The 288,358-nt window shown below is 39.2% G+C and overlaps 1 protein-coding gene across 1 annotated transcript; it reads left to right on the top strand.

Annotated features, from left to right (window-relative positions):
- Positions 1–5,911: 5,911 nt before the first annotated feature.
- LOC136862799 (zinc finger protein 892) lies at positions 5,912–237,114 on the top strand. Its single transcript, XM_067139056.2, has 10 exons — positions 5,912–5,933; positions 16,441–16,543; positions 57,745–57,873; positions 87,549–87,854; positions 98,003–98,185; positions 193,434–193,657; positions 193,741–193,904; positions 207,937–208,197; positions 229,052–231,233; positions 231,353–237,114. Exons 4-9 carry the CDS (start codon positions 87,734–87,736, stop codon positions 229,833–229,835), a joined length of 1,737 nt encoding a protein of 578 aa, XP_066995157.2. The 5' UTR covers positions 5,912–5,933; positions 16,441–16,543; positions 57,745–57,873; positions 87,549–87,733; the 3' UTR covers positions 229,836–231,233; positions 231,353–237,114.
- Positions 237,115–288,358: the final 51,244 nt, after the last annotated feature.

Here is a 288,358-nt window from a genome sequence, read left to right on the forward strand (position 1 = left end):
AAATTTACCTTGGTTACTGATGCACCGAGAGTTCGTATTTTCTCGCCTTGAAGAGCATTTTCCCATGCTCTCTTTAGAGGTGCAAATACCCCCACATCTGCTGGTTGCAGAAGATGGGTGGCGTTAGGGATAAGGCAGTACAATATTATTCCATTGTCATGGCAATATTCACTGATTTGAAGGGATAAGTGACTCCTGTGTCCATCAAGAAATAAAATAACAGGAAGTGTAATTTTCTCTACTTCTAGCCATGACCTAAAGTGTTGAAGGTAGTTCAGAAACGTTGGGGCCTTCATCCAGCCACTTTCAGTTTTATCGTAGATCCAAGTTTCTGTTACACTATCTTTGTTAAGTTGCTGAAGTCGTATGTTGCTGTAGACGATCATTGTTGGGGCACAACGCCCGTCGGAACAGAAATTTCCGAGCACTGTTATGCCTTCTTTCTCTTTAGAGGTTGCCGTAATTTGAAGCTGTTCCCCTCTGACTCCAAGGTACTTTCCTGAAACCTTATGGAACAGAAGATTTGTCTCGTCTGCATTGAAGATCCTGCTTGGGTCTTCCATAATTGAACTTACATCCTCAGATTCCAGGTAGCAAGACAGTTCAGCAAACCAACCACGTATTCTCTCTTTAGAGACAGCAGCCCTGCCCTTGCTAATGGTTTCAGCCTTCTTCTGAGACAGGGAAGGATGCCGTCCCATAAAACATTTGAACTATGTTTCACCAGGTCTTCCATACTTAAGCGGTGTGCTCCTTCCTTATGACTGCACAATTTGCTGAACAGTGTCAAGTAAATTCTTTTTCTTCAACGGAAATCCTCTCTTAGCCATGTTGATTGCCCATTCACTAATGCCCTCTTCTTCTCGTGGACTCAAGAACGGCTTCCGCCCAAGGGCAGTCTGAATCTTCTGACGTCCAGAAAGTTTGTCGTTTAACGTTGTTAAAGGGACCTGGTATGTTTTAGATGCCTGCCTTTGCGACATCATACCGGACTTAACCTGTTGAACAGCTTCAGTCAAGGCAGATAATGAATACTGACACCTTTTCATTTTTTCAACAGATTTAACTTTGGCTTTTGGGATAGTTCCCCCATTGGGCGTCTTAATTTTGACCATAGTCAAGCTCTGAGCACTAGTTAAGGAAATAAATAATTATTTTCTGCTTTCTAGTTTTAAATAGCCAAAATGTAATTTTTTTTCCAAGAGTGCGGGGTAACTTCCCCCACACACACCCTCTTGTCGACGCCACTTTATTTGCCGACGACGAGAAACCTTGGATAGTGACAGGATTGTTAAATAAAATGATTAGAACAACGTACAGCATCAGACAGACACAAGACATCGTAAAGGAAATCTAACATTACCCGATGAGGTTCAAATTCAGGCCCTCTCAAGTTACTGATACAGACGCCTCAGCAGTCACGACCACAGAAATCCGGACTTCGGCGCCAAATAAAACAGTACTACAAATTAAAATCATAAACAGCCCATTCATTTTCAGTGGTGTTCGATATTAAGGGTTGTTTTTGTATTAAATGAACCTCATTTATCGAACGTCCTTTCGATATTTGAAAATGGGAGTCAAATATCGAACAGTATTTTATTTTAGAAATAAATATGAAGCAGTGGCGGTTCGTGACATTTTACTCTGGCAGGGCTGTGCCGTCATCTCCCCCCCCCCCCTTCCAACGACCCAGTTTTCACTGTCCAGCACCACGATAATTGTAGATGAAATATAATAATAATAATAATAATAATAATAATAATAATAATAATAATAATAATAATAATAATAATAATAATAATAATAATAATAATAATAATAATAATAATAATCCGATGACACTGGCTAAATACTGTATGTATCTTCTTCCGAGGCAGAACGATCACGTAGCGAAAATCAGATAATATCGCGAAGCGGAAAAAAGTAGAAACTTAAAGCATCGCAAATCCGGAAGCATTACAATCTACATATCCTTAAAACATCGACAATAAACATATACTTATGTTCACAAAACCACTAAATTCATGACTCGGTATACTTTTCAGGTTGAGGTTAAAAAAAAAACATAGGCTAATATATTACAACACATGTAGGGAAGTGAAGTGAAGTGTGAAGACATCTAAGCGAACACCACTAACAAGAAAACTCAACAACTGTATCCGAAAAACAATTCTAGTAGATTACGAAATGTCAGTCAATTGTTATTATAAGTATACAGTTCGTACTTTGATGATGATAATGACGGGATGAAGATACACATGAAAATAACACAAGAAAGTAAGTAACGATACCTTAGCTGACTTGCTTGTATACAAAATCCATTCTCCTCTCCTTCTGCTCTGCGAAGTGGTTGATGACACGTTCGTTGAAGTTAGGAACTGCCAACAGCTGTTTCTCGATGGAGCACATAGCAAGCGCGTTAAGTCGGTCTTCCTCCATGGTATTCCTAGTGAACGACTTAATCCTTTTCAGCGTAGAGAAGCACCTTTCATATTCTGACGTCATCGGAATTGTACAAATAATTCGTAATAACTTAATTGACTCGGGAAGAAGTACTTCCAGGTTGTTATCACAAATGCATGTCAGAAGAGTTAGGGCACCTGAAGCGTTAGCAAAATCACTTCTGCCGTATAAAACTGAGAGTTCATGCCTTAGTTCAATTTGGTTAATAGGAAATAATCTAGCAGCAATTTCAAATTCAGGAAATAAACTAGGCTGGAAAAGTTTGGCAACAGACAGATGGTCACTGAACAAAAAACGGTCCTCTATCCCGGATAAAATAACATCGCACACCTCTCTCGCTGCAATCTTTCTATTATCTTCAAACCGTGCGCGTTTCTGACTTGAGCCTGCTGGATTTCTATCGGTGGTGTCTGTGCCATTAAGCCAGTGATGGTCGTAATCGAGAGAGTTTCTGACTCGTTGCACCGATAACTTGAAATCAGATATACTTTTTTGAGCTTTTATACTATCAATTTCGCGGTGCTGAAGCTCGTTGAATAGAAAGTCACAGTGAGGCATAACTTTAGAGAATAGCTCTAGCGAGAATAGAAAATCGGGATCCTTCAGTAGATTCCTTAGGCCTACAGCTTTTCTCACTGTCGAATAGTCATTATTGTCATCGGCGATCTTCTCGAGACACTCCGATATTTCATTTCTGTACATAAAAACCGTACTTACACATCGTGCCTTGAAGTTCCACCTTGTGGCGGCATTTTTTGGGATGCGCCTTTTAACACTTCGTCCAAAACAGCAGTTCGTTTCGCAGATTTTGAAAAAAATGATGAAAACCCTTCTAAATTACTAAAAAAGATCCTGACCTGCTTATTCTGAGTAGCACATCGCTCAACAATTAAATTTAATTGATGCGCGTAGCAGTGCACAAAGTGAGCGTTTTTGTAAACGACCTTGACCCTTGCTTGAACGCCAGTCTGCCTTCCATTCATTACTGAATGGCCGTCGTACGTCTGCGCAATAACTTTGTCCGGAGTTTGGTCCAGCTTAAATTTTTCCAACTCCTGGAATACTGCAGAGGTAATGCCTTCTGCTGAGTGATTATCAGGCGACACAAAACTTATGAATCTATCATTTATTTTGCTACCCAGCTCGTACCGTACAACAAAAACGAGTTGAGATAAGGTGGAACAATCGGTGGTTTCATCAACTTGAATTGCCACAAAATTTGTTTGAGAGATTTCTTCCGAAATCATTTGATGGCACACGGCATAGATTGAATTCAGAAGCTCGTTCTGTATGGTATTAGATAACCCAACAAATACTCTGTTATTTGCTCTTTCGATATGTTCTTTCAGTGTGCTGTCGAGCTCTGACATTAAATTGACTAAACCTCGAAAAATGCCTGGGTTATCAGACGTGTATGTCTCATCGTGGCCCCTGAGCGCTAGTTCAAACTTCCCACAGAACTTAATAGCATCAATTAATTTACTAAGAATGTATCGATTCTTCGAAACCTGTTCATTTGATTGTTTAATTTTAAATCTGTATGCACTGTCTAATTGGCATCGAATATCTACTCTACCAAGCATAGCAAATTCAATACCAGCGTTTATATGTTTCTCGCTCATTTTATGCTTTTTCACTTTTTCACCTAGGTGTTTTATGTCTGATACCCCGACTGATGTCCATGGAGCATCAACGACATTCATTGCTAAACAAGAGTAACAGAAGAACGCATTCCTTATCTCACATCCGCACAGCCAATCAGCCTGCTTATAAAGTGACGGACTGAATTTCCTAGTATATTCATTTTTGTTCTTGTAACCCTTCTGTTCTTGTGCAATATTTAAATTCGGTCGAGGAGGCCCTAATTTCTTTAATTCTATCCTATGTGCAAAACTTAAATTTCCGTCACTACTTAAAATACTATTTACAGAATTCATCTTCATTGTCTTCCTAAATTAAGACTGTAACATTTAGTTTTCAAATGGGCAGGTAAGTACTAAACACACGAATGAAGATATTAAAACGATACTTAAAACTGAAGGTAGAATTTACAATATTTTTAAAACTATTATGGTACCGTAGTTTTATCTACTGAACACTTGCACAGCAACACTACACTACAATGGCATTTAAACACACACACATTAGCCAGCTAACAGCTACTGCAATCACGGCTACTCCTGTTTCACTGATCACAGACGACAATGACATTCACGAGAACAAATAAACAATGCACGCCAGAATTCCTTTCGGCTTCCTCAAATCTCAAAGCAATGTGACCAACGTACAAATAGTGCCGTCACCTTATGATTAGATTTTAAATCTTTATTTTAGCTTATTTTTTTAGAACTTAATTGTTTAAATAGCCAGTCTAATGGAATCCATTGTTTTGTAAACAGTTTTAGAATTAACCTCTAACAACAGTTAACGTAAGACGTGTGAGAAAAGGCCTAGGTACATCGTAAAGTGGTTGGTGACGTTGCTACGGGCTCTGCCGAACAGACCAAGTATTAAATGCTCTAAGCATACACCCCGCCTGCACTCTTCCTTCCCCTGACAAGCCCAAATCGTCTTCCAAGGCTCCTCCCGCACTCCTCATCCTTGTTAAACTCTAGGAGCTTACTGAGGGCTCTCCTGCCAGCACCCGACCGCCTAATGTCTAAAGAGAAAACATTGTGCTGGACTAAAGAGAAAACATCGTGCTTGCTGAACGGATGCCATGTCTTTGAAAATAAAAAAGCGAAACGTTTACAGCCAAAACAATAAAGATAACATTGTATAACTGAATAACACACTACCATAAGTTAGACTTTGCTACATTGTCCATCTCTTTATATAATCAGCTACGGAGTGAAATTATGTTACGTGTTTTAGTAAAGGCGGCGGGGCGGCGCCCAAAAGCCCTTCATGCACGAATCGCCACTGATATGAAGATAGGTGAAAACTGACAATACAAGAAAATAATAAACATGTATGTATGTTAACACAACCTATTATTTAAAGGATACCTTCTGAAGACACTATTTTACCGACAAAAACAGATAATCACAGGGACACTGTACCTTAGTAACAATACAACCATCTCATCAAAATCCCGCCAAGTCCAAAGTTCTAAGACTTTCCCGCGCTCGCCAACACGGTAATGACTTCGACCTATCGATTGATATAAAGCTAAGTCAAATACAGTCTCTACTGTATTTGGTTAAGTTTGGAAGGGTGAATTTAGAAATCTCACATGTTATGTAAACTTTTCTATATCCTTATTTTGAAACGGGATGTGCGAACTGTTCGATATTTAAAGGATGTTCGATATATATAGCCATTGCCCTACTCATGTTTATTCATAAATGTCAATTTTCGACAAAACGTTGTACACTCCATGACTTGTGTAGAGGTAGTATTCTGCGAGTCGGTGTATTTATTATTCAGTGATGGAAGGTGGCGGTAAAGAGCACGTACTTGAAGAAGTAAGGAACTATTTCAATATATTTTAACATTTTGGATGTGTGTAGAATTATTGAACTTCGTGATAAGAGGTACTATCATTCATGATTTCAAGTTGGGCTGTTTGAGAGTCTTACTGTGCATGCTTCTGCGTTGTCATAAGGAGTGAAATGCAAGGTTTGACGTTACTTGGGGAGAAGAAAGACGAACCTGCAAGTTTTGTACTAATGTACTAACTGGGCATAACTATATTAAACCGTCAACAACTGACAATACTCTGCGTAGTTACTGGAAATATGGTGTAGGCAATGCCAAAGTATTACTTTCAGCCCAGTAACTGTTAACTGTAATAAAATACCCATTATTAAATTTGAAAACATGAACGAACCATAGCACTTTTAAAGCACAGAAAATATTAATTTTTAGTGTTGCAGTTTATATGGTATAAAACAAGAAAATTTGATGTCATAGTTTTACTGTATGTACTACACACTTACATAACTGCATCATAAATGTATTGTTCCCATAATGGATCACATTAAAAGGTACCAGTACTTTGAATATTAATCTGATCCATTAGAAAATATATTGCACTCTTTCTTTCCCTCTTTATTCTTTGGTGCAAGTGGCATACTTTTCTGGTGCATTCTGAACAGGGCACATTTTTTTAAACGCACAACACAGGTAACTTCTTTTTCTTTTATTCTTGGGTGACAGGAAGCATGTCTTCTTAAATTTACTTGGTAACTTTTCTTCAGGAGAAACTACATGTTGTGGATCACATTCAGTTTCAGCAACATAGGTGAAGGCAAGATGCAATTCTCATGGCTGTCTAGTGTTCATCACCTTCAGAAGAGGTTCTAACTGATGCCTAGTTAGTACTTTCCTAAAACCAATTCTTGATCATTTCTTTTTTCTCTTTACTCGACTGGTGTTCAATTTAGGCTGTTCATTTACACAATATATGTCAGCAATGTTGTACTGTATGTATGTTGTATGTTGAGTATTCATCCCCAAGTCTGGTTTGATCCTGAACAGCTCCACCATCAGCTGTCATAGGTGGACTAAGTGTCACTGAAGAGCTATACTAGGAAATTTGAGTGAGGTAGTTTCCTCTTTCTTTCCTTACTGAGCCAGAAGTTGCTGTTACATATTAGTCTACCAAGCCCACTGAAATACATGCACTAATTGACCCTATGAGTGAGATTTTCACACCATTTATAACAGGGACTGGGTGCATAAGGAATTTCATTACTAGCATTGCTTATATCTGTGTCACTTTCATATTGCCAAAGCTAAGGGTGAGACTGAGAGGCATGTCCTTGAAAGTAAAATATTTGTTTATAGGTTTTCACAACGAATTCTGTTTGCAAGACTTGAATCTATCATAAAGCTGGCCGTATAACACTAAGCAATTTCCAGTAGGCAGTAAATCTGAAATGTACTTGTGAATTGTCCCATGGATCTTAGAATAGTAAGGACTTAATCCTGGAATATGGCCAAGCTATATTGAAAGTCCATTTAGAATTTCCAGTTCCTTTATAGATTGTAATTTTGACTGTCGAAAGACAGGCTTATGTACTAGTAATGTATATAGTCTTAATATTATAGATTGTCATAGGTACTGGCACTAAGACAGAAATGACTCTGATCAAAGAACACAAGAGATCTCCACTCCGCCCTTCAGTGAACTCTAGCTTGACACTGCTGAAGATGCAGATGTCAGTGATTTGGAGTTAGTGCCATGAACACTACAAGACACCTGGCTCGGAGCTGCCCCTCATGTAATAGGTTTATTACAGTTCTCTGCACTGTCGGCAGCCCTGAAGATGGTTTTCCGTGGTTTCCCATTTGCGCACCAGGCAGGTGCTGGGGCTGTACCTTAAGGCCACGGCCCCTTCCTTCCCACACCTAAGCCTTTCCTATCTCATCGTCGCCATAAAACCTACCTGTGTTGGTGCGACGTGAAACAAATTATAGAGAAAATGCAGTTTTCTTTGTCACGCTGTACCTATGCTCTAATGGCTGCTGTAGATATAGTACAATCCACCGCGGCCATGCAGCAAGTACATCGGCCTTCCCTCCGTAATGGTCTGTGTACAGCCGGACCCCGGTTTTCATGAGACAGTGCCTTCCCATGACTGTTGTTGCCAACATCAGTATCAGAGGGATCTGATTATACGCCTGATTGAGGTCCAAGATTGTGAAGAACTTCGCTTTACGAAACCATGAAAAACAAGAATGAAGGTCTGGAAGGGGCACGGATTGTAACACCACCTTCCGATTGAGAGCCCTATAATCAATCAGGGCCTGAAGCCACCTTGCAGTTTCGGAACAAGGAAAATAGGCGATGAATACGCCGACTTAGAGGGCCGAATAATGCCATCCTTCAACATCTGATCAATGATCTCCTTCAGAGCCTTCATTTTAGGCGGAGATAGTCTATAAGGTGGAAATCTGACGGGGATGGAATCCGTAACCTCAATCTTGTATTCAATCAGGTCAGTAACACCAAGAGTATCCGAGAAAACCTCTGGAAACGACTGACACAGCTTACGAATACTATCAGCCTGCTCCTCAGGTAGATGTCTAAGATCTAACAACATCTCATCCTGGGTAGGCGAAATAGAGGAACATGACACAGAACTACATTTTAGCAAAGGGATTTTGGAATTACTGTCAAATTTGAAAGTGCACGACTTGCTCTGAAGATCGAGCACTAGACCAGTATAGGACATGAAGTCTGCTCCCAATATAATGGGGCAAGACAAGTGCTTTGCCACCAATAGTTTAACCTTCCAAGTAAATTTAGAAATACGAATTTTGGCCTTTAAAGAACCTAAAATTTCTAATGGAGAAGAATTAGCCGAAACATATTGAACCGAAGTCGAACAAAAATCATGAAGTTTATAAACAGATTTTAATTTGGAATACCATTCAGCTGAAATAATGGAACAAACACTGCCAGAATCTAATAGAGCTGTTACAGGTTCATTATTTAATTCAATTTTGAGAAAAGGAACAGGTGCGGGGGTATCCGCCGCAATCCTAAGACATTCTTTGGGACCTTTAAAAGGTAAATTTGAAGACTGAGTTTTCCCTGAAATTTCGACATGTTTACTTGGGGCTGAGTCTCGGGAAGATGGGTTAGCCGACTCAGCCGAAGCCACTAGTCACTTATTATTATTGGCCTTGGTGGAAGTTGCACCAGAAGTTGAGCAGGAGGGGGTGCTGCTAGCATTAGGGCAGTTCTTGGCAATATGTGAAAACGCGCCGCATTTAAAGCAGCCTTGGGATGAACCTGCTCCATTATTTGTCCTACTAGATTTGATCAATGGGCATTTATTGCGAAGATGGTCTGGCGACCCGCAAGCGTAACATTTACGGGGTGTGACGGGTCGGCGAGGTGGAGGCCGAAAACTACTAGAGGATGGAGGGGGTTCTTTCGCGACACGCAAGGTATCGGCGTATCTAACTCCTTCGGCTGAGACAGCCATAGCCTCTAACTCGGCAAAAGTTTGTGGACGCGACGCAAAACACAAGTATGATCTGTAAGGGGGTGAAATTCCTTCCACAATGGCGTGAACAATTTGATCTTCGGGAAAATGAAGGGCAAATACCCTAGTATAGAATTTGATGTCTTGTATGAAGTCTGCCAGGTTTTCATCAAGTCGCTGCACTCTATAATAGTACTTTTGAATTAGAGATGACCTAGCTCGAGCTGGAATAAAATTTGCCAACAGATGGGCGTGGAAGTCTTCTATGGATTACTGTTCAGCAATTGCCCTAACTATCTTGTCTGGGAGAACACCAATTGCATAGGGATAAATGATTTGCAAAATTTGACACGGAGAAAGAGAAAAAACCAGGGCATGATCCTGAAACTCAACTCAAAACCTTAAGAATGAAATTACGTCACTGGTAGAGTTAACAGAAAACTTAGAAATACCTCTGAGCAACATTGCTAAAGGATGGGGCAAACTGCTGAAACCCGGGGACGTAGTAGGAAGGCGCCTAAGTGGCGGAGAAGCAGATTCAGAAGGAGCATTATTTAACACGAAGGGTGGAATGGACGTGCGACGATCGGACACAGTTTCTAATGGGGCAGATGTTCGTTGGGTAGCCTCCGCAGTACTACCTCTTCCTCTTTAGAGGAATCTTCCCCACTTACGATATTTATTACCATAGGCTGGTCGGTTTTTGGAATAGCAGATCCAGTGAACAAATGGCTAACTTTATTAGACAGGTTTTCAGCAACAGCACTAGCTTCCTTCCCCTGAAGGTCATTTAACTTCAGGGACAATAGATCACATACCCTATTATAAAAGTGGTACAATCTGGCCTGTACTCTTTTGAGTTGATTAGGAGATGGATCACTTACTTCAAAAAAACTAACTACAGATGCTAGCTCAGTAGCATTATCAGTGATCGTGGAGAGAGCGTCATCGATCTCTTTTTCTCCCAAAGTCGGGATGGTAACAGGCAAATGAAGGGAATCTTTTAACTTATTGGTGTCTACCGCAACCATGCCTCCAGATTGAACATTTCTAATGGTTAATTCATAAATTAATTCCTCCTTGCGCAAATAGCCGGGATGGAGGACGTCGCGAGAGCCGGACATGATGACAGAAAACTTTTAGAAAAATAAAAAAAATTCCAGCAACTGAGAAAATTGTTAGAGTTCGGAACGAAAACAATGTTTAGCCGTCAAAAGGGGCTAAATTGAGACCCGTTCAACCACACTCTGCTACCACTTGTTACGGAGTTATCCGTGGTAGTTAGAGGTGAAAGAAGGTGCGGGCGGGAATAGGTCTCAACTTACAAAATTAAAGTTAATTTAAAACTTTAACAAAGGTTATATTTTCTTTTCAAAATCAACAGATAACAACAACAGAGTAACAGGTACCAAGTAGCAGGAAAACAAGTTAAGAAATTACAATTGTTACAAGATTTGGGCTTCGAGCCCCAAGATTAATTTCTGAGCTCTCAGCTCACCACCAAAATAGCTGAAGGCCAGAAAACCCCTAAGTACGAGGAGCACTTGCTCCTAATTACAATTTTAAGAGGAAAAGAGCAGACCCGCTCTCAATTTTACAAGCCTATCAAAGGCTACAACAAACTACATTCCTAACTGCCCTTAAGGCACACATACAGTGAAACAGGGGTATCTTGTACCCAACCTACAGGGCCTTCACATGAAGAAAACAAACACAGGGTTAATTAAATGGCCCAAAAAACAAATTGTCTGGAGGCGTAGCTTGCACTCCTACATGAAACTTCTTAAAACCTACCAGGCACTCGGCCAGTTATACAGGGGCTAATCCCATACTAGGGAGGTGACTAGTTGGCAAATAAGTTTAAGACTTTAAGAAGGAAGAGAAAAACGGTTACGAAAACATAGTCTCCTCAAATTCAAAATGAAGGTTAGTTCGAGAGGGTGAAGCACTCTCTATCCCCGCTTTACAGATTTGTAATTTATAGATAGACAGAAAAGAATTTACATTTTAAAAGGGTAGTTTACATACAAAAGGTTTCGAACCTTCCCCGAGAGTTAAACTGCTGAGCTGGCAAGAAATGAAGATGTTAACAGGCCATTACCTTGTAGATGAACTGCTGCTTGGAGAAAGAGGCGCTTCCCGTCCCCTGCTATATATGTTCACACACTGCGAAAGATGTTACTGAAGTGGCCCGGAGAGAAGAAAATCAGCAGTTTTTATACCCTCGTGGAAAATTCGAGACCTTTCAAGAATGAAAAAGACACACCCCTTCAACTTTATTGGTAGACTAGGAATTACACATGGAAACCTGAGGAAGAAAGCAATGATTGGAGGAAAATAATTTACAGAAATTACTGATTGGTTAAATTCAAAACTGGCGGAAAGAGAAGGGTTATACAGCCAACCCAAAAAATGACTGAAAGAAATTTATCAAAGAACAAACTTATGAATACCAAATTTCTTCAAAAAAAAAAAAAAAAAAACAGTTCCTTCACTTCGCACTAGGGTGCACAATTATAGTTAAGTAGTGCCATCTACAAGAGAATGTCCACACTTCTTGCCACAGAGCAAACAAATACAAATCGAAATACCCATAGTTCAGAACACTTCAAAATTCACAGTAGAGACATCTTCCGAGAAACCTTTGATTTGATACAGATTTTAAAGTTCAGAGTTTCTCCTGTAGAGAGGTTTCAACTGGCGCAATATTTGAATTCGCGGCATGGAGGTGTACCGCCCGGTACATTTATTATTATTCTGCTTTCTTTTCACGTGAGCTACAGTTTTAAAGGGTTTCTCTCTCAGTTCTACTGCTAAGTCCACCTTACTACTCAATAACACTACCTCTATTCCACTCTTAATTATCTGGAATTCTTCTCCCTTTAAATATGACTCTAATCTTTTTGGGGTATTCTCGCACCACTTATATTTATTAATTATCCTATTATTATCTTTTTCTTTTACAGTGTTACATTCCTCCTGTTCTTTCTCATACACTTCTAGGGTAACAGATACCGGGGAATGATGTGTTTCGGCCCATTCTAAGATCTCTATTTCCTTTACCATCTCTAAAATATCTCCCGTACACACAACCAAATCAATTACACTACCTCCCTGCACTGTGATATATGTTAGCTTTCCCGTTTCATCTCCCCGCCACCATCCATTTAGAATATATAAATTCTCTGCGGCACATAGTTCAAGTAGTTTATCCCCATATACATTACCTTCTTTATCCCGACTGTTTCTGCTACCTATCATTGGCTCTATTCTTTTACTATATGCTGGAATTGACTCTCCAATTCGTGCGTTCCAATCTCCCAGCATAATGATTCCTGCTTTATCATAGTTACCTCTCATTAAGTTAATCTCCTCTATTAAATCCTCAGAAAAGTTCACATTGGTATATGGTGACCCCATCGGATGGTTGTATATAAAGGCTAAGCATATATCTCTCTGTTTACTCCCTTCCAGTTTAGGTTTGATCCTAATTACATCTTGCATATCGTTAGGCAATTCTTCTATGTGACTACTAAACTCTTCCTTTATCAGAAGTGATATTCCTCCCGGAATTCTCCCTCGAGTCCCTCGTTTTCTTTTTATTACAATTCTCGTAACATACCCCTTCCATTTAAAAATATTTCCTTCGAGCATCCATGTTTCTAAAAAAGCAAATATCTCAACATTTTCCACAAGCTCAGACACTCCATCATTCCCCAGTTTACTTAAGCCTTCTATATTAACAAAACCAATTCTCAATGCTAGTTGTTTCACTTTCCTGTTATCAGAGACACTACCTGTTTTGCAACGTGTGTTTATTGTTTTATCAATTTGTACTATACTTCCATGAGGAGAACTGTAAATTTCCCGTAGCTTCTTTCCTTCCCGTTTATTACCTTTTCCATCTGAGAGCACTCCCTTCTTAGCCCATAAGTCTTTCAAGCTCTGTTCTTATCATCCTCTATCTTGCAGCTGCTTTTTTCAACTACTGGAGTAGTACACGAGCTATTTCCCGATTCCTCATCAGGTGTTCAACATTTACTTACAGGTCGTCTCTCCGTACTAGTGGCAACGCCCTCACTCTCAGTAGGTGTCAGCAACCTTGATGACACCAGCTCTGCTCCTGTTTCCTGCACGTCATCATTCCTTCTTCCGTGTTGTGCCGGTACCGCACTTCCTCCTCGTGTCAAGGCTTCCAGCTGGGATGGCGTGTAGTTCTTTCTCCAACCATAGCCTGTGATGAATAGTCTCTTGCCTCTAATAAACGCTGTAAGGCCCTCTCTTCTTGCTCTCCCCATGTGAAATCGTAGGATTCTCATCTCCTTCCTTTCTTCAATTCCCAGGTCTCTCTGGATCCAGACTTCCGTCCCTTTCAAATATCTGGCATTCCGAAGAATTTGGTAGCTTTTCATTCCAGATACCAATTGTACTTTAATCGGCCTGTTCCCTTGGGTCCTTCCTATTCTTTGCACGTCGTCCACATCGGATTCCGTGCAATTTACTTTCACTCCTAGCGTGAACACTTCCAACACAGCATCTAGTAATGCCAGTTTGTCCTCGCTTCTATTCTCCTTGATCCCATGTATGACCAGACATCTGCTACGTTGGGCAAACACTGATCTCCGGACCTGCATCTCCAGCTTTCGTGTGCGCCGCTCCAACACCAATCGGTGTTCCTTAGCAATTTCCGTTTCTTCTTGGTATTTATCCAGAGATTCTTTTATACCTGCCATATCACCCTGAAGGCTATCTTTCATATCCTGAATATCTTTATTCTAGACAGCACTTATACATAAGTGCCCCTTATAAGCCAGGTTTCATTTCACATTACGTACTTAAGTGTCCCACTTATTGCTATAAGTGGACCTCCCACACACACTTAAGTGACTCACTTATGTTGCAGCAAGATGGAGGATGATTTTGCTGAATACGTTGCATTTCATTCACAGAATACTTTCTGTGCATCGTCGAACGCAGTCCAACCTATAAGGCGTACTGCGCCTTGTGGTCGTGTCTCATGGTTAGTGACGGGGTACTTAACCATGCGTGGGAATAGACCGGAAAGAAGCACATTGCACAGCTGATAATTTCCAGGAGCATAAGAAAAGAGGTGCTGAGTTGCATGCGGGCACTACTGCCGGCCACTTGGGTGTGAATAAGACCCTATATCGTGCCTTACAGCGTTACTACTGGGTGCACCGGAGGAACGATGTTGAGAGGATGTGCCAGCTGGATGACACCTGCATGGCGAGCCAAGCCCACGTACCAGGAGTAGGGGCCAAATGATGGAGTACAACGTTGGAGCACCTTTCGAAAGGATCGCCATTGATGCCGCTGGCCCGTTTCCCGTATCCGACGCCGGGAACTGTTACCTGCTTCTGCCCATGGACTACTTCACCAAGTGGCCGGAGTTCTACGCCATCCCGAACCAAGGGGTATCGATAGTGGCCGACGGCTTGTTCAAGAACTTCTGCTGATTCGGTGTCCCGAGGAAACTTCATAGTGACCAGGGCAGAAACTTTCAGTCAAGGTTGATGCAAGAGGTCCTTGAGCGCTTACGAGTGCGGAGGACTTGTACAACACCTTTCCATCCACAGTCAGGAGCGTTTTGTGAAAACTGTCGAGGAGCAACTCAAGAAGGTGGTTTCGGCACAATAGAAGGACTGGGACGAGAGGGTCCCATTCTTTTTGATGGCCTATCGAGCGTCCACCCATGAGACGACGGTCATGACACCTGCCAACATGGTCTTCGGAACGGAGCTCCACCTGCCATGCGAGCTAATCTTCGGGTAGACATCAGACCAGCAGCAGCCAGAGACGGACTATGTATGGGAGTTGGTAGATCAGCTGAATGACATACGATTATGCCTGACAACATCTAAGGGTAGCCAGCGACCGGATGAAAGCCCACTACGACATGCTGGCAAACTCTGCAGGTTTCCAGGAAGGTGACAGTGTGGCTGTACCGTCCGGTGCGGACAAAAGGGAAGTCACCGAAACTGCAGCCATAATGGGAAGGCCCATATACAGTCATCACCAGGATCAACAACGTCGTCTACTGGATCCGGTGGCCTCCCTGAGGGAAGATAATGGTTGTTCACCTGGATCGCTTGGCACCGTATGGTGGAGCAGGTCAGGACGAGAAGCCTAAGGAGGGGCAGTGTAATGGTTATAGCGCCCAGCATGCTAACTTGCTACGGGCTGGGCACGTCACTGTATCGGCTCACCTGCTTACGCTTCCACTCCGTCAATCACGAACAAGACTCAAGCGTTAGACTGGCCCTCTCTCGCTTACGTCCAGGGTAGCACAGCAGAGGACTATGGAAATTACTCTATTAATCTGGAGTCTTCCATCTCGCGAGGTTCCTGGATACATCTAGCATCGGGACTGTTCTGGAAGGACCGGCGCAGATACATAACTCCCTGGGAGTTGGTGTAGTTCAGTCGTGAGCTCAGTCAGTGAGTGACTGCCAGTGCTGTGAAGTACGTGACTGTCAGACTAGCGTGCTACAGTGCTGATTGACGGCGAAAGAGAGAATGTGTAGCCATGTGACCTGTAATTTTGTGACATAACTTTTTAGCTTGTGAGAACAGTCTGTAGAGTTAGAACAAGTGAGAAACTAAGAGAGAGAGCGGCCCGAACTGTCTGTCTGTGTGTGTGTGTGTGTGTGTTTTTTTTTTTTTTTACGAGCGAAAGTTATGTAGTTAAGTGTAGTTTAGTGCTTATTTAATAAATCATAGTATAGAAGCTACTGGTCTAGTGTTGATTTATCGTACTACCTCGCCAACTCTTCACAATATTTTTTATAAAAATTCAAATTAAGCCTGATAACCTATTAAATGGGAATAATAGAAAATACTATGTGCTTATTCATCTTTCTAGTGCCTATACCTTTGCTCCCCATGCAGTTCAGCCAAAATAACACTCTTTGCTTTAATAATAATTTGCCAGTTCCTGGCATTTACCATCGTTGTTCTCTCTTCATCTCTCAGAATGGGAATAATTAATACCCATACAACTCTTCCTTTTTAGGTGGAAAGCTTATTTAAAAAACTGGAATCACTTACCCATGAAGTTAGACAGGCAGCTTTTCGTAGAATTCATGAAAAATTACCCTGTCAGACCTTGAAAATTGGTAAGTACAATGATTTAATAGTTATAAAATAGTGCATGGTGGTAGTAAAATTGTCTTCAGATGGAGAGCAACCATATCAATTTGCACAAAAACTTGGAAGCCACTGCTGAATGACCTGGCTTTTGGCTATGAAAACTTTTGACAACTATTATAAATTTGTATTTTCCACACTCAAACCAGGCTTGTTATAATGGAGCATCTAACAAACAGACCTGGACAGATTACATTCTATCGTGCTGCTCAAAGAGGGTGGGGCTATGACATCAGGAAGTAGATGGGGATAATAGTGTAGTTAGCAAGCTTACTTGTGTTGATCATAGCCGGAGAGGAGGCGTAAGGATTAATGGGCTTAAGTCAAGGATGGTAGTTTTAATCGTCCCATAATATGGTATAGTAGTCCGACTCCATGGCTAAATGGTAAGCTTGCTGGTCTTTGGTCACAGGGGTCCCGGGTTTGATTCCTGGCAGGGTCGGGAATTTTAACCGTAATTGGTTCATTTCTCTGGCACAGGAGCTGGGTGTATGTCTCGTCTTCATCATTTCATCCTCATCACGACGCGCAGGTCACCTACGGGTGTCGAATCAAAAGACCTGCATCTGGCGAGCCAAATTTGTCTTTGGACATTCCCAGCACTAAAAGCCATACACCATTTAATTTCATGGTATAGTATCTCTAGAAACTGTAACAAAAGTTAGTGGGATGTAAAATGAATGATAATACTTGTTATGATCTCTTATATCCAGTCCCAGTGTACCTATCCCAGTCCTTCCTCTGGTTAATTATTTAATTAATTCACTGATTTAGATAGCACATCAATGCAGGATTTTATACATAATTACAATGATACATGTTTCCCAGTGGGAAAGGAGCAACTCAGAGGAAGTTAATTAGAGAGGCCTTAATGATAATACAGTAGAACCTTTGTTAACCAAAACGGGGAGGGGGGGGGGGTTGGATAATAATTGAATGTCATTTTTAGAGGTTAAGAATAGTTTTTTCTGGGTTTAGATGAATGTAAATGAAGGCAATAGGCTGCATATGTAGTACATTGCTAACAAAGTATTTTAATACTGGAAATCCAAATTACTCAACTGTATCTACAAAACAAAACAATGTTCGATAGTGCATGTACTGTAAATATGCAGTAGTCCCTACTATTGTTTTCTTGAAAGGTCTTCTATTTTTTTTTTTCTTTATTTTCCTATTTTCTAGCCGCTATGTCCATGCCATTGTTTCATTAGTAGAAATATGGTTCTTTAATTTGTTTTTGTAATTTAACCAATTTTATTTCCAATCATTTTGGTTAAACTGTATTTCGGTTAAAAGTTTTTTGAATAACGGACGTTCTACTGTAATAATAATAATAATAATAATAATAATTGTATGGCTTTGGTTACCTTGTGCAAGCATTTTAATTTAGTGCCATCTGGCTGCTTACTCATCAATTTCAACGTTCTGTTTTATTCTCGGCCTACTAGATGTCAAAGTAAACCGAATCTCTCTTGGGCGTCGTTAAGGCTGGGTTCTAATGAATTTTGCCAGGTAAACACCAAATGTGTTGCTAGAAATCATTTACATGCCGACATCATACAACATTAAGTGTTAAATGGACTTTTTTCTGCCCTTCAAAAATCAGATTACCTCTGCCATGTTTGAATCTGCTATCTTGGGATGTGGAGGCAGACACTCTACCACTGATCCATGTATGCCTTCATTATACACGTGCAGAAGAAGAGACCTGTAGTTTCCTGTGCTGTACTGTGTTTGAGCGTTGTTGGTGAGCCAGGATAGCATAGATGTATATTGTTCTTGCAATTAAGAGTTCGAAGAAGGCCTTGTTAGGGGTCTCTGCCGCCCTACAGGGTCATGGTGGAGAATGGTTCAGCTCATAGGAAGAGAAATGCCCGTAGTGCATTAGTGTTGGTGGTTATTGGAGAGTGTATGTGCCTAGGTGCCTGGATGTCGAGACCAGGAGCTTAGAGATGCATGCCAAGACTAGATGTTATGTTACAGCAGTACAGCAGTGATGTCGGCTTGAAGCTGTGCTGTGTTCATGGGTGCCACCAGACGGCAGTCCATGCAGCCTGCCTTCAGTTGATGTCAAGAAATTATGTCAGCTGTTTGGGGCCCGCAGATGTCAGCTTGCATCCAGGAGATAGTGGGTTCGAACCCCATTATCGGCAGCCCTGAAGATGGTTTTCCGTGGTTTCCCATTTTAAAACCAGGCAAATGCTGGGGCTGTACCTTAATTAAGACCATGGCCGCTTCCTTCCCTCAAAAAAAAAAGAGAGAGAGAGAGATGCCAGAGGGGAAAAATAGCGTACACATTGTTGTATTCAATGTTAAGTGCAGATTCTGCTTCTGTACCAAGTACGTGCAGTGTTGGCTGGATGAGTGAGTAATACCTTCCACAATGTATATGGCAGAAGCACATGGGCACACTCGAAGTCATAGTGCTGGGGCTGGGGGGAGCTATAGTCCACACCAGGATTGTCAGAGAAAAGTTATTTTGCCCAGCCTTGGAGCACTGCTAGTATCAGGCAGTGTCTGGAGATCAGAAATGGAGCAAGTACAAGTGTGGTGCTTCAGGTTGTCTACATGTGAAACCATGGCTTTCTTGTTAGTGCAGGAGCAAACCTAGATACCTCTTGTAAGCCTAACGGGGTGTTGAGGCAGTGAGTTCACGCTCTAGTTCCTTGAGTATGGCAAGTCTCACTCAGATGGCGCTGGTATTCCTTGCTCCTTCTGTACTCCGTAGACATGTGCAGCATGTGGCCGTGCTTTCAGTTGTGACCTAGTATATTCCTAATGAATGGAATACTAGTGATATCACTCACAGAGTTTGTGTGCGTGTGGCAGTTTTAGTGTGCCAATGCTACACACAATGGCTACGTGGTCAGCTGTTTTATTGGAGGTTACACTGATATGCAAATACCAAAATACAACACCCAGTTGTTTAGAATTGTGAATAATACTGTTTCATTTTCAAATTCACCATCATTGAATCAGTAGTGCGTTGCATTCAGAAGGGCGTGGGTTCGAATGCCAAATCGGCCGTCCTGAGAATGGTTTTCCATGGTTCACATATTCAATTCCAGGCGAACGGGACGGTACCGTGGCCGAATTGCTTCCAATTCCTATCCCTAACTATCCTCAGTGGAAAAGAAATACTGTACAGGTAAAAATTAAATAACTGTTTATTATTTTTGATCCGGATAAACCGGAGATCAGGATTAATGAGGGCCAGATAAACGAGGTTCTTGTGTACTGGATTGCAAATAACACTTAACACATTTCTCGGATGAAGAAAATTGCTCACCAAAACTAGTTTGAGAACATTTTAGATAAAGTACAAATAAATGTAGTGGATTTATGATCTTGAAGATCTCTGCAGATTTCTCTTGCTGTGAAGAAAAATTGGCACTTTAAATAGTGGTAAACCAGTTTAGGGATAATGTCATAAGTGTGTTCATTACAACAGGTGGTTCCCAATGGCATCACTGAAATAGTCTGTCGAGTTAAGACACTAATAAAAAAATATCACCCTACAAAAATTCTACCTTTACAATACCAGTAGTTGTTCATTTTTCAAGACAATATAAATATGTTAATTCAGGACATGTTTCTTCCACATTATGGACATCATCAACTGATAGGCAAGAGACAAATTAATAAACAAGGATATTATTAACACATTTAAAAGGATAAAAGTATGATTTGGTTGGCCAATGCGTCAAGTAAAATGCAACTTTTTTTTAAAAGAAAGTGTCAGGCGAGAACGTTTAAAACTCTAAAACAGTGCTGATGTGCTCCGCGTTTTGAGCTAGAGGTGTTGGCTTTAGGTTTGTTAGCACACACAAAAAGTTTTGTTGAACATGTGGTTGTTGGATGGACTCTTGATATGTTTAACTCAATGATCAGGACAATTCTTTGTAATTATTTTTGTTAGGAGGAACTTTTGGTAGTGCCGGGCTAAGTGGCTCAGACGGTTGAGGCGCTGGCTTTCTGACTCCAACTTGGCAGGTTCGATCCTGGCTCAGCCCGGTGGTATTTGAAGGTGCTCAGATACATCAGCCTCATGTCTGTAGGTTTTACTGGCACGTAAAAGAACTCCAGCTCGACTAAATTCCGGCACCTCGGCGTCTCCGAAAATCGTAAAAAGTCGTTAACGTGACGTAAAACAAATAACATCATTATTACTTTTGAAAGTCATGTGCCAACTCCACCTGTGTGCTAAGGCCAACTACATCGACTTACATGCAAAATAACTTCATGGTCTGATCCGTATTGACTTACAGTATAATTAGGCAAAATTTCTTATAAAGCACAAAAAAATCATCCACTTATTCAGTACAATATATACAACATTCACAATCAGTACTTAATACTCATGAGGTCTTGTTAAATATATTCTACAGAACTATTAAACTTCTATTCTGCCTAATCCCTCACCCCTCCATTTACCACCACTTACGGTTTCCGCCAGTAGCAATATGCCTCATCATTCAAACAGGAGTAACGTCAGCTTAGCGTCAACCTCGCACTGTGTACATGTTAAGCCTCCACAAATTGTAAGTACATTTATCATATGTAAATCAGATGACAATCTAATGACATTAGGTCTTCAATTATATTATTGTGGACTACAATTTTTATTACATTCAGTTTTTGTGGTGTGTCCAATATATATTTTAATAAGGTTGATGCATTTTGAAAATTCATAATTGATGTTTTATACTGGATATAAAAATGTTGTCCCATTTTACAAAATGTAGTTAAATTATGTCATTTTTGGATCCTAATGTATTCAGACTTGTTGACCAGAGAGAGAGAGAGAGAGAGAGATATCTATTAAAGAAATAAATCATCTATCCTCCAATGAGGGTGACCATTTGGATCCGGAATACAGTTTCAATTCAATGGAGTTTAAAAATATCAAGAAATGAAAATTTAATCGTTGAAGCTGTTATCTTCTATTTTCCCAGGGTTGGTGGGGGAGAAATGTCAATCACGTTCTCAGGTACAGATGGATTGTTGATAAATTATCAGTTCTTTTTGTTTTTAACATGTTTGTATTAGTTAGCATGTTTAAGTTATTCAGCTGAAGAACGCCCAATTATGGTTGAACATGTACTGATAGTGAATGCCACATGCAGGGTGTACACAAACTCCACCAACAAACTTTTGGAGTTTGTTCAGGCATACTTTCTGAGTATATTGGTATAAGGAATTCATGGTCTCCGGTGGCTTGTTACAGATTTATAATGTAATTATGATTTATTTGGTTTATTACCCCCAATCATCCTTGTTTCAGTGAAACTACATTCACAACAGTAAAAAAGCCTGTAATATGACTTTAAAGGGTGTTTTAAAAGTAGAAACTCAGTGTCATTGGCTTCCAGCATGTTAAAAAATTCCTGCCGGGAAAAATTCCAACACTCGGCACTTGTCAATAACTAGCATTTAGGATGGATGTAATACAAATAGCATTATTATTTTCAGTACAGTACAGATACAATATAATAGGGGCAATACAAAATGCAGTTACGCTGCAATGAGCCACCGGAGACCATGGGTCTCAAAATGTATCCCTGAACAACGTCCAAAAGTTTGTCAGTGGAGTTAGGATTTACCCTGTATATTGTAGTGAATAGTCTGATTTTTTTTGTGATTTCTTTATAAGAAATTTTGACTAACTATACATCAACTTAGACGAGCTCAGTTTTTCATTAATTTTCCTTCCAGTCTGGAAAAGGATGTCACATACACTCTTGGAGGGACATGTTAGAAACCTTGTGGCACTGTCGGATTGGTAATCTTTCCATAAGAACTGAAAAACAACTTTCACTGTCATGACTGAGAGAAGGTGATAATCAATTTTGAGGATTGCCTAACAACATACCCGGTCACATGGTTAACTGAGTATTTTTCAACTTCTTACTAAGAAACTTAAGGCTTTAACTTGAAATACCATGTTCTTAATCTATGTAAGAAATTAATCCTAGTTTTGGCTGAGGACAGACTACATTTAGTTCTCATTAAGTTTCTAGTTGTGTTCCTTAGTCACCTTTTGAGAGACAATGTTGTCTTTCTGGTACCAGTAAGAGAACTAGAATGACCCTGAAATTTACTACGACTAGAAAGACCTTGAACTTCACTGTTTCACTCGCATCGTGATTCTTGTTTGTTGTCCTTCAGATGGTGTCTTCATTCCTTTTCCTGCTGGGTGTCTATCACGATTTTACCTCGGATAAGTATTATGGTAAATTTGGAAATATATGAGGTACTGTTCCTGCTTTTACTTTTTACTTCACATTAGGAAGTTCCAAGTTTTCACCATTCCTTACGAAGCAGTCCACCTATATAAATAATTCCAAAAATTGTTTGGCACAAATTCTGCTTTTGGCTGACAATTGTTTATCTTTCTTTACATTAATTCTCACCCACTTCGCGAACATATTTTCTTTTGGTAGTGTAAAAAATAGTCTACCGTCACGCTTTCCTCTTTAACTCAATTTACAACCAGTAACAAAACAGTATGGCATTTTCTCGAAACAATAGAAAACTAGTTGATTGTGGACACACAGCACTGCACAGATACTAACACAGGCCTATGGAAAATAATAAATTCTATCACATATGCACTAAAATTATGACCGTGACTTCATGGACGCTATCTTATCCTTGTTGAATACTTTGCGTCCGTGCTATTGCTGGCTTGAAGCAACTGCAGCACCTGACAGGGTCACCAGTGACAATGCTGGGAGTGCATTATGGTATAAGGTTACCAGATTTTTTCCACAGTTTCCAGGATCAGATATAACACAAGTAAAATCTACCTTTGAATTGTGCTGTACGATGGTTTGTCACTTCGTTAAATCGTTTCATATACATTTTAAAGGATGAAGATACTAAATATATTTACGTAAAAAATTCATTCTACTAAAATATGAATGATTGATTGTTGTCCCTTTCACGACTTAAAGTACTTTAATTTTTCTGTTCTATCGGCAGCCCTGAAAATGGTTTTCCGTGATTTCCCATTTTCACACCTGGCAAATGCTGGGGCTGTACCTTAAGGCCACGGCCGCTTCCTTCCAACTCCTAAGCCTTCCCTATCCCATCGTCGCCATAAGACCTATCTGTGTCGGTGCGACGTAAAGCCCCTAGCAAAAAAAAATAATTGCTGTTCCCATGTGTTCTACGACAGAGGTTTTCCCGCTGTTCCTGACACAAAATATTTGGCGTAAAAATCAAATGACAGTAGATTCATTTACACCTCGACAAAGGAAAGGAAACGCTTTCAGCATCAAAATCCTTTATGAACACTTTCATTTATTAGACATTTCAAATTGCATAAACTATTCTAGTAACATTAATCACCTTGCACGTGTACTCAAAGTCAAATCAGAATCTCTTTATTTGCAAATGAGGTGTCTACCTCGGTGGCAAATGGTACACTAAAATACATTATTGTCAAGCACTAAATTTTAAATTAACAAGAGAAGAAGAAAATTTTCCTAGAATACAATATTATACAATTTACGCTAACAGTTTTTTCTATTAAATACACAGCTCATCCTTAATAAATTTATATTGTTTACAAAATTCTACTTATAATATCTCCTGTACTTACAAACATAATCAACTCATATACAGTATGTGGAATTACTTCAAATAATACTATACAACTGGTATAAGATAAAAATTTACATTGCATTTATTTATTTATTTATTTATTTTTTACCCATTTTGGAATCTAAGTAGCATAACGACCTGCTGCGTCTTAACCAGAGCCACTTTTGCCACCACTTTTCAGAGTTCCTGAAGGGCCTTCACAGCTATCGTAGCAGTCCCAGGGCCCTCGAAATCCCCACTGTACTTCACCGCTACAGACAATCCCCTACTTTGGCTGTCCAAACTCCACAAACCAGGGGATGGAATTAATGTATTCACACACATTTTTAAATTTACAATAACCTGCACTGGTCGAATGTCCTCTTAACATTTATTTTCTCTGTTGCTGTTTATTCTCTTCTTGAATATCTGTACAGATTTTGGAAAGGATCAAACACTACCCCTGGTAAACTGTTCCACTCCTTCACGCCCTTCCCAATGAATTAAAATTAACCCCAGTCGCTTCTGCTAAAATTTCTTCTAATTTTATACTTGTGGTCAGTTCTGCCAATATAATTATTTTTCAACTGAAGCCTCTCACGGATTTCTCCCCATGCTGCTTCTCCTGTATAGGCTCTATGAAAACCCTTCTTCTCCTGTATAGGCTCTATATAATCCTATAAGTCTAGTTTTCTCCCTTCTCTTACTTAAAGCTTCCCATCCAAGTTCCTCCAACATTTCTGATACACTATTTTTTCTCCTGAAATCCCCTGTTACAAATCTTCCTGCTTTCCTCTGCACACTATCTATTTCTTATTATTAGGTATTCTTGGTGAGGATCCCAAACACTGTTTGTATATTCCAATAATGAACGAACCATACTTAAGTAACTTTTAATTCTTTGTTGCATCTTTTAAGTAGCCTCATTATGACATGTAATGATCTGTATGCTTTCCCAACAATGTCATCAACATGACCCTTCCAGTGCATATTACTTTCAAATCTCACACCTAAGTATTTGCACTTGCCATCTTTTGGGATAACTACCTCATTCAAAGTATATTGAAATTTAGTTTTAAAGCTCCTGTTTGTAAATGTTGTAACAGTTGATTTGCCTCCATTAACCTTCATATTATTTTCTTCAACCCATTGTTGGATACCCTCAAGGTCCCTTTGTAATTCTGAACAATCCTCAATGTTATTTATTTCCCTATAAACAATTATGTCATCTGCATACAATCTTATTTTTGATGTTATATTGTTACCTGAATCATTTGCGTATATTAAGAAAAGTAACGGACCGATTATACTACCCTGTGCAATTCCCTTCCAAACTTTCTCTGCCTGTGATATATTATTTCCTACTTAAACTTTCTGAACCCTTGAATTTAGAAATCTTCTTATCCAACGTATAACCCTTACGTCCAATCCTATTCCCTCCAATTTCTTTAATAATATTCTATGCTCCGCTCTATCAAAGGCTTTGGAAAGATCTATGGCTATGCAATCTAACTGGCCTCCTGAATCCAACTGATCTGATATGTCCTGCTGAAATCCCACCATTTGTGTCTCACAAGAAAATTTCTTTCTATATCCATGCTGGTTCCTCATGAACCAATTTTTATGATTACATATCACTCTGATGTACTTTGCTATTAAACTCTCCAGTATTTTACAAACTATACTGGTCAGGCTGATTGGTCTGTAGTTCTCTGGTTTCCTTGTATTGTCCTTTCCTTTATAAATTGGTATTATTATAGATTCCTTCCATTCCTTTGGTATTACACTATTATTTATGACATAGTCAAAAAGACATTTTAAATAAGGCACGATGTACCACCCCATTGTCTTTAATACCTCCCCAGTAATTTTATCACTTCCTGCTGCTTTTCCTTGCTGAAGCAGTTGGATTTCTCTGAAAATATCCTCATTTGTGAATGAGAAGCTTCTTGTTTCCCTGTGTGTCTCTACCTCTCTATCTTCTGTTACGGTTTCCATTTCCTGACAATCTTCTACTAAATATCTGAATTCCCTACTAAATAGATTTGCTTTCTCAGTATCTGTTAAATAGTGTTCACCCCCTTCTCCCACCATTGTAGGAATTTGGATTCCTTTTCCTTTTTGTTTCCTAATATATGAATACAGCTTTTTCCATTTCCCTTTGTGGTCATTACCCTCTTGAAGTATGCCTTTCATATAATTCTCTTTTGCTTCCCTTTTTACTCTATTCAGTTCCCTCATTAGCTGTTTTCTAGTTTCTCTATTCTCCTTACCGTCTTTGATTTCCCTGTTTACTATTCTACATTTTCTTTTTAATTTTATTATTTCCCTTGTATAATAAACAGGGTCTGAGGTCATTTTACCCTTCTTAACAGGAACAAATCTCTTCTCTCCTTCCCAAACGATTCCTTTAAATTTAGCCCAAATTGTATCCACATTACTCCCTTCACTTATCCAACAACTGAATTGTGATTTAAGGTAAGTTCCAAATTCATCAACTTTAGTTTTTCTGTATAATTTCTTGTCTTGTGTGACCCTCTTATTAAGCATTTTTGATAAGAGTCCTACATCCATTAGTACAGCCGTATGGTCACCTATTCCTTCAATTACCTCAGTTTTATCAACAATTTCCCATGGTTTAACCAAGAATACATCTAGCAAGTTATTGAGACAAGTCAGTTCTTGTACTACTTGTGTAAATCCTCCCTCCCAAATTCACCAGTATTTGCCAGTTTCTGTTCATGGGCTTCACTTGCAGCTCCATTCCATTCAACTTCTGGCAAGTTTAGATCTCCCCCAATTATTACCATATCATTATTATGACTATAATCTATTATTTTCTCAAATATTTCCATGTCTCTTTCCTCTCTTCCAGGCCTATATGTTCCTATAATTCCCACCTCCTTCATATTCTTAGAAATTAATTTTATCCCTAATATTTCATCCCTTTCATTGGTAAACCATTCATGTGAATAAGTTTCCTTCACCAGTATAAACACCTCCCCTCCCATTTTATCTCCTCGGTCTCTACGATAGGCTGTATACCCTTCTGGAAATACTTCTCTATTGTGTGCTTGGACACCGCAAACTGCTGCAAACTAAAGTTTTGGAATCGACATACACTTTTATTTGAAAAGGAAATAGCAAATGAGTACCAGGAGTATACAAACAGAGAGCAGACAGAAGGGAAACCATATGTGCTACTTGTGTATTTTCATTAAAATTGAAAGTTATAGGATGTAATTTTTCATGTAAAACCATTCTAATAATGAACACTGAAAATCTGGGGATTTCTAGGACAACTGATTAAATCTGGGGGCATTCCAGGTAGAAATTTCATCCAGGGGAAATAAATAAATATATATATTCGGACAGTCGCTGCAAAACTGGAATGTCTAGTAACCTTAACTTGTGGAAGATAAGTGCATATTAGGTTCTTGTGTCTTTTAATATATAGATAGATATATATAAAATAACATGCCCTGACTGACTGACTCATCATCGCCAAGCCAAACCTACTGGGCGTAAAGAAATTAAATTTTGGTGATACATTTATATTAGAGTGTGGATGCTCACTAAGGGAGGATCTTTGGATATTACATCGCTAAGTGAATGAAAAGAGGGGTAAATTGTTTAAATGAGTATATCTGTATCTCAAAAACTTGAAAGTTTACAGATGTAAGAATTGATACTTGGAATTTCCTTTAAAAATAAAGAAAAACAAATTTTTTATTGTTCGAGAATCTCATTAAGGGGGTTGAAAAAAGGGTTGAACACCTATCTCAAAAACTGAAGATGTTACAGACATGAAAATTGGTATTTGGAATCTCCTTTAAAAATAAACACGCATTTTTGGATGAAAATCAACTTGGTGGGTGGGGGGGAGGGGAAGGGTGTTGTAAAATGAGTTGAGTTATTTTATGAGGATACATATATCTCAAAAGCTGAAGATGTTACAGTTGTGGTAATTGAGATTTGGAAGCTCCATTTTTATTTTTGGTTCTCTTTTGCCTACTAGGGAACATGGTGCTCGTCTTTAACTCTTAGCTAAGGTCTTCTGCTTTTTCTTGGCCCAGTATTCTTTCATTTTCAGGATGTGCACCTGCTTTCTTCCATCCGTCGACTTAGGTCTGGTTGTCCTTGTACTCTTTTTGCTTATGAGGGACAGTGGGAAGACTCCCTATAGGATGGCCTGTCGGTACTGAGATTGGTTCTCTATGGTCTCTAATGGGATCTGTAATTGCTCTAGGTCTGATTTTACTGAGGTGATCCACTTGGTCTTGGAAGCCTTTCCCCTACTTGTCACTGTGAGGATTCTGTTGGTGATCCTGCAGGGATTCAGGCAGCTCTGTGCCCGTGGAAAGTCAGTCACCTTTTCCTCATACATGTGACTGTCTTCCTGATGTTTGAAGAGCTCGTTGTTGTGCCTGATTCTGTAGGTGCCATCCTCCTGTGTTATGGGTCATAGTATCCTCCTCAAGATCTTCCTCTCTTTAAGTTCTGGCTTCCTGAGTGGACCCTTTTGATTCATCAACAGGCACTCAGAGGCATAGAGTACAGAGGTTCTATTGTTACTGGCCCAAGCCAAGGCTTGGAATTGGAAACCTCACCCACAGATGCTGGAGAGGCATCAGTGTTACCTCCGCATGTGTGATACGGTGGTTCAGGTGAAGTGGGTGCTGGTGATTGAGGTGAAAGCTCACTGCGGTGTACTGGAACCAACACATCACTTTGCCCTACGTAGCCTAAACGATTATTAAAATTATAAAATCCTTTTATTAACAACCACCTACTCAATACAATACATTACTCATTGAATTATAAAATAATCATGAGATGTCTTAAATAATGGAACATGTTTCGTTCGACATAGCGAACATCATCAGCCGTTAATTTACAAAGATTAGGTCAGGGCCCTGAGCTGAAATGATAAAAAATGTTAAAAGAGTTGACAATGCCGTAAGAAAAAGTAAAATGATAACATTAGACTTGAAATTATAGCAATATGTACAGATTAACAGCAAGTATTTGTAGTGGAATACATTGAACGATGGTAGTCTGTAAAGTTAAAACAATCATGAGGTTGTTAAAGTAAAAAAATAGATATAGTGGACCTTAAAATATATGTCAATGCGTGAAGCGTGGATTAATTATTGACGATGGAGTTCTTTAAATTGAGCAAAAACAAAAGTTGAAATAGAGTTTATTGAATAGTACAAGTCAAACTGAACCAGTTAAAAGGCGCATGGCGACGAAACTAAGGTTGATATGACGTGAACTCCAGTAGTTAGGAATTCTGTAGGAGAGCCAAACACAATGCCAGAAGGAAATACAAGTTGAACTAGTCCGTATTTACACGCTAGCAGTAAAATTAATCGTATACAACGCAGGACACCAATGGTGGACTCGTTAAAGAGTAACTATAATCTTCGAAAGTAGGGAGAGTTCCAGCAAACCAGAGATGGATGGAGCAGATTATGGCACAATTGGAGTTAGAAATCCTTGGGATTAGTGTGAGGTGTTCGCTAGCGTTGGCTGCATGAAGCAAACTGGCGAGTAACCTTATTGCTGCTTCTAGTGTTGTACGATTGTATTGAGTAATGTATTGTATTGAGTAGGTGGTTGTTAATAAAAGGATTTTATAATTTTAATATATTGTCCTCAATACGGTTCTATTATGAGATTTATTACATGTAACTTAGCCTAAATGAGCCGTGGGTTGGGAACGGGGCAAACCCAACCAAGGGGGAACCCATGGCTGTGAACTCAGTCATGGGAATGCCAAGTGGGAATCACATGAGTAGATCTACTGAAGGTGAAACTAACCTGGTCGGGTTTGGGCCAGGGGCGGACTGCTGGATGGACGGCTGAGGGGCGTGGCGCCTGCTGCAGCAAGCTTGAGTTGCGGGAGGACAATGTGTGGCAGAATGCCTCATCACGGATGGTGAGAACACCGCTCAGACCGTAGAAGGGGCAAAAACCGTACGTCATATGGAACTATGGATATTCCAAATGAACCACATAAACAAATACCAAGGGAAGATATGGAAGCTCCAGAAGACCAGGTTCAGCGGCAGGCCCAAGAGGAAAATGTGGAGACAGAAGTCCCAGTAGGGCAGGCTGAATCCAAATCTGAAGAAGAAACAGAAGCAGCAACAGGAAAGCAGACTTCTGGACAAAAGGAAACAAGAGATTTCACTGAGAAAGATGTGAAGATATCGGCATTAAAACTAAATAGGATGCATATAGATAGACCACCTCACACAAGTGTCTACTACAAGAAGAAGGCGAGGAAAGAAGCCAAGATAGCGGCTGGGACTTGGGTGGAGAAGAAGCCAAGGAACAGGGATCGATGAGGCGCTAAGCCAATGACTATGCCCAAAAGGCCAAGGTCGGAGAAAAGCACGCCATCAAGTTTGGCTACAAAACCACCCTCCAAGAAGCAGAAGGAAGAAAAGGTTTTGTCCTTTCCGGAAAGACTATCCTCAGTTAAGGTCGCAATAATACTTAGGACCTTTCCAGATGGAAAACGAAACTGAATTGTCATATGCTCTGATAGCACAAATAAAGCCGCTGTCAGACGGTTATCTCCCAGGCTTCCTTGAGTCACCAAGACTGGAAAGTGTAGCTATGGTACTGATCTGTACAAATCCAGAAACGAAAGTTGGCTGGAATAGACAGTATCAAATTGTAACCCATGGAAGGGGGAGACCCTAGAGGTGGCGAAGGCACAAATGGTGCTGAACATGACCAAGGTCATCACCAAGTTCCCACCTCCTTTTGACAAGATGAAAGTGGAGGATGTTCTTGTCAGAATCAATCAGCACGATACCAAACATCTAACACAAGAGTGGAGAGTGCTGAATGCCACTTCAGTCGACAAGACAGGAAGGACAGTCGTTTTAGCCCTTGGTGAAAGAGACTTTAAAGAGCTCAAAGAGAGAAGCCATAAGGCTAAGCTCGGACTTGGGCAGATCAAGTTTCAGGTCATCAGGGGAAAAACAAAACCCAATGTTGATAAAGATGGAGCTGAAGTTCCTTCAGGTCAGTCTTCAGCATAAAAAAGCAGCTGAGGCCAATTTCGCCAGGAAGTTCAAGTCCGAGGCTAATGACGTGGCCCTTATTCAATAGCCATGGGTAGTCAAGGGCAGAGTACAGGACTGGTGGAATCTGGAGGTAAGCTGATGTACGATACAACATCGGAAATGCCCAGAACATATCTTCTTCTTGTAAACAGGAAATTAAAATGTCTCATGTTGCAGGAACTCTGTTCACGGTACTTAACAGTGGCCAAGATTAAACTTGGAAATTGGAAGGGACCCAGAGAAATAACCATAGGCTCTGCATACCTCCCATATGACTCAACTAATCTGCCACCATCAGAAGAAGTTGAAAACCTAATTTGCAATGCAAAGAGGAAAGGCGAACACCTAGTCCTTGGAGCAGAACACAGCAAACGGAAAACTCTCACTGATCGCCATTTGTCATCTGGGTATTTAAAATTTCTATTTCTTTTTCTGCAGAGCAAAATCCTTAATTTTCTGGACTTCAATATCCATCAATACCATTGCCATTACATCAAATGTAACCTACGGGTTTTAAGACTTATTAGTCTTTATTTTTAGAAGAATGTACACATATTTAAAATCTAAGATCAATCTTTATGTCAAAGAAAATAAGAAAAACCAAAATTCAAAGTGACATGCATGTAATCAGTGAGCTTATTAATTTTTAAAATTCTCAAACTACAGATCCAAAATGGTTTAATTAACAAATTTTCTACTTATTCTGGTTCAACATCTCATATCAAACCATACATAATCCAGAAGAAAGAGAATGAAGATATGGAACAATTACATTAAGGGATCAGTCATAAATGAATTGACAAAGTTAAGTTCGAATAATCGTCATTATTCGAAGCAAGGGTAATTTTAGTAAAAACAGTTGGAAACCTCTTGATACATTTGAAGATAGTGGGAGCATGATTAGTCTGTCATCAACAACATAAACACCAAACAACGTCTAACAGGAAATAGAACAAAGATGGAATAGGAATTATTTTATCACAACACCCCCATAAACACCATGGCAAGGACAGGACAGGAATGGTTACAGAGGAAAGCTCTGAAGGGGAACAAAACCTAAAGTCATATAACGAACCAATTTCACAAAAATAAGTAAAATATTAATCCAACCATGAGACACCCAATTAAAATTAAAAGGTTATAAAATACACCTCAAATCAGATGGCCAAGAGGAAAACAAGAGAACAATGACACTACATCATACCCTACTGGTTGTCCTTGAAGGACCTCAGGGAAACCTGGGCTAAAAATATGACATCAATAGTTTCACCCTGTAGCAAACAAGCAAATATAGGTACCTCTCCTATTACAGAAGAAAACTAGGTACAGTGAAACCTCATTAGTGCATTCCTCATTATCACATTTTCTCGCTTAGCATGTCGTAAATCAAACTCCCAATACTCATCGTATTAAATCTATATAAAAATACCTCGCTTATCGCGTCACAAATTTTCGCTGTTACCGCTTAGTACGATCACATTTTTCCTAGACCTGAAAATGTTACTGTATTTGACATCCCTTGTGAGAGAAACATGATTCAGTTGTGTTGCTTATTTAAATGGGCCTAACATCTAGGTTATCTGCCCAACGTGATTTCCAAATCGGGTTGGTTCGATCCTGGCTCAGTCCGGTGGCATTTGAAGGGCCTCAAATACAACAGCCTCGTGTCGGTAGATTTATTGGCACATAAAAGAACTCCTCCGGGACAAAATTCCAGCACCTCAGCATCTCTGAAAACCGAAATAGAAGTTAGTGGGACATAAAGCCAATAACATTATTATTGTTTCCAACTCGGGTAAGAGCCGTCGCCACAGCTGCGTGATTACGGGAGAGGCCTTCCCGAACTTGAAAGGATAAGTTGCACTTTCAGGGAGCAAGTTGTTAACCTTAGGAATGTTCACTTTTGCTTGCTGGCTAACAGCGAGATCGCTGAATAGCAGAGAGCCTGTTCATGCTTTTATTTCGAATTCCATTCAGAAGGTTGTATTTTGTGTTGAGTGGTACACTGAAGTGTGGTTAATATTTGTTGCATGATACGGTAGCCTGTATCATAATCGTGTGAAATTGACTAGCATGGTGCATGTTTGTCTTGTGATAGCCCGGTTATGGATACGGAAAATATTGTGAAATTCCTTAATAATCAAGTCAAAATTAAAATCTGCAGAAAGTGGACTGACATAAGCATGCAGAGGTCGTGAATGTTGAAACTTGCACCTTCGATTTTCGACTCAATCACTCAAGTTGAAGTTTTGTTCGATTCAAAATGGCGGTCAAAATTTCTTCGCAGATCGCAGTTGCAAATGGTCAAATGTAACCTCCAATAAATTCATTGTCCATGAGTGTGACCAGAAAATATTGTTAAATAACCCACTGCTCCGAAATAAAATGATTCTACTAACATTTGTTTTTGAAAGAGTGTGATCTGCAATAATACCAATAATACTTTGTCGTCGCCATAAGACCTATCTGTGTCGGTGCGACGTAAAGCCCCTAGCAAAAAAAAAAAAAAAAAATAATAATAATACTTTGATATTTTTGTTGGCCCCTGTGCACATGTTTTCATATTTGTTCTCTTGTGTTTTTCATACCTATCAGTGTACTTGTTATTTTATAATTCCCACCGGAAAAGGTTTTCATATTTGTTCTCTCGTGTTTTTCACACCTTTTGATACTTTCCTCTCATCTTTAGAAATGGTAGATAGGACTATATTTTTCACTGTAGCCACGGATACACAACGTAAAATGCCCTCATCTAGTGTTTCCATATACCTGATGGATAGTTCTTGTTCTTATATTCATTAATATGTGTTCTCGCTTAACACGTTCTTTTTCCTTGTCCCCTGCAGAAACATCTTAACGAGGTTTCACTGTAAATAAAACATAAATGGCAGAGAATGAGGTAGTTCGATCGCAAAATGCTCAACCATACTATGAAGGAGGAGGAAACACCACTAAAAGACCCCATAATCAAACAGCAGGTTGATGACTTCAGTACAGACTGGGAATTGCCAAATGATCCCATCCTTATCTAGCAGGAATCGCCAGACCGGTAAGGTGTTAAATTAACAATATCAACAGCTATTAAAATTCCCACTGTGTAAATCACCACAGAGAGGTATGTCTATTTAAAGGTGAAATTTACAGTTACAGAAATTAAATTAATGATGACATCAGAACAACAGGTTATGTAGGTAAACAAGAACTTTCAAAAAACCAGTAAATTACATTTAGCAAGATAATATAATTTGCAGACATACCAAAACAAGTAATACTCTAAACCACTACGACAGCGAGGTGGGGAAAAAAAATTGATGCACAACCTCACCAAAGTGCTTTAACAACCATTAACACAAGCAAATTAAACAACCACCATATAACACCACAATAATGACCACGAGAGTACATATGCCAGCCCACAAACATTAAAAGGACCATTGCCATCCTCGACAACATGTCTCAAATCATATTTAACACTAATCAACCCAAACCCACAGTATCACAATACACATTCACCAAACAGAGGAACAGTAACCATACCATTAAGGTCAAAAGGAGATAAACTCCTCAGGTCATTAATCCTTTCTGCACGATACCCAAAAGAACACAAACAAGTAGATACAGCAATACTTCCTATACATCTCATGCAAATCTACAACCCATATGGAACAATACAATCATCAAATAATTTACTAATTTTAGAACAAATTATTCAGCAAAACAATGATTACAACAGTGCAGCAGAACAAAATAGCCAGGGAATTGTTTAATACTACCAAGAATAACACATTCAACACCCAATACATAAAATAAACAACAGAATTAGAATTTTAAGGATAAGAGGTTTGGTCAATTTAATTTGACTCCAGGAAAAATTATGAACAAGGTGAAACTTGTGCCTGGTTCTCTTTAAGGGCATATAATCAACACCAAGGTAACAAATATAATTAACTGGAAGGTATGAAGACATAATCTCGATTCAATACAGAACCAATAATGAAGTTTTTGACTTTAAATAATTCTATAAGTACCACACACATAAAGCATTTTCCTAGTAGACATAATATTGTGATTAAACATTTCAGTGAAATATATTGTTAACAAAAGAATGTATGAAAAGAGGCATACAGATGAATACAACACTAATAATGAAAATTTTAAAAAATATTTGGCATAATGAAGACTCGAACCTGCATACCTCACATTAAAAAGTGAGTGTGTTAGCCAATACGCTATGAGAACTCTTGGGGCAATTGAGATATGTATACTAACTTATACCTAGTGTGTGAAAACTGAAAAATTAAAATGAAAAACATTACAGCCCATTTGAGATGATTTCCAAATAGGTTTTGATTTTATGTCCTTGTAGAATTTACACTCTATAACAAACAAAAAAATAACGCACCACGAAGGCGTCTGATTGTAAGGAAATTACGTATGCAAAGACATTTGGGCCGAACATGCAAATGTTTAAAGTTTCGTGTCCAGTGAACGAATAGCGGAAGCTCCCGCGCTTCCAAACTGCGCATGCATCAGGTATATATAAGGCGCGATTCTAAAGTGTATGCTCAAAGTAGCTGTTGCATTCGACTGTGCTATCTTAACGTCGGCTGTAAGAATGCCACGCCAAAGGATTCGTGCTCATTACGAGCAGATGTCAGAGTTTGAAAGAGGTTGTGCAATCGGATCGAAAGAAGCTGGTTGGTCGAATCGAGCTGTCGCTGAACAACAGACGCCTGAGCGAGAGTAATTTGCGCTTGCGCCGCCTGTTACGCTGCTTACCACTCACACCTGTTCACTGTCAAGCCAGATTACAGTGGTGCCGCGCTCGAGTAACGTGGAACTGCGCTGACTGGGGACGTTTAGTCTTTAGTGACGAGTCCCATTTCCAACTGTGCCCTGACGACAACCGCAGACGTGTTTGGAGACATCCAGGCCAGCGTGGGGATCCTGCCTTGACTATTGCAATAGCCCCACGACAGGGGGTGATGGTCTGGGGTGCCATCTCCTTTGATAGCCGGACCCCTCTGGTAGTCATTCCTGGCAAACCAACAAAACATGGTATGTTGATGACATTCTACGGCCGGTTGTGTTACCATTCCTTCAGCCACATCTAGGCCTTACTTTCCAACAGGATAATGCTCGGCCGCACACACCACGTGTTGCTATGAACTCCCTTCATGGTTGCCCTATCCTTCCTTGGCCAGCTCGGTCACCGGAGCTCTCTCCCATAGAGCACATTTGGGACGTCATGGGAAGGCGATTGCGAACATCCCGGAATGTCGCCGATTTGGCCCAACAGTTGGAGACCATTTGGCACGAAATTCCGCAGGATACCATCCGGGAACTTTATCAGTCTATGCCACGTCGAGTGACAGCTTGCATCCAGGCCAGGGGTGGACCAACACCTTATTGACGTCCTCAATTTTAACGCTCTAACTCTGCAATAAATCATTCGATTGTTCTGCACTTTTGATCGTTTGTTTTTCTATGTCTGTTCCTCACATATGCCGATTTTTATTGCCATCGGACAATTCCTTCCTGGTGCGTCGGTTTTTTGTTCTTGTATTTGTGTATGCTTGACGTATAACATGTGTCCCCAACGCTGTCGATGCGAGAGGCTGGTGTGACCGTTGCAACTCAAGGGAAGTATTAATGTTCAAAATCCTGCAATACAATATTGATCACTGTTATGGTATCATACTTTTATCAATATACTAAGCTAATTTAAGCTGTATGTCACCAGAAATACAGCTATTAATGTTCAGCTCTCAAATTTTGCCCGGCAGGTAAAGTCTTATCGGGCCCTTGAAGTGGCCGATAAATTTCCCGCCAGGTAACTACGATTTATGCTGCCGATAGCGCTACCTGGGAGTAGTTGAACGGAAATATCCTTTTAGGCGGAGGGCAAGTTTTGCGCTACTTTACCCATAGGTTGTAGAACCGGCCCTGAATCGGTTAATTTGCCAGAAGGTAAAATGATAAGTCTGAGGGCAATATATTTATGCTAGGACAGATAATTATGAGATGTTCTCAGATCTTAGACCATAATTCATAATGAAGTTTACTAAATCAAGTTCAAACATGTTAGTGAGGTTTAAATTAAACAAATTAAGGAGAACAGAATTAATTCACTCATCAAATTACTTGATATTTTGAAGACACGACACAGAAATTTAAGTAAAATTCTTTCAAGAATAAAATTAGTGTGTCCACCTATTCAATACAGTTATATTTTGTAGTGAATCCTACATGAATTATAAACACCAGTTAGGAACATGTTTCGCCCTAATTTTGGGCATCGTCAGCCTAATACCAATCAATCAATACTGATCTGCATTTAGGGCAGTCGCCCAGGTGGCAGATTCCCTATCTGTTGTTTCCTAGCCTTTTCCTAAGTGATTTCAAAGAAATTGGAAATTTATTGAACATCTCCCTCGGTAAGTTTTTCCAATCCCTAACTCCCCTTCCTATAAATGAATATTTGCCCCAGTTTGTCCTCTTGAATTCCAACTTTATCTTCATATTGTGATCTTTCCTACTTTTATAAACGCCATTCAAACTTATTCGTCTACTAATGTCATTCCACGCCATCTCTCCGCTGACAGCTCGGAATCTTAAGGTCAAGGTCAAGTCTTAAATCTATTAAACATTGGAACTTAATACTAAATACAATGGTCTTATGCTAAATATATTTTCACAAAAGTTGATATTTACGTAGTTTACAATATGTACATTTATTAAAAGCCAGAATTTATGAACAAGGAAGCAACTAAATTATTTTATTTTACAATTACTAGATAACGTCCAAAATGTAATATGGATTTCTCCTACTGTATGGATGAAAGTTGATGCAAATGTGTTCATATTGACTAGATCACAGCGTGAATTGGGGTTTCACCAACTGTATGAATGAACATTAGGTTGAAGGTTTTACAGTTGGTTCGTTCAAAGGAAGCTATAGTCACCTATGTCGTAAGTATATTCTTACAGAACCGGAACCGTGGTATTAAGCCGATCATGTTGGGTTTAAATATTCCTTTAGAAAGAAGCATGGTAAGATTTTATAGGTTAAATCATGTATGCTGGAAACATATTTTTTATATCATTCATTAGTGCTCATCTGATAAAAATTTGTGGAATATAGTGCCATTCTTGTCGATTAACGTTCCCGTTGGTGCATTGTTTTACCTTGGGAGGAATTATGAGTTGTTTGTCCTGTCAGATGTTAGCTGGAACCACTTGTTACGGTTGTATCTGAACGACTAAGTCGTGGTTCAAGTCGTGGAACCATTACCATACTTCTTTCTAAAGGAATATTTAAACCCAACATGATCGGCTTTATACCTCGGTTCCGGTTTTGTAACAATATACTTACGACATAGGTGACCATAGCCTCCTTTGAATGAACCAACTGTAAAACCTTCAACCTAATGTTCATCCATACAGTTGGTAAAACCCCAATTCCCGCTGTGATCCAGTCAATATGAACACATTTGCATAAACTTTCATCCATACAGTAGGAGAAATCCATATTACATTTTGGACATTATCTAGTAATTGTAAAATAAAATAATTTAGTTGCTTCCTTGTTCACAAATTCTGGCTTTTAATTAATGTACATATTGTAAACTATGTAAATATCAACTTTCGTAAAAATATTTTTAGCATAAGACCATTGTATTTAGTATTAAGTTCCAATGTTTAATAGATTTAAGACTTGACCTTGAGATTAGTATTAGGCTGAAGATGCCCAAAATTAGGGCGAAACATGTTCCTAACTAGTGTTTATAATTCATTTAGGATTTAATCATTACAAAATATAATTGTATTGAATAGGTGGACACAGTAATTTTATTCTTGAAAGAAGTTTACTTATTGTGTCTTCAATACGGAACAAAATGAGATTAGTTACTTGTAACATAAAGTTAAGGTAACAGAACATCATCACAGTTTACACAGGGATCAGGCAATGAACAGCTGATGAGATAATTGGCTTGCCAGTGCAGCCGGTACAGCACAGTGTATTATATGGAACATTAAGACATGGAGTTAAAATATGCAGTACATTCTCCTTCAGTCAGTCATTAAATTTAGATCACTCATTTTAGTGAATTAGGCAGTATCTCATTTAATAGCGAAATATTACACCGGGTGGAAATAAAACACTAAAACAGCAAACACAAGTAGGTCATCTGTGAGCAAGGAAAGACAAAAAAACCACAGCTCTGCTAAAACACATTGTAATACAATAAACCAAACGACAAAGTAGTCACTGCGCTAGCTCGCAAGTAACCCTAATTGCATTACAATTTCAACCCAACCGGATACATACAGAAATCAAACACCACACAAGTAAATACATATCAAGAACAGATAAATAAATCAACTTACCTGTAATGTATCTCGTCCGGAGTTATTAATAAAAAACAAATGCGGAAGACGCTGGGTTCCAGAGAGCAGATTAAAATTACTACCGAAATGCAAAAGTTAAATTAATGAGATCATTTACTAAATGATAAGTACTCAAACCTCATAAAATATATTGACATAATTTGGATACAAAATAGAGTGAAAACAAAGGGGGCATTTACACCAATTTAAGATACATGAGCAAAGAGCATGAAAGTTTTAGGGGTCAAAAAGGAATTGGTATTTTACATGTTTTACAATTTATTAAAATCAAAATTTTATGTAGTAATAACACCAGCCTGCGGAAAAAAAAGTTTATCTCCGGCTAAAGGTTAAAGAGGTGATTTAACCTAATTTAGGTGTGCTGATTTCAAATATGCAAACCGTTTATGCCTATCACATACAGTTCTTTTTGCTATTTGAAATCCAAATTTGACATATTGTAATTTGGATAGAAAACACCTTAATAGAGAATATATACAATTTTTATAGGACATGATCGAATTGCAATGGATATACAAAAAAGTAACATGTTTATTGCTAGAATGTATGAGTTTCACTATAAGAACACTATTGTTTGCTGCACTTCGATGTGAATGAACGCTGTGTTGATTTGTGTTTGTGTTCCTCAGAAGTGTTATCTCGCACTGGACACCAAGATTAATCTGACATCACGGAGACGTCCCATCGCCCCAGATGCCTTCGTTTCATTTCTTTTAGATCCTGATGGAACCTCTCGCCATGTTCCTTGCTGAATGCTCCTAAATTTGCAGGAAAATAATCCAGATGACTGTGAAGGAAATGATAGATGTTAATTCCCAGAGGGAACCTGAAATATTTGTTCCGAATGAGTAAATTTATAATACCAACATAGTTGGTCCATTATTGGACATGCCCTATAATATTGACCAACTGTATTGGTATTATAAATTTTCTCATTTGGAACAAATATTTCAGGTTCCCTATGGGAATCAACATCTTTATCATCTGATGGCCAGGCAGGCATCAAGTTTTGGTAATGAGACTAAGTCTGTCATAGTGCATTGGCACTGCCGGTGGCTCCAAGTAGCCTACGCAGTGGCCTCCACGGTATGCACTGGCCGTGCGTCTTGGTGGGTGTGCTATTTACCAACTGATGAGCCCAACTTAGCACACTGGTTTGAAACGCTGGCAATCAGGAATGAGTTAGCTGGAAAATTTATAATGTCCAATAATGGACCAGTTGGTATTATTTGTGAAGGAAATGACATTTTAAGCCCGTGCGGCAGCCCAGTTTCTGGAAGTTGTACAGTATCGTTTCCACAATCTGCTGGTAGTTGACATCTTTAACATTACCCAGGAATTTGCTACAAACATCCTTTCATGATTCCCGTGCCTGAAGCTGTGCTTCGTTCATCGTCGTACTGAATGTTGGATCCTTCATAAGCTTCCAAATTTGGGGGCCATCAAAAACACCTTCCTTAAATTTTGGCATCCGACAGTCTTGGAAATTTCTAACAGAGGTTCCGAAAGCAGGGACTACCTCTATCCAAACTCTTCACGTCCTGCTTCATAATTCCCAGTTTAATATATAAAGGGGGCAATAACTCACTTTGAGGATCAATTAATGGACAGTTTATAATGTTTTTTCCCCAGACACGAACTGTTTCCTCTTGGGCCACTCAGACTAACCAGTGACGATCCTGGACCCGAGATTCCCACTCTCACAGAAAACGTGCAAACTTTGTATATCCTCTTTGCTGTCCTAATATGATACTGCTCACTTTTAAATCACAGTACAGTACCCATCTGTATTCATTGTAGTTCAGTTTCTGCAACACCATAGATAAATTGTGATAGTTTTCATGAAGAGATGTTGAATGGGCGACTGGCACTGAAGCAAGTTTATTTCCATTGTGCAGAAGAACACCTTTGAGACTTCTTTTACTGAATAAATATACGCCAGTCCTTTGCTTGGTAAATAGTTCCAAGATTACGAATCAAGCCAGGAATATCACAGCAAATCACAAGTTTGTCTTCGTGAACAAAAAACTGCCAGAATTTTTCCTCCTGATTTCTGTAACAATATCAATTTGTCCCAGGAATTAAAAAAATTCTCTTTTAATGTTGATCCTAAAAGTTCACTCTTTTCTTTAGTGAGGCCTAGGGCACGCACCAGATCATTTAAGTCACACTGTTTTTAAAGACGTGGAGTTTTTTTATCTTCAACATCCGGTACAAAGGTATCTTCATCACAATCTTCCGCACTTGAAGATGACGAAGACACACTCTCTGGTAACTGTATTGGTGTTTTGGGATAGGAATATCGGGTCCATGTGGTACGGGGGTTATAGCAGGTGGAATGCAGGAATATAAATTGTGCTTTTTGTTTTTCATATTGATCCCGGACACTTTACGTACACAAAAATAACATACGTCAAAATGATTTCTTTGTTCCTGCCAAGCCATTGGGATTCTGAATGACATTGACAGCAACAACCCATTGTACCATTGCCGTGAGTTTTCTACACATTATACACACAATATGGAGTGCGAAATTGTCAATAAAAATAAAATAAAAAGAGTAAACAAAACACAAATAATAAATTTACATTATATCACAGATGTTCATGAGTCCAACACACTTAATCCAGCGCAGAAATGCTTATCAGTTCAAAATAACTTAACTCGAGTATAACAAAAAAAAACTACACCTGCGATTTAAACATGGGTGACTAATATTTCATTCTTGGGAAATGAGTATCTTAAAATTTTAAGTCCGCAGACACGGCGATGATGTCCTAACGGTCTTTACGTAATTATTTAGGGGATATTATCACTTAGCCTACACTTATCTTGATAATCATTCGTGAATTGCAATAACTAATTGCACAGACAATAAAATGACATATAATCACATAAAACCCTCACGTGGATTTCAACTCACCACGGTAAAACACATATGTACAACAAATCAATAAATCGGCCTGTAGCACATGCACCTGTAACATCATGTCATTCTCACAAGCATACACAAAAGAAAACACATACTGACAAAGAGAGATCTCTGCCATTCCACATTCATCGCTTCTTAAGCATACTGACGCGGATTAACTGTCTGTGAATCTCATTACTCTACTGATTTACTAATTGTGCATCGTTGTTTTTAATCTGGTGCAAAGGATTGGAATGGCTATGATTACTCACTCAATGTATATAACTTCTGTGGATATTACCTGCATATAGGCTACTGTGTAAACAATCCTTGGGGCTATATTTCTCTCGTTAGACAATCCCTACGTCCAATACATGTGGAGATCACAGGCTCCAATGATACCAGTCTCTCGGTTATCCCAGAATTTGTAGAAGCAATGAGAGATAATATGTTCAGGTTCCACTGATATGTGGCCTGACAGTATTATAAATGGTGTCACAGGTGAACAATATTGTGGAAGTGGAAAGTGTTTTTGATGACTTTATTTGTAAAGGATAATATAACACTTTATTTGTAATGACCTAACCTGTACTGTGTAATATTTGTAACATATGTAATTGTAAATCGTAGATTTCTGTTCTGTACTTACTGGAATTATCTAGAAAATTGTTGAACAGGGTGTGTGCCTTTTGTGGGTTATGTTTTCTAGAAGGAATTTTCTTACTATTCTGGAATTTCTTACTATTCTGGAAATGGAAAATTCGCGAACTTGTGTCTTCGAGAATGTTAGTTGAAGTTCGCGACGGGAGTAGGAATTGTGATTGGTGAACCTAGGAGGGGATGGGCAGACACATACATTCTGATTGGCTACTCCAAGCCAGAGTTTTCCTATATACAGTAAGCAAGGCAGCGATCGTGATCATTCGGTCTTGTCTTGGCCTGATCTGCCTTTAGTCTGTGTTGGTCTGCGTCATGTGCAACGCCTCGCTTCAGAAATGGCGCATCCTCGGGTAAGCACTCTTGAATTCCGTTTCTGCTAAAATTTCCGTAATGTTCCGATTTGCTTTTCATATAGGAGTCTGCCCTAGCCTAACCTAGATTCGCCAAATTAATTATTTAGGACGCCCTAGCTTTTCAGCTAGGCTTGCCTGTTTGTTTTCGAGGCTTCCCCTTTTCTTATGTCACAAAATATGTAGATTGTAAGTTAATAGATTTACCTTGGGCTTTGCCTCTGGTAGTTCTGTATCACTTCAGGTACGCTAGATTTTGGAGAACCTGTTCGCTTCACTGTAAATTGCATTGTACGACTGCATTGGTAACTAGATGTATAGTTGATTTGAAATTTGAATTTATACTGTTGTGAAGGTATTACCAAAGAACCTCTAAGTTATGTATATCACAGAACTTATAGTTCGTAAGTCGGGATTGTATTTCGAATGTATTTGTAATATTCTTTTGTAAATAATATTTTTCAAATCTAAGGATCATGGCGATTTATTTCGGAATCCGCAATCTAAGCCATGTCCATGCCTTTGGGAGGTTCCCAGCCTTTTCCACCTTCCCGGTTTGTTGTCCAGTAGTTGGCCGTAGTGATATTTACGTACATGTTGTTGGAGATCCATGTAATACCAGCTAATGTTTTTCTGAGTGTGTAGTGTACTCTGATATTGTGTAGTTGCTCTTACCTTCCCCCTTTACTGTGTTTGTGCCTTGTTTTGTGTAACCACTGTAGATAAGGTAACATTTGGTAGCAGAGGCAAGCGCTAGATTGTGGAGGAAGAAAAGTGAACCGTGATCACACCTAACCTAAAACCTCGTAAGAGTTATGGTTCGTATACCGTTTGAAATCTCGTTTCTACCTGTCAGGATGGCTCGTGCTGTTCCTAATCCTTTCCATTTGAGAAAGGAAGAACTGATTTAAGAGTTAAAAATTCGCAAAATTAGTTCAACAGGCAATGTCAGAGATGATACTAACCTGTTGAAAAAGTCGCTTTACCTACCTATAACCATACCTGACTTAACTACAGACGAGTTGCGCGAGTCTTTGACCGTGATTAAAGAAGTTACCTGAATTTAACGCCATTCTTGTGTCATTTGGTGCTTCTAAGCCCTCGCATGGCCAATTAGCCCGGGTTAAGGGGCAGTTATTACATTATTTAGACAGAATTAAGGATTTGTTGTCTCTCGAATTGCCGGAAGTTGAGCGGCAGAAATGTCAAGCCTTACTAGAACAGTTTTCCACAGTTTTCAACAGAATCAGTGGTTTGCTTGAAGGCAATAAGTTAAATAACGCCGTTTCTCAAATTCAAGTGTCGATCCCATCTGGAATGAGTGACAGGGTTAATTGTGGTGAGGCATCTGTTGCTGCTCAAGTGTGCGATCTGACACCTAGTGCTGGTGTTAGGCCTACAGGAGTCTGAGGTGACTAAGGCTGCCCTGGGATCTTTTGCTTCATTGTCTGGAACTAGGACACCTGTAAGTCATTCTAATGATACATCTCTTTTGCATGTTGCTACCCTTACAAGTTTTCCTGTGGTTCCTGCTAATTCTGCTGTAGCTCAGGGTTTGCCCTCTGATCCTAATCAACCCGGTTCTGATTCAATGGTGCAAAACCACCCCCCTGTCTTAGCGCCACCGGTATCAAGTTCCATAACCTCTACACAACCGGTTAATGCCCAAATGGTCTCTCAGCTTAGTGAGAATCTTTCTCAAATGAGGTTGTCTGAGCCCGTAATGTTGCAGGCTAACGTTAGTCCTAACCTATCCTGTACTCCGTCCTTTTCACAAGGGCACCCGAATCAAAGGCACGAGGCCTCACTAAACCCTCTGGACTATTCTAAGCCTTCCCAAGCACCCCCTACACCTGTCTTTCCCCAGATTTTCTCCAATCTGCCTCACCCGTTGACCACTGTGTTTAAGGGAGTCTCGACATTTTCAGCTAACTCCGTTGATGAAATTATTTTCTTCCTTCGGTTCCTAACTGAATTCAAGGATCAGGCAATAGTGTATGATCTCAGTAATGACAACGTATTTCAAATTCTATACCCACATGTCTCTGGAGCTCTTTCTGAGCACATTGTCAGGGCCATTGTGAAAGATGGTCAGTAGATCAATTTCATGCCCATGTACTTGAATATTTCATTCCTGCTCGTGCCTTGTCGGCATTAGTGCAGAAGCACTATTTCAGAGTACAACATCTTAACGAGTCACTATCTGAATATGTTCAAGACATTAAGCTCCAAGCTAAGATTTTCCGGCTCCACTATTCAGAGGCCCAGATGGTTGCCAACATATTTGAAGGTCTCGTCCCGAACTATAGATCATATCTGGCCCTTTCACCCCGACCAGCAACGTTCACCCAGTTGGAAGCCGTTACATTGTCTGCTGAAGGCATTCGATATGCTGACCAGTTATGCCTTGCATTAGCCCCACCTCCTATAACCATACCTCCTACTCAGGATTCTAAAACCACCCCGTCACCTGCTTCCAACTCGCGTAATCCCCGTTCATGTTTCAATTGTGGCTCCACGGCTCATCTCAAGCGGGATTGTCCCAAGGCCGGGACATTAGGCAATAGGAAACCTGCGATGGGTGGAGGCTCTTCCACCAATACTTCTTGCCGTAACTGTGGATCAACTACGCATTTCTCTAGACAGTGCCCACGTAACACTTCTAGCTCTGGACCCCCAGGCCATAGTAGTGCTAGATGACTAACCGCCGGTTCTGATGACAAATCCCAAAGCATGGCTTCTTGTTTTGTCGATCATGACTGTACGTTGGTTAATTTACTTAATTCTGAGGCTAATGATTGCTCCCAGTCTGACTCTGGTCTTCATTTCTTACAAATTTGTAGGATTTCTGCCATACCTTCTTGTAAACTACCATATTTATGCATAGAGGTAAATAATGAACCTGTCTGTGCGTTGCTAGACTCTGGGAGTAGTGTCACCTTGATGAGTGAGACCTGGTATGATTCTATGAAAACTGTTTGCAAGCTACCTACATTACAACCCGTGTCCTTAACCTGCCGTACGGCTAATTCCAATTCATTGAATATTGTAGGATCACTAGAGGTCAAGATTAGAGTCTATGATTTCACCTGGAAAATGCCAGTACTAGTGGCAAAAGATTTATCCTGCCAATTCATATTGGGTGCAAATTTTATTGCTAAAACAGGCATGATTTTGGATCTCCAGTTCAACAGATTCCATTTTAAATTTTGTGCAAGAACCTTTGAGCTGTGTGATCGCTCCCCTATTCTGCCTTGCCACGTTAACGCTGTTTCTGAAGATTCTGATGAACCCAAGGCTTTTGATATTAATCACTTACCCGAAGAGCAGGCCAATCAACTTAGGAAACTCTGCAATAAGTTCGCTGATATCTTCACCGACAGGTTAGGCGTCACCAATGTATTAGAATACAAAATTGAGGTTACAGATAACGTACCTGTTCGCTCTCCTCCATACCGGTTGTCACCTCCCAAAATGAAAGCACTGAAGGCTATCATTGATCAAATGCTTGCTGACGGAGTGATACGGCCTTCCAAGTCAGCCTATTCTTCTCCAATGTTTCTGGTCCCCAAACCACAAGGTGGTTATCGGCCTGTAGTCGACTATCGGATGTTGAACCGTAAGGTAGTCCTCCAATCTGTCCCACTTCCTGATTTGCACTCTTGTTTTTCTTGGTTCGCTAATGCAAAAATTTTCACCACCTTCGATTTAAATCAGGCTTATTACCAGATACCCCTTGCCGAAGAATCCAAGCATCTCGCTGCATTTGCAACTGATTGGAACCTATATGAATTCGAACGGGTCCCTTTTGGGCTGGCGACTGGAGCGGCCGTCCTTACACGGTTACTAGATTACGTCTTATCGGACATTAAATTCAAGTTTGTTTATAATTACCTCGATGATATGGTAATTTTTAGCGAAACCTTCGAGGAACACCTACTCCATCTCAACGAAGTGCTTGAAAGACTGAGTAAAGCAGGTCTAACCCTCAAGGCATCCAAGGTTTCCTTCGCACAACCCCAGATGTCGGGGAGGGGTGTCTCAATCGATCAGTCTCGTACTGCCGCCATCCAGAATTTTCCCCCTCCAAAGGACGTCAAGGCTGTAGCCAGATTCATTGGCATGATGAATTTCTTTCGCAAATTCATTCGTAATTTTGCTGAACGTGCAGCTCCATTAAATGATTTGAGAAGAAAGCCAAATTTGTGTGGGGTGATGCCCAACGTGAAGCCTTCATGGACTTGAAATCTGCCTTATGTAACGCCCCTGTACTGGCTATGCCAGACTTTTCTAAACGTTTCATCCTTCAGACTGACGCCTCTTCCTCAGGCATATCCGGAGTCCTTCTACAGGAATTTCAAGAAGGGCGTCGTCCTATTTCTTATGCTTCCCGTGCCCTGAATCCTGCTGAGCGCAATTATTCCATTTATGAGTTGGAAGCCCTGGCTGTTGTCTTCTCCTTAGAAAGCTTCAGAATGTACCTGGAACATCTTCCTTTCGACCTGGAAACTGAAAATCAGGCGTTGAGTTGGGTACTGGCCAAGCCGCGAAAGACCGGTCGTCTAGCACGATGGGCAGTACGCATCTCAGCCTTCCAATTTGAAGCCCGCCACATTCGTGGCACGGAAAACGTTGTGGCTGATGGCCTCAGTAGGATGTTCCATCCAGACAGCTCTGACCCTCAATCCGAGCCAGTAGACTCGTCTCCCGAACAAGTATCAGCTTTTGTCAATGTAGTTCTCACTGACTCTCCCTTCCTTTTCAAGGATATTTCCAAACATCAAGAGGACAATCCTGAGTTAAAGGCCATTGTCGACAGGATTAAATCCGGTGAGCATGTTAAGTCCTATATTCTGAAGAATGGTGTCTTGCGTTGTCCTGCTCGTGGTCGTAGAGACCCCAAAATTGTAGTCCCAACTAACCTGGTCCCGGCTCTCTTCAAATACTTTCATGAATCCCCAGTGGGCGGTCATCTGGGCGTTTTCGAAACAAGAGAAAAAATCCGTAACCACTTCATTTGGAAATCCATGGATAGTGAGATCCATACCCTTGTCAAGTCCTGTAAGATTTGCAACATCAGTAAACTTGCCCCGAATACCCGTCTAGGTCTCTTGTCTTCTGAGCAAGCTTCTCACCCCATGGAAAGACTGTTCATAGACTATATTGGGCCTTTCCCGAGATGTCGGAATGGTCATCGTTTCATACTCGTGTGTGTTGACGCATTTCCGCGTTTTACGTGGCTGTTCCCCACTCGGATGGCTAACGCCAACACCACCATCTCGTGTTTGAAACAGATATTTGTCTCGTTTGGACCCTGTCAATTCTTGGTAAGTGATAACGCAAGAGCCTTTACTTCTGCCCAGTTCCGAAATTTCTGTTTTGATCTATCCTTTGCTCATGTAACCACTACCCCATATTACCCGAAGCCCAACTATGCTGAGAGAGTGAATCGTAACCTGCGATCTGCCCTAATCGCTTATCACTCCTCAGACCACTCCAAGTGGGATTCCTCACTGAATTGGATGTCATTTGCATTTAACACTGCTGTCCATGAAAGCCACAAACAAACCCCTGCTTCTTTAATGTTGGCTTTTACCTCAAATTCTCCTCTATCTAACCTATGGTCTATTAATGATCTTCTGCCCGACGATGCCAGCCCAGAAAAGATCCGAGCTAATTGGCACCGTGCACGAAAGAACTTGAAGGTTTATTACGCTAAGGTCCAGCGTAATTACAACCACGGGCGAAGGCCGCACGAGCTCTCTGTGGGTGACCAGGTGTTTATTAAAACACATCCCGTCAGTAGTGCTGCGGACCATGTTATCAGTAAGTTGGCCCCCGGATTTCAAGGTCCCTGCACCATCTTAAAGTTCCTTACCCCGGTGACATTATTGGTGAGCGATCCCGAAAGGAAAAGGATCAGCAGAGTCCATCTATCCCAGGTCAAGGTACCTTAAGTCTGGTAGGGAAAGGTAAGTACCATTGTTGGTGACCATGTAGATTTAGTTGTAAGTTATTTGTAAGAATTTAGGTATAAAATAATTTTATTGTAAGGTTAAATATAAGGTTTTAGTTATAAGATAATAATAAGTTTGGTTGTAAGTTACTTGTAAGTAATTGTGAGGGTGAATACTTTAGGTATCCTCTAGTGTAAAGGATTTAGTATTTGTAGTTTAGGGTCACGCCTTGGAATTGTTCCCCTCACTTTCAGGTTTAGGGTAAACTCCTATAGTTTCTTTTCACCCCCACCATAATCTGGTCAGATATATTATAGATAACAGTGCTTACCCTGAGGCTAGTGCCCTAATATCCCTGGTGTGCGAGGGAGAGTCCCTCGTGCATACTTATTAAGCCACCCTTTGGGTGACTGCGCAAGAGCTATGAGCCCAGCAGCATACTTTCCTTAAGTATTCCGCTGTCTGTTGCGGTTTGTTTGTGTTACAGTGGCTGCAGTGACCAGCTTCTTCGGACAGCAACCTGAAGTGCCAAGTTGGGAGGCACACGCTGTGTCTTGGGCGCTACCATGCCGCACCACGATCCTGTGACGTACGTCCTATGGTGGCAGTCTGCCTGGACGGTGTCTCACCCTGCTGCTTATCTGGTGCAAGATACCACTGGACTGCAATTACATAGCTACATGGATCGGACTGAGGTTGAATGGAGGCTGGCGGCAAACGGCCGTGTCGGCAGCCGCATCATCAGCGAGAACCTGTGGCCTGGCTGTGCTATGACTGGTGTGGAAAAGTAGTGCAAAATACCGAGTCCATGACTCACCTAATAGGAGGTTTTGAACGCTGTTTAGCAACAAGTGAGAAGTTTCTGTATTTCTAACATTTGGCAGAAAGAATGGTGTACATGATTTGGTGGACAGAGTACAAATTGTCTAATCATATGTGAAAGAAGGCATTTTGAAGTGTAATGTGACTATCCATGTAGATTTTGTGATATTTATTGAATAGGTGGATATATGAATACCTTTATTATTTTTGAAAATTATTAGTTAATCATAAAATGTTGGCTACTAAAAGGACCTGTGGTGTGCTGACAGTTTGTTTTGTTTGTTATCAGAAGGTCTACTTCAAGAAATCGTGTGTGTTTAGAATAAAGTATCTTTACCATCTGTACTGTGTGGGAACATTTTATCGCTTTCTCCCCATGGAAACTATGTTAATGGTCGAGCATAGCTCGACTTTTGGGGGGAGGAAGATGTCACAGGTGAACAATATTGTGGAAGTGGAAAGTGTTTTTGAAGACTTTATTTGTAAAGTATAATATAACGCTTTATTTGTAATGACCTAACCTGTGCTGTGTAATATTTGTAACATATGTAATTGTAAATGGTAGATTTCTATTCTGTACTTACTGGAAGTATCTAGAAAATTGTTGAACAGGGTGTGTGCCTTTTGTAGGTTATGTTTTCTAGAAGGAATTTTCTTACTATTCTGGAAATGGAAGATTAGCGAACGTGTGTCTTCGAGAATGTTAGTTAAAGTTCGCGACGGGAGTAGGAATTGTGATTGGTGAACCTAGGAGGGGATGGGCGGACTCATACATTCTGATTGGCTACTCCAAGCCAGAGTTTTCCTATATATAGTAAGCGAGGCAGCGATCATGATCATTCGGTCTTGTCTTGGCCTGATCTGCCTTTAGTCTGTGTTGGTCTGCGTCATGTGCAACGCCTCGCTTCAGAAATGGCGCATCCTCGGGTAAGCACTCTTGAATTCCGTTCCTGCTAAAATTTCCGTAATGTTCCGATTTGCTTTTCATATAGGAGTCTGCCCTAGCCTAACCTAGATTCGCCAAATTAATTATTTAGGACGCCCTAGCTTTTCAGCTGGGCTTGCCTGTTTGTTTTCGAGGCTTCCCCTTTTCTTATGTCACAAAATATGTAGATTGTAAGTTAATAGATTTACCTTGGGCTTTGCCTCTGGTAGTTCTGTATCACTTAAGGTACGCTAGATTTTGGAGAACCTGTTCACTTCACTGTAAATTGCATTGTACGACTGCATTAGTAACTAGATGTATAGTTGAGTTGAAATTTGAATTTATACTGCTGCGAAGGTATTACCAAAGAACCTCTAAGTTATGTATATCACAGAACTTATAATTCGTAAGTCGGGATTGTATTTGGAGAATATTTGTAATATTCTTTTGTAAATAATATTTTCAAATCTAAGGATCACGGCGATTTATTTCGGAATCCGCAATCTAAGCCATGTCCATGCCTTTGGGAGGTTCCCAGCCTTTTCCACCTTCCCGGTTTGTTGTCCAGTAGTTGGCCGTAGTGATATTTACATACATGTTGTTGTTGGAGATCCGCGTAATACCAGCTAATGTTTTTCTGAGTGTGTAGTGTACTCTGATATTGTGTAGTTGCTCTTGCCTTCCCCCTTTACTGTGTTTGCGCCTTGTTTTGTGTAAACACTGTAGTTAAGGTGACAAATGGAATCTCTTCCTGTTGCTCACTGTCTTACCTTCTTCATTGGGTCCTCAAAAGTAGAATAATATTCGCATGCCTCTTCCCTGAAGAAACAAAGCCTGAAAACATTATTATTCAGGAAATTAACCAATCAAGTGGCTTGTGGAATACTTTAAAAGGACTTGTATGGTGATATAACTTAAGAAACGTGGAAACTTGATGGAATTCAAAGTTACAAATTGTCAAATCAGTTTTCTGTCAGTCTGACAAACTTTGAGAGATCTTGTCTGGAGCTAACACTGATGATAACCGAGCGAGTTGGTCATGTGGTTAGGGGCACACAGCTGTGAGCTTGCATTTGGGAGATAATGTTGGCAGCCCGTAAGATGGTTTTCAATGGTTTCTCACTTTCACACCAGGCAAATGCTGGGGCCGCACATTAATTAACGTCACAGCCACTTCCTTCCCATTCCTAGCCCTATCCTGTTCCATCGTCGCCACAAGACCTATCTGTGTCGGTGTGACATAAAGTCAATTATAAAATAAGAAGGGAAAACACCGATGATAAATGAAAGCAAATTAAATTGAAATGTAAAATGGAGACAGTGGACGAAGGTATTATGAAGGATTTACTTCACTTCTTCCAACTTTTCAAAGATGCCAAGAATGGCTTGGAATGTGCAAGAACAGTGACCATCCAGAATCCACTGCTTTGGTTTCACAACCTCAAAACTCGCTGAGCAGAGACCTGGTGAAAAAGAAAGTCATGGTGATTATAAAAGGTAGATGATGTACATTTATATGAAAAAAATTGCAGTTGGGTATGTACAACAAGATTACAACATTTCTCTTGCCTTGTTTCCATGGACTGACGATGCTTTCCTACATTGAAAAGAATTAAATATATTGTGAGGTGTGATGCTTGTGCGTACAGGTTGCTGTAGGTAGGTGTAGTTTTATAGATACATGCGTGAAGTTAAACTTATTTATTAGAGATTTCAAAGTTAGCTTGTAACATGGTTTTATATTTTACGAACAGTTGAAGCTGTAGAAGACTTAGCTGATCCCACTGAGGAACCACTAAAGAAACTTAGCAGATTTTAACTGTAGAAATCTTCAGGGCATGCGCATGTAGACACAGTGATGCTGTACATTACTACAGCGCAGAGAGATCCCGGCGATGAAAATGACGTTTTAGATGAACATGACTACCCTAAGTTGTCCAAATTGGTGTTTAGGGCTCTTATATGTACCAGCTACAAGTGCTTTGACTGAGTGAACATTCAGCAGTGCTGGATTTGTTTTAAACAAGAAGATCAGTTGCCTAGATCCCAAACATTTGAATGATCTGCACTTTCTTCATGATAACATAAACTGTAGGTAATAAATGCTCTTAAAAACACACAGTAGTGTACAGTTAATGAGCTTTATTCACCCAAGTGTTACAGTTTTAACTATTTTCCTTCATAGTGAATAACCGTCAGTGTGTAGGGCAGATCCAGATATTCGCAAGGACTTTCATGTATGTACCTCTTTGTTCGACCATTGTAAGTTACTGTGTGTTTCTCAAGAATTACAGATCCCATAGTTTCAGTAGAAAATTTTATTTGTTTGCATTTTTTAAATACTTTTTGTGACATTTGTATTTATCACATCAATTCAAATGTTTGTATTTCATTTTCAGACTGTTATTATATGTGCAGTTGCACTACAAAAACTACACAGATATACTTTGTGGCACTTAGTGGTACTTTTTATCCATACATGGTACAAACATTTGTACATATATATATATATATATATATATATATATATATATAAAATAAGAGTTTTGTCTGTACATTGCTCAGAATTTGAAAAAAATGTTATTTCTGTATCGTTCATGTCCACAGTAACAAGGAGATGCACTTTTTTCTTTTCCGTAATTTCTGTCTGTCTGTCTGTATGTATGTATGTACACGCATCACTTGAAAACTGCTGAAGAGAATTTAATGAAAATCGGTATGTAAAGTCGGGGGATGAGCCACTACAATCTAGGCTATAAATCATTTTATTCACGCCGAGTGAAATGGTAGTTTAGGGGAAGGCCTAAAATTCAATTCTCAAATATTTATATTTTAAGTGTTCCTGTCGATAAATACTACATAACTAAAGTTACATAGAATTAAATTTCCGATCATTTATGTCTTATACAATTTTACCGTACTGGCTATGATAACACTGATATTCATGAATTTTGATTTTTGTTGCTACGTCCACATCAACGCCGAGCCACGAGAAAATGGGTGAACAGAATTTAATGAAAATTGGTATATACTGTAGAGTCGGGGAGGAAAAAAACTGTAGTCTAAGCTATAAACAATTTTACTGAACCTGAGTGGAATGGTAGTTTAGGTGTAGGCGCCTAAAATTTAATTTTTAAATTTCGTTATTGCTCCTATAGAAAAGTACTACATAACAAAAGTTATAGAGAATACAATTTCCGATCATTTATTTTTTATTCAATTTTACCGTACCGACTGTGATAAGAGTAGTATTTCAGAGTCGGAAGAAAACTAAATGCGAAGGCCTACAATATCGAAAGCGCATAACATTGATCAACAATAACATTACATTGACCATTGTTTGTTGTGATGTTCTTTGTCTCTTATCGTGCCCTCAACTCCGGTAGATGGGATTACTGTTGCGTACCGAATATAAACAACCTGACTCAATATTGGCGGGAAAGAGCTGGGGAGTTAGAAAACTTTTTTTCTTTTGCATGCCATTCCTCTGGTTCATACATTGTCTGATACTGCTGGTTCGTAACACACCGGTTCATCAGTATTCCAGCTATTCGCTCCCTACTCTGACTCGCTGTTTTGAATGAGCAGTGTGCAGATTTGGCCGAGGCTCACTTAGTAGTATGACCTGGTCAAGAATTACAATTTAGGCCTATTCCAAATTATAGCACTACAATTCACTAAATAATTCAAAATTTTACCCTGATAAGAGACGTTACTTAAGGAAAGCGTCTTCCTCTTCACTTTTATTAAATTCTACATTCATTTTGTTCCAAATTAGCAGTGAAGAGTGGTTTTCTCCCTCTGGTTTGGAGGGAAAATTTGCCTCCAAGTCACTTAGATTTTTCCGCCACCAGTGTAAGTGAAATGAGATTTCCTGACTCATCGGGTACTCCTAGGAAAGAGATTAGTGAAATGGCATAGATATGTCCTCCTGGGACTGCCCGCTATTCGACACACACACACACACACACACACACACACCCCACGACGAAAAAAGACGAAGAGTGTTCACAGATCAAGGCTGTGCAGCTTGGCCATTCCAGCTCTGGAACCTTGGAATGTTAGATCGGCAGCGTAGTACTGTTCGTTAAAAGTGAGAAAATGTGTGGTTTTTCATTTGATCGAGTATTTCATATTGCATTTAATCGCGCCATTCCTACTGACGTCAATGTAATGACCTATGTTCATTTCACTTGGGGAAACCACTAAGGCAGTCTTTCTGAGAATGTAAAAAAGCAGGTGGAGAGTAAGTGTCTGCCATTATAATGAAAACTCCCCATCCTGATTGTGACTGATAGTAGGCAAGCAACCGAGCTCGATAGCTGCAGTCGCTTAAGTGCGGCCAGTATCCAGTAATCGGGAGATAGTGGGTTCGAGCCCCACTGTCGGCAACCCTGAAGACGGTTTTCTGTGGTTTCCAATTTTCACACCAGGTAAACGCCGGGGCTGTACCTTAATTAAGGCCACGGCCGCTTCCTTCCACTTCCTGGGCCTTTCCTATCCCATCGTCGCCATGAGACCTATCTGTGTCGGTGCGACGTAAAACAAATAGCAAATAAAGTAGGCAAGCAGACCTGCCATCATAATAAAAATTCCCTAACCCAGTTTTTATATGAGAAAGACGTTTGGTGACTTCCCCGTCGCGTTTCTAGAGTAACGTTGCTATGCAATATAATACAATCTTGCTCACAAGGTGTACACTACTTAACATGTTGACGACGGCGTATTGTTTTCCGAGTTTATTCATTAGGAACGAAGTGAAAAATCAGAGATACTTGAACTCTAATGGATATATTACATACTATTACACGTCTTAAATAGAGCCTATAGGTGTTAGGGTGCACTATGTGCACTGTGTGCTGAGACCGCCCGGCAGGTCTCATCGTCCACAAGTAACGCACAAGGTTCGCGCGCACTCTGTGACCCGCCGGCAACCTCACTGAAAGTGGCGGTCTTTACTTGAACTCTAATGGATATATTACATACTATTACACATCTTAAGTACAGCCTACAGGCGTTAGGGTGCACTGTGTGCACTGTGTGCTTAGTCCGCCCGGCGGGTCTCATCGTCCACAAGTAACGCACGGGGTTCGCGCGCACTCTGTGACCCACCGGGGACCTCATTGAAATTGGCGGTCTTTATGCAGCATTGTTTGTTTTGATCGAACGTAGTGTTGTGAAGCAACATGTTAAGTGTGTGTCTATTCTTATATTTGTACATATTTTCTTCATATAAAATGATTTGAATAATGGAACAAGCATACTGAATAATATCTTAATTATCCTAGCTCCTATGTACGCCCTGCATGTCCCACTGTATACAAAGTTAGTTTGCCTTATGTAGAGACGAAACAGAAAGGACGAAAGCATAATCTGTGAACGGCGCGCGATACAGCTCCAGTATATGTAATGTGTTATGAGACCGCCGGCGAGTCTCACCGTCCAGAAGTAAAGAGTTGGCTTGACCCGCCGGTGGGCCTCATAGTCGCCAAAGTGTTAACATAGAGTTTTGTATATAATGTAGAATTCCGTAGCGAAGCACGGGTACATCAGCTAGTCTATTTATATATGTAAGTTCTTAATTGTCTTTGGTTGGGTCAAAGCCGGGCACTGGCATTTAATATGCCAGTTTATGAGCTGTGAGGCTCAGACCATAGTTTCTGCCACAGTGAGCTGGGTGAGAAAAGCTCATGCAGTCAGGAAGCGGCCTGGTCCAAATTCAAGGCTGCACATGCAATTCTCTAGATGTAAGGTAGAAAAGCTTCTAGTATTTATATACAGACTTCCAAATTGCTTTAGTGGTTCTGTTGAAGAATCAGTGTACCCTATGTGTGAGATCTTCCCTTTATAGTATTACTTCCCGACATCCTACTTTAGTTCAGAATGTATGTGGAGATCGTGTAACACTTAATTACTAAAAGTATCTTCCTCAAAGTGCTGTTCGTTAAAGTTGTCTCTCTATGGAACAATGCAATAGGAACCATCTTAGTAAGATGGCTATCAGTAACCAATGTTATAGGAAGGTTTTTTCAATTAATAGGACTTTTTCAGTTTCTTCAGAAGATAGGGAAAACCTTTCTTTCAACTTTATGACATGCAGTGGTTGTTAGATATGTTATATTTTGCTGACTTTTATCTAGAGATAACAGTTGCAAAGTATATGATGACAAGCATGATTGAAAATTGTTTCTGGTCTAGGACATACTTTAACTTCCACTACAAAGTAGGACTTTCCTGAAAATGATTTTGAGACCATAACATAAGGTAACGGGTATTTTTTGACGAAACACTTTTCTTGGTAACATGCATTTGAGTGTTGCATAGAGTTCTATCAATAAGTATGTTATTCCTTGTTGTAAATCATGTCTTTTAAGGTACATGGAGTTTCTTGTTATTTTAAAAACTTTTCTGAATATTGAGCAGTGACTTAAAATATTCTTTCAATTTTGATATTTTTACAGGTAGTGAATATAGAGGTACAATACAAGAATCTTCTAGCAGAAAAATCAAACAGGGAAGAAAGCAGAAGACAGCTGTTGAAAAGAGTCATGATGTCTTCCACTTCTATGGTTCAGGTGATAATGAATCAGGTATTTATCATATGCCTTAATATTTATTTTAAAAAATACTGCTTTCCTATTGCTGTGAAAAAGAATATACCTGGCTTAGAGTATTTACTGACTTGATGTGTACATGCTGAGTTGGACTGTATAGCCAGTAAATCAGTTGTTGAGCAGTGATAAATAACTTTCCTGTAATTACAGCCTATATCCTAGAAACACACTAAAAGGGATAATGGTGTCCAAGTGGTGTTAATGTTGCTGAATACCATTATGCAGCATGTTCTTCAGCTTATGGCACTTGTCTCAATATTAGGAAATGCCTGACGAAAACCTCATAGTGCGTATGAAGAGAAAGGACACTGAAGTACAGATGTAGGTTGTTATATAGCAGAGGACTGGAAAGCAGAACCTGAACTAGAGCTGTTGTGTTACCTTGAAATGGGATATACAGGTATGAATGTAGGAGTTGTAGTGTATAAATGACAATTATTTTTCTGGTAGCTGAGATGGTAGAGAGCTGGCCTTCTGAGCCCACCTTGGCAGGTTTGACCATTGCTCATTCCGACATTCAGTCAGTCAACATTGATGTTCATTTAGGGCAGTCGCCCAGGTGGCAGATTCCCCATCTGTTTTTTTTTTTATTTTTTTTTTTTTTTAGCCTTTTCGTAAATGATTGCAAAGAATTAGGAAATTTTTTGAACATCTCCCTTGGTAAATTATTCCAAACCTTAACTCTCCTTCCTATAAACAAATATTTGCACCAATTTGTTCTCTTGAATTCCAACTTTATCTTCATATCTTTATCTTCTTCTCAAACTTATTCGTCTACTAATGTCATTCCACGCCATCTCTCCACTGACAGCTTAGAACATACCACTTAGTTGAGCAGCTCGTCTCCTTTCTCCCAAGTCTTCCCAGCCCAAACTTTGAAACAATTTTGTAACGCTACCCTTCATTGGAAATTACCCAGAATAAATCAAGCTGCTTTTCTTTGGATTCTTTTCCAGTTCTCCAAACTAGTAATCCTGGTGAGAGGCCCATACACTGGAACCATACTCTAGTTGGGGTCTTACCAGAGACTTGTATGCCCTCTCCTTTACATCCTTACTACAAAGCCTAAGTACCCTCCTAATCATGTTCAGAGATCTGTACCCTTTATTTACAATCCCATTTATGTGATTATTGCAATGAATATCTTTCCTTATATTAACACCTAGGTACTTACAGTGATCCCCAAAAGGAACTTTCACCCCATCAACTCAGTAATTAAAACTGAGAGGACTTTTCCTATCAGTGAAACCCGATTAACCCCGTTTATCATCTTATCATTGCCTGCTGTCCACCTCACAACATTTCGAGGTATTTTTGCAGCTGCTCACAATCTTTTAACTGAGTTATTACTCCATACAGAATAAGGTGCTCAAATAAGTCAGCCTTCTGTCAGTAAATTTACTGGCACGTAAACGAACTCCTGTGAGACATAATTCCAGTTTTATAAGCATGCGCCTGAATAAGTGCCTTAGATTTTTACCCATGTTGAGTATTTCGAGTAACCTAACCCAACCCTAACCCCATGGCACTACAACCCTGAAGGGCCTTGGCCTACCAAGCAACCACTGCTCAGCCCGAAGGTGTGCAGATTACGAGGTGTGTTGTCAGCACGACGAATCCTCTCGGCCGTTATTCTTGGCTTTCTACAGGTGTCCGAGAAGTCCCCGTACCTCTAGTTTCATATTATTATTTTGTTATATTATGGCATGGACAATTGTGTTTCTATAATTGGGGAATTCAATAGTTGTTTTATTGGTATTGTATCCCTGCTGCTAGCATTGTTGTCAGTCTCATTTCAGTTGTTAAGTCATGGCGGACGTGAGCGGACACAGCTACATTGCTGAGGAGCGATTAGTGGCGTGTGTGTGGGTGCACGAACGAGCACATACGGGGCAAACAATGACAGTGATAATGAGTGCATTTAGAGATCGCTTTGGCAAACCCCCACCTCGTAAAGCTACTCTGCTTGATTGGGAGAAACGTGCATTTGCTTCAGGCAGTGTCAAAGACAGGCCGCATAGTAGACGTAAGAGGGTTGGGAAAAATTGAGAGAAAGAAGAGCTGCTCGACTAAGTGGTATGTTCCGAGCTGTCAGCGGAGAGATGGCGTGGAATGACATTAGTAGACGAATAGGTTTGAATGGCGTTTATAAAAGTAGGAAAGATCACGATATGAAGATAAAGTTGGAATTCAAGAGGACAAACTGGGGCAAATATTCATTTATAGGAAGGGGAGTTAGGGATTGGAATAACTTACCAAGGGAGATGTTCAATAAATTTCCAATTTCTTTGAAATCATTTCGGAAAAGGCTAGGAAAGCAACAGATAGGGAATCTGCCACCTGGGCGACTGCCCTAAGTGCAGATCAGTATTGATTGATTGATTGATTGATTGATTGATTGAAACGTGTGCTGCCGTCGCTCAATCAATTGAGCAGTCTCCATTGAAATCCATTCGCAAAAGAGCAGCTGAACTTCAAGTACCGCGGTCAACAGTGCATGACCACATTAAAAGAGATTTGAAAATGAAAGGATTTAGGCCGATGCATGTGAATGAATTATCTGACAATGACATGGAGCAACGAGTTGCAGCCTGCCGTGTCTCACTCGAGTGTTATTTTCTGATGAATGTGCGATATATCGCGGTTCACATAGGAGGAATGTGGTTTTCTGGTCTAAGGAAAATCCTCATTATGTGCAAGAGTTTTAAAGGAACCCCTCTCATGTTATGGTATGGGCTGGGTTATGATCACGTCACTTGTGCGGACCGTATTTTTTGGATGGGTATGTGAATGGAAAATCTTATTTGCATATGTTACAATCTTGGTTAATACCTCAGCTTCAAGACAAGGGAATCATGGGTTATGTGTGGTTACAGCAGGATGGGGCTCCAGCACATTTTGCTATTCAGGTGCGCGAGTTCCTTGATGAACAATTTCAAGGCCGCTGGATTAGCCGTGGCTCACCAACATCTCCAGCCCCATTGAAATGGCCACCTTAGCACGCCAGACAACTCATTATGGGGAATAATCAAGTCCCATGTGGCTCAACGTCGGTTCACGACTAATGAAGAATTGCGCCAAAGTGTGGAGGAAGCCTTTCGTTCCATAACTCCTGAGATGTTCCGCAAGATGTCAGTGAGGACTTGGAGATGGATATAACTCTTTGTAAGGCATGATGGTGCACATACAGATTCCCAGGATTCATACTTTTTATATGTAAGTACTCCACTATAATATGAAACTTATGAAACTAGGGGTACAGGGACTTCTCGGACATCCTGTATACCAGGGCCGCTAACTCACCGTCAGATAACACCTCAATTCTAATCACATAGGCTGAGTGGACCTCGAACCAGCCCTCAGATCCAGGTAAAAAAAAAAAAAAACTGGCCGGGAATCGAACCCCGGACATCCGGGTAAGAAACAGGCACGCTACCCCTACACCACGGGGCCGGCAGTCAGAGGAGTAAAGATCTGTGGAATCTCTCCTTTTCCATCCTTGCATCACCAATAACCTTCATTGTATTAGTGAGGCATTAAAACCACTATTTAAAAAAAAAAAAAAATCAACACTTCTGTTGGAGAAAGGAACATGCAATTTGTTTCAAGAATCTTCTCTTGCATATTTGAATACCTGCTTGGAAGAACATTGTAAGAAATTATGGGAAAGTGAGGTTTTAGTGGAATATTGTTGTTTGAGGGTTCCCTTGCATTATCTTGTAAGACTTGAAAGAAGTTAATTTTCACAGGCAGTAAATTTTACCTTTGAGAGTTTGTCTTAGTGGAAGATTGTTGAATGTATTATATGTTAAATGTAAACTGAAGTAATGTGCAAGAGTCTTTTTTTTTTTTTTTTTTTCATCGAAGGAAGTACAATGTGAAGTAAAACACCATTCACAATAGGTTAGTTGAAAAATGTTGTTAAAGTATGTTCCATATTGTGTTGTGAATGAAATCCCTCAAATTTCGAAGGCAGAAAATATTCCTTTCTGCTAGTGTGATTATCAGTGTTGCTCGCAAGGCTGAATAATTGTTAGGTTACAGATTCGGCCCACTTTTCCTATACGGAAATGTATACTGCTAAATATGTAATGCTTAATATTTCAGGAATGAGTTTGTTGCTGCAGACACTTAGGCCGCGTGCACACCGAGCGCGCTTCGCATAGTGTATCGCGTGTAGCGTGAAATGCTATGCATAGCGCAAGGCGTGCTTGCTGTTCACACCGAAAACTCTACGCCGTGCTCTCAGCTTAGTTTGGTGCGAGGCATTTTAGCGTGGTCACAAACTAATGCCGTTATCCAAGTACACTAGAAACAGTTTACTGATGGATAACAGTTACCTACAATTGAAAATTAGGAAAAAGAATCGAAAGTGGGTTCATTAATTTAATGAAGAACGAATTACTTTCAGAGAATTCCATCGTTTGCACAGAGATGAAAGACTTTATCGTGATAAATTTTATGATTACTTAAGAATGACAAAAAATGCCTTTGACCTTCCAAACCCTGCAACTGAAATGTGGTGTCAAGTAGCAGAGAAGTTTTGGGAGAAATTCAATTTTCCGAATTATCTAGGAGCACCGTGCAGCAAACACGTGGAAAGTAAATTTCCGGCTAAATCACCCTTCTTTATATAATAATTATAAATAGTATTTTGCAATATTGTTACAATTAGCATACGCAATTAATCCTCGTAACAAAAGTGGGGTAAATGTGTGACAAATATAATTAATAAACAGAAATATTTACTTCCAAGCCCACTACTAGCCTGCAGATTGATATTCTTCATGTTACCACTCTCCATTGGCAAAATTATAAACCGATATGACAGAGTCTGGGAGATTCTATGCACTTTTTCACAAAGTGTCCGGCTACAAGGCTAAAATGGTTACCATACTGGCCTTTGGTCACAGAGTCCCGGGTTCGATTCCCGGCAGAGTAGGCAATTGTAATCATAATTAGTAAATTGCATTGGCACGGAGGCTGGGTGTATATGTGTATTTATAATCATTTCATCCTCATCATGATGCAGGTCATCTACGGACATCAATTCAAAAGACCTGCACCTGGCAAGCCGAACTTAAGTCCACTTATTTTGCAAAACAGTTACATTTTTATAGTTTTCGTGTCTTGGGTTCCATATTTCTTCTCTTTGAAACACTGCATGAATAATTTCTTCTTCCATAGATTCAGAACCAGCTAGGTAACGCTAAGCAATTAACCAACACTGCGCGTTGTCTGGCGCTTCGCTTAGCTGTAAGATAGGCGTTCAGCGCAGCAGAGCGCGGACGGTGTGAACACCTGGATTACGAACAAAGCACTGGTTTTGCTTAGCATGACGCTTAGCGTTAAGCAACACGCGACACACTATGTGAAGCGCGCTCGGTGTGCACGCGGCCTTAAAGTAGGTAGGCTGTGTAGCATTAGATATTGACATGAAAGTTGATGATACAATTCACCAAAGAGACTGCAATGAGCAGTCTGTTTTTCTTTTCTTTCAAGTAATTGCATTGAATTCAGCAAAGCTGAAACATGATGCGATGGCCATGTGAAAGAAAGAGATGAACAAAATAATTTTGATGGTGAAAGCCATTACTGAAGAGTTTTTACCTTTTGTTAAAATACCGTATAATCCCGAATACCACCCGCCACCGAATAAGACCCACGCCCTAAATTTGAGACGGCAAAATACGGAAAAAGATTTTTTAAAATGAAATAACTTGCATACCTATTTAATTTTCTTCAAATGTACCACAAATATTAATTCAAACAGCTTACAATTAATAAAATCATCACAAAAATCATAAATAAAATTGGTCCAATAATCAGATCATTCACAATTCAGTCGTCATCTGAAGTTTCACCATAGGAAATTTCGTCGCTGGCATCTTTCCACAAATAGTCGTCCTCACTACTGTCCACGGAATTTAAAATTCCACATTTCTTAAAACTTTTGGACACTAGATCGTTGGGAATGCATGCCCATGCAGTCTTGATCCAGCTGCATATTAGTCCCACTTAAGGCCTCTTCACTCGTCCGGTTGGTGTAAAACGTGTGATGACCATCAGGCATCCATTCGTCGTACAACTGTTTCATTGCAGTTTTGAAAGGCTGTTTCATGCACACTTCCAACAGCTGTAGAATAGAAGCGAGTCCTCCGGGAATTATCACAAGATCGGTTTTTCCTTTCCTCATCCTATCTTTTACGTCATCAGTTGTATGTCCTAGGTAACTGGCCAACACAAGCATGTTTCGTTTTTGTAACAAAGCTCCCAGACGACGTTGCCAAACGCACTTCACTCAGTCCTCAACTAACTCACTGTCCATCCAGCCAGACTCGTGTTCCAACAATAACACCAGACGGCAAGTTCCCTTTCGGAAATGTTTTCCTTTTCAGAACCACATATGGAGGGAATTTGGTTCCATCCATTAATACGCACAACATTATCGTGCATCGTTGCTTTTTGTTACCACCTGTTCTGACGGTTACACATTTAGAACCCTTCGTATCCAATGTACTTTCCAACGGCATTTCAAAATAGATAGGTGTCTGGTCAGCATACGCAATTTGCGACAGCAAGTAAGAATTTTGCTTCCTCAGATTAATAATGTGACACTGAAGGTCCGTTAATATTTCTTCATATGCCCCAGGGAGACTTTGTGAAATAGATGCACGTCTTATTACATGTTATAAATCTCATTTTTGGTCCGTATTGAAAATTTACAGTTCAATAAATAATAAGGTGTTCTTTAATCTACCTATTCAATACGTACGTCTCCGAATGCACAATTCCTTCCTCTGTGACGTATTGTGCAACATACTTAAACCACCAAAACGAGGTCTGTGCATAGGCAACACTGCAACGAGGAGTTGATCACATAAAACAAGAAAACAGCAGAGTGAGCGGAAGCAGTACTGGGGGAGGGATAGTAGGAGAGGTTTACCGTGGATGGTACCAAAAAAGAAAAATCAAAAAAGAACACCACGTTGCTAAAATTTTTTAGATGACCAAGTGTATTGGAAACAGCAGGCTTAACGAGAATACAGTACACATTAACAAAACAGATCCTCAAATATACTCTGGATATTGTAGGAAATTATCAAAGGGATAATTAAGCTAAAACCTACAGAATAAAATTGACCAATATATATATATATAATATGCACCTTGTTAAACAAGAAAATATAGTCCGAGAAAAATATCCCAGGCATTGGTTACAAAGACAAAACAGCTCGGGTCCCCGTTTTAGAAAGGGGACTAACCCTCAGATAAGTTAGGACAAAAAATTTTAAAAAAAAATCGTTACAATAGAATCACTGTGTCAGCGTGAATCTCGACCAAAACCAGTTTTCACAAATATTACTATTTATATTTTGATTAGAGAGGTGTCACACACACAATCACCTCAGAAGATATTTCTAAATATTATTATCTGACCAAAATTCGAGGCAACAAGTACAGTTTTTACCATGAAGATCAAGAAAATATTTGGCCACAAAAAAAAAACAACCCAAATACGCCTCCAGGGCGCCCTAATATAAAAAGCATACACACCTAATAAAAGAAAAAAGGGTAGGGTAAAAAGGAGGATCAGTACAATAAGGACAAGTGAGGATGAGAAGAAAGGAAACTCCGACTGCGTAATGCTGGAGAATGTCTGATCTGCCAATAGATTTTTTTAGAATCGTCTAAAGTTGTGAAAATTTTCTGTTTGACGATGTTTAGGCTCAGTCCACATCACCAAGTATTCAGCACTAAGAATCATTTGAACTTAATCAGTTTTGAAGGTGGCAATAAATTAAATTCAAAACCAAGGCCTTGAAAGTTTTCATAGCATGCCATCACTCAACATGCCGAAACAGGCCGAGTATTAAAGTTTCCAAAAACAAGTTTAGCAAATGATATATTTAGCTCACCAAAGTCCTTTCAGAATAATTCCATCAGCTCGTAGGGAAGAAAATGGCGCAGCACACGGCAAGCCGTGCGAGGTCCGTAGTCCCTCCACACACACACACTATTTACAAAGGATGATGCCAGTCTGCCGAAGACGGGCCAAGCAGTCCAATATATACACGCCCGGAAGCGAAGACTAGTTCATTAGAGAAAGATCAAGTGACGTAGCAGATGACGTAGTAGGTGCGAGGCAGACAGAAAGACAGCGGTCAGTGTGTCGAGAAAAGTCGGAGGGTAACGACAGGTGAGCAAAGTAAGGTAATTCTGATGATAGGAAGAAGTATTGATAAGCAGAGCAGACAATAATAAAAGCATTATAGTCTTGTAGAAACATAAACTTGTAGAGTATGTGGAGATGTACATGCGACGAAGTTTGCAGAAACTCGTAGAACGTCGATGGAGAGGTTATGGCAGTAGCACGTTACATATTCCTGCCACCGGGCGGAATCCGAAGGATGGGCGAAAGCAAGTAGGCGTAGCAGCAGCAGCAGCAGCAGCAGCAGCAGGGAAGTCCAAGAGCAGCTTCTCCACCGGAATCGATGATCGGCGACCAGAAGAAACGCAGTATCGGAAAAAAAGAAAAAGGAACAACAGAAGTATGGAAAACAAGAAGCAAGCAAAACAAGGAAAACAGAGAAAAAGAAGGGAAAGGGAAAAAGGAAAGAAGAAGGAAGTAGGAACAATGAAAAACGGTCCGGACCAATACATAGTAGACTAAGTGGCCAAATATAAAAATGACAGGAAGTTTCCCATGAAAATAAAAAGCAAGAACAATACAAGAAAGGGGCATGGGAGAGTCTGACATCAAAAGTGTGTGTGGGTGGAGGGAAAAGAAAAAAAAAAAAAGGGACTGGGTGAGCCAATAAATTTCCAAAGATGTGGACCAGAACAAACAAAGCAAACAGAAAATAAATCCAAATACCAAATAATAAACAAAAAGGGACTCTCCCTCAGTACGCAAGAAGGTTCAGGAAGAAAACTTCTTAAGTTCGAAAAAATGGGCCTGCCGAATATCCTGAGGGTTGGAGAGAGACTGCAATTGAGCAGTAACCAAAGAAGGGAAAGAAAGAATTCGGTATGGGCCAATCCATAAAGGGGAAAGCTTAGCCGAAATATGATGTTGGGTAGAACTAATAGGATGGTTTTTTAACAAAACCTGATCAAAAAGCTTGAACTTAGGCGGACGAAGACGGGAATTACATGTTTTACGGTAAAGGTCCCTGGCATGATTTAAATTACCAAGAGCTTCCCGAAGTTGAGAGTCAGTGAGTAAATGAGGAGGGGTAAGCAATAAAGAGGGTAGGTTCCAGTTTAAAGATAGGGGAGTATGAAGATCTCTTCCCAAGAAGAGTTTAGCGGGAGAAAAGGAGGTAGAATCATTAACAGTAGCATTTAAAGCTAGACAAAAGTGAGGGAGTTCAGTATCCCATGACTTTTGATCTTGGGAATGAAAAATGGAAAGAAAAGATTTAAGATTCCGGTGGTAACGTTCAACAAGATTTGCCTGAGGGTGATAGGGTGAGGTACAGACCTTTTTGATACCATAAGAAAAACAGAAATTATAAAAAACTTTTGAAGTAAAAATTGACGCGTTATCAGAGACCAGAATTTTAGGAATACCTATAAGAGGAAAAACGTGATTAGTTAGTAAATTAATGATAATCTGGGAAGAAATGTTACGTAATGGGCGTACAACAAGAAATTTGGAAAAACCATCCAATAAAGTAAAGATGTAGGAGTTTGATTTGGAAGATTTGACCAAAGGACCGACAATGTCGATATAGAATTTCTCGGCCGGGTAAGTAGAGGGAGAGGCTGCATATGTCCCAAAAGGTTGATGATTTTGGGGCTTATGCTTTTGGCACAAGTCGCAAGATCGGACCCAAGAGAAAACATCCTTTCGCATTTGGGGCCAATAAAACTGAGAGGCAATGCGAGAATAAGATTTCGCCATTCCAAAATGTCCACCAGTAGGGGATCCATGAAAATATTGAAATATCATGGGGCGTAATGCGGAGGGGAGAACCAGACGAGGAGTAGCCCGAGGAGTAGGTTTAAAGACAAGAAGTTGATTTACAATGCGAAAAGGCCCAGAATAATCATTAGAAGAAATATCGGTTTTCAATTGTTGGCAGTATGGATCGAGATTTTGATGGTCTTGGCAGGACTGAAAGGACAAAGGAAAATCAGTAAGAGAAGAAATAGAATTTACCATAGCAACCGGAAGGTGGTGTATTTCGGAATCAGCAAGATGATGATCGTCAAATAGGCGAGACAACGCATCAGCGACCGAATTTTGAAAATCAGAAATAAATTTCAAAGAAAATTTGAAACGTGACAAACGAAGCAACCAGCGACCAGTACGTCCGATTTTCGGAGCATTATTAAGTAACCAAGAAAGTGCTTGGTTGTCAGTGCTGACGATAAACTCGCGATGATCGAGATAGTCGGAAAAATGTTCAATTGAAAGAATTAAAGCAAGTGCTTCCCGTTCATAAACGGAATATTTACGTTCCACAGGTGATAGTAAATGACTATAATAGGCAATAGGCGGGTTTCGCCCTGTATAGTTTGTTGCAAGACAGCGCCAATGGCGACATCGGAAGCATCAGTAGAAAGCTCAAATGTAATGTTAAAATCAGGAATTTGTAAGAGAGGAGCTTGAGATAGTTTGGTTTTTAAACAGGAAAAGGCATTTTGCTGTAAGTCACCCCAGTGAAACTTTACGCCTTTGCGTTTCAATAAGTTAAGAGGTTCGGAAATATGGGAAAAATTAGGTATATATTTTCCATAAAATCCAACCATACCAAGAAAGGAACGTAACTGCTTTAAGTTCTGTGGGGGTGGGACTTTATGGATGGCAGAAACCCTATCCGGATCGACAGCAACACCGTTAGAACTGAGAATATGACCTAAAAACTTAATCGAAGTTTGAGCAATTAAGACTTTAGAAGGATTAACCGTTAAACCCACGGAACGAAGACGCGTTAATACTTCACGAACATGCTGTAGGTGAGTGGAAAGATCAGGGGAATAGATCAAAATATCATCAATAAATGGGAACAAATATTGATATTTTATGTCAGAGAAAAGTGAATCAACAAAGCGTTGCATAATTTGAGAGCCTAAATTAAGTCCGAAAGGAACTTTCTTAAACTGAAAAAGACCATTAGGAGTAATAAAGGCAGTGTAACGGGAGCTAATGTCATCTAGGGGAATTTGATTGTATGCAGAATTAAGATCGAAAATGGAGTAATATTTGGCGTTAGAAAAATGTTGAAAAGCGGACTGCAATTTGGGCATAGGATAGGAATCGTAGAGTATACGCCCATTTAATTTACGATAATCCACGATAAATCTCGAAGATCCATCGGGTTTATCGACAATAAAGGCAGGGGAAGCATAATTAGAAGAAGAAGGAATTATGGTTTTGTCCTGAAGCATTTTATCAATTAATTGATTTAAAATTTTCATGCGAGGAGGGCTGAGAAAATAGGGGGATGAACGAACAGGAGTAGAATCAATTAAGTCAATATGAGCCTTGAAATTTTTGACCGTACCAAGAACAGGAGTAATGACATCAGAAAATTCAGTTAACAAGGAATCAATTTGATCAGAATGAATAGAATTGATACTGTGAGACATGGATGAAGTTGAAGAAGGATAATCAGCAATATTAATTAATGGAATAACCGTTGAAGAAAAATGAAAGGAAATCGTAGAGTTCATAGAATCAAAAATAAGACCAGTGTGGGAAAAAAAATCATAGCCTAAAATAAGAGGACAAGATAATTCCGAAACAACAAGAAAGGTAAACGGCCAAGAAAAATTTTGAATTTTAACAGTGAGAGAAATATGACCAAGAACATCAATAGGATAATTAGAAGCCGAAACACAACGGACAGTGGAAGGAAGAAAATGAAGGTGAGAAAATACCTTTTTCAGAGATTCAAAGAAAGATAAACTGATTAAAGAAACAGCAGCCCCTGAATCAAGAAGAGCGACGGAAGGGACATTATTAATAGTCAAGACAATATGAGAAGTAGGAGGTAAAAATGACGAACTTTCCGTCAAAATAAGTTGAGAAGAAAATTCAGACGGCAAAGATCGAACATTTGAAACAAGAGTAGAGGGGGACTGAAGAACAGAAGACAGATTTTGCCCATTGTTACGCCTACTGTCTAATGACGCGGGTAAGCTACGTTTCCCGAATAGGGAGTAGCACAATTCCGAGATATATGACCCTTTCCTTTACAACGGAAGCAAATAATGGGAGAAGGAGTATTAGCAGAAGAAACGGATGTAGAAGGTAAAGGACGAGAATGGAGAGGAGGGGGGATAGATGAGTAATAAGAAAGATCTCCAAGAGAATGAATGGCGTGAGATTGAGCTAAATTAAAAAGCTGAAACATGGACGTAGGAGGATTTAAGGCATCGAAAAGCTGCCGAAAGGAAGGAGTAGCGTAGAATTGAACGATAGAAATTAAATCATTGACCGAGTGAGCAATGTTTAAAATATCACTATAGGTCGTAATCGAATCAAGATAGTCATGAGCAGGTTCAGTGGGAAGTTGATGACGACGAATAAATTCAAGGCTCAGCTTGCAACGTATTTCGTAAGGTAAGAAATAGTTGTGTATGGCATTCCGAAGTTGATACCAATTGGAAAAACTTGACATATTATCAACCCAAAATTTAGTAAAAAAAACCGGTTGTTTTAGGGGACAGTAATCCCATTAACTGAGGAAAAGAAGCTAAACCAATATTTAGAAATTTTCGTGCAGAAAGGAGCCACAAGGTCAAACTCCGAGGATCAGTAGATTGTAATTTAGGGACTTGATCAAGAGATTGTTTTATGATCTGTACATTGAGAGAGGCATCAACAGGCGTGTATTGAGGTAGTGAAGGGGGAGGGGGGTAGAAATGTGGATCGGGAGGCATAGAATGAAGTTGAGGTAATGAGGAGGGCTTGCCCTCTGGATCACTGAGCAAAGCGGAAGAATTAACACGGGAAGATAATGTTGGGGTATCAGAGAAGGAGATTAAGTTACTAGTCGAAACCTCAGGTAAAGACCGAGTATGATATAGTGGGGGTGGAGATGAAACGCTATCGGCGCCCAATCGAAAATTATCCGAAAAGCAAGCCATAGTGTTACTAGAGCAACCAATACAAAATGCGAAAAGATCTAAGGAGAAACCAAAAAAGTGTATCAATTTAAACAAGAGAATATGATGAAAATGGGGAAGAAAAAAATGTCTGCTACCATATGTGACGTATTGTGCAACATACTTAAACCACCAAAACGAGGTCTGTGCATAGGCAACACTGCAACGAGGAGTTGATCACATAAAACAAGAAAACAGCAGAGTGAGCGGAAGCAGTACTGGGGGAGGGATAGTAGGAGAGGTTTACCGTGGATGGTACCAAAAAAGAAAAATCAAAAAAGAACACCACGTTGCTAAAATTTTTTAGATGACCAAGTGTATTGGAAACAGCAGGCTTAACGAGAATACAGTACACATTAACAAAACAGATCCTCAAATATACTCTGGATATTGTAGGAAATTATCAAAGGGATAATTAAGCTAAAACCTACAGAATAAAATTGACCAATATATATATATATAATATGCACCTTGTTAAACAAGAAAATATAGTCCGAGAAAAATATCCCAGGCATTGGTTACAAAGACAAAACAGCTCGGGTCCCCGTTTTAGAAAGGGGACTAACCCTCAGATAAGTTAGGACAAAAAATTTTAAAAAAAAATCGTTACAATAGAATCACTGTGTCAGCGTGAATCTCGACCAAAACCAGTTTTCACAAATATTACTATTTATATTTTGATTAGAGAGGTGTCACACACACAATCACCTCAGAAGATATTTCTAAATATTATTATCTGACCAAAATTCGAGGCAACAAGTACAGTTTTTACCATGAAGATCAAGAAAATATTTGGCCACAAAAAAAAAACCCCAAATACGCCTCCAGGGCGCCCTAATATAAAAAGCATACACACCTAATAAAAGAAAAAAGGGTAGGGTAAAAAGGAGGATCAGTACAATAAGGACAAGTGAGGATGAGAAGAAAGGAAACTCCGACTGCGTAATGCTGGAGAATGTCTGATCTGCCAATAGATTTTTTTAGAATCGTCTAAAGTTGTGAAAATTTTCTGTTTGACGATGTTTAGGCTCAGTCCACATCACCAAGTATTCAGCACTAAGAATCATTTGAACTTAATCAGTTTTGAAGGTGGCAATAAATTAAATTCAAAACCAAGGCCTTGAAAGTTTTCATAGCATGCCATCACTCAACATGCCGAAACAGGCCGAGTATTAAAGTTTCCAAAAACAAGTTTAGCAAATGATATATTTAGCTCACCAAAGTCCTTTCAGAATAATTCCATCAGCTCGTAGGGAAGAAAATGGCGCAGCACACGGCAAGCCGTGCGAGGTCCGTAGTCCCTCCACACACACACACACTATTTACAAAGGATGATGCCAGTCTGCCGAAGACGGGCCAAGCAGTCCAATATATACACGCCCGGAAGCGAAGACTAGTTCATTCGAGAAAGATCAAGTGACGTAGCAGATGACGTAGTAGGTGCGAGGCAGACAGAAAGACAGCGGTCAGTGTGTCGAGAAAAGTCGGAGGGTAACGACAGGTGAGCAAAGTAAGGTAATTCTGATGATAGGAAGAAGTATTGATAAGCAGAGCAGACAATAATAAAAGCATTATAGTCTTGTAGAAACATAAACTTGTAGAGTATGTGGAGATGTACATGCGACGAAGTTTGCAGAAACTCGTAGAACGTCGATGGAGAGGTTATGGCAGTAGCACGTTACACCTCCGATAAAAGTTTGGGATTCATTCGCGGGTTGCTGTAAAACCCTGTGTTTTGAAATCGTTCGAGATCTCTAGTGCTTTCAGTTGACAGATTTCACTAGAAACACCATATCCTAACTCACGTTTTTCTATCGCAGATTTGTGGAGTCGTTCTTCAATTTCCGGAAACATTGCACTCTGCCCGCGGAATGCTCTGCGATCGCCGTTACTTTTTAGAAGTTTCTCCTTCTTCTTCCGCCAATCAAGAATACATGTTTCATCAATGTCATACTTTCTGCCAACAGCACAGTTTCAGTATATTTCGGCTTCGCTTACAACTTTTTAAGTTTCTCACGCACAGTAAATGACCGCAGACCCCATCGCTTACTATCGAGACAACACTTTCACGGGACAGATACGGAACTCGAATGTGAGCGAGGTAGACTTCCGTAACCAACAGTCTCAACTCTCGCAAAGTACGATATCCCGCGAGATCAGCTATTCGCGTACCCAGCATGCAAGCAACACTTGTGAAACAAATGATGATCGAGCATCCGCAGCAGCAGCTTTCATATTTACTGCATATTTACCCATATTCTTTGATTTACCGTATTTCATTAACTTACATTTTGCATTTACAAGCCACTGTAATCATAGTGAGAAAAAATCGATCTTGTTTTCTAGAACGCAACTAAAACACAATAAGACCTGAATGCCCGTTGACATGTGGTATATTGAGTACGGTAACTGTATTCAAATCTATTTCAGTACTCCATGTAAACGTAGTAAATATTTACAAGAATGAACAGCTTGAATAAGACCTGCACCCAAGATTTAGAACCAATATTTTGGGGAAAAAATTGCGAGTGGTATTCACGGTACCTATGTGGAAAAGTTGAAATGTTGAAATCCATCAGATTGGTAACAAAATTTTTGTTTTGACACATTCAGCTTTATCCAGTGAGCAATTTTATATTAGTTTAATTGTGAGAATTAATACAATGTTGTTCCAGTAATTCAACAGCCTTTGTCATGTTTTTGTATGAAAATTCATCTGTATTTTTAAATAATGGCATGTGGTCAGTTTTAGGCTTCCATTCACTAAAAAATGACTGTGTTTATAAATAGAAAACATATTTCTCAGGTGTAAAACTTCCTGAAAAGTTGCTGATGTGCTACATGTTGTTTTCTCCTAGGCAGGTATTCGATTGAAATAATGACAATCTAGAGCAGTGTCTGTAAGTGGAGAAATGTGTATGAGGTATTCAAGTAACAGAAGAAAGAAAAATGGTTTTGCATCTCAATAGATATGTCAATGAGAATAGAGGGATGTGGTAATTCATTTGTGCTCAAGAAACTGTTAGATCAAAGCGAATATTTTGCTTGGGAAGATGAATAGGTTACCAAGTATAAATGGGGAGATGTTCCTAGATCTCCAGATTGGAAATTCCACGTTCGCTCATCCATTTGTGGTCATGTCCAAGATGCGCTACAGTGTGATTTTAGGAGCCGATTTCATTCAAGAAACTAATGCTGTGATTGACTTCAGTAGAAATTGGATTAAATTCAGGAAAGATGAGGGACCAGGTCTGATCCCTGACTTCACTTATGCTCTAGCTGTTATGGATTGGACGCCTTTCAAAAGGAAACCGTATCCTATACCAGATAAATACTACACCCAAGCTGGCAAAATCATAAAGGAAATGGAGTAGAATGGGTTAATTTCTAAGCACCCCACACCATATTTAAATCCGTTAGTGGGAGTTCAAAAACCAGATGGATCACTGCGAGTGTGTCTGTTTCGCTCGTGCCCTCAATGAAAGGTTGATCTCTGAGCTCGATCAAGCTCCGCCCATTAAAGATGTTATCACGTTTCATCAGCATAGACCTAACATCCTCATACCACCACACCACCACACGTCAAAACTGTTCACTGGTTTTATTTTTGATCAGCAAACGTACATTTTCAATCGCTTGCCCTTAGGATTTAAAAATGCCAGTGCGGCTCTCATTCGCGCCCTAGATCGATGTCTCACCAAAGAAGTTAACCCTTTATAGGGCATGAAGTAAAGAGTTCAGAAAAATACTATCTTTTAACATTTTTCTACTCCATATGCTATCGGTTATCATTGAAAAATATTACAAAGAATACAACTTTACTTCCTAGCTTTCAAAAGTGGTGGTACATATGTGTACCAATATCCTATAACCAATGCTGTACTTGATGGGTGGGCAGTGGTACACACATGTACCACTGATGAATATAAGTACAATGAGGGACAACTGGTTAGGTTACGGATATGAACATTTTATGTATAATGAAAAAATGATAAAATGAAATTGCTAATTTACTACTAAATCTGCAGGGAGAGTACAATATGTTATAGGCAAATAGGTAGGGCACAATCAGACAAAATGTAAGTTCTTATCTGGCATTTTCCCCTGGCTATTCCAAGTAAACTTTGGTTCAGAAACTTGCTTTGGTGTTTCAGTCAGTATATGAAACAGCAAAACAGTGAGTGAAAAAATGATTTGCTGGAATGGTTTCTTCTTCATTAGCGAGCAGTTCATGGTCACTACTATCAGATGTGTCAGAATCTTCTGAATTATTATTTACTTTCCTGGGGGAGAAATTTGGATCTGCTACTGAATCTTCACTTGATAGGTCTGAGGAAGTCTCTTCATTCTCAGAAAGCAATGTCTGTTAAAAGCTTATCTGTATTGGTGTTCTTTTACTTTTACTTGTTGATGGTGTTATAGTGGTGGTATAATCAAAACTCACAGATCGGTCCAGTGTAGTTCTACTTGGTAAACCTGCAATGCAACACCTTTTACATGGTGATCCTGTGGGTTTTACTGGCAGGAAGTCTTCTGCTTTGTCTCCTCCTTCCTATGAATCATATGCTTGAATCTCAGTGACAGCTTCCAACGATTCTGGTATTTCTTTGGAATCAAGTCGCTTTATGGCCTAAAAGTAATACGTGTTTTACTACCATGGCACTGTTTACTTGTAACATTATCTTAGTGGAATGTTCACCTGTCTATTGCTGTCACCCTATGTACAGCCTATAACACATATTTTGACATGAAAGTAGTAATAACACTAAATTTGTAGTAAAATATATAAATTTTTAAATAGCAAAGTGTAGGGGCACTTTTAGGTTAAGCCTACATGTCCAGGATATTCTACAGAAAAATGTGCAATATTGCCTGAAAGAACATAAATATATATTTTATTTGACTTCTATATAGTTGATGAATAGATACTTACTTATACCAGAATGAAGACTTACTGCATTATCAGTTTATTACTTGCAATATGATGAAAACGGCTCAACTTCACAAAGATGCAGTTTAGTAGATGGGCAGTGGTACCAATGTGTACCAGTAAAAAATGAAAGTAGTGATAAAGCTCCTAAGTAGTTCTCCAGATCACCAACAGATGGCAGCAACATTCAGCTGGGCTTTATGAAGCCAGCACCCGAGTGGTACAGTAGTTGTACCAAGATCTCTTACGCCATTACATGTTTTTAAAAAGTGGTACATATATGTACCAGGAACCTATAAAGAGTTAAGGCTGTGACTATGCGTTATGTGAATGATATCTTGTTAGCTTCAGGAAATATCGATGAGAACATCCAAGATTTGAGGAAACTATTGGAACATTAAAGGGCATCAGGCTTCAAAGTAAATTTAAAGAAGTCAAAATTTTTTCAAAGGGAAGTTTTGTTTCTTGGTCATGTTATTGATGGCGAGGGAGTTTGCCCGAATCCAGTGAAACTCCAGGCCATAGACAAGTTCCTGAGTCCACTCAAAATTTAAAATGTCAGCCAATTCCTTGGAATGTGCCAATTTTTTTTCAGACCACTGCTCAAATTATACAGAAGTTGTGGCCTCACTTCAGAGCTTGCTGCATAAAAACAATAAGTGGAGGTGGAGTCCAGAATGAGAGGAAGCATTCAGGAAGACCAAAGAGCTACTGCTAAACAGTGTCAAGCTAGGTTATCCCAATTTTGAGAAATCTTTCATCTTACAAACGAATGCGTCCACCGTGGGAATCGGGGCACTTTCATATCAGGAGAGTTCAGATCAGCCCACAGATAGGAATTGTCATTCTATAGTCGGAAACTAGGATCGCAGAAGATCAGGTACAATGTGATGGAACTGGAAATGTTGGCTATTGTTCAGGCATTGCAGCACTGGAGAACGATGATTTATGGCTTTCATATCATCATTAAGACAGACCACAAGACACTCACCTTTATAAAGAAGACCGCTGTTGCGAGTGAAAGAGTGGCCAGGTGGGCTCTGTTTGTCCAACAGTTACACTTAAGATTGAGCATTGTTTAGGGAAGTCAAATGTGTTGGCAGACTTACTGAGCAGGAACCCCAACGAGGAGGAGAATGTTCTAAACCATCTAGATGTAGTCCAGAAAGATCGAGATTTTCTGATAGAGTTGGGACAACTAGGAGACCTACAATTAAGTGACCATTTTTGCAGGAAAATGATCTCATACCTTCGAGGGCCCACAAACCTACTACGCTGGAGTAGCAGGGGGGAGAGGTGATACTCCCACGTGGCGCATCCTAGGTGGTGGATAGAGGGGTCCTAACCTGCTTGCTGGCGGACTTGAGGGAAATAAAATGCCTCTCGCTTACGAAACGCACAACCCCCTGTGGGTAGGGGACGCAGACGAAAAATTCACCCACGGTATCCCCTGCCTGTCGTAAGAGGTGACTAAAAGAGGTGACCAATGGATGATTTTATTACAACCATGAGATTACTTGTGATTAAGTACCATCACACAGGGAACACCATGGGTCGCATTAACTTGCGCATAGTACCACTATGTTAGGTACGCAATAGGTTTGTGATTAGTAGCGACAGTGTGTGAATCAGGATGAGGGTCTTACAGTACCTGTGTTTCGTACCCCTATATGAGCAACACCATGGGATGAGTGATACCATGGTTCTGCCTTGCCTATGCTTAGTTCCCACTATATGAGGAATACCACGGGATAGTTCGGGTCCCTGTGGTTAGTCCACTTATGTGAGGAGCGCCATAGGTTTGCGTTGCCTGTAAATAGTGCCACGATGTGCGGAACACCACTACAAGCATAATCGATTCAGCATCATGCTATAGAAGCAGTCCCTTGGTCAGTAATACTGTTGTTTTGTGCTAGCTTCTGTGCATGCGAGTCACTGTGGGTCGGTTCCACTGGTCGTTTTAAATTCATATCCATCCATTCATTCTTGTCCGCACGCTTTGAATTCTGGTCAGTGGAGGATTTTGGACTTTTAATTTGTCATAACATTTCATCTCATTTCGTACCATTAGAGGCCGAAGACCTTGATGTTAGGCTCCTTTAAACAACAAGCATCATCATCACCTTCGAGGAACAATTCCAGCCGACGATCCACGATACCTGGCCATCCCAAAACTCGCTGATGATTACTTGTTTGTGGATAATATACACTTGTGAAATTTGTAGATGGTGATCATGTAAAATCCCGGATTTTGGTACCACTGCAGCTACGAAAGGGATTAATCTGGCAACATGCACAGAGTTATCAGTCATGGAGGGATCGATGTTGTTCCAACCATTCAAGCGACCTTTACCTGGGCGAATTTACGGGAGAATGTAAGAGATATCATCATTACATGCGACATACGCTAGCGGGTAAAGGCAAACCCTTACATAATTCGACAGGCACTTATCCCTCTTTTGCATTCACAACCAAAGGAGCTATTCGCTATGGACATTTATGGGCCCCTCGTGAAAGGAAAGTGTGGCAGCAATTTTATCTTAGTAACCATCGACGCCTTCTCCAAACTTACGACCCTGTTTCCTATGCAGAAAGCGAACTCCAAGCTTGTTTTGAGATGTATTTCCCGTAACATTATTCCAGATATGGGCACGCTGAAATTCCTTCTTACAGATCATGGTCCCCAGTTTACTTCAGCACAGTTTAAGACAGCCATTCAGAACTTGGAAATTCATCACATTCTTAGTAGTGTTAGACATCTTGAGGGAAATCCTAGCAAGAGGGTAATGCAGGTAATTGCAAAATTCTGCAGGACTTACTGCGCCCAAGTGGGTTGAGGTGTTACCACTGATAGTCAATTGTGTCAATAACCCGTACACGAATCTATAGTAAGGATTCCATCTGTCGTTCATTTTAACCAATAACATGCGAGACCCTGGCATTATGTGGTTCAGTGTGCCAGTGGTCCTCGACCATCACAGGAATTGTGCATACAAAATACGGCTGAACACCTACGTCGGCAGGCAGATCGCTGGTTGCGTAGAGTAAGAAACCGAAGATTCCATCATCCATTAGGGGAAAATGAAGTAGTGCTCGTAAGGAGACCCACGATGTCTAAACCACAGGAAAATACATTATCATTATACACTATTATGCCTTTCAGCGTTCAGTCTGCAAGCCTCTGTGATTATACTAAACGTCGCCACAATCCTCGATTTGCAACTAGTGTTGTGGCCTCATTTAGTTTTATACCACTTATCTTTAAATCGTTAGAAACAGAGTCTAACCATCGTCGTCTTGGTCTCCCTCTACTTCTCTTACCCTCCATAGCAGAGTCCATTATTCTCCTAGGTAACCTATCCTCCTCCATTCGCCTCACATGACCCCACCACCGAAGCCGGTTTATGCGTACAGCTTCATCCATCGAGTTCATTCCTGAATTAGCCTTTATCTCCTCATTCCGAGTACCCTCGTGCCATTGTTCTCACCTGTTTGTACCAGCAATCATTCTTGCTACTTTCATGCCTGGCACTTCTAACTTATGAATAAGATATCCTGAGTCCACCCAGCTTTCGCTCCCGTAAAGCAAAGTTGATCTGAAAACAGACCGATGTAAAGATAGTTTCGTCTGAGAGCTGACTTCTTTCTTACAGAATACCGCTGATCGCAACTGCAAGCTCACTGCATTAGCTTTTCTACACCTTGATTCAATCCCACTATATTACCATCCTGGGAGAACACACAACCTAAATACTTGAAATTATCGACCTGTTCTAGCTTTGTATCACCAATCTGACATTCAATTCTGTTGAATTTCTTACCTACTGACATCAATTTAGTCTTCGAGAGGCTAATTTTCATACCATACTCATTGCACCTCTTTTCAAGTTCCAAGATATTAGACTGCAGACTTTCGGCACAGTCTGCCATTAAGACCAAGTCGTCAGCATAGGCCAAACTGCTTACTACATTTCTACCTAACTGAATCCCTCCCTGAATACCTTTCAGCAGATGATCCATGTAAACTACGAACAGCAAAAGTGAAAGATTACAGCCTTGTCTAACCCCTGTATGTACCCTGAACCAAGAACTCATTCTACCATCAAATCTCTTTGAAGCCCAATTGTCAACATAAATGCCTTTGATTTGAATAATCTATCTTTAATTCCATAGTTCCCCAGTATAGTGAACATCTTTCCCCTCGGTACCCTGTCATATGCTTTCTCTAGATCTACGAAACATAAACACAACTGCCTATTCCTCTCATAGCATTTTTCAGTTACCTGGCGCATACTGAAAATCTGATCCTGACAGCCTCCGTGTGGTCTGAAACCACACTGGTTTTCATCCAACTTCCTCTCAACCACTGATAGCACCCTCCTTTCCAAGATGCCAATGAATACTTTGCCTGGTATACTAATCAATGAGATACCTCGATAGTTGTTGCAATCCTTCGTGTTCCCTTGCTTATAGATAGGTGCAATTACTGCTTTTGTCCAATCTGAAGGTACCTTACCAACACTCCAAGCTAATTTTACTACTCTATGAAGCCATTTCATCCCTGCCTTCCCACTATACTTCACCTTTTCAGGTATAATTTCATCTATTCCTGCTGCCTTATAACAATGGCTTTTATTTACCATCCTTTCCACTTCCTCAAGCGTAATTTCACCAACATCATTTTCTTCCTCCCCTTGAGCCTGGCTGTTTGCAACACCACCAGGATGATTTCCTCTTACATTGAGAAGATGTTCAAAATATTCCCTCCACCTCTCCAGTGATTCCCTGGGATCTATTATGAGTTCACCTGAATTACTCAAAACACTGTTCATTTCCTTTTTTACCTCCCTTCCTAAGATTCTTCATTACTGTCCAGAAAGGTTTCCCTGCTGCTTGACCTAGCCTTTCCAGGTTATTACCAAAATCTTCCCTTGACTTCTTTTTGGATTCAACAACTACTTGTTTCGCTCTGTTTCTTCTGATTAGCCTTCTTTTTACGTTTACAGGCTGCTCTCACTTCATCATTCCACCAAGATGTTCGCCTTTTCCCATCTTTACACACAGTTGTTCCTAGGCATTCCCTTGCTGTTTCTACTACAGCATCCCTGTATGCCACCCATTCACTTCGTATATCCTGAACCTGTTTACTGTCTACTGTTCGAAACTTGTCACTAATCATATCCATGTACTTCTGTCTAATGTCCTAGTCCTGGAGATTTTCTACCCTTATTCATTTGCAGACAGATTTCACTTTCTCTACCCTAGGCCTAGAGATACTTAGTTCACTATAGATCAGATAGTGGTCTGTATAATCAAAAAATATGCAAAAAACTCATACATTCCTAACAGATTTACTAAATTCAAAGTCTGTTCAGATATAGTCTACTAGCAAGATACCCGTGCTTCGCTACGGTATTATACTGAAATTTATAATTGAATGCTTATTGTTTTAGATATATAATCTGTCGAAATTCGCGATCTGACTCGTTTTCTGCGAGAATCCTCCAAAATTCCCGATCTGACTCATATTCTATTATTTTACAGCACGTTTCCTCCCATTTTTCAATATTCCTTTCCCGCAATCGATTTCGTACTTCCCGGGCTAGGCTCAGGTATTCCTCTTGGTCAGTTGGGTCCGTAAATCTTTGCCATCTTTTCCTTTAATCATTTTTAATATGGATAAAATCCTTCAGGAGATCCGGCGTGGTGTCATATTGGGTGATTTGGCAGCACTGAACCCGCGGCCGGACTGCATTCATTAACCATCCAGGAGCCGTTGCCAGCGCGGTCCGCACATTTGACGACGGTCCGGAACATTATTATTATTATTGTTATTATTATTATTATTATTATTATTATTATTATTATTATTATTATTATGTGTTGCTGGAATGGCTGATGACAGGGAATACCAGAGTATCCGGAGAAAAACCTGTCCCGCCTCCGTTTTGTCCAGCACGAATGTCACATGGAGTGACCGGGATTTGAACCACGGAACCCAGCTTTGAGAGGCCGGCGCGGTGCCGCCTGAGCAACGGAGGATCCTTATAAGTACATTAATAACAGTAAAATCAATTGGTCTCACCTCCTTCTACACCCCACCGCTGTTAAGTTTATTTACCGCCCCCCCCCCCCAAAAAAAAATTAAAAGAAGGCTTGTTTCTTTATGTTTAAGGGAGATTCCAAACACCAATGTTCACGTCTATTACCTTCAGTTTTGAGATATAAGTATCCCCATTAAAGTAATTTACTTTTTTCACTTCATTTCACACTACTCCCCCCTCCCCCCCCAAGTGAACTTTCCCGAAAAAAATACTTGTTTCTTTAATAGTAAAGGATCTTCTAAATACCAATTATCACGACTCTAACTTCTTCAGTTTTTGATTTATGTGTCCTCATGAAAGGAATTCAACTCCTTTACACTCCCGCGCTCCAAGATGGTTTCCCGCCCAAAACGCGTTTTTCTTTGTTTTTAAAGGAGATCCAGATACGAATTTTCACATCTGTAATAACTTTAGTTTTTATTAGATGTATGTATTCTCATACAATTAAGCCAATTAATTTTTCAATTCTTCCCCCCCCCCCCCCCCGCTTCATTGGATTTTAAGAGAATACGTGTATTTTTACTTTTAAAGCAGATTGAAAATTTCAAATTTCACATCTGTAAAATCTTCATTTTTGATATATCAGTAGCCTAATTAAAAGAATTCAACACCATTTTCAGTCACTTTTACCCCCCCCCCCCCGCCTCCACCCAGGTGATATTTCCGAAAACTAAAAATACACGTTTCTTTATGTTTAATAGAGATAAAAAATACCATTTTTCACTTCTGTAACATGTTAAGTTTTTTAGATATACTGTAAAAATTCGCATTTCAAAATTTCACCCCTTTTGAGTTCCCCTTAAGTGGAGTTTCCAAAAACAAATCACCTATGTTTCTTTACATTTACAGGAGATTCCAAACACCCACTTTTTACGTCTGTAACATTTTACGTTTCCAAGATATTCTGTAGATATAGTCTTTCAAAAATTCACCCCAATTTGTCACTCCTGTTTAACCGCCATTAATTGGATTTTCCGAAAACAAAATATACGTGTTTCTTTATTTTTAAAGGAGATTCTAAATACCAATTGTCACATCTATAACCTTTAAAAGTTTTGAGATATAGATACACTCATTTTAAAATATTACTCCCTTTTCACCCCCTCCGTAATTGGATTTTCCAGAAACAAAAAAAATACATGTTTCTAAAGGAGATCCCAAACACCGATTTTCAGGTCTGTAATATCTTCAGTTTCTGATATATAAGTAGCTTCATTAAAGGCATTCAACCCTTTTTCCACCCCTTTTCACTCCTATTGCGATTTTCCGAAAACAAAAAAATACGTGTTTCTTTATTTTTAATGAAGATTCTAAATACCAGTTTTTACATCTGCAAACTTTAAAAGTTTGGAGATAGAGATTCACTCATTTTAAAAATTCACCCCCTTTTCACCCTCCCATTAATTGGATTTTCCAAAAACAAAAAAATACGTTTTTCTTTATTTTTAAAAGAGATCAAAAGTACCAATTTTCAGGTCTGTAATATCTTGTTTCTGAGATATAAGTACCGGTATCCTGATTGAAGGCATTCAACCCATTTTTCCCCATTTTCACCCCTCCTATTGGGGTTTTCAGAAAACAAAAAAATACGTGTATCCTTATTTTAAAAGAAGATTCTAAATACCAATTTTTACATCTGTAAACTTTTAAAGTTTTGAGATATAGATACTCTTTTTTTAAATTTCACCCCCCTTTTCACCCCCTTAGCGACGGAATATCAAAAAATCCTTTCTTAGCGAGCACCTACATCTTAATATGAATATGTCCGCAAAATTTCATTTCTCTATGTCCAGGAGTTTTGGCTCGGCGATGATGAATCAGTCAGTCAGTCAGTCAGGAAAAGTTATTTTATATATATAGATTATGTATCTGGTACCCCTAGCCTCCCATGTATAGCGGTGAATAGCCTTATGCTTGAAGAATGTATTCGTAACCGCTAAACCCATACTAGCACAGAAGTCCAGCAAACTCTTCCCATTCCCATTAGCTTCCATATCTTCCCCACATTTACCAATCACCCTTCCGTATCCTTCAGTTCTATTCCCAACTCTCGCATTGAAATTACCCATTAGCACTATTCTATCCTTGCTGTTGACCCTGACCACGATGTCACTCAATGCTTCATAAAACTTGTCAACTTCATCCTCATCTGCACCCTCACATGATGAATACACGGGCACAATTCTTGTCCTAATTCCTTCAACTGACAAATCTACCCACATCATTCGCTCATTTACGTGCCTAACAGAAACTATGTTGCGTGCAATGGTATTCCTGATAAACAGCCCTACCCCAGACTCTGCCCTTCCCTTTCTAACACCCGACAAGTACACTTCGTAATCTCCTATCTCTTCCTCGTTATCCCCCCTTACCCGAATATCACTTACTTCTAGCACATCCAGATATATCCTCTTTGCTGACTCAGCCAGTTCTACTTTCTTTCTTCCATAAGCCCCATTAATATTGATAGCTCCCCATCGAATTCCATTTCGTTCGCCAAGTTGTTTCCAAGGAGTCCCTCGCCTGTCAAATGGGAGTGGGACTCCATTACTCCCATAGGTCCGAGGCTTGCTTAAAATGTTCTGAGCTCTGTAAATCCATGAAGCAGGATGCTACCCTACTTGCACATAGTCCAAGTGAGGATCTCTCCTCTAACGGGTTATGGACCACCGGTGAATTGTGTTGTTCTAGCCGCCTGAGCACAAAGAGGGCCATGACTCAGAATATGTCCGAGATGCCCACTTCCATTCCATAGCAACTGGTATCCCGACTCTCAGGACCACTTACTAGGCCACTCAGCCATTGCCCATGGTTCACGAACTAGGACGTGACTACAGTAACCCACAAACATGAACCATTATCACAAATTATCACCCTTATATTTGGACCGTTGAAAATTGTTAAGTTTCAGGAACAACTCCTATAAAATTCAAATAATGGATGGCAGCGGGGAGGCCATATTTAATGCAGAAAACCTGAAGGTATACCATGCTCCAGAAGGAAGAATTCCACAACCCGATGACGTCGCCATACCAGCAGGGAAGATGACTGCCGGAGAAGAAGAGGTCCGACAGCCCGTCAACATTGCTACTTTAACGGGGGGAAAACCTGTTGAAGAGCCAATCCAAGGAACTGTGAATATCAACAGTAGTTCAGAGAAAGACCAGGAATGTCCAGAATGCATGTCCTTAATTCGAGATTCTGTCTATGACATGTGCAACGAAATCTTGTTGGTGGCAGAGGAAAACCGGAAGATGCATGAGAGAATTGAAGTCGTACGTCAAGAACGAGATCGATCAGAGAATCCGGTGTAGAATTATGGTTCATTTTAGATGTCAAAATTCTTCCGTACGTTTCAAATTTTGAAGAAATATTTGAATGTTTCCACTTTATATGTAAACATTTCATTGTCGTAGGTGGATTATGAGCCCATAATACTACATTGCTGAAATGCCAACTACAAGGTGGAGAAAAAAATATGCATCCCTATTTTTATTGCAAGCTCACCTCATATTCCATGGCATGCCAAGTTATAGCAGGAGACAACCCCGAAAAACATCAAACAAGGTTGGAACATTTCGGAAGACCTCGGGTAATTAACAATGAAATTCTGGCTAATAACCCTCACTGTGAGAGATCTCGGCACTGTCATTAACAAAGAAATAAGTAATTACGAATTGTGGGAAATGTTTGAGGAAGCTAAATTTTACAGGGCGGAAATGTATTTAATTAGGCTCGGAGAGAAATTGGCATCTATCCTGGCCGGGTGGAGACGTGTCAAGGACATTCGGTCAAAATAAGCAGGAACCATCGTACACAAATTTAATTAATTATTTCCGTTAACGAAACAGGAAAAATCGGCGAACAACACCTTCATGACTGGAAAAATAGATGGAATCTCTGGAGTTAGTCTCAAGGAAATCGGTCCAGCGGTCATCTAATAGAATGATTGCACAACAGTAGATAACGCCATGCAGCGCGTCTCTTGAGAATGCATAAATACCCCCTCCTCAAGCAAGAGAGTCAGTCATCATTCAGTTGTCTGAGAGGGTGAACCTGCGTCGAGTGATGTTAAAAAGAGGACTTTTAAAATTAAAGTGTGTGAAGAAGACTTGGGAAATCTCGAAACCCAGTTGGCTTGAGGGATGAATATTTTACTAAGTGGTAATGGTGAGCGAAGACAACTTAGATATTGAAACATTGTATTTACGACATCCATCCTGGTCGGGAAAAATTCCATAAGTTAATAATTGTAGGATTCCTGAACTTCTGCATACGGAGACAGAAGATTCATAACTTGCCCTTTGAATTATTGCAGACAAGGTTATTTTGATAATCGGTAAGGGTGGATGTGGTGGTCTGTGTTGTACTATGAATAAAACTAATGTGAAGGAAAGAATTTTCCAGTAAACAACAAAAACTCAATTTTACAAGGAAGAAGGTTTAAAATATTTAGCTCAGTAGCTACAGTTGCTTAAGTGCGGTCAGTATCCAGTATTTGAGGGAAAGTGGGTTCAAACCCCACTGATGGCAGTCCAGAAGATGGTTTTCCATGGTTTCCCATTTTCCCACCATTCAAATGCTAGGGCTGTACCTTCCTTCTGACTCCTAGCCCTTTCTTGTCCCATCATCACCATAAGACCAGAAGGCGTTTGTTAATTTTTTTACGAAATTTATTCCGTTCACCCTTGTAGACTGCATGTGTAATAAAACAGTTATCTATGCATTAAATAACTATATTTTTGAAACACGCCAGCTAAACGGCATACTTTTATTGTCCTTGTTGTAGGGCCTCTGTGTATTGAAGTCATGACGGAATTGAGCATAACATAAAAGCGATTCTTTCATTATTGGTTTTCGGATGACATCGTGAACAGAAACTATAGAGAAAGTGGTCAATATATCGAATAAGTAGTGGTCGACGTGGTCACTCGTACCAAGATCATCTGCAATATTGGAGATTGTCTTGCTCGTTTACTACAGTAGTAAACGTACGTGTAGCCCAAGTTGCCACTGTAAGTTGCATCATTTACTGGAAGATTAAGGATAGCAATCTGCTCATTTGCAATGTGACTTTGAGGATGGCTTTGTACTTCAATATTGCAGGGAAATTCCATGGCGTCTAGCCACATCATATTATGCACCACTATGTGCGTATTTCTTTCATAATTCAACAGAAGAATGTTATGTTCAAAAACGCCCGTCTAGTCGAAGCCTTAATGTTGTCGTGACTGCTTATTTCATACAAACAAAATAAATAGAAAACACATTGATGATGGTAAACCTGTATATAATCATGGCAGGAAATTTATGCAATCTTTTATTTCCCCCCAAATCTCCATTTCAAAATGAAGGGTGGGAAAATTACTGGGTAAATACGGTATATTGAAAGTTTTTTTTAACTTGGTATATGTGTGATAGTGATCTGGCTTTTCTCCTTTTTGTAAATTTTATAAAGTAGAGTATATCATATTTGTTTAATCTTCCATGCGCAGATTATGCTGTTGAAAATATCTTGACCAGCAGAGGAAGAAAAACTAAACGCTTATCCTATGGTGAAGTTAATCGTCCCCACACAAGTAATAAATTGGATATACCTACATCATCAATATGTGGAAGTAATATTAACAAATATATTACAAAAGATGCAGTGTGTACTTCAACAACTGATTCGGATGACATGAGATGTGATGGTAGTGCTTCTGATGGTGGCTTTAATGTTGAAGCTGCAGATAATGAAGCGATACCTGGCTCCGTTATTCCTTCAGTGTTTGGTGAATCAGACTTAATTATTGACACAGGTACGTATACATGTGATTGGAACCTTTAGTTCACAAATTCTCCTGTAGTATAGAGCAGAAATGTAGCCTTTTGTGTTTGATCGATAGTAATGAAGTGTAGTAATTCTTGATTTTTATATCTGATTTTCAGTGTTACTACTTTATCATTCATTTCTTTTTTGTGTGTATGTAGTCTCATTATTTTTTTCTGTTGGTGTATAGCTAGACTTCCTTTTTAGTTAATTGGTTACTATGGTCATCTATTAATTCTGTAACAATAGGTTATTGCACCTTCAATTTCATTTTTTAAATTTTTCTTTGAAGAAAGACTGGTTCATATTTCACCAGGCATATGCAATAGTGTAACTGTCATCAAATAAAGCCTTGTTATTTTCAATATTTAATGCATTATATAGTATTTATTGTTCAGTTTTCCTAATGAAAATGTTTCGAATCAACTGATTAACATTGTTAATAGTGTGTCTGAAAAGGAGAGGGGTACATGTGCACTTTCAAAACTTTTGAGAAAATAGACTTCGAAGTTTGTTCATGATTCTAAATTCAGGGTATATGTTGGATTCAATTTAATTACATAGGTACCAGTGTTTTATTCTTTTGATAATTATGTTTGAAAAGTTTTCCAATGCTTATTTAGTATTGTAAATAAATACACTCAAACTTAAACTCAAATTTTTGTTATCTCAAAGGAATTTTCATTTTGCAGTGGAATATTATATGCATTATTTTATGTGTTATATACACTCATGTTCATAAAAACCAGAACACATTGAAAGACTAGATATAGAAAGTTCATATTCACAGGACATGTGCATTAGTATGTTCTGAAGAAATGATTAGCGAACCATATCGGCCCACAGGTTCAGGGTCCACATCGGTATCTCGGCGCACCACCACCGACTGGTAAAATGTGCTTGCAGCTCTAGTCGCTATAAACCGATGGTAATGGATCTTGTGACTTGAACAGATGTGCAGGATGCCTCGCAGATGTATGTGAGAACCGTACCCTCAAATGAGTGAGTTTGAAAGAGGACACATTGTTGGCATGAGAGAACGTGATGCATCCATTCGGGAAATTGCTACTCGTGTAGGACGAAATGTGTTGGCAGTGCAGCGGGTGTGTACAGAATGGTTCACAGAAGGCCATAGAACACGGCGTTATGGGTCTCGTCGCACCACCCAGACCCCCCCCCCGAGAAGATCGACACCTCATCCGAATGGTATTGCAGGATAGATCTGCGTCCTCCTTGGCTCTGGCGCAACAGTGGAACAGTGTAGCACATCGTACACCATGAGGAGTGACAGTCCGTCGCTGTTTATTACGGTCTAGGTTACCGGTGCGTCGTCCACTTCTCCTCCTACCTTTGACTAATGTGCATAAACATGATAGACTGCAGTGGTGTATGGAACGTCGTCACGGGGGATGGGAATGGCAGCAGGTAGTGTTTTCAGACGAATCCAGGTTCTGTTTGTTTGAAAATGATGGCCGCATTTTGGTTTGCCGCAGACGGGGGGGCGGGGGGGTGTAGGCATCACATTCACTGTATTCGTACAAGACATACAGCGCCAACTCAAGGCCTTATGGTGTGGGGTGCTATTGGGTACAACTACAAATCACAGTTGGTGCATGTCCAGGGCACTGTGACAAGTTCAACCTACGTGAATGACATCCTGCAACCAGTATCCATACCCTTTCTGCAAGAACACCCCAGAAGCCATATTTCAGCAGGACAATGCATGACCACATGTTGCTGTACGAACACTTGCCTTCTTGTTGTCCCTGGATGTCAGACTGTTGCCTTGGACCGCCCGATCACCGGACTTGTCGCCAATCAAAAATGTGTGGGATATGGTGAAATGACTGGTGCGGCGCTTTGACCCAATGCCAACCACCAAAGATGAACTGTGAAACCGGGTGAATGCAACATGGGTGGCTATACCCCAGGACGCCATTGGCGCCTTATACGCGTCAATGCTATCACGCATGAAACAAGTTATCAGTGCCCGTCAAGGTCTCAGTTCCTACTAGGCAACAGGACACATGCTGAACCTAGGTGACTGAAATGCTAATCGTTTCTTCAGAACATACTAATGAACCTGTGCTGTGAATATGAACTTCTTATCTGCAGTCTTTCAAGGTGTTCTGTTTTTTATGAACATGAGTATATTTTCTATAACTTGAAGTTCTGTTACTTGAATTTTTCAATATCTCAAAGGATATTTGAAACCTAGATATAAACAATTTTTCTATAACTCTATGTTATATGGAACATTACATTTCTGCATACTCGATTGTGCCCACATAAAACTAGTTCCTGTAGTAGGAACCTGACCCTAAGTACTCTCCTTATACAAGAATAAGGATTCTCTAAATTTTAGTCAGAGTTTAGTATTTGAATAGCCGCATGCTATAGCGTCTTAACGGTTCTGCAACCTTTTATAGCCATGTGCCATAGCAGCTTAAAAACCATAGGCAACTTCACAACCTCAACAAACTGTAAGTTGTGAGTTCCTGTTCTGCTTGGTTACCCAAGCCATGGCTTTACTTTTTGTATCTTTAAGGATAGTCATCAATTGGTGAGGACGTGTTTTATGCCCTTATCCTACATGAGAAATTCGTAGAGAGCACAGTGTTACAGAGAAAACGACAAAGGAAATTTATGGACTTCTTTTCAAAGATATGAATTTTTGCATAGCTAAAATTCTCCTCATTAACCTGTTGACAAGTGCACCAAAGGACAGTCAATAGAGTGAGCACGGCATTTGCTGTTTGGTCCTACATGAGGGAGCACGGCTTTTGTCGTTTTAGACTAGTACTGAGAACTTAAGTGCTTACTGATGTGTTTTTTGGAACATAGTGTTGCTGTACAAATCCAAGTTCTGAATGGTAGTAGCCTCTGACGGGAATGCGTATACTCACTATAATGTAAAAGTTTGGCGCGCCATTAGCCTATAGGTTACAGCCTAGTGTTACGATTCCCACCGATGTGGATAGTTGTTTGTGCTCTTCGTAGCTGTAAATATTTTTTGTTTTTGTGAGTATAACTGTGAATATTTTTTCTTTTGTAAATTACAAGTGATGCTATGGAGTTTCTGGACACAAATGATATTATAAACTAAACAGAGATTCTAGGTTCCAATGAAGAATCTATGAATAGCGACGATGAAAATTATCTGATGTAAGTACACCTTCTGATGTAAGTACACTAACGAGGGGACATCGGCAATGGTTAAGTCTCCAATCGCAATGAAACTCGGAGAACACATTGAGGTACACATAAAAAGATGTCAGCATTAATTTTGAATGCAGACATTCATTAGGGCGTTAGATAAGGGGCCTAAAATTTGAGACATTTCAAGTTCTGCGTGAACAGAGATGAATATCTGCTGGCCAATGCTCTAATTGGGGTCTTACCAGAGACTTATATGCCCTCTGCTTTACATCCTTACTACAATCCTTAAACACCCTCATAACCATGTGCCTCGTGCCACACCTCTACACCTCCTCCTCTGCCCCCTCTACTGGTTCTACTGGTTCGCCGCCGCACGTTTCCCTTCTTCCCGCGGCCGCCCGTCTGCTTAGCTGTCGAATGGGACCGGTGCTACACTTTGCATACTCTATCAGTCTTTCTCATAGCTCTCCTTTTTAATTCCCACATTGTATTTGTTAGTTAACTTTTTCTGAAATGTTTATGAAAATGTTTACGATGATTCCTTAAGCGTTATGTCGTTGAGCGTGTCAAAAATTATTTTTAATCTTCAAGCAGATCACAGAAGTCACGGTGAAGAAAGTCCGCTGCACTTTCAGTAGCTGCATCTTTATGACGCGATTGAGGGTGAGTGTTAAGCAGTCAGCTGTTTTCAAATAGGTTTTGGCGCTCACGGGCTGATGTCACGCTGCGTGACATAGGCCGTAATAACGTAGATTGAAGCGTGATCTTTTGCGATGCATGTGAAATTTTAAGTTTCAGTTTTCAGCACTGGACCGTCTGATATGTTGATACCGATAACTCTCTTGTTTTTTTTTAAACAAACATTTGTGTTTTTTGTTGTTTCTGTCAGTGAATATACATATAACAACATGTAGTTTAATTATTTTTATTTTATTTTTCAGAGCTTATACGTTGCTGTTATGAAGGTGAATGTCTCTATATGAAGGATGTTATAAGTTTTATGTACAGGTTTGATCATTTGGAGGGAAACAAACTACAGCGTGCCAGAACCGGGACAAAGCCAAGACAGTGCCAACTCGACGGACAAGGGCAATGAACTACTGGAAAATGGAAAAATCTAAAATTTGCAACTGTGCAAAAGAAATTCAGTCGTTTGCATAGTGAATCACAGCTGTCCACCTGGAAAAAAGTAGTGGATAAACGAGGCTCTTTCAGAGATAAATTTGGTCTTATTATGATGGTTTGCAAGGAAAAATTTGATGCGGAGTACAGTACGCCCACCTTTCATGACATCACAATCAAACAGTGGGCAATGCAAAGTGCCCACTCTCGAGGGATCCATGACCTTCAAGGGTCCTGAGGCTAGTTGTATGACTTCAAAAAAAAATTTGGAAACACACCCCAAAAAATTACTATCGTGACAAAAATGAAAAAACATGATAGATAAACTGGCGTTATGGCGGAAGCCGAAATGTTTCTGAAAAACGTATGAGAAAATACACAGACAGCCCATCACACGTTTTTAACAGCGACCAAAGCGGCTTTAATTTGGGAATGTACATCGCCAGAACGTTGGCACGCCAAGGAGAAAAGTTGATTAGCATGGTAGTCCAATCAATTCCCTCTACTATGCACAGCTACAGTATTAAGCCTACCGTGTCAGCAAAAGGTGAGCCACTCTCCACGTTTCTAATAGTTTAAGGTAAGAAAAGGTGTTTTTGGTTCCCTTGTAAAGAAAATATTTTTACACGAAACTATTAATGCCGTGTGCACCACATCTGGAGAGATGGGCAATACAGAAGTTCAGAGCTGGTATAATGACATCTTGAAACCAAGTTTACCCGATGAACGAAACATTTTATTGTTGGATTCTTTCTCTGGCCACAACGCGCTTGTTCATGGCATGGAAGTAGAAGATATGACGATTCCAGCTGGTGCTACAGCAGTTTGTCAGCCATTTGACGTGTATGGATTTTGGATTTGGATAATGTATACAAGACAAATTTATTCCGGGTTGCGACTTATGAATACCGGCATCGTGCTGTACCACCGCAACACCATCTTAATGTTGCAATCACTGTTATGTTTCCAGCTGACATCTCTTCAATTCAAAAACGTGTGAAAGTACTCGTGGTACCACAGTGGGTAACTTGATGATCATCCTGGACAATTTGAACACCCGGTAATGTATTCCTTTGACAGTGTTGGCTTGGTATGTTCTTTGTGCCTGAATACAGGTTTCGTCAAATGTGCTTGATGTACAAGGGACTTGTGCATCAAACACTTCTTCGAGGAACACCACTATTGTATAGCATACGTCCCGTGATGAAAGTATGAAGCCTGTTGTTAATTGTGTTTTGTTTCAGTTTCCTTTTCATTATTTTCTAATTATTCGAATAGACCAAAGTTTTTGTTTACTATCAGTTATTGATGGGTAATTTGCCCACTGTTATGTATACGGAGTCATTTATTGTGTTGTCTTGTAATTTTTTGTTGTACCAGTTCGTACAATAGCCATTTTAATTTTTACAGATATAGCTGCCATTGTACCCAGAATATTGTAGTGTGACAGTTAATATTGGTACTTGTTGAATACATAGATCTTCGTCAGCAGTAATGCAAAAGTACTGGTAAAGTAAGACTGATTACTATATCTACTGCATATATAAATGCACATCATTTTTATTGAAATATGTTGTGTCTGTCACTGCAATACGTAAATAAATCGTTCAGTACTAGGAAAAATAAAAACATTCTAGGTATATTCCTTATTACAAGAAATTAGAATCTGTCCGTATTGACGGTTTTCACTTTACAAACGTAAAAAATTAAATGTATCCTAATTCAATACATCATATAATTCCATCTTTAAATGGAGTAATCAAATTCAAACATGTTTTGGCTCATTTGAGCAATCTTCAGTGAAAAAAGGGAGGGGTTGAAATAATTTACATAATACAAGCTAAAAAAATTGCCAAAAACATAATGGAGGAACAAATGAAAAAACAAAAAAGAGACATGACGGACACATAAGTTATATCATCATGTTTGTTTTTTGTGGCGAAATGCTGGCAACCAGGAATGAGTTAGCTGGAAAATTTATAATGTCCAATATCGGACCATTTATATTGGTATTATAAATTTACTCAGTCAGGACAAATATTTCAGGTGCCCTATGGGAATCAACATCTATATCATCTGATGACCAGGCAGGCATCAAGTTTTGGAAATGAGACTAAGTCTCTCATAGTGCATTGGCACTGCCGGTGGCTCCAAGTAGCCTACGCAGTGGCCTCCACGGTATGCACTAGCCATGCGTCTTGGTGGGTGTGCTATATACCAACTGATGAGCCCAACTTAGCACACTGGTGTGAAACGCTGGCAACCAGGAATGAGTTAGCTGGAAAATTTATAATGTCCAATAACGGACCATGTATATTGGTATAGCATACTGCTTAGTCGAGCAACTAGTGTCCTTTCTCCCAAGTCTTCCCAGCCCAAACTTTACAGCATTTTCATAACACTTCTCTTTTGTCGGAAATCACCCAGAAAGAAAACGAGCTGCTTTTCTTTGGATTTTTTCTAGTTCTTTAATCAAGTAATACTGGTGAAGGTCCTGAACACTGGAACCATACTGTAGTTGGCGTCTTACGAGAGACTTACATGCCCTCTCCTTTACATCCGTACTATAACCCCTAAATACCCTCATAACCATGTGCAGAGATCTGTACACATTATTTACAATCATATTTATGTGATTACCCCAATGAAGCTCTTTTCCTCATAATAATATCTAGGTACTTACAATGATCTCCAGAAGGAACTTTCACCCTCTCAACGCAGTAATTAAAACTGAGAGGACTTTTCCTATTTGGGAAACTCTCAACCTGACTTTTAACCCCGTTTATCATCATACCATTGCCTACTGTCCATCTCACAACATTGTCGAGGTCATTTTGCAATTGCTCACAATCTTGTAACTTAATTATTACTCTGTACAGAATAACATCATCTACAAAAAGCCTTATCTCTGATTCCTCTTCTTTACACATATCATACATATCAGAAAACATAAAGGTCCAATAATACTGCCTTGAGGAATTCCTCTCTTAATTATTACAGAGACAGATAAAGCTTTGCCTACTCTAATTCTCAGAGTTTTGTTTTCTAGAAATATAGCCTCCCATTCAGTTGCTCTTTTTTCTAGTCCAGTTGCACTAATTTTTACCAGTAGTCTCCCATGATCTACCCTATCAAAAGCCTTAGATAGTTCAATCGCGATGCAGTCCATTTGATCTCCTGAATCCAAGATATCTGCTATATATTGCTGGAATCCTACAAGTTGAGCTTCAGTGGAATACCCGTTCCTAAACCCGAACTGCCTTCTATCGAACCATTTATTAATTTTGCGAACATGTCTAATATAGTCAGAAAGAATGCTTTCCGAAAGCTTATGTACAATGCATGTCAAACTGACTGGCCTAATTTTCAGCTTCATGTCTGTCACCCTTTCCTTTATACACAGGGGCTACTATAGCAACTCTCCATTCATTTGGTATAGCTCCTTCATGCAAGCAATAATCAAATGATGTATACTTCTTCAGAGTATATTTATCATAGACCATTAATGATGACTTATGCCTTATCATGACTGCTACTGATTGCTGTTTATAATAGTTCAGAAATAATTTATTACACGTTCCTCAAAAACGTTTTGTGTATCCAAGTAGGCTAATTACTTTTTCAATTATGGTTTTAAAATATCTTTATATTTAATTGCAATTGTTTTTCATTCATCAACCACTTCTAATCCAAGAAAGTTTTCAGATTGTCTTTCATATAGCTTGAAACGGTACTTAATAATAGAACCAAAAGAACTTTGGCTTTCAGAAGAATTCATTATAACTTCATCCTGGTTCTTTTATATGCACTGCCAGTACTATCTCCACATCATGTATGGCCATGATCCATTGTTTCTTTGCTGTGATGCAGTCATGCTGTCAGCCATGTTTGGTCCAAACGTTGAAGGTCTCAACATATAAAATACTTTATTTTTCGTATTCCTACGCAACCTTCTAAATTATTAAATTGAAATGGTAAAGGTAATAGAAATTTTATTAGTTTCTCTGCTTGTTGACTTGTACTTTATAATTGTTTTCTATTAGGTGTTCAGTTTTTATGGTAATTGCTTATTTTATTACAAATATATAAAGTTTTGGTATTTCCACCTATTCAATTCATAATTTAATGCTGTTATTCAACTACAACATTTATAGAATTATAAAGAACTAGTTTCGACACATAATAGTGTCATCCTCAGCTGTTAATGAAAAATAGGCATACATACAATTCATAATATGACTTAAAGTAATGGGCGTGGAAAAACTGTTTAAAACTGTTTTGAAAATATTAACACATTAAAAACATTTATAACAAGTAAAAAACTTGCAAGTCAGTTAAATGTTAAAAGAGTTCATTAACGTCTCCTTATAAACAGCCGGTTGCGATATTCTTGAATTTATGCACTTGATAAAATGCTGTGTTTCATTCATGTGTATAATGCAGCAGTATCATAAAAGTTGTGAAGGCTTGCAATTTTTAGTTTATGTCCTAGGCTTATGAGGTGGAAAACATTCAGATGGCTTCTTAAGATCTTACTAGAGCGTATGTTTCTTAGTTCAATATGGAACCTGTAATGAAATGAAACGCCATTAAAAAACCTATGTTGGAATTGTCTCAGTCTGTACAACGTGATGATTTCATCAATATTTCATCAATATCATCAGGTTGTACAGACTCAGACAATTCCAACATAGGTTTTTTAACGGCGTTTCATTACAGGTTCCATATTGAACTAAGAAACATACGCTCTAGTAAGGTCTTAAGAAGCCATCTGAATGTTTTCCACCTCATAAGCCTAGGACATAAACTAAAAATTGCAAGCCTTCACAACTTTTATGATACTACTGCATTATACACATGAATGAAACACAGCATTTTATCAAGTGCTCAAATTCAAGAACATCGCAACCGGCTGTTTATACGGAGACGTTAATGAACTCTTTTAACATATATCTGACTTGCAAGTTTTTTACTTGTTATAAATGTTTTTAATGTGTTAATATTTTCAAAACAGTTTTAAATAGTTTTTCCACACCCATTACTTCAAGTCATATTATGAATTGTATGTATGCCTATTTTTCATTAACAGCTGAGGATGACACTATTATGATTCAAAACTAGTTCTGTATAATTCTATAAATGTTGTAGTTGAATAGCAGCATTAAATTATGTATTGAACAGGTGGAAATACCAAAACTTTATATATTTGTAATTCTTAGTTCAATACGGAATAATGTAATTTCTCACGTTAAATGCTTATTTTATTACATAGTATCGTAGGAGAAATAACTCCAGGATATTACAATCTGTCTAGATAACAGGCATGCCATATATTGTGGTGATGTGTGGAAGAAATTCTCTTTACTTTAGCACTGTAATTTATTAGCTTTACAGGTCTACTTCACTCTTAAATTTTAAGTGCAATCATTGAGTTGGTTCATGTTGAATCATGTTAAGTACCCTGGAAACCTTCATATTAAAATATTTATTATAATACTTTGGACTCCCTTTGAATGTTGGTTCTTGAATGTCTACCTTATTGTTTTTATTTACTAATAGTCCTGTCACGCAAGTGGCTGTGCGGTTTGGGTCACGTAGCTATCAGCTTGCCTTTGGGAGATAGTGGGTTCAAACCCCACTGTCAGCAGCTCTGAAAATGGTTTTCCATGGTTTCCTATTTTCACACAAGGCAGATGCTGGGACTGTACCTTAATTAAGGCCACAACTGCTTTCTTCCCACTCCTAGCCCTTTTCTACCCCATTTTAGCAATAAGACCAATCTCTGTTGGTGTGATGTAAGAGCAAATTGTAATGTACTAATAGTCCTTTCTGAGTGAGCACAATTTCTGTTTCTAGATATTACCTCAACTAAAAATGAAGCCGAGAAGATGCCTGTCCGGGATTTTGTGTCGTGTGACCAGTGTAATTTTCATACAACTAGTAAATCTTTGCTGAAAAGTCACCTCCGCAAACACTCAGGTACTAAGCCTTATGGATGTAAAGATTGTGGCAAGACCTTCCCTCAGTCATCAAGTCTGAGTGAGTATCTACTTCGTTGTTTCTTGTCCTGTGTATAAAACAAAACCATAGGTCACCTGGACGTCGCTTAAAATTGTTATAATTTTTCTTATCCACCTGCTGTTAGGTTAGATTGAATATGGTTCCTCTCCAGTTTTCTTCATCACCCATCACCCTACTGCATGTTTTGGTTAAAATCCCTTTGTTTTATGCTGTTCGCAAGAAAGTCCATCCATCATAATCTTTCTTTCTTTGCTTCTTTCCTTTCATTTATGATTCAGTGTGCTTTTTTTTTTGTAATTCTTCCTATTCATCCATTTTTCATATTTGTAGATGTATGAGACATAGCCCCTTTTTTTAGAACACATTTTTAAGGAGAAAAACTTCATTACTGAATATTATAATGAATTAACAGTGCTTCAGGTGTGAAGTAATACAGTAAACTCCAATTTTGCATGAACTTGATTTAGCAGAATACCAAATTTAATGCGATAATTTCCAAGTCTCAAAAATTATTCTTTAAAAGCAGTGTAATTTTATATTAGTTTTAGCATAATTTGCGTTAGGGTAGAACCCACATTTAGCGCAAGGAAATGTAGAAATTGTGAAGGAATTTGTCAAGCATGAGTACTTAGTGCTAAAGTGAGATGTCAAGCTGATATACAAACTTAGCTGAGCGTGGTATTCTCAAGTAGTGACTGTCATGGACTGAGCAAAGCTGGAGACTGGCGATGTAACCCAAATAGTGACCATTCAAACAAATTTTCTGCTTCTTTTGCATGTATGCATGGGAACGTTGCTGTACCAAATTGGATATGGATATGATATTTTAGTATCAATATTCAAGTCACAAAAATGTCAATACTCTAATCTCAGAAATGAATATCGGTACTAATAATTTAATTCAATATCGGCAGTACTGTGATCATTGAAGAATATTTTCATGCCATCGGTGCTCATGAATATCTTTGTTATTATAATGTACTCTTTAATGAACCATCATTGGGCGCTGCAGATGCAGGAGTAAATACGTAGCAACTCTTGTATATCTCATTGGTGACTTCTGTTCTTGGAAGTCATCTCGTAAAGGTGTTGGTGGGGTAAGAAGGAGAATTTCAACTTGGCGTCTTGAGGACTTCATCTCGCATGCTCCCTGAAGTGATGCGTCCCTTGGAACAGGTGGTAAACACCTGGTAGGTGTGCATGAATCCTCACATGTTTCTCTAATCCATGTTTTTTAATTTATATTTTGCAGTGACAGTAGTATCCTATATAATTTCAACAGGTTGATTTTCCAATGGCATCTCTGAATATGCAGATATAACATTAATTTCTTCAGGAAAAAGTTGCCAGCACAAGACAGCTGAACCACGACAGGTTTTATTGGTTGTTATTCGTGTAATGAGAATGACATTCCATACAGTAAGGAATAGGGATTTCTCTCTCATACAAAACAGGAGATAACTGAATAACAAAAAAGTATTGAGTGGTGCATGTTCAGGTAAGGAGAATGGCATCTTGGAGTAACTGTGATACCCCATAGAAATTGAAATACAGTAGAACCTCGATTATACGTTCCCGGAAACTACATATTCCTGTATTATTTATTCAAATTATGTGGTCCGACAAGCATCCTAATTAAATCACGTTGTAAAAATCCCGCATTATCCGTTCCTCGAAGAAACGAATTCCCGGATCAACCGTCCAGAAATTTCAGTCCCATCAATGCTAAATCCTCGATCACGCGGTTTTCAAGAAACTGTATCTCATGAAAGGACGGCTATGCCATACTTACGGATGTTGGTATTAACGTCCCGTCAATGCGGTAATTTGAGGAAGTACTGTACCGTACTGGAAAAGCAATCGGCGGTGAACTTACATAAGGGACCATCTTAGCATCGCATTCAGGTGGTATTGTTTAGAGAATCCTCAGAAATCGTAAAGCACAGTGTGTCCACAACAATTGGAAGGAGACAGAGTGGATTTCGACAGCTCTACTTGAAGACAGAACGAGTTTCGTTAGGTGTTCGTACTTACAAAACGTCTACATTATGTACAGGGTTACTTTTTTTAGTGTATCGCCAAACAGGTTTTCGGCACACTCACTGGGCTTTCAGGCAGGAATCGAAACTGCTCCTTAAGTAACACACATTTAGTATTTTAATATTATCGTATACGATTATGTTATTGAGACCAGAACAGATGTTGTACCTTACATACATAAAGCCATGGGAGATTTTGGGATTGCCTATTACTGTTTTCGTCCTAATATAAGACTGGGAATTTCACGTTTTTGTGTAAAAATGTTATAAAAACTGCAGTCGTTTTATTTGCCCACGTTACATTTAGAAACTGTCTCATTTCACATTCATACCAACTTGAACAGCGAGCGTGCTTTCCAGTTGAGCTCAAGGTCGCGAATAACCATAATTTCAGAAGTGTTAATGCTATTTTTTCTCTTTCCAATTTGATTGTGATTAGTGACAGGCAGAATTGAATATAATGCATTCTACAACTTGAGGATCGATACATACATTTGAAACAATATTCTCGAGTTCAACATAACCTTTAAAAGTCGATGTAGGCCTGATTTATGCGGTACAAGATTTCCATAAACTGACTGCAAACAGTATACTGGTGACCAAATTATAATGGAAGATTTTTAAAAAAGGGGTTTGGCCATCATGTTGGGGGCTTTGGTATCTAATGTGCTTTATTTTATTAGATTAGGGAAATAAAAACTACTTGTGGTCAATTGTTGTTTGGCTTGGCGTTACGATTATTAGATTTTTCGAAGAATTTGACAGATCCAAGTTGCAGAACTGAAGTTTTTAGAGGAAACTGACGAAGTTTTCCCGTTAAAACTGAATGTAAAGTTTTGCGATTTTTAAGTCGCATACCGGTAATTAATGTTTGAAGCTGGCCCCGCGGTCTAACTTGCCTGCCTCTCGCCCGGAGGGCCCGGGTTCAATTCTCTGCCTGGTCAGGCATTTTTACCTGGATATGAGGGCTAGTTCCAGGTTCACTCATTCTACAATTACTGGTACCTTTAATTGAGGAGCTATTTAATGGTGAGATGTCGACCCCAGTCTAGAGAGCCAGGAATAACGGCCGAGAGGGTTCGTCACACTGACCATGCGTCACCTCGTAATCTTCAGGTCTTCAGACAGAGCAGTGGTCGCTTGGTAGGCGGAAGGCCCATTGGGGCTGTACTTTGGTTTGGTTTAGGGGTGTTTGTAAGAATATAAGTACATACATACATACATACATTATCATTATAGACTGTTATGCCCTCAGCGTTCAGTCTGCAAGCCTCTGTGAATTTACTAAATGGCGCCACAATCCTCGATTTGCAACTAGTGTTGTGGCCTCATTTAGTTCTATACCTCTTATCTTTAAATCATTAGAAACCGAGTCTAATCATCGTCGCTTGGTCTACCTCTACTTCTCTTGCCCTCCATAACAGAGTCCATTATTCTCCTAGGTAACCTATCCTCCTCCATTCGCCTCACATGACCCCACCACCGAAGCCAGTTTATGCGTACAGCTTCATCCATAGAGTTGACTCCTAAATTAGCATTTATCTCCTCATTCCGAGTACACTCCTGCCATTGTTCCCACCTGTTTGTATCAGCAATCATTCTTGATTCTTTCATGTCTGTTACTTCTAACTTATGAATAAGATATCCTGAGTCCACCCAGCTTTCGCTTCCGTAAAGCTAAGTTGGTCTGAAAACAGACCAATGTAAAGATAGTTTCGTCTGGGAGCTGACTTCCCTCTTACAGAATACTGTTGATCGTAACTGCGAGCTCAGTGCATTAGCTTTACTACAACTTGATTCAATCTCACTATATTACCATCCTGGGAGAACACACAACCTAAATACTTGAAATTATCGACCTGTTCTAGCTTTGTATCACCAATCTGACATTCAATTCTGTTGAATTTCTTACCTACTGACATCAATTTAGTCTCTGAGAAGCTGATTTTCATACCATACTCATTGCACCTCTTTTCAAGTTCCAAGATATTAGACTGCAGGCTTTCGGCATAATCTCCCATTAAGAGCAAGTCGTCAGCATAGGCCAGACTGCTTACTACATTTCCACCTAACTGAATCCCTCCCTGCCATTTTATATCTTTCAGCAGATGATCCATGTAAACTACGAACAGCAAAGGTGAAAGATTGCAGCCTTGTCTAACCCCTGTAAGTACCTTGAACCAAGAACTCATTCTACCATCAATTCTCACTGAAGCCCAATTGTCAACATAAATGCCTTTGATTGATTTTAATAATCTACCTTTAATTCCATAGTCCCCCAGTATAGCGAACATCTTCTCCCTCGGTATCCTGTCATATGCTTTCTCTAGCTCTACGAAACATAAACACAACTGCCTATTTCTCTTGTAGCAATTTTCAATTACCTGGCGCATACTGAAAATCTGATCCTGACAGCCCCTCTGTGGTCTGAAACCACACTGGTTTTCATCCAACTTCCTCTCAACGACTGATTGCACCCTCCCTTCCAAGATGCCAGTGAATACTTTGCTTGGTATACTAATCAATGAGATACCTCGATAGTTGTTGCAATACTTCGTGTTCCCTTGTTTATAGATAGGTGCAATTACTGCTTTTGTCCAATCTGAAGGTACCTTACCAACACTCCATGCTAATTTTACTACTCTATGAAGCCATTTCGTCCCTGCCTTCCCACTATACCTCATCATTTCAGGTCTAATTTCATCTATTCCTGCTGCTTTATGACAATGGAGTTTATTTACCATCCTTTCCACTTCCTCAAGCATAATTTCACCATCATTATTTTCCTCCTCCCCATGAGCTTGGCTATTCGCAACACCACCAGGATGATTTCCTTTTACATTGAGAAGATGTTCAAAATATTCCCTCCACCTCTCCAGTGATTCCCTGGGATCTATTATGAGTTCACCTGAATTACTCAAAACACTGTTCATTTCCTTTTTTCCCTCCCTTCCTAAGATTCTTCATTACTGTCCAGAAAGGTTTCCCTGCTGCTTGATCTAGCCTTGCCAGGTTATTACCAAAATCTTCCCACAACTTCTTTTTGGATTCAACAACTATTTGTTTCGCTCTGTTTCTTTCATCTACTTACAAATCCCTGTCTGCCTCGGCCCTTGTTTGGAGCCATTTCCGCTAAGCTTTCTTTTTACGTTTACAAGCTGCTCTCACTTCATCATTCCACCAAGATGTTTGCCTTTTCCCATCTTTACACACAGTTGTTCCTAGGCATTCCCTTGCTGTTTCTACTACAGCATCCCTGTATGCCACCAATTCACTTTCTATATCCTGAACCTGCTTACCGTCCACTGTTCGAATTTTCTCACTAATCATATCCATGTACTTCTGTCTAATTTCCTAGTCCTGGAGATTTTCTACCCTTATTCGTTTGCAGACAGATTTCACTTTCTCTACCCTAGGGCTAGAGATACTTAGTTCACTACAGATGAGATAGTGGTCTGTATCATCGATAAATATCCGGAAAACCCGTACATTCCCAACAGATTTCCTGAATTCGAAGTCAGTTAGGATATAGTCTATTATGGATCTGGTACCTCTAGCCTCCCATGCGTAGCGGTGAATAGCCTTATGCTGAAGAATGTATTCGTAACTGGTAAACCCATACTAGCACAGAAGTCCAGCAAACGCTTCCCATTCCCATTAGCTTCCATATCTTCCCCACATTTACCAATCACCCTTTCGTATCCTTCAGTTCTGTTCCCATCTCTCGCATTGAAATTGCCCATTAGCACTATTCCATCCTTGCTGTTGACCCTGACAATGATGTCACTCAATGCTTCATAAAACTTGTCAACTTCATCCTCATCTGCACCCTCACATGGTAAATACACGGAGACAATTCTAGTCCTAATTCCTCCATCTGACAAATCTACCCACATCATTCGCTCATTTATGTGCCTAACAGAAACTATGTTGCATGCAATGGTATTCCTGATAGACAGCCCTATTCCAGACTGCCCTTCCCTTTTTTAACACCCTTCAAGTACACTTTATAATTGTTGTATACAAGGAACTTGGTATACAGTAACACAACATAAAGTTTATTGCTTCAATAGTTTTATACAGTATTTACAAGAAATATAATTAAACTTGTCTTGAAGCTTGATTGATTGCACACAGTTAATGCTGTTATTAAATGATAGACTGAAAGTCTGTGGCACAAATATATATTTACAAAGAGAGAGTCCTATATACACATTCACACCTATCTTGAGGAGATAGTCTATTCCACTGGGAAATGTCCTTGGATAGTCGAAAACTATCTGCTGTGGGATAACAAGTGTAACTCGTAGAGAGAGTCGCGTTAGTATAATGCTAGTATTGGACTTACTTGCAAGGAACTTGCATCAATATCTTAATTCGCAGAATGCTAAGATAGTCGTCGGAGCACTGGTGAGGACTTGAGAGTGTAGCAGAATGCTTGACTCGGGGCTCGACGTGGCCACGTGAATCGGGGTAGATGAGGCAATGTCCAGAAGTGAGACCTCACAACCAGCAATCTGTCCACCTGTTCAAGACACATTTTTAAGAGGAATGCCTCCGTGTTTGACTTGCGGTGTGGGCTGGTCGTTGGACACTGGGGTAGTCCTCGGTAAGGCGAGAAACGTTACTCCTTATATTGCGCTGGCTGACGTCACAGACGAGCATGCCAGGTGCAGTGCAGTCATCTTGTAGGCTCTGGAAACATCGGTGATGCGGCGGGTTGCGGAGCTTGAGTGTGGAGGACACATACAACAATAATCTCCTATCTCTTCCTCGTTATCTCCCCTTACCCGAATATCACTTACTCCTAGCACATCTAGATGCATCCTCTTTGCTGACTCAGCCAGTTCTACTTTCTTTCTTTCTTTCTTTCTTCCATAAGCCCCATTAATATTGATAGCTCCCCACCGAATTCCATTTCGTTCGCCAAGTTGTTTCCAAGGAGTTCCTCGCCTGTCAAATGGGAGTGGGACTCCGTTACTCCCATAGGTCCGAGGCTTACTTAAAATGTTCTGAGCTCAGTAAATTCATGAAGCGGGATGCTACCCTACTTGCACATAGTCCAAGTGAGGATCTCTCCTCTAACAGGTTATGGACCACCGGTGAATTGTGTAGTCCTAGCCGCCTGAGCACAAGGAGGGCCATGAGTCAGAATATGTCCGAGATGCCCACTCCCATTCCGTAGCAACTGGTATTCCGACTCTCAGGATCACTTACTCGGCCACTCAGCCGATGCCCATGGTTCACGAACTAGGACGACTACAGTAACCCACACCATGAACCATAGATTATAAGTATACATAATTTTATTCTTGTGATGTTTAGCCAAATTGTGATGGTTCATTCGTTTCTGGATTTCCCATTTTCCTGTGTTGCACTTTTTTTTTTTTTGTGGTCCCTCCAAAATCGAATTATGGAGGTTCTGCTGTATAGTTCTCTCTCTCTCTCTCTCTCTCTCTCTCTCTCTCTCTCTCAGATCATGGGTTCAGTATCTCTATGGGTAAAAATGCATCAGATATGATAACAATTAATACATCTGTACATGCCTTTTAGCATTCAGTCTGCAAGCGCGTCAGTTTACTAAACTCCTCCACAATGCTCTAATTGTAACAAGCACTGTGGCATCATTTAGTTCCATACCTCTTCTCTTTAAATCATTAGAAACTGGGTTTAACCATCATCATCTTGGACTCCCTCAACTTCTCTTACTGCCCATGATGAATGATATTGTTCTCCCTAGGTAGCCTATCCTCCTCCATTCACCTGACATGATCCCACCACCCAAACCAATTTATGAGTACAGCTTCATCCAGTGAGTTCATTCCTAACACACACTTTATCTCTTCAAGTACCCTCACTTCTTCTTACCTGCTTGTTCCAGCAATCATTGTCGCTAATTTCATATCTATTACTGAGTCTACCCAGATTCCACTCACGTACATAAAGTTGGTCTGAAAACAGGCTGGTGTAAAGATAGTTTCATCCGGGATCTTCCCTCTTCTTTATGTAATACTGTTGATCGCAGCTGTGAACTGTATTAGCTTCACTACACTTTGATACAATCTCGCTTACTATACTTTCATCCTGGGAAACTCCACATCCTAACTACTTTCAGTGATCTGGGGGGGGTACTTGTTCCAGTTCTGTATTCCCAACCTGTCATTCAATTCAATTCTTTTAGGTTTCTTCCCTACTGACATACTAGTTTTGGAAATGTTAATTTTTGTGTTATACTCACTGCGCCTATCTTCAGGTTCCATGATATTCGATTGCAGTTTTCCAGCACAATCTGCCATTAAGACCAAGTTGTCAGCATAGACCTAACTGCTTACATTTCTACCTAACTGAATCCCTCCCTGCCACTTTATACCTTTCCATCCCTGCCAACCTTTCCGATTTACCCGGAAACTTTCAGTTTTTTTACTCGTCTTCCGATTTTCAGATTTATTTTTAATTCTTCTATTTTTGACCAATATAACCTCCAGTACAGTCAATACACTTCCCCTAGGATAAAGGATAAATTCGCCGGGCTGAGTGGCTCAGACGGTTAAGGCGCTGGCCTTCTAACCCCAACTTGGCAGGTTCGATCCTGGCTCAGTCCGGTGGTATTTGAAGGTGCTCAAATACGACAGCCTCGTGTCGGTAGATTTACTGGCACGTAAAAGAACTCCTGCGGGACTAAATTCCGGCACCTCGGCGTCTCCGAAGACCGTAAAAGTAGTTAGTGGGACGTAAAACAAATAACATTATTATTATTAAAGGATAAATTCTTATGTGCTTGTGTAATTTACCCAACTTCATTTTCAAGCATATTTATTTGATACTTTATTTCATGACTGTTTCGTTCGTCGCCTTCGTGTATCTTGTTTCCTGCTCGCTACAGCATTGTTTGTGCTTTACTGCTAGGGATTCGGGACAGCAATCGTCATACAAGCAAGAGAGGCTAGCGCGCACTAGCGACTCAGTTAATCAGGGCGAAAGAATTAGTTTCTTATTGTGTGGTTCGCGCACTGTTAATATAATTTCTGTGTGTAATTTCGTTGGAGTTGTAGGCCACGTGTTTTATTCTAGTGGTTCTGTGCTTTTCCCCGTGTCAAAGTTGTATGTTAATAATGTATGAGACATACCAATCTGTTTTGTATGCGGTAGTTTTGGGTATTTCAGTGCATTCTTGTTCATTCTTACTTCATAATTTTAAGGAGTTGAATGTATTTCAGGGAGTTGGGTCGGTGACATTTTCTGTATTTTCTCTTCACGTTATGGCTAAAAAACATAACAAACGTTAACTCCAAGTGTTCAGAGATACCTATTAAATTAAATTTCCGTTTAGAAGACAGGATACAGTACATACAGTAGTGAAACAAGAAATATAGCTCCGTAAACACCTTTGGGAAAAAATCAGTTAGTCTCTTCTGTTCGTTGCGGTTAACCTTTCCTCCCTACACGTTGAAACTTCTTGTCAATACCACGCAGCCGAGTTTCGTAAATGAAGCTTGTCATCTGCGACTTCAGGGGTTGCTTTCGTACGTGACCGGTGATTTGACACCCGAGAAACAGCGAGGCTTTGCCGATTTTCCAATCACTTGAAGTTGGAGTTTTTCGCTTCCCACCATATTAGTTCCCAGCTTCACTGTAACCCTTTCTTTACTTGTTAACTGTTCCTCACAAACCACAAATGCCGTATTGCACAGTTACTGTTACACAAAATTCAAGTTGCAGAGCATTTTTTGCTTCAAGACAGGAAATGCTTGCCTCGAGAAATCGAGAAATTCATGTAACCGAATTTCGAGTAATAGATAAATAAATAAATACACGTGAAGAATAGGACAAACGGCCAGAAAATTGAAGTTTCTTCTCGATACTGAAAATTCAAGTAATGGAGGTTCGAGATATCGAGGTTTGACTGTAGTATTATTCGTATGTATGTGTCATAAATGAGAGTGATTAGGTACATTTTCTTGTAACCACTTTTATGTTTTTAGTTTTAAATTTAATGGATCAATTCACATTGTAACTGTAGATATGTATGCCTTTTATCCTGTCCTCTTTTCACTTAGACCGTGGGGCAATATATGTGATGAAATCCAAGAATTAAAAAATCTTCCTTTTTTTATTTCTATAAGTGGCAGCTGTGCCTTTCAGTGGATGATCCATGTGAACTATGAACAACAAAGGTGCAAGATTACAGCCTTCTGTAATCTCTGCAGTACTTTGAACCAAGAACTCCTACCATCAGTTCTCACTGCAGTTCAATTATAAACATAAATGATGGTTTTGAATAATCTACCCTTAATTCTATAATCCCCCAATATGGCAAATGTCTTTTCCCTTGGTACTGTGTCAAATGCCTTCTCTTCATCTACAAAACATAAACATAACTGTCTATTCCTCTCGTAGCTTTTTTATTTACCTGGCCCATACTGCATATCTGATCCTGACAGCCTCGGTGTGTTCTGAAAACACATTGGTTTTCATCCATCATGCTCCCAACCACGGATCACACCCTTCCTCCCAAAATGCCATTGAACACCTTGCCTGGTGTACTGATCAGTGAAATACTTCTATAGTTTTTGCAATCTTTCCTGTTCCCTAACTTATAGATAGGTGCGATTACTGCTTTTGTCCAATCAGAAGGTACCTTACTAACATTCCATGCTAATCTTATTATTCTGTGAAGACAATTACCATCCCTGCCTTCCTTCTATAACTCACAGTTTCAGGTCTAATTTCATATACTCCTGCTGCTATGACAGTGTAGTTTATTAACTATCCTTTCCACTTCCTCAGGAATAATTTCACTGACATCATTGTCCTCCTCCCCATGAGCTTGGTTGCTTGTAATATCAACAGAAAGATTTCCTTCTATTTTGAGAAGATTTTCAAAATATTTCTTCGAACTGTCCTGAGATTCCCTGGAATCCACTATGAGTTTTCCTCACTTTCTACAATTCTTTATTACTGTCCAGAAAGGTTTCCTTGCCACACACCTAGCCTTTTCCAGGTTATTAACAAAATCTTCCCAAGGCTTCTTCTTGAATTCAACAATTATTTGTTCCATTCTGTTTCTTACATCTATTCTCTGTCTGAATCAGTCCTTATTTGGAGCTATTTCTGATAAGCCTTCCTCTTGCATTTACTAACTGTCTCACTTTATTATTCCACCACAATGTTTGCTATTCCCCATCATTACCCACAGCTGTTTCTAGGTATTCCCTTGCTATTTCTACTATAGCATGCCTGTATGCCACCCATTTTCTTTCTATATCCTGAACCTGTTTGGAACTTTTCACTAATCATATCCATATACTTCTCTTTTCTTTGTCATGGATATTTTCTACCCTTATTTGTCTGCAGACATATTTCAGATATCACTTTCTCTATCCTAGACCAGTTCACTACAGATCAGATAGTGGTCTGTATAATTGACAAAACCACTAAATACCTTTAGATATTTTTTTAGATATTTTATTGCTTCCACCATCAAGTACAGAAAATGTCCACTAGGTATTGTCAGTATTAATAAAAATAATCTGTAGACAATATTTTAGCCATAATGCCTGAGTCATTAGAAACATTATTTTAGCTACCTATATTAGGTCAGTTTTTGAAATACCACATTCTAGATACTCTTCTACACTATAGTGGTTCTCTCTCTCTATTCTGCATATTCCTTACAGATTTCCTGAATTCAGTATCGATTATGATATAGTCTATTATGGATCTGGTGCACCCTCCCATGTGTAGCAATGAACAGCCTTGTGCTGGAAGAATTTATTTGTAACTGCTAATCCTACTGTATACAGATATCAATCAGTGCTTCATAAAACTTGTCAAATTCGTCCTCTTCTCCACCCTCACATAGTGAATACTCTTGAGACAATTCTCTTCCTAATTCTTCCAACTGCTAAATCTACCCACGTTATTATCTTGTTTATGTGTCTGATGGAAACTGTTGTGTGCAGTAGCATTCCTGATGAACAGTCCCATCCCACACTGCCCATCCCTTTTTAACAGCTGTTAAGAACACTTTATAATCTCCTATCTCTTCCTCATTATCTCCCTGTACCTGAATACCACTAACTCCTAAAACATCCAGACACATCGCCTTTGCTGTCTCCTTGGGCTGATGACCTAGATGTTAGGCCCCTTTAGGGAACAAGCATCAGCATCTCTGACTACTTTCCTTCTTCCGAAAACCTCATTAATAGGGACCTATGTTTTTTGCGTTTGCGATAACACTGACTTTTTAAAAATATTTGCTAAAATGCTTGGGAAACAGTTACCTATACATAAGAACCTGAAAAATTAGCATCTATTTGTTTCAAAATTAGCATGTATTTTTTTCCAAAATTAGCATCTATTTACAAAGTTGAAATAATCACATGGTATTATTAATTTTAGCGATTCCAAGTTTATGAAGTACAATTATTGTCCTTGGTTCACACACAGTACAAATTCATTGTTCAAACAAAAGCATTGTCAGTACTTCGGCATTGCTCTTTTTCAAATTGCACCGTCTGTCTGTAACCACTGTGTTGTAATGAGACAACACACGCTTGCCGTCTACATTGTTCATAGGGGTCCACAACAACTTAAGACAGTATTTAGCAAATATGCTCAACTCTGTCTGAACTGCAGTTAATGCAAGCATGGCATCACATTTTTTACTTTCTTTCGTCTGGGTTTGAATTGCATGTTTCAGAGAACAGTAACCAGACCACATATCCTTTTGTGAGAGATCTGCTACTCCAAACAATTTCTCAAGCACATCTAATTTATCAGTGTTATTCAAAATTATATTTTTGGGATACAAAGCTTGAGAAATTGACACAAAATGCTTATTGCAAGTTATAAATCTCATTCCATATTGACGGTTATCACTTTACAAATGAAAATATTTATAAAATCCTCCTTATCAATACAAATCAAGTCATCTGTTAGATGAAGCAAAGTCTATTCATGTTTCAGCCTAATCTCAAGGCCATCTTCAGTAGCAAAACAGTAATCACATAATACACAAACAAATTAAAAATCGTAATGAAGTGAAGTGACAGTGATCATGATTAGCGAGTTAAAAAACATATTGAGGTACAAAGTCCTCTCGTCTAATAGATCGTTCTTGAATTGTCAAATAATACTTGCTGACTGCTAAAATGAAAACACTGTGCTGAGGAGTGTAGTGAGACCGTCAATACTATGGATTAAAACGTGTGACATCTGTAATGAGAAAAAGGAATATATGAGTGGATGAAAAACAAGTTAAAAAATAATGTACGAGAAGAAAACTCATTTAACTTACTTGTAAATAAAAGTTGTCGTCTCGAATGGAGATGACCTTGTCAGCCTCAAGTCACATTGACAACTAAGCCTGTGTGTGGCTTACTGTGTATCTGTGTCGATGTGGTTGGGAGGGGTAATGGAGGGGGGAGGGGCGAGGAGGGAGGGACGATGTGAATCACGGGAGGAGGGTGTTGATGGAAGGGCGGGTCTTGTTCTAGAATGTCGGTAGTGAAACTCATTTTTATTAATGAATTGTTCACAGATGCGCGGGACAAAGCTTTCCAATAAAATATTTTTCTTTTCATTGATTTCATTCAAGTTGTACACGGGATTATTATATTGGTCGATATCTATGTATATTCTCTAGTATATTAAGTAAGGGACCTTTCTGTTCGTAATGCAGGATCTTTAAATCTTGATCAATTGTTGTGTATTTATGATTTTTCTCTCTACAATGTTCGCTCATGGCTGAATAGCGATTGTACTTTAGGGCATTGAGGTGTTCGGAGTATCTTACATTGAAGCTGCGGCCTGTTTGCCCAATATACGTTGAAAGACATGATTGGCATTGTAATTTGTATATCCCAGAGTTTGAAATTTTTTTGTTGCTGTTGATAGTATGAGAATTAAAAAACGTTTTTGCATTAGTGTGAACGGTCTTGAAAGCTACTTTTAACTTGTGTTTTTTAAAGATGTTTGAAATAGGATATGTGTTATTAATATTAAAGGTAAATGTGGTGAACCTCTCTTTAGGGGAAGATTCTTTTTCTAAGGTGGTCTTGGGTTTACTTTTAAATTTATTGAGAATTTTGTTCACGAAAGCTTTACTAAGACCATTACCTTCGGCTATTGCATAAATGGTGTTGATTTCCTTTCTAAAATTCTTACGGGATAAAGGAACATTAAGAGCTCTGAAAATCATACTATTGTAAGCTGTCTTCTTCTGTGTCCCTGGATGTAGAGAAGTTTGGTGGATTGTGTTTATTGTGCGAGTAGGCTTCCTGTAAATATTAAAAGAAATGGTTTTATTCTGATTGCGAGTAATAGTTAAATCAAGATAAGGGAATTGTTGTTCTCGGATTCTATCGTAAACTTTATGCGCGGATCCAGGTTATTAAGTAATTCAAGAACTGTGTTGCTATCAGTAATATGAGAATCCAGGATAATAAAAGTATCATCCACATACCAAGTCCAATGTTTGATCTCATTAATTTTACCTATAATACGAGTGTATTCAAGGAAATCTACGTAAATATCAGCGAGGATTCCCGAGGCCGGTGACCTCATAGGAGGACCCTTCTGTTGGTATATGATGTTATTAAAAGTGAAGAAGCCATTATTTAATGTAAACTTAAGGATCTGAATAAACTCTTCTATCTCCCCTACAGTCAATTTACTGAATTTGGAAAGATTGTTTTTTACTATTTCGATGGTTTTATTGACGGGTATATTCGCGTATATATTATGTCAATGGAGTGAAGGCTGTAATGTTTCGGTAACGTGAGATTTTTTATTCTGTTGCAGAATTCCAGGGAATTTTTAACTGACGTGTTAGCTTGAAAGAAATAATGTGTTTTAAAAAATTGTGAATATATTGGGATATTTTGTACGTCGGACTACTTCTGAAGTTAATAACGGGTCTCATGGGGACATCCGCCTTGTGAATCTTCGGTAACGCTTTCGCCGTAGGTAACTTGAGATTCATGATGATCAATTTTGATTTTTCTAGGTCATTAAACAAGAATAAAAGGTTCTTAATTAAAGCTTTCATTTCTCTTTGTATTCTATTAGTAGGGTCTTTTTTATTACGTTAAAGTTATTGTTAGTAAAGAAGAATTGTGCTTTATTTACATAGTCACTTTTCTTCATAACTACAGTTGCATTACCTTTATCTGCTTTAGTTGCTATTAAATCGTTATCTTTAATTTTCTTTTTGAGATTGCGTATGTTAGTGACTTGTTCTTTATTGGGTTTACCAGTACCGGTATGTTTCTGATCGAAAGAAGAGGGTAACTTTTGCTTAACTTCATATCTAACCTCATTTTGAACGTCTGTAGGTAACCTATTAACCGCTAATTCAGATTCAGCCAACGTAATGATTAAATCGTCGTGGTTGAAGGACGTGTCCCAGTTAAGTTTTGGTCCCTTATTCAATCTCTTGAGGTCCTTAGGATCAAGGTCAACTTGACTGAGGTTCACTACCTACGGGTGAAAAATGTTCGATTCCGCGTAATTCTGTGTGTTTGGGATATTGTGGGAATATTTTATTAAGTTATTCCACTTCTTATGAAGAGTGTTTTGTTTTTTCAGTAAAACCTTATCGAGTCTATTGGTGACGTGGGCCTGAAAAGAAGTCCATTCGAGAGGACATAATAAGTTCGAAACTTCTAAATGAGTGTTGTAAAGATTATTGTTAAGAAGAGCTTTTTTCTTTTGAAGGAATTTAATTTCCTCTCTTATCCAAATTTTATCCGTTTTTCGTTTTCATTTTAACAGTCAACAAGTTTTATTTGACAATTCAAGAACGATCTGTTAGACGAGAGGACTTTGTACCTCTATGTTTTTTAACTCACTAATCATGATCACTGTCACTTCACTTCATTACGATTTTTAATTTGTTTGTGTATTATGTGATTACTGTTTTGCTACTGAAGATGGCCTTGAGATTAGGCTGAAACATGTATAGACTTTGCTTCATCTACCAGATGACTTGATTTGTATTGATAAGGAGGATTTTATAAATATTTTCATTTGTAAAGCAAAATGCTTATGGTTGGGGTCTTTATAGCTTTCAATATGGCTAGCTTGCACTGTGAAGAATGAGCAGCTTTGACAAATGTGTGTCTACATGCAGCCTGCTGTAGAGGAGTGAGCTTAATCAAAGCATCATTAGTTGCCGCAGACAAATTCCCCTCGCAAATGAAGGTAAAACTGGTGTCAAGGAGGTGAGAGGTAGAATACAGAGACCCTTCAAGTTCAGTAAGAAGGTAAACCAATCCAGACGCATGATCTGTGACAAAAACCATGTGGGAGTGAAGCTTATTCACTTCTCGGTCACTCAGATCAGTCAGGTACGTAATACCACAGTTGTTAATGTCTTTCAGGTCAGACATCTTGAAAAATGTAACACCAGTAAAGTAAGCACTCAGATAGAAGACAGCCTGAAACCAGCTATTCCATCGGGTTATGACAGGTGCAGGAAAAGCTTTGCTTCCTTTGAAGCACCATACTTTGATGTTAAGAATTGTAAATAATTATATTTTCGCTTTCTTGTGTTCAAAAATGCAGACTTTACCATCGTAACCACATGATTTAAATCTGTCATCACTGTGACCCAACTATTGCCAACCAAGCTGATCTTACGTGCCCAGCACTGTACGTGCATTAAATGATCCCCTATGACCACACTTAATGCTTCATAACACCGGGTCATGTACGGGGCACTGTCACTAACAAACACTTTAACTGCATCATATGGTACACTATAACTGCGCAGAGCTTCTAAAACAGCATGAGAGCAGTTTGTAGCATTTCCTGCATCAAGATAGTTTACAGAAACAACGTACAGCTCTCTTATCGATCCGGCTGGGATTTGGAATATGATGATAAAAACACAACGGCCCATTCTATCTGTAGTTTCATCACAGAGTATGTTGATGTTCTTCTCCACTAGAGCCTCTGCTGTTCTTTTCTGGTGGTCAGATGCAATGTCTAGAAAGGAAGAAAGACCTCAAATTATAACAAAATAATTTAAAATTACTGGATCAATTGTGACCGTTCGTGGACGCGTAGGATTCGAAATAATGATCTTCTTCAATAGGCCTTGACTAGAATTCAGTGGTTTGCGCAAGACTCCACTCGAGGGCATGGCCCTTCGACGAGAAAGCGGTCACAACCTCAATAATTAATCAGAAACTGATGATTCTACCTCACATCTCATTACTCTAGGTTCTTATATATATATATCAGACAAGAAATGATAACTACAATAAAAATTTGGAAGGGCATTAAATTTTAATAAACAATCTAAATTAAATATAATTATAATGATCTGAACAAGCAACACGTTTGGATGATATTCTTATGCAAACCCTATCACACTCTGTTCAATCAAAGTCCTTCTTGAAAGAATTGTCCAACATTAAATTCAAATATCACAATAACTCATTACACCTTTCGATACTTCATTTAAATAAATTATTAAATACTTTGGAAATTAATCAAGTCTTTAACTTCTTTTTAACTTGTTTGTTCATTCAACTATCATTCACTTTCATCCGCATCTTGTCTTCCCTATTCTATCTGTTTCATTCTCAAAATATCTAACTAGCTATTGACAACTTGAATTTCCTAACGGTCCTTCAGTGAAACATAGAATTGTCTCTAATGAACCATCATAATATAATTATTCAGTAACTAAATGATCATATGCCGTCATACACCTGGATGCTCCGCATAGCTGCACCTGAAATCAACTACTAACTACCGACCTGATAAGATAATCCAATGGCGAAAGTCAGCTCTGCATCAACTCCTCTCCATAATGCTGAAAATAATGCTAATGCATAAATAGCTACCTCAAGCATTACTACAAATACTAATTTACACTCACAGGTGACATTGGTAACAAATAATTCCATCTACAGTTCAGGTGTAATACTTATCGAAGATCCTACCTACAAATCCGCTCGTCTGTTCCACTATTTGTGTTATGTCCAAACTCGAACCGTGACAATTCATATGCCCTCATCAGAAATCTCTTCGAAAACGCTTACAATTCCAGCATTAAATATATCGCTCGTTTATCTATTACTCACATACGTGGCAAGACACATCATTCAATAACACCATCCTATCACATTAATCGTCTCGAAGAATCGATCTACCATTGTAATAAACAATTCAATAAATCTCATTTATTAATCATCTCGCACCAAATAACAACTTCAGACGATCCTACACTCACCTCATACCATCATAATATGCACCGCATCAAACAACATTAATTGAATAAACAAGCAAAGCAACCGAAGAGCCTTAATTTCATGCATACGGACATCACATAATTCCTACCGAATAATTACATAACACTTTACGGAACTATTCACAATAAAGGATCACAGCACTAATTATATTACACACACGTCACCGGAAACTTACCTGTAGCACTCAAGACTATCTTATAATTCACTTCCACGATTATTTCCATCAGTGCAGGAGCAACGAACGAGCGAGACCGCGCCTAACTATAATAGTTATTGACGGCAAGCGAAATTCTATCATATGAGCAGCCGGACAACATTTCACTAAATTAACACAACTGACCCATTAGGTTATTCAAGTTATCTCTTTTAAAATCACCTGCGTGATATTAACATCTACTTCTACAATAAGCAACTACAAATAGAGCAAGGTAAGACAATGTACGGTTACTCAATGTTTGATAATCCAGTCGTTCATCCCATCATGCAAGTAGTGGTATCCTGGTCATCTTTTCATGTTATCTCGGACATTTCAGCAGAGCCCAGATCCATCAGGGACCCTGCCAGCTTAAGCACGCATTTCCATTTTATTATTGCCTTGATTCATGATCGTAGACAATATTACTGGCTCCAAACCCGAAACTTGTACAAAAGTCATTAAACAGAGTTCATACGTATTTTACAATTCCACTTTCATTATTTAACACCTGCCTGCATATATCAATGTTGTGTAAGTAAATATTGGTCTTAGTAGCGCTGTTTAGCCCTTCAAACTCAATAGACTTTCTCAATTTTAAGAGCGTATCTCCAAGTTATGCTCACTATCTGCTTACTGAATGCTTTCTTCACACATGTATTGTAGGAAAAACAAAATTCTATTTTCATTATCTTACAGTAATAAATGATTTGCTTTTTATAATTCACAGAGCTACCATATTACAACTTCATTACACCTGACTTTGACATTTGAGGAACTTGTCACCGCAATGCTCTTTCATATTCACAGAACCTCACAAAGAAAAGCACCCTGCAATTATTTATTCTATTAACACATGTAACATGTAACACGTCACACCGTACGCCTTCTAGATGATTGACCGTGCATGATTCCAGGTTGATCTATGACCTCCTCTAACTCTTTCCGGACTAAATACCATGTCTGACCTTTCCTCTTCTCAGTTGTTGATTTAATTACTCCTTATCGACATCTGCTTGTAACAGAATTATCCTTCACTCAATTTTCCGTACACCACGGGGTTCTGAGCTTGATTTTCCTATTTCCAACTGTAAGATCCACCATAAATTTGCGAGTTATATTGGCTTTTGTATACGATGAACATCTAAAACTAGCCATATACCGGCGATTCACATTACTTCTGTGCTATTTGCTTAAATCTGTTTAATTTATGACTTTCAATGATTCCTTCACATACGACCACCACATCATTGAAAGGTCATACAATTGGGTACGGGTAAGATAGTTCGATATGGAAATTGCACTCAAATTTGGTATCCTTCAATTTTGCGCGTGGTTTTGATGTTGTAATACCTAAACCATACCAGATCAATGAAATCGAAACTTACAGGGTAAATATTCTTCACATAAAGTTCTCACACATGCCAGCTCTTCATTTGAAAACTCAGTAATCCAGGCTCTTAGCTCTTTACTTTCCAGCTTTTCCAGACGTATATTTGCTTTGGCAAATACTTCAACTGTGCATTTCGAGAAGTTATCACTGGAAACTTTTCGTCGTTTACAACTAACTGTGTAAGCACAGAAAATTGCTCTCTTTGAGATGTACTTAGCAGCAGGGGTTGAACTTTCGTTATCGCATCGCTTACCCACGTGTTTTTCAGATTTAACATGTTTCACAATGCTATCTCTTTTTTTTCCCCACCCAACTCAGCAATTACAATACTTGCAAAACACTGTCACTGAATCTGTGGCATATAAACCATCTTTGCATATTGCTGAGCCCTTTCATGTACAGTTTTTGTCATGCGCCCCATAACCTAAACAATCACTCGACTTTCTGCTCTTCACTAGTTTCAATTTTGAACAACAGGAAAACAACGCTGCATCTATCTCATTATTTCTGCGACACTTGATTTACATTTCGATAATAATCGGTACAGATCTTATTACCCTTGCTATTTCCATTGTAAATATTGATTAAAGTCAACAAGCAGCAATCCATCGGCTACTTTTCTTCATCAGTCGGAACGTTCGAAAGATTTATGCATCATATTTTTCGTATTTCCAACGATTTTGCCAAAAAAATGGTTTTTTGCCAGTAAAACAGCACATTTTTTGCAGAATTTGCACTAAAATCACATATTCATACTAATTTCACGTTTTGGGTCACAATTTGCATTTTGTCACACTTCTATTTATGCATTAAAATTATTTTATTCCACATTAGAATTACTGTAGGCTTGGATTCAGTACAAGATTAAAAAATTTACATTTATCGCAAATGCAATTTTTTTAGGTCCCTACCTATACAATACGTTGTTAACAATTAGAAAATTAGACTGATTTATTTTGCGAAGTAAAACAAAATGAGTTAACACGAATGTGTAAACTTTATCAATTTTATATGCATAATAATGGGAATTCATGGTGTTTACCTTCTTATAAAGGTTTATCCACAGCCAGAATAGATCATCGTGTCCATCACAGTCTTACAGGGTCAATTTGTTCTCCCACTCCCATCAACTCGACTCATGCACGTGCAGCATGCTAAGTTGGGCTCATCAGTTGGTAAATAGCACACATACCAAGACGCATGGCTAGTGCATACTGTGGAAGCTACTGCCACTGCATAAGCGACTTGGAGCTACCGGCAGTGCTAATGCACTGAGAGAGACTTTGTCTCATTTTTAAGAATTGATGTCTGCCTGGCCATCAGGTGATATAGCCTATGCAGTGGCCTCCACGTTATGCACTAGTCATGTGTCTTAGTAAGTGTGCTATTTACCAACTGATGAGCCCAACTTAGCACACTGGGATAAAACGCTGGCAACCGGGAATAAGTTAGCTGGAAAATTTATATTGTCTAATAATGGACAAACTATATTGGTATTATAATTTTACTCATTCGGGACAAATATTTCAGGTTCCCTATGCGAATCAACATCTATATCATCATGCTCGTGCGTCATTCAGAAGCTGGTCAGTAACAATCTTATTGTTCTCTCTCTGTTCTGTTATGAGTAGTATTATGCTCAGGATGAGTGTTTGTGCAAAGGAAAGGGCTCTTGAATTTAAAAACGATGGATTATGTGCATCTGATTTGAAAACCATAATGTGTCAATACTGTAACTGTACGATATCTTGAGATAGAAAACATGTATACCAAGCATGTGCGAAGTGAGAAACACCGAGTGAAGAGATCATCTACAGCCGGTACATCCTCTTGTCATAAGAATCAACAGAGTATTGTACAGTGTAATTTTGCTGCAAACAAATGAGTTTTTGCAAGGAATAATTTTGCCAAGAGGACTATGGGGTCTTAAAGTAAATATACCACTAGAGAATGCCTGTAAGCTTGCATTTGCTGGCAGGACCTAGTATTTTCAGTGCACTATGTCTTCTGGTATAGGCTAGAGCAATTTTGTTACTTTCATTGATCTGTCTCTGTCTTATCCTTGGCTTTGACAATATGAAAGTCACTGAGGTATGAGCGATGCTAGTAATGCCATTCCTTATGCAGCTAGTCCCTGTTATGAATGGTGTGAAAATGTTGCTCATAGGGTCGGATGATTGATGCATTTCGGTGGGCTTGGCAGACTGATATGTAATAGCAACTTCTGGCTCGGCGAGGAAAGCAACGGGAAACTACCTCACTCCTCATTTACCTAGTACACCTCTTCAGTGATCCTTAAGCCATCTATGACAGCTGATGGCAGATATTCATTCATTGAAGGTATGCTGAATTGATTACTGCCAAAATAATAATAATAATAATAATAATAATAATAATAATAATAATAATAATAACTTCAGAAACAGAACTTTATAACATTAATTCCTAACATATTTTTTTTAACAGGTACGGAAATTTGCCACAAGTTAGATTGTTAACCCCTTAGTGCGGTGGATTTAAATGGCTGGTCCTCTCTGTCCTGCGGAGGAGTTCTGAGCGTGGTATTTAAACTTTCTCAGATTCATGCAAGGCTTTATTCAAACCAACACAACTTTGGTACTATTTTATGGATTTCAATAAAATTTTCAAATGCATGTTAAAAAAACTCCTTTCTTTTGGAAAATATGATGCTGTCTTACCTTAATGGTTGAGTTTGGTGTGGACTGGTTTCCAGTCCCACATTTTGGAATGAATTGGTAATAAGCCTCTAGATCGGATTCTTTGCTCAGCATATATATTTGTTTCACGAGCTATTATTTCCACTCACTTGTCCATAAAGAAAATCTTAAAAACCTTCACATCACATTTCCCATCTGCTTCATTCTGAGGTCCTGGTTTCGCCATGAACTGTTCTATTTGATCCACGGAATTGGACATGTTTTCCCATCGAAATTTATTAGCCGTGACATGGACATTGCCATTCTGCGCACTGTCACTCGTATCTGATTCCGAACTTTGTGTATTGCGATGTCATCCACATTACTCAAATAACCATCTGAATCTAACATACTTTTGTCAGAACCACTCAAGTGTTCTAAAAATATCCTGTATTTCCACACTTGATAACCTGCACTTGCTTGTAGAAGCCATCTCCACTCACTTCTGACGAAATGCAAGACAGCGTGTGATAAGGAAAAAGGACAGGAGAAAACAGTCTTGAGGGCCCTGAATAGATAAATTTGATTCTGTTGACAGTCAGGTTCTTCTCCGTGAGGAAATGAAGGTATAATGCAAGAAGTGTGCCTAATAGTCACCAGATAGCAGACGAAAACAGTGCTTGCCCGTGGTGGCAGAGATAAACATTCCTTGGAATATCTCTTGAATTTCAGTGACAAAACACTATCGAAATAGGGATTGATTTATATTGTTCGAAAGCTCACACCTTCTGCTTCAAGGAGAAATGAGATAAAACACAAACAGCTTCGATTGTAACCTGCTAGATATAAGAATAAATTGACAAGAGGGTTCACCTTTTCAGTACAATATATCAAGTAAATTATAAGTCTTGGGACTAGTTTCAGCCACTTAGTAGTGGCCATCTTCAGCCAAATAAAATTAAACAGATTATGCAATAACTAAAACATATGTATAACAGACAAAGACAATGTTGCAGGAATAATTATAACATTAAATTACATATAATAACAAAATTTATGGTTATGATCTGGTCATGATGTCTTAAAGTTCACTTAGGGCCTCAGGCAAAGAAGTAAATTTCTGATGTACAACAAGCACTGACTTGCTGGAGGAAGCAGGCAGGCCATGTAACAAAAGGGTGGGTAGGGAACTGCTAGATTGCAGTAGAGTACACACATATACCATGCGAGCAGTGCTCATCACTCCACCGTGCGCGATGTTCACTACATGACGAGCAGTGCTTGGCACTCCACGCTGACAGGTTAAGAGAGAAGTATGTTCCACTGCTGAGAGATGAAAAAGATCAAGAAGTGAAAGAAGCAGCCTGTGGTCAGAAAGTTATGTTACTACGTGACAAAATGACAGATCGGTTGGGTCGATGTGTATTTGTTAATTCGCCCTATTGAACCAGAAATGGAACAGGAGTTGTATGTTGCTGATGTACATATTCTGGAAGCAGCTGATGCAAAATCATGCAGCAGGGCAATACATAATTCTGTACAGAAGTACTCTATTAACTACGACAATATCTTGGGACTGGTAAGAGACAGTGCAAGATACATGTCAAAGTGCTAAACTTCCCAGAGTGCCTTTCTTGGAAATGATGCAGTTCACATTCAGTGTTGCACGCACTGGCTAAATGTGATGGGATGCTTATTCACGAAAGAACTGACAAAATTTAATGCAGTGCTGGTTAAGGTTAATGCTGTGTTTCTCAATACGAGAAAGAGAAAACACCTGTATGTTCGATTACTCAATGAAAAATATTTGTCTGAGAATCCAAAACTGTTTCCAGTACTAGTGCTGACAAGATAGAATTCGTGGTTTGAGGCCGTTTTCTACACTGAGAAACATATTTGTGATATAATTGAGTTGGTGCAGATAGAAGATCTGGACTCTATCAGCAATGTTGGTATCGACTTCATGAAGTCGCTGTCGTATGATAAATTAAGTACAATTTCAGCAGAGGCAACATTTGTTAAGGAACATGCCAATGATTTAGTGGAATATATCACTGAACTAGAAGGATCTTCATATCCAACAAGTCCTATACTTTATGGAGAACACAGGAAAATATTGCAAAATTTCAAATTAGCAAAACAAGGGAATATTTGTAGTGATATAGAAGAAAAGTTAAATTGAATCAGAAGTGCAGATGTTCAAGATGTTAGATCAACTGTGAAAAACACTGCAGCATTAGCATTTACAAAATTTCAGTTATTGATGTCTGAAGACTTGAAGTCTTTAGTCCAGTATTCATCATTAACAGTAATGTCGATTCAGCAATAGTGAAAAAAAGTGAAGTATATTCCATTCTTTAAAAATGAGAATGATTCAGTGATCACAAAAGGGTACAGTGAACTTAAAGTGCAGGCCATTCAAATTATATTCTGAGATGGGAAAATAAATATTGTGAAAGTTCTGATTAATTTGCTTGACAGTCATCCTGAGTTTAGTGGCAGAGCTCTCCAATCAGTGTGGTATCCATGTGCTAATATTGACTGTGAATGTTTCTTTTCTTGCTACTTAGGAGTTTTGAGCGACTTGCATTGCAACAGGAAAGTGCCTTCTCCTCTGACAGTTAGAAAAAAGAATATTATGTATTTTTCTTTCATATTATGTACTACAGTACAAAAAGCAATTCCATGGGGGGAAAAAATCACAAGAAATACTTGCACGTCCCAATGAGGCAGGTAGCCAAGCCCCAGGTGCAACCATATCGGATGAATATCTGTTGAGATACCAGACTAACGAATGGTTCATGAAAAGGGGAGCAGCAGCTTTTCGGAAGTTGCAAGTGCGGCAGTGTAGATGATTGACTGATATAGCCTTGTAATTATACTCGACATGGCTTAGCTGTGTTGATGCTGCTACATGGCTGAAAGAAACACGGAACTACAGCCGTAACTAACTCCCAAGGACATGCTGCTCTCTCTGTATGAATGATGTACTGATGATGGCTTCCTCCCGGGTAAAATATTCCGGAGGTAAAATAGTTCCCCATTCGGATCTCCAGGTGGGGACTACACGAGAAGGGGCGATCATCAGGAATATGGATACTGTCATTCTGTGAGTCAGAGTGTGGAATGTTAGAAGTTTGAATCGTTGTGGTAGGTTAGAGAATCCTAAATGGGAGATGGATAGACTAAATTTAGATGTAGTTGGTATAAGTGAAGTACACTGGCTGGAAGAACAGGATTTTTGGTCAGGTGAGTGCAGAATTATCAACACAAAATCAAACCGGGGAAATGCAGGAGTTGGTTTAATAATGAATAAGAAAATAGGGCAGCGGGTAAGCTGTTATGACTAGCATAGTAAAAGAATTATTGTCGTCAAGATAGACACCAAACCAATGCCCACCACAATAGTGCAAGTCTATATGCCTACTAGTTCAGTGGATGATGAGGAAATCGAAAGAATATATGATGAGATAGAAGATTTAATCAATATGTAGAAGGTGACAAGTATCTAATTGTGATGGAAGATTGGAATGCAGTGGTAGGCTGAGGAAGAGAAGGTAATGCAGTAGGAGAATTTAAATTAGGACAAAGGAACCAAAGAGGAAGTGGCTGGTTGAATTTTGCACTGATCATAATTTAAACCTTGCTAATACTTGGTTCAAACACCATAAACAATGGCTGTATATGTGGATGAGATGTGGAGACTCTGGAAGGTATCAAATGGACTTCATTGTGATTGGGCAGAGATTCAGAAACCAGGTGTTGGGTTGCAAAACTTTCCCAGAAGCAGACGTGGACTCTGACCACAACTTGTTGGTCATGAAATGCCATCTGAAGTTGAAGAAATTGAAGAAAGGAAGGAATGCAAGGAGATGGGATCTAGACAAGTTGAAAGAAAATAGTATAAGGGATTGTTTCAAGGAACATGTTGCACAAGGACGAAATGAAAAGGCTGAAGGAAACACAATAGAGGAATAGTGGATAGTCATGAAAAATGAAGTCAGTAGGGCTGCTGAAGAAATGTTAGGAAGAAAGAAAAGATCAACTAAGAATCGGTGGATAACTCAGGAGATACCAGACTTGATTGATGAACGAAAAAATACAAGAATGCTAGAAATGAAAAGGGCAGAAAAGAATACAGGCAATTAAAAATGAAGTGTATAAAATGTACAAGGTAGCTTAGGAAGAATGGCTAAAGGTGAAGTGCAAGGATGTTGAAAGTTGTATGGTACTAGGAAAGGTAGATGCTGCATACAATAAAATCAAGGAAACCTTTGGAGAAAGGAAATCTAGGTGTATTAATGTTAAGAGCTCAGATGGCAAGCCACTCTTAGGGAAAGAAGACAAAGTAGAAAGATGGCAGGAACATATCCAACAGTTGTATCAAGGTAAAGACGTGGATGATGTGGTTCTGGAACAAACAGAGGCTGTTGATGCTGATGAAATGGGAGACCCAGTTTTGAGGTCGGAGTTCCAACAGAGCTGTGAGAGACCTAAATAGGAACGAGGCACCTGGAATTGATGAGATTCCCTCTGAATTACTGACTGCCTTATGAGAAACCAGCATCTAATGTATAAAATATACGAGACAAGAGAAGTGCCATGCGATTTTTGGCAGAATGTTGTTATGCCTATTCCCATGAAGGCCGGTGCTGACACCTATGAAAACTACCGCACCATTAGTTTATTATTATATTCATTGACTCAATATATATTCAATGACTCAAGCTTTCCATGTTGAAACATCACTCTTTCAACTACAAATCCCGATTATATGAATTATGTATTACAATTTCTTTTTTACCATATTTAACTGCACTTGTATTTAAGTACTGAGTTCTAGCCTCTCATGCCTGTTAACCCCAATATATCAGGCTACAGCAATTCCTCCTACATCCCATATGGTTCGATCCTCGGAGGGAATTGCCGTCCAGAGTTCATGTCCTGGGAGGACAAGACACCTCCCTCCCCGAGGGAGAAATGAATCCAAGACATCATTTGCATTCATTTTGCTACCTTTTCAATATGACAGTTATAGTCTCTTGGAATTTGCATTCCTATTGACAGGACTACACTGTGCCAAAGTCTCACCTGGTATCGTCCTTAACTCAGGCATTTCCACTAACTCTAATTCTGGCAGTGAACCTGACTCACTTGGTGCCCTACCAGCTTGTCCGGGTTGCCAAAAATGGACAGTGACATCCTCATCTAATACTCTTGCCTTACTGTTGGCAGTAATTACATTCTGATATACACAAAGATTTCGACAGCATTCCTTATAATCATATAATCACTTAGAATTGTACATATATTTCCTACAGCAGTTATAACAACAACATAATATTACAATCATTGTCACTAAAACACTCAAAGTTATTATCTGATATATACTTATATACTGAATAGCCATCTTGTGCTTATCTTCAGAGTCTTGCTGTTGTACTAATTGTTCTACCTCTTTGGCCTTGTGTTTGGCCCACTTGAGATCATTAATATGACTTAATAAATTTCCTACAGTCATTCTACTTAACTGAGGAATTTGACTTAGTTTCACATCACTATAACTGGCATCAAAGTTAAATTCTAGCATAATTTTGGGAATTATGTCCTTTTTCAATGTAGAGTTCACAGATCCCAAATCTTGCATCTTACTGTCTACAGAGTATATAGTACCATAAGTCCACGAAACTTACTATGCATATACCTTGTATTTTCACATCAGTAGTGGTATCTTTGCATACACGTCACTTTTGTTTCCTTAGGTGCTAAATAAATATACTTATCATTTACAGGTATCTAGGTAAGCTCAAAAATTGGTAACACTCTCTTTTCACAATTTTCTGGTATGTGACTTATACCTGTTAACTAAACAGTTGGAAGATAGTAGGTTCGAACCCCACTGTCGGCAGCCCTGACAATGGTTTTCCGTGGTTTCCTATTTTCACACCAGGCAAATACTGGGGCTGTACCTTAAGGCCACGGCCGCTTCCTTCCCACTCCTAGCCCTTTCCTGTCCATCGTCGCCGTAAGACCTATCTGTGTCGGTGCGACGTGAAACAACTAGCAAAAAAAAAAAAAGAAGAAAGAAAGAAAGAAAACTAAACAGTTTCTTTGTGCAGCTACCCTTCTTAAAAGAAATTTAAATTTACATAGTCTCTGATAATTGTCTATTAACTTACATTGTTGTAGATGTCCTTCACTTAATTGTGCGTATGTCTGCTTTTCTTTGTCAAGTATTACATCCTCTTTTTCTTCCTGTAGGTATACAAAGTGGTTGGGGTTGTTCTTTATTATGGTGGGGAAAGGAACGTCTTTATACAATGAATATTTAATTCCACTCGTCAACGAGAGTCTTAATCTATACACCAGTGTGTCTTTCGTCAGGTAAACCCTTACTGACGAGATCTGATATGTGAGATACCCATAACTTTCTCGTATTTCCACCTTTAGGAAAATCTCCTTGGGTTTTTTTATAAGCTTTAATTATATCATCAGGACTGAGGATCTGTACTTGCACTACTCCCAATTGTGCATTCATAATATTATCCAAAACTACCTGATAGTGTTCATGCAGTTGAAACAAGAGTCCTTGTAACTCATTTAAGTGCTTATTTAACGTTATTTGCAGTTCTGACTGTCGGAAAGCCTCAGAAATTTGCAAACTTTCATTCTGCATGTATTGTATAAGCTGCTCAAAATTTTCCTTTAATTTTATCTCATTCGCCGTAATATCATACAGAGTGCTATTTAGAAGACTGAAGGGTGGATTTCACCATGATCATCTCTTTTTCGTTAACTTAGTTAAGGATAACTGCTCTTGTTCTAATTCATTAATTTTACTCTGATGAAAATTCCCGTCTTCTTGATCCAACGTGCCAGATGTTTTCGCTATCGTACCGACTATATTTATTAATCCTCTCTTGTTTCGACTGCCCTCAATTTCCAATACCTTCCCCTTTTAAATTTTTATGATTGTGTCCCTTATTCCCTGAATACGCAACAACTGCAACTCTACCAATCTTACATCATGCTAGCAAGGTAAGTGTATTTCCTTCTCAATATTAATGCATAAAGCTTGTGTGTTTTGCAGATAATTTATTTAACTGGACATACATAATTAGTGTCCAATCTGTCGTATACAGTCACACTTCGCCGTTATCTTCAAAGTATACGCCTGGTGTGTTGTCATATTGTGTTACCTGCAAGCCTAACTGTACTCCATAGGTGGCAACCAGTGTTATCAACAGAAATAAGGTCATCACTCTTGACATCGTGCCTGCTCGGCTGTGTTATACTGTAATTCAAATAAGGTCTCTATCATCTACTGGCAGTGCTGACATAACATTGTCTTACGCTTATGTTAGGCAACTATAACACTTAGGTGCTAACATGACAAGGCATCACTGTTCATTCCTGGTGACTTTCGATTACTTAGTTTGGCATTTCGCTTAATTGACGGCACGGTGATCCACGGTACTGTGGGTCCTGGGTTTATTACTGGCTGTTATTGCCTTTACTAACTACATGGCGGCCTTCGGTGCCACGAGCCCTGAGTTCATGACAGCCCTTTCAATGCATTATTGGATTCGGAATATGGCTCTGAATTGCCTGGTTTACCTTCAAGCGATTAGGTAGCGAGTCTTCCTAAGGTGCTGACCCTCAACCAAGAGTAGCTTACCTTCTGGATTCAACATCCTCCGAGAGGGGACAAAGCGTTCCGGCCCAGTGATAACAACTCTGTAATTTTGAATGCCAGAATTTTACCTTGAGGGTGTCGTACTGTGGTGTGTACATATACACACGAGCTCATTGTACGCAGAGTGGCGCAGAGGTTGTGTGGTGAATAATTCTATCATGGCACCTATTGCACAATTCCTTATTCACCCTGAATATGCATTCTGGAAATTTTTGAATTTCCGGAAGTTCCTGTGGATTGTTCGGTCAGGATATCATGGCCCTATCTGTGCCTTGTCCCTTATTCAGGGAGTCCATTAATCACCTGCTACAGTTGGTTGGATGGGCCTTGGTGCTATTCTGCGTGTATTCTTGTGTTTCCGTCCCTGTACCTTATTGTGCGTGTCGTGTTGTTCATGTGATCACTGAACACCACACGGTGTTTTTCTCATGTCTTGTATTATTAGGACGATATTGTTCCCTTTTGTGATAAGGAAATTATTGGAAAACTGACCGTATTTATTGTTTAGCTTATCAGCAATTTAGTTGTGACCGTAACTTATTCACAGTCTCTTGCCTTTCGTACTGGCTAAGTTAGGTGCGACTTTTAAACTCAGTGTTTATTTATTAGGACTCTAAGATATGGGTTGGCAATATCCTTGTTAACTCTCAATTAATTCTAAGCCTTGTACCTTCACTGTCTGAGTGAGTCTTGAGCTCAGTTCTAGGCCCCGTGGGTCAAAGTTCGGCGAGGGTTGACGTCTAGACTCAGCCTCGCCACTGTGGTCCCTTTGACAGGTACTAAGGGTCGTGCAGTGTTTGATGTCCCATACCAACAATCCTGGCTTTGAAATTTCTAGGTTAAAATTTCTAACATTGGTATTCCTAATTTGCCAGATGGCCTGACTGGGTATTTATGCTAACCCTGTCAGCGGCCCTCAAAAATTCACATTGCCATTGAGGTAAAGGGAGAGTGACTTACCGCGGCCAAAATTAGAGCCAGTCATTACTATCTACAATCTCCTAGTTAATGTGCAACTTTAGCCTATTCTTATGGACCCTGGTTTGCTTTCCTCACTTGTTTAGCTGAAATGTGCAGTTCACCCACCCACCCACCTTTATAATTCTATAAGGTCCTTGATGCAGAGGGGATAATTTTGATTTGCTATGTCCTTACCATAGGGCATCATTACGGAGTAACACTAAATCTCCTACCTTGAAGGAAACTTCATGCTATGTGGTATCATGCCATTCCTTCTCAACTCAAATGGTGTGTACCCGGTACTAGTATGTTTGGTGGTATTATTACTTTTTTAAATGCTATTTATTCAGGGCGTCGACCTACAAAGATCTTTTGCCCCTGCTTGCACCATACGTTATGAACCTGCGTGTATTTGGATATTGCAGTTGTGTAAAGTGTTGAATGTGAGGAAAGGAACGTTAAGGATGACATAAATACCCAGTCCCCAGGCCAGGGATATTAATCATTTACAATTAAAATCCCCTGACCCGGCCGGGAATCGAACCCGGGGCCGCCGAGTGACAGGCAGACGTGTTGCCCCCTACACCATGGGGCCGGACTTGGTGGTATTATACACAAACATAGCCATTGGGAGATATTTATCCCAATTGTTCTGAGAACTACACGCATCATGTCTCAGAAACTCACCTAGAACTCTGACCTTTCTAGGCTTCTGTTTGACTGTGGGTGGAAGGCGGCTTTGTGTACATTCTTAATTCGCAATGTTCGACACAGTCTCTTAAACATATCCGCCATGAAATTTGCACCCTGAACATTCAAGATCATTCCGGATATACCAGAAATGCTAATCACATTATTGATCAGAGTCCTAGCTACAGTCTATGTGGTCTGATGCGGCATTGCACTTACGACCAGATAATTTGATAACTGGTCTTCATAGGTAAGTATATATTGATTCCAGGCCTCCATTAAATCCATGGGGCCTACGATATCTAATGCGACTTTGTCAAACACCGTGACAGGTGTATCCGTGTTTATCATTGGCACCTTTACTTCAGGCCCAGTAATCTTATTCTTTTGACAAGGACATGAACGAATATAATTTTTATGTCCTTAATAACCCCATCCCATTGGATGTAGTCCTTAACTCTAGCATATGTTCTGGAAATGCCCTGGTGGCCTCCCACCAGCGAAGCATGTGCTTCTAAATTATCCCTCATTTTTCCTGCTCTGTTAGCTCTGACTTCTATTTACCTGTAGCAGGCACTCCTGCCTCATTCTCAGGCTCTGTCACCTCTGCCGAAGCATCCTAGGTGTCGGAGGCGAGTCCGTCAGTCTGTATACATTCCCCGTTCGACCTTGTGGTAGGGGTTGACATCCTTTCGTTACTTCGTTCCCCGTCATCTGCTGTGTCTCCCTCTTGGCTTTCGGAGCTAATTATTCTCACCTCCTGCTCAGGTGCTGCAGGTATTCTACTCAGGGCATCTGCATTACAGTTGCGCTTGACCTCCTTTTACATCATATCAAAATCATACTCAGCTAATTTGAGCCTGAATTTTAACAACCTAAAGGATGCGTCTTGTACACTAGAGACCCATTTCAATGGCTTATGGTCGGTCACCACTGTGAAATGGCGGCCAAACTGGTATGGGCGGAAATATTTCACACCAAACACTATGGCCTATGCTTCTCGCTCAATGGTGCTGCAATTTATTTTGGCTTTATTCAGCATTCTACTGGCATAGGCTATAGGCAAATGCTTGCCTAATGGCCCTTGAGACAATGTAGCACCTAGTGCTTCTCCGCTTGTATCTGTGGTTAGAATGAATGGTTTCTAAAAATCCGGATACTGTAAGACGGGTTTTTCAGTGAACTTCTGCTTTAGTACCTGGAACTCATGTTCCTGCTGTTCTGTCCACACATAGGGTACCGTCAAACGGGGTGATTTCGGACACAGGGGTGACTTCGGACAATATGGCAGATTTGCCGGTTTTTTGTTGCATAGCAACGAGTCGCCGCTACTTTGCACTTCCGCGCGCGTTTTATTTTGAACTTGTGGTTATGTTTCCCACGTTCCGTGCTTTTTATTACGAGTCGACTTCATACCTTGGAAATTTTACAGTGTGCACTTTCATTGTTGAATGTTCATGCATTAGCATTAAGTTGATACTTTCTATTGTTGCGACCGGAAGGAATGCATTATAACTACAGTTCTTAAAGAGATCAGCTGACTAAAGTGTTTATAAGCGATTGCTGTGGAATTCTGGTGTGATTTAGTGTAAAGTAGTGTTTTACGCACATTTTATTGAAAACTGAAAGTAGTCTGGGTGATTTCGGACGATGCCTAGAAACTATCAAAGGCAGAAAGGAGCTACTTCAAGGTGTAATTACGAACCAAATGTATTAGAAAAAGCTGTTCGTGATATTAAAAATGGCAAGTTGTCTTGTAGGAAAGCATGTGATTTATATGGTATATCTAGGGCCACCGAACAAAATAAAATGCAGAAAGACCCTCCGAAAAAATTGGGAGGAGAGGAAATTAGGAAGAAGAGGAAATGATACAGCAGGGTGGTATCGGGGCTGCACACTGGGGATTTCCTTTCACTAAACTGGACATTAGGTATTTAGTGAAAAGTTACCTAGATAAATCTGGCCAGAAAGAGAAGGGATTTTCAAACAATCTACCAGGAGAAGAATGGGTTCAGTTATTTCTCAAGTGGCATTCAGAAGACCTCTCTGTTCGCCTTAGTGAAAATATAAAAATAGCTCGCACGGAGGTGAACAAAGCAGCTGTTGAAACGTATTTCACCAACATAAGGCCAACGCTGGAAAATCTTTCCCCCCAGCAATATCGTAAACTTCAATGAAACCAATATGTCAGATGACCTGGGCAAGCAGCAGATAATTGTAAAACGAGGGAGTAAGAATGCTGAAAAAGTGATGGATTCATCAAAATCTAGTATTTCTTTAATGATGGCAGCAAGTGGAGATGGGTAACTGCTCCATCCATACGTTCTTTATATAAATTGGAGCATTTGTGGGACATATGGCAAGAGGGTGATCCACAAGGTACCCGCTTCAATAGAAATAAGAGTGGGTGGTTCGATCTGCCAATATTCGAAGACTGGTTATTCACGTTTGCTTTACCCTATTTAAAGAAGCAAAATGGATGAACAGTGATGATCAGAGACAACCTATCGAGTCATGTGTCTTTGCGGGTCATCCAGGAGTGTGAGCAGAACAATATCTCTTTCATTCTCCTCCCACCAAACAGCACGCACCTCCTCCAACCGCTGGATGTAAGCATCTTCAGACCTGTGAAAGCAGCATGGCAAGCAGTATTAACTGAATGGAAGAAGTACACTTGCGGGGGACCCTTTCCGAGGACACATTTCCATATCTTCTGAACCAGACATTACGTAAGATATCGGCAAATTCTGCTGATAGCATAAAGAGCGGGTTTCGAGCCACAGGCCTGATTCCATTTGATCCAGCTCACGTCTTAAACAAACTGCCAGATAATGAAGAGGTTTGGCAATGCAGCGCAGAGGCATGGACTTCCAGTTTCGAGGAAATGCTCAAGGAAACCCATTACCCTCCAACAAAACCTGCTACTTCCAGCTGCCGCAAATTAAATGTTCTTCCTTGGAAGTTGATTTTGGGCTGTGACTTCCGCCGAGATGAAAGCACAGCAGAAACAAGTGATAGTGCTCGAAGCAGCAGCGCAAGTGAATCCGAAGAAACAAACAATGAAGGCAATGACCAAGGCAATGACGTTCTGGTGTTGCAAGAAGAGGTTTTTCTAGTTGCAGATTATAAATACAAATTGAGGAACAAAGAGCATACGAGGCAGTATGTTGGCGTGGCCACAAATATTCGTTCAAGGGATATGGATGTCATATTCTTGCACCCACATAAAAACAGCAAAAAAGTGTTTGTGTTCCCTAGCATCCCTGATGACGATACAATAGCTAAAGTACAAATTTCGAAAATACTTCCAGCCCCAGTTGAGAAGAGAGGATTGTTTATTTTCAGAAAAAATGTGTTTTAGTTTTATAGACTATAGGAGCTACATGTTCATTATATCGACCGTTTTAGCATTACAATTTGCATCGTTTGTAAGAAAAAATATTAAGATTTTTCATCAGGATTTCTGTGTAGTTCATAGCTATTAATATTTCAATTTACACTGGAACATTTTACATTTACCTTGTTAGAAAATAGATTGATCAGTAACACAATTAATAATCACAATGATTTTAACCAGCTAATCAAACTTTGTACACCCTTAGCACACTTTTAATAACACTGCACAAAAGCAGAAACAATGTGGAATTTAAAAAAAGGACTATTTGTGTCTGAAATCATCTTATACGCTTTGAAATTTCGGACAGCTGTTTAAAAAGTATGTGCGTCCAAAATCACCCCCCAATATACGGGGTAAATCCGGACACTCCTTTTTGTTTTCTCATGAACATATATGTTGGCGTATAGTTTTCATTTTTAGTGTATTGTAATAATTGGATATATACTTCATTATTTGGATGATAAACAATACAATTTAAGATTCCCTTCGTGAGTTAAGATGGAAATAACCTCAAAACCGTCCAAAATCACCCCGTTTGACGGTACATCCTTCTTTAGGAGTTCATACAGTGGCTTCGCTATTTTACAATAGTTGGGTGTAAATCTGTAGTAATAACCTGACAACCCTAAAAATCCTTTCAACTGTTTTGTGGTAGTTTGTGGAAAATCCCTCACTGCTTGGGTTTTCCTCTCATCAGGCTGGACACAGTCCTTCGTAACGTGTCCTAAGGAGGTTATTTCAGTTTGTAAAAATTCGCACTTATCTGGCCCTAGTTTTAAGTTGGCTTCCCTTAGCCTTTGAAATGTCTCGAAGCTTGTGATTGTGGTCTTCTATCGAGCTGCGAAAGCAAATGATGCCATCCAAGTAACACAAATATTTTATTCACTCTAGACCAGTCAACACTGTTTTCATTAACCATGTAAATGTTGCTGGGGCGTCTTTCAGCCCCATTGGCATTCGTAACTACTCGTAATGCCTGCCTAATGTAAAATATGTGGTCTTTTCTCTGTCTTCTGTCTTCAACATGATGATAGCCATGGGCCAAATCCATAGTGGAGAAATACTGTGCCTTCCCTAAAGCATCTAATAATTCCGTAATTAAAGGAAGTGGATACTCTGTACCGATAGTAATGTGGTACAACTCTCTAAAATCCACGACTAGCCTGTATTTCACTTTACAATGGCGAAAAATGAAAGTATCCTCCTATTCAATACATCATATATTCCGTCATTAGACGTCTAATGACGGAATATATGATGTATTGAATAGGAGGATACTTTCATTTTTCGCCATTGTAAAGTGAAAACCGTCAATACGGAATGATTCTAATATCTTGTAATAGCCTGTATTTCTGCTTCCCAGAGGCATCAATTTTCTTTGGAAGGAGGATTATTGGCAAGGACTATGGGGAAGTCGAAGGTGCTATAATTTCATCGTTTAGCATCTTATCAATCTGTCTATCTCCCCCTTATGGGCTTTGGGCAATCTATATTGCCTTAAATGAATAGGAGGTTGGTCAGCTGGTGTCGGAATGACATGTTGTAGCACATCCGTGTGTGTCAGTTTATCACCTTCCAAGTAAAATGCATCTTGGTAGGCAGTACAGACTGCGTATAATTCTTCGCAATCCTTAGCCACTAAATGATCCAAACATAACAGTTCCCACTATCCTTGAGCTCTAGACTTAATGATGGGAGAGCTGGTCTCCGTTCTGTCACCGTTATTATTATTACTACTACTACTACTACTACTACTACTACTCTCAGGGTGCCCTTGTGTTCCACTGCTTTCTCTAGATAAAGCGCCTCTCTGAACCTTATTTACTACAGTGCATCATTCAGCTGTCTCATTAATTACTGCATGAAGTTCTACTACTGGACTTTGCCATCTCCAAGTCGTATCAGTAGTGTTCAACATACTGACCAAGGCCGTGTAATCTTTTGACTTGATCAAGTACCCGGCTAAATAGACACCTGGCTTAAGTTCCTGCCTCTCAATAAGGCCTTCGGCATTGTTCTTATCTACCTCATTAACTACTATATTTTCTGTTCAGGGGTCAAGTATAACCCACACAGGTTCCTGTGCACCCAAAGGGTATCTTTTGCCTGCTATTAGCGCATAGCCTTCTTGATAGTTAAATATGCTATTGCGCAGAACATCCTTCCCAATAATTTCATCTTGTCTCAAATTAAAATCATTGTCTACTAGATGAAAATCTAAGATTTTCCCTCTTATCGGGATTCAGACTTCTCCTTTTGTGAATACCGCATCTCCACCAATTCCTTTCAACTGGAGATTCTCCTTTCAATTCACGAAAACATCCTTGGGTGCCCACCTTTCCTTAAGGGATACATCACTACCTGTGTTGATTAAAAATCTAATGGTCTTTTTTTCTGGCTAATTTGATCAGTATCGTACCTTCAGTCTTAGGTATACCTGATGCAGCGGGACTTGATACCTTCGGGATTTTCACTGTCGTCTCTCACTCGTGACCCCTTGTTAGTTTAACGCATCCCAAGACTTGAATGAACAGTCTTTACTTTCGTGAGACCATTGCTCACATATATCACACCGTAATTTGAGGCTGTGATCACACATAGAAGCTTTCTCTACCTGTTGGTCTTTTTCCTTCGGACTAACCTGTCCGTCTCTGCTATTTCGTGCTGTACAAGCCCCTTCTATTCTCTGGCACTTTCATTGAGAGCTAGCTAGTGCATCTCGGCTAAGGTTAGCGGTACATTGCACCGTAATTGGCCCTGCATTCCACAGGCATAACACCACTTACGAGTACGTCTGCGGTTTCTAGTGCTCTGACCATTTCTTTGTGGACATTCGGGTCTTTTGTGACTCACTTCGTTACACTCGTAGCACCTTATTGCAGGCAGAGACCGCTCCTTATGGTACTCCATTTCCTGAGCACACTGAGATTGTGCTACTGTCGGTGCCTTCACAGAACTATTATTTCCTTCTTTACAGGTTTCTCTTTGTCTTTCGACTTTCTTCTGCACTCTCATTCTTTATGACGTAACATTTTACAATATGCACACTTGAGTACTGATGAATTATCCTTCCCTTGGCCGATCACATTCCTTTGTAATATGCCCTTCTTGTTTACAATTGAAACAGGTCACTAGGACATTTTGAGTCATATATTGCTTATTGTCCCAATGCCTTTCGGCCCCCTGCATTTACCTTGATTGGTACTTGACGAGGGGCACTAGGCGGGTGCGGTATATCAGTGCCTCCTCCTGCCTAGCTGTGCTTACAGCCTCTTCAAAAGTCTTCAGGTTCCTGTCTTGCACCTTATTTTGGATTCTACTATTTCGGAGCCTTTGGGTGAACCCGGCTATTGCTATTTAGTGGTGCTGATATTCGCAGCCTGAAATAGGTTCCTCCTCCAATATTGTGTTTCTAAACGTGACTGTGATTTCTTCTACCTCGTGTGCCCATTCTGCTACAGCGTCCCTAGTCCTTTGCTTGGACTGGAATAATTGGCACAAGTAAAACTCAGATGTGCCCTGCTTGCAGTAATATTCTCAAAGAGCACTTTTCACTTGCCTCCAGTCTACAATATCACCCCGTGATAACAACTTCTCGCGAGCTGGGCCCGTTATCATCGTTAAAATTTACTTAAAGAACAATGTCTTTTCATTGGGCCTTATCATGCAGTGCGCAGCTTCTACATTTGCTATAAATTTGCGGAGGCGTTCCGGCTTACTGCTGTCAAACTCATGACCTGTTAGTTTATGGCCTTCTGCCACTGATGTGTACAAACGTTCTGCATGCACACTACCCGCATCAGATCCTGAGTCACTCACATTATCTACTAGATTACCCATATTACTCAATTCTGCCCTTAATTGCTGGTCTGCTCGTTGATGTTGGGCTGCTTCCTCAATCTTCGGTCGGCTGTCTGGTCCGCACCGGTTCTGCTACCTGCTACCTCGAAGTGGTCTGGCTTAGTAGGCTGCTTGCGTGCTGCTGGGCCTCTTACTGGAACAAGAACTCCGGACTGGTATCTTCTTTCTTAACTAAGCTCTTCTGTGGGGCTTTTAAAATTTAATTCGTCTTCTCCGCTGAGGTTGTCTACTTCCCAGCCCCACATCTGACACCAAAATTTTGTTGTCTTCTGTCGTGACAGACAGGATTAGGACCCCACAGGAGGTAGATAGATTGGTTCATTGATAGATTGGATTTTTCCTGAGCAGTTGGAATGTGTGGGTATAGGAAGTTTCAACTAAGGTGCAGAGATGAAGGATAAAAAGTGATGTAAAATCCCATGATGATTTTTACTATTCCTCCAACTGAAGTATAAACAGTATATGTACACTATATATACAGATGATAATCGACTCTAATATGACTGAGTCTTGAGCTAGAAGTTGTCCAGGCAAGCCCTTGTACTTTGCTATCTAAGTGCTGAAAACATTATTATTACTGATTGCATAATAGTTTTGCTCTCCGGCAAGGGTTCAAGTTACTACTGCTCTACGAATTTCTAACTGAAGGCCCCGAGCAGGGGTTTCTGGGGTTTATATAGCCTTACTGGCCCCACCCAGTCGCTCTCGAAATTTGTAGAATATCTAACATTACCATAGAACCATCCATGGTTCTGACCAATCACAGGCCCGTATCCTCTGTACAATTCCTGTGCGACTCAATATTGTCACTAGCCTGACCTATGCACTGGGTCAACATGACATATATTCTTGTGATTTTTACTCAAAACCTTGTGACAGGCTGCTGACTCAAGCTTTCCTACCATGTTGAAATATCACTCTTTCAACTACAAATCCCAGTTATATGAATTATATATTACAATTTTCTTTTTACCATATTTAAATGTACTTGTATTTTAGTATTGAGTTCTACCTTCTCATGCCTGTTAACCCTAATATATCAGGCCACAGCAATTCCTCCTATGTCCCATACAGTTTGATCCTCAGAGGGAATTGCTGTCCTGAGTTCATGTACCGGGAGGACATGATATGGGAATTACAATCCAAGGAGAGGAAATGAAAACCTTGAGATTTGCCGATGATATTATTTTATTTCAGACTGCAGAAGATCTCGAAGTTGCTGAATGGTATCGACAATGTCTTCGGTAATGAGTGTAATGAGTGTAAGATGAAAATAAATAAGTCCAAGACAAAAGTAATGGAGTGCAGTCAAATGAAGGCAGGTGATGCAAGTAATATGAGATTAGGGAATGAAGTCTTATAGGAAGTAGATGAATATTTTTTACCTTGGTAGTAAAATAACTAACGATGGCAGAAATAAGGACATAAAATGCCGACTTGCACAATCAAGGAAGAGCTTTCTGAAGAAAAGAAATTTGCTTTCTTCAAACATTGTTTTAGGAATTAGAGATGTTTGTGAAGACTTTCATCTGGAGCATGCCATTGTATGGAAGTGAAGGATGGAAAACAACTAGCTCAGAAAGAAAGAGAATAAAAGCTTTTGAAATGTGGTGTTACAGAAGAATGCTGAAGGTGAGACAGATAGATCGAATCATGATTGAAGAGATACTAAATTGAATTGGTGAGAGAAGATCGAATTGAATAAATGTGACGAGAAGAGATAGAATGATAGGACACATCTTAAGACACCCAGGACTTCTTCAGTTGGTTTTTGAAGGAAGTGTAGGTGGTAAGAACGGTAGGGGTAGACCAAGGTATAAATATGACAAGCAGTTTAGAGGAGATGCAGGTTGCAATAATTATGTAGAAATGAAAAGGTTAGCACAGGATAGGGTGGCATGGAGGGCTGCATCAAACCAGTCTGTGGACTGATGACTAAAAAAACTGCAACAGCTATTGCCGCCAGCTCCCCTTATGTGCTTCCTTGGCAAGGCTGTCCATGTTGGCCCAACGGAGCATGTTTTATGGTACGTTCTGAATACCCAGTAGTATCTTTCCATCAGAAAGTAGAGGTACAGAAGAGAGAGAGAATAGGATGGGTAATAATTGAGAAGAATATGCCAAAAGAAATTTGTCCATAATGTTTGCTCATTCTTGTGACTGAATTCATGCATGTTAGTCAACAGTGCAGAATGAAGTGACCATACTAAGAAGTTTGAGACATCTTTTGGGATGATCACAACAAATGCATATATTTCTCATACATGTCATTTATTATATGGTAAGTACTTGAATATGGAAGAGATATTCAGGAGGGTCATTATGCAAGAAATAAAAGGTAAATAAGCAATATCCGTATACCAAATCAGCTAACACAGAGAAGAGACCATAAAAAGTATAGCAATCTAGCTAAAGTAGTTGTCTTTGTACAGATGTATGAGAATGGGTTAAAGTGGTTAAATTAAGGTTGCCCGCAAGTACATGTATGTCTTACAATATGCTCTTGTAGATAGTATTTATAACCTTCTCATTGAGTACGTAAATATATAGGTCATGCACACTTGACACTTGAGAGCACGCCACATCAGCTGGATAGTTTGGCAAAGTTTCTTAAAAAGAAATCACAAAATCTATTCAATACAGGACATACGACATTTAATACTAGAACATGTTTCTACCCTAATTGGCCCTTCTCTGAATCATTTAGACAGAGTTATTTGCTAAAAGACATCTTTAGACAAAATTATTTATAACCAACATATTAATGTTGGTCAACAAGTCCAAACACATCATGTTCCTCAACTGACATAATTTAAAACATATTATAAAATGTGACAGTGACATTTTTGTACATCTAGTATAAAATCTCAAATTCAAATCTTTAAAACTCATCAGCCTTTGCAAATTCTTATAAAAATACTGGACGTGCTGAGCCCTTATTGAAGTGCTCATTTAATTAATCAGTCATCTGTTCGAATGTATAAAGATGATTTTATTTTATTAAGTACTAGTAACTGGCAGGGAACGTCTGCATTCGGCAGTACATGTCGCAATTTCTGCAAGGAGCTTGGAGTTCGGGTTTGTTTGCTCGCCAGCTAAGTTTAGAAGGAGGAATATCGACATGACATACACAAAGCAGAACAAGGAAACAATAGAACTCCAACAGCTAGACCAACGGACATCATTTTTGAGGCCTGGGGAGAGGCTACAGGAGCTGCAAATATACGTTTGAAGTAAGCGTCGGGTACGCAATGTGTTGAGCCAGTGAAATTATAGAGCCACAGTCAATTTGGCCAGGCATTGGTCTATGCGAGTGATGGCCCCGATTGAGGATACAACGGCGTCTTAGAGGATGAATTGATGAAACCGATAAGCGCATAGGCTAGCTACCGTATTATTCGGCGAGATTCTGTGCAGGTAACGTCGAGAGAAGTATTATTTACGTGAGTGCGGGTCAGAACTTATGTTTCTTGATCGTGTGGAGACTTGAACTTCGGATTAAGATGCTCAGTCTGCATTTCAATTATTCAAGATGTTAAACTTTTGAGAATGACTTTTATTTTTTGATTTCCGGAGGGAAGAACAGTTTCCAGATAGTTAATGTTTAGTAGCTTGACGGTGTAAACATATTTTACAAGGACATCAGTTTCAGTAATTTCCAGTCCAGCATTTAAATGGGAAATATTTGACCTATTTATGGGTGGGTTAATCTTGACCCAGTTTTCTACACCGTAAACAAGGGGATGTTTTAAATAACATCCAGGAGCAGCGACGGAGATTACAGGATCACCACTTCAACGCCAGGAAGATGTGGTGCCGGCTGTCCCGAAAGGCTGGCAGCGATAAATCAACGAAATAGACAAGCACAGAATTTCCAGTGTTGTTATGTGAGTGTGAACGTGTTTTAATGTTGCAAAATGGGATAGGTTAGTTTTGATATTTAATTTCAGTAAATTTTGCTTTGTTTGGAAGGACTATGTCATATTTAAAGTAAATGTTAGGGAGCTTGTTAATGTAAATATAATTGTAATGTAAGTGTGGACCGATTGCATAAGGTCACAGTTTGCTTTTTTACATTTTTATTCAGAGTTATTGGCTGAGTGGTTAACATCTTTTTACGAGTCTGATTCTTATTTTTTGCTTATTTATTGGGATTTGTTTTGCTTTGATGTTTGAGACGCACTGTACACCTTGGGGCTTAAATGTAAATATAAATAAGGATTCAAATTAGGCAGGAAAGACTAGATTAAAGTATTATTAATGGGAGCTCAAAGCGTATGGAAACATGCCGTCACATTTTTTTGGGATTTATTGCATGATGTGTGAATGAGAATGTGTGAGACGTTGGAGTTTGGATCCACAAATTTTGATAGCATCGTCTTCACAATTATTTTGAATATCAAGATGAGTGTAAATTAGTAATTGATTCAAGAGTTCCTCGAACCTAGTTTTGTATTTCAAGTTCCGAATATGTAGAATCAATTTTCTGTAAAATTTATTATTATTATTATTATTATTATTATTATTATTATTAATGCTAGTTTCTCAAGTTGTAAGATTGAGACAGTTAAGGAACTTTCCGATGTTCAGACGTGATCAATTGTCTATGTGGCATTTTCTTAGTTTCAAGTTATGATATTATTACAGAGTTGGCCACTATATTATTCATGTTTTAACTTTAAAAGTGCAAGTGCATTGATTTGGGTCCAGTGTGGTCTTGTTCCTTTTCATGCGAGTGAATGTTAGAAAATGTCTTTTTATATACTTATTCAGTTTCGGCAACGTTAGAACATGTGACATGTCTTGGTGCAATTTTGAGTAAGTGGATGCGTTCCTCTTTTGAAAGGCCTGCATTTTTCATGTTTGTGTGACTTGCCTCAGGTAGACTGTTGAGCAGTGTGTGAAGGGTTGAACCCTGTGTTTTGATGATTGCTGCATTAATTTGGGAGACTGAATCTCCACTTTTGAGTCATTCCGCCGTGTGTTGGTGACGGTGATATGTGCGTCTACCGAGGAGAGTTTATTTTAGCGACCTATACTTCGTGATGATTTTATTGGTTTTTGTCCATTTCACTACGTGTTGCAGTAGACGAGATGTTTTTCTATCGTGACATTTCGTTTGGTTTTTCTTTCATGATATTACTGTGCTGAGGAACATTTGTGTCGTGATTTATTTCAGGAACCAACGTTGAATTATGTGTTGAATGTCAGAGTCTCCTCTGTTATTTTTTATGAATTTGTGTCATGTAATTTATTTCAGGAATCCACATTGATTTGTGTGTGTCGTTATGAAGTCCACCAGTTGATTGCTCTTGTGTCATGTAATTTATTTCAGGAACCTACGTTGAATAGGATGTGTTGCTTAAAGTGTAAAATTATGTTTCATTACTTTTTTCCATCGAGGCTTTGAGCGAATGAGAGTTGCGTGAATGCTGCATGCTTTCTTGGTGAGCCCTGGAAAATATGACTTATTTTTGTTTCTTTGCTTGTGTATATTTGCCATTTTTGTGATTTTATTGTGTGTGGTTCTGACCCACAGTGTTCTGTTGTGCTTATGAGGTCGCTCATGATCGAGGTGTATAAATTTTGGTAGGATGTTTTACCACTCAGGGTGTTAAATATTGTACTGTTAGGTTAGTTTTCGTCTCCCCATTTTGCGCATTAAGTCACATCTTTTCTTAAGGTTAGGGATCCCCACTGCAATGTCAAGTGTGCAGGAAAGGGAAATGTACTCGTCTACGGTTGAAGGTGTTAACAAAAGTAAAGCCAGGAGCGTTATATGAGCACGCAAGCCCAAGGTGTAAAATTAATGAAATTTCAAGATTTGATGTGGAATGTTAAGTATGTGTATCAGCATACATTGTATATTTGTAATATATTTCTGATTCTCAAGATGGACTTTATCAACCTGAAAGAAAAATTCTGAGTCATGTAAAAATTTGGATCATTTGATACTTTTTGATATTTTTAAAAATATTTTTCCACGAACCTACTACGCTGGTGCAGCAGGGCGAGAGGTGATACTCCCATGTGGCACATCCCAGGTGGCAGATAGGGGTGTCCTAACCGGCTGCCGGCGGACTCGAGGGAAATAAAATGCCTCTCGTGGACCAAACACACAATCCCCTGTGGGTGGGGGACGCAGACGAAGAATACACCCACAGGATCCCCTGCCTGTCGTCAGGGGCGACTAAAAGAGGCACCCAAGGCATGATTATATTAGAACCATAAAACTCCTTGTGATTAGTTACACCACGCGGGGAACACCATGGGTTGCTTTTCCTTGCGCATAGTACCACTGCGTTAGGTACCAAATAGGTTTTTGATTAGTAGCAAAGGAGAGCGCGACGGCTTTTACAGTACCTGTGATTAATAGCACTATATGAGCGACACCATGGGATGACGCAACCCATGGTTCTGGCTTGGCTATGATTAGTACCCACTATATGAGGAACACCACGGGATAGTACAAGTCCCTGTGGTTAGTACACTTAGGTGATGAACACCATAGGTTTGCGTTGCCTGTCAATGGCTCCGCAATGTGCGAAACACCTTAGGTCTGTAATACCTGTGCGAATTTCATTACCTGTGAGTAGTACCATAATATGTGAAATATCACGAGTCTGTGCTACTTTTGATTAGTACCGCAACATGACAAATACCATGGTTCTACTTTTCTGGCGACAAATACCATTATGAGGGACCGATGACCTGGATTTAAACCCGTTTCGACTATAAGCATAATAGATTCAGCATCGTGCTATAGAAGCAGTCCCTTGGTCAGTAATACTACTGTTTTGTGCCAGCTTCTGTGCATGTGAGGCACTGTGGGTCGGATCCACTGACTGTTTTAAAAACATATCCACCCATCCATTCATTCTTCGTCCTTACACTTTAAATTCTGGTCAGTGGAGGATTTTGGACTTTTAATTTGTCATTTCATTTGGTCTCATTTCGTACCATTAGGGTCCGATGACCTCGATGTTAGGCCCCTTTAAACAACAAACATCAATCAATCAAAATGGTTATTTTTTATAAACAGATTTTCCTCCAAAACTGACATCGTGCTTCACCTTGCTTTATTTATAGCTGTTAGTTGACCTCACCGTGTCCATATTAGTTATATGTTCCCCATTGAAATCCAGGGTGTGTGTTATTTTCGGGCAATTTTTTTTATCGTAGTTCGGACAGAGCACGCCTGGGAGCGGCTGACTAGTCTGGGGCAAATTACCTTGATGGTAGAAAAGGGGACAACGCCAAAACTGAAGGTAATTAAAAACAATGTCCTTTAGTAATATCATCATCTTGAAGATTTAACATCACTGCAATGTCTTATCTCGTGTTATGGAAGTTAAAATTCATGTATATAATCTTCTTTGAGCAGTAAAATGTCCCATCAAACAAATAAGCTAGTGAACGTAAACATGTTGCCTTATCTTGATAAATATGTCAACCTCGCACTGTGTACATGCTAAGCTTCAATGAGCTATATTATTCTGACGAATGAATGCATGAACTTTTCACAACAATATTTTATTCAATTCCATGTTGATCGAGATCAGCCTAGTGCATCGTATTTGATGTCTGCATTGTCATCCATTGGTGCTCCAAGAAGACTTTGTGTGAACCATCATGTAGACTTGTTCAAAGTATAGTAGTGAGGTACCTCACACTACAAAAACTTTCTGGCAAAAGGATCATTCTGGTGCAAGTTTAAAAATATGTCTTGAGTGTTGTATTTTGGGTCTGTTCCTGGAAGTCTCCCTCATTAAAATACACATTAGCTGTCTTCTGAATGCATGCTTCATTTATGACTGTAGGATGTCTTTTGTACTCAGGGAATCTGAGGATCCTTCAGAAACCCTCATTGCTACAGTCCGTTTTTTCAGTTTGCTTTGTCACACTGACATAGATATGTCTCATGGAGACGAGAACTTTGTTTCACTGGTTATCTTGACCACCTTGCCCATGAAGATAGAATGCAGCCTGTTCACTGCCCTAATTTTTTTTGTAGATGAATATAATGGATTTGACAGAGTTACAAAATTCCACTTTTATGTGGACATTGATCATTTGGCACAGAAGTGGGCTGTACGGGACTGTCCAGGAATTGTCAATATCAACAGGGCTGTTACCGGTGGTCAAGAAATATTTATGAGCCATCTGCCTTTTCTGCATTTGCCCTTCTTCATGCAAGGTGACTTTGAGTTGTGAAAACCTAGTTCAGGTGAGAAAGATACTATCTGTTCTTATAGTCATTAATGAACTTCCCAAACACATGGAGACTAGATACAATGAGCACATAGGCAGAGAATGCAGGGAATTGGCCAGGAAAAGAAATTCCATGGATAATTTGAAGAGTGAAGATTTCTTTTAAATTTTGAGACAATGGGTCACTTTCTCACAACTAGTAAGATTAAGTTTGAAGGAAACTGAAAATGTCTTGTACAACTTAACTTAATACTTAGGGTAGGAGTATAATAGGACTGAGAAACAAAATTTTCCAAAGGAAACAATAATTCTGTCTGTAATAAATTATTACTTCCAAAAAAGATGAACAAGTGAAAAAGCAATGTGTTTTCACACAAATGTGAAAATAATGATAATGCAATCCAAACAAGGAATGGTTTTAAGTGCTACTGTATGATAGGCACTTCCTTCATAAGATTAATTCACTGCCAGCAGATTAAGATTGATTAAATGTTAAAAGGGAGAGCTAAAAGAATCAAGTTTTAACAGTATCGGTTACAAACAGTGATGATTTCAGGTGGGGAATCCACCCCCCCCCCCCCCCCAAGACAAAAAATTCAGTTACAGTATAATACAAATTGGTACCAATTCCAGAACATTTACCTACATTATTATAATCATCTTTCAGTTAGCAAGAACTATGAACTACTTTTCAGTCTCTTGCGAGTCATGGAATTTCATAAACCTAAGAAATTAAGTTAAAAGTAAACAGCAATCAAATGAATGATTAACTGGATTATTGGTCTTTGAGATATAAGTCTGCAATTTTTGTTCAACCGCATTTGGTGCAACTAACTCGACAGCCACAAAGTCATATAAGCAGTGATTTTGACAAAATCCGCTGTGACAAGTGGCTTATTTTTAATTTCTTATAATGTGAACTTAACGAAGTCTATGTTGGTTTTAATTTTCTCCGTGATTGGTATTCCTGACGGTGTTCCTATATCAAGCGCAGTGTGTGAATCTGTTAGTCTATGTTCAGTTCTCTGTGAAATTATCTTGTTTTCATTATGAAGAAGTCAAAATCTTAAACGTTATTTTCTCTCTTTCTGAAGAAACAATGATTTGAAGACAATTCATAAAATGAGAACTCGAAAAGGCAAAAGTGAAATATGTTCTTTAATAATTATTGTTCTTCCGCATTGTTCAAATAAGGATATTGTTGCGACTGCAAGTGTACAAGAACAAAGTGATATTGAACGTGTGTTCAAATATCAGTACAAATGGTTATATTTTGATCAGAATCAGGGTGGTGTATTTTGCAAATTCTGCAAGACACATTTAAAAACTGATCTTGAAGCTATAAAAAAAAGTGGTGGTGTGGTGTCAGAACGGTGCCTTTTATTACGTTTACAAAAGCTACGGGAAGTACGGGGAAATTAGAAAAGTACACGAATTTTCAGTCAATACTTAAAATTATATGTTAAATGTTCATTACCACAATACATCCTGTAGATGTTTCGAGAGCTTCAATTCTCTCTTCTTCAGCAGTTATCCAAATTGTCCAAAAATCTTAGACCTATTATCTATAACGTAATATACACAGTCATATGATTACAAATATTCTTGTAACCTGTAAAGCAACTATGATAACTATAACCTATGATAACAATGACATTTACAGTAAGATACAAAAGTTGAAAACTAGAAAAGCAGCTGGAATTGATAAGGTTTTGGGAGATACACTAGGGACAATGGGTTGGGATATAGTACCATATCTGAAGTACTTATTTGATTATTGTTTGCATGAAGGAGCTATGCCAAATGAATGGAGAGTTGCTATAGTAGCCCCTGTGTATAAAGGACAGGGTGATAGACATAAAGCTGAATATTACAGGCCAGTCAGTTTGACATGCATTGCATGTAAGCTTTGGGAAAGCTTATATTAGGCATATTTGCGAAATTAATAACTGGTTGACAGAAGGCAGTTTAAGTTTAGGAAAGGTTATTCCACTGAAGCTCAGCTTGTAGGTTTCAGCAAGATATAGCAGATACCCTGGATTCAGGAGGTCAAATGGACTGTATCGTGATTGACCTATGTAAGGCATTTGATAGGGTAGATCATGAGAGACTATTGGCAAAAATGAATGCGATTGGACTAGAAAAAAGAGTGACTGAATGGGCGGCTATATTTCTAGAAAATAGAACTCGGAGAATTAGAGTAGGCGAAGCTTTATCCGAAAATCAAGGCAGTATAATTGGACCTTTATGTTTTCTGATATATATCAATGATGTGTGTAAAGAAGTAGAATCAGAGATAAGGCTTTTTGTAGATGATGCTATTCTGTACAGAGTAATAAATAAGTTACAAGATTGTGAGCAACTGCAAAAAGACATCTACAATGTTGTGAGATGGACAGTAGACAATGGTATGATGATAAACGGGGTTAAAAGTCAGGTTGTGAATTTCACAAATAGGAAAAGTCCTCTCAGTTTTAATTACTGCATTGATGGGGTGAAAGTTCCTTTTGGGGACATTGTAAGTGCCTACAGTAGGTGTTCATATAAGGAAAGATCTTCATTGGGGTAATCACATAAATATGATTGTAAATAAAGGGTACAGATCTCTGCACATGGTTATGAGGGTATTTAGAGGTTGCAGTAAGGTTGTAGTTGGAAGTTGCAAGAAGTCCAAATAAAGGAAGAATACAAACTAAGGATTCAACAGAGTTTGCCGAAGTGTGAAGTAACCAGCGTTAATGAAGAATGGAAGGCCTTCAAAGACACCTTTGTGGGAGAAGCCAAAAACCTATGTGGAGTTACAAGTTCTATCAAAAGAAAAAAGGAGACACCATGGTGGAATGATAGAGTGAAAACAGCGGTGAAAGAAAGAAACCAAATAAAGAAGGCACTGGACAAGGAAAAACAAAAACAGGGACAAGAACGAAAAGAACAAGAAATACAAAGACATCAAGGAGTATACAGGAACAAGAAACTTGCTGTAAAGAACATTGTAAGGGAAGAAAAAGAGAAGAAATGCAATGAGTTTGCAGACAAACTGGAAGAGGACAGTAGAGGAAATATGAAATTGCTATACAGAGTAGTGAAAAACAAGCGAAGGGATCAAGAGGCCATAAAAGCAATAGAACGTGATGATGGAACTCTGGCACAAGAAGAGGGAGAAATTAAACAAGAACTCAAGATCTATTTCGAAAAGCTGCTGAATGGAGATACAGAAAACATAACAATGGATAGAGGAGAGCCAAGTCGAGGAACCACAACTGAACCACCAATTACATGGCTTGAGGTTGAAAATGCGCTTAAGAGCATGAAGAAAGGAAAGGAAGTGGGCATAGATGAACTAAGTGCAGATATGCTGAAAGCAGCTGGAATTCCAGGAATCCAATGGCTCTACAGACTGCTCAACAAAATATGGGAGGAAAATACTATTCCTGAGGACTGGAAGATGGGCATCATTGTACCTCTGTTCAAGAAAGGAAGCCAACGAAAATGTACTAATTACCGTGGTATCACACTACTGTCTCATGTCCTGAAAATATTGGAAAAAAATAATAGAGACCAGAATCAGAGATATTGTTGAACCAATTTTGGAAGAATAGCAGTATGGTTTCAGACCAGGAAGGTCAACTACAGACCTTATATTTGCAATTAGGATGCTAATGGAAAAATACTGGGAGAAGAACAAGCCTCTATTTCTAATATTTTTGGACATTGAGAAAGCATACGATAGTGTACCAAGGGAAAGAATTTGGCAATGCATGAAAGAACTTCAAGTGCGAGACAGCCTCATAGACAAAGTGAAAATGTTGTATAGTGGGAACAGAAGCTGTGTTCAAGTAGGATGTGGTTTGTCGGACTGGTTTGAAACAAAGAGAGGAGTGCAGCAGGGCAGCTCATTGTCACCACTTCTATTTATTATTGTAATGGATGTAGTAATGAAATCAATTAAAAGGAAAGAACATGGAGATATCAAAGCCTTCACATTTGCAGATGATGTTGCGATCTGGAGTGACTAAGAAGAGGAATTGGGAGAGAGAATACAAAGCTGGAATGAGGAGTTTAAGAAATATGGTTTAAACATCAGCAAGACCAAGACGACGGTGATGAAAGTGTATGGGGAAGGAGCAGAGCCAATAGTCATGTTAAATGAAGCTCAACTGGACAGCGTGCCAGTTTTCAAATAATTGGGTAGCGTTATATCAAATGACAACCTAGCAAAACATGAGGTGAACAATCGAATCAATAAGGCAACACAATTTTACCACCAGGTAAGACACCTGCTATGGGATGAGCAAATACCCATGAAAACAAAAATGACATTGTACAAGTCCTATTATACACCAATTCTTACGTACAGTCTCGAAACCACAACACTGACCAAAAGAGAGAATTCCAAACTTCAGGCAGCTGAAATGAAATTCCTACGCACTATGATCCAGAAAACCAGGAAAGACAAGATTAGGAATGAGAAAATTAGAGAAGAAGTAGGAATAGATGATTCTCTCCTCAATAAGATTCAGGTATCAAGACTGAAGGGGTTTGGTCACATGAAGAGGATGCCAATAAACAGAACTGCAAGGAAGGAATTTGACAGAAAGGTAGAAGGAAGACGGCCCATGGGAAGGCCACGAAGGAAATGGATAGATTTAGTTAAGAGCGATGTACTGCTGAGAGGTCATGATTGGGACAAGTTGGTGGAGGAAGAATGGTACAAGGACAGGATGAGATGGAGGAGGCTCATATACCACACCCGGGAAACTGGAGATGGTTTAGGATGATGATGATGAGTAAGGATGTAAAGGAGAGGGCATATAAGTCTCTGGTAAGACCCCAACTACAGTATGGTTCCAGTGTATGGGACCCTCACCAGGATTACTTGATTTTCAAGAACTGGGAAAAATCCAAAGAAAAGCAGCTTGATTTGTTCTAGGTGATTTCCGACAAAAGAGTAGCGTTACAAAAATGTTGCAAAGTTTGGGCTGGGTAGACTTGCGAGAATGGAGACGAGCCGCTCGACTAAGCGGTATGTTAAGAACTAGTGTTAGGTTTAATGGTCCACCCAATCAATACACTGGGTCCACTGGGTGGACCCTTAAACCTAATACTAGTTCTTAATTAAACTGTATCAATATGGATCTATATGATGAAGTTCGTAAATTGTAATAAGTGGTATCTTCTGAGCTGTCAGTGGAGAGATGGCATGGAATGACATTAGTAGACGAATAAGTGGAGTGGTGTGTTTAAAAGTAGGAAAGATCACAGTCTGAAGATAAAGCTGGAATTCAAGAGGACAAATTGGGGCAAATATTTGTGTATAAGAAGGGGAGTTGGTAATTGGAATAATTTACCAAGGGAGATGTTCAGTAAATTTCCAATTTCTTTGCAGTCATTTAAGAAAAGGCTAGGAAAACAACAGATAGGGAATCTGCCACCTGGGCAACTGCCCTAAATGCAGATCAGTATTGATTGGATTGGATTGGATTGATTGATTGATTGATTGATTGATTGATTGATTGATTGATTGATTGATTGATTGATTGATTGATTGATTGAACTCATTCTAACTTCTCCTAGTTAAACTACAATCTGTGTTAATAATCAAACAATACACTTTCTTCTACTTAGTGTCCAGCCTTGTCAAAATAACAGCTTCTACTCATTGTGCTAAAATAAGTGTCTATTTCACCCAAACTTATTAAAACTCAGAGTTTGCGTCTTCTACCAAATGCAGCTTCCTCCTCTGCTATCAACTGTATTTGAGCCAACACCAACTAGATATGTGTCTATCCTCTCACCATTAAAATGCCAGTCAGCTGTGCGCATGTAAACACAATCGACTTTGCTTTCCGTCGTTGTTGTAGGGCAATGTGCAAGCTGGTTGAACAATCTCCAAACTGGGTCATTACCATTAACTCGTTCCTCCAGTGGCAAATTTGGTCATATATGTATTAATCTTCTATTCACTGTCAGCTGTTCAAAATAAATTTTAAATTTTAAGTTGCCCTGTCTTCGACTTCCGTTACGCTAGTCTCACATTCAAAACATATAAGCTTACTACCTCACCGTGGCGGGCCAGGCGAATGACATGTTGAAGGTAATTGAGAATATTTACCATTCTAGAACACCACCTGTAAAAACTGTAAATAGCAGAATGAATACTGGTCTAAGGGAAGGCCTCTTGCTTCATAGCTGTGATAGTCAAAGTTGAGCTCTTTTGTTGATGACATCTGTATGTGTTTGATGATGATTGTAGAGAACAACAAGACAAGTCGTGGTCTCTCGTACATTGCATTATAAATACATATCATTGTCACCTCAATGTTGGACTTTGTTCAACAGGGGTAATATAAACAGCTGAAGATATCTTAGCAAATTTAAATATTTGTGACACCTGTCAGCAACAGGTCTTACCAAGCTCAATAGCTGCAGTCGCTTAAGCGCGGCCAGTATCCAGTATTCGGGAGATAGTGGGTTCGAACCCCACTGTCGGCAGCCCTGAAGATGGTTTTCTGTGGTTTCCCATTTTCACACCAAGAAAATGCTGGGTCTGTACCTTAATTAAGGCCATGGCCGCTTCCCACTCCTAGCCCTTTCCTGTCCCATCGTTGCTATAAGACCTGTCTGTGTCAGTGCGATGTAAAGTAACTTGAAAAAAAAATTCAGGTCTTGATGTTGAGGAACATAATATCCAGATCCTAACTAGAAGAGGCCAGCTGCATGGTGGTGATGGTTGCAAGTTAATAGTATCCATGAAAATGTCCATACTGCAGATGGAAGATTGATGACTAAGGAGACAACCAAGAGTAAGTGAGAATAAGTTAAAAATTGTTGGACTTCAACCAAGAAGGAGATAGAAACATTGTTGGTAACAACGTACACTGAGACAAAATTAGTGTGGTGTTAAAAAGAGTAGGACATAGACGAATTGGTGAGGTGATTTCAATATTACAATATATGTACATATTGTATGTATGCCCCATATTTACCCGGTCTAACTCAGCGAGCATACGAGAGGTCACAAGGTGGACCATTCGTTTGCTAGCTGTCCCAATTTTAGAGGCATTTAAAGGACAGGGGTTGACAACAATACAAAAGAAAACAATTTAAAACAGGCTTGACATATATTTTAAGATAGATATGTGTGTATTGTATTGTATGTATGTTCAGTCTGTCAGCGTTAACACTGGTGGGATCCTCAACAGCTCTGCCATCAGTTGTCATAGATGGCCTAGGAATCGCTGAGGGAAATGAGGAGTGAGGTAGTTTCCCATTGCTTTCCTCACTGAGCCAGATTTGCTATTACATATCAGTCTGCCAAGCCCCCTGGAATGCATACACCAACCGACCCTATGAGCAACATTTTTACACCATTCATAGCAGGGACTGGCTCCATAAGGATTGGCATTACTAGCATCGCTCATACCTCGGTCACTTTCATATGTATGTAATTCTATGACATTTTAAAGATTTTTTTGAGTTATTGTCAATTTGGCCTATTTCATAACTTTGGTTGTAAATGTTTGGTGGATATTAAATGTAATTACTATACAAAAAGACCATGCAAGTGGCCGCATGGTTTGGGTTCGAACCCCAATGTTGGCAGCCCTGAAGATGGTTGTCCATGGTTTCCCCTTTTCACACCAGGCACACCTTAAGGCCACAGTCACTTCCTTCCTACTTCTAGCCCTTTCCTATCCCATTGTTGCCACAAGACCTATCTCTATCTGTGCGACGTAAAGGAGATTGTAAAAAAAATTTAAAAATTATACAAAAACTGCATGACACAACAGCCCTGATGGGCCTTGACTTACCAAGCGATCACTGCTCAGCCCAAAGGTCTGCAGATTATAAGGTGCCATGTCGTCAGTGTAACAAATCCTCTCAGCCATTATTCTTAGCTTTTTAGACCAAGGGTTACTATCCTGTTTCAAAATTCTTCTCCCAAATCTGACCCCCTGCAGGTGGGAGACACAGACGAAGAATACACCCACGATATCTCCTGTCCGTCTTAAGAGGTGACTAAAAGGAGCGACCAAGGGATGATGGAATTTAGAACCATGAGATTACTTGAGATTAGTACCATTATGTGAGGAACACCATGGGTTAACATTACTTGAGATTAGTATAATTATATGAGAAACATCATGGGTCTGGGCGTTGCCTGAGATTACTACCATCGTGTGTATCCCACCAATGCAGGGGAGTGGGTGCGCTTGACTACATACACTGATGTCAATGCATGAGAAGTTGCCCTGCGCTGCACTAAGTCGTTTTGGTTCCCCTGTATTCAGAATGGGTCTGCATTACCTATGAGTAGTACCAATATATGAAGAACACCATGGGTCTACGTTACCTGTGATTAGTACCACTATGTGAGGAACATCACGGAAATGAGTGTTGCCGGTGGTTAGTACCACTATGTGAGGAACATCATGGGTCTGCATTGCCTGTCAGTACCATTATGTGAGGAACACCATGGGTCTGTGTTACTTGTGGGTGGTGCCATAATGTGTGATACACCCTGTGTTTACATTGCCTATGATGAGTACCACTATGTGAGGAACACCATGGGTCTGCTTTGCTTGTGAGTAGTTAGTACTTTTGTGTGACCTACCATGGGTCTACATTACCTGTGGTTAGTACCACCATGTGAGGAACACCATGAGTTTACATTACCTGTGATTAGTACACCTTTGGACAACATATATGATCTCAGAAAATAAGGCATTGTGAATTGCATAGACTGATTGTTGTGGATTCGTGGTCATTTATTATCATCATTCTTTTTTTATTCTAGTCAGTGGATATTTTTGATGTTTTAATTATAGTTTCATTTTGTTGCACCTCGTACCAGTAGCTGTTTGGCCCCTTTAAGTAACGAACATCATAATCTTCTCTCCAAGTTTACATTGTTACTGAAGTGTAGTGCAGTGTAGTGTGATAGCTGAGTGACATCATCAAGGCAATCGTGGTTGGAATCCCAACCAAGGTATTTGGAATTTTTAAAATTAAATGTCCTGTTCCTGTCTTTCAGATTCCATGTCAAACTGGAGGTCCCATAGCTACGATTATATCAACATTCGTATAAAACTACATACTTGGTTCTTTTTTATGTTCATCTCTCCATTTCCTCTCTCTTTCCCATTGTAAGAGTGTGGTTACAACATAACTAAACTAACTCCATCTTTTCTTTTCTTTTCTTTTTTTCTTTTTTTTTTTTTTTTCTTTTTTCTGAATACATTCCACTATTTAATTTTCAAGTCCGTTAGAAATATATTTAACAGAATAGATGAAAGTAGGTTATGTGTTACTTGATATGTCTCATTATTTCCTTACAACCTCTTGAAATTATATTTTCTTTTCTTGAGGTTTGTCATTTCTTACAGGCTATCCTATTCCTGTATACAATTCTCCACCTTAGTATGGTCAGAGTTGCTGTTGGGACCTCACACCTAATGTACAGCTGCCTATACCATCAAGCTCTTCATTACACCAGAAGGTAAATTCCACATTTCTTTATTTCTCTTATTCCCTTAAAAACATACAAAACAAATACACATCGTGCACAGGGATACGTTCAAATCTTGGTCAGTGCATCTTTGACAAAGATGCAATACCATATCTGTGGTTCAAACTTCAGCTTGAAACTGTGGCATTAAAAGGAACTTCACAAGTCATTGGTTACATTAAAATTTGTCTCCTGAAAATTGTATGTATGGGAGATTTTACCCTTGCTTTTTCTGAAAATGTATTTTAGGTGAAAGCTGTCACTACTCCTCACAGGGAGTGAATTGTATAGCTTTAACAGTATGACGCTATAAGGTAGTAAGGTAGTAATTTATTTGTTGCCCTGAGCAACTCAAATAATGGGATGATACATAGCTGTGAATTAAAGAATTCACTCCTGAACCCTTATATTTTCTATCTTTTGGGGGAAGGTAAGCCAATACGACTTCATTAGCTCCTCTCATGTTCCTTATATTTCTCCAATCACAAAATGAATTGAATTACATTATTTTTACTATTAACAAATCAGACTTCTTTGGAATGTGTGGAGTGACAACATTTTTACCACCTGATAAACTTCATTATTAGGTATCTGCATTGATGCTAATTAAAGTTGAGAACTTTACACTTTTCAGTGCATATAATTTATTATGTTGTCATGGATGACACAATCATTCAACATGCCAACATGCAAATGCCACATAATGATTGTGTCATCCATAACATCATAAATTATATGCACTGAAAGGTGGAAATTCTTGACCTTAATAACATTTTTAGCATCAGAGAATACATCAATGACTCACCATCGATCTACATTTAGTACTGTCACCCAGGTGGCAGATTCCCTATCAGTTGTTTACCTAGCCTTTTCTTAAATGATTTCATAGAACATGGAAATTTATTGAATATTTGCCCCAATTTGCCCTCATGAATTCTAATTTTATCTTTTTATTATGATCTTTCCTACATTTAAAAACTTCTTCTTTGGCTTTACAGTTCATTGTAAACCTTGGCATCTTCAGTAGTCTTGCTGCCATTTATCTTGATCCAGCGCTAAAGATTTCCATTTTCTATAGCCCATTTCCCAAAGATCTTCAATGACTCTATCCATCCATCTCCATGTAAGTTTATTCACCTACTAATGTCATTCCACGTCATCTCTCCACTGACAGCTCAAAATATACCCCTTATTTGAGCAGCTTGTCTTCTATACAAACATCCCATGACACAACAGAACTGATCGGCCTTCACCTGCCAATCGATCACTGCTCAGCCCGTAGGTCTGCAGATTATAAGGTGCCATGCGGTCAGTGCAATGAATCCTCTCAGCCATTATTTTTGGCTTTTTGGACCGAGGGTTACTATCCTATTTCAAAATTCTTCTCTCTAAGTCGGCACCATTACTGAAGTGTAATTTCCTTAAACCATTCATCTCGGGGTGTGATATTTGAGTAGCGTCATCGAGGAACCAATGCATGTAGGATTTTTGAAATTGAATGTCCTATTCCTGTTTTCCAGATTCTATGTCAAACTGGAGGTCCGATAACTATGATTGTCACATTCGTATAAAACTACAAACTTTTTTTTTTTTTGCTGTTCATCTCTTAATTTCCTTTGTCTTTCCCATTCTAAGAGTGTGGTTTCAACATAGCAAAACTAAGCTATCTCCATCTGTTTTTCTGAATACATCCCACAATTCCCAGCTCTTCTCTGTATAAGATTTGCAATATTTTTGTAACACTATTTTGTTAGAAATTGCCCAGAACAAATCGTGCTGCTTTCCTTTGGATTTTTTCCAGTTCATGTATCAAGTAATACTGGTGTGTGTGTCCCATACACTATAACCACACTCTAACTGGGGTCTTACCAGATACATAGTTATATGCTCTCCCCTTTACAGCTTTACTACAATCCCTCAAATACCCTCATTACCATATGAAGAGATCTGTAACCTTTATTTACGATATCGTTAATGTGATTATCCTAATGATCTTTCCTTACATTAACACCTGAGTACTTACAGTGATCCCCATGAGGTATTATCACCCCATTAACACAGTAATGAAAATTGAGGGGAATTTTCTCCTTGGTAAAACTTACATCCTGACTTTTCATCCCATTTACCATCCTGTCATTGTATGCTGTCGATCTCATAACATTGTCGAGGTCATTTTGTAGTCCTCACAATCCTGTGAATTATTGATTACTCTATGCCGTATGACATCATCAAGAAGCTTTATCTGAGATTTCAGTTCTTTGTGTTTTCTTATGTATATAAATGATACAAATAAAGGTCCAATAATGCTGGCCTGCAGGACCCCAATCTTAATCGTTACAAGATCAGATACTGGTACGTTATATCATTTTGATTAACATTTTCTTCTTGTTTTTTTTCATTTCTATGAACCCATTCAAATGTTCCAGTTTATTAATTTATTCTATACTTTGTCAACCCACAGTATTACTGCCATCAAGAAAGACTCCATTCCGTGCACTGACAAATGCATATATTTCATTGAAACAAATATTAAATAAGTTATATAAATATTACTAGTATGTATTGAAAAAGATATTGTATGTTACAGGAAATTAAAAGGCTTGTGGAAATTCCCAATTTTCTCTCTTATAACATAAAGGATTACAGTTGAGACTGGTCTCCAAAAACCGTAAAAGAAGTTAGTGGGACGTAAAACCAGTAAAATTAGTCGAGACCGGTTTATACTTAGTTCTGCGTAAGTCTGTTTAATATGTAAATTTCTGTAGGGCCTGGCAAAATATAACTATAAACATGTTAATTAAACCCTCATTTGTGCATAACCCATTTATACATAATTCAGTGTTATATGTACTAATTTTCATAAAATATAGTTGATTTGTATGTATAAAGTTAAAAATAATGTTGCATACATATGCATTTTCTGTTGTTTTCAAAACACAGGCAAGTCAGAAATGCGATACATTAGAGTCAGCATTGTTGGTGGAGGGAATTTAGCTGCAGATTGCAGAGAGGTGTGGTGTAATGCAGACGTCATCACCTAGTTGCTCTAGGGAGCCGGTGTTAACTTGCTCCGCTCAGGACGGCTGTTATTTTTATTTGGATTTGGAGCATGGTTCATGTGAGACTAATAGAACACAGATTACAGAGTATAACAGAACAAGAAAATTATTCATTGACAAAGGAAATATTCAGCAGTGTGCATTATTTCCTGAATAAATACTGTACATTTTCACGAGTAACTGAAGTTTTGGGACACGTGCATTTACCAAAAGAAAATACAATTTATGTGATTTGTGCATATTCTTTGCACTCTCATTAACATAAATGAACATTTCAATATTTGTATGTCATTTATGACTACGACAACAAATTGAACACGCGACCTGAAACATATCACTGGTGTATTCCTCCTTCACGGGACTTTTGGGCTCGTTTAGGTAGTAGTGTATCAATGTTTGGTACTAAACTTATCGTTTGCATACTGGCAAGTCGCAAAACATGGAAAACGAACATAAAATTCAGTCAAACTGTTGGTGTTTGCAAACCCATCTTTCATTTGAGTATCGCACTGTAAGTCAATCAGTTCTAGCTGCAGTTCTGGTCTAACAGTTTGCACATCCACTAGGGAACACCTGCAGATCATTTTCTAATGCCTGAATGTCGTGAAGCTTACTCTCAAAATTGTCAATAAAACCTCTTTTACCGGGCGAGTTGGCCGTGCGGTTAGGGGCGCGCGGCTGTAAGCTTGCATCCGGGAGATAGTGGGTTCGAATCCCACTGTCGGCAGCCCTGAAGATGGTTTTCCGTGGTTTCCCATTTTCACACCAGGTAAATGTTGGGGCTGTACCTTGATTAAGGCCATGACCGCTTCCTTCCAACTCCTAGGCATTTCCTATCCCATCGTCGCCATAAGACCTATCTGTGTTGGTGCGACGTAAAGCCACTGGCAAAAAAAAACTTGTATTCTTCTAATGTTTTTAATGCGATTCAATATTTCATTACATATTAAACATTTTGCTGTGTTAATTTCTTGAACTATTAAACACTCTTCTTCCCAGTAAGGTTTGGACCTTGTTGGCCTATGCTGTGCTGAACTCTCTTCCATAGTAAATGCAACATTAATCAACTAGATTTGAACCTCGTGTGGTGTGAGGATAAAGACGAAAACACATTTCTGTCACCTCATATGAGTTCACAAGTATAGTATCGCCATCTAACATGTCCAGAAAGATGTGCTATACCCTTGCGCCACTGGCCTGCAGTACGTACTATGCCATGCACTTCCCCTACTTGCTCACTAACCTGCTCTCGTTCCTCGAGAGCTGGGAGCAAACTGGTTCCGAAGGCATTTCGCTCTCGATTGACGATACCTGGTGTAACGAAGGTCATGGAAAATGACTGCACAGCGTTAAACTAAAAGAGAATGATTACGAGGCAGGCACCTGTTCATGAAATACAGTTGATTTACACATAACATACTTAAAATAATGTTTCAACCATATGCATTTCCTGTTGTTAGCGAGTAAGAAATGCAACACATTTGAGTCAGCATGTTTGATGACAGGACTTATACAGATGTCAGAGGGCTGAGGTATGGTGTTATAACTAATGCCATGGAAAGCAGTTGCGCAGTGTAAAGCTGAAGGGGGAAAAAAAATGCAAGAGTTGTGTTCGGGGCATAGAACAATTTTCTTCTTCTTCATTTAACTGCGAGCAGGATATGGAAACTAAACATATCAAAATGCCAACATATTCACTAATAAAAACTGACCGAGCAAGTTGGCTGTGCAGTTAGGATTGCGCAGTTGTGAACTTGCATTTGGGAGAGAGCGAGTTCGAACCCCACTGTCGGCAGCCAGATGGTTTTTGTGTTTTCCCATTTTCGCACCTGGCAAATCGTGGGGCTGTACTTTATTTAAGGCCAAGGCTGCTTCCTTCCCACTCCTATCCCACTATCGCCATAAGACCTATCTGTGTCGGTGGGACGTAAACCAATTGTAAAAAAATAACACCTGCTTTCCTATCAGTAGATATTGTAAGTTGCTGTTAACGGGTCATGAAAAACAGAAAGAGGAAAAGTTGCACACTGGGCAAGAAAGTAAAATTGATACAAGAAGTGGACAGTAATCCACATGAAATTAAAATTACAGATTTAGGAGTGGTTATACCACACATTGCATGGTCATTAGTAAAGGAAATGCTGCTTTAGACAAATTTTTAAAACTGAGTGAAAAATCAACAAACTTCAGCCATCGACAACAAGGGAAATATTGTTATTTGGAAAAGACACTCTGTTTGTGGTTTCAGCTAAAACATTCTGCAACACGTTTAAAACTATAACATTACAATTATCTAATCAATCAGTCTGCATTTATGACTGTGTACAATTATGAACATCAGTGAAAATAGCCTTGTCAGGATTGCTGCAAGGATATAAATATCATGGAATCACTGGGAGAACAGTTTGGGATGAGTCCAAGTATGTGGATGAAGTCATGGTGCAGCACTGGAAAAGAGAGATTCTATTACAAATCACAAGAGAGCATCATCCTCAAAACATTTACAACTGTTATGAGACCGGCCTATTCTACAAGCTACTTCCAAGTAGCTGAAAAACTTGACCCACTCCATGGAGGGGAAAAAAGTAAGGTTCGCGTTGCTGTTCTTCTCACCTCCAATGCAGGATAGCTCTGATAAACTGCATCCACATTGTCATATGTTGTATACCTAACCCAATTATTATGTTTAATATATTTTAATTATCTTTTATTAAAACTAAGTACGAATCACATATGATTTCCCTGTAGATGTGTGTTGTAAATTCATATAACCTCAAAATCAGTTTACTAACACATACCTGCCAACTTTCCCGATTTAGGCAGAAATCTCCCAATTTCCGACAGTTTTGCTTGCCCGTCTCCCGATTATGGCATTTTCTCTCTCGAATTTAGCTTATTTTTTGGTGAACTTAAAACATTTGTTTTAAAATCCCGCCATTTTAGCTTTGTACACCAGTAGCCGGAAGTTCTTCGCTCATTGGCTGCTTTCAAATGAGATAATATTAAAATCTAATTTTTATTTTTAAAATTTTCCACCTTTTCAATACAATAGATTTTCATATTACATTATATTATTATGGGCATCATCAGCCATGTTTCTACCTCAAAATCATGAAAATGTAATCAGGATCCTGTTTGTATTTGAACTTGCAATACTCCTTAAAATATAATGAAAGTTATTAAAAATCTGCTTTTGCATTACAATAGGTGTCCACATTTGACTAGTTAAAGATGGCTTATTAGGATTATGTATATACATAGAGTGAAATACTGAAATCTAGTATAAAATTATTGGGATAACACCAAAATATTTTAAATTTAAAGTTGTTCAACAACTTTGGCAGGTTTATGCATTTAGTCTTGTTGTCCACTGATATACTGATTCATATTTGAGCATGTACTCTTAAAATACAATTTTAATTCACATTGGATGTTCTCTAAGTAAGTTATTAATCTGGTTAAATGTCTAGTAAATTTTGTTTACCATCATACTTAAATATCATTAACATTGTAAAATAAGCTAATAACTAGCTTTGTGACTTATCAAGAGGTGTTGGCTTGTAGAAAACAGCAATCCTGTGTTTGTGTGAATATCCTGTTAAATTTATTTGAAAAACCTGTAAGTCACTTTTCTTGATTTTATTATTCTTAACATGTCGAATCCGGTGTCTTTCTGAAATTTTAACTTATTAGCGTATTAAAAGTACGTTGTCGAGTTAGTTAGATGTTTATTCTTGTTTAGTCGTAAGAATAACTTGCCGTTTGTCATTGATGAGGATCTAATTGGGGACTTCTCAATTTACTATTTGGGGATGGAATCAGTAGCTTCAAGTTTGAAGAAAGGAGTTGATTGAGTGTCCCTTCATCTCTCGTGTGGCTGGCTTGTCTTGTTGACAGTACCGGATCAACTTATTCATAACTTGCAATTCAAATGAGATATAGACGTTTATTAATGCGAGAAATGTACACAAATGTGCGATGCTTATTGAAATCTGCATATTGTGACGCATATTATATTGATTGTCAATCTCCCGTTCCCGCGTGCTATGTTCATGTTCGTTCACATCAGTTTTGTCAGTTCTAGAGACCAGTCATTTAGTGACAGAATTTCAAAGATAGCAAAATAGTGACTTTTTACCGATTTTAAGAGCCATCTAGAGACAATTTTGGCAAATTTTAAATTATTGCTTGATGTATAGCATAGTGCTTCGCATAATTGCGCGGGCGCGTGATGCAATATATTAATCTATGAATTTGTTAAGTACCTGCAGTGTAGGGGTAGCGTGCCTGCCTCTTACCCAGAAGCCCCCGGGTTGTCGTAGGTACGACATCATAATTGGTGTAAAACCTTCAATTACTATGTTTAATATATTTTAATTATAGTTTATAATCTTTTATTAAGTGTTAAACATGATTAATATATGATTTCCCTCTAAATATGTAGTATAAAATTGTATAACCTCAAATACGCATTGTTTAACCTCAAAATCTATATGGTCGAAAGTGGTAGAAAAATCCATAATGTTCGTATGTTAGACTTATTGTACTATATTTGGTATGTATGAAGGGTTCTAGAAACTCGCTGTAAGGTTTTATTATCCAGATACATATAGAGACATTACGAATGTTGTAGATATTTCCATGTATATTTTTAAATATTGAAAGAGCATTCGAGTACCCATTAGTAGGGGCCTTATTTTTTGGTGAAATAAAACTGTTGATTTCGGTGTTAAAACTGACACTATTTCGGTAGGTATTTCGTGAAATAAATTGTTATACTGATCGATGTTTCCTGCAAAATCTTCCTTGTAGTAGCGTATGGGGTAAATGTAACTAACTTTGTGATAAGGGGTTTTAAAGTAAACTCTTGTAATATATCATTGTTATTAAATCTTAGAAAAACCAAATATGCAAATTGTTATAGAAATAAATATATAAATCACTAAAAAAACCCAAACCCCATGGCACTACAGCCCTTGAAGGGCCTTAGCCTACCAAGCGACCGCTGCTCAGCCCGAAGGCCTGCATATTATGAGGTGTCGTGTGGTCAGCACGACGAATCCTCTCGGCCGTTATTCTTGGCTTTCTAGACCAGGGCCGCTATCTCACCATCAGATAGCTCCTCAATTCTAATCACGTAGGCTGAGTGGACCTCGAACCAGCCCTCAGGTCCAGGTAAAAATCCCTGTCCTGGCCGGGAATCGAACCCGGGGCCTCTGGGTAAGAGGTAGGTACGCTACCCCTACACCACGGGGCCGACATAAAAATCACTGATACTTCAAAATGAAGTTAGGTGATCTGCCCTGTGATATACATTAATACATAGCCTACATTTTTAGACGTTGAATTACTTGTCTCCAAAGTACAAACTAAGCATGGTTTCAACATTAACAGGATGCAGAGTTGTGAGACAGTCAGATTGTGTCTTTGTGTAAGCAGAGAAGCTCTTCTCGCTGACCACATTAGACGTGGAAACCATAAAGCTTGCGAACACTTGGATGTAAATTCACTGTGGTCTTTTATAAAACCTCCTAAAACTTAGCTAACACTGTCTTCTTTCACTTCCTCAACCAGATGTGCTTCCATTGCATTTTTCAAAGTAATGTAGCTCTGGAAGATGTTCATGGATATGCTCTTTTTCCCCGGTCAGGGCTGAGTAGCTCAGATGGTTAAAGCGCTGGCTTTCTGACCCCAATTTGGCAGGTTCGATCCTGGCTCAGTCCGGTGGTATTTGAAGGAGTTCAAATACGTCAGCCTCGTGTCACTAGTTTACTGGCACGTAAAAGAACTACTGCGGGACAAAATTCCAGTATCTCGGCTTCTCCAGAAAACGTAAAAGTGGTTAGTGGGACATAAAAACAATACCATTATTACTACTCAAACAGGCGATTTATTTACAATAGGCCTATCAATACCATCATATTTTACAGTAAAGACAGTATTATTTATCTTTCCTTTAATATTCATTCTCTTCCTCATGCCAGGATTACCCTATTTTTCTAGAGGCATGTTGGCTTGCATGAATGCTTTTTTTGTATCTATTACAAATTGCTCTCTATAATTTTTCAACACCTTTACGATATGTAAAGTATCGCCGATTGTTATTTGCTGCTTAGAATTATGTTCATTTGCTTCATTCTGATTCTCTGCAGTGTATATCGCACGTTTCCACTTTACGAATATTACCGGTACACTATTGATACATTAGAATCTTTCTTGCAACGTCAAATACATAGAACCCCTCAGTGTTGTATTCTTCGGCCATCGAAAAACCTGTTGTGACTTCAGTTTTCGGCATTTTTATACTTAAATGTTGGACATTTGTCGATAAATGTTCGTAAGTAACGAACTCTCATCGCGCACTGCTGTATCTACAACCGGTCTTGTATCTTGTTACAACCACAACGCTATTTGCTGTAATCGATAACAGATATTGATTTTTATCGACTGCCTTAGAGATCGCGGAACTGAATACACATACTTTCGATACACAGTGCGTACCGCTTTGTGTGCATTTGTGTGGGGAATATACAGCGCTATCCAGCAAATGAGAAGGAAACTACAATAGTCAAGTTCTCAGAAGCATTTAAACGTTTATTGGAGAGCTCTTCTGGTGCCATTTTGCATTTTTCACACCAAATGGTGTATATTTCGCGATTATTTGCGCAATTCGTGCAATAAATCAAATTTTGCGATATTTCGCGAGTTCATTTTGCTAAAATACGGTATTTTTAGTACCTGGGAAGTCATATATAGACAAGAAAGAAGATATCAAGAAAACTCGTGCATATCGTTATTACCAAAAAATACGGCCCCTATCCATTAGACTAGCTGGTCGATCAATGTTTCAAGTGTGTTTCATTAGAGTGTTGTAAGAACTCTTCCAGAAGTCGATCATTCTAGATGGTTGATCGAATAGTATAAATATCGAGCTGTCAGTCACTGAAGTCAGTTCTTAGTTCTAAGTTCACAGTTCTTAGTTCTTGGGACTCAGGCAAGTAATGGACTGGAAATGACTGTTGGGCTCCGAGGTGGAGTCAGATCATTGGACTCGAGTGAGTGAGGCGGGGAATTCAAGAGAGAGTATGTTATAGTGCGCGCGTCAGTGTTGTTGATATCTGTACTTGTCAGAATCGACTTCAGGGTACTCCGCTATTGAGTGTTGTACATAGTGTCATTTGCTACTATGTATAGTTGTGTGTTGTGACGTACAGTATAAATAAAGTAATTTATATAAGGAAGTGAATGTGTTCTCGTGTTGTGTTCTCGTGTGATATTTATTTACGTCAAACCGAGCTCGATAGCTGCAGTCGCTTAAGTGCGGCCAGTATCCAGTATTCGGGAGATAGTAGGTTCGAACCCCACTGTCAGCAGCCCTGAAGATGGTTTTCCATGGTTTCCCATTTTCACACCAGGCGAAAGCTGGGGCTGTACCTTAATTAAGGTCACGGCCGCTTCCTTCCCACTCCTAGCCCTTTCCTGTCCCTTCGTCGCCATAAGACCTAACTGTGTCGGTGTGACGTAAAGCAACTAGCAAAAAAATATATATATTTACGTCAAATAAAATCGGATCGTAGAACTATAGGGTTCGGTTTCTGGCCAGGTCAGGGATTTTTACCTGCATCTGAGGGCTGGTTCGAGGTCCATTCAGCCTACGTGATTACAATTAAGATGCTATCTGATGGTGACATCGAGGCCCCGGTCTAGAAAGCCAAGAATAACAGCCGAGAGAATTTGTCTTGCTGACTACATGACACCTCGTAATCAGTAGGTCTTCGGGCTGAGCACTGGTCGCTTGGTAGGCCATGGCCCTTCGGGGCTGTTGCACCACGGGGTTTAGTTTGGTTTGGTATTTGGTAAGTAATGGCATCTATGTGCATGACATTCATATGTGTGGAGCATGAGTTTATACTATTTTCAGAAGGCTTATCAGAGACCGATCATCTCACTCGCATATTTCCTGTGAGGGAATAGAGATTTATAATTTTTAGCCTTGTAGCCTCGTATAGCAACAGTCGAGTTTTGAGACGATAAGTGTTTTACTCTTATAATATACCATAGTACTCCTGGTATTTTTTTTTAGTTGTGGCTGTGTTCTTAATTGTTATTAGAATTGTTATTGAATTCAGTGCGTGATTATGGGGAAGCCATCCTGTGTACAAAGCTAAGGAATCAGACCAAGTGAGTTGGTGCCGATGTTCTCATAAATTTTCCAGTGTTGTATATTTAGGTCTCACTGAATACAAATACATATGAGAGTAAAATATGTGTGTCGGGCTGAGTGGCTCAGATGGTTGAGGTGCTGGCCTTCTGACCCCAACATGGCAGGTTCGATCCTGACTCAGTCCGGTGGTATTTAAAGGTGCTCAAATACGTCAGCCTCGTGTCTAGATTTACTGCCACGTAAAAGAACTCCTGCAAGACTAAATTCCGGCATCTTGGCGTATCCGAAAACCCGTAAAAGTAGTTAGTGGGACATAAAGCAAATAACATTTTTTGAAATACTAAAAATATTTGTGGATTTAGATTTCACTCAGCTTCCGTGGAAACGTGTGTTAATTTAAATGTGGACTTAACAACATGATGCATGGAGTATGCTAGGATAAAGCAGTTTTGACCAATTGTATCTCCTGATTTTTATATCAAAATCTCCTGATTTTTGTTTTGTTAAGTTGGCAGGTATGCTAACATATGATTTCCCTGTTAATATATATGTAAATTCGTATAACCTCAAAATCTATTTAGTCGAAAACTGTAGAAAACTCTGTAATATTTGTATATTTGGTATGATCCACTTAATATCTGTATATTGGGTATGATCCACCATCATTCTGATACATATGGAAACTTCTGAAAGCTTACCGTGATGTTCTGATATCCCGATACATGTGGAAACTTTAGGAATTATATGTATTTCTTCACGGCTTTTCATATTGTAGTCTCATATTAGAGATTAATCTACACTGGAGTACTCCAGTCGAGAGGCCGGTCGATCGATTGTTCCTTGTATGTTCGAGTGTGTTCCATTTAGAGTGTTACAGGAACATTTCCAGAAGTTAGAGATTTCTAGGCGATCTGTCGAACAGTATATATATTGAGCTGAATGCTGAGAGGCCTGTAGTTAGTCCTGCCTTGTGATGGTGATGTGAATAATCATTGTGAGGACTTGTTGATATCTGTACTTGTCAGAATCGACTGTGAATTGCTTCAGTGTAATTTTTTAGATTTGATCATTCATAGAGAACTCTTCTTTATCCTATAAAATTTTCAGAAAACCTACACAAACAGCAACTACTATTCGTCATGACTCCACACATCTGCAAGCACACAAACATGCAACATACAATAGTCTAGTTTACCGTGCCTTCAAAATACCAATGTCAAAGAAAGATTTAAACATCGAACTCAATACTAACGTGCAGTTGTTAAATTTAATGGCTATAGTAAGTTGTTCATAGAATAGCTAATTAATAAATACAAACACCGTCCTAAGACCACATTAATGAAAGAAAAACTCAAGGCTGCTACATTTTCCACCTTCACTTTTAATAAGGACATTTACAAAGTTACTAACATTTTTAAGCAGCATAATGTGAGAATATCTTTCAGAACTAACATCAGGAATTCAGAGGTTCTACATAACACCTCTTCATTGAACAAATCTAACATTTTTTCAAAATCTGGAGTCTACAGATTCAAATGTAGCATGTTAACGCTTTAAAATATAATAGATTCTCAGCGGTGGGTCAACATATATTTGATTCCAATCACAACTTTACCAATATAGAACAGGACATAGAAATCCTTGAAATAGTAAATAAAGGTCCTCTTCTTAACATAAACGAAAATTGCTTTATACGTCTGGACCGGTACTTTAACCCTAATTTTAATCTAAACAAAATTTTAGAGAAGCCTAATACTCTTTTCAATTTCCTCATTACCATTTTTAAAAGTGCTAGCTAGGTCTTTTAATCTGGGCTCGATCTTCCAAGCCGTGCATAGTACCCACCCACATCGGATACCCCCACTGCCTCACCCCTCTGCCCCACCGTAAAACTAATATCCTGCTTCCCCTTCCCCTCCTTCCCCTAGCTCCTCTTGTCTCCCCTCCTCCCCCTCATTCCACCACTATCGCTTTCTGCTCTCGCATACAACTAGTTGTCCAGCTCCTTTCTGCCCGTTAAGTACCTCAACACGCCGTGCAAGGCGAGTTCAATATTTTATTTTTTCCCCACTTACCTTTAATCTTTCTCACGCATAATTTGGCTCTCATTTTCTTATTAGGTCATTCAGGTTCCACAGTGAACTGGGAATCCAACTGTGGCTCTATAAAAATTATGACCTTCACATGAACAGCTCAAGAACCACCTGATCAAGGACTTTTATGACACCGTCAAACACCACTATTGTCATAAAACAGAATTTTATTCATCGCATAGATGATTTATTTTAATTTTTCTCTCATAACAAAACATAAGCCTTAATACATTTATTATAGGCTTAGATTCCTCAAGCTAATGTACCAAATATGTGTGCATAAGACTACACATCAAAATCAAAAAAGACTTTTATCACAACGGTCTAATGCACCTCACTCATAATGCAAGTTTTAGTGCCAAACTTCTATCATTCTTATTTTAACTTAACACTAGCTATTGTACATTTCTTGTTATGTGTTTTTATATTGATTTTAGGAATTTGAAACTTGTACCTTTTGTATCACTGGCTGAAGATGACACAGACTTGTTGTCGAAACTAGCACGATCTATTTGTGAATGACTTGTGATGTAATTCACATCAAAACTATTTGTATTGAAAAAGGTGGAACCAAAATATACCTCTTTTTACTGTAGTCCCAGTTCAATATGGACCATTATGAAAAACAATTTTAACCTTTAATGACTGATACTTCTCCTTTATGTAAATCCTCACTGAGCTAGTGCTGTGTGATTTGGGTCACGGAGCTGTCAACTTGCAATTGAGAGATAGTGGGTTTGAACCCCACTGTTGGCAGCCGTGAAGATGGTTTTCTGTAGTTTCCCATTTTCATACTAGACGAATGTTGGGTCTGTGCCGTAATTAGGGCCACGGTCAATTCCTTCCCACTACATTTATTCATTTATTCATTTATTCATTCATTCATTCATTCATTCATTCATTCATTCATTCATTCAACAATTATCCAGCAAGTCAGCATGATCTACTCAACAAGTGCTCAAGGCAAGCCACTTCAAGCTTGCAGTGAGAGAGAACATCCCTAATGTTCATACGTAGAGAATGCCATGACCTGGATGCAGAGATTATGAAGGAGCGGTTGTAAACAGCAGTGTGGTTTTAGGGTAGTGCAAGAGAGGAGCCAATCTTGTATTATGGTTATAATAGGATGAGAGGTAATAAAAAAGTGAAGAAAGATAATCGAAGTATTAGTTGAAAGTATTTTGTGTAGACGTAATGACGTGAAGATCATGATGTTAGTGCACTCAAAGCCATAACAGCTCCTTATAATAAGGTGATATATGAGCATCACTCCCCTGTGAACCATGTGAACTTGCCACGGTAGGGAGGCTTGTGCGAACCGGTGAAGGCAAGCCGCAGGTGCAACCATATCGGATGATTATCTGTCGAGAGACCAGACGTAACAAATTGAAGTTGAAAGGGTGGCAATCTAGATGATTTACTAATATGGCCTTGTAGTAATAATAATAATAATAATAATAATAATTAACATGACTTAGCTGTGTTGTTACTGCTACACAGCTGAAAGGCATGGGAAACTACAGCCATAACTAACTCCTGAAGACATGTGAATGATGTACTGATGATGGCTTCCTGCCAGGTAAAATATACAGGAGGTGAAATGGTCCCACGTTCGCACCTCCTTGTAAGAACTACATGAGAGGGAGCAATCATCAGGAAGACGGATACTGACATTCTGTGAGTCCGAGTGTAGAATTTTAGTTGTTTTAATTGTTGTGGTAAGGTAGAGAATCTGAAAAGGAAAATCAATGGACTAAAGTTAGATGTAGTTGGTATTAGTGAAGTATGTTGGCAGGAAGATCAGTATTCTTAGTCAGGCGACTACAGATTTATCAGCACAAAATCATACGGGAGATATGCAGGAGATGGTTTAATAATGAATAAGGAAATAGGGCAGCGGGTTAGCTACTACGACCAGCATAGTGAAAGGATTTTTGTTATCAAGATAGACACCAAACCATTGCCCACCACAATAGTGGAGGTCTGTATTCCTTCTGCCTCCCATAAGTCCAACCCCTCGTCCACGTCGTGGGAGGTGGGCAACGGCATGAAGTAAGGGATTCCCTGCAGGGGTGATGTACAGCGGGGACTGTGTGTGCCCCATGACCGCTATGGGCCCTAAAGGAACCCTGAAAAGTGGCGGCTAACGCGGCTCTGGTGAAGTCCTCAATGGCAGATGCGGCGGAAAAAAAGACTTTTGGAACGGCAAATCTGGCAAACGAGGCAACCCTCTTTCCGTGGGGTTTAAAGAATCAAGGGGAACCACTGCCTTGTGGTAAAGAGGGATCTTCAAAGGCTAAGGGAGACAACCCCTACAGAAAACAGTAGGCTTGGAGGCTTAGGTGGCAATCCCACCACCAAGCTCGGGTTGCTGTGGGCTAATAACTCGCACAGCCATAAATATAAACTATTAAAGAAACTGAAGTGAAACACAACCGGATGGATAATAAGTTGACGACTTTTGGCATGAAAAGGAAAACGAGAATAGGTTTTTGGAATATCTGAACCCTGAGAGAGAGAGAGCAGTAAATTGAAGCAGGTGGCTAAAGTGGAGGAATACAGGCTTGATATCCTTGGATTAAGTGAAGTACGGTGGCCAGACTTCGGAGAAATACAGACTCTTAATAGGTGCACATTCCTGTATTCTGGGCAAATGGGAGAGGATGCAGAACATAGAGAAGGTGTAGGATTGCTATTGAATGAAACTGCAAAGAGGAGCCTCCTTGATTGGAAACCCATCTCAGAAAGACTGATGACAACTCGATTCAAGGCCCGGGTTCGCAATGTGACCGTGATGCAGTGTTATGCTCCCACAGAAATGTCAGAGATTGGGAAAAAAGGAAGAATTCTACTGCCAGCTAAATTAGACTATTAATAAAGTGGGAAAGAGAGAGATTATTATTGTGATGGGGGATTTAAATGCAAAGGTTGGTTCTAACAATGAGGGACTGGAACAAATTATGGGAGTGCATGGAGTTGGTGACTGTAACGAAAATGGGGAGCTTTTCATTGATTTCTGTGCTAGCCATGATTTGGTAGTGGGTGGCACTTTATTCCCTCATAAACGATGCCATAAGATTACAGGGTGTCGCCAGATCAGGTTACAGAAAACCAGATAGACCCCATCGCTATAAGTAGAAAGTTTAGAAGATCATTGACTGATGTTAGAAATAAAAGAGGTGCAGATATTGGAAGTGATCATCACCTGATAGTTGCGGAGTTTAGAATGAAAATTTTGGCAAGTGGAAGGAAATTTGAAAGGCGAAACAAGAAATTTGATTCAGGTAAATTGCAAGATGAAAGTAAAAGGAAAGAATTCCAGATAGAATTAAGAAACCGCTTTGAAGCTCTTGCTGTTGAACCAGAACTTATGATGGATGTTGAATTATCATGGAAGAAAGTCAAGGACATACACTTAGACGTTAGTGAGAAGGTGCTTGGATTTTACAATTACCTCAAGAAGGAATAGATATCTGATGATACTTGGAAAAAAATAGAGGGTAGAAAGCTAATTAAGGCAAAGGTTAATATGTGTAAAACAAGACAACAGAAAGCCACAGCACAAAAGGAATATGTGGAAGCTGATAAGAGTGTGAAGAAAAATGTAAGAAAAGATCATATACAGTGGGTAGATGAACAAGCACGAATGGCAGAAGAGGCATCAGCAACGGGAGATGCTAAGGAATTGTATAGTATCACAAACTGTCAAGGAGAGGATTTACCAGGAATAAACCCGTTAAAAAACAAGAGAGGTGAACTACTGACCACCTGGGAAGAACAGCTACAGAGATGGAAGAAACATTTCTCAGAGTTGCTCAATAGAGATACAGAACAGAATGGTAACCAACAAATGGAACCAGTAGATAGTGACCCAAAAATAAATTGACATCCTCCAACCTGTTCAGAAATAGAGAAGGCCTTGAAACAGATAAGAACTGGAAAAGCATCCGGTATGGATAATATCGTGCCAGAAATACTTAAAGCAAATATTGAGACCTCGGCAAAATTATTGCATCCCCTGTTGGAAAGGATCTGGAATGAAGAAAAGCTACCGGCTGAATGGAAGAAAGGCCTGATTGTTAAGATACCAAAGAAAGGTGATATTACTAAGTGTGATAATTGGAGGGGAATTACATTGTTGTCGGTACCAAGTAAGGTGCTTTCAAGGATCATTTTAGAGCGGGTGAAGGATGTTGTGGAATTGCACCTTAGAAAGGAACAGGCTGGTTTTCGTAAACACTCTGAGAATCATCTTGGAACAAAGTGCAGAATGGCAGAACACCCTCTACTTTCATTGATTTTGAGAAGGCCTTCGACTCTGTAAATAGAAGTTATGTGGCAAACACTTGAAGAATATGGTATACCACAAAAGATTCTGAATATCATAAAGGATATATACGAGGGTTATAAATGTCAGGTTCTACATATGGATGATCTTACTGAACCAATAGATGTGACTTTGGGAGTTCGACAGGGCTGTGTTCTTTCTCCGACGCTTTTCCTACTTGTGTTGGATAGTGTGCTCGGGAGAGTGTATCGAGGTCAGAAAAGGGGGATCCAGTGGGGCTTACAAGGTAGGTTAGAAAACCTTGTTCTTGCAGATGACATTTGCCTACTGGCTCAACAGTTCAGAGATATGGAAGAGAAGATGAAGCGGTTGATGGAGGAGGCAGAGGATGCTGGACTTAAAATAAATAAATAAATAAATAAATAAATAAATAAATAAATAAGACCAAGGAGATGAGGGTCAGTTCCAAGATTGATGATAAATTGTCTATAGATGATAAAGAGGTAGAACAAGTAGACTCCTTCATATATCTTGGGAGTATGGTTACTACGACTGGAGGAGCAGAAGACATTAAGAGTCGTATCAGGAAAGCGAATGGTGCTTTTGTTCAATTGTATCCTATATGGAGAAACAAGAACATTTCTAGAAAAACTAAGTTACGACTTTTTAACACAAATGTTAAGTCCGTTCTGCTTTACAGCTGTGAAACGTGGAAAGCTACCCAGAAGACGACTAAACAACTGCAAGTCTCCATGAATCGCTGTCTAAGACGTATCATCAACAGAAGATGGCCAGATGTTATTTCAAATGAAGATCTATGGGAAGAAACTAACCAGCAGCCAATTGAAATGCAGATAAGGGAGAGAAAATGGCGTTGGATAGGACATACTTTAAGGAAGCCCGCTGGAGCCATTGAAAAGACAGTGCTCGACTGGAACCCCCAAGGTGCTAGAAAGCGCGGACGTCCGAAGACGACCTGGAAAAAGACGATCGAAGAGGAATTTATAACAGTGGGAAAAACTTGGAATGAAGCGAAGAGGTTAGCCGACAATAGGAACAGATGGAAGTGTTTCACAGAAGCCCTATGCTCCAGGAGGAGCAACAGGAAATAAGTCAAGTAAGTCAAGTCAATATTCCTTCTAGTTCAGCAGATGGTGAAGAAATCCAAAGAACACGCATTGCCTGACAAAAAAAATTGAAGCACCCGGAAGAAATGGTCGGATGTCAATGTAACTTCGTATACATACACAACATCAGTGGGTATGTAAGGCCCTTCGTCCACCGGTCCAACACAACTGTGATCTAACCCAAAGAAATGTCATGAGCGTGGGACAGGAGATGTTTCATAGTTGGACCCCTATTAACTGCGCAGTTCTCTTCCACCTGTACAACTGCAACGCACTCTTCGATCAACTCACCGACGACTCGCTTGTCAGTTGCACAAACCTGCCAACCGTTACAGATTTTCTGTAATTTGTACTTATTTCATGATATTACAGTTAAGGGCATATTTGTTATGGAAAATAATTATTTTTTACTTTCCACTGAATAATTACAAATATTTAATCCTAAATGAAGCACTGGGTGACATTGTGATATCACAATTTTCATTCCTTCCAAGTTTGAAGTGGATTTACGACCTAAAATACTTAATATCTAAAAATGAATAAAAATTAGAAATACAGAAACATAAAATGAATTAAATAAATAAGTACATACCTGATTCTGGTATCATACGGCATAGTGTATTCCCATCATGCCTCACTCTGATCATCTTTATTTTTGCCTTTCGCAGCTTCGCTATGGCGCCATACTCATTCAGTCAGTGATCGAGCATGGTTCTTGTCCTGGCTTTCTTATTCCAATTATTTTGTGGTTAAGGAGTGTGTAAGTGGTGCAGAAATGAAGTGGGGTTATGATTCCATCAATAGGCATTGTACTGGTCAACAAACATATGAAAGTAAGTAGTAGGAATTAAAACTAAATAAGAAGTAAAATGAGCTTACCCAAGCAACCTGGTGAGTAGATCTACTAACTTCAACAAGCACACACTTACACACACACAAATATAAATTAATTACTACACATTCAATTCCTTTCTAATTTCACAAGTTCATCCTACTCCCTGCAATGTTCCTTAACTGTGCCATCATGCATATGTGCATTTTACTCCTGTCCTCGCTTAAAACACAAATGTAGCCATCTTGAATCCACCTTTTCTACAGTTCTACAGTCCCCAGAAATCCCTTGCCTGGTTAAAGATGGTTTCTCTCGCACTTGTGAGAAACACAGCAGGAGTCTATACCCCTTCAAAGCTCACTTCACATGCTACACTCCATCACAATCCTGAAAGTTTATTTTTCAGTGTCTCTAGCACTTGGTTGTAAATGTCTGGGCTGGGCTGAGTGGCTCAGACGGTTGAGGTGCTGGTCCTCCGACCCCAACTTGGCAGGTTCGATTCTGGCTGAGTCCGGTGGTACTTGAAGGTGCTCAAATACGTCAGCCTCGTGTCTGTAGATTTACTGGCACGTAAAAGAACTCCAGGACTAAGTTTCGGCACCTCGGCGTCTCTGATAACCGTAACAGTTGTTAGTGGGACGTGAAGCAAATAACATTATTATTAAACATCTTTGGAAGGCTGCAACAAGAGACAGTTCTGGGGACACTACTGTTCTTCCTCATCCATTACATCCTCTTGTTTCTGAAGCTGATCTTCAAGTGCCCTTTTACACTTTCAACACCAGCACATTTTAACACAGACACTGGCAATGAACTGGGTCTTTTTCCTGAATTTTTATACATTATTACACAACTATTTAACTTTTGTATTTGCACAATTGAAAGAACTCCATCTTAATCCACGCTTCACGCATTGACGTATATTTTAATGTCCATAATATCTATTTTTTACTTTAACAACCCCATGATTGTTTTTAACTTCACAGACTGCCATAGTTCAATGTATTTTACCACAAATTCTCGCTGTTGATCTGTACATATTGTTACAAATTTAGTCTAATGCTATCATATTACTTTTTATTACGACATTGTTATTCTTTTAACAATTTTGATCATTTAAACACAGGGCCCTGACCTAGTCTTTGTACATTAACGGCTGATGATGTTCGCTATGCCAAACGAAACATGTTCCATTATTTAAGACACCTCATGATTATTTTATAATTCAATGAGTATATTGTATTGTATTGAGTAGGTGGTTGTTAATAAAAGGATTTTATATTTTTAATATATTATCCTCAATACGGTTCTATTATGAGATTAATTACACGTAACTTATTACACAACAGCGAAACATTAATTTATTTTATTTCATACTACCAACAGAGATGTTTCTCCAATTACAGGTGGCTTAGTCACTGTGCATTAATTTATTATTAAAAGTAACAAATGTCAGAAAGAACTTAATATCTAAAAATAAAAATAATCAGTATTATTAAGAAGTAAAGCAGCAAACGGAATTTACAGCACATTAATACTTTTCCAAGTTTGAAGTGGACTTACAACCTAAAATACTTAATATCTAAAAATGAATAAAAATTAGAAATCCAGAAACATAAAATGAATTAAATAGATAAGTACATACCTGATTCTGGTATCATATGAAGGTGTCAGCCTTCCAAAATGAAGATGGTAATAAGTACATATCTAAAGTAACTTTACTAGACTTGTAAAAAAACATTTTTAAAGTGTATGGAAAAGAACTTTTAACATTCAAGTTATACCAATAAGCCTGCTCAAACAATAAAAGTGAATTATTTAATGTGGCTACTTAAGCCACAGCCCCCTCATGGCGCAACAGCCCCGAAGGGCCATGGCCAACCAAACGACCGCTGCTCAGCCCGAAGGCCTGCAGATTACAAGGTGTCGTGTGGTCACAACGACGGATCCTCTCGACCGGTATTCTTGGCTTTCTAGACCGGGGTCGCCATCTCACCGTCAGATAGCTCTTCAATTGTAATCACGTAGGCTGAGAGGACCTCGAACCAGCCCTAAGATGCAGGTAAAAAACCCTGACCTGGCCGGGAATCGAACCCGGGGCCTCCGGGTAAGAGGTAGCCATGCTACTCCTACACCACGGGGCCGGCACATAAGCCACAAATAAACACAATTATATTTGAAATACAAAATTTGCCTATTTAGAAATAGCTTGTTTTGGTATAGTAGCCTCAAAACTTTGGGCTATGCACAATTCAACCTTGCATTCCTTGCACCATCATCTACTTTCTTTTCGTGGTACAGGTGAATCATCAGCCTGTGTCTCTTCGTCTAAATGAAAAAAAAGTAAGGCCAAATTTCTGGAGGGGTGAAGTATTTCTATTGTTTGTATTCAGAGTAAAGTAACACAGCTAAGAACTTGCGTTCGAAAGTGATGTAACAAATAAAAAATCTTGCCCGAACTATCACTTGATATGTTTTCTGGTTCGTAAACAGAGTCTTCATCACTGTCATCTATTTCTGAACCCATTCCTCCTGATAAAATATCCAAGATATCACTATCATTGAGCCTGCGTGAGGACATGTTTGTACAGTAACACAACTGATAGCGCGACAGATTTGGCACGCTGAGCACCCAGCACATCGAGCACTTTGGTAAGGGTCATGGCAGAGAGAAACTACCCTTTTTATAGTTTAAGTTTGAATTTCCAGATAACTGCTGCATTCTGGTGGTTACTAGAACTACTACCTCCAAGCAAGTGACAGCAACCATATGGGAAATGTGCAGCTGCATATAAACATACAATAAAAATCATGCCCGTATGGTATACTGGTGCCATCCACAACCAGGGAAGCAGTGCGCCCTTATCCCATACTGGCATAGTGTTGAAAGTGTTAAGTTTGGAGATTTCTTTGCTAGCCTGATACTTGAATGCCTGGAACTCGCCGCCCAGTACTTGGAACATGTTCAGTGGGTGGGTAGCACTGACTGCAGGGTCTAGGCAAATTTGGAATTATTTCATAATACTTCCTTCAGAGTCGTAGCGAGCAACTTTTAAAGAAGGCGGCATTTAAATTTATAACTCACTTCACATCATTCAGCACTTTTTGCAACTTCACTTTCTATTTAAGTAAGGTGTAGCAAGAGCAACTTTACTCAACCGTCTCACTTGCCGCCATGACAGTCATGTGACCACCTTTTTGCAACGATATTGAAGATGTGCCAGGCACTGAACAGCTAGGTTTACCAGGGGGTTTAATTTCGATACCTACTCTATGTACACTTTGATAGTTATCAGGCTGTATATGGAGACTTACAGGATGAGGAGATCATTGCTCTTGTCTGTCGACATGGTGCTGGTCAAGAGGATGGAAACATGAAAACAGTTTTAGTAATGGAGATGACGACTTGAGTCTTCAAACACTCAAACTCATTGAACTGCTAAATGCAGTGGATGTGTGTAGGCATTACATCAGTGAAAAATGTTGTAGTGAAAAGCAGCTAATGCACTAATAACTTTGCAAAATAACATGTGTACACTCAGTGCTAGAAAAGTAAAACAAACCAAAAACTCTGATTTTTGTTAAACTAGGATCAAGCTTAAAATGAATCTTTTTCTTTAATGCTCCTATTGTTTTTCTAAAGTTCTGCATGTTCCGTAGTCATCACCTGGGCCCAGATTTTATTAACATGTCTTTTTAAATTGGTGCATTGTAAACGTTGGTAACTTATACATCCTCATCATGGCCACTTGAATACAGAAATGCATATTTACTAACTCATTTTTGCCATATTTTCCTTTTTTTTTTTTTTTTTTTTTTTTTCATTTTTACCTCATTATTTTGTCATTTTCAGCAATTCATTACATTTATTCCTTGTTTTTAGGTTATTTTTCTTTGTTCTGCATTATTATTTAGTCATTCTTGTGTCTTTTGTTGGGTAATCAACATATCTGAATATCATTTGAGATTTAAGTAAACACGGAAAATCCTACTCGAACAACAAGTACAACCCTTATTTGAAGTCCACATCTCTAGAGAGCGACGAGACAGTGATTTATGTAATGCGATGAGAGGGGGAGGGTACAGGTTAACATTTCAATCAGGTTGTTGAAGTGCCCGAGTATTAACATATACATGCTTGTTAGTTTTATTTTATACAGCACAAGTTTTATTTAGTCATGATAATTCTTTTCAAAGATGTGTTTGAACGCCAAAGATAGAGCCATCTAAAGCTGTCCATTGAAAGAAAATTACTTCATTTCAAAATCTGGCATGGATATTTCTTTCTGCAGATTATTTCTACCTTTCTGAGAAATATGTGAAATGAAAAAGGGCAGGAGATAAGATCTACCGTTCAGCAACATGCAGGTCGCAACAAACACGTGGTATCCAGAATATCAGTTACGCCGTTACAGCGTTGCCAGAGCCTCTTTTAACTCTCATTTCTATTAAACGTATTGGTGGGACTAGGTTTTGCAAGATAAACTTTAGTCGTGAATTTCGACAAGGAACCGCATGCCGACCTCCACGTGCGGCCTTTTTTTTTTTCACCCTGTATGTCACCTGATTTCTTTGAGTTAGTCCAAGTACTGTAGAAGTTATGAATTTTTTAACTCTTGGAAGGTCACGCCAAAAAATCAAAAATTTTGGTAATATAATGTACTGTATACTCTAATTGGTTGCAAGTATCACCACCAAGGTTTTTTTGTAGACTTGTCAAAAGGTTGGGGCCATTTTTGTACAAATATAAAAATTCCAAAAATACGCTGCACTGGTTTTTTGCATGTTTTATTTTTTTTCAAAGCAGCGCCAAGATGGTTGATTTGTCTTTGTCATGTATGGCCCAAGGTCTCGGAGCAAACTATCGGCATCAGACTTATCTGCCCTGATAGTTTCATTTGCACTCTGCGGATGACATCCAAGAACACATTTCCGATGCCGATAGCTCACACTGAGACCTATGACAAGAACAAGGAAAAATTGACCATCTTAGTGCTGGTTTAAAAAAAAATAAACTCACAAAAATCAGCGCCGCATTTTTTGGGAATATTTATACTAAAATGACCCCCACCTATTGATATTCTACAGAAGAATCTTGGTGGTGATACTTGAAACCAATTAGAGTATAATATAGTACATTTCCACAAAAATTTGACTTTCTGATATGACCTTCCAACAGTTAAAAATATATAACTTCTACAGTACTTGGCGTAACTCAATGAAATCAGGAAACGTATATCATATTAGATGCGAGAACTTAGGAAAAATAATACAGAGGTCTAGTAGCACAGTTTTAGTTTCTAGATGACATTTCATGATTTTTTTATGCGGTCCTAAACTTTCAACCGGTACTGTACTTACGAAAGAATGGAACCACTCCATGGAGCTATGGTCTTCTGAAAAACATAGGATGAACCACTCAACAAAACACTGTTACCAAACTACCAGTCACTTTTCAAGATGTGTGAAATGCTAACACTGAACAGCAGAGTTTCAGACTCCTTTTTACAGATGATATGGTCAAAAAAAGAATTGTAGAAATTACCAACATACAAATAAGATCCGTTCAGATAAACGATGCTAGTAAAACAGATGTTAAGTAGATGGATTTCTCACAGATGTGTACTTTTCTTGGAATTTTGGGTCTTGTTGGGATGTCACAATCAGCTCAACAAAATCTTCTAGATGTTTGGAGAAAAGATGGGCTGGGCATAGAACTACTTCACATAGTAATAGCTGTGAACCGATTCAGATGTTTATTGCAGACACAGTTTGATGATATACCTGATCCTAACGGGCTTCAAAGAAAATAAACTGACAAATTGTACTGTGCAGGAGAACTGTTTGAGGAATTCACAAGTCATTGCAGATCGAATTACAGCCACAGTGCTTTCATCACAGTCGATGAAATGCTTCACAGTTTTAGAAGACATGGTAATTTTAAGACATTTCAGCTTAGCAAACCGGGAAAACACGGCTTATAAATTTGGGCTTGTACTGACACTTGAACTTTCTACACATCTAACATGAAAGTGTTTGTCACAAATCAACTACCAGGACCATCTCATATTGATAATTCTACACGAGTGTTGGTGTACTGGCTGTTCAGTCACTTAGATAACAGTGGCCTCAATGTGATGTGATAATTTGTTCACTGTCTCCAGGGTGGCGAACAGATGACCACTAGCTCTATTCTTCTTTATGGTAAATGTTAAAGGTAAACATTCATTCCTCATTTTCAGAGATAATACAAAGTTGTCACCAGGAACGACTTCACCAAGCGAGTTGGCCATGCAGTTGGGCGCGCAGCTGTGAGCTTGCACCTGGAAGATAGTGGGTTCAAACCCCACTGTCGGCAGCCCTGAAGATGGTTATCCGTGGTTTCCCATTTTCACACCAGCCAAATGCTGGGACTCTACCTTAATTAAGGCCACGGCCGCTTCCTTCTCATTCCTAGCCCTTTCCTATCCCATCGTCACAATAAAACTTATCTGTGTTGGTGCGACGTAAAGCAAATCATAAAAAATGAAAGATTTCCTGTACAACCTAGGAAAGTCACTGCAAGCACCAGCTGTATCAGTCAAACATTCCAAACACAATGAAAATACAGATATATGAAGTATTTTATTTCACAAGGAAGCAGGGACTGGGTTAGAGTGAGATGGACAGACAGGAGCAAGAGGCTAGGTGCTTCTACTGTCCTCCAAAAAAGAATCTGAAAACCAGATGCCATACTTGTAACATTCGTTTTGCAAAGAGCACACAACCACCATGTGCAAGCACTGCACTAAAAATTGATGATGATGAATCAGTAGCATTAAACAAACTAAAATGCTGTGAATTATATCTGTGGAATATACAGGGTTATTCAAAATGAGTTACCTGAAAATAACATTAAATAGCTCTGTATACATAATTAACATACATAGTTTATTTCCAGTGCATAAACTGACATAGCATCAAAATTTGTTTGCGATGTTTTACAGATGTTCAATGTGTACAAAAGTTCATCCCAGATACACGTGAGCATGTCCGCATCTACCCGAGCAAATGCAGCTTTGATCCATTGACAATGCTCATGAAGAGTTGTTGGAAGTGGAGGGATGTACATATTATCTTTAACGTAGCCCCACAGAGAAAAATCCAGTGGCATTAAATCGGGATATGGTGGTGGCCAAGCCATCTACTGTATGTTCTCACCACGACTGATCCAAGCAGGAGTGGTGTGTGATAGGTACATAGTGACCTTGCAGTGGTAATGAGGGGGTGCCCCATCTTGTAGGAAAATAAAGTTTTCTCCCATTCCCTCTTGGAGCTATGGCATCAGGTAGTTTTGCAACATATCTAGATATATGATGCCAGTCACAGTCTTCTCATGAAAAAAGAATGGACCATACTCATTCACAGAGCTTAATACTCCAAACACGTTCAGTTTTGGTTGAGTCCCAGGTATGTTCTAGGCAGTCCATCAGTTTCTGTGTGCCTGACATTGTGACAGTTTACTGTACCTCTAATGTGAAAGGTCGCCTCATCAATGAACACAAGCTTATTAAGAAAACTGTCATCACCTTCCATCCTGTTCATCATGTCCGCTCCGAGATCATATCATTTCTGTCATCACAAGCACTCAACGCTTGACCCAGTTGCAACCTGTACCCCTTACACTGCAGTCGCCGTCGTAAAATCCTCCATACCATAGTTTGTGTAATGACCAGCTCCAAACTTGTCCTAGGTGTAGTTTCTTTGGACTTCATGGATACGCTCCTCTCACGGCTTCCACAACATGGTCTGCTACATGAGGGCATACCTGTCCTTTCTTTTGGTGTGCCGCACAACATGTTTCCACAAATTGATAATATCATGCACTGGTAGTTTTCACCTGTGGTGGAGCTTTCTGATACTGTGCTCTGCTACGTCTTTGTATGGCAATTTATGATTTTGTTTCATGAAACCATAGACAACACTGTGCGTGCTCCGCACCATTGTGCACCTCCATGGCGACTGCATTGCGTTTCCTGTCGGACGAGTGAAGAAAGAGGATGGAGCAAAGAGTGTCAGCTAGGCTTAAAACTTGATGATATGGCATGAGGTTCTGACAAACATCTGAATAAATTTCGATCAGTAGTTTCGAACTTGTCCATTGATCCTTTCAGGTAACTAATTTAGAATAAATCTTTACTTTGAATTTTTCTTCTAAAAGAGATTTTTTAGTTCATAACGATTTATGATTTCTTCCTAGAATTTTCTGTACTAGTGGGTTCTTATTGATTTTTTAAATTTATTTTATTTTTGCTACTTGTTTAACGTCGCACTATCACTTTGAAGGTTTTCGGTAGCGGAAGGATGGGAAATGGCTAGGATTGGGAAGGTAGTGGCCGTGGCCTTAATTAAGGTACAGCCCCAGCATTCGCCTGGTGTGTAAATGGTAAACCATGGAAAACCCTCTTCAGGGCTGCCGATGGTGGGATTTGAACCCACTATCTCCCAAATGCAAGCTCACAGCTGCGTGCCCCTAACCACACACCCAACTCACTCAGTTTTCTACAATTTCACTTTTTTAATATTTTTATAACTTAAAATTATAGTAAAATAAAAATTCTAGTTTTGTGAATTGCAGATGATATTGAAGTATCCTATTATAAACTAAATAATAATAATTAAAAGAATCTTTTGACACAAAAATGTCTTCATGGCTAGAGGTAATCTGAAATTTTGTATAATTTGACAATGTGTGTGATGGAAGTGATGTCACATTAGTCGTTACCGTAGGCCTTGGCCGCCAAAGATGTTGTGGCTTTGGATTTGTATAAATTGAGTGTGTTAAAATAGAAAATTTACAGTTAGCGACATCACATTAGTCGTTACTGTTGGCGGCCTTCGTAGCCGAACATACTTTGTGAAATGATGTAAATAAATCATTCATTAACAGTATTTAAGTTTCATTTATTGGAAGACATATTCATGATTATTAGCTTTCTGCAAAGGAATTTGTCCCTCCTGGTGGTGGGATCCACTCCATGAATTTGTCTGCATCCAGTTCTGTACTGGGCCATATCAGGGTGGGGACTGAAGCTTTTCAGATCTTTGTGAAGATTATAAATCTTTTTTTAATTATATAACTGTTACGTTCTCCCACCTATGACTTGCATCATGTAACCCATCTGTGCAATAGTATCGGCCCTCCTCTTTGGTACATGTCCAAACTATCATAGACGACTCTCGCACTTTTTGTCTTGAATCGATACAATGCCAATATCTCCCTGAGGGTTCCAGTAGAGATGTGATCCAGTTTAGTGACACGAGCTGTCCACCTCAGCATTTTCACCTCCATGACACCCAGTCGATGTTCTGTATCAGTTGTAGTCGGCCAACATTTGCAACCATACAGTGTAGCAAGTCGAATGACAGTATGATAGATTCTTGATTTGATATTATCTTTCATCCTCCTGTTGCAAGTGATGCCGGTCGTTGTGCGCCATTTCACCCAGGCTGTGGTCATCCTTGCATTGAACTCGTTGACAAGTCTGTCATCATCAGCAATCGTGGAGCCAAGATAATTTAATCTTGTTACTCGCAGCAGGTCCTCACCGTCTACCTGAATGGTTTTGATTGCTTATGGATCTGATGTCATGTATTGTCTTCTTGGTTTTTCGAGTCGCAGGCCATATTGCACAAGTTGATCGCTTCACTCTTGGATTTGCTGTTGTAGATCAGCCTCAGTCTCAGGGGCCAACATGACATCGTCAGCGTAGAGGTGTGTCGATGGCAAAGGATGGTGCAGGCCTACTATTACAATGTCCATCACTAAAATGAACAAGAGCAGTGACAGCACTGAACTTTGGTGAATGCCAATGGTGATGGGAAAGTCACTGGATGCTCCTGCGGCAGCCTGAATGTAGCTGCATGGGTCTACATAAAGCAGCTGCACCCAGTTGACAAGGTATTCTGGTATGCCATGCTCGCGCACTGCTAGCCGTATTAGGTCGTGCTGTACGAGATCAAAGGCCTTCTCAAGGTCCAGGAATGCTAGATGGATCAGCTTGTTTTTCTCATGATGGTATTCAACTAAGGGGTGTGCAGTATGGATTGCATTGGTTGTATCGCAATTCTTCACAAATCCAAGGTCGAATTTCTGGATACCTCAACGATCTAACAAATCTGTTTATCAAGGACACGTTCTAAAACCTTCATCACATGACTGAAAAGTTGGATCGGGCAGTAATCGGCACATTCAGCTGGGCTCCCCTTCTTTTTGAAGATAGGTATGTAATGCTCCATTGCCAGTCAGTCTGTGTTTGACACTCTGTAAAGATCTGCCTGAACAATTGTGCTAACCATTCTGCCGCGTCCCATTGTTCAAAGTACCAGAGATCTGCTGTAATATCATTTGGCCGGTAGCTTTTCCTCGTTTCATTTCTATCAAAATAGCCTTGAACTCTTTGATATTGATGTCTCTGATCGGTCTTTCCACAAGTGACTGGGGTTGGTGGATGGGGACATTACTCAGTTGAGATCTTTTTGAAGTAGCTCTGCCAGCACTCTCTTGCCTTCTTCCAATCAACTAATAAGTCTCCTGATTCATCATTGATGTCAAAGAAGCGCTGATATTCCTCGTGTTTTGCGATGCCTCAGTTTGGTTAGTAGGTGTAATTCCCACTCGCCTTCACATGTGTCAAGTTTTGCATAAAGATGTGCAAAATGTGCAGCTTTAGTTGTAGCTATGATCTTGTTTGTATCGCTACAGACTATCTTATGGGCAGTCCAATGAGACTGTGTCTTGTCGGTAAGAAAACTCATCATAAAACCTTTCCTTCTTATGTACTGCATTTTTGACATCACTCCAAGGCTGTGTATCTTTATCAAATTTTTGCTGTTCTGGCTTTGTTGCTCCAGGATCAGTGTGTGCAGTACCATGTGCAGCCTTTTTCAGATTGATCCAGCTCTCTTCGAATGTAGTAGTGATCTATGGCAATGTTATTCATGCGACAACATCAGTCTCCATTTCCTTGAAGCGCCACCATTTGATTTGATTTTCTCTGGTCCTGTACGAAGGGTGTGTTCGGAATTCGGTGATTTGATCCGCAGTTTGCAGATGACTGGTCAGTGTTGCATCATGATAGTTTCATATGGCACAAGCTTTGTGTGTAACACATCTTTAAGGTCTCGGCGCCGGATGAGGATGTAATCAATGTGCGTTGCCTTTGTTCCACTATACTATATACGAATCACTCTTTTGAACCAGGTGTTCATGATCATCACGTCATGGGCTTCATTTTAATCAAGGATTCGTTTGGCCATTGCCGTTCTTTTCTTCAAAACCATGTCCACCATGGGCTACATGATTTTCCTTTCGGTGACTGACATTTCCTTTTGGATCACCGGCAATAATGAGGTAAATTCTAAATTCCCTCAATGGGAATTTAGAATTTTCCATTTGGAATTGCTAGGCAGGCAATAATTCCATTGTGGAGATTTATCTCCTGTATGCAGTTATCAGACTGTGCCTCTTATAAGGGCTTCTGATAAGTTCACCTGCATACACCCCAGCGTCAGTGGGTAGGGTCTGACACATCCCACTCTGATGAGTCTAGTGTCAGACCTAAGACGAAACGTTGGTTAATAGAGCAAACACCTGAAAAGCCTTACATCTGATTGTTTTTGACAATAATGAGGTAGTCTTTGGCTGTCTTTTCTTCAAGCATCTCCCAAATGGCATATTTCTTTGTTCCAGGCAGACATGCCTGTAGGGCGTATGCATTGAAAAAGTGTACTTTCCTCCCATCTGCGGTGTATATAATCTTCATCTGATGGTCTCATTCCATTCTACTCCACATCAGATACAGCTCACATTAATAAGAAATTTAATATGATGTCATATCAGTTATACAATGGGGCCGGTTTCAACTCAATCATGGATCATCTTCAGCCATGTACTAAACATATAAGTCAGTGCAAACACAATCAAATTAACACTTTAAAAATATAATTTTCATATTGCCAAAGAGGCAAAAGAAAATCTCTGAGTCTATAATATCATAATTAGTGAATTTTAAGTCCTTTAGTCGAATTTTGTCGTGTGACATTGCCTTTGATATTAATCTAAAATGAACAGTCCTAATAAGTACAATTAAAATATTAAAATTGGACCTGAGCTGTTGGAGATGAGCTGTTTCACTGGTGTTAAAAATTAAAATAACCATCTTGTGTGCTTAGTTGGTTGAAGTTTTCCTTGCTGAATAACATGCATCAGTGAGAGTTGTCAAATGCAACACAGCTGTGTTTAAAGAAATATACACACAATGAGTAAACTTGAGATGATACGATTTAATTATTTAATAGAAGGGACCTTGCAAAACCAAAAGGACTTGAGTCAAAATCGTAATTGACGAGCTATATGTCAATAATGTTCGTGCTGAGCAAACATCATACGAGAGATACAGCTGCCGAACTTTGCTGATATAATACCAGTGCCACGGGTTGTTCCACAGGTACCATTGTATATCATTTTGTACCCACATTCGATGTTCTTTTCGAGAGCCTTTGACAGTTTGCTGTACAGCCCAGACATAGTGCTGACGTTGAGTGAAGCACGACAGGTTGTATGGACTAGCTTGTTCAGCCACCCGTACGACAGTAACCCTTGGATACTTCTCGCGTTGTCCGGGCCTTGCCAAACTGTGTCGCGTTTGGGAGATGCCTTAGCCCTGATACTAAATCCGAAAGACATCATTCCATGAGAGTGTGACCAAGAGATTTTATGGCCATCTTGTCACATAGGCTGTCACCAAGCATTTTAGAACTGCTGCCAGCATCTTCCTAGGTGTTCGGTTGAGGGCAGGCATTGCCTTCTACCTCAAATCGGTATAGATTTTCCTCCAATACTCGGGTGGATGATTGCAGTGATCTTCCCACTGGACGATGGAGTCGCCACATCCTGGCGTCAAATAATAATAATTAAAAACATGATCATCATACAAGTCCATATATGTAGAGAGGGAGAGAGAGAGAGAGATAACAGGATGTAATGTGTTCCTTTCCTATACTCACTATCAGTCCTCTTCTTTGTTTCTTCCTACGAAATAAAAAGATGGCAGTACTTGCCCAAACCTCTTCATAAACAACTCATAACAACTCCTACACTTTCTTAATATCTCCAGATGTACTCTCTTCTTCTCTTGATTGATGTTTGTATCTAAACATGAATGTCATCCTTGTAGCAGCCACAGGTCAAACATATCTGTCTGGTTTGAAACTGGTGAGAGGAGGTCTAACTATTTTTTCAATACTATTTTTATGAACATAAGTGCAGAAATGGTTTGTATTAATAAAGATGATCTGGATGGTGTCAGTATCAGGTTCATCTGTGGAAAACCTCTTTTGCATTCACTGGAAGATATAGCAATGGTGCTCAATGTGTTTGGGAGAGGAAGCAGTCTACCTGACTGTTTATCTTCTTCAAAATACTCATGAAAACTAAGAACAGCCTCTCTTTCGTTTACTCAAAGTTTTGTGCTAGCTTTCTAATATTTTTTCTGTAACGAGTAATGACACTTTTATTGTGCTCCATAAAGATACAGCTTTGTACAAGTTTATATTTCTTTCCTGCAGTTCTAAACCTAAATCGCTCAGTTCTTGAAGAGCATCACACATTAGCCCCAAATCCAAAATAAAATGACAAGATGAAATTTTCTTCAGCAGGCCCTCAGAAAGATACTGCTGTTTTGCTTCTTGCAGCATCCTTGTGTGCTTGTTGGAAATGAAGAACTAGTGCTTGGTAATCTTGCCACACTGCTGGACTGAACGGAAGCTTGATGCTACCCATTGTGTACACAAGACCCTTCCTAATTTCAGTAGCTGCAAATCTAATGCTGCTGCACACTTCTGCAGTTGCGTTGTAATTTTTTTTTTTTTTTTTTTTTGAGAAGTATGGTATAGTTAATCCATAAAACCCTTACATTTTTTCACTCGAGCCATACTACTTATTGTATAATTAATGGATAATTCCAAATGCTGATTTGCTCAGTGCCACACAAAAACATTTGGGAATCTGTCCTGTAGTAATTATCTAATGCTGCTACACACACCAAACATCACTGCAGCTCCATCACATGTGATAGAAGGCAATGCTTCAAGTATCCTTGAAATAGCAGTAGTAGTGGTGGTGGTGGTGGTGGTGGTGGTGGTGGTGGTAGTATATCAGCATAGCCAGCTGTAAGCCTGAAGTAGTAGGTGCGAACGCCGAGGAAGTTCCAAGTTCCCGCTTGTCCTTCAGTACCAGCCAATCCTTGACATCTTCTAACTTCTCAGGAGCCGTGACTGTTCCTTCCGATGACGTGTGGCCCGGGTAGTGCACCTCCTTCTGGAACAGCTGGCACTTTCCAGGATTTAGCTTTAGGTGAATCACTGAAGGTCTGTGGAGCAGCTTCCTGCAGTTTTCGTTGTGTTCCCTGAACATAGGCTCCACTATGATGATATTGTCCAGGAAGATGAGGCAGGCGCAGTGTGTTAGCTCTCAGTACAGACTCCACCCCATCCGCTCGAATGTTGCCACTGGCACAAAGTTTGTGACAGGCCCACACGTCCCAAGATTAGTCCCACTGGGTATCCTCTGACCCTGTGACATCAATTCAGTATTTGTACGAGCATGCAGCTTATGCTGGGGCAAGTGTCCTAGCCAGGTAATGTCCTTGTTCGGTGGTTGTTGGTCCGGGTTCTACCAGCACACTGTCTCCCTGTGCAGGTCCCTCCAGCCATGCCATCACCATCACCTTGCTCTTGGCGGGTATCACCTTTTTGTTGGGAAGCGTTAGTTTTGCTACTCAAGATTGCAGTTGCATTCCAGGTCGTCGGAGTATTATCTCTTGTCTACGAAGTCACAGCACGTCAAGGTAACGTGTCTAGGCCAAAGATGACCTCAAACATGATGGCAGCGACGAAGGCACAGACTTGTAGGTGGTGTCATCGCATCATCAGGTTGAGTAAAGTCTCCTTCAGGACAGGAATGTTGTCTCCCCAAAACTGTTCGCTGCACATTGGGGCGGTTTGGCTGTCCCTCAGTGATGGCTGGTCTGGCGATGGTTAATGCCACCTGTGTCTATTTTGACCTGTCAGTGATCAAGCTGGTGTCACTCCAGTCAGTGACCACGTTTAATGTGAAGGAGGGATGGTAGTGACAGCGTCGACGAGCCCCTCTCGCCAGTCCTTACTCATTTCCCTCATTAGATGCCAACCCCTCGCACTGCAGTTCCTCCACAGATTGCTGTGCTCGCCACAGTTCCGGCATGTGATCTCATAGGGGGCCTCGGCGTCTCATTGGGAATGTGTTGCTATCCTGGTTTCTTATCCTTGGTGATGGTGCCACAGTTCCCTTCACTGCCTCCATCCTCAGGGCTACTCTCAGAGACCCTGTGAGGTTATGATACCCACTAAGCATCAGCCTTTGACGGATCACGGCATCGCTGAGCGAATCGATGAAAGTATAGGCTGCCTCGCACTGGATGTGATCCTGAAGTAGCCCCTCCAGAGTCTTGTGGGCTTGCTGCTCAAACTCTGCAGTGAATTCCTATAGCTTCTCGTTAGTATGCTGTGTACTCTGCCTTAGTTGGACTCGGTAGGTGGCTAACAGCTTATGGTGGTCATAGCAACTGTAAAGCACTCCCACAATCTCCCTTATAGGTGCCACCTGTTTGGAGGCTGTGCAAATTCTACTCTGTTTGTCAATCAATCAATCAATCGCTACTGATCTGCATTTAGCGCAGTTGCCCAGGTAGCAGATTCCCTATCTGTTGTTTCCCTAGCCTTTTCTTAAATGATCGCAAAGAAATTGGAAAATTATTGATCATTTCCCTTGGTAAGTTGTTCCAGTCCCTAACTCCCCTTCCTATAAACAAATATTTTCCCCAATTTGTCCTCCTGAATTCCAACTTTATCTTCATATTGTGGTCTTTCCTACTTTTAAAGACACCACTCAAACTTATTCGTCTACTGATGTCCTCCCACGTCATCTCTCCACTGACAGCTCGGAACATACCACTTAATTGAGCAGCTCGTCTCCTTTCTCCCAAGTCTTCCCAATCCAAACTTTGCAACATTTTTGTAACGCTACTCTTTTGTCAGAAATCGCCCAGAACAAATCGAGCTGCTTTTCTTTGGCTTTTTTCCAGTTCTTGAATCAAGTAATTCTGGTGAGGGTCCCATACACTGGAACCGTACTATAGTTGGGGTCTTATCAGAGACTTATATGCCCTCTCCTTGACATCTGTGCAGAGATCTGTACCCTTTATTAACAATCATATTTATGTGATTACCCCAATGAAGGTCTTTTCTTATATTAGCACTTAGGTACTTACAGTGATCCCCAAAAGGAACTTTCGCCCCATCAATGCAGTAATTAAAATTGAGAGGACTTTTCCTATTTGTGAAACTTACAGCCTGACTTTCAACCCTGTTTATCATCATACCATTTCCCACCGTCCATCTCACAACACTATCGAGGTCACCCTGCAGCCACTCACAATCTCGTAACTTATGTATTACTCTGTACAGAATAACATCATCTGCAAACAGCCTTATCTCTGATTCCACTTGTTTACACATATCATTGATATATATATCAAAGATAGTAAATGTTTATACATGAGGACATGATGCAGTTTTACCCAAAGATTCTTTTGAGAGTCACAGTGGATTAGTTTGTGACTTCTTCAGGTAATGTTTAGCTTCCCAGTTCCTCAGATGGAATGCACATATTTACATTTATCCTAGTTTGGGTTTCAGATGGTCGCTATCATAATAGTCTGTTAAGTCTTCAAATGCAGATGGTGCATATTTTAACTACCTTGAATTTTCTTCCTTGAGCAGCAATGGCTGTATCATCTGCACAGTTGAAAACTCTGGCTGGTCATTTTTGTATATGTTATGCAGCATGGAATCTAGCACACTTCTTTGTGGCAGAGTTTTTTCTGAACTCGATCTCTTTTTATCCTGCAGAGTGACAAAAGAAATAATCTGTTCTGCAGTAAGCATCTAATTAACTGTCACTCACAAGTCTTGAGTGGTCTCGAACACCTTTGTTGCAAATTTCATGTAGTTTACGGTATCATGTGCAACTGTGATATCTATAAAAGCCACGCCAGTGATCTGTTTCCTTTTGTACCCATCTTTGATGTGCTGGGTAAAGTTAATGCCAGTTGCAGAAAAGCCAATCAGAATCTGACTAGAGTTTGATTGATAATCAAGGCAGGTTTGATTGGCAATAATTCTCTTTCAGTTGCAGAAATGTTCAGCTCCATGCTGACACCACCGCCAAGGTGCCGAGACCCCAGCAGAACAGAACAGATTTTTTTTTTGTCACTCTGCAGAATAAGAAGAGTAGATAGAAAGTTCGAAGAAACTATCACAAGGAAGTGTGCTAGCTCCCATGTTGTATAACACATACACCAATGACCAGCCAGTAAACACCCAAACCATGATTTTCATCTGTGCAGATGATACATACAGCCATGGCTGCTCAAGGAAGAAAATCCAAGGAATTTAAAACTATGCTAACATCTGCCCTTGAAGACCTAACAGACTATTATGATGCCTACCATGTGAAAAGTGTAAATACGTATGTTCATTCCATCTGAGGAAGTGTGAAGCAAACAAAGCTGAGCGTTACTTGGAGAAGTCAACTGTGATTCCTGAAAATACCTTTGGGTAAAGTTGGAACATGTCCTAACATATAAATATCATTCTCATGATTCGTTGCAGAAAGTATGCACCAGGAATAACCTCTTTCACAAACTCGCTCACACTAGATGGGGAGCGCAGCGCAGTGTTCTGCAGAGTCTGGAAAACTTCTGCCCATGCTAGCCAAGTAGACATACCTTGTGAGACAGGCTGCTTGCAACTTAACTAGTAAATAAAGTCTTTCCTCTCCGTGACATAGTGCCAGCAGACATAAGAAGACAAGTAGCAGCAGAAATAGGAAACAAGAAACTAGAAGAAGACCCAAGCCATCCAGTACATGGTTCGATCAAGAGTGAAGTCAAGAAAGAGCTTCCTCCCAACAAACAGCTCTTGTTCCATCTTCAGCCGAAGCTTGTTGAATTGAGATAGGGAGGAAAGTAACACCTGCAGGACCATGGCTAGCAACAGAGAGGCCAGCAGTAGGTTATCACCTGCCATGCAGAACATTTGAAGACTTCTCAGTTGAATGAGAACTGGAGTAACATGGTACAGAATAAACCTGAAGAAACAAGGTTCACTGGTGACGAATGTGACTTATGGCAAGAGGCAGGATTCAGTACATCTGCTGTTCTGTGACTACCTGAGTGTACCCTGTAGTGTAAATGATTTGTTCAGTGCAATTAAGGCAGATAATCACTGGATAGGCAAAATGTAAATGCGTATAAATTTTACATATATCTGTTTTATAAATGTTCAGTGCTTTGGGGGATAAATAAATAAATAAATAAATAAACACTCCCTACAAACAACCAATTTGGCTAAAATCAAACCTTGAAGAGCAAACGTTAAAAAAAAAGAAGTAAGCCAGTCTTACCCATACATCAACAAATCAGACGGTTGAGGCTTCTGACCCCAACTTGGCAGGTTTGTTCCTGGCTCAGTCCGGTGGTTTGAAAGTACTCGAATACATCAGCCTCGTATCGGTAGATTTACTGGCACATAAAAGAACTCCTGCGGGACTAAATTCTGGCACTGCGGGGTCTCCCAAAACCATAAAATTAGTTCGTGGGATGTAAAGCCAATAGCATTATTGTTATTAACAAGAAATCATTTCCTTTTCCAGTTAATTTCTCAAGTATTTTAACATGTTTCATTTGTTTCAGAGGTCCATATGAAAAGGCACCGTGGTCAGAGAGATTTTCCATGTGATTATGATTGTGATTATCGAGCTTATACCAAGGTGGATAAAATTCGTCACATGACAGTCCATACTGGTGAACGTAACCATGTATGTCAGTATTGTGGAAAGTCATTTGCAAAAGATTGCACATTGAGAGAACATGTGAAATGTGTGCATGAAAGACCCACAAAACATGTGTGCCCTAAAGTAAGTTGACTATTTGGGCAGTAATTTTGAGTACTGATTTGTTGTATATTCGTAAATAAAAAATATATTTTGTTACTTTTCAGTGTGGTTTCTCGACATTCCGAGCCAACAATCTGCGAGTTCATATAAATATGAGACATCGTGGTGAATATGACAATCATGTGTGTCCTGTGTGTGGGGCCAAGATTAAGCAGAAGACCGCCTTCCTGGATCACATGCGCTCACATACTGGGGAGCGACCCTATAGGTAATGTAGAAAATTGTTTTTGGAGAACATTCTGTTATATATTTTAACATTTTCCTTTCAGAGTAAGTTATTAAGGACTTGTAAAATAGTTTTGATTTCAGTGTAATTAATATTAAAATGATGTTATTAGTCTTAGAGGTGTCATGGTGGGTAAAAAATTCATGTAGCTGAATATGCCCCCTTCTACCATTCCTGTCCTGTCTCTATGATAAACACTCCAGTTACATGAGAAAATTTCTGTATCCATAGTATCATTGCTCAGTCATGGTTCAATTCTGTTACAATATCCGGTAAATATGTATCTATTAAATTACTGTATTTGCTCGCATATAACTCGCACTTTTTTGACAAAAAATAACTGTGAATATTTTCAGTGTGTGATATATGTGGGTTTTGTGTGAAAAAGATCGTATTACCTGAAAAACGTCAAATTTGCATTAGGCTATGGAAACAAGACAACTGGCATACTTACCCTATTCATTGTCGCTGCCTTCAGTCTCTGAGCTATTTTCGCGTGCATCATTCTGGTCACCATCCCATACTGCATCATCCTGACTTCCGTCCAATGCATTTTCGATGCCCATCTTCAAGAAACTCTTCACAATAACACTTGTCATTACCATAACCCATGCCCGCATAACCCAATCGCACAAGATTTCAACTGACGGCCTCTTTATTTTGCCTGCTGGCGTCAGCTCATGCTCCCCTCCTACCATCCATTCTGTGTACAATTTACGTATGTTGTCCTTGAAGGGCTTGTTGACGGAAACATCTAAGGGCTGTAGAAAATGTGTGTGTCCATCAGAATTACTAGATCACTTTTGACTTCCTGAAGACATTTCTGCCTGTCTTCCACCAAGTGTCCGCGGAAGCCGTTCCACACTAGCATTGCTGCGTGTCGAAACAGTGTGCCTGGCCGTACTCCCCTCACTATACAGACCCAGTCCTGGACAAGAGCTGTATCCATCCATCCATCCTTTCTCTTGAATCTGTATATGAATGCCTTTGGGAAACTTTGCTTTAGGCAATGTTTTTCTTTTGAAAATAATGTACGGTGGCAATTTTCTTCAGTCTCCATTTATTGCTAGCATGACAGTGAAACACTGTTTTTCACACCCAGTTGTACATAGAAGCACACTAGGTTCTCCCTTCTTGTTGAAGGTGGTGTTACACGGCATGTCGGAGTTTGCAAGTGATAAAAATCATTGTTATCCGTATTGAAGATACTGAATGCAGGATGCTAAAAGGTTTATTGTGTCACCTCTTCAATACATATAAATTTTTAAACATTTAGGAATTTATTATTAATTCCATTTGAGACATGTTTTGCCCTTCATTCAGGGCATCATCAGTCAAATTACCTCCTCAAGGCAAAAATCAGGTACTAGACTTGTAATTACATTGTAAACATTACAATGGGAAAAATTAAGCAATCAAGAAAAACTTGTTCACTGGTGATACAGTTATCTATATATATATATATAAAGTAACTTGTACTGACTGACTGACTGACTGATTCATCATCGCCGAGCCAAAACTACTGGACATAAAAAATGAAATTTTGGGGATATATTCATATTAAGATGTAGGTGCTCGCTAAGAGAATTTTTGGATATTCCGTCGCTAAGGGGGTGAAAAGGGGGGTGAAATTTTAAAATGAGTGCATCTATATCTCAAAACTTTAAAAGTTTACAGATGTAAACCTTGGTACTTAGAATCTTCTTTAAAAATAAGGAAACACGTATTTTTTTGTTTTCAGAAAATCCCAATAGGAGGGGTGAAAAGGGGGTTGAATGCCTTTAATCAGGATACTGGTACTTATATCTCAGAAACTGAAGATATTACAGACCTGAAAATTGGTACTTTTTATCTCTTTTTAAAATAAACACATAATTATTTGTTTTTGGAAAATCCAATTAATGGGAGGGTGAAAAGGGGGGTGAATTTTAAAAATGAGTGCATATATATCTCAAAACTTTTAAATTTTACAGATGTAAAAATTGGTATTTAGAATCTTCATTAAAAGTAAAGAAACACATTTTTTTGCTTTCGGAAAATCCCAATAGGTGGGGTGAAAAAGGGGTTGAATGCCTTTAATGAGCTACTTATATTTTTTCAGAACCTGAAGTTATTACAGACCTGAAAATTGGTGTTTGGGATCTCCTTTAAAAATAAAGAAATAAAGAAACACACTTTTTGGAAAATCCAGTTAATGGGGGGGGGGGGGTGAAAAGTGGGTGAATTTTTAAAATGAGTGTATCTATATCTCAAAACTTTTAAAGTTTATAGATGTAAAAATTGGTATTTAGAATCTCCTTTAAAAATAAAGAAATTCATTTTTTTTTTGTTTTCGGAAAATCCCAATAGGAAGGGTGGAAAACTGTGAAAAAGGGGTTGAATGCCTTTAATGAGGCTACTTATATTTCAGAAACTGAAGATATTACAGAACTGAACATTTTTATATGGGATCTCCTGTAACAATAAAGAAACACATTTTTTTTTGGAAAATCCAATTAATGGCGGTTAAACAGGAGTGACAAATTAGGGTGAATTTTTTGAAAGACTATATCTACAGAATATCTGAGAAGCATAAAGTGTTACAGACGTAAAAAGTGGGCATTTGGAAAGAAACATAGGTGATTTATTTTTGGAAACTCCACTTAAGGGGAACTAAAAAGGGGTGAAATTTTAAAATGAGAATTTCTACAGTATATCTCAAAGAACTCAAGTGAAAAATAGTATTTTTATCTCTATTAAAAATAAAGAAACATGTATTTTTAGTTTCGGAAATACCACTTGGGTGGAGGGGGGGGGGGGGTAAAGGTGACTGAAAATGGTGTTGAATTCTTTTAATTAGGCTACGGATATCTCAAAAATGAAGATGTTTCACACGTGAAATTTGATACTTGGAATCTGCTTTAAAAGTAAAGAAACAGGTATTCTCGGAAAATCCAATTGGGGGGGGGGGGGGGTGAAAGAATTGAAAATTGACTTAATTGTATGAGAATACATACATGTAATAAAAACTAAAGTTGTTACAGACGTGAAAATTGGTATTTGGATCTCCTGTAAAAACAAAGAAAAACGCATTTTTGGGGGGGGGAACATCTTGGGGGGCGGGAGCGAAAAGGAATTTAATTCCTTTCATGGGGACACATAAATCAAAAACTGAAGAAGTTAGAGTCGTAATAATTGGTATTTAGAAGATCCTTTACTATTAATGAAACAAGTATTTTTTGCCGGAAAATTCACTTAGGGTAGGGGAAGATTGTGAAAGTAAGTGAATAAGTGATTTTTTTTTTTTAATGGAGATACTTATATCGCAAAACTGAAGGTAATAGACGTGAACATTGATGTTTGGAATCTCCTTTAAACATAAAGAAACATGCCTTCTTTTAATTTTTTGGGGGAGGGGGAGGTAAATAAACTTAATGGCGGTGGGGTGTAAAAGGAGGTGAGACCAATTGATTTTACTGTTCATAATGTTCGTATAAGGAGCCTCCGTTGCTCAGGCGGCAGCGCACCGGCCCTTCACAGCTGGGTTCCGTGGTTCAAATCCCGGTCACTCCATGTGACATTCATGCTGGACAAAATGGAGGCGGGACAGGTTTTTCTCCGGATACTCCAGTTTTCCCTGTCATCATTCATTCCAGCAACACCTTCCAATATTTCATTTCATTTGTCATTCATCGATCAATGCCCCAGAGGATTGCTTCGGCAGCCGGCACAATTCCTATTGTCGCCGCTAGATGGGGCTTTATTCATTCCATTCCTGACCCTGTCTAATGACTGGAAACAGGCTGTAGATTTTCGATGTACTTATTCTGATCATAAAACAATATTTTTTAATCTTTCCTGGGTTCGTTTTCAACAGCCAATTTTTTCCTTCGGAGAACGTTCTTAGATTACATTAGACTCTCCTGGCATTTAAATAAAATGTAAACACATTTGAAATAAATGATAGGAATGAGATTGACCGTCAAATTGTTCCCCTCTATAATGAGGTCAATAATGCACGGAAGTATGTCATTCGTATCGCCTGAAATCCCACACACTTGCCTACGCGCGACAATGGTGCTGGTCACATTGTCAACAATCACAATGGCAGCAGATGTAATTTACCGCCAAGTAGCGGTCCTGAATCTTGCTGTGGGGTCCAGAACATCTAATAATAATAATAATAATAATAATAATAATAATAATAATAATAATAATAATAATGTTCTGGACCGTCATCAAATTGTGCGGACTGAGCTGGAAACGGGTCCTGGCCTGGTAATGACTACGAATACAGTCTGGCCGCGGGTTCAGTACCGCCAAGGCACCCAAGACAACACCACGCCGGATCTCCTTCAGGATTTGTTCCAAACTAAAAATGTTTATAGGAAAAGTTGGCAAAGGTTTAGGGACCCAACTGACCCCGTGGAATACCTGGACCTAGCCCGGGAAGTACAAAATCAATTGCTGGAAAGAATGATTGAAAAATGTGAGGAACTTTGCCGTAATCTCACAGAAACAGAGTCAGATCGCGAATTTCGGAGGATTATATATAAAACGTTCAGCATTCAATTATAAATATCAGTATAATACCGTAGCGAAGCACGGGTATCTTGCTAGTACAATGTAAGTTTATAGACATAGTAGTCGGCACCAATGCGTAGAATCACTAGGTATTTTAGCAGAGTCCAGCAGTGGTGTTCCAGAGAATAATTGACGCACTCATTAGAAAATCATAGGAAATTATAAAGTTTATACAAACATTTACATTAAAACAGTCAGGGGAGAAAGGGTATAAAGTATCTGGCATCAATGTTCGTAACATTAATTACTGCCGTTGGTTGAACGATTACAGGTTGACAGGGTAACTATACAGTAAATTTACATATCCAATTGAACAGTTGAGAAATTACAGCTTATATACATATTTGCAAGAGAGCAGCTTGGTGAGAAAGGATATAAAGATGTCTAGCATCAACTGCATCCCGTTGTTTTAGTCGTTGGATGACGATTGCAGCATTAACACATCAGTAGTATGGAGAGTGGTCCAATCTTAGTTTATAATCACAGGGGGCAGGGAAAAATATTCCATAGTTTTATTTTTTTATTTTTATAATGTCAAATGTGGTTCTATAGGCGTAGTCAAACTGAAAGATGTCTGGTTGAAGTCCCGGGTTCAGTACGGTGAATTTGGTCAGCGTGGACGGAGACTCATTGGGTGTCTCTGAATACACGGTGCATTTGAATGGCAACAATGACGGCAGTTATATGTTGATAATTGTATTTATTGGGAATATGTTGTGGGTTGGAATCTTTCGCTTTTTAGTTTAGTTAACTTCATGTAGCTTTGAATATTATGTGAAAAACATCAGTGTGAGATGCTAGTGAGACTTCAAATTGATATTATTCCATAAATGAAAACATGAAGGACCTCGGGACGAAGTTATTGTTTTGTGCTGCTGGCCTGGTGAAACAGAATGGAGTCGCTTAAGGTATAAACCGCAGTGGAGAGATTAGAATGTATTACTACAGAGTCAGAGCATCGTAGCTGGGATGAGGCATCTTCATTTTCTGTTTGTGGAGAGGAGCTGTAGTGGCGCGTAATGTTTGTGCCGGTGTGCGCTGCATTCTGGCGTGTTAAAAGTTGTGTTGTATGAAGTGGAAGTTATCTGATGTGTCCTGAGAAGCTATTTGTTGGTGAGTGTTGGTTGACTATGAAGGAGGCTCAGTCGGTAATACATAATACGCCAAACACGCTACCCTGCTCGGTTTTATCTCTACTGCAGGGCCGTACATGCTACCAACCGTTGAAAGTGGTAGGTTGTTTTTGCCGGACCCTGCACTTTCCCCATACCCTGTTCTATATCACCCTCAAAGACATCGGTGGGGATAGGGGGTACTGAGAAAGGTTGTCCTCGTTTCCGGTTGTAATATACGTATTCTTAGAATGCTTCCAGTAATCCATTATTATTATTATTATTATTATTATTATTATTATTATTATTATTATTATTATTATTATTATTATTATTATTATTATTTGGTAAAAACATCATAGCAGAAATGAGGGCAAGTCTACATTTACTGCCACTCACATGTATATAGAGAAGATTGTCCACCTAGTAGTGTAGGACAGTTCTCATCTAGGGACCTGCGGAATGGTCCACCTGTGGATGTAGTAGCATCGGCAGCCCTCACCTGTTGACCTACGGATGATCCACATGTGGACCTAGTAGAGTTGGCAGCCTTTATCTGGACCTACATATGGTCCACGTCTGGACCTAGTAGTGTTGACAGCCCTCTTCTATGGACCTATGGATGGTCCACATGTGGACCTAGTAGCATCAGCAGCCCTCGTCTGTGGACCTACGGACGGTCCAAGTGTAGACTTAGTAGCATGAACAGTCCTTGGCTGTGGACCTTCGGTTGGTCTATATATGTAGACCTAATAGCATGAGCAGTCCTTGTCTGCGGACCTACAGATCAAGGGTAGGATAGGTTCCAGAATATCGCTGAGACATTGCTCAAACTGCTATTTCTCAACTTTCTGGTAAATTTAAAAAAAAAAAAAAAGAAAGGAAGAACTTCTACCTACCCATCATCTTGGTAGTTGTCAAGGTGCTATCTTGTGCTTGCGCCATTCTGCATCAAGGCGTAAGGGAGAGTTGAGGTTAACTTAAGATGAGAAAACTAGTCTCTGTCATCTTATGTTTCTTCATAACCTAAACAAGAATTGAAGCCTAGAGTAAGACGCAGACAATTTATTTTGTTTACACATCCGTCAAAAACACTTGTTCTAATATCTTCGTTGTGCATGCACTGTTCTCTTCTGTTAGATTACAAGATAAGACAAGACATGTCAGAATGCATGCACTGGCCTCCATCTTGCCCCGATCTGACAAGACAAAACATGTTAAAATTTTAAAAATGAGAACTTAGCATGCTATATGCTCTTATGACTGAGACCCTAATTTGGACTCAACAGGTGATGAGCACATGTAATAAAGTGCATAAATGCTTATATCCATTCAAACGGTTTTGTAATGTATTCTCTGTTCGAATTAAAGTACAACTAAATCGCTCTCTGATACTACCTATATTTGACTATTGTTTTACTGTGTTGACTGAAATAATCTACGACAATAACAAGAAACTGGACCAGAGCCTGAACAACTGCATAAGATATATCTTTAATCTGCGATATGATGCTCATATATCACCTTATTATAAGGAGTAGTCATGGGTTCGAATGCACCAGCGCTGTGAACTTCACGTTATCACTTCTGCACAAAATACTTTCCGCTAATACTCCCAACTACAGTATCTGTCTTCATCTTTTTCCTACCTGTCGTCCTATCATGACTACAATACAAGATCTGGCTCCTCTCTTGCCATACCTATAAACCGCACTGCTGTTTACTACAACTGCTCCTTCATAATCTGTGTCCAGGACACGGAATTCACTATCTGCAAACATTAGAGACAATTCCTTTCATCGCAAGTTTATAGTGGTTTGCCGCAAGCATTTGCTGAGTAGATCCCACTGACTTGTTCGATAATTGTTGAGTGAATGAATGAATGACTGAATGAATGAGATGAATGATTGGCTTACTGTAGTTACGTCATTTAAGTGTACTTTATTTTGTGTATTTTAAAATTAATGATTCTGTCATTATTATTATTATTATTATTATTATTATTATTACTTATTTATTTATTTATTTATTTATTTAGCACACTTTCATGGTGATGATATTCAAGCAATTGTACAGATTTTAGGAAATCAAAGCACAATAAACCTTAATTTACTCTACATTTTTACGTAGAATCTGAACCCATAAATTTCCATATAATTCCTTCTCTAATAGCTGAATAGGTAAAAACCTTGCTTTTGTTTTACACTGTATTACTCTTCAATATGGATTAATATGAAATTTATTATCTATAACAATTCCAGTCGTGACAATGACCGCTGTCTTCTGAATGGTCTTGTAGATGTTGGTGTTGACATCCAACCTCTTCAGTCCTTCCACCGGAGTTTTAGGGTATAGCAGCTGTACTTGAAAGGATGATTGGTACAATTATCACCTCTTCACAGTGCCATAATCTTTGAATATGTTTTGCCAGTGGTGTATACTTGATTTTTTTCCAGCATACTTTTCATGGAGGTTCCCGGAGTTCGGGACAGCTATGTCGATCAGAGCGGCCCGTTTTATTCCCTTCTCTAACATCACTATATTCGGTCTGTTGCGGATAGTCATCTTATCTGTGATAATTGTTCGGTCTCAGTACAGTTTAATCTCATCATTTTTTAGTACAGTTTGAGGGCTATACTTAAAATAGGGAAGTCTTTCATCAACCGTCTGTATTTAATGGCAAGTTCTTGGTGCAAAATCTTGGCAACCTAGTCGTGGCATTCCTTATACTCCCTTCCTGAGAAGTGCGAGCATTCAGAAATAACATGATGGATGGTTTCTTGTGTTTGGCAGCCATATCGGCATGAGTCCCTCATGACTGTTAGGTCTCTCACCACATTTTTCAGGTAGCTTCTGGTTGGAATGACTTGGTCTTGTATAGCCAGCATAAAACCTTCTGTTTCAGGGAACAATTGCCCTGCAGTCAGCCAAAAGTTTGATGCTTCTAAATTGACATTTTCTTGTCTGAGTAGGGAGTTGGCTGAGCTCCAATATCCACAATACCACGACCACCCAGACGGCGTGGCAGAGTAAGTCGCTCAACTGCTGACTTTGGATGGTGTTTTCACTCCTTGGTCATCAGGCAGTGCAGTTTCTTTTCAAGATTTTCGATGTCAGTTAACGTATACACAATTATTTATTTACATGTCTATTTACAGGTTAACACACACCTAACCTTAATCACTGTTGTCAAAACAAAACACTCGCATCACAAACTGCCATTTAAAACAAACAACTGCCGATCTCTTAAATGTGGCAACTGCATCCAATGCATGTCACGAGTATAATCTTGCTACACTATAACTTTCTTCCAACAACTCACTTAACAGTAACACGTCCAACAACCAACTTCCAATAACTAACTTGTCACCGTCAAGATTGTCTCCTTATATATATGTCCTGGCCAGGCTTCCAGGGGCCTATTCCACAAAAGTATGGAGTTGTACATTTCTGTTCCACAAAAGATTGAATGTCTCTTGTATATTACCAGTGAATTGTTACAAGTTTTACAAGTGACGACATAACAATAAACATACGTCATAACATGAATCAGCTGTTGATCTTCGCATTCCATTCATTGATTTAGGTTATGCTTGTCTCATTTATTGTAATATCGTATTTTAAAGTAAGTTATGCAGCAAAGATTCAAAGAACTCTAATATTTCTGTGAATTTCTTAATGCTACAATATTATTTTCCAGTTTATTTCTTTGATGATAGGAAATTACTCCATTATCATCACCCATTCTGTTCTTTTGCGATTCTCGCATGTGTTCCGCGATAGTCTGTCATATTAGGCAGCACAGATGCCCAATATCCATCAAAAGTTCTTCCACTTGTATGGTAGTTTTCATCTTCATCACCGTCACTATCACTACTGCTAGACCATATATTTACCAAAATTTATCTGAAATAAATATATTTAAATAACACTAGTAATTATTGTCCTTTCACTGGTAGAGAATACTTCCCAATTCACTAATAAGTTACAACTACTAGTACTTTCATGGAAACACACCCATAAAAATTCACTGGTAATTTGTAAGTATGGAGTGGTACAGTACAACTGTAGAAAATTATTTTGTCGAACAGAAACTCAGGTATTTGTACTAGTTACTAGAGAATTTACTTGTAGTGTACAAGACCATACTTTCATGGAATAGGCCCCAGAAAGATACGTTACAAGAAACACCTTCGTGAAAATTCTCGAGTTGTAGTACATAGATTGTAATGTACAGAATATTCTCAATTGTTCTCGTGCCTATTACCATTCTGGAAGTTACAGTGTGTTGCACAATTATGGATTACAAATTATATACAGGTAAGAATAAATTATAATATTACTTTACAGGTACTTACATTAACGGAACTGATAAAAATGTCTATATACAACACATGTTTCATGACATAACCTCACACACAATACAATCATTCGACTACGTAAAGTATAATAATACTTTCATGACATAACCTCACACACAATACAATCATTCAACTACGTAAATAATAATAATAATAATAATAATAATAATAATAATAATAATAATAATAATAAATGGATGTGCATCACTTCATAGCCATACAATAATAATAATAATAATAATAATAATAATAATAAATCGAGCTCGATATCGGCATTAGTCACCCATGGGCGAGAGAATATTGCTTTCAAGTTATACCAGTTATCGCACTTGCGTCACAGTCTTGCTCCACTTGATAACTCTGAGGGAGTAGCTAAGAACTGGTATCGCATAGGTATTGATTGCTTTAGTCATATTTTTGCTGTTCAGGCCTGATTTCAGGATTAATCAGATCTGTCTAACAAGTTCCTCAACCAATTCATACTTAACCACTGTGTCTTCTGTGTGCGATGTTTGCTTGATACCAAAGTAATTGTAAGGCTCATTTAAAATCATCATTTTGATTGATTGCCCATCTCTCAGCTCAAATGAATCTTCTTCACATAATTTACCTTTGGCCATACTAACCATTTGGCATTTTTCAATTCCAAAGTCCATACAAATGTCCTTATAGAAGTTCTGGCTGATTCTCAGCAGTTGTTCAAGCTGTTGCTGGTTGGCTGCATACAGTTTGTCATCCATGTACAAAAGATGACATAACCGATACTGGCTTCATGATTTGGACTTGATGGAATAGCCAAATCGAGTGGAGTTCAATATCCTTGACAATGGATTCATTGCCAGGACTTAAGGAGTCGCCTTCGAATATTCCATACTATATGTTTATGGTGTCTGTTTCAATTTGTCCTGTAGATGTATTGAGATGCATTCTTGTTCTCCAAGTTAGCATGACATGAAACAGGAAGTTGATGAGTTGTGGATCAACCCTATAAATATCCAGCACTTTTAGTAGCCAGCTATGCAGCACGGAATTAAAAGCTTTCTTGTAATCTATGTATGCCATGCAGAGGTTGCGATGCATAGTATTGGCCTGTCCGCATACAACTGCATCTATGATGAGTTGTTCCTTACATCCTTTTGAACTGCGCTGGCATCCTTTCTGTTGTATTGCAATGATGTTATTCTGCTCACAGTGTTTGTAGATTTGTTTGGTTATACATGATGTTATGATCTTGTACAATGTGGAGAGGCACGTAATAGGTCAATATCTCGCAGGATCATTGACTTTTTCTCATCTTTTAGGAGAAGGTATGTGATCCCTTGAGTTAAGAATGTTGGCATTTGTGATGGATTGGTCACCACTGTGTTGATAAACTTTGTTTATTTCTCATGGGTACCCCAAAATCTTTTGTACCAGAAGTTCTGAATTTTATCAGGTCCTTGTGATTGTCGATGGAGAGCATAAATACAAAATGGAGGATTTGATCGTCTCCTTTGAAATTTTTGACAGCTGTCACAACCACATGTGCATGTTTGGCACAAGAGGTGGCAGCAAAAAGCACAATATAGCAGTTTTAACCATGTGTTTTGAATCTGGGAAGATTCATAATAATGCTTGTTACAAAATCAGTCATTATTATTATTATTATTATTATTATTATTATTATTATTATTATTATTATTATTATTATTATTATTATTATTATTATTATTATTATTATTATTATTATTATTATTAATATTATTTGTTTTATTTGTGTTTGTAATTATGTAAACATATACTCTTCTAGTGGTTAAGTGTAAGAGAGGGCCTTGAGCCCTAACTTCGCCACCAATAAAGACATTATCTATCTAGCTATGTTTCAGACTACTAACTGTCAAAACACATGCATGTATTTGTGACGGTTGTCAAAAAAAAATACGTGCTCTGACAAGTCTCTACATTGTAATATTGTAATAATATTTGAGACATAAGTCTCTACATGTCAAAAGATTCAAAACACATGGTTAAAACTGCTATATTGTGCTTTTTGCTGCCACCTCTTGTGCTAAACATGCACATGTGGTTGTGACAGCTGTCAAAAATTTCAAAGGAGACGATCAAATCCTCCATTTTGTATTTATGCTCTCCATCGACAATCACAAGAACTCCCACGTGATGCTCTCTCTACTTCCGTCAAACATGCACACGGGCTCGTAACAGCTGTCAATAAAATTCTAGCTATGCGCTCAGAATCTGCCATCTTGTACTAGTGCTGTCTCCTCTTCTGTCACACATGTGCACGTGCTCGTGACAACTGTCAAAAAGTTTAAACTACGCCCTCAAAATCCAGCATCTTGGCTAGTGCTGCTCACTAATGGATATCTAAAGAACTCTGATTGCTGGTGTTGTGCTCTATATCCCCCACCACTGACCAGTAGTGCTGGTCTCTATGCCCCCCTCCGTTTTCCTGTCTCCCTTCTCCACCCTGCACTGTACTATAAAAGTTTGAGAGAAGCCCCAACATCTTCTAGTCATCAGACAGACAGCTGACTGCTGGTCTTGGCAGTCTCTACTCTTAGGCTGTCTGCAAGCCTGAGGGGAACTAGGGACTGCTGGGGGAAGCCTGTGAATGCTCATTGGACCAGCAGTTAGCAGTTTTGGGTGGTGACCACAGTGGTTCCAGGAGGAGAGATTAGCCCCCATCCCCCCAAAACCAGTCGGGCCGGGTTGGGTCACAGTGATTACGTCACAAAGTCTGTGACCCCAGAGGTAACCTGATACTGATATCCATGGGAAAATACTGATTAAGCTCCCATTGTATTTGAACTTCCCTTGCCCTACTAGGTAAGTTGTGCATATTTCACTGGAATCATTTTATTGATATGCCTATTTTGTTCATAACGGGAGTCTCATGAAGTCAAGTTTCAAAATCTGTTAAAATTAATCTAATGGAATACATTTCTAGCTAATGAAGGTTCTGATGTAAACCATGTGCACAAATTTTCTAAGTGATATCTTTCTAGGTTTTTGAAGAAATGTAACTGATTGATGGGGTAAGACGTAAGACGTAAAGCCCCTAGCAAAAAAAGAAAAATGAAACGTCACAAGGCATCACCTACAGTGCTTAACCTACTGTGAGTGTGCATACAGAATTTTTTTGGCCTCTCTTGAATATTACAAAACCAAGAGCAATTTCAAAATTTCACATGTAGTCAGCTATTGTCTCTCCTTAAGAATACCATATGATCTCTCATCTCTTCCTTATCTCCTTGTACCTTAATGTAGTTGATTCCTAACACATTCCAACACATTCTCTTTGCTGACTCAATAGTTCTACAGTTTCTTCTTTCATAATCCCTGTTGATACTGATAGCACATCATCAAATTTCACTTTGTTCGTTGAATTGTTTCCAAGGAGTCCTGGTCCTGTCACTCCCATAGTTCAGAGGCTGCTGAAGATGATGTGAGCATACTTGATAAATTTCTGTGAAGTGGGATGCTGATTTTACAAGTAGCTCTGGTGAGAATTTTTTTACTCTAATAGTTTAAGGATTACCGCTGGATTGGGTAGGCCTAGCTTCCTGAGCATAATAGGAGCCACTACTCAGAATACAGTATGTCCAAGATCACCACTCCTATTCCATAGTATTGTTAACTTCATTCTCAGGACCACTTACTAGACCTCTCGGCTGTTGGCCACGCTTCACAAACTAGAATGTGCCCACAGAAACCCATACAATAATAATTATAATAAGCATTTGCTGACATTGCTTAATGTTTCTACTAATGAGAACATGGGTTTTCCATGTGAGTGGGTTTATTAGGATGATCTTTCAAATAAGTAATGCATGAAAAATAGTTATTGTGTGGTATTCCTGTTTATCACTATTTCAATGTACTTAATAAAGTTGGAAGAATTTTATATTGTTAGTAGTTCTTATGATTCATGAGAAATGGTACACTCTTTACGATAAACTTGCTTTGTGTCCATTTTAGTTGTCATCAGTGTGACAGCACCTTTGCGTGCATTGCCCGTCTCACAGTTCATCGTAAGGCAGTCCATGAACCACGGCAGTTCACCTGCAAAGTATGCTACAAGCCATTCCAGACCAAGCACCACCTGCTTAGGCATTCTGTCATTCATACAAAAGAAAAACCATTTGGGTGTCCTTTTTGTTTGTATACCTGCAATACCCAAGGAAATGTGACTAAACATGTGAAAACAGTACACAACAAACCAGATTTCTCTTACCGCAGGTAGGTATTACTATTTTATATGTATGTATACTTAAGTTGTAAGTGAAATGAACAGAAGTAGTGTAGTAATATGAAATGAAACTTTGATGAGAACATGATTTCTTAACACACATTGACAGAATTTTTAATTTACAGGATAAGTTAAGCATTGTCAAGAGAAAATTCTACTGCTATTGACCAGTTCTCTACAGAAACATTGCTTAATGTTTATACTAGTGATCACATGGGTTTTCCTGCGGTTTGTATTACACGTACAGCCGTAGCTAGTTCAGGTTGAAGCAAAGTTTAGAACGGAAAAGAAAATCGGTGGAAAAAATCACTCCTCGCTGTTGTCACCAATATCCCATCACTTCGCTTTAGCTCACCAAACTTGTGGGCCTTGATTCTACTTGCCAACCTCAGAGGGACCACTCAAAATGCTTGTTCATTCATTCTGACTCGGTGCTTGGATGGTTGTCTACGTCAAGTGTCAGACTTGTGCACTGATCCATTGTGCTTTAATACATCTGTTGCCATTTTACTCCCTTCACATCCCTGTGGTTTATATTACACGTACAAACTGGAGGACTCTTATCTATAATCACATCATCAATGGTCGCAAAAGTCTGTAATCTTGCCTTCTTTACTTCTTTTACCTTTCTAAGTATTGTATCTTAACAACTCTTAATGTCTCAAGTTGTATCCTCTCAGGCTGTCTCCTTCTTTGCATAGATTTCTTCACAGATTACTTCTGCAGTTTGTTTTCAACGTTCTTCATAAGAAATACCACTCAGTTATGTTATAGTTATTGATCAAGTTAACTCTGGTCAGTGGAATTTTTGGAGCACTTTTCTCATACAGGACAAAATTCTAGAACTCCAAAATTATTAGTGATTTGGACACGTAAGCCCTATCATTCACCCATCCATCCCTCATCATCCTTCTAATTACTTCCTTATGCATAGCACACATCTGCCACTTATTCACTAATTTTAATCTATTTGTTCAGTATCAGACTGTTTGTAAGTAAACACAAAAACAACCACGCCATCACAGAAGAAAATATAAATACGGTATTTGTATCTCTAAGAGAATCAGAGGATTTGTATGCAGTCTAAAAGTCATTACTGTTTTCTTTTCTATTCAGTCTGATTTAAAATATATTCGTACACAATCACCACTGATCTGCATTTAGGGCAGTCGCCCAGGTAGCAGATTCTCTGTCTGTTGTTAACCTAGTTTTTTCTTAAATAATTGCAAAGAATTTGAAAATTTATTGAACATCTCCCTTGGCAAATTATTCCAATCCCTAACTCCTCTTCCTCTAAATAAGTAAATAAATAAATAAATATTTGCCCCAATTTGTCTTTTGAATCCCAACTTTATCTTCATATGGTGATATTTTCTACTTTTAAAAACACCACTCAAACTTATTCATTTAATATCATCATTCCATGCCATCTCTCCTCTGACAGTTCGGAACATACCCCTTAGATGGGCAGCTTGTCTCCTTTCTCCCAAGTCTTCCCAGCCCAAACTTTGCAACATATTTGTAACGCTACTCTTTTGTCGGAAATCACCTTGAACAAATAAAGCTGCTTTTCGTTGAATTTTTTCTAGTTCTCGAATCAAGTAATTCTGTTGAAAGTCCCTTACTCTGGAATCATACTCTAGTTAGGGTCTTACCAGAGACTTTCATGCCCTCTCCTTCACATCCTTGCTACAACACCTAAATATTCTCATAACCGTTTATGTGATTTCCCCAATGAAGATCTTTCCTTATATTAACACCTAGGTACGTACAGTGATCTCCATAAGGAACTTTCACCCCATCAATGCAGTATTTTAAACGTACAGGTCTTTTCCTATAGTGAAACACACATCCTGACTTTTAACCCCATTTTTCATCATAGTATGGTCTGCTCCATCTCACAACATTGTGGATGTCTTTTTGTAGTTGATCACAATCATGTAACTTATTTATTGCTCTGTACAGTATAAAATCATCTGCAAAAAGCCTTGTCACTGATTCCAGTTCTTTACTCATCATTTTTATACAGGGTGGGCAAAATAAAACGGACCCATGAAGTATTTAAAGACTATTGCGGAATTGACTCTTGTTAATGAACAGGAGAACTGCCCATCACAGGAAACGCTGGAGACTGTGATTTCAGCATACCGATCGGTTGCTGTGGCACGTCTGCTCATGCGCATCTTCCGAGTACATCGCTGTGTCATTACGTGTGAGGTAGTGGGAGGAGCAGACATGTTTAGTGACAAGCTGAATGCAGCACAACATGGTGCTCACCATAAAAAAGCACGTGTTCATTGTATAGTGTTACGTGAAGCACGATTTGCGGAAAACTTTAGCTGAACTGTCTGCCCAAGGTAAAGGTATAGGTAAAGCCTGGAAATGTTTAGGCAAAACCTCCAGCAAAGTCTGCAATGCAAAACTTAGTGACAAAATGGCATGTAAGGGGCTCTGGAGAGAATAAAATCCATAAGTATCCAAAAAGAGTTCGAACCCCAAAATACATGCTCGAGTGAAAGAAAGCCTGGAATGAAGTCTAATGAAATGCCAACACTGTTTATCTGTGCAAGTGGAAATTAAGAGATCATTGTGTCAAAACATCATCAAAAAGGACCTGCATCTGTATCCTCACAAATTTACTGTTGTGCATGCATTGAAGCATCCAGACGAACCTTCACGTGTTGAATTCTGCTGGTGGTTTCTGAGTGAAGTCGAGTCAGGACCTATGGATACTCAGTTTTTCTTTTCTTCAGATTGAGGCAATTTCCAGCATCTTCTGTCACGTTCATTAACAAGGGTCAATCCTGCATTGGTCCTATTGTGAATATTTTCCGCCCCACGTGTATTGTCCACCCAGTATAAGAAAACATACAGGTCCAATAATACTACCTTGAGGAATTCCCCCTTCAATGAATATAGGATCAGATAATGCTTCACCTTGTCTTATTTTCTGAGTTCTGTTTTCTAGAAATATAGCCACCCATTCAGTCACTCTTTTGTCTAGTCCCATTGCACTCATTTTTGCTAGTTGTTCTACTCTATCAAACGCCTTAGATAGGTCAATCGGGATACAGTTCATGTGACCTCCTGAATCTATGATATCTGCTATATCTTGCTGGAATCCTTCAAGTTGAGCTTCAGTGGAATAACCTCTCCTAACTCGAACTTCCCTCTATCGAACCAGTTATTAATTACGGACTATCCACTTCATGTCTGATATAATCAGAAAGAATGCTTTCCCAAAGCTTACATACAACACATGAAAAATTGACTGGCCTATTAATTTCGGCTTTATGTTTATCACCTTTTCCTTTATATACAGAGACTGCTATAACATCTCTTCATTCATTTGGTATAGCTCCATCATGCAAATGGTAATTTAATAAGTACTTTAGATATGGTACTATATACCTACTAACCCATTGTCTTTAGTACGTCCCCAGAATCTTATAAATTCCAGCTGCTTTTCTAGTTTTCAACTTTTGCATCTTATTGTAAATTTCTTTGTTATAGGTAAATTTCAATACCTAATTAGTATTAGCCACCTTCTGTCTGGACATTATCCTTGTCTTTACATACTGCTAACTGAATACTTCTGCCTTCTGTAGATCCTTACAAACACACTCCCTTTCTTCTTTAATAATTCCTGGAATGTCCTTCTTGGAACTTGTTTCTGCCTTAAAGTACCTATACATACCCTTCCATTCTCCATTAAAAATTTCATCATGTTATCGTTAGCTGACTTCTTTGCTAGATTCAATTTATTAATAAGTTCCTTCAATTTCCCCTTACTTCCACAATCATTTCCACCTCCATTTCTTTCCAGCCTGCACCTCCTTCTTAGCCTATTCTGTCATGGTATAGCAGGTCTTTATCATTCCTTACCACCTTGAAACGTGCATACCTGTTTTCACATTCCTCAATAATTGCTTTAAATCCATCCCACAGTCTCTTTACATTTTTTATAGTTTTTCACCGATCATAATTTATTTTTAAAATCTCGCTCATGCCTGTTTTATCAGTCATATGGTACTGCCTAATAGTCCTACTTTTACGACTTTCCTTTCTACCACATTTATTTTTAACTACGGCGAAAACAGCTTGATGATCACTTTTATACTATCTATTACTTAAGCTTTCCTCTAGAGCTCATCTGGTATACCAGTACCATGTCCAGAATATTTTTTCCCTCTAGTTGGTTTCATCACTTTTTGATTCAGCTGTCCTACCATGATTAACTTATTTGCCATTTGTTGATCATGCTTCCTGTCATTTGCATTAGCTTCCCAATTGACATTTGGTAAATTGAGATCACCCGCTACTATCAAATTCCTTTTCGTATAGTTTCCCACATAATTGATTATCTTATCATATAATTCCGGATCATTATCGACGCCACCATTTTCAGGTCTCTTCACTCCAAAAACATCAAGTTGCCCATTATCTATAGAGATGAGCCTTACACCTAGAATTTCATGTTTGACATCTTTAACTTTTTCATAGCTTAAAAATTCTTCTTTTACCAAAATTATTACTCTCCCTTCCACCATTCCTATCTGGTCTCTATGATAAACACTCCAGTTCTGTGTGAAAATTTCTGCATCCATTATATCATTTCTCAGCCATGATTCAACCCTTATTACAATATTTGGTAAGTGTGTATCTAATAAATAACTTAATACTATTCTTTCTTTACAATACTTCTACAGTTCAACATTCACATTTGTCATCCCTTCTTGACTTCCAGATCCCTGTACCCCTATCACCGCTCCCTAGTCCACCCTGTTCATAAAGATCAGTTATTATAATCTTGTGATCCAAGATTTAATGTTAAATTCATAAATGTTATGTGACAGAAAAAATTGATAGATTAAAAAATTTTGTACTTGTAATCATGCTTCACACTGTCAACACAAAATAATATGTACATACCATGAAAAGACTTAAAATGCCTTGCATTGTGATGATTTTCTCTTATAGTTCAAACTGATCTCTCTCTTCAGCAATGAGCAATAATGCCCCACCACGACAGTATTCTACCAGTTTTGGTTACGTTTTTTCCTTGTGGCTATGACCTGATGAAAACATTCGTTCATGCTGTTCATCGCTTATAGTACCCTAACTTTCACAAAGTGTGAATGGAGTAAATGGATTGTCAGTAACATGCAACATCCCATTTATATTGCTGGAGGAAAGTATTCTCAAATGATGCATCAATCAATCTCCACTGATCTGCATTTAAGGCAGTTGCTCTGGTGACAGATTCCCTATCTGTTTACCTGGTCTTTTCTTAAATAATTGGGCCGATGACCTTGATGTTAGGCCCCTTTAAACAACAAGCATCATCATCATCATCTTAAATAATTGCAAGGAACTTGGAAATTTATTAAACATCTCCATTGGTAAATTATTCCAATCTCTAACTCCTCTTCCTACAAATTAATATTTGCCCCAGTTTGTCCTCTCAAACTCCAACATTATCTTCATATTGTGATCTTTCCTACTTTTAAAAACACCATTCAAACTTATTCGTCTACTAATGTCATTCCTCACCATCTCTATATCATAAATCTATATCAGCATACCACTTAGTCGAGCAGTTCGTCTCCTTTCTCCCAAGTCTTCCCAGCCCAAACTTTGCAACATTTTTGTAACACTACTCTTTTGTCAGAAATCACCCAGAAAAAATCGAGCTGCTTTTCTTTTGATTTTTTCCAGTTCTCGAATCAAGTTATACTGGTGAGGGTCCCATACACTGGAACCATACTCTAGTTGGGGTCTTACCAGAGACTTGCATGCCCTCTCCTTTACATCCTTACTACAACCCATAAATACCCTCATAACCATGTGCAGATATCCTTACCCTTTATTTACAGTACTGCTTATGTGATTACCCCAATGAAGGTCTTTCCTCATATTAGCACCTAGGTATTTACAGTGAATCCCCATAAGGAACTTTCACTCCATCGATGCAGTAATCAAAACTGAGAGGACTTTTCCTATTTGTGAAACTCACAACCTGACTTTTAACTCTGTTTATCATCATGCCATTGCCTGTTGTCCATCTCACAACATTGTCCAGATCTTTTTGCAGTTGCTCACAATCTTGTAACTTATTTATTACTCTATACAGTATATCATCTGCAAATAAGAAAACATAAAGGTCCAATAATACTGCCTTGAGGAATTCCCCTCTTAATGGTTACAGGATCAGATAAAGCTTCACCTACACTAATTCTCTGAGTTCTGTTATCTAGTAGTATAGCCATCCATTCAATCACTCTTTTGTGTACTCCAGTTGCAGTCATGTTTCCAGTAGTCTCCCATGATCTACCCTGTCAAATGCCTTGGATAAGTCAATCGTGACACAGTCCGTTTGATCTCCCGAATCTAGTATATCTGCTCTGTCTTGCTGGAATCCTAAGTCTGATCTGCCTTCTATCGAACCAGTTATTAACCAGTTTGTCCTTCCTGATAACTAGAAAGCTATCTACAGTACTCACATTGGTCTTAGTTTTACACTTAATCACTTAGTTGGAAACAATTTATCTTTAAGGGGTTTTCTCCCGTAAAAATGCATTCTTTGCCAATGTGACTGTCTTGCATATTATATTATAAAATAATATTTGGTACAGTACAATCTTAGGAATCTGGCCCTGGGAGGAATGCCAAATTACTGGAAAAGATGGATTATTAGAATTTGTAGGCTATAACGTCTCATTTTATTGAATATATTATACCAGGAAAAATTAGGATATGGGCATGAGAATCTTGCAAAGAGGTGTACGGTCCTTACGGAGCCGGTACAGAGAGAGGTAGATGTAGAGCGAAATAATGGACAGATTTTAAAACTTAATTTATTCAGCTTGAGAATTTGATGAATAAGTTCCCAATTATTTCTGACTCGTAGCATTAAATCAAATTAAAATATTTTCTGAACAAGTTAATGTCACCTGGCTAATTGAAATAGAATCAATTTTTATAATTGTCTATCTTTTAACATGAAACGATTATCTTTCTTTGAAAATCAATAAGTTCTTTCATGATAAAGTTCATAAAGTTCAAGTATTTGTTTAAATGACAAAAAATGACATTCAAAATAACATCTTTTCAGTTGAAAAACGGATTTTCCTAGAGTCTTTTTAATATTTGAACACTTCAAAATATCGTAAATTTTATCTTCTTCTAAAGTTCTGTGCTATAGTCTATTTTAGAATAATTGTCAATTAACACTTATAAAATGTAATGTGAATTCCAATGAGCAAAATAACTCGTTGAATTATGAATGAAATCACTGATTTTAAAGTTCGACTTGTAATAAAGGTAGTCAGTGTAAATCTCAAGTTTGTTTAGAGAGGCACTCATATCACCTGAATTATCTGGATATCAGGACTGGAAATGTAGAGAAATGCAGTTCAACAAACAGCATATGAAGTCCTTGGCAGCTGGTGTTGTGATGCCATCCCCATGGTACCACGTTTGATTCCCGCGTAGTAACCACGTTTAAATTCCATGAAGTCTCCACGTTCCAACTCCCACGTAGTCGAAATGATAGCAGGTTGATATGATAAAATAGGCACTCGGTCAGGGTTTCAACATGTCACTTATAAACTTTATAAACATGAAGTTCAACTGACAAGATTAACTTGTGAGTGTCCTATGCTTGTAATAGTAAAATTAGCACCGTATTTTACTAGGTGCATTTCCTCTAATGTTTAATCACTGGTAGAAAATTGTTATTTCTCATTAGATTGGATTCACTGTTCATGTTGAAGCACAGTTATAACATATTTACACACAAAAATCAAAGTTTTATTCCATTACAAAATACCTAATTCACGGATATTTACAAGTTCCTATGACGGCAGTGTCATACTATGTCAAATACAGTTCACTTGTGATGAAGGTTTAGCCTAATTAAAACTTCAACCAATAGTTATTACACATGTATTAAAGGTAATAAATTAGTTTGACAGATTAAATGTTCAATTATTTCACTTGAAAATCATTTTAATAATCACATGCTTATTTCTCATTAATGTTTAAAGTCAGTTTCATTCGAATATGAATACAAGTTTAAATCAAATAAATTTGTCAATTTGCAGTTGAAAATACTAAGTCTGTAAAGTGATTAAATGTCATAAGTTTTTGACAACACTTTGAAATTATTTAGTATCATATCACTCAAAAAGTTTCTAAGTTCCAACACGAGTTATTGTTTTATATGTCTTGTCGAAAACTTTACCGTAGAGTTCATACGATGTGATGTCTTGAATTCGAACCTCGCGGACCCGTTTACATGATTCAGCATGACTACACGAAGGCAGCGAGTTGAGAATTGAACTGACTTGACCTAGCAGAACCCCATTCTTTTATACCAATCTGTTGAGGTCAGCTTCCTCCCCTCGTGGAAAAATCAAGCTTCTTTACACCTGAATTACTCTTAAGTTCGTAGGCCGATATTAATGAAATTGCAGTAAGTTTGCCTTTAAATAATGGGCTATACAATGGCGTATCTCATTAATTGATATCTCAGTGGGTTCCAAGGTTAGTAAAATTTCTTCTAGTATGTTCAACAATATCAGGTGGTGTTCACGTTATAGTTGCATCACCCTCCTACATGACGTAGCTTGCTTGCTGTATGCATGCCAGAGCCATTCCGTTGCGTTACTTTGCATGGTAGGGTCGTCCTGTTGCGCTGACTTCCATTAAATAAAATTATGTTTCAGGCCATACATGGTTCCTGGTACAGTGTGCTGTAGGTATTCACAGAGGTTAATTTATGTACAATTTGTTTAATATTGTATTACAGTAAAGCCTTGTTAACACGAATTCATTGGGACTGGAAAATTGTAATTTTGTGTCGTTTAGTATTTTGGATAAAATTGAAATCTCTAGTGTGTTATGTACTCGCTATGAATAACCAAAAATGTACAGAAACAGCGATGTTTCACTCTTCCATGAAGTATAAGCAGTAAAAATATTGTTAGTACATAATATTGCATTTTCCTGAAAATAAACGCTCGCTACCGAAAGGCAGGTAGATTGAAAATTGCATTTGGGCTGTGTCATTTGCAGTTGACGACTTAATTGCACTGGCTCATTGTTTATAACCGCACTGCTGAGACATGATTGTGTTTGAGGACCATTGGGCCTTAACTTGAGGACAGTATCTGTTAGCCAGCGAGATTAACATTACCAAGCATGCACAGACGTTTCTCACAGGCGGTAGTGACGTGACCATCGAAGGGATTGGTTTATTGTTGCCTGCTTTTCCTTGGGATGCTTGATTTCAAAAGGATGTTGTGGATTCTGACCTAAAATACATATGATAATTATGATTAGAATCTTTCATAATTAAAATATTTATAGTACATACCATACTTCATTCCTGTTGCACCTTTACATCAAATGTAAATACACTTGCACTCTAGTTTGTGAGGACTAGGTGCACCACCTATCTGTATGTATCATCACACCAATTCACTTAGTGTGACCCCTAACCTCAAATTGTCACATTTATTCCTTCTTGCAACCAGGATCTGGTACCTCACCACCACAGGCATATTGGAGTGTATCCATTGCCTCTTCTCAGCTCCCAAATGTCTGATAATTGAATTTACCCTTCATTGCATGGTAGTACTCACAGCTTTACCCAACCAGAGTATCAGAATACCTTCACCTCTAAACAGTTATGGAATAGGTGTGGTAAGTTTAAGTAGACTCAATAGTCACATTATCAAAAATAAGACAAAATTCCCAGTCTAAAACTAGCCTGACAAAATCAGAATCATTACGAGAATTCCAACAGGAGAAACAACAGCATAATTCACATCAGAATATCACTGAATCAATGAGAAACTGAATAAATGAGTCACTGTAAAAGAAAAATGAAACTGTTAACTAAGGCTGTACGTTAAAGAAGAATGTCAGCGAAATAAGTGCATTAATAAAACTGTTACTTGAATACAGGTATTTTCAAACCGTTTTCTCTCGATTTAGCCACTGTTTTCCCATATTTCATAATCTTTAGCAATCTCCATTACCATTCCACACATACAGATTTCCACCAAAATTAATAAATTATACCAAATAACCTAATATACATATTCCCATAATTCTTAATTACAAACAATTCTTATGGTAGTATATTCTTACATATTAGCTTAATAAAATCATATGATTTCCCCTATTTACACAACAAATTAATTTACAAAATTTCCTAACCTTAATTGATATAATGAGATTTCCTAACCTAATAAATCCGGGCTTCATACTCGTACGGTTACAATTTTTCTAATCTTTTTTGGTGTTACAAAAGAAAAATGAACCTGTTAAATAAGGCTGTACGTTAAAGAAGAATGTCAGCAAAATAAGTGCATTAATAAAACTGTTACTTGAACACAGGTATTTCCAAACACATCCTAGTTGTAGAGACCAGTATCATATATGAAGGGTACAGGGAAAGAAGGGGCTCATGAACAGTTTACTAACTTTTCAGTAGAAGCATTTTAAACTTCAAAACCTTGTAGAACCTGTACTGTTATCTGTTTGGAAGTCAAGTAATCCACAAATCTTTGTATATCCATTGTAAATGTATAATTTATTTTCATTATGGAATTTTAAACACACAATAAGGTAAAAAACATTAAAGTGTTCTGTAACTACGTACATCTGTGAGGGAAAAAGGGGCTCATTGCACTGAACCACTGTCTGAAGTCTCTGTATTATTGTTTATTTTCATTATTACCGTATTACTAAACTAACACGAGCAATATATAAACTATGAACATTTTTCGAGTCTTTAACAGGCACAAAATCACATTTTACGTATAATAATTTTAGCAGACGTCCATCACTTCACGTAGCACAGGCTACAGTTCGTCATCCATGAGGAATTTTGGAGAAATACTGCCTTGCCTCATCACCACAGAATTTCATTAATTGTTGCAAGTCTTTGAACTTCTCAGCAGATATGGGCAAAGCTCCTAGGGAAGAAAAGCAGTATATTATATTTCATTGTGGTATGTTAGGGTAATTAGGTGAAGGTGAGAATTACACCATGAAGGAAATGATACACTTAACCTTCATAAGCTTCCTCTGGCAGGTCAAATTGTTCTTCAGGATGATGTCTCTTCCGCTTCGCTGCTATGGAGACGGATTCCCAAGCGCCGTTGTAAGTGGTCTGGAAGCTCAACAACAGTCCTCTCTGAATCTTTATCTCTGTTACTGGCCAGGATGGAAATGGTGACTTCTTTGCATACCTCTCATCTAACAAGTTCTTCCAACTCGTAAACATTGTGTGGTCAACTGTTACAACGTCGAACTGTGAGGGCTTTTGACGAGCTATTTTGATGATAGAGATCCAGTCACTAGGAATAGTTGCCTGGGCTTTTGGAATTCACCAAACCCATGTTCTTATCATTCTCAAGGTAGGAATGACCCCTTACAGGGAATGTTACAGTGATAGACTCCAGTTTTTTCTCAACGTTCACCAAGTTGTAGAGGAACTGAAAGCAGGTGAAGTTCTTCTGTTGTCCACTACACGAACCGCAGAACATACTGAGGTTCTTTACGTTTGAGTCTAAATAGTTGTAGATGAAGTGATGCAACAAGGAGCATACATCGTCACTTCCCTTTTTGCCTTCATGCTCCGGATACACATAAAAAACACTTTGGGAAGTGGGCAGTACATGGACATTAAATGAAAACACAGATAACTGTCTCCTGTATTATACATCATTTGTGGAGATGTTAGGAACAGCCAAGTTTCTCCCATAGTTGAAGCAAATCACCTCAAATTCACATTGTCTTTTAGCTTTCTCCTTATCTCCTCTTTTTCTCAAATAAAATGCTTCTGCTTTTTTCTTATGAACAGTGTTGATTAATGTCAGCCGACATAATTCATCGTCCAATCTGTGAACCTTTTCCAAGCTGGATTTTAGTTTCTTCTCTGCTTCTGTACTTTTCTTTTTAGCAATATACTCGTCCCATATGCTACAGGTATCAGTCCTGGGATAACCAATGGCAATATTGAAATCTTTTCAGAATATGCTCCTGTAAGTCTCATAGCTTACTTGGATACCTGGATGTTTTTCTTTGAACATTTTAAACATCTTGTTAATATTTAGATCTTCCGGCAGGTAGAGGTTGGACAAATCATGTAAGCTGTAGTGGCTTTGACGGCCTTTGAAAGGATTTATGTGTGACTTACACTACTTACAGTGTCAACACTAAGTTTATGGTGGTGTTGTCCATGTTTCCGTCTCATATCCATTGATGCTGAACCTGTGTTTTGTAAGGATTTCACAAGGTACTCAATTTTTTTTCTTTCTTATGCCATTTATAGCCATAAAGACTTTGCGGCATACATCAAATTCTTTCACAACTTCTGTGTCGTCTTCCCTAACTGGACCACGAACCTTGTACTTGTATGTTGCACCGTAATGTACAGCAGATTCACTAGTTGCAGGTCTGTTTACAGGTTGAACAGAAATTAATCCACAGAGGTACATATTCTGTTCATCATGTTATTCAAGAAGATTGAATGAATGTAAGATCTTGTTTCTTGTTTCTTCCGGAATAGTCTGAAAACAGTAGTGCTCACAATTATAGTCATTCCCCATTTCATGGGACTGCAGTTTTAGCTTTTTATTAGCTACAGACAGTCTACCGTAGGATTTACATTTCTTTGCTTTCGGTTCCATAATGTCTCGCTTGTCCATACAACAGAGACACAGTTAAGAAACACAGTAGTAGTCTAGTACAATCCCTTGTCTCCACGCACACACAAACAACACTGCATAGCTAACCTCCTGCTGCTCGTACACTGAGCGCGGGAAGAATACAACGAGCTCCTTCTTGCCCTGCAGGTATGTCGATGAGCCCCTTCTTTCCTTGTATGCCCTTTTTTCTTCAGCTCATATCTCTGCAGGGAGATCCTTATTTACAGATGAAGTTGGTCACTAGAAGGTTCAAATGGAACCCAACAGATGGAGTGAGGACTGCAATTTTTCCAAAAAATGCAGTGAGCCCCCTTCTTTTCCTGTACCCTTCATATCATGTATATTTTATGAGCAAGCCATTTAGCCACTTTCACAACTTCCGTGTCATCTTCCCTAACTGGACCATTCACTTAGCGAATGTAATCTTCAGTCTTTTGTATATTCATCCACTGGGTATTCCTGTCTTACGTGTTATGCAACTTAAGTCCTGCTCCTTTTCCACTTTACCAAGTAGTGATCTGACAGCTTATGATATGAAGCAGTCTTCATTCATGGAAACTAAATTAGCTACCGGGAGAGTTGGCCATGCAGTTAGGGGCGCACAGCTGTGAGCTTGCATTTGGGAGGTAGTGGGTTCGAATCCGACTGCCAGCAGCCCTGAAAATGGTCTTCTGTCGTTTCCCATTTTCACACCAGGCAAATGCTGGGGCTGCACCTTAATTAAGACCACAGCTGCTTTCTTCCCACTCCTAGACCTTCCCTGTCCTATCATCGCCATAAGACCTATCTGTGTCAGTGCGACATTAACCCTCATGGAGTTGCTCACTCATTTGAAACGTTAGTAGTCGTGAAGGGTGTTGTCAACACCCAAACTATCATTTCACAGTACAACCTACACAAAAACTTTTTTTTTCCAAAAATGTATTTTATTATTTGTAATACAGATTTACAAACAAGACTAGCATGTGAAAATCATAACATGCGCAATATTCATCTACAAAAATACAAGCATACGAAAATATTGATATTATTAGTAAATTTCTGCATTTCAGTACAAAACAATTTAATACATGAATACTTTTGAATTACACTAAATGTTTCTGTTATGAGATTGAAGTAAAGACATGTAAGAATACATTCAACATAACACAAGGTCAGAAACATAGTCTGTATCACGTTGTGGTTCACCTGAATCTTGGTAACATTTTTCACACACATTCCTCATATGTTTAAGACACATCACTCTTCAACAGCGATCAGAGTACGATTTAGTCTTTACATCTTTGTTTCTAGGGCATACTGTGCACTGTGATTGTTTCGGAGCTCGTTCTGGGTCGTTTGTCGTCTTACTGGGGTCATCAGCACCAGGTAGTTTTGCCGTATTTTCCCAAATGTTCTTCGGTAGGCTTTCGGTTTAGACAATTTTACGCTTTGTGGATTAACTAATTCCGTCCCAAGTTCATGCGGAAACATTCAGCGTACAAGTTTCTTCTCAGGGTTGTTTGAAGAAAATATGATCTGAGCGTTAATTTCAGCAATGTTAAGCACTCTGAAGAATACTGTTAATGGGCAGCGTCTCCATTTCCGTGATGTCGAATATATGCCAGACATTCGATCCACTGTGTCCACTCCTGTTTTAGTCATATTGTACATTGTTGCAATTGCAGGTTTCTTTTCATCTCCAGTATTTGTATCAATTTAATCATCGAAATGCATTGACACTAGAATAACTACAAATTTGTTCTTCTTTGTGACAAGAGACTCCTAGCCTCCTGTCGTTCATAGCTATACATTTTCATAGAAAATGAGACTTTCCCCGAAACCTGAACAGGCTACTTTTTACATCTCTGTCCTTCGCACGCATGAAATCCACTGGTAACTCCCTCTTATTCTTACGAAGTGTACCAACTAGAGTCAGTTTCTTTTCACGAAGTTCTCTTGCAAGAGGAATGCTGCAAAACCAATTATCAGTTGTTACGTTACGCCCATTCCCTTCAATAAGTCAAACTAACCTTGTTACAAGTTCTGTCGGCGAGTTATTTACTACGTATGGCTCCTCTGGTTGTTTGCCAATGTAAATTTCCATTTGCTGAGATACCACATCTTAGTCTTCATAAAAGGGAAGAAAAATTCCACCTAATCAATACATTTATTTTCTTGTAAAGTATTACAATCTAGGACCGGTTTCGACCCTTCATAGGTCATCCTCAGCTATATCAGAATCACATTTGCATTTCTATCTTATATCTCTGAAAGACCTTCATGATATACTGTTTCATAATTTTCAGTGAAAACTTACTTAAAAACTTACAAATTTCTAAGCGTTGTGTTAAAATTAAAAATTAAAATTACAAAACTTTGTCTATTATATACATGCCCTTGGGCTGACAGAATGCATCCTTGGGTTGATTAAGCATCTATCTTAGGTATTGTTGCTTATTCTGTTGAATCGAATCCCTTTTATACTTATGTACAATCGTGAATAGACTATCACTAAAATTTGATAAATAAAGCTTGCGTGATAATTATAATAAAATATCATGTTACATCTTTATACCTTATTGCTGGAGTGATATTATTTTAGGCAAAATATAAATGCGTGTTGACCTCTATAAAATATTTTTACATAAACACACTAATGTACTTTAAAGTCTAACTCTAGATTGTAATACTTTACAAGAAAATAAATGTATTGATTAGGTGGAATTTTTCTTCCCTTTTATGAAGATTGGTAAATGTCAATACGGAAAATGAAATTCATAAATCAAGACCACATCTTAGTATCGGACAGTGTCATAATTTTCAAACCATATTTAGCTGGTTCACTTCGGATGTGCACTCGAAAATTACATCTTCCTCTAAAAGGAACAAGTTGCTCGTCAATAGTTGCGTAGTACAATTTACGAACTTCATCATATAGGTCCGTATTGATACAGTTAAAATTAAGAAACAATGTTAGGTTTATGGTCCACCCAATCAATACTTGTAAAGTGATGTGTGTTGTGTCGTGACCTACCTGTCCTGCGAGACGTTCTAGTTGCTCGGTCACCAGGCCATTGGAGTTAGCGTATTACCTGTTCTGCCGAGCGGTAAAGTAGAGAGGTAATTGTAGGTGCGAACTCTGTCCCGCAACTCCCAAAATAAAAGATGAATTAGCTTCACTGTCCTTTATTATCCAGGACGACTAAGTCTACTATATACAGTATATTTACAAGTTTGAATATTTCGATCTGATGAGAGCTTGTTTCACGCGCCTACCCTACGGCTATGCGCTAAGTCCGAATTCTGCGCTGCAGCACTTATGTATAACTTCACTGACAGGATTGACTGCTCGAAAGAGCCTGGTCCTAAGAGTACGAATTACTGGTAGAGAGAGAGCCCCGCGCCATCTTGGCTTAGGGTTATATCTGCTCTCCTTGAAGCAAAGGTCAATCCCTTCCCACTACCTTAGGGGTGGATCCATGGGCGTTACCTAGCTGCTCGCCTTGTAGGGGCGCCCTCAATTACTATTCTGAACTAATTGTCTCAGTAGGTGCTGCTCTCTGGGCACTACTGTCTCTGTCCTACTCTTGCACTCTTGTTTCCTTTTCTTTACTAGAGTGCAACTGTACTGGCTTTGTCCCCTTTGTCGGCGAGCCGCCTGCTCTCATACCGACAATGCTTGTCAATAACAAACAAGCGAACATCCGCTGTTGTCAGCATGTTTTCGTAGGCGCATTTCGCAAGCTCTCTGCCTGACTACTACTTGTAACTTACTGAAATGTTCCTTCTTCTTTCCAATTATTAAAGTCTCAATATAATTAATATACAGTACTCTGACATTACAAGGTGTCCCGTATTACTGGTTATTACTCTGATACTAGTTTATTTCCCTTGACACCTTGAGATCGAATCTCAGCTGCGAATCCCAGCTGCCATTCATCTGACAGTCTGCCGGTTCGAACCATTGGGGAGAACCCTTGGGGAGGGCGGTACACGACAGTTGATTGGGTGGACCATAAACCTAACATTGTTTCTTAACAGTTGCATATTCAGAAAGTGTGTAATTATTCTTCTAAACGCATAATGAATTAATGCCTTCCTGCATTTCGCAGTTTAGTTCCTTCAGAACAATGTAACGTAAGCTCCCATTGGATAAAATGTTGTTGGTTCCTTCTGAACGTCTGTTTGGGGTGATGCATGTTTCAGCATCGGGATTCCTCTGTAACTTAAGGGTGTCACAAGATGACAATACAAGGTGGAATTTTATTTTTTGATTGTGACAATTGCTGTTAACTTGTAATGAACACCATGCTTTCAAGTAATATTTTGCAACCTATCCAACTAATAGTCGATTTGGTTTGATTAAGAATCCATTCGAGGGATGTTCTGATATCCAATAGTCGACTGGTGAATAACCTTAATTAAATGTAAATCTGGAATTCTATTTGTTGAAGGTCAGATTTTCCACGGATCTTGTGGGTTAACTCTCAGTTATCATTTTGATCAAATGTTGCCCGATTTTCAGATTTTCTATTATTTTTTCTGGTTTTTCTTGTCCATGAATCTTTTATTGCATTTTCATTCTTTGGACGACAATAATATAAACAATTTCAAGATAATTTTACCACTCACATTATGCATTGTGACTGCATTATAACAAGTTTAACTGACTTTTCTTGCCTATTTAGTAAACAAATTATCGTGATTACATTGAATAAAAATGTTTAGTAAGCACATTTTTGCTCCTGATTTGAAGTAGTTACGGTCACCTCTGAATGCTATCGATTGGTCAATGAAGTGACAGTAAAACAACTCGTAACGACCCCGAGATCCGAGAGATGATATTGCTCTACCGAAGTAGCCGAAGCAGACTACGAATGATGGAACGGTAAGTTAAAGGGTTCAATACCATCCCAAGAGAATAAACAGTCTATGTATTTGAAAAGGTCTTTCATTTTCAATTTCATATTTCTTGTAATAATGTTACTGGTTTTACGTATTAACTACTTTTACAATTTTTTGAGGTGCTTCATATTTCCCACCTCATAGGATTCTTCTCAATTGATTTCTCTTCTATATTGACAATTCTGATTTTTATATAATAACCACTGCTTTTCTTTTCAAGTTCCTGAATATTGCAAGTTTTCAACACAGTCTGCCGTAAAGACCTAGCCATCGCATATACTATTTTTTCACCCAGTTGAATCCATCACTGCTATTTTATATCTTTCAGCAAACAATCCATATAAACAGAGATGAATATGAATGAATGACCTTGCCTGTTATTGTTCTTACATCCCACTAACTACTTTTTTGGTATTCGGAGACACGAGGGTGCCAGAATGTTGTCCCGCAAGAGTTTTTATGTGCCAGTAAATCTACCAACACAAGGCTGACATATTTGAGCATCTTCAAATAACACCAGACTCGGCTAGGATTGAACCCGCCAACTTGAGCTCAAAAGGCCAATGCTCTACTGCCTGAGCTACTGAGCTTGGTCCCTAATCTCTTAATACTGTGAACCAAAAACTTGTTCCTGATTGTCGACATAAATCCACTTGAGGGCACGTATTAACCTACTAAGCATCCCATCCCATCCCATCCCATCCCATCCCATCTGCTCTTGGCACTCTATTGTATATCTTCTCTAGATCTATGCTACATAAACATACCTGTCTATTCCTCACATGCCATTTTTCAGTTATTTGGCACATACTAAGCATATATTTGTTTTATATTATATTTTCTAATGCAGAATTGTTCAGGTATGGAATTACCTAGTGGCAAACTCTTTTCTTTTTCTTTTCATTCGGCCACAGTTTGTCAGGTAGAGGAACAAAGTCTTCCTCCCAAAATAAATGTGAAAGTAACTTTAGGTATTTCACACAATGAAGTCTAAGGTAAGACTGTGTTGCTAGCGAATGCATACTGGAAGATTCCTGTAATCTGTGCTTTATTCTGTTATTATTATCATGACTGACTGTGTAGGATGGGAGCATCACTGCTCAAGGTTGCAAGATTGAATACCTGAGCTGGCAGTTGATATTTAAAAGTGCATAACTGCACGAGACATGTGTGGGGATATTTTGGCATTTCAGCAGCTCATAAATGAGAGGTTTGTTGGAAAAGAAGCACATGTTACATGGCTGGTTGTATATCAGATAAAGTAAAAGTAAACTCGTGTCCTCATCCCGAGGTAATGCAGTTCTTTTCAGGCACACCCCCAATGGAGGTGAGCTATATATGTACCATTTCAACCACATACCAACCCTCCTGCCATTGTTAAATTTCTGGCTGTACCGGGAATCGAACCCGGGCCCCAGAGGACGGTGGCTAATAACACTAACCATTATGCTATGGAGGCAGGCTAGTATCAGATAAACTCTGTTAAAAGTAAATTTGCAGAAATCTCATGGTCTTCATTCAAGCCTTGAGGACTTTATGCTACCGTACCTGTAAAGTATCCTGAGAGATGAGAAATGAAGGCTGCGAACTGTAGAGATTTGCAGAGTTGACTGCTGTTTGTACCACCTATGTATTTTTTTTTTTTTTTTTTTTTTTTTTCTATCCGTCAGAGATGTGTTAACAGTTCAGGACGGCTTGCACTGGAAAACATAGGTATCCGTATGAGGAACTGGATATAATGTAGTGTTCTGTCAGAGTATTATATGCCTAAGGAGAAAATGCCACAAATTCATTCCTTTAGTTTTCACTAAAACATTACAAATGTGTAGTATGTGATTATATTTAATGGATTGTGTGTGTTGTTGTCCCATTTAAGAACAAGTTTCAATGATTTCAGTTCTATGCCTCATTTTTACACAGTAGAGATTTACACAAACTCCTCTTTTCTGTAAATTTTTTGTTTTGTTATAATGGAAGCCCTTTTTCTTCAATTTTGGCATAGTTAATTTATAACTGTAAGGTATTTCAGTTTGTCAAAATTAATTCAGTATAACTTAAATTTAGAAAATACCTGAAAAAGAAAACAGATTATATCTGAAATAGATAACATTATTTAAAAACAGAATGACATGCTTTGTTCTTCAAAGAACATCATCAGATTCTATCAAATCACAAAATAATTTTTTAATTAATTAATATATTTAATGCAGCCAAATAGCCATAACAGAGAATATAGGTTACATTGATGGGTTACATATTTGCATAATCACTTATAGACATTGTTCTTTTTGCACAGAATTCAATGTGGTACTGTTCACACATTTTTCCACAGAGTTTGCACTCACAGTCTATACTTGGGTCATGGAAGTGTTTTGATTTGAAGAGTAGGTGATGAAAACCGTGAACTGCTAATCTTGTAATGACATGCCTTAATTCAAAATTAGCTTTTGTCCACGAGCGATCTATCATTGCCCCTGTGCCATAGAAGTCTGATTGGACTTCTTCTCTCTTCTCCGTTAGATTTGCTAGCAGTTTCTTTGATGCACCGGTGTTCGGTAGTGGCATACTTGTCCTGAGATCTTCTATGAGAAATGATTCCCTTGCGAGGAGATATACAAGTCTAGATCGTGTCGTTTTTGATACACCTATCACCTTCTTTATATAGTTTGCTTTCACCTTTTTTAATATATTACGAATTGATGAATATTATTTAGAAATGAAAATACATTTATGTTTAAATAAAAGTGTATTAAAGGCCACAGCCACTACCTTCCCAGTCCTGGACTTTTCCCACTCTAGCATCACCAGATACCTCTGAGTGTTACTGTGACCAGTGCTAGCAAAAGAAATAGAAAGTAACTTTGATCTAACTAAAGAAATTTGCTGAGTAAGTATTCACGTAAAAATGAAAGAGATGATTTTTCCAGACTGACCCAGGTATAGCTATAATACCCTCTTTATTTCAAAGAACCACTTCCAGAGATAGGACTTTAGTTCTTCTCCTCAGAGAGGCCAATGACCTATATGTTAGGCTCCTTTAAACAACAATAATCATCTTCATCATCATCATCTCCTTAGAGGCTTAAGGCCATAACAGTTGGACTTGCTGCCCCTCAGTTTTTCTCCTGATCCTGGAAATGTCAAAGAACTCTTGATTTATTTCATACTTGCTGTACAACAGAGTGTAGTGATCTGAAAGTTATGTCTTGTGTTCTATTTGTTTTTGTTGTAGGTACAAGGAGCAGCAGCTTGTTGATGCTGATGCCAAATCAGTGAAATCAGAGTGGATTGAAAAGGGTCAGAAATTAACTGAAGAATACTTGCAGCAACTTTCAAGTAAGCTTGGTAGGAGTGTTACTCTCTCAGAGTTACAGGAACGTGAAGCAGAGAAAATGAAACAAATGAGTTTCGAACTTCTGCAGGCAAAACTGAAAAGGATAAATAGAATAAAAAGGCATGAACATTCGTATCATTCAAACAGAATGGCTTCAGATAATGATGCAAGGTTAGAAGAAGAAGCTGTTGATGATCCAACTGCTTTACTTCTAAATGTTGCCCAACAAATTTCTCATGATACTGGTAAAGATACTGAAAAACCTAACTCAGGAATACCATTGGAGACTGAGAATTTTGCAAGTCTTAATGATGAATCTTTGGCAGGAATTAGTCAGACTATTTTTGTTCAGAACTCCACAGAATTTCAAGGAGATGTTGTTTCTGATGAATATCAGGCAGTATTGACCACTTCTGAAGATAATATTACCAGTCATGTTGATCCATTTGTCTCGAGTCAGACTGTGGAATTGTGTGTGTCTGAAGATACAATAGATGGTGATCAGCCATCATTACGTCTGATATTACCAGAGAGTGAAGTAGAGAGTAAGGAACGATCGAGAGGAAAGTTTGCAGCAATGGAAAATGAAGAGTACATCCAAAACTTTGTGACTATGAAGAGAAATAGCCAAGTAAATCCTACAGTCGTTGTTATAATCAAAACTGAAAATACGCCAGATTGAATATCATTGTCATGGCCATAAACCGGGTGAATCAGCTGCCCCTACCAATATTGGTTTATGCAAACCACAGTTTTGTATAGTCCTGAAAACATGTGCCCTTCTGGTATGTACAGTAAACAGAGTAAAACGAATATCTTTGTATTTACAGCATACACAAAAGTAGGAAGCTGTTATGCCATAATATTATTAAATAACAGAAACTATGAGTGCACTTTAAAAGATCCAATATGTAAATTAAATGTCTGTCCCGTGGTGCAGTATAGCATAGATGGTAAGAGCAAGGCTAGTGCTACAGTGTGCGAGTCTTATACATTATAGGTTTGAGTGTGGGACACAGATACTATATTATTTTTTATTTATTCAGTTTTTACCATCTCGACTCTCTCCTGCCATATTTAAATGCATGTTATCCTCAGAATGAAATTAATTATTTTTAGCCTCATCCTGAAAATATAGACATTTATTATAAAATTGTACAAAAACTATTGATAGTCAACTGTACATTGTTCAGGATTACAAAAACTTCAGGGTTACTGTTAGTACTGAGGAAGGCAACATCTCTTTTATCTGCCACACAGTGGCAATGATATCTTCAGCTTGCATGAATTTAGAATTCCCTCTTTTCAATTTCAGGCCTTTGGTATTTCTGTGGGATAATGTCCCATCTTTTCTGTTAGTTCTGGCTGTTCCACAATCATATGTCTTATTCGCATGCAATATTTTTTTGTATTTATTTATTTATTTATTTATTTATTTATTTATTTATTTATTTATTTATTTATTTGTCTTTAGTAGTGGCGAAGTTAGGACTTGTGGTCCTCTCTTACACTTAACCACATCATTGTGGAGAATATTAAATGGATACTTAAAACTAGAAAGGAGCAAAGTGCCAAATTCGTGAAAAATGTGATAAGTGGTTTGAAAGGTGCAAAGGGCTAAGTCTGCTGAGAATTCCAAGTGGATAGAAATACCACAACTAGATGGCAGTAGTGCTAAGTTCCCTGATGATTTCATAAGAATGGTGCAATATACCATTCAATTGTTTTTGTTTGTCTCTGGTGCTCTGTCTGATACGTATGCATAGACTGCCATTCACTCCTGTTTTGTGACTCATTGCTTTTCAAATTATAAGGTATGTGTATAACTATTGCATAAATATATCTCATATACAATCATATAACATTGTCATACAAATTAAATATTATATATGGAACCATTGTGTACATATGTGATGTGCATATTTTAGGTTATGGCGGTTGAAAGCCACATGGGTAGGAGACGAAGGAAGAATGGTAGTGGAACATTACGAGGAGAACAGAAAATATTGAAGATGAAGGGTTTAGCCTATGAAACACACACAAAAAAGTTATGCCAGCTAAGAACACTCCCTCACCACAGGTATGATTTTAAGCCCATCACTGGCTGTGAAATCTGAATAATATGATAGCTGTTGAATGTGTACATATCTCCAGTATACTGTACAGTAAACATGCTGATGTTATTGTTCTTTCTTTTAGGTACAATGCAACTGTAGATTAAGGTGCAGGGAGCTGGCGCCTGCATTGAAAATAGATTTGTATTCTAAATTCTATAAGCAAGACTACCCAACACAAGGAACCTTCCTGATGGGTCTTCTTAGTGTCACACCAGTATAGCATCGTCAACATGGAACCTATGATAATCCCTCTGAAAGTCGCCGGCAGGGAACAGTTCGGTATTCTATTCCAAATGGCAAAGGTGATCTTGTTGCAGTGTGTAAAAGCACTTTCATGGATATTTTTCCAGTTGGAAAGAAAAGGCTGGAATTACTTATTAAGAAGAAAAAACTCAGAGATACAACATTCACTGGCCACAGAACAAGACACAGTCACCCAAAATATAGTGACAATGACAAAATGACTATAAAGCATCACATAAATGGCATTCCCCTGGAAGTTAGCCATTATAGCCATGCAAGATCAAGCGAGGAATACCTCAGTCCTGATCTAAATATTGCAACACTGTACTCCCACTTTCAAAAGATGTTTCCTGAAAGCACCATCAGTTCCAGTTTTTATCGCCGAGTCTTTCTGAAAGAGTTTCCCAACCTTTACTTCCAAAGACCTAGGAAAGATACCTGCAAGACTTGTGACGTATTGAACATTGAAGTAAAAACTGGTTTACTGCAGTCATAGGTGCCTTTAGAGCTTCACCATAGGAAGGCAGAGATGGCACAGAACCTTTTGAAGAAGGACATCAGTTCATCTCAGTTCCCTGACAGTGATAATGTTTTATCGCTGCCAGTTATCTTGTTACAACTTGGGAGTATCGGTAGGTGATAACCTTCAGTCTTACATATGCATGTGGGATGAGACTATTGCTGGTAGGGGTGGAAATGAAATCGCATCTTGCATTGTCAAAGTGTTGAACAGTGGGATTATTTGGAGCAACAACTGTGCTGCACAGAACAAGAATCGAATGATGGTGTTTCTTTTTCTAGTGGCAAATGGGTTGTTCACAAGAATAGAACAACACTTTCTTGTTAGTGGACACAGCTTTCTTCCCTGTGACTCTTAGTTTGCCTTAATAGAGAGAAGAAAGTCAGTGACGAAGGCATTTGTACCTAGTGACCTATGCAAAATGGTCGTGGAAGCAAAGGTTGTTAAACCTTTCAAATTAATTTCCATGGATAGTTCACATTTTTTTAACATTCAAGCTGTGGCAGACGAGAGAATCTTCATAAAAAATTTGAACATTTCCAAAGCTGTCAGCACCACATACGATGCATCATATGTGGAACATGTATCAGTAAAAGAGTGTTACACGGAGATAGAAAGGGTCCGTAAGGTAAGCATCTTCAAAAAGGGGAAACATGCAAAAGACGTTCAATCGGCTGTCTTTGAATCCAGTTCCTCAATGAACTCGCTTCTGAAAGATGAAAATGGAAGGATTTAAAGGCTACGATCCCTTACCTGGAAAGGAATGAGCATAAACAATATTACATGCAGATCTGTGGTGAATGAGGACATAACACCTAGAAAAGTTTGACGGGACTTTGCACCTTTCATAAACGTCTATGTTTGAATTGCCTTCAGCAGCAAACAATTCCAACTTTGTCATGAAATGGCCAGTAATGTATGAGACGAAACTCTCCTTTATAACTTAGAGAAGTTTGAGGAATAAATAATTAAAACACTGCACTATGGACAGTTTTTTTTGTTATAACTTCTGTTCATGAATTTGGCACTTTGCACCTTTCAACTGTTCAGTATCCAAATATTTTAAAAGAAATTAATTTGTAATATAAGTTCAAAATAAATGCAATGTAATACATACCTGCCAACTTTTACGGTTTATCCATAAAATTTACAGAAATTGCAGCATTTTACGGACAAAAATTTGAAACGTTAACATTCGATAATCGCTCCACTTCCGTACAATCGATTGTTTGCGTGGGTCGAAGCACGCTCGGTCTTGGTCGAAAGCAAGTCCACCATAGTCGATAACTCATTCTTTGATATAATTGGTATTTTTAACCGTGTGATGTGTGTGTCGTTATTGGAATTGAATTTAAAGCCGGGATAACAATTCTTCCGCGTGAATCTTAGGTGTCGACAGGCCCTGCTCCGAAAATTCTTCGTTCCGCTCCGTTCGCTTGCTGTGATTAAACTTATATTCTTTGACAATGTGAGTGTTGTTCTTTGTTCATGAAGTTGGTGTTCCTTGAAAGTTTTGGCCTTTTAAGGTTGACAAATTTTAATTAAGTGTTAGTATTTGTGTTATAACTTCATTTTTTACAGTTTCCTGTATTTGTTGGACTAATTACATTCGTTCCAGTGACTGGGTATACCGCTATTAGCGAAGCCCATTAAATTATAAAGAAGAAGAAGAAGAATTACATTCGTTCCACGTGTGTGTATGTTTATTACCATGTGCATATTCTTTGTTCACGAGGTTGGCGTCGTGTTCGTTTAATGGCTTAAGACTTTGCGTGCTTGGACATGTTTTAATGAAGTGTTAGACTACCTTGAGTGTTTGTTATAATTTTATGTGGCGTTCAGTGATCCAGGTTCATTTCGATTTTTCATTACATATCGAGACATTTGTTCTCGGACATTTTCATACGCTACATTCCTATTGTATATTATTGTGAATAAATCCAATAAGAAACAGTACTTCCAGACATATAAAGAATCATATTCTGTTGATTTTCCGTGCATACTAAAATCAAGAAAGGGAGAAAAATTTTCCTTTGGCACGGTATGTGGGTGTGATATTAATATTGCACATGGAAGAAACGATTTAAGTGATGATCACTTAGTTATTGGCATTCAAACTTCGAACACAGTGAGTGATCTCCAGGATACAGATAAACGCCTTTTCATCAATGAGAAACTTCTTTTGTACTGCCTGTGACTACATCATCAACAAGTTTCCACTCAAGAATGATGTGTTAAAGCATGCTCAAGTTGCTAGTTTAGAAAAAATTGAAGATGCAAAGAAGAGAATGAAAAGTACAGATGAGGTTAATTTAATTTCGTAAGGCAGACCCTCCGATGAGGGTGGGCGGCATCTGCCATGTGTAGGTAACTGCGTGTTATTGTGGTGGAGGATAGTGTTGTGTGTGGTGTGTGAGTTGCAGGGATGTTGGAGACAACACACACACACAGCCCCGAGCCACTGGAATTAACCAATGAAGGTTAAAATCCCCGACCCGGCCGGGAATCGAACCCGGGACCCTCTGAACTGAAGGCCAGTACGCTGACCATTCAGCCAACGAGTCGGACACAGATGAGGTGATGAATGAGCTTCAGAGGGAGTTTGCAGCTCTTCAGGTAGATGACACTTTGACTGCAAATCAAGATGCTGCAAGTGATTCCAGTTGGGCACAAATATCAAGAATTCATGGAGCCGATGGACTCCTTAAGTATAATCATATTTCTAGAGTAATGCTCTCTATTCTCACCATACCCCATAGCAATGCAGAATGTGAACACGTTTTCAGCCTTGTGAAGAAAAGTAGAACAGAGTTCACATCATGCATGTCCAATGAATCTCTGGAGTATATTTTTATTTTGAAGACCAGGAGTTCTGGTTCCTGTTATGGCAAAACATTTTGTCAGGACATTTTGCAGGAAGCTAAAAAGGTCACAACTGTGACGTTAAAGTCGAACTAGCGTGTGATTTGCAGTGTGTATTATATTATTTCTTGCCTGTGTTACGTTAAACAAGTTTTATTGTGTAAAGCCTTTTTAAATTATCACATGTTTGCTTAATTTATCAAGGAAGTCCTGTCATGTATGCTCCAAACTAATATATGTTGTTTAACATGGATTTCTTCTTGATTGTTATGTTCATCTACAAATCATTGGCCTATGATGTAAGTAGATATGATTTCATTTAAGTATCCTGTTTAAGGCATAAATTATTGTATTCGGTAGCCCAGAAGTATGATTATATTTTGTCAAGCTGGGGTATGTCGAAAATTGCTAGATTTTTTGTCGTGCGTGAGTTTTACTGACAACACTTTTCAAAAGTTGGCAGGTATGGTAATAATTATACCAATATGTACACATGGGCACCCATCTGACAGTTTGTGGGAGGAGGGGGGGGAGACCTGGGGGTATGTAGTATTTTTAATACTTTGGAAGATGAATGGCGACTTGTATTCCGCAGTAGAATATCACCCACGGTATCCCCAGCCTGTTGGTTGGGGGCGGTACTACCACTTCTACGTAATACCAACTTTTAAAAAATTTTCTTGAAAGAGAAACACCTGACTGCATTAGATTTTTTTTGCCTTTCCCTGAGAGCTAGGGGGGCGCCCCCCCCTGTCCCCAGGCATGGGTGCTCTTGTATGTACATATCATTTGCTAAAGTACTAAATGAAATTTAATGTAAAATTAATTTTAAATTAATTTAATGAAAATTAACTAATTTACACACTCACACTTACCATCATTCACTCGTCAAGATTCACACCATTGAAATGGCGTATGGCTTTTAATGCCGGGAGTGTCAGAGGACATGTTCGGCTCGCCAGGTGCAGGTCTTTCGATTTGACACCCGTAGGTGACCTGCGCGTCGTGATGAGGATGAACTGATGATGAAGACAACGCACACACCCAGCCCCCGTGCCAGCGAAATTAACCAATGATGGTTAAAATTCCCGACCCTGCCGGGAATCGAACCCGGGACCCTTGTGACCAAAGGCCAGCACGCTAACCATTTAGCCATGGATATTCACACCATTGGTTTATGCATCTTAAGAGGTATTTCTGTAGGAAGACGTGAAAGATTAATGAGTTACTGCTGCGGATGTTATTTGGAACAGAGTTCCTTAATCTAGTTCCCGTTGCAATAAATGAGCAATTATAAGCAGCTGACCTGCTAAAGGGAATGGCACGTGTAGTAACAGAGCGTGTATTATGCTGGTGAAAAGAAGAAAGGTATGTCAAGTTTTATGATGGGTACTGGGAAGTTCTGTCAGTTAGTGATCTGAACGCCAACACAGCTACATGAAGATTTCTGCTCCAAATTTCAGGAAGGAAAGTTGCTTGTAATAAGGTGTGACATGTGAGTCATAGCATAAGGAAAATATAAATCTGATGCAGGAATTCATAGTCGTTTGTAGCTTTCTAATTTTTCTTTTGTTGCATCTATGAATACGGCATCACAGTAATAGGATATAGGGAAAACTAATGTTTTTATAAGTCTGACTTCCATATGGTAAAATGTTTTGGTGGTATTTCAGAGAATTGAATGAGGCATATACTCTGTTATCGATAGATACGAGTGACATGTTCATTCCAATTTATGTTTCCATTCATAACAACACCTAGATTATTTACCAAACTTTCATACAGAATTTTGGTACCAGATAGAATGAGTGAAGGAATGTCTAAAGTCTTTGTTACGTTTATTCATTTTGAATGTCCAATTGCAATGGTTTTTGCCTTGGAGGGATTTATTAATATAGAGTTTTCACAAGCATATGATGATATATTTTGTAAGTCAGCATTCATTCTATCATTTGCTATATGAATATCTCCCAGTTCTGTGTGATAATATATTTGGAGGTCATCAGAATATATATGATAATTGCTATATTTCAATCAAGATGCTCTGTCGTTTATGTAAAAAATAAAAAGCAATGGTCCAAGTACAGAACCTTGGGATACTCTGGTGTGTTTCATTGCCCATTAAGTATTCTTTATAAAAACTCGCTGTCTGGGGTTTGTGAGGTAAGAGCTGAAGAGTTGTAAAGCAGTCTGATTTAGATGAAGGGGTTTTAATTTGGCCAGCAATATGTCTATGTTTACAGTGTCAAATGCACTACTAAAATCAAGAAGAGTAAGTAATGTGGCCTTCTGTTCACTCATTGCATATCTAATGTCATCTGTAACCTTCAGTAGAGCAGTCAGTAAAGGGTCAAACAAGGAATATTTGTTGAAGTGAAAAATTTGTCAAAAACATAGGTGGTGATTCCTTCTCCAGTAATTTCTACTCAGTTCAAGAACAACTTGTTCAGCAAGCAGCAAGTCATTATTCCTTTCATGTTTCTCTCAAAAGTAGATATCGGATGCCTTAAGTGTAACCATATTTAGTTGCCAGAACCCTAGCCTTCATCCCCCATTTGGTAGGTTTAGGACATGGGTTGCAGTGGTAACAGAAATAGGTTTCAGAGTCACTTGTGAAATGACAAAATTAAATATGAACATGCATGTAATAGGTTGCTTAGAAGGGTTTTGGACCAATTAAAACAGGAAAATAATTGCTTTAACCCTTCCAGTCATGAATCTTATTGTTTTGAAAAAAGATGCATTTCTTATTGACACTGTGTGTAATTAATCACTTTACCCAATTTTGTGGTCATATATCTTTGGTATACAAGATATTTGATGTCCATTTTTGTGGACGTATTTCAGAAGTGCGTTTTAGTGGGTATATATTTAAAATTTGGGAAACTAAAGTAAACACAATATTTTTAAGATCATAATCTTTATATTTGTTCCAATATGGTAACACAAAACTCTGTATCACTACCAAATTACAAGAAGTGCAACAGTATTCATCAGCCACATGTGAACAGGAAGTCTAGTTCAGTATTCATGAATTCTTGCTCAAAAGGAATCAGGGTAGCTGAACAAATGACTCGGAGCACAATGTTACCATCTGGATACCCGATGTGTTCAGCTAAAATCTATCTCCATAAACATGGATGCCATGGCTCAAAGAGTTAAATTATTTGTATTAAACAGTGCTATATTGACAAATATAAATACATTTTAAAAAAATGCAAAATCAGAAGGGTAAGAAAAGTGCACAGCACAGCTGTAGTAACATTTTAGGTTAATTAATTATTGTACTTTGTTAGCTTAACTGCAGTGTTGATAAGTTATTTAAAATAGTTTTGTACCAAATCATTAATGAAGATATTTTAAGATTCACATAAATGTTCAGTACCAACTTATCTGACCTATAATGGAGTTCTACATAACTTAAAAGATGCACAGTCTTTGTCATGGACATTTAATAGAAAAAATTACTTCTAAACAGCCACAATATTCAAACTCTCACATTGAAAACGAACTTACAAAAAGTCTTGTCTCTTTCATTTTCTTGAAGCTGATGCTGTCTTATTCTAGTGTCATCAGCAGTCCTATGTTTCAGCTACCACTCTTGTAAATAAGGTGTTGGATCCCATAAGTGAACTGGTGTCCCTAATACATTGATGAACAAACAAACTATATTTTCAACCAAAGGATGGTTCCTGGATGTTGCCATAATGACATCCAAAGTGAAAAATGCCCATTCACAGTAAGCACTAGTGTTGGCAATGTTGATAAAGCCAGTTTTACTTTATTAAAATTGTCTTTCACACATTTACCATTACTATCCATGAAATCACTAGTCTTCAGGAACTGTGTCAAATGGTATGCAGAACCTTACATATAGTTGTGCACATTTGTAGTACTCTTCGTGAATCAATGTACAAACTGCGTCTACTGGCCATGTAGAAGGTTCCACTACTTGGATTAGTTAAGTGATTTGAACTCTGATGTAATGGCAGCAACACTTTGAGAATTACAGTTGGAGGAAATTGTTTTCAGCAATCTAAATTCTATATTCTCGGACAGACTCTGGAGAAATGTATCCTGATTTATTTTCACCACAGATATAGATCATTTTTAGTGGATCATCATGAAAAATTTCCAATCTGTATAGCTATTGAGTCCCTCAAATATTTTCCAGGATATTCTCGCATTATTTCAATAGCATGAATGCTTCTATGAATTATTTTGTAGACACCAGTTAGACTAGTAGAATCTTTCTGCAAATACTCTGAAATTATTCAAACTTCATCAAAAACATCAGTTCATAGTGCTAGATTAAACACAAACTCTTGTGAACAAATATAAGAACAGAGACCTTCATACATTGAACGCTCTTTAGAACTGTGATTCTGATCATCTGATACCATTAGAAAATGTTCATACAGATCTGTGTAACTCTTAATAATTGCCTCAACAGCTCTGTGAGATGAAGCTACCTAGTTCACAGACAAAATTCTCCCTACTTTTTCTATTTATAGTCCTAGCTCATTTGCACAGGCCTATAGTTGATACTGATTTTTTGGGGCTGTATGGTATGATTTATAGACTTTATGCATGAAAATCTCAAATGCATTCACCTCAGACACTGAGTTTATGGTATTACCAAAACTCAGATCTATTCTATGACACAGACAGTGCCACTTGATAATATTAGGATACTTCAGACTCTGTAATTTCAGCACACCAGATTTTTTACCCATCCTAGAACTTGCCCCATCATTACATACACCAACCAACATTTTTTGTGAAAATTAATGTGAAAAACCACTAGAATATAAGCAGTTAAGGAGGGTATTCACTTTACTCTCAGAAGAACCCTACTCCATATCCAACAATTTAAAGAAAAATGTTATTGGTTCATAACCACTGAGAGATGCATGGATATATACGAAGGCCATCCGGAAAGTGGTACCGTTTGCACAATAAAGGCACAGGAGTAAATATTAACAAATATACACATTTTTATTGGAAAGAGCATACTTTACACTACTTCTCCACATAATCTCCAAGGAAATTTAGGCATTTGTCATAACGTGGGAAGAGTTTTTGTATTGTCCAGGGTCATAGTCCTCCGCTGCCAGCGTATTGAGATATGTAGTCACGGCTTGTTTAAGTTCTTCATCGCTGTCAAATCTTTTCCCGCCAGAAAGTCTTTAAGCTTCGTAAAGAGATGAAAATCCGAATGGGCCAAGTCTGGGCTATACGGGGAATGGTCGAAGGTTTCCCCACTTGAATTGCTGCAAAAGTTGTTGTGTTATCGCAGCTGCATGAGGCCTGGCATTGTCATGAAGGAGAATGACTCCTGTAGACAATAGACCTCGCCGTCGATTTTGTACTGCCCGCCGTAATTTCTTTAATGTTTCACAATACGCATTAGCATTAATTGTGTCTCCACGGGCCATAAAATCAATGAGCGATCCCAGAAAACGGTTGCCATGAGTTTCCTGGTGGACAGAACTGTCTTGAATTTTTTTGGTTTGGTTAGTTGATGAGCATGATGCCACTCCATTGACTGTCGTTTACTCTCAGGTGGTGCATAGCAAACCCATGTTTCGTCCCCAGTAATGATGCGAGTCAGGAAAGAGTCTCCTTCATCGGAACAACGTCCCAGAAACGTCAGTGCTGCAGCCATACGCTTGGTTTTGTGCTCCTCTGTAAGCATGCGAGGGACCCACCTTGCACAGATTTTTGAATAATGCAGATGGTCTTTGACAATTTCATGAACAATTGTTCGAGACACATTAGGAAAATGTTCACAGAGTTCATCAATTGTGACGCGCTGGGCATTCGTCTACTGCGCTCAGCAGTTGGTCTGTAATGACAGATGGTCTCCCTAAACGCTCCTCGTTGTGTGTATTCCCCCTCCCCAGGTTGAAGTTGCGACACCAGCACCGAACAGACGACTCGTCCATCACATTGTCTCCATACACCTTCGTTAATTGGCGATGAATATCACGAGGTCGAACGTTCTGTGCATTAAGAAATTTAATCACGGCCCTCGCTTCACAACTGGCGGGGTTCTCAATTTGTTTAAACATTTTAAACAATCACAGACACAACACAGGCAATGGTAGCATCACACAACCTCGCACAGAGCAGGCAGACAAGCCATTGACACGGTCTGACCTTGCCCAGCGGCTACCCGAGTTGTCAGCGCTTCATGCGGCGCTAACAGGTACTACTTCCTGGATGGCCCTCGTACTATTAAAAATGTCTTTGAGGATATTGTCGTGGATTCATCTATAAACACTGACAATTTAGAATCAGCTGCAACTATTTCCTTGAATAGCATCTTTTTGCAGTTCTGAACTGGTAGAATTAATTATACTGGTGGCTTATTAATGACTCAGAAGTCATGTACCCTTATCCAGTCCGTTGGCTACCCATTGATCTATTAAATCAGTGTATTTGTTATATGAAATGCAGTTTTTTTCTGCACTGTGTGCTGTACAATAAACCTTATTTGTCTTTGCGTGCTGTTTACTAAGTTGTTGACAAATTAGATATGCTAATTGTTGCTTCTCTGCAAGGATAACTTTTCCTGGGATTGTTCTGTGTGACTTTGACCTTTATGATATCAGTGATGTTTGCTGATCCGCTGTTGTGCTTCCATTATACATAACCTCAGTGTTCACCCGTTCTTTTGAAATATAGAGCCCTGATTTTTTTCAACGCCCCAACCAATTTCTAGTCCCTTCAAGCATACCTTACAACCAATTTTCTGACCTTCTATAACTAGCCTAGGGTATGCATTCAAGACATTTTCTGATTGCTTGGCTGTCCAACATTTTGGATATGAAGACAAACATTCACTTACGGATGCTGAAGAATTAAACTCACAGTTAGAACTAGTACTGGCATCTGAACTAACCAGTAGCAAAAAAAATGAGCATAGATGTGCTGATATAATCACAAGAAGTGATGCATAATAAACACTGTTGATTCCGCTGTTGGCACACAGTTGATTAAATCAGCTGATTCGTATATGAATTTCTGAATGAGTTGGCTGTGCAGTTAGAGGCGTACAGCTGTGAGCGTGCATTCGGGAGACAGTGGGTTTGAACCCCACTGCTGGCTACCCTGAAGATGGTTTTCTGTGGTTTCCCATTTTCACACATGGCAAATGCTGGGGCTGTTCCTTAATTAAGGCCACAGCTGCTTCCTTCCCACTCCTAGTCCTTTCCTGTCCCATCGTTGCCATAAGACCAATCTGTGTCAGTGGGGCATAAAGTCAATTTAAGAAAGGAAAAAAAAATTGAAATCAACATTCATTTTTTTTTTTTTCCTCAAGAGACCATCATACATAACTCTTTCACTCTTATTCCTGTTCTCATCCTGCTTTGCTCTTTCAAAATGTGCCATGAGTAATCCATAGTTTTTCCAGACTGCAGAAACATTTCTGTAATTTGAAGCTATCCAATGAGTGTTTAGAATTCTTCCATTGTGGTAGAGTTGCTGGTCGAGATCATCAGAAATATTTCTCAGTTCTCTGGCATTTTTAGGTGACTGACGATATAATGTATAAACTTTGTTATGACATTACTTAAAATTAATTTCTGAGTGAGGTGGCTGTGCGGTTAGAAGTGCACAGCTGTGAGCAAGCATTCGGAAGACAGTGGGTTCGAACCCCACTGTTGGCTACCCTGAAGATGGTTTTCTGTGGTTTCTCATTTTCACATCAGGCATTCCTTAATTAAGGTCGCGGCCACTTACTTCCCACTCCTAGCCCTTTCCTATCCCACCATCACCATCAGACCTATCTGTGTTGGTGGAGCGTAAAGCAATTTGTAAACAAAAATTTTTTTAAATCTTAAAATGATTAATCTGTGGAGTTCAAGCACAGTGCCAACACACGACATGCAGATATTACTCCTGAAAGTCATTATGCCTTCTTTTTTTCCCCGACATTATGAGCTTTCATCCCGGAGATAGTGGGTTCTAATCCCACTGTTGGCAGCCCTGAAGATAGTTTTCCGTGGTTTCCCATTTTTACACTAGGCAGATGCTGGGGCAGTGTGTTAATTAAGGCCACGGCCGCTTCCTTCCAACTCCTAGGCCTTTCCTATCCCATTGTCGCCGTAAGACCTATCTGTGTCGGTGCAACGTAAAGCAACTAGCAGAAAAATTTCCCCGAAATGGCTGGAAACAAACATCTACAGTCTGCCCAAGGTGGTCTGCCACCAAAGTCTTTAACTTTCAATTCCCTCCGGGGGTCAACCCTCTGGAAACAAGCGAAGCGTGAAAGTATGGGATCCAGTTTCTCTAGGTTCCTGGTTGCTACCAGAACTGATGGGCATGATTTCAAGCTGGTTAAATCCAACCTATTTAGCAGATACATTGAAAGTATCTATTGCTCAAGGGCAACCATTTTGATGAAATCCCCATCAAAGTGGAAGAGCACAAAACCTTGAATCTGGTTCATGAAGTTATCTTCTGCCATGATCTCATCCTGAACTCAGATAATGAGTTGATGAATGACATGAAGCACTATGGCGTGACACACGTCTGGTGAATTACGCGCACAGTCAACAATGAAGACGTTGCCATGGGTGCATTCATTGTCTCCTTCAAATTGTGAGTGTTACCAGAGAAAGTCAAAGTTACAACCTATTGTTGCAATGTGAGGCTGTACATCCCACCTTCCATTTGGTGCTATCGGTGGCAAATATTCGGACACATGGTATCTCGTTGTTCGAATCCGTCTGTATGCGGTACATGTGGAAGAGAAACTCGTGGCACAGAAAAGTGCACACCCCTGAACAACTGCACTAACTGCCCTGATCTTCATTCTTCTCGAGACAGGAACTGTCCGGTATATCTTAGTGAGAAGATGATCCACAAAATCAGAACCTGGATGGTATTTCTTACCAGGAAGTGCACCGTAAGTTAAATTCCATGAATACACCTGCCAAGACACTAGACTTCAGCATGATACCACAAAGTCTACCAGTTTTGGCATTTACTACAGCAATACCTGTGAAGATCGCCGAGCCCAAAGTGGCTGTCAGAGTAAAAGCTTGAAGGTGGGGACCCGCCAACCTTCGATCACAAAGAAGCTTGTGCCGGCTAGGAATCCTAAGCTGGCACAGCAGAGGAAGAAGACTAAGTCTCCCTCGCCCAAGAGGTCGGCGATGGCCACACCCAAGCAGACGTAGACGGCATCGTCGACCAAGGCTGGGAATTCATGTTGGTGTTTAGGTTTAAAATTGTCTCGCCGTTTATAACCTAAAACTCCCGTAAAGTCCACACTATGGCATTATTGCAGTGGAACTGTAACTGTTAAGGCAAACATCTTATTGAGCTGCACCAGCTAATTAGTCAGTTTGTGGCGAGTATAGTCAAACTATTCTCAGACCAGATCATCATACGATCTTCAGAAATTTTAGATTATACTCGATAGAACGAGATTATGCTAAGCGGGCCTCCGGTGGTGTTGGCATTTTTATTTGTTCTGATATCTACTGCGAAGTGCTTCCACTAAGAACCCAGCTGGAGGGAGTAGTGGTACATGTTTCATTGCCTGTCAAAACAGTTTGTAACTTTTATTTCCCACAAGGCCAGCCTCTTAATATCAATGACATAATTGATTTTATAGATCAGCTCCCACATCTCTTACTCTCATTGGGTGATTTTAATGCCCATCACCCACTATGGGACACTGAAATGCCTTACCCCAGAGGAAGGCAGCTAGAACAGTTAACCAGAGAGCTGGATTTATACATTTTTAATACAGGGGAAGCAACGCATTTGAGCGTAGCGCATGATACATTTTCCCGCATTGACACTAGTCTGTGCAACTGTGCGCTCGTTCCCCTGCTTCGATGGGATGTACACTATGATCTCTGTGACAATGACCATTTCCCCATTATTCTTACCATGTTGAAACAGAAATCCATCAAGGCTGCTCTCCAATGGATTCTTAAGCATGCTGATTGGCCAAATTTCACATCACTAGCTGTCTTTAATGATGCAAATAGCCAGAGCTTAGGCAATTTTATTACTTGTATCATACAAATTATTCTTGTTGCTGCTGAGGAGTCCATTCCATCTTTCTCTGGGACTCCTAGGTGAAAACTTGTTCATTGGTGGAACGAAGAATTTGCAGTATCTGTAAGAGAAAAACGTCGCGCTCATAAATGTTGTCATAGGTAACCTGTTATGGCTAATTTGGCAACATTTGAAAAATGTTGCACTAACCCGCAAGTTCTCATTCAACAGAGTAAGAAAGCTTCATGGGAAAGGTATGTATTGTCTATGACAATTATGTACATTATTGTTACGAGTCAATACGGACCAGTTAAAGACCGATAACGGTCAAATTTGTCGATAGTCCATGACGTCACATACACAGTCATCTCAAGTGTGGTGAACTGGGGTTCTCAACCGAATCTGGATAGATGGTAGAGAGGGTTAGGTTTTGCCATGGTGTTGAGAGGGAATAGTAATTCCTATCCTCAAGCCTGACAGAGATCCTAAGTGTGCAGGAAGTTCCAGACCTATTTGTCTCAATGTCTGTGTAAACTGAGATGATGTTGAATCACCGGTTTGTATGGTGTTTGGAGGAAAGAGGACTTTTGTCCGAGTACCAATGTGGTTTTCGAGCCGCCCACTCCAGCACGGACAACTCGGTATGCCTGGAGTTCTATCCAGGATGTATTTCTCTGAAAACGGCATTTGGTGGATGTTTTCTTTGACTTAGAAAAAACTTATGATACCACATGGCGATATGGCATTGTTTCGGTCCTACCCTACATTAGTGGAGATTCCGAGGTAACTAGCCGATTTTTATTGCAAATTTTCTGTCCGTCCATCTAATCCGTGTCCAAGTAGGGAGGACATATTTGCAATACCATATTCAGGAAAACGAATCCCACAGGGATCGGTTCTTAGTGTCGCTCTGTTCTTGCTATCCATAAATGGTATTGTCACTGCTGCTGGTTCAGCAGTAATACCATCGTTATATGTGGACGATTTTGTTCTGCATTATAGCTCACAAAGATTGGCAGTCGCAAAGCAACAATTACAGCAAGCTGTTAGGAGAGTGGGACAGTGGACCTTAGAACATGGCTTTCAGTTTTCAACTGCAAACACCTCTGTTGTTCACTTCTGCCGGAAGCGTAACCTTCACCCCCATCCTTAGCTTTATTTTGGGGGTGTCGCTCTTCCTATAGTTACACTGATTTCTTGGGCTCCTTTTTGATAGTAAATAATCGTAGGAGCCACATGTGCATCAGTTAAAAGCCAAATGTGCACTAAGAAACAGAATATTTTGAAGTTTCTTAGCGGCACTACTTGTGGGGGCAGACTGCACGGTGCTGCTATGATTTTATAGGGCACATATTTTATCCAGGTTAAAACTACAGCAGTGCAGCATATGGATTATCAAGGCAAAGCATCCTTGTGAGACTGAATAGCATCCACCACAGCGGAGTTAAGCTGGCAACGGGAGCATTCCGTACAAGCCCCATTGCTAGTCTGCTCGCTGAATCTAGTGGGCCATCTTTACACCTGAGGCGCCAACAAATATTATTGTCCTATGCTACAGATTTGCGACAGATGCTACTTCACACAAGCTGTCCTTGCGTATTCCACAGTGGAAACCATCGGTTCATCACTGCTTATCCATGAGCAATGCAGCTGGTTTGTATATGCTTGGATTGCAGTTGCAGACTGTTCGATGTACCTTCATTCTCTTCATCTTGTCGGACGACCAAGTAAGTTACCTCAGTGGTTGATATGATTACCTGAAATAATCCTGGATCTCCACACCAGCCCAAAAGACCCCCGCCATTTATCGAACTCTCTTCCTGTCCGTTGCTGACTGGTATCCAGATTCAGTAATTGTTTACGTGGATGGTTATAGTGCAGAAGTGAAAGTAGGCTGCGCATTTGTTGTTGATAATAAGAGGTTTTTCTTTTCCTCTACCTGAAACCTGTTAATGTGTACACAGCAGAGCTCTATGCTATGGTTTACTGTAAGAGAAGGCCCAATGGCCTTAACTATGCCAATAAAAATCTTTATCTATCTTTGAAGCTCTGCAGTAGGCGCTGTCCATCGAACGTCGGCACTTTCTGCTGTGTATAAACTCCTTGAAATTGCTACAACCTATTGATGCATGTTTCCCTCGGCACCCTCTGCTGCAGTGGATCTAGCACCTGTTGGCTGGGTGTTGGAGGGAAACAAACTATGAAGGTATGGAAGACTTCCCTTTGGGTTTCTGAGAGAGAAGCAGTGGTTTTATGTCATCTTCAGATTGGCCATGGTATAGCAACGCACTCCTATTTACTGAAGGGTGAAGGCACCCAGTGTCTGCTTGCAGCAGTCATCTTACTGTGGTACAGATCCGTACAGTGTGCATGAACCTGGCCTATCTGCATCATAGTCTAAAACTTCCAATTACCCTCTCCCTGTCCTGTGAGACGACAAGCAGTCAGCAGACCTTGCCATCCATTTTATGAGGGACAGTAGCCTGTTCATTTGTGTATAAAAGTGTATTTTCTATTTGGTTTTTTATTTTATTTTATTGTTGACTCTGTTTTAGTTAGTCTTTTTTTATTTTAATGTGCTTTTTTTTTTAAAAAAAATGGAATTACACTGACAGAAAAAAAATATTCAAACACCATGAAATAAGGAATGTAGAATACAGAAATGTTGGCAGTATATTTATCGAGATAACATATTTAATTTATTAAAGGTACAAGACTACAGGTTAATATCCATGCAGGAGAAGCAATCGCAAATGTGCAATGCTGGTTCATTAATAACCGGTGTAATCGCCTGACTGTAGAATAAAGGCATGCAAACGTGCATGCATCGTGTCATACAGGTGCTGGATGTAAGCTTGTGGGATGGAGTTCCATGCCTGTTGCACTTGTGCGGTCAATACAGAGATGGTTAATGCCGGTTGTGGATGGCACTGGGGTTGTCGTCCAATGATATCTCATACGTGCCCGATTGGGGCCAGAAGGGGGGATTGAGCAGGCCAAGGCAACATGTCGATACTCTGTAGAACACCTTGGGTTACAACAGCAGCATGGGGGCGTGCATTATCCTGTTGTAAAACACTCCCGGGAATGCTGTTCATGAATGGCAGCACAAAAAGTCAAATCACCAGATGGATATACATCTGCTGTCCAGGTGCATGGGCTAATCACTAGAGTGCTCCTGCTCTCATAGGAAATTGCTCCCCAGACCAGAACTCCCAGTGTAAGTCCAGTGTGTCTACGCCGCAGACAGGTGGAATGCAGGCACTCGCCTGGCCTCCTTCCAACCAACACACGGCGATCACTGGCGCTAAGGCAGAGCCGGCTTTCATCGAAAAACACAACAGACCTCCACTCCGTCCTCCAATGAGCTCTCACTTGACGCCACTGAAGTCGCAGCCGGTGGTGGTTTGGGGTAAATTGAATGCACGCCAAAGGACATCTGGCTCGGAGCTGTCCCTCAAGTAACCAATTTCGAACAGTTCATTGCATCACTGTGGAGAAACTGTTGCTCAAATTGCTGCTGGAGATGCAGTCTCCAAAGCCATACGCCGAATACAGCGATCCTCTCTCTCGGTGGTGCCATGGGGACGTCCGGAGGCCGGTCTTCTCGCGAGTATACCTTCTCGTAACCACTGCTGCCAGCACGCATGCACAGTGGAGACATTCCTGCCAAGTCGTTCTGCAATAGCGCGGAAGGAAAATACACCTTCATATAGCCGTATTGTATGGTCTCGCTCAACAGCAGTGAGCTGAGATACTGGCCTCTTCGTCGTCTTAAAGGCATTCTTGACCCACTCACAGTTAACTAACACTCTCGCACACTACAGCCCGTATTTAAAGCAAACCTGATGCGCAACGTCATAGGGCCACTACTAGCGCCACGCTAATCCGACTTGCAGAAAATTTTAGTCGTCATCGTTTAGATTTATAAACACGCCTACCAGTGTTTATTAATCTAGCACAATCCCTTTTGGTGTTTGAATATGTTTTTCCATCAGTGTATTTGAGGAGATGGGTGCAATAACAACTTAAGTCTGAAAACTCTGTTTTGAGAAAATCACATCCAAAGTTTTGGAACACTGTAAATATCAAAGTTTTTCATTTATGGACATCTTAATTTATACATATAATTTAATAACAGTCCTTAACAATATTTCAATTTCACTGTGAATTTAAATTTACTAGTTCTTAAATATTTTGATTCAAATGTGAGTTTACTTAAGTCGTAATCAATCAATCAATAAATACTGATCTGCATTTAGGGCAGTCGCCCAGGTGGCAGATTCCTTATCTGTTGTTTTCCTAGCATTTTCTTAAATGATTTCAAAAAATTCGAAATTTATTGAACATCTCCCTTGTAAGTTATTCCAATCCCTAACTCCCCTTCCTATAAATGAATATTTCCCCCAATTTATCCTCTTCAGTTCCAACTTTATCTTCATATTGTGATCTTTCCTACTTTTAAAGACGCTACTCAAAAACTTATTTGTCTACTAATGTCTTTTTACGCCATCTCTCCGCTGACAGCTCCGAACATACAACTTAGTCGAGCAGCTCGTCTTCCTTCTCTCAGTTTTTCCCAGCCCAAACTATGCAACATGTGTGTAACGTTACTCTTTTCTTGGAAATCACCCAGAAAAAATCGAGCTGCTTTTCTTTGGATTTTTTCCATTTCTTGAATCAAGTAATCCTGGTGAGGGTCCCATACTCTGGAACCATACTCTAGTTGGGGTCTTACCAGAGACTTACATGCCCTCTCCTTTACATCCTTATTACAACACCTAAACACCCTCATAACCATGTGCAGGGATCTGTACCCTTTATTTACAATCCCATTTATGTGATTACGCCACTGAAGATCTTTCCTTATATTAACAGCTAGATACTTACTATGATCCGCAAAAGGAACTTTCACCCCATCAACGCAGTAATTAAAACTGAAAGGACTTTTCCTATTTGTGAAAGTCACAAATTGACTTTTAACCCCGTTTATCAACATACCATTTCCTGCTGTCCATCTCACAACATTATCAAGGTCACGTTGCAGTTGCTCACAATCTTGTAACCTATTTATTACTCTGTACAGAATAACACCATCCGCAAAAAGCTTTACCTCCGATTCCACTTGTTTACTCATATCATTTATATATATAAGAAAACATAAAGGTCCATTAATACTACCTTGAGGAATTCCCCTCTTAATTATTACAGAGTCAGATAAAGCTTCTTCTACTCTGATTCTCTGAGATCTATTGTCTAGAAATATAACAACCCATTCAGTCACTCTTTTGTGATAGACTAACAATCAGCACCTTAAATTGGCATTTATGGGCAGTAGATTTGTTCAGAATAATTTAACACAGGAAAACAGCTACCCTGTACTGATGAATAAGTACATTTTTATAATAACATTATACTACATACATACACACAGTATATGTAGAATTTACAAAAAAGTTAAACTATTTTCTTTATGCACTTTTGAAAGAAATTTCAATCAGAAAATAATGATTAAATGATTTCTTATCCACTGCCATTGCCTTGATAAGGTAGAATAAGTTAAATGTATTCATATAATTATAGTAATAATCACAAAACAGGAGTTATGAACGATTCTTGAATGGTTTCCTCAGTCTCACTCGCTGATTTCACTTTGCAGTTCACTTTCCTCTTCAACAGTCTCTCTCTAATATGTGCTTAAGTGCCTCTGCGTTCTCTGGTTTTAAGAACTTGAGTAAAGAAAGAACATCATTTTTCTTTGTTAACTTCAAACCTTTTTATCAATGAGGCCACAAAGAAAAGTGGCCTGCACTATCTTATCAGCCAGTTCCCAAAACAAATTAAACATTTATTCCTGTCTTTGTCTAGGGAAAAGTGTGTGGCAGTTTCTCTTGCAACAATTTTCAGTATAACTGAATACTTTCTTGGAAACATTCTTGTCACTAGTACTCACATAGCTGTCACCACGATTGCTCTTGGCTTTGTTCTGCACGCGTTTCCAAGAGTCTTGTTGAAGTAATCTTTTCTTTCCTTTATTCTGCACTGTTCATTCATTTAACTTCCCATCTGCCTGCTGTTCACACATTTTTACAGAATAAAACTACATAAACCACATGCAACAATCGCAAAACAGCACTCGCAGATTCTCGCACGTGCGCGGTACCACTACGTCGAAGCGCATATGTCGGCCCAGCTGTTCGCCGGATGAATGACTCGTTACACAGCTTTATATAATACAAGCTCCTGCCATCTAGATAGATGAAGAACATATTGAGGATTTAAACGCGCTCGCCAGAAAAATGACTTAAGTCGACTTAGGTGGTTATTGCACCCATCGCCTCGTTTGCACTTGCCATCTTTTGGGACAATTACCTCATTCAAAGTATATTTAAATTCAGTTTGTTAGCTCCCGTTTGTAAATGTTGTGACAGTTGATTTTCCTCCATTAACCTTTGTATTTTCCTCTTCAACCCATTGTTGGATACTGTCAAGGGACCTTTGTAATTATGTACAATCTTCTATGCTATTTATTTCCCTATAAACAATTATGTCATCTGCATACAATCTTATTTTTGATGTTACATCTTTCCCTAACTCGTTTGCATATATTAAGAAAAGTAATGGACTGCTTACACTACCTACCAAGCTCAATAGCTGCAGTCGCTTAAGTGCTGCCAGTATCCTGTATGGAAATTCTAAGTTACCATGGAGGGAATTAGATATTTTTCCACCAATAGAGCATATCAGTATCCGGTATTCGGGAGATAATAGGTTCGAACCCCACTGTCGGCAGCCCTGAAAATGGTTTTCCGTGGTTTCCCATTTTCACACCAGGCAAATGCTGGGGCTGTACCTTAATTAAGGCCACGGCCGCTTCCTTCCAACTCCTAGCCCTTTCCTGTCCCCCATCGTCGCCATAAGACCTATCTGTGTCAGTGCGACGTAAAGCAACCAGCAAAAAAAAAATATTATATTACCCTGCGGAATTCCCTTCCAAACTTTCTCTTCCTGTGATACATGATTCCCTACTTTGATTTTCTGAACCCTTGAATTTAGAAATGTTCTTATCCAATGTATAACCATTATGTCTAATCCTATTCCCTCCAGTTTCTTTAATAATATTCCGTGTTCCACTCTGTCAAATGCTTTGGAAAGATCTGTGGCTATGCAGTTCAACTGGCCTCCTGAGTCCAACTGATCTGATATGTCCTGCTGAAATCCCAACAGTTGTGCCTCAAGAAAATTTCTTTCTAAATCCATACTGGCTCCTCATGGACCAATTTTTATCTTCACGTACCCTTCTAATATACTTTGCTATTAAACTTGCCAGTATTTTGTCAGGCTGACTGGTCTGTAGTTCTCAGGTTTCCTTTTATCATCTTTTCGTTTATAAATTGGTATTTTTATAGATTCCTTCCATTCCTTTTGCATTGCACTATTATTTATGACTAGGAACCATCTTTTTAGGTGGCATAAACCTTTGCTTTAGGTTTCTTGTATTTTTAAAATAGGTTTTTTAGGTTTTGCCTTCAGGATCAATATAGGCAGCAATAATTTTATGTTTTCATAGTTCTGTAAAATTTATTTATGTGCTTATTTCACAAAAGTTTACATTGTCATATTCATAAAAACACACAGAGAATACACTTTGCTGTTTCCTTTGTAAGTAAGTTAATTTTTGGCTTTGCAGTAAATAACAACGTACATACCGTACACATTCTTATATGACAAAAAACTTCTTTCAGCGGAACATGACGTCATTGGAGCGTAGTACATAGATGCTAATGCAGCAGGTTGTAGGGGTAATTTTCCTGAATACTTTTCCCCCTGTAATACTGAATTGATGACTTTCATATCATCAAAACCTGGATTGCGTTGAAGAACCTTCTGCAGCTTCGAAGACCATGCCATTCCCAATGGCCCAGGTATTTCTCTTCTGGAAACATTGCCAGTGATCTTTGAGTGGCAAGATTGCACTTTCCAACTGGAGAAAAGCTTCTGGTACAAAACAAAAATGTGTCTTAATATATGCTAGGGAAGCGACGACGGTCGGGCACTCGAGCGATTTCTTGGCCTTGGCAATGAAGGAAGCTTCTGTTTCATCCAAGTCATTGATGATATTTTTAATTCCTTCTAGGTGCTCAGCATAGTAAATAGCAGCAGACAGCCAAGTTCTCCAGCGGATAAGTATCGGCTCAGGTGGAAGAGGTATTGCCTGTAGTTTCTCTTTGAACAACTGTATACATGTTGGGGCTTTTAAGAAAACTTTCTTGACTGAAGAAACCACACTGTTCACATCACTGAAGTTGCTTCTAATCTCCTCCGCAAGGCGGTACAGGCCGTGGGCCAAGCACGTAACGTGTAGCATGCTCGGGTAGGAGGACTGCAGGGCAGACCTAGATGTTAGGCCCCTGTAAAAAACAAGCATCATCATCATCATCATCAAGAAGGACTGTAGAATCTGCGCTGCCTTCACCATGTAGGCAGCACTGTCTGTCACTAACAAAAGTAACTTACTATCTTGATTCTCTGCTGGCCACAGTATGCGTAAAGCATCCCTCACTGCGTAGGCTATTGTGCTGGTGTTAATTTGTTCTATTTCTTTACAAAGAATTAGATGAGGGTTACCTGGTTCATTTTGATCCAGCTCACCTACTACCACATTCACAATGAAGCGACCGTAACTGTCCGATGTTTCATCGACAGAACACCAAATATAGTGATCGCCTATATCTTCTCTTATTTCGTCTAATGTCTTCTGATAAACAGGATCCAAAGAATTCTTCCTTAAAGTGGATTCATTAAATATACTGCGGCCACTGATGTCTCCCAAGAGTGTTTTCATGGTCACGTTACTTAGCACGATCCATGGGACGTTTGCAGACACCAACGCCTGACATAGGTGAAAGTTAGTTATCTTCAGGCCTGTCAACTGTGGAAGAAACAAAACGTTGCTTACTGTTGCTGCTGGACTTATTTCTCCTCAGTACACTAGCAATGTGAGCAGCTGCATATTTATGCTGCTCGAGGTGGGATTTCTGCTCACATTTAACCTGAAATTAAGAATCAAAATCCTAAGTACTCTTCAGTTAGCGAGCTAGGGTATTGCAATGCAGGTTTTAGGCCATTTACGGGTAACCTACTTCTTTGGAGTATGCCTGACAGAAGACTACTCGACCATCTGTAGTGAAGTGTCCATCAGTGTCAATCTATTTGAAGAAGGTAAAACAGCTATTTAGGTTATTTTAGGTGTCAACCCCTCATTTAGGTTTTTTTAGGTGCAATAAAATTCACATATTCTGCTCCAGGAAGTGTGAAACGAATGAATATATTGAATATTTTTAATTAAATAGCGAGGGAAAAAATTGATTAAAACCTAAAAGTCTGGGCCCTATTTATGACAGTTAAAGAGAAATTTTAAACAACAATTTCAGTTAGAAAATACTGCAGGAACCATTCACCACACACTCTGTTGTCTGTACTACTCTCTGTGGGCGACGGTGGAAATAACCTTACAATGCATTTCAATGGGGAAATAACATTCTGTATTTGAAGAAGGTAAAACAGCTATTTAGGTTATTTTAGGTGTCAACCCCTCATTTAGGTGTTTTTAGGTGCAATGAAATTCACATATTCTGCTCCAGGAAGTGTGAAACGAATGAATATATTGACATTTTTTAATTAAATAGCGAGGGAAAAAATTGGTTAAAACCTAAAAATCCCAGCCCTATTTATGACATAGTTGAAGAGAAATTTTAAATAAGGTGTTATGTAGCACCCCATTGTTTTTAATGCCTCCCCAGTAATTTGATCACTCCCTGTTGCTTTTCCTTGCTGACACAGTATGATTTTTCTGAAAGTATCCTCATTTGTGAATAAGAAGCTTTTTGTTTCGTTATGTGTGTCTCCCTCCCTATCTTCTGTTTTGGTTTCCAACTCCTGACATTCTTCTACTGAGTCTCTGAATTCCCTACTAAATAGATTTGCTTTCTCATTATCTGTTAAACTGTGTTCACTCCCTTGTCACATCATTGTGAGAATTTGCATTCCTTTTCCCTTTTGATTCCTAATATATGAATACAGCTTTTTCCATTTCCCTTTATGGTCATTACCCTCATGAAGTATGCCATTCACGCAATTCTCTTTTGCTTCGTTTTTCACTCTATTAAGTTCCCTTATTAGCTGTTTTCTAGTTTCTCTATTCTTCCTACCTTCCTTGATTTTCCTATTCACTATTCTACATGTTCTTTTTAATTTTCCTATATTTCTCTTGTAAAATACACAGGGTCTCAGGTAATTTTACCCTTCTTAACAGGTACAAATCTCATCTCACCTTCCCATACGATTCCTTTAAAGTTTGTCCAAAGTGTATCCACATTACTCCCTTCACTTATCCTACAACTGAATTGTGATTTAAGGTAAGCCCTGAATTCATCAATTTTTAGTTTTTCTGTACAATTTCTTGTCTTATGTGACTCTCTTATTAAGCCTTTCTTGTACCTGTCTAACATCCTTATTACAGCCTTATGGTCACCTATCCCTTCAGTTACCTTCGTTCAACCAAGAATACATCTAGTAAGTTATCGAGACGAGTTGGTGCTTGTACTACTTGTGTAAATCCTCCCTCCCAAATTAACTTACTTGCCAGTTTCTGCTCATGGGCTTTACTTCCAACTCCATACCATTCAACTTCAGGCAAGTTTAGATCTCCCCCAATTATTACCATGTCATTCTTTTTATGAGTATAATCTATTAGTTTCTCAAATATTTCCATGTCTTTCCTCTCTTCCAGGCCTACATGTTCCCATAATTCCCACCTCCTTCATATTATCACAAACTAATTGTATCCTAAATGTCTCATCCCTTTCATCAGTAAACCATTCATGTGAGCAATAAGATTCCTTCACCAGAATAAACATCCCCCTCTTCAGTCTCTGTGATAGACTGTATACCCTTCTGGAAATACTTCTCTATTACCCACCCCTTCCCTCAACCATGATTCCACTCCTATCACCACATCAGTCTCATGATTCCATCAATGTACCAAATTTTAATTGCTTATTTACTACACATTGACAGTTTGCAAAGAGTAATCTCAGACACCCTTCCTCTCTAAAACTTGACTGCTGCAACTGGGTAACTTGAAATTCCTTACTTTCCTTGTTTGTTTCCTGGTACTGCTCTTCTTTACTCCTTTCAGTGCCTTAAGTTAGTTTAAAGAGTACGGGGGTTTGGGCAAATGACCTTAGATGTTAGGCCCTTTTAAACAACAAACATTATCATCAAAGAGTATGGCAGTGCAATTACATTCTGTGGTACTGTAAACTCTTTAATACCGGGCGAGTTGCCGTGCGGTTAGGGGCACGCAGCTGTGAGCTCACATCCGAGAGATAGTGGGTTCGAACCCCACTGTCGGCAGCCCTGAAGATGGTTTTCCGTGGTTTCCCATTGCCATACCACGCAAATGCTGGGGCTGTACCTTAATTAAGGCAACGGCTGCTTCCTTCCCATTCCTAGCCCTTTCCTGTCCCATCGTCGCCGTAAGACCTATCTGTGTCAGTGCGGCGTAAAGCAAATAGCACACAGTTTCCTCACCAAGAAATGTTTACCCCAGTTATTCATATGCATACCATGCCTTGTAAAATGCTGTCTACCTAATTTATCTAAGTGCCGGGCTGAGTGGCTCAGACGGTTGAGGCGCTGGACTTCCGACCCCAACTTGGCAGGTTCGATCCTGGCTCAGTCCGGTTGTATTTGAAGGTGCTCAAATATGTCAGCCTCGTGTCGGTAGGTTTACTGGCACGTAAAAGAACTCCTGCGGGACTAAATTCCGGCACCTCAACGTCTCCGTAAACCGTAAAAGTAGTTAGTGGGACATAAAGCCAATAACATTAATTATTAATTTACCTAAGTTTACTATCTTAACATTATTAAAGTGCTTACAGGTATTAATCAAACGTTTGTTAGTTTTGCCAATGTCCTTATTCTCTCAAGACCATTCTGGAAGATCATGTCTTTGGGGTAATTTCATTACTAACACATTTGTTTAATTTAAGAGGGGCAGTTGATTTCAAATGTTTAATAGCAGTATCCGCTTCATTCCCATAAATATCATTAGAACCTGCACACGAAATCAGTCATGTTTCGTCAGTTTTTCACATTTTTTGCGAACACTTGTCGTTATCACAGAAGTAGTGGCAAGTCCTCTCCCGTGACTGTCACTATAAATATGCACTGAAGGCCCTACCTGTTTCTTTTTCATAAAACTATTTTCACTGGATCTATTGGGAACTACGTCACTATCACTAAAATTATAATCTCTGTTATCTACCACTGAATCTATTTGACGTCGAAATCATATCTCGTGGTGACATAACCCCTGTTCGTTTCTGCAATGCTTTCTTATACCTATTAGGAACTTCATTCCACTGATTACGCTCATCTAGTTCCCTTTCTTAAGTTCCTAAGCCTATCTAATAATTTGTCACTGTCTTCCTGTAGCACTCGAATCACTTCATCTTTCGTCATAAGTTCCGATTGAAGCCGCCTAACCTAGTCATTCGTTTGGCTTGAAACAAAACTCGCAATTACATACCCCTGAATCTTAGTTTTCTTCATTATCACTTCCAAATAGGCTATACATTCCAAATGGTACCAAACTTGAGATACGTTACACTGAATCCCGGTTTCAACACGTTTCTTGTTCATACTACACTTCACATTAGCAAATTTGCACAAAAAACCGGGAGCAGTACACACATTTGATTCGACCGACGCCATCTTAGCAGATGTCAAGGTAGGTAGAGTATATTTGGTAGGCCATTCCCGCTCACAGCGCTCTCATTGGTTGATCGCGCGTGACGTAGCCGGGAGGGCTAGAAGCGCTCACCTGCATTGCCTGCATGCAGCATAAACCTCGATAATTAAGTAAAATAAGTTCAATTTCTTATAAATAATTAAAAGGTTGGCATTATTATAATAAAGTAGTACTTCACATACCACCTGCAATCAGTGATATAATGCTGTTGATAGAAAAATGGAAGAAACTCTGAGTAATTACATCTTAAAAGCCGGCTGTAAGAAAAATGCATAAGTTACATAGAAACACTGGAATAGTTATAGGTTTAACTGTATTTTAAACTCACAGTTAGGAAGTTGTTGAAGAAGCTGAAGCTGCCCACAGTCGACTCTTTTTCGCTGAATACTTCTTCGTAGCATCTATATGATGTTTTTTGTTGAGGTGACGTATTCTAATAAAAATCCTAGTTCTGACGTACAGTGATATAATATTCTCGTCAAGTTCTGGAAATTTTGATTTAATTATAGATATCAAAGTCTGCATTACTCTTTCACATTTAGAAATATAAATCCCGTTAAAACTTCCAAACAGTACCTCAAACTGCATAACTTTTTAATACCATTCTTTGGTTGGACGAGTAAGGCCTCATTTTGAAATGATTGATAACCAGTCGTGAGGCACTTTCTGTGGCAAGGCCAACATTTCACTTTTATCACCCAAGCTCTCATCAAAAGAGCGACATTTGAATGCCAAGTAGCCTGCAAGGTATTTAATTGCATCCTGGTTTACGTCTTCAATTTCGCTTGTTCAAGTCTTCCATCCTTAACAACTCCAACGTTTCTTCCTGTTCATCTACGGCTACAGGTGTTAACGGCCCCTCAAAAACATCTATATATAGTTCATTGCTTACGAAGCTCAAGAAATCTTCCTCATTATCAGCATCAGGATGAAAAACACTCGTATCACTCGGCGATGAATTATTTTCAGCTTCCACTGACACTACAGGAGAGAGGGATTTCATTACTCCCTGTGAGTAACAGAAGTCGAATTCTGTTACGAACTTCAAAAGGGAACGGATTGCTATTAAAAAAAACTCCTAGGCCACGGACACGTGAAAAAAATCTCCAAGCAGTCTTGGTTTAACCTGGCAGTTAAAATATGACATGTTTGCATGTTTTATGTCTTCAAAAAGTCCTAAGAGAGAGTTTATAGATATTATGATCCCCTTCTGAAACGGAAGTGAAGTTTTCCTTTTACCAAATCTCACTTGTGTAATCACCTCCAGAAAGCTCTTCAGAGTATGTTCCTGGCTCCTTAAGTTTAAGCCATATCCACTCCTAAGCCGGAGTCTTTTCATTTTTAGGCGCCCTGGAGTTCAACACGTCGAAGGTGTAATTGACTAGCTCGACCAAGTTGCTTTCAGCGTCCTTGTTTAAAGTATACCGCACTGCCAGAGCTGTGCGCCAGGAAAATAACTGCGAAGCCATTCTCACATTCTGACGGGATCTGCCTGTTACACTCAGATGAGCTTCATTAATATGATGTGTAGTTGATAGGTCCCCTGTTTGAGTTTGTAATAGGTGTTCTATTGTCATCTTCTGAAATTCTGAACCATCAGCTAACGTCAAACCTTCATCTAGAAAGTGGTTTCTCAATAATTTCAAGAGGTGGGGTACATCACAGAACACCCACACCTTCCTTTCATCATCCACTGGATTGGTAAAAAAGCTCTTGTCCTTGTGTACGTTTAGTTCCTTCCATACTTTGGCATTTTTGCCCCCCATGTCACAAGTTACTGCGACAATATGAATGTCAAAGACTCAAGTTTAATAATTATGTTTCTTAACAACTGTGACGTCATTGTCACGTCAAAATCATAAAAAATGGGTTGCTTCCATGCAGCAAAGAGCCCTCGAACCATCGCTGCCTGGACGTTGCTGTGAGGCCCTAGTATGCGGTCATCAGATGAATCGTATGAAATACGTCCGTCTACATTCATTTCATCAAAAGTCAAAACCGCGATCTTTTCAGACTCCTTGTAATTTACTGCGCTGGCTTTCAACAGATATAGCACCTCTGTTAAAATTCCTGGCCTACATTTAAAGCGCCGAATCCATTTTTGTAAGGTTGACCGACATGGTAAATGAATGTTCCGGTTCCTCAAATAATCATATGCTTTTCTGGAAAGCGATCTCAAAGACAAAACATTTGCTATGTCCTGCGAGGACCATTTCACTCGTTTATTGTCTCAAGAGACATCGAATCTGCCCTGGCGTAAAACATTTGGACAGAATCTTAACTACCTCTCTGTGTGCACTCTTCTTCACTTTCGGCGGAGACGGTTGTTGTCTTTTTGAGACTAGATACTTAGGTCCCTTAAGCTCCTTTAGAGCAGCCTCCCTTCGTCTTAAAATCGCGCTTTCCTTTTCCAAAATCTCCACCCGCTTACGGAGTTTTAAGATCACCTCATTTTGAAGCGATTCAGTGCTAGTCGCCTGGTCAACTTTCCTTTTCTTTGGTGACAAAGTCTCTAATGTTGACCGCGCCCGCTTCTTCACGCTCCTAACTTCATGACGCAAATCTCTATCACTGGAAATCTGTAAAATGAAGATAAAACTTTATGAGCGATCACGTTTTAAACATGTATAAAATCGAAACTACGATCGTTAAGTAAAATAAGCCTACCTACGTTCGAAGTATATGAATAGTTGTAAGTTAATATACTGTCGTAACTCGGTGTTCTCACATAAAACGTTCTGTTAGCAAACAACAGAACAAAGTAAAAAGATTCAAAAATTGTTCTAGTACCAGGAATCGAACCGAAGCCTTCTAAACAAAAGTCAACTACCCTAGCCAGTATACAATACCGTAGCACGACAGAATTAGTTTATTCATACTTCCACGTAGCTGGTCAAATTTATTACGAGTTATTAAATATTGTATGAAAAGTAGTAGACAGATAGGCCTACCAGCTCTGCTGTTTCGCTGGGAGCGGTGCTAGTGGTTGAACACGAAGCTTTATCGCCATGCCAATTTGCAATGGACAGAGACGGAACAGCATCTGCCCGCAAGATTTTTCTCTGCGGTAATCCCAGTAGTTCATTTCTCAAATCTCGTTGATAATCCCCTTGACGAAAATGTATGGAACATACTCTGGCATTATCAGGATAAAATTTGTCACTTCGCTTACAGTGCAACACCCACACTCGCCTAATCTCCCCACGTTTTGGAAATTTGTGATACAAGACACCAGATGTTTTCGATCCCCAATTAGTACATTGTGCCATAGCACAATTAACTTTATGTTTAGAAACCTTACTCATCTTTAACACAACAATCAACAACACGGAAAATGTTACAAGACTGCGTACAGCAAAACAGATCTATACTGAAAGCGAGTTCCTTATCGTTCACCGCAATAACTGCCGACAGGAGACCTCCACGTGACGTCAGCATGAGGCGATGCTACGCTGGAAGCAAAGCGCGGGAGTCGGAAATGAGCCCCCCTGAGCAGATGTATTGAAGTGGGCTTTTACTCGAAGAACACAAATTCTGTCATTAACGGGCTTAAAGTTCAATACGACATTCTTGGAACCCTGTACCTCCGTATCCTTGGTTTCCATAGCTATATAAGAAGCTGCGTGTCCCAGTTGTAAGTATTCCACTTCCATTCCATTTTGCCTGTTATATTGCTACCAACATATTGTCTCTTCATTTCCTTCAGATTCAGTAATACTCCAGGTTTACTCAGTGTTCTTATATTCCATGTCGCGAAATAACAATTCATGTGCCGTTTCCATTGCCAGGACATAGCCGTCTTGATATAAAAGTCTGCTACCAAGAATTGTGATGTCTCATGCTTAGTGCTAAGTCTTCGATATCGCGTGTAATTCCTGTACTACTGATACGATACTTCTTAACATAATATAACAAAAGAAATGCAATAATAAGCCTATAAACACGTAATATTGAAGAAGCGTTATCAAAAGAAATTACATACAAATACAGAAATACATGAACTCGACGTATGTTGCATATTAAAAATATTGGAATGATGGCTACTCAACTGAACTGTAAGATGATAGTCACTAGACGAATTGTTCTCTCTAAAAATGGTCATTGTTTTATGCTTGTTCGAGTACATGATGTTAATTGTTTATGAATAACTGTTAAAACGTATTTCCCAAAACATGACAGATTCTGGACACAACACTACCGGTAATTAATTGTACACCACACCCACGCTTGGCTCCGAAATTGGCCAGGTTCTTCAACTTTCATTTTCAAAACATCCCTATGCTTTCCACTGTGTTGTGACATATATTACGATTGCCCTGCATTATCACTTAATTTTGGCTTTTCCCTTGGCACAGTTGAAACGAAACCGTCTGGTCTTTCCACCGTGTCTACCCGAATTATGATTTTCAGATAAAATGTTCAATACAGACATGCATATTTACTCGGTGTATAGCATGAATGCAATTATTTAGTTCTCCTTATCGCTAGAAAACGCAACTGTTGATATTGCCCCTTCCTTATTTGAATGGTAATTACAGTACACGTACAACCAGGCACACTACATGTTCTTCCCGTATAGCAGAGAGGAGCGTATACTAACGTATTGTAATACTAATTATAATTAAACGATACGCATTAAAGTACGTTAGATAATTTATTATAGTTCAGTGGGTTTACGTAACCTATCACATAACCTAGCAATGCTTCCTAACATCAGGCTGCTAAAATTATAATACTGAAGTAGCAAATACATACTACCTTTTACTGATGCATTCAGGTACAGTTGTCCCTTGAAAACACCAACGAACACCTTTAATGTTGAAATAACAACAACGTGCTAATAAACGATCATGAAAACAAGACTCATGCTTCCATATCAAAGCATTAAGGTGTCCGTGTGAACTGTCAAGTGTAGCAGGCCGCAATTACCTATCGTGTTGTCCAGGGTCATTTATTTGTTACATCCGTCCGGTTTCCTTTGCCCTTTGGTTTCGTAAGAAGTGCTTTTTTTCCGGAGTAGGGTTGTTAATCCCACGCTCTTAGCAGTGACGCGCAGTGAACACATTCGTTACCCCAGCTGTAAATATTTCTTTTACATATATGCAATCATAGCCTCGCTACACTCTCTAGTCAACATCATACGGCATTTTTCGCGGAAAGGTCTTTCAAGAATATGTTCAACCACAAACTCGCAATTATTTCCAAATTGATATTCACGACAGTGACGACGCCATCATAACGTAATCCGTAGCAGATTTTAAACAATGTACTTACATTTTAACCCAGTGACACTTCGTGATAGTACAGTACAGTCGTGGTTTTCACAAATACACTATTGTCGCGGCCACGAAATTAGGCGGGTGAGGAAAACTGCGCTGTCGTCAGATATGGGAACGGCGAAGCGACAGATGGTCGAGAGTCGCTTACCTCCGAGCACAGATTGGCAACGCTGATCGTGCAGTGCTGTCTAGTTGAAGCCCATCCGCTCCAGGCCACCTTACCCGAGTCATTCCCTGTCAAGCAGCTGTTGATCTCGCGCCGTAAGTGCAGTTAAAGGTGGATAGTGAATGTGTTCAGCCTGGTGTTTCTTCGAGTCTGTTATCTGAAGAGGACGAAGTAAGTGCAAGAAACGAACAAGAAACTCCACTGAAGCGTCGTCGGTTGGAAGGGCTTTAGAAGAAGGATTTAGCCAGCCAGACAAAATCCGTAATTGTGAATGTATTGCAATACGTGCAGAAGTTCGCCGATTCAAATATTTTGCAGACTGTGTGAACTTCAAGAAAAGCCAAGAATTGACTGCAACAATGTGTAATGTTAGCCTTCGTTCGGTCCAGAGATGTTAATGAAGCGAAATATTCTCCCAACCAAAAAACACTTTCATCTCCAAGGAAAAACTACGTAAGGGAGTAAAAACTTAGTGTGCTTAGTGATTTTCACTGCGATGTAGTTAGGCGAAATGTGCTCGAATTTTACGACCGTGGGGAATTTCCTACAGCGGAAAAAGTGCGTAAACAGCTAAGAGAGAAGATTCGATATCGTGGAAGTGTATGTTCAGTGCGACGAGTGCTGCACAACTTAGGCTTCAAATACAAGAGGGCTAACGATGGAAGAAAATTTCTGCTAGAAAGAGAGGACATTGTTGTAGCTCGTGCATGTTTTTTGAAAAAAATGCAAGACCTCAAACATGAGCAATACCCGAGGCAACGTATTTATTTAGACGAGACTTGGGTTAATCAGTCGCACAGTAAACAGTTTATCTGGCAACATTCAGATAAGAGCCGTGGATTGAAGGTGCCCACTGGGAAAGGTGGAAGACTGATTGTTTGCCACGCAGGTGGTATTAAAGGTTTTATATCCCAGTGTAAGTGGGTGTTCCTATCAAAGAAGAATAGCCTGGACTACCAGTCAGAAATGAACCAGGCATCTTTTAAAAAGTGGTTTGTAGAAGATCTGCTATTAAGTTTGGAGGAACCGTCTATAATAGTTATGGACAATGCTCCATATCATTCAGCTTTACTTGAAAAAGTACCCAACGCAAGCTGGAAGACGAAAGAAACTCAAGAGTGGTTGCTGAAGAGAAACTTACCTTTTAGTGAACAAGAAATTCGAGCTGAACTTTCGGAATAAGTTGCTCCCTTCAAAATAGAAAAAAGTACGAGCTTGATGAATTAGCTCTCTCTTGGGGCCATGAGGTAGTAAGGTTGCCACCCTACCACTGCCAATACAACCCAATAGAATTGATATGGGCTCAAGTCAAGAGAGAAGTGGCAGAGCGGAATAAGACATTTAAAATAAAGGACGTAGAAAAACTCACGTCAGAAGCCATCGACCGTGTGATTGCTGCAGACTGGGAAAAGTGCTTCAATCCCGCGGAAAATCTCCAAACAGATGATTGGAGCAAGGAAATAGTAAGGGACGAAAGAATGGAGCCATTCATCATCAGTGTAAATGACGACTCGACAGATGACAGATGAGTGATGCCAGTGACTAAGAAATCAGACTGCCTTGTAGCTGGAAGCCGATTCTTAATTCATGGTAAGTTCATGTAAACCTATTCTTTAACCCTTTGGCACTCAGCTTGTATGCAGGAGTTTGCTCCAAGACACTCAGACTCATTTCTGTCATTTTCCAAACCAAATTACAAAAAATCAACTCGTAAACAGTTTAACACCCATTAAAATAAAATAAATCATACTAATACAGGAAACTATGAGCATTTCAGAAATGAATGTACCTAGGACGTATTGTTATTGGTAAAGCCAAACAAAATATTAAATTTTGAAAATAAATTTTCAAAAAATAATTTTTGGTTTTCAATGACTGAAAAATCAGACATTTTTGCGTCTCCCTTCTTTACTCATAGACGTGAAAGAAAGAACATTTAATTCTGAATAATTTGATATCAATATGATGTGTGTGCTGCAATTCATTCATACAGCATGGCACAAAGTTATTCACTGTACATGTAACGGTCATCAATGTCAGGACCTCGCGGTCCGATGCAGGGTGAGCAGCTGTTACTGTGTCATTTCCCACATAATGCGAATCACTTTCGGCAAAAGAAGGTCGTTATTACTGTCTAAATAATCTGAAAACTCAAGGATATCGGCCTTGAATATGGCCTAGCCATTACGATAAAAAGATGACGCAAGCACGTGCAACAACGGAGTAATGAAAAGGAGTAAAATTTTAGTTTGCGGAGTACAGCGAACACACCATATACAAAGGAAACGAAATATACTCTAAACTAAACTCATAGCAAGATCAAATTGTTGTATTTATAGGAAAACCAAAACAGATCCACACAATAACAACTTCGAACAACCACAACATAAACATTCACGGTCAACAGATTTCATTTGTTAAAAATAAAAATATTTTGTAGGGCTAGTGGTTATATCTGTAGAGTAAAACGCAAATTCAACGCTTTAAGGTACCGTCACGATCAACTGTTACGATTTAACAGCCACGCAAATGACCGAAATTCCTAAATAGGACAGAGCCGATGTATCGGCGCCTTGAGCTTTCTCGCCATAACCTCTCGCGCCGATAGATCGGCGCGCTGAGTGCGAAAGGGTTAAAGTAGTTCTTTTTCTATATTACTCAGTGCAATATACAGTATTCAAATATTTGAAGTTATAATGTAATAAAACTGATACAGATTAATATGTAACCAGAAAGTATTTACGGTGTCCTGTAGCCTGTGCTGACGCGCGCGCCCCGAACTGACTCAGCTAGCGACATTTACATGATCGCTTTCCTAGTCATTTTCCAGGAAAACTACAAGACTCACGGAAATATGTTTCAAAAAAAAATATTAGGTAATTTTTTACATTTTTTCCCGCAGACAAAATTTTATTGGCTGAAGAAATAAAAACTTGGCCGCTTACTGAAATTTTCTATACACGATTCTATGGATTTAAATTTACTCGTTCAAGATTTTATTTTTAACTAATATTTAAAGTTGTTTATATGGAAAATAGTTATACCATTGAAATCAGCGATCTTTTCTGAAGATTGTAGTATAATTTGTTTTGAAACATTGCATGACGTAACATAAGGAGCTTGAGAGAAAACAACTTGCCTCGCGCTTCGAAATTGTGTGTTCAGTTAGACATTTCTTCGCCAGTTGCTATATAACCTTGGCAACAGCGTAATTTCTCTCACCCGCCTAATTTCGTGGGCGCGATAATAGGACTATTTGTTTTTAACTTAAAAACTGAATCAGCAAAAGTTAACTGGTATTTTACCGTCGTCGAAGTTTTACAGTTTCACTCGCTTACTGAGTGTACGTGCATCAACAACAAACCGGGGGGGGGGGGAATATTCGTCACGTTTTATTCATGAACAACGGCATAGAATACACGGAAACTCCACCTATAATCCAAGAGAAAAACTAAAAAAATTAACTATATACCACCATAACAGACAACCAAATGCAAAAAGCTTTTACTTCGTGCTTAGCTTTGTGTTCATGCTGGACAACCTAACTATTTTTCTGCTGCTAACGGAAAACATACTCTACACGTGCCATCAATGAATTGCTCGAAAAACTTTATGCATGCCTAAATACAAGAATAAAATATATTCTTGTACATTACAATTGATTTCATAAACTGGCTCTATAGTTATTGACAAGACAATGTGCAAGTGTCTATACTGTTAACATATTGATATTTTTCTTTTAGTCTAGTGTGTAGCGCTGCACATTTCGAGTGTCAAGTATTAAAACTAACATACCTTTCCCAAGCTAGCTGGCCTGTCGCCGTAAATTACTATCGGGGGAGGGCCCACAGCCCCGCCCCGCTCCCAGGATATGGAAGCTTCAAGTGCATGCGTCAACCAAGCGACTTAAAATGTCGCTGGGGTAGCTCTCTTTCGCGCCGGCAAGGAAACAGCTCGCTGGAGCACCTGAACTGCGGTAGAGCGAGCGGATTGTCGAGATGACTGTACTTGGCTTGGTTTAGATGTTCGCAGTTTTTAATTTTTTTAAACGTTCGAAGAGATAAGAAAATGTAAATACAAAGTTAGTTACCCCGGCAGCGCAGGGTAGATGGGGTTAAGTGCACGCCACTGGCTCTTAGTCTGGCTCATCGCCTTAGACCTGTCCAGCTTGGGTGGCCCAACCAGGATCCGTAGACCCCGCTAGCATAACATTAAGGGTCATTTGAACATGCGGGCCTCCAGAAACACCCGGCAATGCCATATTGCCTTCGTCAAGGTGGCAGTACCTGCGGGAGGCAGGCTACGTTAATGAAATTTTTGGTACTGGCCCGCAACCAATCCTCGACAGATCCATGAGCAACCTCCACACAGCGAACGTGTTACTGTTTGGTGCGCTGTCGTTGATTTTGGACTTGTAGGCCCTTACCTTTTTGAGGACACAACTGTGACTGTATATCCATACCTGCCAATTTTTACGGTTTGTCCGTAAAATTTATGGAAAGACTGTTGTTTTGCGGATGAGCTATAATATTTTGCGCACTAAGATCCTCTTTACAATTCGTGCCGATACACGCTGTGTGACCAGCAAATATCGCTCTGATTTATATTCATCCGATCGTTAGTCTTCGACTGGGAATACGGGATGCGTCCTGAATCCCAGTCGATATCAGTTTGTTTGTGTTGAAGGAAACTGACTCTTATATAACCGTTCGCTGGGTACGCATGTTCTTTGCATTGATTCGTTCGATAACAGCAATTACCGCCCTGTCTATAAAATAGTTCGTTTGTTCTTCATGAATTACAAAGCATAGGTTATGTTGTAGTTACGAAAAAACATGTGAATTATATTCGTCGCTTAATTTGCTTCATATTTATTGCCAAACATTGCAAAGTTGAGGTTATGTAGTTGTGAAATAACGTGATTATTGCTCGTTGCTTATTTTGTCTTATGGCCGATTTTATCGGTAATCATGAGTAAATCTAGGAAAAAACGTCAGCTGTTTTCTTGGGATTCCCAGTATACTCAAATCGAGAAAAGGTGACAAATTTGCGTTTCTTTTACCGTGTGTTCTTGTGTTATTAATATAGCACATGGCGGCAAAACGACCTGACTAAGAATGTAAAGTCTGTTAATCATTTTGGTAATTTGAAATCTAAGGACAAAAATCATAAAATATCCAAGTTTTTTGCCTAATCTGGAGATAATGTTTACGATGTAATAATGGCCTAGTGTTTGTTTACTTATTTTTAGTGGAAAACAACATTCCATTAAGTGCAGCTAATCATGCAGGGGCATTGTTCTATAGATGGGTAGTTCGTGAACGAGTAGTTCAAATTGAACTAGTCGCTAAAGTGAACTATTGAACTAGGTCACACATCTGGCAGCAGTTCGAAATGAAATAAAGTTCCTGCCGACTGTTCGTTCTCTCGAACGTGAATAACAAACGAACGAGACTCCACGTTGCGCCTAATAGCGGCTATACGTGGGAACTTGGTCCAAACAATTCGTTGCTAAAAACAAGAGAACAGCCTGACAAGAGGAAATAAAGCTAGAATCCACAAATTATATTTGCCACATACACAGAAGCTCATATTTTCTAAAGACCTTGTTACGAATATTTGGTAATGTTTATTTGCTCTTGGCATCAAAAATGGCGGACACTGGCAGGATATCAATGTTTTACTTTGACTCGGTGGTGTGTGATGCCTGATGGGACAGTGAAGACAAAAGAGTGATGTATCCAACTATACTGACCAGTACAGTTTGTAAAATACTGGAGAGTTTAATATCAAAGTACATCAGAGGGATACGTGATGATAAAAAATGGTTCATGAAGAGCCAGTACGGATTTAGAAAGAAATTTTCTTGTGAGGCACAACTAGTGGGATTTCATCAGGACATTTCAGATCAATTGGATTCAGGAGGTCAGTTAGATTGCATAGCCATAGATCTTTCCAAAGCCTTTGATAGAGTGGAACATGGAATATTATTAAAGAAATTGGAGGGAATAGGATTGGACGTAAGGGTTACACGTTGGATAACAACATTTCTAAATTCAAGGGTTCACAAAGTCAAAGTAGGAAATAATGTATCGCAGGAAGAGAAAGTTTGGAAGGGAATGGCACAGGGTAGTATAATCGGTCCGTTACTTTTCTTAATATACGCAAATGATTTAGGGAACAATATAACATCAAAAATAAGATTGTATGCAGATGACATAATTGTTTACAGGGAAATAAATAACATTGGTGCCTTTGCTGGCAGGACCTAGTGTTCACAGTGCACTATGTCTTCTGGTATGGGCTAGAGCAATTTTGTTACTTTCATTGATCTGTCTCTGTCTTATCCTTGGCTTGGACAAAATGAAAGTGACTGATGTATGAGTGATGTTAGTAATGCCATTCCTTTTGCAGTCAGTCCCTGCTATGAATGGTGCGAAAATATTGCTCATAGGGTCAGTTAGTGCATGCATTTCAGTGGGCTTGGCAGACTGATATGTAATAGCAACTTCTGGCTCGGTGAGGAAAGCAACGGGAAACTACCTCACTCCTCATTTCCCTAGTACGCCTCTTCAGTGATTTCTAGGCCATGTGTGACAGCTGATGGCGGAACTGTTGAGGATCCAACCAGCCTTTGGGCTGAGGACTAAACATACATACAAATAACATTGAGGATTGTTCAGAATTACAAAGGGACCTTGAAAGTATCCAACAATGGGTTGAAGAAAATATATGAAGGTTAATGGAGGCAAATCAACTGTTGCAACTTTTACAAACAGGAGTTTTAAAACTGAATTTGAATATACTTTGGATGAGGTAGTTATCCCAAAAAGATGGCAAGTGCAAATACTTAGGTGTGAGATTTGAAAGTAATTTGCACTGGAAGGGTCATGTGGATGACATTGTTGGAAAAGCATACAGATCGTTACATTTCATAATGAGGCTACTTAAAGGATGCAACAAAGAATTAAAAGAGAAAAGTTACCTAAGTATGGTTCGTCCATTATTGGAAAATGCAAACAGTGTTTGGGATCCTCACCAAGAATACCTAATAAAAGAAATAGACAGTGTTTTTTTTGCTAGGGGCTTTACGTCGCACCGACACAGATAGGTCTTATGGCGACGATGGGATAGGAAAGGCCTAGGAGTTGGAAGGAAGCGGCCGTGGCCTTAATTAAGGTACAGCCCCAGCATTTGCCTGGTGTGAAAATGGGAAACCACGGAAAACCATTTTCAGGGCTGCCGATAGTGGGATTCGAACCTACTATCTCCCGGATGCAAGCTCACAGCCGCGCGCCTCTACGCGCACGGCCAACTCGCCCGGTAATAGACAGTGTGCAGAGGAAAGCAGCAAGATTTGTAACAGGGGATTTCAGGAGAAAGAGTAGTGTATCAGAAATGTTAAAGGAACTTGGATGGGAAACTTTAAGTAAGAGAAGGGAGAAAACTAGACTTATAAGATTATATAGAGGCTATACAAGAGAAGAAGCATGGGGAGATATCCGTGAGAGGCTTCAGTTGGAAAATAATTATTATCGGCAGGACAGACCACAAATATAAAATTAGAAGGAATTTTAGCCGAAGCGATTGGGGTAAATTTTCATTCATTGGGAAGGGTGTAAAGGAGTGGAACAGTTTACCAGGGGTAGTGTTTGATCCTTTTCCAAAATCTGTACAGATATTCAAGAAGAAAATAAACAGCAACAGAGAAAAATGAAGTGTTAGAGGGCATTCGACCAGTGCAGGTTATTGTAAATAAAAAAATGTGTGTGAATAAATTAATTCCATCCCCTGGTCTAAGGAGTTTGGACAGCCAAAGTAGGAGATTACCTGTAGGGGTGAAGTACAATGGGGACTTCGAGGGCCCTGGGACCGCTACGGTAGCTGTGAAGGGCCTTCAGGAAATCTGAAAAGTGGTGGCAAATGGGGCTCTGGTTAAGACGCAGCACGTCGTTACGCTACTTAGGATCCAGAACGGGTAAAAAACAAATAGTATATAAATAAATGCAATGTAAAGTTTAATCTTATACCAGTTGTATAGTATCATTTGAAGTAATTCCACATACTGTATATCAGTTGTCTATATTTGTAAGTAGTAGAGAGATATTATAAGTAGAATTTTGTAAACAATATAAATTTATTAAGGATGAGCTGTGTGTTTAATAGAAAAAAATTGTTAGCGTAAATTGTATAATATCGTATTACAGGAAAATTTTCTTCCCTTGTTAATTTAATATTTCGTGCTTGACAATAATGTATTTTAGTGTACCATTTGCCACCGAGGTAGACACCTCATTTGCAATAAAGAGATTTCGATTTGATTTGATTTGATTTGATGTATTATGGCGGTAGCCATGTGTAAGTATCATGTTTGTGTCGTTGTGCAATAAATAGTATGTTCTATCTTTGTGGTTAATGCTAGTTCAGTGAATTAGTCCCTTAACGAAACAATATGGTGACCCCGACGTGATAATAACGCGTAAAGTAAGAAAGTTGCTATAGAATACGGTATGTACGATTTCTTTTGTCAGTGAAAAATACAGGCACACGACCATGGAAAGGTTAGTGAAACAACGTAAACCAATTCGGGCGTCTTTTACAAAGGTGTATAACGAACTAATGCGAAGTTTAACTAGTGAAGTAGTTGAGCTGGAATCGGCACAGAAGATGCTGATGAAATTGGAGAGGTTAAGTGCTGTCCTTTCCCCACTAGATGAAAAATGTTAGAACTACCATTGGAACAAGAGGACGATGTTTATAACCATGAGTACGAGGCAATTGAAACTTATAGAGGCAATTTGGACGAAGTTAAAGATGACGAATTTATGTACTGAAAATGTAGGCATAGTTAAGGATCACAGATCGGATATTTCATATACAGCTGAAAAGAATTTAAAACTACCGAAGTTGGAAGTAGCCAAGTTTGGGGGGGGGGGTAAATATAGGATTGGCTCGGATTCTGGAGCATGTTTAAGGAATCCATGATTATTGTGATATAGAATCTGAAGATAAATTTCAGTATCTGATTCAGGGCACCAAAACTGACAGTCGAGCCAGAGAACTGGTAAATACCTTCACTGCCACTGCCGAAAACTATCCAAAGGTTATAGAGTGTATGAAGGAACGGTTTGGACGTGAGGATCTTTTGACTGAGTATTACGTTAGGGAGCTTATTGGGTTGGTAATCCAGAATGTGTCCCATAAGAAAGATAAATCAGGGATAGCCGCTTTGTGTGATACACTAGAGAGCAAGTTAAGAGCTTTAGAATCCATAGGTGTAACCAGGGATAAATGTGGGTCAATGTTGTTCCGCCTCGTAGAATCGTGCTTACATGAAGATGTTTTAAGGGTATGGCTCAGAAATTAGTCGTCAGGGAATGAAGATTTTATCAGTCCACATAAAGATAAACTGAAGACTCTTCTTAATTTCCTTAAACGTGAAGTGGTGGGAGAAGAAAGGATTACCTTTGCGCAGGCAGGTTTCGGTGTAGCCGATAGGAAAAAACAAGGGAAGGGAAGAGGGGAAAATTTCTGAAGATATATCGCTACCAACTGCGAGTTCATTGCTCTCTGCGAAATTTGATGGCAAGAAGCGAAAGTGTGTATTTTGCAGCAAACCATATGAGAGTAAGGAATGTCACCTTGCTCAACAAATGAGCTTGGAAGAAAGGCGTAACAAGCTAGCCAAAGAAAAATTGTTTTGCATGTCTAAAATTAGGGGACAGAGCCAGGAATTGCAAAGCACACGTTCGATGCCCCTTGTGCACTAACCCTCATGTTGTTATGTGCCATAAACTAAATATGCAAAGGGCTGAAGAGAAACCTGAACCTAGAACTCGGGATGGCAGGGAAAACCAGAGAAATATCTCCATGAACATTCAGACTGCCACAAAAGAGGTGTTTCTTCAAACATTGTGCATCAAGCTGACACATAATGGGAAACAGGAGGAGGTCCGAGCATTGATAGACAGTGAATCCCAGAGATCCTACATCTTGAAGAAGGCGGCTGAGGAAATGAGTCACAAACTTTTGAAAACAGAGACGATGATTCATAAGTTGTTTGGAGGCGCTGAAACCTGTGAAGAAGACCACAATGTGTACAATGTAGAGGTGAGCAGCTGCGATGGTTCATATACACTGACTAACAGAGCAAATGCAACACCAAGAAGGAGTGGTCAGAACTTTATGCCAATTGCAGGGTAGACTGACGTCACTGAGGTATGCTCATGATGTGAAATGCGCCGCTGTGCTGCGCACGTAGCGAACGATAAATGGGACACGGCGTTGGCGAATGGCCCACTTCGTACCGTGATTTCTCAGCCGACAGTCATTGTAGAACGTGTTGTCGTGTACCACAGGACACGTGTATAGCTAAGAATGCCAGGCCGCCGTCAACGGAGGCATTTCCAGCAGACAGACGACTTTACGAGGGGTATGGTGATCGGGCTGAGAAGGGCAGGTTGGTCGCTTCGTCAAATCGCAGCCGATACCCATAGGGATGTGTCCACGGTGCAGCGCCTGTGGCGAAGATGGTTGGCGCAGGGACATGTGGCACGTGCGAGGGGTCCAGGCGCAGCCCGAGTGACGTCAGCACGCGAGGATCGGCGCATCCGCCGCCAAGCGGTGGCAGCCCCGCACGCCACGTCAACCGCCATTCTTAACCATGTGCAAGACACCCTGGCTGTTCCAATATCGACCAGAACAATTTCCCGTCGATTGGTTGAAGGAGGCCTGCACTCCCGGCGTCCGCTCAGAAGACTACCATTGACTCCACAGCATAGACGTGCACGCCTGGCATGGTGCCGGGCTAGAGCGACTTGGATGAGGGAAGGGCGGAACGTCGTGTTCTCCGATGAGTCACGCTTCTGTTCTGTCAGTGATAGTCACCGCAGACGAGTGTGGCGTCGGCGTGGAGAAAGGTCAAATCCGGCAGTAACTGTGGAGCGCCCTACCGCTAGACAACGCGGCATCATGGTTTGGGGCGCTATTGCGTATGATTCCACGTCACCTCTAGTGCGTATTCAAGGCACGTTAAATGCCCACCGCTACGTGCAGCATGTGCTGCGGCCGGTGGCACTCCCGTACCTTCAGGGGCTGCCCAATGCTCTGTTTCAGCAGGATAATGCCCGCCCACACACTGCTCGCATCTCCCAACAGGCTCTACGAGGTGTACAGATGCTTCCGTGGCCAGCGTACTCTCCGGATCTCTCACCAATCGAACACGTGTGGGATCTCATTGGACGCCGTTTGCAAACTCTGCCCCAGCCTCGTACGGACGACCAACTGTGGCAAATGGTTGACAGAGAATGGAGAACCATCCCTTAGGACACCATCCACACTCTTATTGACTCTTTACCTCGACGTGTTTCTGCGTGCATCGCCGCTCGCGGTGGTCCTACATCCTACTGAGTCGATGCCGTGCGCATTGTGTAACCTGCATATCGGTTTGAAATAAACATCAATTATTCGTCCGTGCCGTCTCTGTTTTTTCCCCAACTTTCATCCCTTTCGAACCACTCCTTCTTGGTGTTGCATTTGCTCTGTCAGTCAGTGTAATACAACGTTGCAGTTAATCGATCAGAAGGTAATTTGTGGTAAAATTCCAAAGTTGAAGTTTGGGCCCTGGATGAAGGAGATGAGAGAGAAAAAGATATGGCTCTCAGATGTGAGAACTGATCCAGCTGACGTGCAAGTTCTTCTAGGAGCTGCTGTTGCTAGAAATATTTTGATGGATGAAATGCATGAGTTTGAATCAGGATTGGTAGCCGTTAAGACTGCGCTTGGCTGGACTGTGACAGGCAGACTGAAGGAAGGGGAGAATTACACTCTAGCTGTATATACAACCTCACTGTTCATTCAATCTGCCTCGATAGCTGACTTATGGAACTTGGATACCATAGGCATATCTGATCCAGTGGAAAACAAATCGAGAGAAGACATGGAAGAGGCCGCACGTAACTACTTTCAAAATACAGTAAAATTAATGGCGATGGCCGATATGAAGTTGCGTGCCTTGGCTGGAGAGCCGTCAGTATCTACGGAACAACAAGGAGATAGCGGAAAAGAGATTGATCTCTGTTTCGAACAGGCTGATCAAGGAAGGAAGATTTGAGGAATACGGAAAGGTGTTTCAGGAGTGGATAAATGAGGGCATCATTGAAGAAGTTCCAGAGGAATAAAATAAAGCTCAGTGTTATTATTTACCACATCGAGGAATATTTAAAGACAACTCTACCACTTAGGTGAGACCAGTTTTTGATGGTTCCTGCAAGTCAAAGGATACGCCTTCATTGAACGAGTGCCACGAGAAAGGACCTACTTTGCTGCTACAAATCCCCACACTTCTTTTGATGTTTCGGAAGAATAGGATAGGGGTGATTTCGGATATTAGAAAGGCTTTTCTTCAGATATCTGTCCAAGAAACTGACAGTGATTGGTTACGCTTCTTATGGTGGAAGGATTTAGAGAAAAGAGAAGTAAAGGCATTTCGTCACTGCCGAGTAGTATTTGGACTGAACTGCAGCCCGTTTCTGCTAGAAGCAGTATTAGATCTACACTTGAAACATAGTACAGACAACCGAGAGACAGCTGAAAAGTTGAGAAACTCGTTTTATGTTGATATCACTTCTGTGGACAATGAGGAAGAATTATGTATGTTTATGGAAGAATCTACTGCATTACTGAGAAGAGCGCGGTTCGATCTTCGTAACTGGGAGCACACATGGCTAAATTCTTCTGAAAGAGATTCATCTGCTTCTGAGGTAACTTCAGTGTTACGTCTTCGATGGAATAAAGCAAGAGATGTTCTTTCTTGTGAACAAATTGACGTAAATAAGATTGGTGAGATCACTAGAAGAAATGTATTGGCTGCTACCCAGAGCATCTTTGACTCTACAGGTTTCACCTGTCCTGTCTGTATAGTACCCAAGTTGCTGTTACAGAAAAGTTAGCGGAAGAAAATGAGCTGGGATGAAGAAATGGAGGACGAAATGAGGAAAAAGTTTGAAAATTGGCTTCAAGAACTGAACGTATTGCCTGATATTAAAATTCCTAGACAAATAGCACCTTGTGAAACACAGGAATCTTGGAGCCTTCACACTTTTTGCGATAGGATATGCGTAGGATATGCCGCGGTTTTATTCCTTCGATCACAAGATGGTCAAAATTCAAATGTAACACTCTTACATGTGAAATCACGTGTAGCACCTCTGAACAAAACTACTATTTCTCGTTTGGATCTCTTAGCTTGTTCAATTGGAGCTCGTCTTGCTTCCTCCTTCAACTTATTATTGGACGGATTCGACAGCTGCGCTCTGCTGGATCAAGAGGAAAGAATTCTGGGGAACTTTCGTGGCCAACCGGGTGAAGGAAATTAGACAGTTGTCGAGCCCTGATAGTTGGAATCATGTGCGTGGAGTTAATAATCCAGCTGACCTACCCTCCAGGGGCTGCTCAGCTACCAAACTCCTGATGTCGAAATGGTGGGAGGGCCCTCATTGGATGAGATGGCCCAGTTCTGAGTGGCCTGTTGACGATGCCATGCCTGATGAAGAAAAGGTCAATGACGAGAAAAAGAAAGGACTGTTTTAGTTTCTGCGAAACCAGAAGAAAAATGGTATCTTCAATATTTTTCAAAGTATACGAAAGTTGTCAGGATGACAGCTTGGATTTTGCGATTCATCCACAGCACGGCAGGAAAGAGAGGACAACTCACTTCAAAGGAACTTGAAGTGGAAGAATTGCAAATGGCTGAAAGGAGGCTATGGAAGATTGTGACGCAAGAGATGCTTGGAAAAAGAGCAGACGTCCCTCAAATATCTCAATGTGTTTGAAGATGAAAGTAGGTTACTTCGAGTCAAGACGAGGTTAATAGAAAGAAACGATGAAGAATTATTCCTAACTCCCATTCTGATACCTGCAAACCATAAGCTAGTTCACATGATGACCATGGAGAAACATTTGGAATCGTTTCATGCTGGAGTACAAGTTCTGCTCTCTACTTTGCGAGAGCAGTTTTGGATCGTCAATGGTAGAAGAACCATAAGGAAGGTGATTTCTAGCTGTGTCAGGTGTAGATGATACCAAGTGAAAGAAATTACCACAGAGGTCGCACCTTTGCCTGAGGATCGAATTGGAGATGCTTCTGTTTTTGAGATTGTAGGGGTGGATTTGGCTGGCCCATTAGATCTCCGAGGGGGTGAAAAGGCGTGGATAGTGATATTCACGTGTGCTGTTTTCAGAGCTGTACACTTTGAGCTCATCAGGACTTTGTTTACTCCAGGGTTCCTTCAAGCGTTACGAAGATTCATTGCTCGGAGAGGGAGACCAAATGTTATTTACAGTGATAATGAAAGGAATTTTGTGGGAGCTGAAAATGCATTCCGTGATCTTGACTGGACGAAAGTGAGTGTAGAGTCTAGTTGTCTGAGAATCGCTTGGAAATTCAATCCTCCCACGGCTGCATGGTGGGGAGTCTTTTGGGAACGTATTGTTCAGATGCTAAAGAAGTTGTTGCGACGAATCTTAGGTCGTTCCTCTTTGTATTACGAGGAACTGTTGACAGTACTAATGGACAATGAAGCAGTTATTAATTCCCGACCATTGACTGACTTATGTAAAGACAGTGATGATTTACTAGCATTGACTCCAGCAATGTTTCTTCAGGATATTCCTAGGGTGGGAGTGCCTGATATTGATCACATTGATCAGATAAGCCACGGAAAGAGATTCAGATATATGCAGCATCTGAGGACAGAATTACGCAAAAGATTCAGGGTAGAGTACTTAGGACAACTTAAACCGGGGAAAGGTCAGGCGAACCCTCGACGAGAGTTAAAGGTTGGGGAAGTAGTGATCCTTGGAAGTGACGGAGCACGTAGAATGGACCGGCCTTTAGGAAGAGTAGTTGCTGTATATTCCGGGAAAGACAATGTTATCAGGGTGGTCATGGTGAAGACTGCTGGTGGTAAGTTGGAGCGGCCTGTGCAGAACATCTATCCACTGGAAGCAACTCCCATTGCTGAGTGGCAGAATGAAGAAGAGGTCAAGGAGAAGAGCCCTGCTGTGCCTGTCTCTAGCAGAACTGTTCCACGAGTGGTTACTACAAGATGTGGGAGGAAGGTACGAATTCCCTCTCGTCTCAATTTGTAGATATTTTCTTTGCTTTTGTTTTGTTTTGGTTGTGAATTTAGTGTTTTAATCATGTGATTAAAAGGTGGGAGGATGTTACGAAAATTTGGTTATGTTTATTTGCTCCTGGCCTCAAAAATGGTGGACACTGGCAGAATATCAATGTTTTACTTGGACTCGGTGGTGTGTGATTCCTGATGGGACAATGAAGACAAAATTGATGTATAATGGCGGTAGCCATGTGTATGTATCATGTTTGTGTCGATGTGTAATAAATAGTATGTTCTATCTTTGTGGTTAATACTAGTTCAGTGAATTAGTCCCTTAACGAAACAGACCTGCAGAACATGTGGATGCCCTGCAGTCGGTACATTCCGTGAATTGAGACCTATACGAACTAAAGAAACAGTTCGTAAATAACCTATTTGCAGTTTAGGTCGTTAAACCTGTTTCGTCAATTACTTACTTTGGTTCATAAAATAATGCAGTACAATTAACACGTGGATAGGTTTCCATAAAATCAAACAGTATACTTATTTAAATACTTGGAAAAGTATATTTAAGGGCACTTTCTAAGAGTTGGTATAAATTACATACAGAAAATATTTACAAAATTAAGCCCAAGTATAAAAAATGCGACTGAATTTATGATAAACATGACAAAGAAATATTAAAACACATACATATAGTACAATTAATACGCTGGTATGTTTCTATATGATAAAACAGCAAGCTTATTTCAGTATGGAGAACACAATATTATAAGACACTTCTTGGTAGTTTTTATATAACATTCAAAAATTATAATTAAAAAAATAAACCAAATATAGCCCAAGTTTGTAAAATATGAATAAACTTAAGAGAATTTGGTAAAGAAATATACAGTGTACACATTATTTAAAGTTAAGCTATCAGAAACTTCAATTATTTAGAAATACTCATAAAGAATTGAAATTACCTGAACCATTAATTTGGAGAATATCGAATGCATTCTTAAAGTTACCAATTATGGTGAAAAAATAATAATTTGGGATGCCTTTGCTGTAGTAAGTCTATTTCGTTTCTCCGTTGTTATCTGCCTTGTCTTAGAGAGAATCCTTTCACAGAGAACAGATGTTGCCACTACGCACAGTCTTCCTTTTACAAGCTCGTACAAGCAGGGATAGACGGCTCTCCTTTCCTTCCACCACTTCAACGGATCTTCCCTTGTGTCCAGTAGAGGTTCCTGCAAGTATTTATTTCATTAAACAATTCCTGCTGAAGTCGGGTTTTAAGGGGCGATCACTTCTTTTACCTTGCGGGCAAAATCTTTCCAAAGTGACAACGTGAGGCTAGAAGATGCAGGTCCTGCCACAGATAACGTAATTGCTGGCTCGTGATCCAGCCGCAGATTTACTGCACACACTTTCTTCTTCAACGAATCGTTAGCTGCGGTGAATTTAGACACATTGTTGAAACCATACTTTTTGAATCCTGTATCCAGTATTGTCGCATGTGCAGTCAATTCATTGTCTTCAACGTCTTTGAAACGCTTCAACAATTGCTCTTTTAAGGTCTTTACCAAAGAAACTACTTCAACAGGAATTCTCTTATCTTGTTCGTACGCAATAAGCCTTCTGTTCATTGCCCTAACAAACAGTATCACCTTAGCTCTGGATACAGACTTTCCGAGCTTACTTCAACTGTTATTTCTTCAAATACCTGAAGTACTTCAGTTGCATATTCCACTATACTCCACTTATGTTGGGTCATCACTGCTTTGTAAAATAGCTAATGTGGAAACTACAGCATCGTTTGCTTGAACAATCCGCTTCAACATATCATGCGTAGAATTCCACCTCGTCACTAGGTCTTGCTTCAATCTGAGCTCGGGTAGTCCCATTTGTTTTTGAACAGACTGCAGTTTAGCTAAGGCATGCGAGCTTCGTTTGAAATATTCTACTATTGCCTTTAGCTTTTGTATGACTGTATGTATGTCACCATTGCGCAATCCTGTCTTCACCACAAGGTTTACTGAGTGCGCGAAACATGACAAGTGCCGCCAGTTACATAATCTAATTGCAGAAACAATGTTATTGGGTTTGTCACTGACGACAGCAACAACTTTATTCTCTAACCCCCACCCACGCACTGTCTCTTTCAAGCGCCCTGACAAATTTTCAGCAGTGTGCCCATCCCGAAATTCAACACATTATAATAAAACTGTACTCAGCTGGCAATCAGTATTGATATAATAGGCGTTGACGGCCAAGAAACTTTATTTATGGATGTCCAAGAATCGGCTGTAAGACAAACAGCCTGTACATCTTCTAGGAGTTCCTGCACCTTTTCAACGGTGTTGTGGTAATAAACTGGTGGAAATAGTTTTTTTCTAGTTGGGAGATTATATCTTGGACACAGCTAATTTACAAAATCTTCAAATTCGGGCTCCTCCACCATACTAAAAGGATGGTAGCATTTAACTACCAGTTTCATTAATTGTTCGTAACCGGGCGAGTTGGCCGTGCGGTTAGGAGCGCGCAGCTGTGAGCTCGCATCCGGGAGATAGTGGGTTCGAACCCCACTGTCGGCAGCCCTGAATATGGTTTTCCGTGGTTTCCCATTTTTACACCAGCCAAATGCTGGGGCTGTACCTTAATTAAGGCCACGGCCGCTTCCTTCCCACTCCTAGTCATTCCTTCTCCCATCGTCGCCATAAGACCTATCTGTGTCGGTGCGACGTAAAGCAAGTAGCAAAAATTGTTCGTCAATTATTTTTCATTTATGTACAATAACCGGTTTCTTGACTCTAGTATAGTCACCGATACTTCTCTAACTAGCATTTCCGCTTGAGAAAGGCTTATCAGGAGGTCGCATTTCGGTGATTCTGTCTATAATTTCATCTGATGCTTCAGAACTAACTTCTTGTGGGTATGGTTCATTTCTTGAAGTACAAACGGTCGGGTGTTTTAATTATATGTGTGTCTGCAAATTACCTAGAGAACTACAGACAATGCTTATAATTTGTGAACAATAGACACACTTCGCTCTTTTACCCTCTTCCACTTCACTGAAATGGATCCACACCTGACTTCTTCTCCGTGGCGGCATAATTATAAATGTTATATCACTTGAAACATATACTCACACAAACTCGGAAATACGCCAACTAGTTGAACTAAATGAACTGTAGGAACTTGACAACTGCACAAGCGCAATCGCAAGAATAGTCGACCTCTGCGTCAGTGTTGCCAACGACAGCGACAGGTCTCTTTGAAGTCATTTAGCGACAGAATTTCAAAGATAGAGACAAACGACTTTTCTGGAGATTTTAGGAACCCTTTAGAGACAGTTCTGGCGAATTATAATTTATGGTTTGATAAATTTGGTGAGTCAAGTAGGTCAGCTAACACTATGAAAAATACAAGTGGTAAAGTCGCATTCTGATTGACTGCCGGCATCTTTTAACTTAAATAAATGCAATCAAGAATATTACCGTATATTTATCGTAACTTAACTATTATATTTTGTTATGAGAATCGTTTCGTATGGCAATTATTGCACCAACTCTAAATGAGCCTACAGTCATTTTTTTTTTTTGGTTACGAATAGCGCCTGGGGCAAAGTCGAACTTCTTCAAATAGCAAGTTACTGAAAAACTATTATGACAAATATGTCATAGATGACTTAGAGGAGACTAGATATTATGTCCTAAGATTGCAGTCCTATCACTGCGAGTTGAATCCCATAGAACCAGTTTGGGGCCTTGATAAAGCTTAGGTAGGAAAGCATACACAACTTTCAGGTTAAGAGACTTGCATCCCTTACTTAACGGACTTGCTCATGTAACAGCTGATAAAATGTACCGTACCATGTGGTGAAGGAAGAGGGAACACTATGGGAGTTGGACGGGATTCCGAACTCTGCGTTGTCCGGTAAATGTAAATGCAATATCATCAAGTGAAGACGACGACTGTTACGGATATGGAGGGAATCGAGTCATTGCCAGAAGACGACTAATGGGACTGCGTAAGTTATGTACAAATTACTTTGATTGTATTGTTTATTTATGAGACATATCAGTCTACATTCAAAGATAAAGGTATAGGATTTTCCACCTGTTCAATACAACTTCAAATGTCATATAAATTAAAATGTCACATTTTATTATTAATTTTTAGGTACCGGTTTCGGCATTTTTATGCCATCATCAGCCGAAGGTTAAGCAAACAAGGACATTGAGTAAATTACATAGAATTGGTGGGTCAAGTCCGTTTTGAATCAAGATCCTTCTAGGATTACTTTTGACCACCTGACAACACCGTTTCTCATGAACTCGCACCCGTCAACCTACGGCCTCAGTCATTCACATGATTGAATATATTACTGAAATATAGATTTAAAAACCATTTTACACCCTGACAGTCAAGCTATTTCAGTAAGATTTAAGCAAGATACAAGCCATGAAAGCCTCTTACTTGATTCTAAAAAATTCGAACAGTCTATGATGGCTTTCCGATTACAATCCATAGAGGAACTATCCTTTACAAGCATCGGACAATAAATGCTCTTCTCTCTTATACAGTACTATAGTAATACTCCGAAAAAATTTAGCTAATATTGTATATATGTTGAAATCTCTCATGGTAGAACGTTAAAAATGTTTTTATATATTATATGAAGGTCAATACTCTAATTTTAATCAGCTGTGTAAATAGTCTAGACAGAAGATTTTACAAAAACTTATTGGCTACTGTAACTCTATACACAATCGTAGCATTTAACATCACCAGGTGATAGAAATGCACAGAGCTGTACATAGATCAATTTTACCTTTTGTTTTGAACTTTATTATGATGTACATATGAGAGTTTTATACAGTCAAATGTTTTATGTTGTGACGCAATTTTGAATTGCTAGACTTTTAGAAGGTTTATTTGTGTGTATATATATATATATATACATATGTAATTTACTCAATATCCTTGTTTGCTTAACCTTAGGGTGATGATGGCATAAAAAATGCCGAAACCGGTACCTAAAAATTAATAATAAAATGTGACATTTTAATTTATATCACATTTGAAGTTGTATTGAACAGGTGGAAAATCCTATACCTTTATCGTTGAATGTAAATCTTTTTTCAATACGGACCAGATATGAAGTTTTTTTGACGTTTAAACATATCAGTCTGTCTATTCTTGTAAGTTAGTAAAATTAGTACAGCCGGGCTGAGTGGCTCAGACGGTTAAGGCGCTGGCCTTCTAACCCCAATTTGGCAGGTTCGATCCTGGCTCAGTCCGGTGGTATTTGAAGGTGCTCAAATACGACAGCCCCGTGTCGGTAGATTTACTGGCACGTAAAAGAACTCCTGCGGGACTAACTTCCGGCACCTCGGCGTCTCCGAAGACCTTAAAAAGTAGTTAGTGGGACGTAAAGCAAATAACATTATTATTATTATTATTATTATTATTATTATTATTATTATTATTATTATTATTATTATTAAAATTAGTACATATCAGCGTGTATACGGCCCGGTGCAGATCGTGGGCAGTCCTCGTCGCCTGATTTGGGGGAGCTGTAAAAGTAAGACTTTTTCTTGCTAGGCACGTGAATATATTTTTTTAAATTATTACATATCATACAAATAAACTGTAGCTGGATTATGGGGGTTAATTCGACTTACCGACTTTTAATTTATAATTTGCTGAAGTTTGTGTAACATTTGTTGGCAAACCTGTTGTGCAACTAGGTTATCTGGCGAGAAAGCTAGGAAATAGAGAAATGAGAATACGCCGGTATGGTGGTTGGAAAAAACGTGATGGATACGTAGTTGTTGTTCATCTTATTATGTGCATTCAAAGCCATCGATGTGTATTGTGAAATAACAATTATGTATTTATACCTAATCAGTGATTTCATGTCAAATTTTAACTGCTGTATATATAAAGATACAGATTCGAACAAATTATATACATGCGCATGCGTGAAGTTGGAGGAAATGGAGATTTGAACGTGTGAACTAAACGAACTAGTCTTTCGAACTGCTCCTGGCAGTAAATTAGTTCACATTGACCTGATCGCAAGAAAGAACTATTTTCCCATTACCACTTTGTTCAGCAAGATGTTTCCTGCGTCGGAAATAGCAAAAAAGTATGGTTGTGGTCGCACAAAAACAACGTGTGTCTTAAACGAAATGGCGCGTCCTGCAACACAGGACACTGTTACTTGTTTACAGAATAGTCCATTTTCTTTGTCGCCAGATACCAATTCAAAGTTGTATCCCATAGTGGTTACTTTCTATGATGCTGCTTGAGAAGTGTTACAAGTACTGTTTTACTGGTGCCAGCATTGGAAGGGGATTCGACAGGATGCAACACAGGAAAACTGCTATTTTCGCAGTTGGAATTAAATCAACTGCCAATTAAGAACTGCCTGGCGTTCTGTTCTGACAATGCTCTTGTTATGATCGGACAGAAATATGAAGTTCTAGCAGTTTTGAAAGAAGCTCATCAGGATATTTCCATACTGGTTGCATCTGCCATCTAATTAACTTAGCTGTTGCAACCTTTCTGGTTAGAAATGATGAGATTCTGGTTGATACTTTCCATGAGTTGGAGAAGAGTGCCAAAGTAAGGAACGTCTTCAGAAATTTCAAAGTATGCATGGTAAAGAAACGAGTAAGTTCTTGAAGCATGTGTGCGCAAGATGGTTATCCGTAGCCAGGTGTAGGCAGATTATTAGATCACTGGGATCCACTTTCATTTTTTAAGGATGAGATGGTCGTATATACTCCAAATATTTCTGCCAATTTATCTTTTTCTATTATTCCCAAAGGACACAGTAGATCTGATGACAAACAAATGAAGAGAGTGTGTGATTCTCCCTCCTCACCTTCTGCCAAAAGAGTGGCATGTTCTTCCAAACATGACTCGCCTGCACTCAGAAACGTGAATCCCACTACATCTCGTGAAGTAAAGGTGTTCGTTTATTTCCTCTGACCTAAACGGGGCGTTTTGTACTTTTTTACGTGTGACAATCCCATCATTTGATAAGATCAATGGCGTCCTTCAGAGTGCTTTCCCACATATCCATGTAATGTTTGAATTAATGATGACCGAGCTCGATAGCTGCAGTCGCTTAAGTGCGGCCTGTATCCAGTATTCGGGAGATAGTAGGTTCGAACCCCACTGTCGGCAGCCCTGAAAATGGTTTTCCGTGGTTTCCCATTTTCACACCAGGCAAATGCTGGGGCTGTACCTTAATTAAGGCCACGGCCGCTTCCTTCCCACTCCTAGCCCGTCCCTGTCCCATCGTCGCCACAAGACCTACCTGTGTCGGTGCGACGTAAAGCAAGTAGCAAAAAAAAGGAATTAATGATGGATCTGTTGAATCAGGTGCTCACCAAGTTTGTCAAGCGAAGTGTAGTTAAACAGTCTGCGTTGCTTGATCACCCAATCAGGATCAGAAGGATGGTGAACTGGTTATTGGCATTCAAACCTCAAATTGGTTAATGTGCTACAAGATGAAGGCAAATCTCTCTCATCAAAGACTATTCCTGTGCAGCCTGTGACTACATGGTTAACAAGTTCCCTTCTAAGAACGATGTGCTAAAACATGCACAGGTTGCTAAACTTGATGCAATTGAAGAAGCACAGTTTTATTCTGTTAATTTATTTTATATAAAAGAGAAATAGAAACACGAAATGATGTTGTGAATGAACTCCAAAGCCAGTTTGCGGCTCTTCAGATGGACGACATTTCTAATGCTGTAAGTAACCGAGCTCAAATGATTCAAAATGGGCACAGTTGTTGAATATCCGTGGAGTGGATGGACCTCATAAATATGACAGGATCTCTAGATTCATGCTGTTTGTTCTCACGATATCACATAGTAATGGACAGTGAACGAATTTTCAGCTTATGAAAAATAGAACACAGTTCAGATCATTGATATCCAATGAAACTCTGGAAGCCATTTCCATTTTGAAGACCAGAACTTCTGAAGCATGTTATACAAACACGTATTCTGTTGACTTTCTGAAGAAAGCAAAGCAAGCCACAACTTCAGCTGTTAAATCAGAATGAAGATGTGCAGCAACATTCTCTTTATTTCAAAGTTTTCTTTAGTCGCGTGTGAGTATGTAAATAACGTGGCGCATTATTATGTGCAGCAACATACTCTTTACAAGTCGTGTGCGTAAAAAGATTACATGTGGAAGTAGATTTCATTGATGCATTTTAACGATATTTGTATTTGTTTAACTGAGATTAAATAGTTTGTTCCTTATAATGTCATTGGTTGCATATAGTGTTTTATAATAATGCTGCTGAACTCGTAATTATTTGAAGTGAAAAAATACTTTAATTTTGTCGGGTTTTTCCGCATTTTGGTACATTGGGTTCCCGCGTATTTTGACGTACGGGGATTTTGCTGATAGGTCGTTTGGAAAGTTGGCAGATATGGTATATCTTTCTCAATGCGATTTTATTTGGTGTAAATAAATATCACAGGAGATACCTTCATTCTTGGTTGAAGAATCACTTTGTTACTAAGTATATTCCTTAACAACACACAATTCTCACTCAAGTCGCTTCACGACTAGACAATTACGCACAATTATAAACAACATTGTAACAATATTTGGAAAATACACTGAAACAGTTCACAGTTGATTCTGACAAGTGCTGATATCAGCAAGTCCTCATACTGATTATTCACTTAATCGTCACAAGGTAAGTCCAACTGCTGGCCTCTCAGCAGTCAGCTCGATGTATATAGAGAGTGTTAGGGGTATACATACAGATACTTTGCTACTTGGCAAAGAAATATACATTTCACAATGTGTACTATGTACTTTTTACCTTGTATTAGTTTTCCCATAACTAAGCCATATATGTCAGGACCTAATGTGTTTTGAAAGGCCGTAGCAGGATACGACGGTTATGTCAGTCTGTGCTCGTGTAGTGGAGGTACAGTAGCAGAGTATAGGGGTTGTTGAACCTGTTTCTTATCCCAGGCCAACACATGTTATGCACTTCCCCTTACTGCTTGGCAAGTAGGGGAGGTTGACTCGCGTACCAGACCACTTACTGAACTCGAAAACCGGTCTAGGGTACTCTGTGTGAAAAGTACACATAATTCTTACAGAAGTGTCCACTCGTGTACCTCCTCATGTTGCCGCCGAGTGTTATTTTGTACTCGTTACGTACAGTACGTGGCGTCGAAGATGCGTACCCGCACATACATGCGAATCAAGTGTTGTGCAGTTGTGTGTGATTTATAAGACGTCAATGGTATTACTCAGTGATCCAAGCTGACAATAATGAAAGGAAATAGTTAATGAGTTAACGAAAAGTAGACGCAACATTTCTCTGCCGTTATTGTGACAATCTACAATGAATTTCTAACAATAGGCAATGCGAGTTTTCTATGCTATGTTCATAGTATTTGAAAAATAGGCGCAACATTTCTGTGCTGTTATTGTGGCAGTCTACAATGTATTTCTGACAACAGACAATGCGAGTTGTCTATGCTATGTTCATAATATTTTCAGGTCAATGAAAGGGCAAATGGACATTGAAAAACAGACTATAAATATTCAGTGAAGTTGTTATTAAAGAGACAAATTTCAAAAATCGTAGTTGCATCCATGCGTGAACATTGCTCGAAGGATAAAGAGCTACTAGGGAAGTGCCGCCGGGTATTTGTATTAGAAGGCTTATTACTGGCCAGTAAGGGCCGATAGGTAAAATGACTGTAATTGACCCGTTTAATTGGAGCTTCCGTAATAATAATGTTACTGTTGCTACCACGCCGACTGTTGTTACTACTAATTATAATAATGTCTTTACGTTCAACTAAATAATTTTCTCGGTTTTCGGAGACGCCGATGTGCCAGAATTTTGTACCGATGGATTTTTAATGCAAGTAAGTCTACAGACACGAGACTGGCGTTTTTGAGCACCGACAAATACCACCGAACTGAGCCGTCATCGAACCTGCCAGGTTGGGATCGGAATACCAGCGCTCTATCGTCCGAGCTACTCAGCTCGGCATTAGAGTT

This window comes from Anabrus simplex, chromosome 2, assembly GCF_040414725.1.
Source record: "Anabrus simplex isolate iqAnaSimp1 chromosome 2, ASM4041472v1, whole genome shotgun sequence".
In the NCBI taxonomy this organism is placed as follows: Eukaryota; Metazoa; Arthropoda; class Insecta; order Orthoptera; family Tettigoniidae; genus Anabrus; species Anabrus simplex.

Excerpts from the sequence above, each read along its gene's own strand:
- LOC136862799 (XM_067139056.2), top strand. The coding sequence starts at position 87,734 with ATGAGATGTGATGGTAGTGCTTCTGATGGTGGCTTTAATGTTGAAGCT. Across the intron at positions 193,658-193,740 it reads CAAAACATGTGTGCCCTAAA|TGTGGTTTCTCGACATTCCG; the intron begins GTAAGTTGACTA and ends GTTACTTTTCAG. Across the intron at positions 193,905-207,936 it reads ACTGGGGAGCGACCCTATAG|TTGTCATCAGTGTGACAGCA; the intron begins GTAATGTAGAAA and ends TGTCCATTTTAG.